The sequence below is a fragment of the Drosophila biarmipes genome, chromosome 3R, assembly GCF_025231255.1.
Source record: "Drosophila biarmipes strain raj3 chromosome 3R, RU_DBia_V1.1, whole genome shotgun sequence".
In the NCBI taxonomy this organism is placed as follows: Eukaryota; Metazoa; Arthropoda; class Insecta; order Diptera; family Drosophilidae; genus Drosophila; species Drosophila biarmipes.
In genome coordinates this window covers 27,190,319-27,403,390 of record NC_066616.1, presented here as the reverse complement: position 1 = coordinate 27,403,390, position 213,072 = coordinate 27,190,319, and the positions used below count along the sequence as shown (strand labels likewise).

General features: G+C 41.5%; 34 protein-coding genes and 2 long non-coding RNA genes across 46 annotated transcripts; 16 read left to right on the top strand and 20 right to left on the bottom strand.

Moving 5' to 3' along the window:
• Nucleotides 1-959: 959 nt before the first annotated feature.
• Nucleotides 960-1,416, top strand: LOC108024466 (uncharacterized). Its single transcript, XM_017094384.3, has one exon. The coding sequence runs from the start codon at nucleotides 1,029-1,031 to the stop codon at nucleotides 1,335-1,337; it is 309 nt and encodes a 102-aa protein (XP_016949873.1). The 5' UTR covers nucleotides 960-1,028; the 3' UTR covers nucleotides 1,338-1,416.
• An 8,369-nt stretch (nucleotides 1,417-9,785) lies between these two features.
• LOC108024444 (eclosion hormone) lies at nucleotides 9,786-12,055 on the top strand. Of its 2 annotated transcripts, none has more exons than XM_044095408.2 (4): nucleotides 9,786-9,847; nucleotides 11,144-11,318; nucleotides 11,395-11,423; nucleotides 11,693-12,055. In XM_044095408.2, exons 2-4 carry the CDS (start codon nucleotides 11,210-11,212, stop codon nucleotides 11,846-11,848), a joined length of 294 nt encoding a protein of 97 aa, XP_043951343.1. In that variant the 5' UTR covers nucleotides 9,786-9,847; nucleotides 11,144-11,209; the 3' UTR covers nucleotides 11,849-12,055. The 2 variants fall into 2 exon arrangements, with proteins under 2 accessions (XP_043951343.1, XP_016949850.1); XM_017094361.2 differs by having other exon boundaries at nucleotides 9,788-9,847; nucleotides 11,140-11,318.
• Nucleotides 12,056-12,243: 188 nt separating this feature from the next.
• LOC108024833 (peroxidase) lies at nucleotides 12,244-35,687 on the bottom strand. The gene is made up of 10 exons (XM_017094967.3): nucleotides 35,213-35,687; nucleotides 23,359-23,517; nucleotides 17,798-17,880; nucleotides 17,366-17,456; nucleotides 14,488-14,876; nucleotides 14,215-14,388; nucleotides 13,214-14,144; nucleotides 12,877-13,155; nucleotides 12,718-12,814; nucleotides 12,244-12,650 (listed from the first exon to the last, which is right to left on the bottom strand). The coding sequence occupies exons 1-10, from the start codon at nucleotides 35,221-35,223 to the stop codon at nucleotides 12,603-12,605; spliced, it is 2,262 nt and encodes a 753-aa protein (XP_016950456.1). The 5' UTR covers nucleotides 35,224-35,687; the 3' UTR covers nucleotides 12,244-12,602.
• LOC108024834 (uncharacterized) lies at nucleotides 18,087-19,925 on the top strand. The gene is made up of 5 exons (XM_017094969.3): nucleotides 18,087-18,323; nucleotides 18,418-18,609; nucleotides 18,670-18,981; nucleotides 19,446-19,575; nucleotides 19,638-19,925. Exons 1-5 carry the CDS (start codon nucleotides 18,105-18,107, stop codon nucleotides 19,721-19,723), a joined length of 939 nt encoding a protein of 312 aa, XP_016950458.1. The 5' UTR covers nucleotides 18,087-18,104; the 3' UTR covers nucleotides 19,724-19,925.
• On the top strand, nucleotides 22,297-23,210 carry LOC108024835 (uncharacterized). Its single transcript, XR_001768183.3, has 2 exons — nucleotides 22,297-22,511; nucleotides 22,567-23,210. It is a non-coding gene; the product is annotated as an uncharacterized LOC108024835 (long non-coding RNA).
• On the top strand, nucleotides 25,014-25,454 carry LOC108024279 (turripeptide Gsg9.2). The gene is made up of 2 exons (XM_017094177.2): nucleotides 25,014-25,266; nucleotides 25,331-25,454. The coding sequence occupies exons 1-2, from the start codon at nucleotides 25,053-25,055 to the stop codon at nucleotides 25,411-25,413; spliced, it is 297 nt and encodes a 98-aa protein (XP_016949666.1). The 5' UTR covers nucleotides 25,014-25,052; the 3' UTR covers nucleotides 25,414-25,454.
• A 3,624-nt stretch (nucleotides 35,688-39,311) lies between the features above and the next one.
• LOC108024486 (translation initiation factor IF-2-like) lies at nucleotides 39,312-39,911 on the top strand. Its single transcript, XM_050888435.1, has one exon. It carries the CDS (start codon nucleotides 39,380-39,382, stop codon nucleotides 39,782-39,784), a length of 405 nt encoding a protein of 134 aa, XP_050744392.1. The 5' UTR covers nucleotides 39,312-39,379; the 3' UTR covers nucleotides 39,785-39,911.
• A 477-nt stretch (nucleotides 39,912-40,388) lies between these two features.
• Nucleotides 40,389-41,014, bottom strand: LOC108024329 (translation initiation factor IF-2). The gene has a single exon (XM_017094231.2). It carries the CDS (start codon nucleotides 40,955-40,957, stop codon nucleotides 40,592-40,594), a length of 366 nt encoding a protein of 121 aa, XP_016949720.1. The 5' UTR covers nucleotides 40,958-41,014; the 3' UTR covers nucleotides 40,389-40,591.
• A 642-nt stretch (nucleotides 41,015-41,656) lies between these two features.
• Nucleotides 41,657-42,424, bottom strand: LOC108024328 (uncharacterized). Its single transcript, XM_017094230.2, has one exon. It carries the CDS (start codon nucleotides 42,385-42,387, stop codon nucleotides 41,902-41,904), a length of 486 nt encoding a protein of 161 aa, XP_016949719.1. The 5' UTR covers nucleotides 42,388-42,424; the 3' UTR covers nucleotides 41,657-41,901.
• Nucleotides 42,425-43,237: 813 nt separating this feature from the next.
• On the bottom strand, nucleotides 43,238-43,801 carry LOC108024485 (uncharacterized). The gene has a single exon (XM_050888436.1). It carries the CDS (start codon nucleotides 43,760-43,762, stop codon nucleotides 43,364-43,366), a length of 399 nt encoding a protein of 132 aa, XP_050744393.1. The 5' UTR covers nucleotides 43,763-43,801; the 3' UTR covers nucleotides 43,238-43,363.
• Nucleotides 43,802-44,695: 894 nt separating this feature from the next.
• LOC108024327 (uncharacterized) lies at nucleotides 44,696-45,363 on the bottom strand. The gene has a single exon (XM_017094229.3). It carries the CDS (start codon nucleotides 45,332-45,334, stop codon nucleotides 44,834-44,836), a length of 501 nt encoding a protein of 166 aa, XP_016949718.1. The 5' UTR covers nucleotides 45,335-45,363; the 3' UTR covers nucleotides 44,696-44,833.
• Nucleotides 45,364-45,980: 617 nt separating this feature from the next.
• LOC108024419 (uncharacterized) lies at nucleotides 45,981-46,567 on the bottom strand. Of its 2 annotated transcripts, none has more exons than XM_017094336.3 (3): nucleotides 46,342-46,567; nucleotides 46,133-46,285; nucleotides 45,981-46,076 (listed from the first exon to the last, which is right to left on the bottom strand). In XM_017094336.3, the coding sequence occupies exons 1-3, from the start codon at nucleotides 46,490-46,492 to the stop codon at nucleotides 46,066-46,068; spliced, it is 315 nt and encodes a 104-aa protein (XP_016949825.1). In that variant the 5' UTR covers nucleotides 46,493-46,567; the 3' UTR covers nucleotides 45,981-46,065. The 2 variants fall into 2 exon arrangements, with proteins under 2 accessions (XP_016949825.1, XP_016949824.1); XM_017094335.3 differs by having other exon boundaries at nucleotides 46,336-46,565.
• A 345-nt stretch (nucleotides 46,568-46,912) lies between these two features.
• LOC108024418 (uncharacterized) lies at nucleotides 46,913-49,507 on the bottom strand. 4 transcript variants are annotated; one of them, XM_050888440.1, is made up of 3 exons: nucleotides 49,272-49,507; nucleotides 47,108-47,260; nucleotides 46,913-47,044 (listed from the first exon to the last, which is right to left on the bottom strand). In XM_050888440.1, exons 1-3 carry the CDS (start codon nucleotides 49,432-49,434, stop codon nucleotides 47,013-47,015), a joined length of 348 nt encoding a protein of 115 aa, XP_050744397.1. In that variant the 5' UTR covers nucleotides 49,435-49,507; the 3' UTR covers nucleotides 46,913-47,012. The 4 variants fall into 4 exon arrangements, with proteins under 4 accessions (XP_050744397.1, XP_050744396.1, XP_050744395.1 ...); XM_050888439.1 differs by lacking the exons at nucleotides 47,108-47,260; nucleotides 49,272-49,507 and adding exons at nucleotides 48,084-48,236; nucleotides 48,288-48,523; XM_050888438.1 differs by lacking the exon at nucleotides 49,272-49,507 and adding an exon at nucleotides 48,288-48,523.
• A 297-nt stretch (nucleotides 49,508-49,804) lies between these two features.
• Nucleotides 49,805-50,411, bottom strand: LOC108024476 (uncharacterized). 2 transcript variants are annotated; one of them, XR_001768152.2, is made up of 4 exons: nucleotides 50,345-50,411; nucleotides 50,169-50,279; nucleotides 49,966-50,118; nucleotides 49,805-49,902 (listed from the first exon to the last, which is right to left on the bottom strand). XR_001768152.2 is itself a non-coding variant. In XM_017094396.2 (3 exons), the coding sequence occupies exons 1-3, from the start codon at nucleotides 50,329-50,331 to the stop codon at nucleotides 49,892-49,894; spliced, it is 327 nt and encodes a 108-aa protein (XP_016949885.1). In that variant the 5' UTR covers nucleotides 50,332-50,395; the 3' UTR covers nucleotides 49,805-49,891. The 2 variants fall into 2 exon arrangements, 1 of the variants encoding a protein (XP_016949885.1); XM_017094396.2 differs by having other exon boundaries at nucleotides 50,169-50,395.
• An 800-nt stretch (nucleotides 50,412-51,211) lies between these two features.
• On the bottom strand, nucleotides 51,212-52,121 carry LOC108024326 (histidine-rich glycoprotein). Its single transcript, XM_017094228.3, has 2 exons — nucleotides 51,432-52,121; nucleotides 51,212-51,374 (listed from the first exon to the last, which is right to left on the bottom strand). The coding sequence occupies exons 1-2, from the start codon at nucleotides 52,048-52,050 to the stop codon at nucleotides 51,304-51,306; spliced, it is 690 nt and encodes a 229-aa protein (XP_016949717.1). The 5' UTR covers nucleotides 52,051-52,121; the 3' UTR covers nucleotides 51,212-51,303.
• Nucleotides 52,122-53,764: 1,643 nt separating this feature from the next.
• Nucleotides 53,765-55,243, bottom strand: LOC108024469 (U-Kazal-Dg21.2-like). Of its 2 annotated transcripts, XM_050888441.1 has the most exons (5): nucleotides 55,019-55,243; nucleotides 54,799-54,951; nucleotides 54,127-54,738; nucleotides 53,925-54,077; nucleotides 53,765-53,861 (listed from the first exon to the last, which is right to left on the bottom strand). In XM_050888441.1, exons 1-3 carry the CDS (start codon nucleotides 55,191-55,193, stop codon nucleotides 54,728-54,730), a joined length of 339 nt encoding a protein of 112 aa, XP_050744398.1. In that variant the 5' UTR covers nucleotides 55,194-55,243; the 3' UTR covers nucleotides 53,765-53,861; nucleotides 53,925-54,077; nucleotides 54,127-54,727. The 2 variants fall into 2 exon arrangements, with proteins under 2 accessions (XP_050744398.1, XP_016949877.1); XM_017094388.3 differs by lacking the exons at nucleotides 54,799-54,951; nucleotides 55,019-55,243 and having other exon boundaries at nucleotides 54,127-54,417.
• Nucleotides 55,244-56,091: 848 nt separating this feature from the next.
• On the bottom strand, nucleotides 56,092-56,650 carry LOC108024374 (U-Kazal-Dg21.2). The gene is made up of 3 exons (XM_017094278.3): nucleotides 56,447-56,650; nucleotides 56,240-56,392; nucleotides 56,092-56,176 (listed from the first exon to the last, which is right to left on the bottom strand). The coding sequence occupies exons 1-3, from the start codon at nucleotides 56,619-56,621 to the stop codon at nucleotides 56,166-56,168; spliced, it is 339 nt and encodes a 112-aa protein (XP_016949767.1). The 5' UTR covers nucleotides 56,622-56,650; the 3' UTR covers nucleotides 56,092-56,165.
• A 109-nt stretch (nucleotides 56,651-56,759) lies between these two features.
• Nucleotides 56,760-58,520, bottom strand: LOC108024373 (lysosomal aspartic protease). Its single transcript, XM_017094277.3, has one exon. It carries the CDS (start codon nucleotides 58,456-58,458, stop codon nucleotides 57,268-57,270), a length of 1,191 nt encoding a protein of 396 aa, XP_016949766.1. The 5' UTR covers nucleotides 58,459-58,520; the 3' UTR covers nucleotides 56,760-57,267.
• Nucleotides 58,521-58,666: 146 nt separating this feature from the next.
• Nucleotides 58,667-60,176, bottom strand: LOC108024438 (cathepsin D). Its single transcript, XM_017094356.3, has one exon. The coding sequence runs from the start codon at nucleotides 60,148-60,150 to the stop codon at nucleotides 59,017-59,019; it is 1,134 nt and encodes a 377-aa protein (XP_016949845.1). The 5' UTR covers nucleotides 60,151-60,176; the 3' UTR covers nucleotides 58,667-59,016.
• Nucleotides 60,177-60,212: 36 nt separating this feature from the next.
• LOC108024325 (lysosomal aspartic protease) lies at nucleotides 60,213-62,335 on the bottom strand. The gene has a single exon (XM_017094226.2). The coding sequence runs from the start codon at nucleotides 61,891-61,893 to the stop codon at nucleotides 60,442-60,444; it is 1,452 nt and encodes a 483-aa protein (XP_016949715.1). The 5' UTR covers nucleotides 61,894-62,335; the 3' UTR covers nucleotides 60,213-60,441.
• Nucleotides 62,336-62,486: 151 nt separating this feature from the next.
• Nucleotides 62,487-63,283, bottom strand: LOC108024324 (uncharacterized; the record flags this gene model as incomplete). The annotated part of the gene is made up of 3 exons (XM_017094225.3): nucleotides 62,487-62,652; nucleotides 62,715-62,870; nucleotides 63,106-63,283. Coding segments are annotated over 3 exons (399 nt in total), but the record flags the coding sequence as incomplete, so codon positions are not given.
• Nucleotides 63,227-63,975, top strand: LOC127011504 (uncharacterized). Its single transcript, XM_050888433.1, has one exon. The coding sequence runs from the start codon at nucleotides 63,324-63,326 to the stop codon at nucleotides 63,798-63,800; it is 477 nt and encodes a 158-aa protein (XP_050744390.1). The 5' UTR covers nucleotides 63,227-63,323; the 3' UTR covers nucleotides 63,801-63,975.
• Nucleotides 63,976-64,930: 955 nt separating this feature from the next.
• On the top strand, nucleotides 64,931-65,586 carry LOC108024420 (salivary glue protein Sgs-5). Its single transcript, XM_017094337.3, has 3 exons — nucleotides 64,931-65,188; nucleotides 65,254-65,439; nucleotides 65,502-65,586. The coding sequence occupies exons 1-3, from the start codon at nucleotides 64,966-64,968 to the stop codon at nucleotides 65,537-65,539; spliced, it is 447 nt and encodes a 148-aa protein (XP_016949826.1). The 5' UTR covers nucleotides 64,931-64,965; the 3' UTR covers nucleotides 65,540-65,586.
• On the bottom strand, nucleotides 65,398-67,055 carry LOC127011506 (uncharacterized). 2 transcript variants are annotated; one of them, XR_007764496.1, is made up of 6 exons: nucleotides 66,983-67,055; nucleotides 66,616-66,874; nucleotides 66,122-66,305; nucleotides 65,952-66,048; nucleotides 65,767-65,899; nucleotides 65,398-65,529 (listed from the first exon to the last, which is right to left on the bottom strand). It is a non-coding gene; the product is annotated as an uncharacterized LOC127011506 (long non-coding RNA). The 2 variants fall into 2 exon arrangements; XR_007764497.1 differs by lacking the exons at nucleotides 65,767-65,899; nucleotides 66,983-67,055 and having other exon boundaries at nucleotides 65,402-65,529; nucleotides 66,616-66,853.
• On the top strand, nucleotides 65,759-66,557 carry LOC127011505 (salivary glue protein Sgs-5-like). The gene is made up of 3 exons (XM_050888434.1): nucleotides 65,759-66,077; nucleotides 66,143-66,322; nucleotides 66,385-66,557. Exons 1-3 carry the CDS (start codon nucleotides 65,852-65,854, stop codon nucleotides 66,420-66,422), a joined length of 444 nt encoding a protein of 147 aa, XP_050744391.1. The 5' UTR covers nucleotides 65,759-65,851; the 3' UTR covers nucleotides 66,423-66,557.
• LOC108024482 (uncharacterized) lies at nucleotides 66,822-67,267 on the top strand. The gene is made up of 2 exons (XM_017094402.3): nucleotides 66,822-67,028; nucleotides 67,092-67,267. Exons 1-2 carry the CDS (start codon nucleotides 66,839-66,841, stop codon nucleotides 67,148-67,150), a joined length of 249 nt encoding a protein of 82 aa, XP_016949891.1. The 5' UTR covers nucleotides 66,822-66,838; the 3' UTR covers nucleotides 67,151-67,267.
• A 4-nt stretch (nucleotides 67,268-67,271) lies between these two features.
• Nucleotides 67,272-71,495, top strand: LOC108024693 (uncharacterized). Its single transcript, XM_017094772.3, has 4 exons — nucleotides 67,272-67,426; nucleotides 67,482-67,613; nucleotides 67,781-68,375; nucleotides 71,356-71,495. The coding sequence occupies exons 1-3, from the start codon at nucleotides 67,273-67,275 to the stop codon at nucleotides 67,846-67,848; spliced, it is 354 nt and encodes a 117-aa protein (XP_016950261.2). The 5' UTR covers nucleotide 67,272; the 3' UTR covers nucleotides 67,849-68,375; nucleotides 71,356-71,495.
• Nucleotides 71,458-74,738, top strand: LOC108024692 (leucine-rich repeat protein soc-2 homolog). The gene is made up of 2 exons (XM_017094771.3): nucleotides 71,458-71,959; nucleotides 72,427-74,738. The coding sequence occupies exons 1-2, from the start codon at nucleotides 71,458-71,460 to the stop codon at nucleotides 73,869-73,871; spliced, it is 1,947 nt and encodes a 648-aa protein (XP_016950260.1). The 3' UTR covers nucleotides 73,872-74,738.
• Nucleotides 74,739-76,487: 1,749 nt separating this feature from the next.
• Nucleotides 76,488-77,989, top strand: LOC108024360 (protein CREG1). Its single transcript, XM_017094264.3, has 4 exons — nucleotides 76,488-76,645; nucleotides 76,932-77,382; nucleotides 77,446-77,527; nucleotides 77,587-77,989. Exons 2-4 carry the CDS (start codon nucleotides 76,939-76,941, stop codon nucleotides 77,688-77,690), a joined length of 630 nt encoding a protein of 209 aa, XP_016949753.1. The 5' UTR covers nucleotides 76,488-76,645; nucleotides 76,932-76,938; the 3' UTR covers nucleotides 77,691-77,989.
• Nucleotides 77,990-78,171: 182 nt separating this feature from the next.
• LOC108024620 (protein phosphatase 1 regulatory subunit 7) lies at nucleotides 78,172-79,372 on the bottom strand. The gene has a single exon (XM_017094658.3). It carries the CDS (start codon nucleotides 79,266-79,268, stop codon nucleotides 78,288-78,290), a length of 981 nt encoding a protein of 326 aa, XP_016950147.1. The 5' UTR covers nucleotides 79,269-79,372; the 3' UTR covers nucleotides 78,172-78,287.
• Nucleotides 79,373-79,854: 482 nt separating this feature from the next.
• LOC108024619 (transcription factor IIIB 90 kDa subunit) lies at nucleotides 79,855-97,426 on the top strand. 2 transcript variants are annotated; one of them, XM_044091158.2, is made up of 8 exons: nucleotides 79,855-79,955; nucleotides 80,008-80,128; nucleotides 80,186-80,554; nucleotides 80,614-80,718; nucleotides 94,982-95,131; nucleotides 95,199-95,425; nucleotides 95,497-96,424; nucleotides 96,488-97,426. In XM_044091158.2, exons 2-8 carry the CDS (start codon nucleotides 80,056-80,058, stop codon nucleotides 96,628-96,630), a joined length of 1,995 nt encoding a protein of 664 aa, XP_043947093.1. In that variant the 5' UTR covers nucleotides 79,855-79,955; nucleotides 80,008-80,055; the 3' UTR covers nucleotides 96,631-97,426. The 2 variants fall into 2 exon arrangements, with proteins under 2 accessions (XP_043947093.1, XP_016950146.1); XM_017094657.3 differs by having other exon boundaries at nucleotides 79,855-80,128.
• LOC108024618 (BTB/POZ domain-containing protein 6-B) lies at nucleotides 80,957-91,985 on the bottom strand. 2 transcript variants are annotated; one of them, XM_017094655.3, is made up of 6 exons: nucleotides 91,772-91,985; nucleotides 86,564-86,904; nucleotides 83,784-84,314; nucleotides 83,563-83,716; nucleotides 82,827-83,501; nucleotides 80,957-82,770 (listed from the first exon to the last, which is right to left on the bottom strand). In XM_017094655.3, the coding sequence occupies exons 2-6, from the start codon at nucleotides 86,856-86,858 to the stop codon at nucleotides 82,236-82,238; spliced, it is 2,190 nt and encodes a 729-aa protein (XP_016950144.1). In that variant the 5' UTR covers nucleotides 86,859-86,904; nucleotides 91,772-91,985; the 3' UTR covers nucleotides 80,957-82,235. The 2 variants fall into 2 exon arrangements, with proteins under 2 accessions (XP_016950144.1, XP_016950145.1); XM_017094656.3 differs by lacking the exons at nucleotides 86,564-86,904; nucleotides 91,772-91,985 and adding an exon at nucleotides 85,206-86,433.
• A 9,793-nt stretch (nucleotides 97,427-107,219) lies between the features above and the next one.
• Nucleotides 107,220-156,683, top strand: LOC108024321 (uncharacterized). Its single transcript, XM_044090858.2, has 7 exons — nucleotides 107,220-107,543; nucleotides 127,105-127,820; nucleotides 141,347-141,561; nucleotides 143,315-143,450; nucleotides 148,737-148,870; nucleotides 155,143-155,431; nucleotides 155,534-156,683. Exons 2-7 carry the CDS (start codon nucleotides 127,637-127,639, stop codon nucleotides 155,845-155,847), a joined length of 1,272 nt encoding a protein of 423 aa, XP_043946793.1. The 5' UTR covers nucleotides 107,220-107,543; nucleotides 127,105-127,636; the 3' UTR covers nucleotides 155,848-156,683.
• Nucleotides 156,684-190,590: 33,907 nt separating this feature from the next.
• Nucleotides 190,591-191,349, top strand: LOC127011544 (uncharacterized). The gene is made up of 2 exons (XM_050888773.1): nucleotides 190,591-190,615; nucleotides 190,897-191,349. The coding sequence occupies exon 2, from the start codon at nucleotides 190,920-190,922 to the stop codon at nucleotides 191,277-191,279; it is 360 nt and encodes a 119-aa protein (XP_050744730.1). The 5' UTR covers nucleotides 190,591-190,615; nucleotides 190,897-190,919; the 3' UTR covers nucleotides 191,280-191,349.
• Nucleotides 191,350-192,712: 1,363 nt separating this feature from the next.
• LOC108024439 (uncharacterized) lies at nucleotides 192,713-193,410 on the bottom strand. Its single transcript, XM_017094357.2, has one exon. It carries the CDS (start codon nucleotides 193,402-193,404, stop codon nucleotides 192,766-192,768), a length of 639 nt encoding a protein of 212 aa, XP_016949846.1. The 5' UTR covers nucleotides 193,405-193,410; the 3' UTR covers nucleotides 192,713-192,765.
• Nucleotides 193,411-193,713: 303 nt separating this feature from the next.
• LOC108024451 (uncharacterized) lies at nucleotides 193,714-194,367 on the bottom strand. The gene has a single exon (XM_017094368.2). It carries the CDS (start codon nucleotides 194,326-194,328, stop codon nucleotides 193,714-193,716), a length of 615 nt encoding a protein of 204 aa, XP_016949857.1. The 5' UTR covers nucleotides 194,329-194,367.
• Between the last annotated feature and the right edge of the window lie 18,705 nt (nucleotides 194,368-213,072).

Genomic DNA, 213,072 nt, shown 5'->3' with positions numbered 1-213,072 from the left:
CAAAGGCTCTTGCAATTTCATCTCTAGCCCTATTCTTGCTCCCCATCTTGGCCCATTTTATTGAATTCGTTCGTGCAATAAAAATGTATTACCAGCATAGCCAATCCGGCTCATTCCACGTAGACTGGACCGTAAAAACTTGGGAGCAGAAGGGGAAAAGAAAGACGGGGAGTTGCTGGATGGAAACTGATGATTTTATCACAGCCAGCACTTTTTCAGCTTGAACTGTGGCAATGGCCTTTTATTCAATTTGCGCGCTTCATTCAAATTGTTCGCCGTGCGATGGGGAGAAAGCAATGCCAAAGTTTTGGCCGCCTTTTGAACTTTTTGGCATTCGCCACCAATGTATTATTGAGTCTGTAAATCGCCCAGCTTGTAGCCAGTTAAGCCAAACTATAGCCGCCTGCTTTAATTTCAATTCAAGAGGAGCCAAAAAAAACGGGGATAGTCGAAAAAAGTAAAGTCAGGGCGCCCCGGGGCGCATAAAATGCGGCGTTAATTTGACAGGGAACGTCTGGGTGCAGAGGCATGTGTGGAAAATGGAGGAAGTGTTTTGGGGGGGCTTCAAGGGGTTAAGAGCAGTCGCTTTTGGGGCCAAAAAAAACATCGCGATAGCAACTTAACGCTTCATGTGGCAAGCTTGTGAATTCGATTCCCTGAAGACGGCCAGCGGCAGATGGCTTTATTCAATGGAAAAAAATAACAAAAATTGTAAAGCAATCCTCAATAATTTTGAGAAAATAAGTTTCCCAAAATTAAGTTTATTTTGAACCCTTTCTTGTTATAAAATATTTTATTCAGAATGTATTATTTACTAAGATACCGCACCAGAAATCAAAAAAATTGACTTATATTTCTTAAAAAAGCTACACAACTTGCCTATTTGTACTTTATTAAACGTATATATATTTTTTAATAACAAATTCCGTTTACACGTATTTTTTTCTAAGTGTGCTGACAGCCTATAAAGTGATACATATTTCATTCTGTTAAGAGCTCAAAATTTACGTTTTTCCAATCACATTCACATGGCTTTGATATACTACGACCGTACGATTAACACGCCCCTGGAGCTCATCCTGGCGGGATTACGGGATGCAAACACGGGCACCTCCCTGCGTGGTCTGGCCACCTTTGTGACGCGGAAGACGGGATTTCCGGGCGAAGTCTGCCACAAGGTTATCACGGAGGCCCTCGAGGAGGGCATGGCCTGCAAGAGCATCCGGCAAGTGGATGGGCTCTTCTATGATATACCTCCGAAGCCGCCCCGTCTGCCGGCCCGGCGAAAATGCAAAATACCGCAAGCAAAGCCGTGGAACGACTGTTGCGATAATTAATTCATAATGCCGAGAGTATCCGCTCGAGTGGCCGAGGAGAGCAGAGCAAACACTTTATTAAAATTAAAATTTATCTAAATTGCGACAGCAAGCTATTCTATCCGCAAAGTACTCGAGCAACTCCGCCCGCCTCCTCCGTCTGACAATGACGGAAGGGTTGATGTTGGTGCCCCAACGCTCCCCGCAAAGTAAAGTGTCTGCGCCCGCTCCAGATACTTTTATTTTCCATTTTTTGCAGTCCTTATTTTTATTTTTTCCCTCCAAAGGTGCACTCCTTGCTGCTGCAGCGTCTTGTGTCTGTCAAACGTCAGTCTTGGCGTTGCGGAGCGTTGAAATTGAAAGCTCCACTCGCTTTGTCTTTTGGCCAGGTGGGGTAAAGGCAAAAAAATAAGGAAAAAAAGGATGGTAGGAGTGGAGAAGTGTAGGTCTGGGCCTGGGCCCGGCCCTTTGCATTCTCAATGTGTCACTTTGATTTATTATTTTCGACAGCCCTCCCCACGGAGCCCTGCTTACCAGGACTCATGAGTCTAAGCAGCAGTGGCAGTAGAGTACACGAGGAGCAAAAAATTCCAATGCTTTCACTTTTTTAAAGGTGCTGAAAAGTTAAATTTAGGTGTAATTCTTGGAAAAAGATTGTATGTATATTGGTGTAAAAAATCTAGCCTTAAAAAGTACTTCAATAAAATAATTTATGTAGTCTTTAATCTTTAATACTCAAACTGAATAGCTTTCATTTAATTTTTGAATTTAAATGTAGTGTCATCTAAGTTAATTAAAGCATTTTGAATGATACAAACCCTAGAATATAAACCCTAGAATATATAACAAACAAAAGACACATGATTTGTCCTTCACACTAAGATGTCTAATTCTAGCTTTGTCATCCGTTAGGTCTTGAAAAATGTCCAGGAAATATTTTAAATAGGTTGATGAAATAATTCTGAAATATTTTGGCTACATTGTTTTTATGAAAACATCTTTAAATAAATTTAGTTCAAATTGTTTAGTGAAATTGTTTGGCTATTTAAGCTAACTTCGCAATAATTTTACTGGGCTCATAATTCTGCATTTTTCCCCCCAGTGTATCCCTTTTCTTGGGAAGCACACAACTCGAGCGCAATTTTTCATTTCCCTTTGCATTTTTTACACGCCCCTGCCACTTTGCGTTTTTATCTCATTTATTTATTTTACAATTAGACAAAGTGAAGTGCACTTCCACACGGGCAGCAGCTGCACATGGGCTGGTGGTTATGGTTAGGGATTGGCATTGGGAATGGGTTTGGGATTGGGGGTGGCAATTGCAATTGCAATTGGAGCTGCAATGTTCTGCCATGTCCGCGTCCATGTCTGGTGTATACTTTGCGGCATGGCAGCACGCCAAGAAGTCCGCAGCCCTAACGCAAAAATAAAAGGAATCCCTTCCTAGCCGGCCTTGTGGCTGCCTTAAATCAAAAGCTTATGGGCAAACTGCTTAAAATTAACATTAAGGCTTAAGTATGGCATAGGCCCACAGCGCCCAGATACGAGATACTTTGCCCAGAAGATACTTTCTCGCCAAGGTTGAGCTGGCAAGCTGGCAGGCTGGCAGGCTGGCAATAATCATAAAAGTAGCCCGCACACAAGTCGCTCGCAAAAACTTTTCACATCGACGAAACAAATGGCAAATGGCCTGGTAGCAGAAACACTTAAGCGCCAGGTAAGTGAAAACTCAAATAAAAATGGCAGAGCGCCCCCGAAAAAAGGAGCAAACTTTTACAATGCGAGCGCAGCTCGAGGTTGGGCTATTTTTGGGCATCAGGAAACTTCAAGCTCCCCCAGATTCAATAAACCAGCGGCTGGCAGCTCTTAAAGGGAACTTTGTCAGAAGACTTTAACGAGGATTCACTGATGCTGCACAGCAGGGAGACTTGGTAAAATAGAATATTTAAATTGACTGATTTATGATTTAAGTAAATGAAACGCTAAAAAAATTGTTAAAATATTTTAAAGCACTACAGAGAATATCAGTTTAGTATCAATTCGTTTTTAGTTAAGGGAACATTTAAAAAATACTTAAAATGTAGCCAAGATTTATTTTAACATTAAAAACAAATGGTATATTTTTTGTCTTTCGCAGGAGTGTCCTCTGTGGTCCTTTGAAGGATAACTCGCAGCGTCTTGAGCTATGCAAGGCTTTATTTTTGCGACATCAGCTCTTTGCAGTCAGCATAAATTCTGATTGCGAATGGCCAGCGGCTGGACATTTATAGCCCGTCCCGTTTTGTCGGTTTGCCGGACTGCAGTTTGTCGAACTCCGATTATGAAACTGTGTACGTCTAATTGCAATTTCGGCTTCATCTGGCGTCTCTCCGACTTAAAGGCAGCCAGAAACAGTCCGGCGAGCATCGAAAAAACGACCGAAAACTAAGGCAAACTGGAAGTTTTCATTGCATTAGCCTGGTCGGGGCAAAGTTGAAATGTCAAAGCAAAGTCACACAGATACAATCACATAACCAGACGCACACACTCGCATACAGATTCATCGAGAAATATGCAAGCTGCGCACTTTGTCGTCTTCCCTGTTTGTGTTGACATTTTAGCCACTTTTTCGACTCAGAAGTGTTGGAAAGAACAAGGTTACTTTCTTTGAATTCTTAAAATTTTTAAAATATTTTTGTTTTATGTGATGGTACAATCAATAAGGTAGTAAATAACATTTAATTGAGGACCTAACCCTGATCCTAACATACTAAAATGAACTTTATAAATGAGGTATGTTAGTTTAAGATACAAAATCTTTAAGTACTGACTAAGTAATTAAATTGTAACTTTTATTATCAACTGATACCCAATTTTTGGGTACTTTCCGGTATTTTCGCCAGCTCTATGGGCCCGCATCTCACTGGCCAGCAGAGTCGAAAATTTTTTGAAATGCGACCCAATTTTGTCGTATCGCAACATGGCAGAGTTCGACACATTTCCGCACCTAGACAAGTTGGGTGAGAAGAAGCTCGGCTGGCTGACATTCTGTCGAGCTGTGCATTTTGGCCATGTGCATGTCAGGGGTAAGCCACCCCTGCACCCGGCCACGCCCACCTCGTTGTCAGCCCACTTTTCACGGCCCAGCTGAGCCATCCGTCAGTTCGATTTATGTCACACATCCCGGCAAACTCACGTGTGTATTTGCGTTTGCTAATTAACAAACGTTTGGTCCCATTTCCAGCCAGGGACATTTTTTGGCGGCCAAACTGACTAATTACACCGCAGCGTAATCAAGTGACATGGATAGTTCACTTCATCAGTAGCGGTGAAATGGTCTATTTAAACAGTTTACCCGCCATTCATGTGCACAACAACAATTGTGCCACAATGTAGTCGCAAAAACTTTAAATCGCTTGCATTTAATAATGCCACAACTCGTTGATTTAATGGCTGCAAAGGGTTATTCTTTGTTCGCCCGCAGGTTATTTGAGTTTTATTGAAATGCAAGCTGATTTAAATTTGAAAATTCATTAACCGCCTTTGAACGGCAGTCGATGGGCATTACAATACATGGAGTTGAATCATTTTTGCATTATTTCCATCAGTTTAGACGGGAAAATGCTTTTTATGGCAAGTGTCGGACTGAAACTCGAAACAAAAAGTCCTAATAATTAAAGCGTTTAAATTCACATCAATATAAATTATGCACATTTAGCGTAATGAATATTTGTTGTAATTTACCAGACTGACCAAACCCTTTCCTAGGAAAAAACCCCCAATGGAGTTCACTGTAAAACGATATTACACGTTATTATTGCATAATTTTTCAAATAAATGCTCATTTATGCTCATTTGTTTACTTTTATTTTACCCTTTCTGTGGCAATATGAACTAAGCAGCTATATTAAAAGAAATATTTAATATTACACAAATTTATATTATAATAATTATTAAGTATTGAAATGGAAACGAAGTTTGTATAATTTGTTTCATACTGGCAAAAATAAAAATATATATTTTTTACGTATTTTACAAAGGTAATTTAACAATCGGTTTTATTCTTTTATGTATTTTTTATGCAGGTGTGATGTTGTAGAGCCCTTCATTAGCACTAATTCCTGTAATTAATGCGAGTTTGCTATCATTAATCAGTTTGGCTCAGAATTTGTAATAACCAAAGTCTGTACTAATGCTAATGTGTAGATACTAATGCAAGGGCCCAATATATCAATTTGTATTTAGTTAAAATTAAATTGCAAATTAGCTGAGAGCCACATAAACTGTCCAACACCTTTTAGAGCAATTTTAATTAGAAATCCCATCTCGTACCTGATTAGTTTGTTTTTCCAGGCTTGCTGGCATCCAAGCATCTTGACAGAAACCTCAAAAAGCAATTATCAAATACCAGCAAAACCAGGCCTCTTTGGCACAGCATGGGCAAGCCAAACAATTCACAACAGAAACAAACGAAAGCGAAAACAACAGGAAATCAAAAAAACAAAAGCAGCTTCGAGTCAAATGCGGAATGAAAGGACATTAAACATGAACGAGCATTGTGGCACAAAGTAAATGGCAGGATTAAAACGGCTCATTCTGTCCCTGGCCGTGTGTGTGGGTGTGTGTGTCCGGGTGGGTGGGGGATTCCCATGACCACTCAACCACCCAGCCACCCATGCTCCCACCCACAAATGCAAGGGCAAGCCACCGAACCACCCACCCAGCGAGGTTCCAGCCTGAATGCCGCCACTTAAGCAGCGCTACGTGAGCCAAGAGACACACACGCAAATAACTGCGGGGGTAGCTTTTAATTATCTCGTTATTTTTTAATTTCCACCATTTCACTGATTTCATTTTGAGCACATCGAGCGCGACGGGCGGTCGCCTTGCCATCCAGAAAAAGCGGGAGTTGGGGACGCGGGAGTCACTCCGTAATCCCGACGCCATTCGAAACCTGCTGAATATGCAGAAAAGAAGGACCTTAAGACGCAACTAATTCGCAGCTCGCTTAATGCTGCCCAGGTTGTTGTCTTAGCAATACACTGAGAGAAGAAAAAAGGTGAAAAATCAGAGTCTGTTTTAAATTAAAAAATTAAATTAGGCAAAGAAGTTCTAAAAAGTTGTTATTATCTATTGAGTTTCAATAAAATTTTCGACTTCAAAGATATATAAATGTATAATAAAATTATATGTTTGAAAAATAATAATCTTAAATTGTTTTAAAAAATATCATGTATTTCTGATTCATATATTTTTCCGTGCCTCAAAGATATCAAAAGTTGTAATACTAATATATATTTAAAATTAAATAAAAATCATCCTAATAACGTTGAGAAAATTGTCATTACATATTTGTAATTATCATATTAATATATGTTTTAAATAAAGAGAATATAATCTTGAAAGTGTTAAAAAAAATCATTCACTATTTGAATTTTCTTAATTTAAGATTATTATTTAATGAGCTCTGAAAATAAAAAAGAATGCAAATAACATATTTACTTACCCCACCTTCCTTAAAAATCACTAAAACTGATAGTATCAACTAAGAAAACTATGAAAGCTACGTGAGTTTAATATTTCTCTCTGTACGGCAATAATTTGTTTACGCTCTAATGGCCCGGCCACTTGGACTGGCTCTTAAAGCCCCACAAAAACGACGGTGGAGTGTAAAGTGAGCTGAAAAACAATTAAGTCAGCCGGGTGCCGGCGACCCCAATCCCCCGACCTGTCGACCCACCAGCCCCCCACATTAACATCAAATTAGTTCGTGGATTAACACGTTTTTCACATGCCGGTGGCCAAAAGCAGGGGATTGGGGCGCCAGGAGAACTTCGGGAGCCCACCAAGCTCCATTACGCATACGACACGATGTCAGGCGGGGAGGCCTTAGTTCTTTAGTTTGCCCCCCGGGCGCGACGAGCCGTGAGGAAAGGCTTACTACACTAATTACACTCCTGGCTGGCCTTTATTTTCGGGGACATAGCTAAAAATACTCTACAGTTTATTATTAACAAGTGAAACTTTATTAGAAGCTGGTGTCCTTTTCATGCGGGCTACATAACCGAACAGATGGAAAGCGTAACGAGATATACAGCATCCTTAAAGATATTATATCTTTAAAATACACAATGAAAACAACAAAGAGTAAAATAAATTCTCTTTGAAAATCTTAAAGGTTAAAATGTTTGGAATGTATTAAACCTATTTATTTAATAGTTAGGAATAGCATAACTTCCAATGCTATCATTTTCACCTCCACTGTAGGTAGGTATATATTTAAATAAAGTTTTTCATTCAACCTGGCAAACTTTGCAGCTACAAAATAGGCTTCATTGCTCTTTTGTCATGCTCGGCAGAAGCTGGCCGAGATACGTATATACGGTGGTATATCTTGAAGCTAAAATCAGTGGCACAATGAGCATATTGTGTGGCTAAAAAATTTAATGCTTACGTGCCTGAAATATCTACCCGGGCACAAAGGATGCGATTGCAATGTATGAAAGGGATATGTGAGGCGCATCGACTCTTCGGGCAGAGTTCATAAATAAAGCGTCCGAAAATCTCGGCTTTTGGCTTGGTTTAAAATAAAAGTTTCTTGCCGTCGTGCCGAAAAATAAAAAAAATGTGAGAAGAAATTGCTTCGAAAATTCAGCACTATAAAGAAAATCGTTTACTGATTTACTCGCTATGGAGTTCTGATGGAAGATGGGGAAGCCAGGGAAGGGAGCACGCTGCAACTAATAAAAGTTTTCGCTGTTCGACGGCGCGTACGATAGTGTGCCACGCCCACCAACACACTTTCGCCTCCTGGTCATCGGTTGAAATGTTTGCTGTTGTGGCTTTTCAGCAATTTCAACGCACGTCCAGTGGGGGCACGATATAGTACAAAAAAGGAGAACTTAATCCGCCCAGCACTTTAATAATGAGATTTATATTGAACAGAAATTGATTGCCTCCAAGGGAGTCAATAAATGGACCAATAAACATCATTTTGGTCAGGTTCTCCTGCAGCAAACTATTTTGATATTGCCTCATAAAATTCTTGTCTTGGGCAGAGTGTTTCGAGAGCTCTTAAAATAGTCACGATGAATAGAACCTTAAACGTAATGCTTACAATCCTTGTGTGCTTTGAACAAATAAAGATTTATATTTTAAAGCAATGTGATTCACATATTACATCCATTGGTATCTCACATATAACACTAAACTGTTTCATAAATTATAAAAAAGTAGTGCAATGGTATCTTTGGTAAAGTATGACCTAGAGATACAAAAAATAAAGGAAAACCATTCAACTTCCCATTTTTCTTTCACAACATTGCATAAGATTTCAGTCGACACCTATTGTTGGTTTATAGAACTTACAATTAATACACGAGTTTCTACACAGTTTTTTTTACAGCGATACTTGAGCGACATCTAGCGGGAATAGTTATTCTCAACTGCTTTACTTTTGACTGCACTGCTTTAAGGGTATGCTAAAATTAATAAACTGAAATGGTTTAAAATATATACTTTTGTTAAATATGTGCTATTTTATTTACTTTTTAATTGATTTTTTTTAGTTAAAATAAAAATGTGTACAGTTAGTTGTATTTGTTATCCTTTTATATAAATGGTTTACTTGAATTTATTATTCGCTTTACCCACATTCGTACTTAAACATTATCTCATTTCATTTTATTTAGAATACTTGAATCGTTTATAATAGTTAATAAATTATTAATATTTATCATTATGACTATGTTATCCAGCTACAGCTAACCATGTTGATTTTTTAATCCTTTAAAGTATAGGCGTACTTTAAATAATCCCCTATGTAAGTTATTTTATAAGTAATACTCTATATTATTTATTAAAAATATTTGAGGTATTACCAAATTTAATTGTTATAGTTGACCATACAACTATGGCCGATTCCTTCCTATACCTGTAGTTTTAGACATCTGGCAACAGTGTACAACAAAATAAATAATATATTTGTTTAATACTCACGACACAATCCTGGCGCCTTCAAGGTCTTAGTCTTAATACTAAACAAATAAATGTGGGTTTCCCTTTCATTCAGTGATTGATTAATTGTTCAAGCAAGATGTGAAAACCTCTTTATGAATTCACAAACACTTGCCTCGGAAGAATAAATCTTGAACAACTAGACATCGTACTCTAGGAAAAACAATTCCTTTCGATAGTATAATTTCATTTCCTGCTCGGCCTGCAACTGGCTGACCAACCCGAAGGCAGAGCCCAAAGAACGCAATTAAACTGGCTAAGTAACATCCAGTACTCAGAACACCGCTGTGAAAAACACTCAAGAAAGCTGCGAACTAGCCAGCGGAAGTGACATTTTGCCATTTCGCACATATTCAATTAGGTGGATTTGCTGGCGAGATAAATTGATTAATTTGCTCGCGCAAATCAAACAATCGTACGAGATCCAAAGTATAAATACAACAAGAACTCTGCAATCCAGAACCAGTTTCCGGCAAACAAACGTGTTGTCAAGCCACTCAACGCCCACGCCAGTGCTGCCAAACAATCCACTACCGGTAAGATTCGAGTGCCGTTCCTACGTCACTGGGAACCGAAAATCGTAAGCCTGGCTCAAAAGCATCACGCCCACAAAACACACTTCTGTGACGTATGGGATTTATTCATTACTCATTCGCCGGCGCGTGTTGCCAATTAGTTGGGAAACATACAATTTGTGTCGCATAAAATTAGCATAACTAAAAATTTCCCACGATCTGGTGGATTTTGTTTGTTTTGCTTTATTTTAGTTTATTTTATATTTTCATATATTTTCGTTCGGTGAGATTCGCCATCGAAACCAGTTGGCGGCGTGTCCGGTTGGAGGCAGGACAAAAGAATTCTTATTTTATTTATACCTTACTGGGGCGTAACTTATTGTTGTGGCGGCATGTGGTCTTGGATCCGTTCTACGCTTTACATTTTAACCATATTTTTACTGCATTCACAGCGCCATTAATTAATGGGCTCGCCAGTCGCATACGATTTGCATTCATTACGATCCCAGTTCGGCTGGGCTGTGTCCGTTCGCTCGACACTTCCTGCTGCTGGAGCAGTTTTTCGAAGAGCTTTGTGCTTTAGCTACTTTCTTTCCCAGCTTCGGTGAATTTTGCACTGTGCTCTTGAAAATCGGGGAAATTTTTCAAGTCATGCGTTTAGGGAATTCGCCATAATGGATTATGGATTAACAGATAATTTCGTTAAACGTTACACGGTGAAAAAAATTCTACAAGCTCAGTTATTTTAATATTTTTTTATAAGAATATCATATCGTATTAAAAGGATTATAATTATATAATATAAGTATATTTTATTATTTTAAATTCCAGATTATGATGCACATTTTTTTTCTCTCTGCAGCTTCTGCCAAACATTCCATAAATTCCACTTGCTAAATACCTGCTGCTCATCTATTCACAGCCAATTTAAAAGTGTCATAAAATCTGTTCAGATAATTATGCAAAATCGAACAAACTCTTTTCTGTGGGGAGACATTTTGAAGTTTTGCGTATCGCACGCGCATTTGCATACGCTTAGCAACTATAATGGATATCTGATTGAGTTCGCATTGATTTCGATTGGCTCAAAGATCTGACGTATTTTAGCGCCACTGGGGCTGGCCGGTCGGTCGATTTGCCTCGCATCTGCGACCGGCTTCAATAGTTGCTTTTTTATTTTTTACTTTATTTTTTGCTACCGCCTCTGGCTTCTTTACTCTGTTAAGCTTTCGCATCTGCGTTTGGGCCGAGAGCATATGTATATAAAATAAGAAGACAAACGAGCGACAATAATTATTTCCACTTCGCTCTAGACAGACAACGGTCGCAAGCCAGTCAGCGCTCCAAACAAATCGATTTCGAGTCTCAGTACCAAAACCAATCATGAACTGCAAGCCCTTGATTTTGTGCACCTTCGTGGCGGTTGCAGTGTGCCTCGTGCATTTCGGAAATGCAATGCCAGCTATAAACCATTATACGCACAAGAGATTTGGTAAGTAATATAAATAGCACTTGCTTTAAAGCACTCCTTTACTAATTAGAATTTTTTTTAAATTTATTTCTTGCAGATTCCATGGGCGGCATTGATTTTATTCAGGTGGGTTTTGTATAAGGTTTCTCTCTTTAACATTATAACTATATGTTTAATATCCTTTATGATTTCAATGATATTCAACAGAGATATTTATTTAAAAAAATATATAAAAACCACTTTATCAAAAAAGTAATAATCAGTATGGCTTATATTATTACAAGCTTTCCAAAAGTACTTTTAAGGATATTCAAAATTCCAAGATTGAATATCTTATAGATTGTCGTTCCTTCTTCTACCTATTTACTTACGAGTTCACCTACCTTTCCCTACAGGTGTGCCTGAATAACTGCGTCCAGTGCAAGACCATGCTGGGGGACTACTTCCAGGGGCAGACTTGCGCCCTATCCTGCCTCAAGTTCAAGGGAAAAGCCATCCCCGACTGCGAGGACATAGCCTCTATAGCGCCGTTTCTAAATGCGCTCGAGTAAGGCGAAGAAGAGGCGAGGCGCCTCTTGTGCGGTGTGCGGTGTGTGCGGAGATGTGTGCTTTTATGGCCTGTGACTCAGGTGTGGATTTGGGTCAATGCGATGCTCAACACGATGCTCAAGTCTTGGCGATCTTGGCCGCTGATGTCGACCACAACGATGATGAAACTACTTTTGCTAAACAACTGACTTCCCAGCGCGAAACCAAAGAGTTCCTATTAACTTGTAATTGTGTAGTGAATAAATAAATAATTTAAAGAAACTCATCTGCGTTTTATTACTAATGGAAATGATTAGGTGGTTGTCTTAGAACTATTCTTACCATGCAAAGATACTTACTTGTTCTGATAAAAAAGGAATGAAAAAAAGTTAGTTTTTCAATTTTATTTAAAAAATACTTGCATATACAAAAACTTACATCGAGATATATTTTAAAAATTATTTATGTTTTCTTTATCGTTGTTTCTGATTGCTTCGATATGCTTTAACTTAAACGCTCTATTTCTGCTATTTAATAATAATATATACAGAGAATGTGTGGTTCATGCATGGAAATGCTGGAAAGAGCTCTGAAGAAGGATGGCAGTGTCAAAACTACTGACTGGCTTTAGAAATGCGGATGGTGAGCAGAGACTAGTTGGAAGACTAAGCAGTGAGAAGAGGAAAAAGTTAGAACTGTAGAAGACTGAAGATACAGATTTGGAGTCCGAAAATGAATCGAGATTGTTAAACAAAACGTGGAAAACACAAATGGCATTTACTTCCTAAAGTTCAGCAGCGTGTCCGGTATTTCGTTGATGTAGTTCTGAAAAATTATATAAATTAAGAACATTATAAAGTATTTCTTTAATGATAAAATATGGTTTACATACATAGAGAGAGGGATCTACGCCATGACCGCCAAAGTCCGCCCATTTAGTCAGATCAATTGATGGTATGATGCCACTCTTGCAGGGCACTCGTGGGTTGCTAGAAATTATTATTTAAATGTATAAATTAATAAATCACATCAAAACATTTATAATACTTACATTTCATGATCCGGCAAGACCATGGGATAAATCTGCACGGTATCAATCAAGTCGGTGTTGTCACAGATCAAGCGGGACAGCTTCGCCTTGCGAATCTCCTGCAGTTGCTCGGGAGTGAAAGATGAGGGCTGGTTGGGCAGTTCATACCAAAAACGATCTCCCCGGCGCAAGTAACTCATTTGGGTGGCGATAACGCAGGCGAAAGTGGGTCCCAACATGGAACCGGGCAGGGATTTTTCAGAGACGCCGCCAGACCAGAGATCAATATCAGCAGGGTGCCTATATTATATTATATTATTATTAAACAAATTTATGAGGATAGAAATAAAGAACCTACTCAAAGATGCTGCCATATCGCAGAACCGTCTCGTTGGGCATGGAACCGTACATCTCATCCCAGGTGTTCGAGGTGGGCAGACCGCAGAACTTGCGGAACTCCATGTAACCGGGAATGCCGAACTCCCGACCGCGCTGCATGTTAAAGGACACCAGATCCATGCCGAACCGGGCGCCCTCCTTCTTGAACAGATGATTGGTGACCTCCTGGGTGATCGAATCGTCCATAGCCTGGGCCACCTGGTTCATCAGGCCCATGAAGTACTCATCCAAGACGCCAGCTCGGTACAGATCGTAGGGTCTCCTGATCAAATCCGACAGGCGTTTTGAGGCTATAAACTTGTGGGCCTTGGACCAGCGCTCCACGGCAGTTGGCAGCAGGGAGTGGCCAAAACGGAAGGCAGCTCCGGCAAAGGAGTCGATGATGCCGGGATTCACTGTGGGATCGTAGCCATCCCAGTAGCCGTCCTTCTGGAGCACCAAACCGAACTTCTCCATCACCTCCTTGCCCAGCAAAATGGGCAGGAATTCGTTGAAGGTGACGTGCTGAACAATGGCGATATTGATGCGTCTGGCCTCCTGGAACAGGGTCTCATCATCCCAGTGCTTGTTGATCTGCGCCAAGCCGGTGGCCAATCTATTGTGTTCACGGGCCATCAAGGTGTGCATACAGGTGAGCACCAGCTGCTCGTTGACTCGAATTTCACCGCCCTCGAAGCAGTACATGCTCTTGTTGGGTCTGGTGCAACCCTCATCGGGAATGTCCAACTTCAGGGGCAGCAGATCCTTCAGGCCGTACTCCTGGAACACCGGGTTCATGCGCATCAGACCTCCATAGCCAGTTCTCAGCTTGCGGGCAAAGGACTCCTTCACTCCATAAACGGTGTTGGCATCGATGACACCTGTCAAGGTGTTGAACTGCTGACGGGATCCTGAGAAATAATATTTTATATTGGATTATATATATTTTTCTAACTCATGGAAAGCCAATAGTAAACCCACCTAATTTGCAACCTGGTCGCGGTGAAGGGAAGCCGCGCACAAAATCAATGCACTTGACATTAAAAAGACGATAGAAGTAATCATCGTCGGGAATGCGGATCTCATTGCAGTAAGGGTGCTTCAGATGCAGAGGTCGCTTGCAGCACTCCTCGGGGTCATTGCGGTTAATGGGATCTGCAATCGCATAAGATTAAAGTTTAAATGAAAACACTTTTATAAAAGTACATAGTAAACTTCACAGAAACACCCTTTCCTTATATATTTTCAACTCACCCAGTGGCGTTCCCGTGAGCGTAAAATCGTGATCCATGAACTGACCCCAGGCGATGACCATCACGGTGCCGGCATGATCGTGGAAACCGTCGTCGGGATGCATGGTGCGTGAAACCACTCGGGAGTAGGGCAAGTCCCTACCAGTCACCGAGATCCTGGGAGCGTTGATTCCATCGGAGTAAAGGGGTCCAATCAGGCGCTGGAATGGAGCATTGGCTGCCCCCCAAGTGGGATGCTCGATGTTGTTGCAGAGACCATCGAATCGCCGGTATTTTCCGGGGCGACACTCAACTCCGGCGAAAAAGGGCGGACACACTTCACGGATGAGGGTCTTTGAGGTGTCGATTGTTGGCAATCCCTTCTCGATTTCTTCATAGGATAAGCCATACCTAAAGAAGTGATATTAAATGGAATTTAGTCGCCAGTCAAGAGTAATTATCGCTTCATCTTAACGCAACTGCGGATATAGCCTAACTTGGCTCTTTCCTGCAGCCAACTTTTTGATTGCCCACACTTACAAAAAATTAACACTTCAATTCTGTTTATGATCACAAAAATAATCATAAAATGAAGTGTGAAAAACAAACTCATTCGTATACTCATGTACTCATAAACCCCTGTAAGGTTTTTAACATTCAAAAATCAATATACAGCTTCCTTTTCAAAATGCTTAGTTCTTTTTGCCTGTGTACTCTTCAGATTTTTATTGGAAAATTGCAAAATTAACGTATTAGCCCAGTTAGCGAGCAGAGCGCAATTAACGCGCTTTTGGCCCGGCCGACAGATATTGATGTTGATGCCTGACGCTGACAGTGGCAAATTTTTATACTTTCAATTGGTAACCGATTATTATTTGAGTTTTTTCTCGATTTCTGTGTGGGATTTCAGAGCTGGCAAACTGGTCTTTAGATGGCCGAGGAAGTTGTGTGTGCCGGCACATAAATAAAGCGCCAAAGGGACCGACACTAGCTCTTCCTCGAGTGCATGAGAAAGCGAGAAAAGCCAAAGGGAAACTGCGTCCGGCTGGCTGGCCATTGTGTGCGGATGGGAAGTGGAAAACTGTGAAACTTCGCAGTCAATTGGGTCGGCAATTTACTCGCCCAGGTTGCAGGGTCGCAGTACGTGAAAGTACTGCGGAGCTGTGCAGAAGATAGATCTGGAAATGCGATATCTTTCAATCGCACATCATTGATTTACATGAGCCATTCGCAGGTTAAAGCCGCCTCATTGTATGCATAGAATGCCAGAAAGCCAGGCAGCCAGGCAGCCGCTGGATTGGCCGTTTACAACATGTTATTAGCCATAATCAAGAGATTATACAACGGCAATTCAGATGTTGCAGGTGCAACAGTTGAAGATGCGGCCTCCTCTGGCCCGAAATATCGGCTTAGACGCCGGGCTGAGTGAAAGTCGCACATGGGGAGGCTGATCACGATGGTGATGATGATGAGCACAGGCCCACCAAGTCTCCCAAACTGTAGCCAACTGACTCTCCAACCCGCTTACCCAGATTCCACTCCCAAAACACACAAAAATTACACCCAAATTGGTCATAAAAATGGTAAACGCAAATGCAAAGCCATGTATAAATAGGTGGAGATATTGTTTACTGTGTAATATATAATTACAACTTTAGATAAATCTACCCCGGAAATGTAAATATAAATTTTGTCGTGAAATATTTGCCTTGTAGTTACATGTATACAAAATATTATAATATTATGTCAGGACCAATCAAATTAAATGTTTGTGTATTTGTTAAATGCGTGTTGCAGAGTCAAAATACACTTATAAAATGGACTTTGATTAATTAAAAAAATAAGAAGTCCCCTTTCTAAATTAAAAAATGAATTCACTTATTTCAGAACCTAATTGCTCTATTTAAATATATATTTTTTAGAAGCTCTTGCTTAGGATTTTTTCATTTAAAATGCCTACTTTTATGGTCACTTCAGTGAGATATATTTCTCCCCGTGCAGCTGTTGAGTGCGCTGCAGGGGCCAATCGTTGGCCAACTGATCACATGGCAGAAAAAGGAAAACCAAACTGGAAATGCCGTGCGGCATCTTCCGCAGCTTCTTTTCGAGGGGCAAGACAGTCACGCGCACTCTCACTGGCTTACTGGCTCAGTGATCGCTGCTCACCATTTGCTGGCTGTTTGCGAAGCGGTCCATTGCATAATCCCCGTTTGTTTACATCTGCGCCGCGCTGCGAGCTCCGCAAATAGCTGCAAATAGTTTTTGTTTGGCAAAAATGCGGTTGCGCCAGTTGGGAAGAAGGCTTCGACGAGCTCTCGAATGCACTTCTCCGGCTGTCAGCCACTGGCCATCAGTCAAAAGCCGCAGACAATTAGCATTTGCATGTGCCGAACTTTCAAAAAGAACTGGCGCACACAGCAAGAAATAGATCATACGGTTTTAAGTCATCTTATTATAAGATAATACTTAAAATTTGCACCTACTAAAAATAGCTTTTAAACCTGACAAGTAGGATATAGACCCTACCCCCTTGAAATAAATATATTCATAATTTTCCTAACATCTTACGATGTCAGATTGATATTCCTTTTAAAATATATCTCTCCCAAAAATGTATCTTTTTTGTTTCTGTGCCGATGAATTCGAGTTTGAGTTCCGATTTGCGGCGAGCGTAGAACCTTGGGGGCTAGAAAAGACTCATGCATATTTGATGACTGCAGGCGGTCTTTTCGGTGGTTCAGTGGCTCGGTGGTGCAGTTATCGGTGGTGCTATGGTGCTGTGGTGCACGACTTAACTGCCTTGTCATGCGTGATTTGGCAATCGTTATTAGCGCCGAGGGAGATGTGGATCGTGGGCGTGCCAGGGCAACTTTCAAATGCGTTTAGCGCTGATTACTTACGTTCGGGCCAATTGAATGGAAATGTCGAGCAGCAGCTCGCCCACGGTGGCCAATTCCTCCGGCTTCCAGTCGGATTTTGGTTGGGCCACATCTGCAAGAGACGCAGGGGTGAATTATAATTAAATATTCACGCTTGCAATCGAAATTCCACAAGACCAATCTACGGTAATCGAACTGAAGGTACCATTTAAGCCCAAATACCAGAAATCTAAAGAAAAGTTATTGTTAATAAAGAAATCTATAAGTAGTTCGTTTACTAAGTACTATAAATTACCATCGTTCTAAATACTTAAATTATAACATCTTACCTAAAAACAGTTTACAAATAAATCATAAACATATTTCACTCCTTAAGTGAAATTAAGCTTAAGCTATAGTTTGCTTCGTATCTGTATCTTTTATCTCACTGTAGCAAATAGAGGATTTACTTACGTATACGCTTGCGTGCATCCAAGTAGGCCGCATTGATGGCATCGTAGGTGATGCAAGTGCCCGGTCCATTGTTGTAGGGGTTCCTGCAAGGAAATCGAAGTGAAAGTGATTTAAATTGACAATAAGAGGCAATTTGTCGCTTATCACATGCTAACCACACAACCCACCCACGCTTTAGGGGAGGCCTGCGCACTGACAGATAATAAAATCGTTTCCGGGCCAGCGCGTTAAAAAGCCACGTTAAGAGAACAAAGCCGAGGTCCGGATTCAGTATAGAACTTAACTTGGCCGCAGTAACATCGTCAGGATGAAGCAAGGAAGTCTAGAGCAGAGTCGCAGTAGACTTCAGAAGATATTAGAAAACCATAAACCTAATTATATGGATAGCAGTCTTGAGGACCTTTTGCCCACTTCCTGCAAGGGATCTCTTCTCAACAAAAAACTGACAAAGTGGATTAAAATAGTGTTGCTAACTATTATTATTTTATTCGGTGTGAAATACTATTATGAGGAAATGCAGGGAAAGGTACTTAGCTTCTGTGAAGAAAAGTATTTCCAGCTTCAGAAATTTAGTTTTTGAATTAATTCAATAAAATCCAAAATCTTAATTTATCTTTTAGAATTGTGTCCTTTCTCTGCCACGCCCCCTGCGCTACGCCCTTCGACCTCCCGAAAGTTGTGATTTTTGTGCCAATATTAAGAATGTGCCGCGTCTTGAAAATGTGAGCCCCAAAGAGTTTGAGAAAAAGTTCGCTTACAGTGCAGCCCCAGTAATTGTCAGTGATGCCACCAAAAATTGGACAGCAGTTTCAGTAAATATTTTAAGAACACAAAGCATAATGATTGCCATTTATAACACATGCATATTTCAGCTATTCAACTATTGGTATTTTCGCGATGTTTATGCCAGGGCCAAGCAAAAGCAACACATAAGGGAGTGCCAGTTTCTGCCTTATAAAACAGGCTTCTTTGACATCTATGAGGCTTTGGATATGCCCGCGGATCGGGTGGAGTTGAAACCTGGTGAGCAGCCCTGGTACTTTGGTTGGAGCAATTGCCATGCGGAAACTGCTGAGGAATTTCGGAAGCACTATGGAAGACCCTATTTTCTGCCAGAAGGTTCTGAAAACAATGCTGTGGATTGGTTTTTCATTGGCACCTCTGGTCTAGGGGCACAAATGCATGTGAGTTTAAAGAAATTAATAACTATTTTTAATCTGGAACACATTACTAGAGCTCTGTAGGCCTTCACAGCTAACTTAGTTTGAGTAAAAATCTATTAATCATTCCATTTTATTGAAAAACTAAATGATAGTTATGGGTCCAGTTTCCAAAAGGTATTTTACAAAAGACAATGGATCATGGTCACTGAAGTCTGAAATCCATTCTTTAAGTGCCGCACCATTCTAAAACCATTACAAATATTTATTTCCAATCTGTTTTCTAAGGTGTATAATTTAAAATACTAGCATTTAAAGCAGTAATTCCAATCGAAAGTATTTATTTTGATTTGACACCAGTTCAGTTGCTATAAATTTGTTTCCAGCTGGAATTGTGAAATTTTAAAACACATTCTCTTAAAACAAAAACTTGTATTTTAATCGTATTTGCATAGTTTTTCTGATAGATGTGAAATCTCTTTTGACAGATTGACAATGTGAGACTGCCGTCGTGGCAGGCCCAGCTGGCGGGCAGCAAGCGGTGGCTACTGGTTCCACCGCCCGAGTGCTACCTGCAGTGCCGGCGATTCGATGTGGTGGTGCAGCAGGGCGATATAAGTGAGAAGCGGCTCGAGGTAATCCTTAAAGTGCATATTACTAATGCAACTATCCCCGCACAGTTGTGTTGGACACGAACAAATGGTACCACCAGACCTTTGTGCAGCCGGGAGCCATCAGTTTGACTATTGGAGCTGAGTACGACTAAGTTACGACTGAAGTCAACTGGCTGCCGGGGGTTTTCCCTCGTGACAGGAAACGGCTGCCCCAAACGTCTCCATTCGGTTTGGCCAACGGGACGAATATGGCCAACTGTTACTGTTACAGTAACAAACTTAACTTTAACATTGCCATATTACTCTGCTTTTGCCAGCCGGTTTGTTAATTAAATGCCAAAAACACGCAAATTTCTTATGTCGGGCAGCTGGAGCCTCGCAGCCCCGGGAAAATCTAACCAAAAATGGGGGCCACAGCCACTTCCTCGAATGGTGCGACATGTAAAACGCGTGTCAGGCGACAACGATGCGTGTTAACAATGCGTAAGTATTAAGTAATTACAACAACAGCCGGAGCAACTGCGTCGGCAGGAGCAGCGGATTCAGAAAATATGCCCACCAGATGCACGGCAAACTGGCGGAGACATTGCAAGCACACGCAATGCAAAACCATTTCGGCTAAAAGCAACATTTTTCACGAACTTGCCGTCATTTTACCCTGTCACTGGGTAATTTTCCTCGGCTTCACATTTTCCGCTTGAAATCTATTAAGGCTTTTAAGTGGGTCAACTTTGAGAGACATTAATTTACTATAAGCTCGGTCTTAAATATCACGTATTGATAAAAGGTTGTTCTTACACAAGTAAGAACTTATGTTTGGAATCGTGCTTTGAAATTAAAAACATATCTGCTAAATTCATATACACTTGTGCATGAAATCGGTTTTTTGGGTGACCAAATGAGTTTAAAATTTTTTTAAGGTGACCAAATCATTAAAATAATAGATAATTTATCGTAGAAAATGGCATTGAACTTTGTAGAGATACTGTTATATATAGAGAGATATATGTTAGCATATAGTCTATCATTTAATTTTTATGCAGAGCATCTAGCTCTCGCCGTTGGCAACTACGCATTTTTCTACATATTTCTTCGGCAAATTTGTCAAATTGAAATCGAAAATGGCAATGTCTGGCACTTAACTGGTCTGCCTGTTAATTTCAACCAGAAAGCAAGTCGAGAGCACTCTCGCACAAAATTTACGGGACTCGGGTAAGTTCAATGTGCGCATAGCCAGAGTTTTGGGCCAACTAGAAAGTGGCTTGCATGCGGCACGCACTGCCGGCCGGCCACTTTGGGCCCAATCGAGGCGACTCCTCCACTCCTTTCGATCCAACTCGTCCCGCCCCAGACACGGACTTGTACTTGTTATCCTGATTGCAAAGTAAAAACTAATGTTATGAATCCCGGGCCCGGGCCGGCGATCGCAGGTGCGTGGCTGCGAAACGCCAACACTTCCTGATCGGTATTGAGTTGCAGCGCTCCAGCACACGCGGCGTATGCGTAATATTGTGAATAATTGCAAAAGCGTGTCGTAAACTCGCCGTGCAAAATATTCAAATATCATTTATCTATGCGGCCTTTTACAATCTTTTTATTTTTTCGTGGTATTTTTTTTCGTTTTCATTTGAGAGAGGCTCTGGGGAGCTACTTCGCTTACGCAGAAAGTGATGATGGCGGGGCGGATACAAAAAACAGATGCAGATACAGATACAATTGCAGACTTTCAGCAGACGGAGCAGAGGCCGCAACGAAAGTGGCCCCTGCCGAAACCTGTATTTAACTTTTAAGTAGGTTGTTGCGGCCAATTTTTCTGCATTTTTTTCCCCGGCCGACTGTGGTTCAACTGGCCAGGTTCAATAGCCAGGCCAAAGTCAGCGATAACGACTCTTGGCCCGATTGGCAAGGCTCACGTTTTCGCTGCCCGGCGACCCCAAAAATTAGCTCCACTTCGCGGTGACCCCCAGAAAAGCGAAGACAATCGAGCAATTGAACAATTTGCAATCTCTATCTGGATCGTGTGACATTTAAAATATGTGCATCTAACTGCTGGCATAAGTGCTGCACGGGGAAAAATTAAGTCTTATTCTCGGCTTGAGAATAGTTTCTGGATACTAGAGCTTAATAAAGATATTTTAGTTTCAATTTTACTGTATGCTTTATTTTCCCTGTGCAGTCTGAAGTTCAGTTCAGGAGGCATTGTGTGTTGGCAGCGTTTCAAAGTCACTTTTCGAATTCATCTCGAGACAAAAGTTTGCCATCAATGGCTGCTGTGCAGCCCCACGGCAGCTCAGGTGTTTTTACTTTACTTAAACATTTTTTCTCTTCATTTTTCCTTTTGGCATCTGCAAGTGTTGCAATGCCATTTGTTTTGGGCTGCCATTGCTGTTGCCTTGCTATTTTTGTTTGCGGCTTTTTGTCGTGCGGTTTTGATTTTTTTCGTTTACTAATAAATCGCGCCGGTCTGTCAGGTGACTTCATGATGCGTCCGTCTGCATCACATGAGTCTGAGCCCAAAAAGCCTGTCGTCACCGATTCGAGGCCAAAAACCATTTGCTGATTGCCGTTAACGAGTCGCCGTGACAGCGAGTGAAACGTAAGAAGCCGTCATCACACCTGAGAACCCATTTTCCAAAGGCATATGGTTTTTATCAAGGGTCTGTTTTCCAGTACCGACTAGGGGGTATATAACGCAGTGGATTTACGGAAGGCTAATCATTGAAGTGCCGGTAAACACCATGAGATCTTTGGTAATTATACTACTGGTAGTAGTTTCCACAGCGGATCTCAAGAGGCTTGTGGATAAGACGCAGTGTCCCAAAGCCTGTGGCTTGGACTATAAGCCGGTGTGTGCCTCCAGAATCGGGGGAAATTCTCCCAGGACTTGCACTTTTCCCAACCCTTGCACTCTTAAATTGTATCTTTGCAACAGCAGATTAGGTGAGCTAAGGAAAAAGCTAAAATAATAGTAGATAGTTTCAAAGTATTTTTTTAGATTGGCAAATGGAGAGCAATCAGCCCTGTCAATGGCCCGTTGGAAGCTGCGAGGAAATCGCAGATTTCTTACGCAACAGAAAGGATCTATTTGTGAAAAAACCAAAGAAAGTTATTACTGAGAACAAAAAAAGAATAAAAACTGAATAAATGATTAAACATTAGGAAACCCTGATTAGGCCGCAATGAAGACGTCGGCTGTCAAATGTAACCACTAACCTAGCCACTCGTGTTCAGCAAAACAGATGCAATCGCCTCGCACAGTGGGCCCCCGCCAAGAAATATATATATTTATCTGGGTAGTATGGGAATATCTTCCCCTAGGCACTGCAACTTGGAGACGTCAACGTCAAAAGGCGGTTGCCGTATGATTGCCGCTGCTGTTTGTGCTGCTAGTGATTGGCTCAAAGCTCGTGTGCTGTGTTGTCGTAGGTGTAGAGCCGTGTTGCCACCGCTCAAACAAGCTGGAACAGCGCAAACCAAGATTTATGGGTGTCAGTCGGGCAGTTAGGCACTGCGAAAAAATCCAGGGAAAAAGGGGAAAGCAATATATACCAAAGGTAACTCAGAGATACTTCTGTACTCGACTACTTTAGTGCATTTTCAAATAAACTTTAGCGAAGAAGGGTTACTTATTTAAGATCATATCCTATATTTCTTGTTTGATTTTTCTCTCTGCACAACGTTTCGGTGTCAACGTTCAAATATTTAAGCCTCAAACATAACCCAGAATGCCACCGAGCCACTTTTTCTGCAACGCCACACTGGCCACACAGTTTCTATTTGTACTCACAAGGTGCCGCGGAATAGATTCACGTTGTAGTCGTAGACGGAGGAGCGACCCGGTCCGGCCAGCAGAAGTGCACAGTCGGAGCCGTGGGCCGTCTGGAGCTGCTCGCCGAACTGATGATATTGCGCATGCGCCACCGCCGCCAGAGACAGTAGAAGTATTCTGCAAAGAAACATGGGCAAAAGTAGGCAAATTAACACGTTATGCAGGTAAACATGCAGGCAAACCAACACGCCCATTTGACAAACAGAAAAACGCCTGCGGTCAAAGGCATTAATCAGTCAAACAGTCGGCTTGTTGGCAAAGTTGGGCCTCCACAGTCTAAAAACTGATTTATTACCAAGAAAAGATTTATAGAGAATTCAAACTTAAACTTGTTTGCAAGATTTTAAGAGATTTTACAATTTCACAATAATATTTACCATGCATAAGAATATTTGGACCTATAAGCTGGTAACTATTTCCTAGCATACTTTTAGCTAATTAAAATAACTTAAATTTCCTGGACAACCATATTTCCAGAACCATTGCAACTGAATGATCAACAGACAGCGTATGCAAATTCCACTTCAGCTGTGGGTTGCAGCTGTCTTTCGATCGACGGCCCATGGTGTCCATATGGCGAGTTGCATATTGTTTTTTGGACCCGCCATTGTTCGGGGCGTTTCTTTATCTGTCTTATAAAGGGGCGGCTGGGGAATTCGACATCTGACATCTGGCAGCCTTGCTTTTATTTCGCGGCTTTAATGCGCTCAGATTTATGACTTGCAGCGCGTGTTAATCGCTTGTTAGCTTTTGTCGCCTCGCTCAAAGCGAAAGCTAGATACAAAAACCCCCCACATTTTCGGTCAATTGTTAACGGCTTTTGATAAGTATTGATATTGATGGCTATTGTTATTGCCGCCCCTGGCTAGCAGTGAAAGTAAGGCATAGTACAGGCCATGCCCCTTTTTCTTATATAACCGAAAACAGGGTTTGCCGCGGATACCCTTCAACATATTGGGTTTTAATTAACTGGAATTGGTTAATTATAATTCTGGAAACAATTAATTACTTCATTTGCTGAGATCACCTTGGGTAGGTGATCTGTATAACAGGATTGACCACCGTGCTATGAATTAATTGTACGATTTTTATGGAGATTAGAGAATATTCTATAGAATGCAAGATTTAGTGGATTAAGATTTATATATTTTTGAATTATTTAGATTAATAGCTTTACGGATACACTGGTTGATTGTTGATGATTGTTGATAATAAGCACCTTAAGTTGCAATAGCTGACGATACACTTAGCAATGAATAGTGAAAGTATTATATTTTTTGTACTTTCCATCTATCGAGGGTCTCATTTTGACAAAGGGCACAACTCCCTGGCTATCGGAGTTGCTTATATAATCGCCAAGGGAAACAATAACGCACTTAAGTCCTTTCACTTTTCGTTTGACAGTTTGCTCTTTCTTTTTCACTGACCAAGTAAAGTGAGATACCTTTTAAGTGATCCCATTACAAGGGCTTACTGAACTCCGCTCGCCGGATAAAAAGACTTAAATGCACCTGTTTGCATTTAGTGATTAGTGAATAAAACATCTGTTTATGAAATATACTATACAGATTTAATGATTCGTTCTCGCCTATAAAAAGCATATTTTGGGAATTAATGCGCACTCGAAAGCGCAGAACTTTTCGTTGTACAACATGAAGTGTGTGGTAATACTTTTGATTGTATCCCTGGGATTACTGGCCCTGGCTCATGCGGATTCGGGCAAGACAAGGTGCCCACGAGCTTGTACCAGGGATTATAGGCCTGTTTGTGCCGAATTGCGCAGGGGTATAATACGACCCATTATAAGCCGTTGCACTTTCTCCAACAGGTGCGGACTTGACAACCAAAGATGCAGGACCAATCAAAGTAAGCAACATTTTAATAAATAAGTTGATAAATCATATAGTAACTATAAATATTTCCATAACAGATTGGGTGATCGTCGATGAGAGGCGCAAGTGCTGGCGCGAATCCCCCGATTGCGATGAGCTGCGAAAGCAAGCTGAACTTTAAAAACATTTTTGCCTTAATAAACCATAACTTTCCCGCTCATATCACAACTGACTTTGATTAATCACAGGCCGGGCAAATAAACAGAAGACTTTGCACACTCTTGACCAATGTGCGGTCATAATTTCGGGCTTACAGCTCACACGATTTGCAAGTCTTTACGCTCCTCGCTTTAACTGAGTTAAATGATTATTAAATCTGGTTACCAGCGAGTTGCTTTCATTTCAGTTTTTCGCACAACAGTGAATTTGGTTCAAGGCTGCCCTTAAAAAGTGTTTCGAATCCGTGTGGGGAACGTGTTTATGATCGCCTTTCGGAGTGCGCCTAGTTCATTAGCCATCATGACAGGGCAATTAGAATGCAAACAAAACGCACTCGCCCACACAGACTGTGTGGTTGAGTACTTTATTTGGCCGACATGCCACGCCCGAGTGAAAAACGCGTGCCACTTGAGGGGCAGTGTTGGCTTTTTGCAGATTTAATTGCCGAACCCCAGATGCAGATCAGAGTTGCAGGCCACTGCGTAAAGTCAATTAATTGTTGCTCGCCTTTGGGGCGACAGCTTTTGTGAAAGGCCAGCACGCAACGTCCTTCTGGCCAACCTGCCAGCCCGGCCAAGAGCCATACTACCAAACTGCATACTCGTATGCACATTTCTGCAATTTATGCACACTCGCATGCATATGCAATCTTTACACCTGCCCGCAAGAGTCAATTAATTTCGGTTCGTCGATGGCTGGCCAAACGACTTTTACATAAATCGCAGCACTGGCTTATCTAAGGCACTTGGTCACCGCAGTCGGTTTCCTTCGGATGGCACACTTGTGTATGGTGGGAAATTCGACCTTTTTCAGCGGGATTGGAACTCCCAAATTGTACCTCTCATTAAAAATAAATCACTTTAAAATTATAAAAACAGTGTAGGTATCAAATAAGGTTGTATAGAAAAACATTTAAGTTAAGTGCCATACAACCCTCAACTTTTTTGAACTTTACTAGACATATCTTTTAGTAGGTTTGTTTAAAATAAAATGGTTTTTGCTAAGTTTGTCTTATGTGTAGCGGCAGACAAAGAACGGGCGCAGTTGCCCAATTATAGTCGCCATATAGGTCGATCCCTGCCATATCTTTGCATATTTTAAAGCGCATCCATAAGTTGACATTTGCTAATAATATATTTTTTCCTCAGACAGCGCTACGTTAATTGCCCCATGCATTGTTAGGCTTTGTGGGGAGCTGCCGATGGCATCGCGGGGTTTGCTCTGATGCTACTTATGTCATCTTGGCAACTGAAAACCTGGGAGCAGGGCCCCCGAAAAGGGGCGTACCACAGGTCCATAGGACTTTTTGTTCGGATCTTTCTTTGTTTGCAGCTTGCCACATCACTCGTATTGTTGTATGTAAATTGCCCCGTCTTAGTTGGTTTTCGAAGTCATGTAAATGTGTGGAAATTACTTTTGTAATGCACAGAGAAATTTATAATTTATATTCGCAGCATTTTCATTGATGGTGACAAAGTATGGTTCATTGAAAATATGACAGAAATCTGAAAATGCTTAAGATGTTTTAAGATTATGTTAAAGCTGTTTACTGGTTTTCATTTCTGACGACAGTCGCTTTCGTTGATGGTGATTAAGTGTGCTGAGGTGAAAATATGAGAGATAGCTTTTTATTGCATGTGAAATCTTATGGTTTTCATGGAGGTGTTGGCTGCGTTTTTTGTATCAGCCTATCGAGGTTTATGGGAAGGCCTTTACTAAAATTCACACCGATTTAACTCGTAGAGCTCGCATGACATTGTGATAACTTAGTGGAATTTATGATTATTTATATTATACATTTATTTTTCAACTCTTCAGTCTTACAACTTAAGTTTTATTAGTTTAGATTTGTCTAAAGAAAGATCATGTGTAGACTGCTGACCTCAACTTTTGCTTTTGTTACCTCTAAGAGCAGCCTGCATGCAACTCTAAACCTCTCATTAGCGATCATTTATCATTTGACTTTAACTAACCAATACTGCAACCGCATTTGAATAAAGCCAAGTTAAAGCCACTCGATCGCCACGAGCTAGAGTGCCGGCAATCAGCGATGTGCAAATATCGCAGTATGCCGTTGCACTTCTATGTATCTACCTATCCATCTATCCGCTCGCCTAACCCATGCTGAGTGGATCTCGTTTCTGGGCCCGATTGCTAATGCCAGACCATTCTGTTTTTTAATTGTTGCACTTAGCTTTACTCAACGCTTTGCTCCGGCCAATTGCTTAATTGATTCTGGCTAGACAGGTAGCGGTAATGTCCAATGTCTTCACATCCGCCTGGCATTTCGCAGGCAACTCGGGAAAAAACAGAAAAACTGTGCGAAACATATCGAATCGATGGGGCACACATGGCGCATACTTGATTAACGGCGGGGCAATTGCAACATGACGCACATTCATGTGGCATTAGTGTCGCCTGCGAGATTTTATTGTGCCATAAATTGGCAATGCAGATTCGATGGCACACAGTACAAGGAACGATAAGCGGGCCATAGCTGCCTTAATTCGCTCTCTGACCCACAAAACGTTCGCGATCCTATCGCTGCGAGAAAATCTATTAGCGCTTGAACAACTACACGGAAAAAAATAATTGTAATAAAAAATATTGTAATAAAGAATTCCGGGCTTGTATATGACAAACGTTATTTTTTACACATTATTTAGTGTCCACATTCTGATAAGCATTGGAAATACGAAAATATCTAACACAAAATTGGATTTAATATATGACACTTTTATAAAATGCACGTTCTAATCGGGATCCAATTTCCCAAGTTATGAATGTTAAATTAAATAATTAAATTAATGATAATAATTAATAATATAATATATAATTAAAAATATGAAAAAATCGAACATGAAAATGGGTCAAAATTTTTTACCCTCGTATAAAATAAATATTTTAATGTAGAACATTAGAGAATTCGCCCACGAACTCATAGAGGTATCCCATGTCTTAATCGGGATTAAATTACCGAAGTTATGAAAGTTGGAAGTGCAGTTTTTGGGCTCCCATGTGAACACCCTTGGAAATACGAAAACTTCCAACATGAAAATGGGTCAAAATTTTGACCCTCGTATAAAATAAATATTTTAATGTAGAACATTAGAGAATTCGACCACGAACTCATGGAGGTATCCCACGTCTAAATCGGAACGTTAACACCAAAGTTATGAAAGTTAGAAGTGCAGTTTTTGGGCTCCCATGTGAACACCCTTGGAAATACGAAAACTTCCAACATGAAAATGGGTCAAAATTTTGACCCTCGTATAAAATAAATATTTTAATGTAGAACATTAGAGAATTCGACCACGAACTCATGGAGGTATCCCACGTCTAAATCGGAACGTTAACACCAAAGTTATGAAAGTTAGAAGTGCAGTTTTTGGGCTCCCATGTGAACACCCTTGGAAATACGAAAACTTCCAACATGAAAATGGGTCAAAATTTTGACCCTCGTATAAAATAAATATTTTAATGTAGAATATTAGAGAATTCGTCCACGAACTCATAGAGGTATCCCACGTCTAAATCGGGATGAAATTACCGAAGTTATGAAAGTTAGAAGTGCGGTTTTTGGGCTCCCATGTGAACACCCTTGGAAATACGAAAACTTCCAACATGAAAATGGGTCAAAATTTTGACCCTCGTATAAAATAAATATTTTAATGTAGAATATTAGAGAATTCGCCCACGAACTTATAGAGGTATCCCATATCTAAATCGGAATTCAATTAACCAAGTTATGGAAATTAGAAGTGCAGTTTTTGGGATCCTTGTGAACAACCCTGGAAATACGAAAACTTCCAAAATGTTGACCCTAGTTAAAATGAACTATTTTAATGCAGAATATTAGGGAATTCCACCACAAACTCATAGAGGTATCCCATGTCTTAATCGGGATTAAATTACCGAAGTTATGAAAGTTAGAAGTGCAGTTTTTGGGCTCCCATGTGAACACCCTTGGAAATACAAAAACTTCCAACATGAAAATGGGTCAAAATTTTGACCCTCGTAAAAATGAAATATTTTAATGCAGAATATTAGGGAATTCCACCACAAACTCATAGAGGTATCCCATGTCTTAATCGGGATTAAATTACCGAAGTTATGTAAGTTAGAAGTGCGGTTTTTGGGCTCCCATGTGAACACCCCTGGAAATACGAAAACTTCCAGCATGAAAATGGGTCAAAATTTTGACCCTCGTATAAAATAAATATTTTAATGTAGAATATTAGAGAATTCGCCCACAAACTCGTAGAGGTATCCCACGTCTAAATCGGGATCCAATTAGCCAACTAATGGAATTGGGAAATACAGATCTTTTGCATCCAATAAAGGCAGCCCAAATCCTTTTCTTCTGTGCACAATTTTCGGCATGTGAAGGGTTTTGATATATCACCCGACCGGCACGCAACCGCGATAGCATCGGACACGGCTAACGTGCGGTTTATGGACTGCATGGTCTCGAATAGAATGTAACCAAACTGCAGCTGGCCGGCGATTCGAGTCAAGAAAACCCACTAGATGTGGCTTTGATCTCCGCAGCAACTGACTGATAACCGAAGTCGGCAATCTGACGCTTTTAACAGCTTATTAATTGGGCGGCCGCCCCTTGCAGATTTATACGTGGCCAACTTGGCGGCTAATTGCGTACAAATTGCAGTGGCTAAGCCAAAATCATTGGGACTAAGCCCCAGCGACAAATTCAATGCCAGGCTTATTGACCGAATACGCTCAATGCAAAACTGGCTGCAGCCTGCCATTGATTGTGCATAAATCAAATGAAAACCACTCCTGCAACTGACGTTAATTTTACAGGCGGAGAAAAAGGTTACTATATCAGATATCTACCAGTTATGATAATAACCTTTGGAAAATATTTATAATAGGTTAAACTATTTGATAAATAAATGGCACGGAATATCTTTTTTTAAAAGTATATTCTTATTATGTGACACTTACTATACAATGTCTATTATTTAATTTATTTTAGAGCAAGATTTTCTTTCTGTGATTTACTATTTGTGCGTTGGCTCTCGGCGAACAAGCCGACCGCCTTGACTTTCTTAGCCGAGTCTGAAGTGCACTTCTCCGCGGCGGCTGAGCATCCTCAGAAAATGACAGGGAGTTGCGAGTGGGCCACGTGAGCAGCAGACACCTTTCACCAGTCTGGCTGCTTGGAAGTCGCGTCCACCACCAGGTTCCCCAAAATAGCTGCAACAATTACCAAATTTTGTGCTCGTACTTTGGAGGCATTCAATAGCTCGGCAATGCTTGGCAATTGGCACATCGTCTTGATCATCGTCATCATCATCAATTTGAGTGCGAATGTTGCAAGCTCAAAATAATAAAAAATAATACAAAAAATAAAAACACATGAGCACTCCACTTGGCCTGCCTACAAATAAGCCAAGTGATTATTCGGGTTCGGTTTGTTTGAGCCCGGCTGTGTTTTTTTTTTTGTTTTTTTTTAGTGTTGCATTGCCCAGCATACCGAATGCCGACATGCAGCATACTTGTGCTTTATTTAAATAGTTTTTCCGAAAAATATAGGCACACAAAATATGTAACCGGCGGTTGCATCTGTTACTGTTCAATTTGCACCGCTGGCTCACAGTTTTGCCATCAGTTCAGTTGCCACATAATTTCTGACGAGTGCACATACAAATCAAAGCCAGCACGCGATTTGGGTTACCAGGGCTCTCACGATCCCATTCGCGAGATCTGCTGCGAATTGCGTCGACAGCCCCTGCATTTCAATTAGCTATCTCTGAGGTTGTTTTCGGTTCTGTGATAAGCGGAAAGCAACGCCTTGGTCGCAGCTTTTTACTTTCGGTTCTCACGCTTGTGGGCGGCTTTTAATTAACCCGCACACTGGGGAAAATATATTGATATTTTCTTTTAATTTCATATGAATTTATTTTTTGGCATTTAAAATTTTATTCATTTAAATTATAATTCAAGATCATTTAGTACGATTTATTTCTAGGAGTAAAAAATACAATAATATACGTTTAAATTATGAAGCTCTAAAAGTTTTTATAAAACAATATTGAAAAACCAATATAGTAGTAATCTTATCGAGACTTTAGGCATTTTAAAATTAAAATTATAATACAACTTTATTCTTTTGATATTAAGCATCTTAAAAATACAATATCTGGGCATATTTTCCAACAAAAAACCAATTTATCTTTATCGTGGTTCTCCTTTCAACACCCAATATATTTTGTCATACCTATTTGCAACACTTTCTCGACCTGTGAGTCAGCATATAAACAAATAAATAAAATATTTTCACCCGAACAATAGACCCAACTCGAGCACCTTTCAGTGGCCCAAACAGATCGCAGATCGGGCACGTAGTTGTATCATCAAATCAGTGTAAATGGGAGCCCAGACGAGCCCACCCCTGGCGTCCATTCATAAAGAGCCGCACGTTCGAGCACCCGTCCACTTCATCAACCCATCGCCATCCTCTTTGCAGCCATGATCCCTGGCCGCTCAACTTTCTTTTGTTATAACATCCATCAGCGATGTTCGCAAATTCAAAGCAACAAATCAGCACTGGCAGGGCGCAAAAAATATCTAATTTACCAAAATATACCGAAAATAGAAAACCCATTCAAGTGGCTGGTGGTTGTGGGCAGGCATGACGTGAATTCGGCTTTTGAAAGTGAAATGATTTTTGAGTAATTTACGTTAATGTAGCGCTTTAATGGCTCATCATCAGCAGCATCCGAGTAGAAGGAGATCTTGGAGGCAAAAGTGAATGCTGACCAGCATTCACTTTAAGAAATCGAGCAGTTGCAAAATATTATGTACCCGAGAGATACATTCATACGTGTATCCATCAATGTAAGGCCGCCAAATGATTTGATTCAATGTTTCCACCGCTCTTCTCTGGGGCAAGGGATTGCATGAGCTGTGCGAGTAATTGTGGCAAACACATCAGACAGACTTTTTGCCCAAAAATGGGGAAAACAACGGCAATATGCTACCACAAGTCATGGCTTTGGCTGCCTCTTGTCTTGTGGACCTTGTAAGGCGGTTTATGTAACGAATCCAGCGCCAAAGACTAGCGCCTGCGGCCGCCATTTGGCCACAAACAAAGGCCCCAAAAACATTGATCGATATAGGCACGGTCAAATTTCTATAACTCAAAGGCCTCATCATGCATTTTTGGAGTTCCGAGCTCGTTAAATAATATTTAATGACTAAAACATGCCTCTTTGTTCAGTCAATATATCTCGAAAACAAATTTATTTAAAAGACCGTACCTAAAAATAAAAATCAATTAACGAAATCTAACCATTTTAAATTTTTATTTTAAATATCTTAATTAAATTTCGCATTATCTTATGTTTAAAAAAAATATGGGAATACTAAGCTTTTTATTACTAAATAGATTTAAAAATGTAAAAAAAAACGTGACACATCTTTACAAACGATTAACCACAAATAAAATAAATACCTTGAAGTGTGCTGTGTGACTGTTTACTTTAGGGAAGTCGGACTGTGACAGCCTTTGGCTTTGCCCCTCATTAATACGCAGCACAATGCTACTCTTTATCGCCCGGTCCCGATCTCGACTTCGATTTGGGTTCGATTTCGATTGGGATCTTTGAATGCACTTCGCATGCCGCTTTCCAAATTGGCACTAACGCCCTGCTTCGACTGTCCGATTGTCTGATTTATATGCGAGCATGCAAATGGAGTGGCTGCATTTTGCTCGGCCAAAAGTGCTGGCAGCCTTGACACAAATTTTAGCCAGGAGAGCGGCAATCAGCGCTGCCCGCCCCCTGCCCCCCCTTTTTGTGCATTTCTTTCACCTGCCCCGCCAATTATGTCTTCATTTTATAACATCTCGCGCCGAGTTCGAGACCGGATTGGTGGCAAGTCACGAGGCAGATGTGGCCTGCGAGCCAGGAAATCAACAGGTTGCTCCGTTTCTGGTCTTCTACATTTAAGGAGAAAGTAAATCGCTGCCTGCCTGATCGATTTCAGCTGGCAACTGGTTGAACGTGAAGTTCAACATCCATCCGCAGGCATTGTGCAACTCGCTTTGAACTTCGCATCAAATGTTAATGACCCCGTTTGGCTAACAGCTGAAAACCAAAAAACCGAAAAAGAAGTAAATCTGTTCGGTTCTTGGTCATAACCATGTTTTATGGGTGCTGGGGACTCGGAAAAACAAATCAGCGAACGAGGCGACCCAGCGAACAGCGGACAATTAGCAGGCACTCGCTAAGTTCCACCCAGCCGGGTTTTTATGCTTTTTATGCAGTGTGTGCCACGTTGGCTAATCGAGGTGTGAGCAGCTGCCGGCCAACTACCGTTAGCCGATAGAACTCGCCGGGAACCAGGGAAGTTATGGCCATGTCCCCAGGTACAATACACCTCCCATGACAAATCACCTGGACACGCCCCACACCGCCTCGACTAAGCCCGATTAAAACGAGGGCCAGCTTCGGCTTAGCCTTGGCTCGAAGCGGATAAAGTCTGGCTGGGTTGCCTTGCACTAAGTACAGAAATGGCTAATACAAAAATATAATCATAATTCAATTATAAGGTTTTTAATTAATAATTATATCCTTCGTATACATGGCAAACAACTGATAAGACGGACTTAAAGTTATTATTAAATGGCATTGTTTATGTGTGTTAAACGCAGCATAGATTTAATCCGATTTATCTCATTTAATTGTAAATAGATATTGCCTTGCTGTAAGATACATCCAAAAGCAATTAAAGATTTTGCTAAGGACAGCATTTTATATTTCCTGAACGGACAATAAAAAATCTACTAATGTAATACTAATTATTTTTGGATTATGATTGGAAATAACCATTTAAGAAATCTACTATTAAAATAGATAAATACACTAAATATGTATATACAATGTAACTTTACAGAGAGAGGCTCATATTTACTTTGCTGATTCTCTATGAGTTAGTCAAAAATAAAATAGTTTGCCTTAAAGTTAAAAGAAAACGTTATGACGTTACTTCATTAAAATGTTAATGATGAAATAATGATCAGACCATCTTAAACTCTTTATAACGATCTGAAAACAATAAGCCGCCTGGCGCTATCTTTTGCCTTACAACTAATTGCTATTTAAATCCCGCTGAGCTCTATTTTAAGCCCGCATCGGAGGTGTGATTTTCAGCCTTTCGTCGGAAGCTGAGCTGGCCAAGAGCGTGACCTATACGCTCATTAATTCCGTTGCTCCAGGCGCTGATTTGTTCATCATTATGGCTCGTGGATGGCCAGATAGAAAGTGCCAGGAAGCCATTAGCATGGGAAGTTGTTAGACAAGCAAAAGCCAAGCAACTAAGCGTGGTTGGCCTGAATATAAATGAAATAATCAAAACACATATATGGCGCAATGCCGTTTAATCACTCGTCGAAAATCACCAGAATGCCGCACACACCGAACGAAAACTTTCTGTGCCAACGACTCAGAAATTTCCAGCTAACACATACGCAGCGAATCATAAAAAAAGAAGAAAAGAACAGAACAGAACGGGAGAATGCCGGAGAAATGTTTTCAGAAAGTTGTGACAAGACAGCGGCGGACACGTAAAAATTACATAAAAATGAGCAGGAATACGGCTAGAACCAGTCGCCAAGTTGGTCTAGACATTTCCGAGACGCCTAAACGAACACTTGCCACACACAGGAAATTAACTAGAAAAATGTGTACCAAAACTGAGAGTGCGGCTCATTAAAAAATAGCCAGCGTACATACCTTAAGATCATTTTGTTGACGTTGCACGTTGCCACTTGGCCGTCGGCCGTTGTTGTTAATGACTTCTCTAAATGCGTTTGGGTCTGTATGCCTTTAGGCCTTTGCTTTTATTTGGTTAGCGAATACTCAAAGCCCAAGAGCTGTGAATTAATCCAATTATGGCAGACGATGGCCCACGCCAAGTTGGCCTCAATTAAAAACGTGCTGGCGCGAAGAGTTCACCGCAGAGTTCGTTGCCTAAGTCTTTCGTTTGGGCGGCCAGAACTTGGCAATTATCGAGCACTTGTCGCGGCTGCGGGCACCTTTTACTATCGGGCTTCACCCTTTTGTCACTAATTTCCACTTATTCTCCGCAATGCACTTGGTTTCCTGCACACTCACTCACTCACACGCAAGGGCCCGAAGTCGATTTCTTTTCTTATTTTCTTCCGGCTGCACAACCGCCACGGAGTGTGTCCAGCAATTAACTGAGCACCGCCGGCCGATGCTGCCACAGAAAAGCCAAAAAGAAGCTAACAAACGGAGCCGGCCCGCCGTCGACGTCGGCGTCTGCGTCTGCGTCTGCGGAGTGGCGATAGCAGTCAGCCGACTTCGGTTATCAGCTGCCAAGTGCCGGCGGCAGCAGCGGCCAAAAACAGAAAACACACAGACGCCCCGAGAAAGACTCGTTTTTGAGCGAAAGTTTGAGTGGAATCGGTCTCGGCTGCGTGTGGTTTGTTGTGAGGTGAGTATGGGGTCGCTGTGGTGAGTTTCGTAGCGCGCAGTTCGTGTCTTAAGTCTTTTGATTTCGGAGTCTATCTTAGCCATGTAAAAATTGTATTATTTTAACAAGTGTAGTATAAATATGATATAAATTAATTTTTTCTATTTAGATAAAAGCACGTAAAAAGATCCTTTTCGAAAGGTTGATTTGCTTAATCATATATTTTCTTTAGAATTCTTCTCATACTCTTGAATTTGTTTTGGCAATGCAATTATTTTTTTTCCTGCTTGAAATTTTAATCGTGCTTGCAATTTGTCCATTGTCTGACAAATTAACACACGAAATCGATTGTAATAAAATTCAGTATTCTCAAATTGAATATTAACTTACCCATGTTATTTTTTAAGCTTTCAAAAAGTATATTCATTCGATTTCTATTCTACGGGATGACATTTCAAAATGCCATTGGTAAGCAAATAAATTACTTAAGTACTTTTAAATGCAATAAAATAAGCAAATCACAATATATGGCCGTTGGCAATATTTAGAAAAAAGTTCTAAAAGTTCAAGGTTTGTATTGTATTACAATATAAATACAATTTATTTATGAGGCTCGACGACTTTAAGAAAAATGTTGTCGAACTCTTGATTTGTTGGTTGTTTTGTTAACGGGTATTGATTATTTAAAAATAATTAATATGTTTTTAGAATCAAAAATGCGTTCATTGCCCTATACAGACATTAACAGCTAAATAAACCACTTCTATCTTGATTTTAAACCAACAAACTCAGTGCAAACCTATAATACCACACAGCAAAAACACATTTCACTTCCAACAACCAACCACTTAGTAATTATTTAGTGACGGCTCAGGCCCACAAAACAACTCCTACACCGCTATCAACGATCTTCAATGCCCATGTAAAATAAAATCTCAATCTGCAGTCGTTTCTTTTTTCTACACGTACTTATTCAATTTGCCAGGCCAAGCTGCACCTTCGGCGGACCAATCACTTAGAGCCTCGTCGGATCTGCGGTATATCAGTACGAGCCAATTAATTTAATTTGACAAGCCGCACACACAAATCAGACAGGCCTTCAGCATAAGTCACAACTCGGAGGGAGTACCTCCATACAATAAACTAATGCAAAGGAGTCCAGTAATAATAAATGTAAAAAACGTACACCAGAAAACGTCAAAACGCAGAGCAATTGATATTAATTTCGCCAAAGCAGCGCAGATTGAAGTTTTCCTGTGGTACATTTTTTTGGCTGTGGTCGATATCGATTTTTTGGCCTTTGGCTTTGGGCTTTGTTGCATTTGACAATTGCTTTGCATGAACGCACGAATATTGTGCAACATTTTTGGACTCAAGCAGCAGGAAAAAGAGCGAAATAAAAACAAGATCAGTATTAACAATGTACCACGCATTTTTTGAAAAGTTGTTCGTGCCGCGTTTTTGTTCTTTTATTTAAGTCAATTTTTGTTCGGGGTTGACGTTGTCGTATGAGCATTAAATGCCGAAATTTTGTATTATCGACCCGGTTTGACTGCCTCCACGCCGGCTGACTCCTTTTTCACTGTTTAATCTGGCTGGGGTTTTTTTTTTCATACTATTTGCTTTTTAAACATGCTATTAATTTTTAATGGCGTGTGACATTTTTGTTTACGCACAGCCTCAATGTAGAGCAAAACATTAGCATGTCTGCGGTATTAGTTTACCATTTTTCTTGCTGCCATTCAGCCATTTGACGGTGTCTTAATTGATATTTATCGCTGGACGATTGCCATGTTCATCATAATAGAGTCGTGTAGCCGACAAAAAGCTCATTACTCCAGCTGACTGGTGGTAGCCGAATGGTAAGCGCGCCTACAATTTGGCCATTTGATTAGCCTCACCTCGTCATGGTCGCCGAGGCCCCAAATGGCCGATCCAATCCGGCACATAAAATCCAATTTAATTAAGTTAGACTCTCGGATTGAGACGCAGTCGGAGGATCGAGTTGGGGGCCCACAAAGCAGCAGCTGCCGTGGCAGACAACCTTGCCAGCATTCTTAACATGTTCAAGATTTTTACCAACGCACTGCATTTAGATTTGTTGTTGTCGCGTTCACTTTTCAAATGCTTACGAAATGTCAATATTCGGCACAAAGTTATTTGTTATTTGATCGGATCGATTGAGCAATTGTTGATATACAATTTTTCTCTGTCTGCCTGACTTTTTTTATCCGATTTGTTCTTGTTGTCTAACGGTCTCTCATTGATTCGTTAGCTAATTGTGTACGAAAAATGTAATTAAAATTAAAACGAGTAACTGGAAACCCGCAACGCTTGCATGTCAGCTTGACAAACGAAAAATAAGTAAATAAAGAGTGTTAACACCCAAATCGCACAGCTGGCGACAACGGTGCGAATGAGTCATGATTGCATGGGAGTAGAGTTTCAATTAGTTGCAAATGAATGAAGAACTCATGGAAATCTAACACAAATATTATTCCTTCAAATAATGTTATTGAAAGTAAACTCGTTTGAATAGGCGTGATACATCCAAATTGGTTCACACACTTCGCTGTACTTTCTAAATTGTATAAATTGCCAAAAGTTTTTTACGTAATTTCATTAAATGTTGCCACCATGACACTTCATTTTTACCATTTTTTCATTATTATTATCCACCTATCAAAGCCCAATTGGGTTTGCCATTTCTCAGACAATCATGAGCCTAATTTGCTTTCATTGTTATGGTTAACAAACAGACCCTGAGCTATATATGGCAAGGTTACCCATTATTTTCGAGATCTATCACTTGAAAAAGCCTATATTTGCAAAAATATTTTCGAAAATTTACGACTTCCTGGCCACAACGGTGATGGGGTATTTCTTTTTTGGTCTCGCAAATGGACGGCTTAATCAAGTCTTCTATATGCCAATTAAGCCGATGGTAGCCAGTAATGTTAGCTTAACCATAATTGTACGAAAAGGGGGCTTCTGTGTTAGCCAGCCATTCATGTATTATGCATAAATTGCCTTAGGAGTTGTCCGAAAAAGTATAAAATGGCAAAATATGCCTGTCCGTGTAAGATAGTTTTTTCTTTGATGTTGTAAATTTAGTCAACTTTCAAAGCGCTCGGTAATACGTGTGCTTATGACTTAAATTTAGAGTTCATTTTCAATATTTTTTATCCAGGTTGTTGAACTACTTTACAGTGATTCATTAATTGTTAATTACTGAAATTATAAAAACTGGATCATTGCGGGAAACTTAAGATTAAATCTAACTAAGGTTAATGAATGACATCATTGTCATCATATTTTTTAATAAAATGAAATCCTCTGCTTTTTTTTGTCTTTTAAAGAACTGAGAGCTTCTGCTATAAAAATATTCCGTTTTTCGAGGGAAAGCATCAGTTGCATTTCGCTTAGCAATCAAGCACCTAATCAAAAATTCAAACTACAATAAAATGGCTTTCCGCTATATTTTCGTGATCAGTGCCCTAGTTGTCCTGACCCAAGGATCTTATCTGTCCTCAGTGCATCAGGATTCTGGGGTGGGAGTGCACCACTCTGGAGTGGTTTCATCTGGAGCTCCAGTTGTTGGTCTTCCACGGGGCAATTCCGCTGCTCCTCAGCCTCAACGCCCCGTCTCTGCCCATGGATCTCTCGCAGGTCCAGTTGGAGGTGCCCGTCGAGTGAGCGGAGCAGGAGTAGCCGGATCTCGTCCTCACGGTGGTGCTCCTCGTCGTCCTTCTGCTGGCGCTCATGGTCGTCCAATTGGAGGTGGTGCCCATGCAGGTCGTCCCATCGGAGGTGGAGCTGCCCATGGAAACGCTCACCAGAATCGCAATCGCCTCCAGAAACCGTACTAGAAAGCTCCATCCCATACCAGCAAACTACCAAATGAACATCGATTTTACGACCCTTTGCTATCCTCCAATTATATTCACATATCCATCTACTGCAAATAATAACAATTGTTATAAAAAACATGAGAAATATTTATTCAGCAATGGGGGTAGGACATCAGATATTCGGATTTATCAGATATTGGGATATCAAACACCGCAGTTTAACACCAATCGCACCTTCGATGAACTGGATAATGGTCTAATTAAAGCGTTAGCGACAAGTTAAGCACCCAACAGAGTGCACTTCATGATTTAAACATATCTTGAATAGTTGGCCCAAAGTGTATTGCCAGCTAAGACAGCAAACGCTCAATGTGAATATACGCAGTCTTGAGCCAGTTTGAAATTTCTTATAACTATATTAATTTATAAATTGAAAATATTGGCATTGATATGATTTTCGAAATAACTCATTTAAAAGACGATTTTGTTATTGACTATAAATTGTTTGTAATGTCTATACAAGTACTTCTTAATCTTGAAAACTAAATATAACATATTTTAAACACAAAGAAAAGAAAAACAACATTTTTAATTCTACAATATGAGTCCCTAACTTAACGATTTATTTATTTTGAGCAATAAGTAAAATTTATTAAGAACATAATGAGTGATCTATACAACATTTCTGCATTTGATAAACCAAATCTCCCTTTATGCGAAAACTTAAAAAATTTACAAATTGTTTTAGTTTTTATATATTTGAGAACAAAATGTTTGTTATATTGAACAATATGCTTTTTATCAGAGACAGATTTTTCGTTCGGTTTAGTAGGGTTTCTGGATGCGATTGCGATTCTGAGCATGAGCTGATCCTCCGCCAATGGAACGTCCACCGCTGGACACAACTGAAGTACGCGGTTTGGATCCAGCCAGGCGACGAGGGGCGACAGCAGGACGAGGTGCGCCCACGGGACGAGGTGCTCCTACAGGACGAGGAGCCGGACGAGATGCTGGTGATTGGGGCTGGGATCCTGGAGCTGGCCTTGTTTCGGGAAAACTAACTGCACCTTGTGAAGAAACACTTCCGGCCGAGTGAGCTTCAATGGAGGATTCCGAATCCAATGGTAATATATGGGATCCTTGGACTAGGACGACCACGACACTGAGCACAACAACGGATCGGATTGCCATATTGATGATTTCTATTTATAAGCGTTCAGGACAGAAAATATTTTTCAGATGATTCTATAAGAACTGATGATACCATTGGAATATACATTCTTTTTATAAGCGCTGGAATCATCATAATGGAAAAAGAATTTAATAACTATAGAATAAATCAGATTTAATTACTTATGGAGTAATCATTGTATTTAATTATAATAAATCAAATTTATCTGGAGTTTCCACTTTAGGTAAAGTATCGTAAACTAACGTCATTAACTCGCTTTTTTGATTTGTGGACAGCCGTAAATGGGAAATCTCGGTTTTAAAGTTGAAAACTTGATTTTGACATTACGATAGGTAATATATGAATTGAGTAAATAAAATTTAGTTAGTCGCTCACGTAGAAGATTTTAATTTTTTAGGAAATTTAAAAAGTACCCGAAAAGTTTCAGGGACTTAGTTTTGATCATCATTACTTTCAGAAATTCGAGTCAAGATCATTTATTATTGTTATATTAAGGTTTGAATAAGTATAATTTTATTAAACACTTACAAATTTGTAACCCAATTTTTTAATACCGTATATATACAAAAATATGTATAATAACATACAAAATTTCCAAAACAATGGTTATATATTTTGATTATACCAACCCATTAGAGTTACAGCCAAGTTTATTGAGACAAATTAAATTTTTCCCATTTTTCTTATAACAAAAAATACAATTTTGATAAAACTCCCTGTTTTTGTACATAACTTAAATAGGAAATCATAAAAAAGGGAGAATTGATTTGGTATGTTTTATTGCAGGCAGTAGTCAAATGGTTTAACAATGTTGTGGTGTACAATTTTTTATTTCCATTGCTATTGCTTAAGTGTGGGTTATAGACAGATTTTAAAAAAGTATCAAATTATTTCAGCTCAGTTGTAATTTCATCGTTAAAATCGGTTAAGGCCATTTTACATCTTAGTGGGGTCTCTGGCCATGATGGCGGACCTGGTGAACGTTGCCGTGAGCAGAACCAACGACAATTGGGGCAGGAACGCCATGCGGATGAGCAACCACCACTCGAGGAGCAGGCACCACGACACGAGGACCAGGGACCACCACTCGGGGAGCGGGAACGATCACAGTAGCAGGACGAACGTAGGATACAGGAGCCGAATGAAGAGGAGCAGCCGCATAGGGACGGGGCGCCGCCAATCCAGATCCGAGTATTCTGGGGTGTCCTCCAAGTGGTGCAGTTACTACTGGCCCTGGGCCATGGCTGTATATCGGACGCAGGGGCTGGTGCACAGATGGGTGTCCTTGGGAAACTACGACCGCGGGTCCTCCAGACAAAGGAACTCCTGAGTGGATAGCAATCTCGGACTCCTGTTTGATGGGCAGAATATTCGATCCTTGAGCCAGGACGATAACGGCACTGAAAACAACAATGAAGCGTGATGCCATTTTGATTTGGTTATTTGCGATGAATGCTTCAGGTTCAACTGATACCTTCAACCTGGAAAATCAAGGCTTTTATAGTCAAACTCGATTTAATATCTCAATCTAAACACAAAATATACTTTATACTTTAAAAACAAAGTAATTGAAATGGTAGTGACGACACGTGAGATACAAAACATGATTCAGCTTTCAAAGAACTTTAGCCTCTGAACTTGTTCAGATGTCAACTAGAGTTCACTGCTCTTAATTTTTAATGCGAAGATAATTGACTTGAAATATGTTTTTTTCCTTTACTGCGAAATCATTTAGCTAATATCTGCTTACGGTTCCCTGCTTTCTTATATCTTAAATTATTTGTAAAGTAATTTCAGCCTATTTGGCTATGATAAGTCATTATAAAGAAATAATATTTATAAATACTCTAAAAAAGTTTTTAATTGAAATTATTTTGTAAAAACTAGGTCATGTTAAAACATTTTGGAGAAAGACGTTTCCAAGCCATTTGTTTATTTATCTGCTCTGCCACAAAAATGTATTTAAGCCAAATAAAACCAAAATATGTTTGAAAAATCCGGGCCTATTTTCTCAGAACACATAAAAATCTCTATTGGATATGTAACAAATTGAGTTTTTTAGTCGGCTCTCAAGCTAATCATTCCTCATTAATAAGGAATAAAGATTTTGAGGGCCCTTCACAAACCTTCACCTTCATGACAATTTCATTCCATTAAAAAACCAATACATTCCTTTAAGTGTAGATAAATGATTATGGTTTCAGTAAACCTTTAATAAAAAAAATAAAAATCTCTATTGGATATCTCACCCCATAAATTAAATTAATAAAATTATTTTGTATAATAATTATTATTATTTGCACAAGATAGTTATGAGAAAATTGAATATAGAAATTTATACAGTTTACAAAATTATTTCCGAGATAATATCATTAGTTCAGTAGGTTGAAGAGCCAAGCGGTTTTCTAATATGGTTTCTGGATGCGATTGCGATTCTGGTGTGCGTTTCCGTAGCCAGCTCCACCTCCGATGGAACGACTTGCGTGGGAACCACCTCCAATTGGACGACCATGAGCGCCAGCAGAAGGACGACGAGGAGCACCACCATGAGAACGAGATCCGGCTACTCCTGCTCCGCTCACTCGACCTCCAACTGGACCTGAGAGGGATCCATGGGCAGAGACGGGGCGTTGAGGCTGAGGAGCAGCGGAATGGCCACGTGAGAGACCAAGAGCTGGAGCTCCAGATGAAACCACTCCGGAGTGATGTACTCCCACAAGAGACTCCTGCTCGACTGGTGAAATAATGGATCCTTGAGCCAGGACAATTATGGCAATAAAGGCAAAAATGAATCGGAATGCCATTTTGATAAGGCTGTTTGTGATTATTGCTCGTAAGACAACTGATGATTTCAATTGCGGAGGAAAACCTTTTATACTTCAGAAAGCCACATCAATCAAATCAGTAAGAGCATGCAATTAATTATTTAAAAGTAATTATTCGACTCGTAAGCATTGAAAATTATGTGCATACTCACCTCAACCTACAAACTTAAATAAACATTTTGTAAAGTGGACACAAGAAAAATGTTGGCTCCAATTGTTTGTTTCAGTAACTTTATTTAACCTAATTGGAAATATCTTTATTTCTTTTTACTAAGATTATTTTTAATATTTTTTATTTTATCTTTTAATATATAGCCGGAAAAGGGGCCTTTGTAGTGAAATTCTGGAAATATATTAAAATGCACCTTGGCTATTTCAATAATAAGAAATCAATTAAGAAAATTAAATCAGAAAAAACAACTAAATAACAATGTTTGGTGATCATAAAGTTTTATTTAACTTCGAATTTTTTATAATATTACAATTAAAGCATTTCATATGGCATGAGCTTTTGTAAGATCTTAAAGTCAGTTCATGTTTTATATTCAATAAATTAAGACCAGCTCCTGCTAATAAATCTCCGGCACTTAGCCGTTAAATCTTTTATTTACCAAAATACTGACTTAGTCTCTAGGCCAGCGGTATCGAAGGACAGTTCCCTTCCACCCTAATAAATACATAAATTTACTTAGTATACTATATTAAAATGTATTTATACATGTTAGTGATACATTTTGTGTTATACAATTTTAAATTTTTATATGCCCTATAAAAAATTATCAGATCCGATTTCGTGGTTAAGTGGGCTGTAGAACCCTGCACAAGTGTGTTCTAGCTAAGAGCTCTTTTTCCACCTAAAACCTCAGATGTTCCGTCTAGAATAGTTTGTATAGGTTATACATACCATACAAAATAAGTACAAATGGTATAAGTTGTCAAGTTATTATTTATTACTGATTTAAAGTACATTTCAAATTGCTTTAATAGGGTGGGTAAATGGTGAGTAAAACGGGATTCATAAAAATTTTGGCTAGCGTCGTGATGGGTTTTCTATCCGTGATGGCGGCCATGCACATTTCCATGACCGGCTCCCACAACAACCGGCTGGCGAATGGGAGCCACTGGGGCCACTACGACAGCAGGAACGACCACGGCGCCAGGGCGGACGTAGGACACAGCTGGACGTGGAGCAGCTCCATAGCCACGAGGTCCAGCCGAGCCAGTTCCGATTCCGCGATGAGCTCCTCCGACGGGAACTGGAACTGGGAGTGGGCCATGACCGTAGGGTGAACCAATGGGCTGGGACACCGAGGGATGTCCTTGCGAAACAATGGAAACAGGAGCTCCGGCCGAAACCACTCCAGAGTGAACTGCCACCTCCGCTTCCTCTTCGATTGGCAAGATATTCGATCCTTGGGCCAGGACGAGCATGGCGCTGAAGACAACAAAGAAACGGGCTGCCATTTTGCTTTGGTTATTTGGGTTGATTGTTGGTGATACAACTGATGCTTTCTGCTGGGCACTTGGGACTTTTATACTGGAGAAACGCATTCTACAGTTACAAGCAATTTAATTTATCATTTTAAAGTAATTACTGGGATAGAGTGATGTCATTTATTTTACACCAAATTACAATTGACCCAGTTTTTTTCATTTAAAAGTGCAATGCCCTTTTGATTAAATAGCTTCATGGAATTTTAGTAATGCCTTCATTTAAAAAGAAATGAAAAATAAAAAATCTAATGAATTATATTATAAAACAGGCCTAAAGCTACAATTTTTTCAAATTCGTGTTATGTTACCCAATACATTTTTTAATGAAAAGTTAAAGTTATTACAATGACTAAAATAGACTTTTTCTAAAGAAAAACTCCGTCATCTTACATAATAATAAATATTTTTTTTAAGTCTTATGCATCTACAAGTTTTACCTAAACCTTGTAGGTAATATTTATCCAAAATTCTTTGTCAAATTACCGGACTTAAACTGAATGTCCGCCGAACAGAGATGAATAGTTGGGTTATACTTTACATTTATATTTATCTTAACACGTAACTCACTTTAAGAATAATGAAATGAAAACTAATAATGTTTCAAAAGCTTACCTTGTCTTAAATATAGTGAAGAGGCATGGTGGTTATTTTAAATGAACTTACTTCCTAATTCAAACACAACAACTGAAAGACCCTTACAAGATACGTTTTTATCTTGGCATAATAAGCATGTATATATTTCAAAAAGCTTTACTTGCTTACAAATATCTTTTGATATTTATTTCACTTCATATGTAAGCTGCAAGTAATTAAACGATTAGTCTGTAATTTTACCCAATAGATAATCGCACTTACTCTCGCCAGAGCGACAGTTATAGGCCTCTCTAACACAGCTATTGCCAAACACACGACTCTGCCCCCTATAAATGGCTGTCGAGAAGGAGTTGAAAATGCTGCAGTTCCGGGGGCAATGTTTCTGGCATTCCTCCTTGGGACTTAAACTGAAACCTTTAAAAAAGTATATGTATCTTTTGACACCAATGCAAATCCATTCTCACCTTGACCTTCTGCATCGGCAAAGAAACATGCATTGCGAAAAACCTGACAGCCTATTGGGCCGAGAGCCCATACAACATCTTCCGTTTCCGGACAGTCGGCATTGCCGGAACTAAAAACAATGCTAAAAATCAGGCATAGCGTTGTGTATGCTTTCATTGCGTGGAGTTACTTTTTCTATTCGTTTAGTTTGGAAAGGTGTTTGAGGGGCAACTAATTTCATTGCCACTTATTATGAGATTATATTGGGTCTACAATTTCCGGTATTCTATGGTCAGCGTGCCAAATTACCTTACTATATCGATTATATGCCTAGTTTTGATAAAATTATCTAGGGTCTAAAGTTACGTAAACTGAACTACTGACAATATGCCGAATACCTATATTAGGTAATTAGTTCTGTGGAAAATACGATTTGACAAAGAAAAGCGCTACTTATGAAAATAATCACTCAAAAATTAATATATTATTATTTTCCGTCAATTTATTTTAACTTTTTTATTAAGATTTCAATATTAAAATAATAAATTTAAGTTAAATTACTTGATAATGATTAGAATTTAATTAGAAGACATTAAATTTGCATTCACTCTCACTCTGTATAAAAATGAAGTTTATTTTAAACATGATTTACATTTAGGGAAATATCTACATAACTGTACAGATTTCTTTATATTTTTTATATTTTTTTTAATTTTGTATTAATATAAGCTGTAAGCAAACAAACAATTAGTCTATAATTTTGCACACATTAAATTATTTAATTGAACTTACTTGCGCCAGTGACGCAGTTATGAGACCGTCTGAAACAGTCATTGGGAAACTCTTGAGTCTTTCCCCTATATGTGGCTTTCGTCGGCGAAAGCAAAAGTATGCAAGTCTCTGGGCAGTATATCTGGCATTTCTCCTTGGTAGTTATATTGAAACCTTTAAAGAGTATATAAGAGACTTGCGATACCAATGCGAATGAATTCTCACCTTGACCTTTTGCTTCGTCAAAGTAACACTTATTGCGAAAATTTTCACAGTAGTTTCTACGGATATCGAGAGCCCATACAACATCTTCCGTTTCCGGACAGGCGGCTTTACCGGAACTAAGGACGATGCTAAAAAACAGGCACACCGTAATGTATGCTTTCATTGCGTGGAACTACTTTTTATATTTTGGTTAGTTTGGAACGTTGTTTGAGGGGCAACTAATAGTATTGCTACTTATTATGAGATTATATTGGGTCTACAATTTCCGATATTCTATGGTCAGCGTTCCAAATTACCTTACTATATCGATTATATGCCTAGTTTTGATAAAATTATCTAGGGTCTAAAGTTACGTAAACTGAACTACTGGCAATATGCCAAATACCTATATTAGGTAATTAGTTCTGTGGAAAATACGATTTGACATAGAAAAGCGCTACTTATGGAAATAATCACTCAAAAATTAATATATTATTATTTTCCGTCAATTTATTTTAACTTTTTTATTAAGATTTCAATATTAAAATTTAAGTTAAATTACTTGATAATGATTAGAATTTAATTAGAAGACATTAAATTTGCATTCACTCTCACTCTGTATAAAAATGAAGTTTATTTTAAACATGATTTACATTTAGGGAAATATCTACATAACTGTACAGATTTCTTTATATTTTTTATATTTTTTTTAATTTTGTATTAATATAAGCTGTAAGCAAACAAACAATTAGTCTATAATTTTGCACACATTAAATTATTTAATTGAACTTACTTGCGCCAGTGACGCAGTTATGAGACCGTCTGAAACAGTCATTGGAAAACTCTTGAGTCATTCCCCTATATGTGGCATTCGTCGGCGAAAGCAAAAGTCTGCAAGTCACTGGGCAGTATATCTGGCATTTCTCCTTGGTAGTTATATTGAAACCTTTAAAGAATATATAAGAGACTTGCGATACCAATGCGAATGAATTCTCACCTTGACCTTTTGCTTCGTCAAAGTAACACTTATTGCGAAAATTTTCACAGTAGTTTCTACGGATATCGAGAGCCCATACAACATCTTCCGTTTCCGGACAGGCGGCTTTACCGGAACTAAGGACGATGCTAAAAAACAGGCACACCGTAATGTATGCTTTCATTGCGTGGAACTACTTTTTATATTTTGGTTAGTTTGGAACGTTGTTTGAGGGGCAACTAATTGTATTGCTACTTATTATGAGATTATATTGGGTCTACAATTTCCGATATTCTATGGTCAGCGTGCCAAATTACCTTACTATATCGATTATATGCCTAGTTTTGATAAAATTATCTAAGGTCTAAAGTTACGTAAACGGAACTACTGACAATATGCCAAATACCTATATTAGGTAATTAGTTCTGTGGAAAATACGATTTGACAAAGAAAAGCGCTACTTAGGAAAATAATCACTCAAAAATTAATATATTATTATTTTCCGCCAATTTATTTTAACTTTTTTATTAAGATTTCAATATTAAAATAATAAATTTAAGTTAAATTACTTGATAATGATGAGAATTTAATTAGAAGACATTAAATTTGCATTCACTCTCACTCTGTATTAAAATGAAGTTTATTTTAAACATTATTTACATTTATGGAAATATCTACATAACTGTACAGATTTCTTTATATTTTTTTATATTTTTTTTAATTTAGTTTTAATATAAGCTGTAAGCAAACAAACAATTAGTCTATAATTTTGCACACATTAAATTATTTAATTGAACTTACTTGCGCCAGTGTCGCAGTTATGAGACCGTCTGAAACAGTCATTGGGAAACTCTTGAGTCATTCCCCTATATGTGGCATTCGTCGGCGAAAGCAAAAGTTTGCAAGTCTTTGGGCAGTATATCTGGCATTTCTCCTTGGTAGTTATATTGAAACCTTTAAAGAATATATAAGAGACTTGCGATACCAATGCGAATGAATTCTCACCTTGACCTTTTGCTTCGTCAAAGTAACACTTATTGCGAAAATTTTCACAGTAGTTTCTACGGATATCGAGAGCCCATACAACATCTTCCGTTTCCGGACAGGCGGCTTTACCGGAACTAAGGACGATGCTAAAAAACAGGCACACCGTAATGTATGCTTTCATTGCGTGGAACTACTTTTTATATTTTGGTTAGTTTGGAACGTTGTTTGAGGGGCAACTAATTGTATTGCTACTTATTATGAGATTATATTGGGTCTACAATTTCCGATATTCTATGGTCAGCGTTCCAAATTACCTTACTATATCGATTATATGCCTAGTTTTGATAAAATTATCTAGGGTCTAAAGTTACGTAAACTGAACTATTGACAATATGCCAAATACCTATATTAGGTAATTAGTTCTGTGAAAATTACGATTTGACAAAGAAAAGCGCTACTTATGTAAATAATCACTCAAAAAATAATAAATTATCGAATACAATTTTATGGGTCCCACCGATTAGAGCGTAGCAATCAACTTTTTAATAATATACACTTTTACTGAAGTTTATTTTAAACATTTTTGACTTGTATACAAATTTCTATCTTAGTGTACATATATAGGGCTCCACGTGATCTTAAACATAAGCTGTAAGCAATCAAGCCATTAGTCTATAATTTTGTCAGTATTATTTTATTTAACTCCACTTACTTTCGCCAGTGCGGCAGTTATGAGCCAGTCTAAAACAGTCATTGGTAAACACTCGAGTCACTCCTCTATATGTGGCTTTCGTCGACGAAGTCAAACGTATGCAATTCGTACGGCACTTTATCTGGCATTTCTCCTTGGTAGTTATATTAAAACCTTAAAAAAAATCTAAGTAACTTCCAATATCAATGCGAACTATCTCCCACCTGTATATGTTTCTTCTTCAAAGTAACACTTATTGCGAAAATTTTCACAGTAGTTTCTACGGATATCGAGAGCCCATACAACATCTTCCGTTTCCGGACAAGCGGCGTTGCCTGAAGTAAGGACAATGCTAAAAATCAGGCACACCGAAATGTATGCTTTCATTGCGTGGAATTACTTTTCCTATTTCGGTGTTCAAGGAACGGAGATTATGGTGCAATCAATTGTATTACTATTTATGATGAAATTATATTGGGTCTACAATTTCTGATAATGTATCGGCAGCGTGCCAAATCACCTTATTAGATCAATTATATGCCTATTTATGATGAGATTTAATAGGGTATAAAGTACAGTTCTAAGTACACAAACGATTAAAGCTTCGAAATAAGGATTTTCAGCCAATTTATTTTAGCTTACTTTTTCAGATCTAAACATTAAGTAAATAAATACAAGTTTCCCTCTTCTAAGCTTCCTAAAAATAATCTATTTGTTTAGAATTTATTATAGGTAGGTATTGCATTGTAAGTCTCTCAAATCCAAAATGCAAAATAAGTTTTTTATATTAACTTACTTAATAATTCGCAGAATGTAATTTAAGGACTCCCCAACGAAATACGATTAAAGCTCTGTTTAAAAATTAAGTTTATTTCACACATTTTTTATTTCTATAATGTACAAATTATGTAGAAATTAAGGATGTCGCGTGATTTTAAATATAAGCTGTAAGCAAGCAAAATTTAGTTTATTTTTGCGCACCTTAATTTATTTTTGGCTACTTACTTTCACCAGTGTGACAGTTATGAGAACGTCTAAGACAGTCATTCCCAAACACCCTAGAAAACTTTGTCCGATTTCTTTGCAGCCTACTTTTTATCACCTAATAATGAGTCTTACGGCTGCGTTCGTTTAGAAATAATACAAATATTTACGTAAGTCTTACAAAAGTAATTATAGCTATTCTTAACTAACTGTAGCGACGTTATGACTGACAACTGTCCAGCCTCTTAACAATTATAAAACCATAAAAAAGACATGTATTAAATACTTTTAAGAGATATTTATTTATTGGGGGTAAGTAGTTAAACAAAAAATAATTGGGTAAATCGGCAGGGATTCAGTAATTTTCAATACAGATTAATGGGCTCTGTGGGATCTGTGAGCGCTGGGCAGATGATGGCATTCGTGACCACTGATGTGTCTCAAAACTGCAAAAGACAATGTTATTACTTATGTTACTGACATTGGATAATGTCATGACTAACGTGGCTTCAGTTCATTGCGACGCAGGCAGTTCAAAATGGCCAATTCGCAGGAGTTCTCAACCTTATAGCAGAGGTGACCATCGGTGGCATAAGTTGGACTATGGTAGCGGGGGCAGTGGATGGTCGCATGGCAATTGCGATGATGATGCACATAGTGAACTCCGTGATGAGGGACCTCCAGATGATGGTGGTGATGAACTGCGTGATGTGGGGCCTCTAAATGATAGTGGCGATGGCCTCCGTGATGTGTGGCCTCCAGGTGATGATGGTGATGCGGAGAGCCGTGGATGAGATGGTGCGATTCGGACAAGCGATGATGATGATGGGACTCTGAAAGGTGATGATGCGACTCCAGGTGATGATGGGGTCCATGCTCGTGATGATGAGATTGAGACTGAAAGTCGTGTCCTCCATGATGATGGTGACCTATCTCGGCTGACTCATGATGCAGGGAATGGGGCACTACAGCATCCTCAGCGGGCAAATATCCTTCCTGGGGAACTTCCGCTTCAGCACCAACAATGTCCGCTTGGTGGGCTTCATTCAGAGATCCGTGGAGAAAGGATCCCTGAGCAAGGACTAACCAGGCACTGGCCACAAAAACAAATCGTAGGGCCATATTTGCTTCGCCTAACTATAAGAATTTGCCTTGTTACTCGTCAGCCAACTGATGCCAATCCAGAGAAACCTTTACGGTTTTATAGCCACGGCACACTAGAAGCCGAGTCCAACATCTTAAGCTTAATAAGAACCCCATTTTAATTAGAAATTAATTAAAAGATAAGCACTGCAATGGCATCGTCCGTAAGCAGCTAATTAAAAAATATAAATATACTAACGCAAGCCATAAATCACAAGCTATATGGTATATGTAGGCTAGGAACGTTCAACTTGGGAGTTCCATTAATCCAGTTATTCGCAGTACCTACTCAAAGTTTACCGAACCCATAGGGATGTTTGCTAAGGCATTCTTAGAAACTGGTTTTCTGTTTAGTAAAAACCCAAGAACTGTACTGTAAAATAAAGAATGACGTCTGATTTATGATAGCATGGTTCTGAAAATTTGCAATTAACTCCGCAATTAGAATATTTTAAATTTAAAGTGGTTTTCTTGCAACCAATTTGGACTTAAAATTCTCAAATGGTTTTAGTACAGACTGAACGGCATGCCCCGTTCTTTGATAATACACCCTAAAAGTGCATTATTACCTTGGGTTATATCAAACTTTTTTATTTATATAGAACAACAATATATCAATTTTTATCAAAAATACGAAACAACAAAATATGTTATTATTCGGTCTGGAGTTGTTTTTGTTGACAAATAAAATAAGCAAGTAGAGTTTGTTTTGCCAAAACATTTATACAAGTGCCTAAACTAAATATTGTATATTAAGTGTACTGTAGTTAATCCTTGTCCTAAATTGTTTGTCAAATTACCTGATTAAGCCGGAAAGTCCGATAAACAAACCAACAACTTACCATACATGCCAAATAGTCTTTTTCCGGTACGATAATTAAGCTAATAATTTACTTAGTTTTTATATTAACTTTCTTGACAATTCGCAACTGTAAGTAAAAGACTAATTACCTTTGTATAAAGCCCCAGTATATGTTAAGCACAAGATATACAAATATCTATATTAACACATAAGCTGTAAGTAATAATATATTTAGTTTAAAACTTTGCCCACATTAATTAATTTCATTTCACTTACTTTCACCAGAGTGACAGTTATGAAGGAGCAGTCATTGCCGAACACCCTAGTGTGTCCCCAATATTTGGCAGGCGTCGGCCCATTCATTTGGATGCAACCCGGTGGGCAATATTTCTGGCAATTCTGCTTGGTAGTAATCTTGAGGCCTTTAAAAAAATATACATAAGTAACTTCAAATATCAATGCGATATTTTTTTTTCGTCTAGTAACACTTATTGCGAAAATTTTCACAGTAGTTTCTACGGATATCGAGACCCCATACAACATCTTATTGTTGAGACCCCATACAACATTATATTGGGTCTACAATTTCCGATATTCTGTGGTCAGCGTGCCAGTTCTCTGGAAATTACAAAAACTACTCCATTGTCGTAAATAATTCTATATTATTTATCTTGCCTTTTAAGATTTAAACATTAGGAACATAAATACAAGATTCCCTCTTTTAGGCTTCTTAAAAATAATCGATTTGTTAAAAATTTATTGTAGGTATTACATGTTTGTATTGCATTGCAGGTCTTTCAAATCAAAAGTTCATAATAAGTTTTTTATATTAACTTACTGAAGAATTATTAGTAGAGTGTACCCAAACTACGCAATGATATACACTTTAAGCTCTGTTAAAAAAGGAAGTTTATTTCAAACTTTTTTTTTCTATACAAAATCTATATTAATGTACAGATTTAGGAAATCGCGTGATTTTTAATGTAAGCTGTAAGCAATCCAACCATTAGTCTATAATTTTGCACACTTTAATTTCTTTTATTCTACTTACTTTCACCAGTGCGACAGTTATGATAACGTCTAAGACAGTCATTGATGAACACCTTAGTATCTCCCCTATATTTGCCTGTCGTCGGACTTCTAATAAGGGGGCAAAGACCGAGGCAATATTTCTGGCATTCCTCCTTGGTAGTTATATTGAAAACTTTAAAAAAAATAAGTATATTCCAATATCAATGCGAATTATCTCCCACCTGAATATTTTGCTTCCTCAAAATAACACTTATTGCGAAAATTTTGACAGCCTATTAAACGGTGCCCGAGAGCCCATACAACATCTTCCGTTTCCGGACAGGCGGCATTGCCGGAACTAAGGACAAAGCCAAAAATCAGGCACACCGTAACGTATGCTTTCATTGCGCGGAATTATTTATTATATTTCGGTGAGTTTGGGACGCAGTTTGAGATGCAACGTATTGTAGTCCTTTTTATTTTATATGATGAATCGGTAGCTTGCGAAATTAGCTTACTAATTAAATTTTATTTCTGTTATTGATGAGATTATATAGGGTCTACAGTTACGGATTAAATAAGTACCTAATTAAGTAAGTAATTAATTAGTTCTGTGGAAAATACGATTTCACAAGCAAAAGCTCTATTTTAGTAAATGAGCACTTAGAAATACTAAATGATCAAATTGCGATTAGAAACACACTGTGCAATTCTATGATAAATTATCAACCAAAATCCCCCACTAGTTAGACGAAATAATTTTATTCTTACATTGTTTTATTTTTTCTTCATTTTATTTTTCTTATTTATCATGATGCATTATTCGCTTTTTCGATGCGTATTTTACAGAAACGCTGTTAAAGGGAATTTAAAAAGAATTAGGCAAAAGATTACTCATTCTAAAAAGCACTTACTTTCGCCAGTTCGGCAAGTGTGAGCCCTCTTTTCGCACTCGTTTCCAAAATTGCGAAGTTGACCCTTGTACGTTCCACTGGCCGGCTGGTAGATCGCAGGGCAAATATCCGCACATTGCTTTTGGCACTCCTCCTTGGTGGCGATGGTCAACGCTACGACAATGATTTAATTATTAACTTCACATTTACATTATTATTCAATTATTTTCCAATATATCACCTGGCTTGCGCTGGCAGTTCTCCAGGTCAAAGTAGCATTTGTTGCGAAAAACACTGCAGCCGGCACCAAGGGCCCAAACAACATCCTCCGTTTCGGGGCAATCTCCAGAGCAGTTGGCACCAACTTGGCTGAAGGCCAGGCCCAGTAAAAGACACGTAAAGATAGCCGGTTTCATAACGAATAACTTTCTGCTAGCCTTTGATTTTGCGAATGAACTGAACAGGTGCGTTCTCGTTTTTATAGGTTTCCGAGGGGCGATGAAGATTCCTATAAATCTAAAACGTCACATGCTCGCCAGATGTGGGGGATTTTTTCCGAGTATTATCGTTTTATCTAATTTGCACATCGTATGCCTGGCAGTCTGATCGCCAATGAATTACTCTATTGTTCACTTTAATTAACTGAACTATCTGCGTTGATAAAAGGTGTCTGTAACTACTAATAAACCACACATTTTCTGATAAATGGCAAGTGTTTCACAAGATTATTTCTTAAAATATAAATTAAATCACTCTTACTGTTAGCGAAATCAAGTATACCTCTCGAAGGTCTCAGTATCAGAAGTAACGTAACATAAATTATTCAGTGGGCTCGGCAGACCTTTACCTGACTTGACTGGCTGTTTGTGGACTTGGCAAGCTTGATTATAATTTCTTCTTTAAAAGCTATGAATCTAGATGCGTTACTGCCTATAGATGTATCTTGCAGACAATATTGTTTTACTTTGTTATTTCCCTTAAAGGCAAAACCCCCAGCTACAATTATACACGTTTCATATATGCAAATATTTTTCAAACAACCAGGTTTGCGAATGAACTGAGCAAACTCTTCATTTGACCCGGTTTTATATCTGTTGGAAAGGGGCCTGTCTTCGGAATTGTTTATTTATCTTGATTTATGCAAAAAAAAAATTGTGGGGGTTTTAGCGATAATGTTTTGAATAATTAAAAAGTTTTGAAAAACTACCAAAAAACTGGCCAAGATCTTTCAACACAAAAGTGGTTCTATACATAACATCTGTAGTAACTTTTAAAACCCTAAAAACCTAAAATTTAAATAAAACACAAAAACTATTTTCGTTACCTACACATTTGTAAATTCATTTATTTGCATACACGCTTTGAGGCTTTACATTTTTAATTTTTGACTAGACAAAGGCTGTAAAAACAAAGGTAGTTAGAACAACATATTTTTCTTATAAAGTCCCTTTCTTGCACTTACTTTCTCCAGTCCGGCAGGTGTGAACAATCTTTTCGCACAGATTCCCAAAGTTTCGCACCTGGCCCTTATATATACCTCCCACAGGGTCGTAGTTCTGAGGGCAAGCGTTTGCGCAGTATTGCTGGCACTCCTCCTTGGTGGTGATGGTCAACGCTGTAAGACTTGCTTCTAAAATCTAGTAAAATGTACTTATAAAATGGGTGCAACCTGTATCTCGCCGGCAGTTCTCCTTGTCGAAGTAGCACTTGTTGCGGAACACATTGCAACCATCTCCAAGAGCCCAGACGACTTCCTCCGTATCGGGACAGTTTTCGGGGCAACTAGCACTAACTTGGCCCAAAGCCAGAGCTATCAGCAGGCACAGAGATAAGAACGACTTCATATTGAGTGGTTTTCTATAACTGACTAGCCATAAAGCGTGATGCTCTTTTATATTAGCAGCTAGGGGGCGTTCCTAGGGTCCGAGAGGTCTTAATGAATGCCTATATTAATTCAGAAACGTCACAAACCGGCTACATGAAGGTGATTTTGTTTGCATTATTGTTTTAGCTACTTCACACATATTAGTCGATTGCGGAAAGATAGCCCGGGAAATACCCATGTATAAATTAATACCGTGAGGATAAAATCTTATTCAAAATGTACTCTTAAAACTTATAAAGTTTAAGCTTTCAGAAACCAAATGAAAAAGATTTACTTAATTTTTATATAAAACATTGCGTTTACCTAGTAATATTTCTAGTAAAGAGGGTTGTATAGTTGTTGCCTAACTTAAGATTGATAAAAAACACAGATAACCCTTTGTCAGGGAATTGCTTAGGTAATTAATTATAATATTCATTCGATGGGCTCGCCGCACCGAACGTGAGTCGGTCAGCTGTTATTTTCCACAAAACGAGTTTGAATCGCTATTCTCTCTGTAGCCAACTCTCGTGATTTCTCTCCGGCCACGTTTTATGTCCAAGTTTTGTCATTAAATAGAACAGATGTTTGTGGCTATTGGCAACAAAACTAAGCGAAACGTGTTGTCAGGCGGCTGGAGCAAAACCGATCCGCCGTTGGCCAGCATCAAAGGCGGTGTAGTAGCGCCCTATGAACACGTCTCCCAGAATCCAAAACTCTGCCTCCATCAGGGTAAAAGCGGACAGACATATCACCGAGCCATCATCATTGGCGGCGCTCATAACATAATCCCTGGGCTGCAGGGGAAATCGCTGACCTCCAATGATGAATACTATCTCAGGAAGCTTATCGATCTCCGCGCAGTTGAGCAGATACTCGTTATTCGAAGTGGGCAAACCGCCTAGAAGGCTATTTATTATCAGATACTCCCTGGGAGGAGCTGCCAAGAGAGATGTGCCCGTATCGGCAATGGCCTGTCGATTCTGGCTGATCATCCTGCCGCCCAGTTCGATGCCATCCATTGGAAACTGCCAGTATCCCGCATGGGTGAGCGGTACATAGGTCAGCGATCCCGAGAACTTGGCCTTATCCACTCCACCGAACAGTAGCTCACCACCCATCCGTTCACTGCCATTGCGTTTGAGGTAGAACGAGAATATGCACTCATCCACCAAATGCTGATCACACATGCTCTCGAACAGTGGCTTTATTCTCAGCTCAGCTATGGCTCGAAAGCCCAGTCCCACGATCCCCGCGAAATTGGTGTCCACAAAGGTTGAGCCCGGCTCGTGCATGGCCATGCCAAAGGTTTGATTACGCACCACCAGCTGGCCAATGGCCACCGTATCCTGGGCCAGTCGACCCGACAAACTGCCAGTTCCGTAGGCTATGGCAAACCTCCGGCCATCCGGAACATAGCTGCTCGAGGCACTGGAGTTGTAGCGATGATGGTGCTGACAAGCCAGGTTCTTGGATGAACAGTCTGCACTGGGCACCCAGAGATTGGAGGATCCCGTGTCGAACAGCATATTGAAGGGCTGACCCGGCGATCCGATGCTGATGGGTCCAGCGTACTCCAGATTCAATCGGTTATCCAAAGTTTCCGTGGCTCCTAGACTATCCCTAGAGGTAATCTCCGGTTCACCAACCACATTGTATTTGGCCAATAGATTTGTTCTTCCGGCGCGATGTTGACGACGACTGGCCATGAAGGAGGCCTGATATTGCATGGGAATGCGGATCAGTTGAGCCTGTGATCCAGGCCCAAGCAGGCACAAGATCCACAGGGACAACAGCAGCCAAAGGAGGCAGTGCATCGTCGCTGAGCAACCGAAATCGAACCGATCCGAACCGTGTGTAAATTCCCTTCCAACTAATTGACAGAGATTCTGGCAGCTATTGTTTTATAGCACCTGCAAACGGAGCACTTTAATGGCCAAATTCGTTTGGCATTCAAATGGAACTGGCTAATGCGGTGGTTGAACGCACTTCAATGTTTGCGTAAAGAGAGATAAATAGGGCGAGTACATTTAATTGAATAAACAAAGCAATTGCCAATTACCAAATTAAATTGTGCGAGCAGTGGTCTATACAGATACAAAGATACTGTTTATACTGTTTTAAATCAGACCATAATAAGGTGGAAAATAACAAACCACAATTATAAAGCCTAATATAAAATAAAATAATAAGATAATTGGTTGTTGGTTTTAACTTTGTTGTTCATTTTATTTAACGAATTGGCTTTAACCTAACATCTTAATTTATTAACAGAATATTTTATATACCTTTCTTTTTAATTCACAAAAAATGTATTTGTAATCGCATACAGACAACAATAATTATGTTCATTTGAATTAGACCACTGTTTATTTTTATTTACCCCCTTTCACCGCCTTGGCCAGTCCAATTCTCTTGGCTGTGGCATCATAAACCGTATAATATCGGCCCAGAAAGACATCCCCCAGCACCCAAAATCCCCTGTTAATGGGAGCAATGGCCAGTACACACAGCTTTTTACGACCCAGTGTCAACTCCATCAGATAATCGTCGGGCGTCAGGGGAAATACCTTGCCTCCGATGAGTATGTTGATGTTGGGCAGAGATTTGGTCTCACACGTCAGTACCTTATAGCCATTTTCCACTTTAGCTGATAAGACTTTTAGCAGATTATCGTACGATTCTTGGGGCATTAAAACCAGCGACGTGCCCGTATCCAAAATGGCATTGCTTTTTCCTCCTATTTCCTTAGTTCCCACGGCTGTTTTGGTTATTTCTAGATTCCAGCTGTTCCCCAAGCTTAATGGCACGTAATGAAGTTTTCCTTCAAATTTTGTTCTATCAAAGCCGCCAAAGAGTATCTCTCCGCCAGGAGTATCTCGAGGATGTCGTCGAAGGTAAACGGAGAATACGCATTTCTCAATCACCTTTTTGGTGCACAGGAGTTCCAGAAATGGTGTCGTATTAGACCAGGCTAAAACGCCCAGACCCAAGCCCACCAGGCCATCAAATCTCACGGAGGTAAAGGCAAAGTGTTGCACGAACAGGCTTTCTCCGAAGATCAGGCCGGGTAGATCAGCTCCGGCGAAGTGCAGGGTGTCCTTGGATAGGTAACCAACCACTCTGCCGGAGCCATAGCGCAGGGTGAAGTTGCGTCCATCGGGAGTGTAACTAGTGGATCGCGAAGAATTGTATCTTTTGTGGCTCTGACAGGCTAGATTGCTCTTTGGACAGTTGATAGAGGGCAGCCAGGTGTTCGAAGATCCAGTGTCGAAGATCACACAGAAGTGTTGCCTGGGCGTGCCCATGGAAATGTTTCCATAATATGCCAGATTTGTGTGGGTCTGCAGCTTCAGGTTAAGGGTCTCACTTCCTTTGGTTAGGTTTCTGGCGAAGAAAAGATCACTTCCATATACTTTTTCCGCAGCATAGAGCGGCACTTTCAGTACATTCTTATTGGCAAAGGATAAACAGGAAACAGCGATTAAAATAAACCAAGCTCGAAGCATCTTCGAAGAGTTCACTTAGAGAACTGAAAATATAACCTTTCCTATTTTTGCATTTTCCCCGGAATATTGCTTATGTAAATGCACAGCTGTTTTTGGCTGATTAGGAAGGTAATTGGGTAGGTCAGAACTTAGGAACATATGAAGTAATTAATTAATATATTAAATATTAATTGTATCAGTAAGTACTTATTTTAAATATGAAAAATCTAGTCTGAAATATTTATATTATTGATGATTCCCTCTGCGAGATCAGCTTTATTGTCTTTACATTTTTAAAGATTACACTTTAGCCTATGTCTTGTAAGTGGTGGCAGCGAATCCAAGGCGATTGTTGGTGAAATCAAAGATGGTGCAGTAGTGCCTTATGAAGGCATCGCCCAGGATTAGAGGTTCGTCCGGAACTTCAATAAACACCGACACGCAAATGGTTTTACCCTTGCTGGTTTGCACCCTCACCATAATCTTTTTACCCATAAGGACGAGCTTCTTGCCCCCGATGACCAGGGTGACGTCGGGTACATCCGACGAGCACTTCATCCAACACTCCCCACTGGAGGTCTCCTTGCAGCCGAGGATCTTGTTGATCTTCTTGTAGATGGCCGTTGGCGCCGTCATGAGGGATGTTCCGGAATCCACAATCGCCTGCACCGCACCACTCACTTTGGTGCCGCCCACGTAGAGAGCCTGCAGCTCAAACTGCCAGTAACCCTTCTTGGTCACCGGAGTGTAGGTATAGCTATGCGAGCCACTATAGGCGCTGGTACTGGAGTTGCCGAAGAAAATGGCACCTCCTCGGGACGAGCTGCCTCCGCCCTTCATGCAAATGGCAAACCTGCAACTGGAGATCACATCCTGTGCGCACATGTTCTGCACCAAGGGCGTGACACCATCCACGGAGATGGACGTATAGCCCATGCCCAGTATGCCATCGAAGGAGGCCGTGGTAAAGACACTTCCCGGTTCCTTGGTGGTCATCGCAAAGGTCTGATTGGTCACCGTCAGTCCAGCTATGCTCACCGTGTCATTGGCCAGAACTCCCGCCACGGAACCGGAACCATATAGAATGCCAAATTTCTCGCCGTCTTTTATATAGGTACTGGATTTCTTGGGACGATAACGCTTGTGTTTTTGGCACGCCTTGCTCCTGCAGTGCGGTCCTGTGACCCAGAGATTGGAGCTACCAGTATCCGGAAGTATGGTGAACTTCTGCTTCGGGGTGCCAATGCTCAGCTTGCAGGTGTACTCCATGTTCGCTCTGTTCCTCAGTCTTGCGGATCCAGAAGTCTTGGCAAAGCTGAAGCCATATCGACTGGCCAAAAACACCTTCTCCGATCGCAAATCGTCGGTGGTCCGTACGAAATTCTGTTGGAAATCCAGTGGCAGAGTAGCAAAACTCGCACCACTGCTGGAACTTGACTTGGCCTTGGATTTACGATTGGCCGCGTTACGTTTCCTTCTGCCTTCCTTTTTCTTGGCCAAATTACGACGTCTCCGGTTTTTCTTGCCCGCATTTAGTCCACGTTTCTTAAGGTTCTTTGATCTAGGAGATCTGGCAGATCTGGATGATCTGGCAGATAGTCTATTTCCACTCCGTTGGCGCACATTACTTCGGTGAATTCTGTTTCCGTTTCTGGCTGCCAGGGATCTGGATCCCGAACGACTACTCACTTTCCTCTGCCTAGCTTCGGTCAGAATAACAAATAGACAAATTAACGCACATAGCACTAAAATTCTGCAACGCATTCTCGGAATTTGCGAGCAAACTTAGTAGCTACTAATCCTCGCTATTGGGGTGACATGGGTTTTATAGAGCCCACCATACTACGAAATTTGTTAGCCAAGGTCACTTGAGAAAACAGATGTGGGAATGTTTGCATTTCCTTAGAAAGCGTAAGAAAATTAAATGGAAACAATTATAACGCAGATCACATTACCTAAAATTAGATCACACGTTTTTGATGTCTTAAAATATTTAATAATGAAATCGTTTCTAGAACTAAGTCACTTAAATAACTAATGACCTTACTCAAGAAAAAACAGTTGCATAGAATTAAGCATGTACTTATACTTAACATTGGTTTAAACTTTTTCGATTCTTAAAATTGACATAAACATTTTTTGATTCTTAAAATTGTCTTTAATTTTTTTCTAAAAAAATAAAGTTGTTAGAAAAGTCTTTTTCACAGTAATTTTAGCTGAAATAAAATCAAATAAATGCAGATCATTTACTTAAGAAACTTTAAATATGGAAAACCTAGTTTTCAAGGTTTCTGAGCCTTAAATAAATAAACAAAAAAATCAGCCAGAAAACCTTTTAAGTGTAGAACAACAATAACTCCAAACCATATTTTATTTTGCGAACGAGTCAGTCGGTAAACTAACGTCATAACTGAGTCTTTAAAATGTACTCCATTATTTGCGAAAAAATATTTATAGATTAGCGAAGTTGCCTGCAGATGGGGGAGGGCCTTTCACAGTTTTCCAAGGGTCGCTCGCGCCAATCTAAAAAAAGATTGCAATTTTGAAGACTTACTTCAATATATATAAAAATATGTATTACTCACTTATGTTACGGCGGCAGGAGCTGACCCCCATTTTACATCCATTTCCGAACTCACATCGCACCAATTGTCCCCTAATTGTAGCTTCTCCGCAAACAGGTTGATGAACCTCAGGACAGAATTGAGGACAACCTGGCCGGGTTTGTGCCTCAATCAGAACTGAGATGAGAAACAGACAGAAGATCACAATGAACGACTTCATTTTCGGAGAAAAGTGAGATTTACTCTGAGTGATTAGTGACAGCCTGGTGGGCTTTTATAGGCAGAGAGATGAGCAGGTTCTGGGCAAATACAGCTGTTAAAAAGCACTTTAATTGAATGCAGTTCAACAGCTTTTCAGGGGAATCATCGATCAATTGCCTATGCAGCTCCAACAAAAAAATTCCACACCCACCGATCGCATTGCAAAACTGGTTGACCGCTATAGCCTTCACTCGATCTCGGATCACTCTAAATGGCTGTGAAGTCCAAATGGAAAACGTGCTGGCCGGGTTAACAATTATATGTTTGAATTTCAATTTACAGCGATCATTTCCCTTCACAAATCGATTCGTTCCGACCACCACTTGAACTCCCTAAAGAGATCAGAGCAGCTCCAATCGAAAGTCGGTCATGCCTGCTGTGTGGGTGTGGATGCTCTTGGCGGTCTTGAATCTGACACTCGGTCAGGCCATTAGTGATTACCTAGATAATGAGGTGTCCAGAAAAACCCCAGAAAATCATATACGAACACAGCCGAAATCTCGAAGAACATCGTGTAAAAAGTGCTATCCATATCTCTATCCAAAGAAGAACTACTACGTTGTGCAGAAGAGAACGGGTGAGAAAAGGCGTCACAATGTCGTATTTATGCTGACAGATCGAAGAACGGGACGTCCTGTAAAAGTGGCCTTCAAGCATGGTCTCAGAAATAAAAGAGGGGTTCGTGTTTTGAAGGGCTTTAATAGCACCAACGACCCCTGCCGACTTAACCAAGGTAGATGTGTTTATCGACTGTTCAATCGAAAGAACTTTCGCACTTATAGAGTGGACTTTAGAACGGGGCTAAAGAACAGAAGGCGAGTTTCTGTGTTGAAGCTTATACCATGAAACCATAAAGTGTTTATTATAAGCCGTAGGCAGTTATAAGCACTGAAATAAACATACCAAAATATTTAAAAAATTAATTAATGAACTTTAAAACTGAATGTTTTCGCAAATAATTTTTAGTTTACGGTTGGTATTTCTAATATATTTATAATTAAATAAAAAATATATAAAAGAATATTATAAATATTTTTCAAATTCAATTTAATCTTGAAGAGTCTGTAAAGCAGAGCTAGAACTTTTTAATACCTCGTCGTTTCATTGAAACTAAAAAAAACATTTTTTAAAAAATACTTTATTTTAATGGCAAGAAAAGTTAATTTTTCATAAATTTTTATTTTTATTTCAAACTCCTAATATGAGGTCCCAGTGCCAAAGTAAGGCGAAAATAATGCCAGGCGCTCCGTGCTCCCAACACTCAGCTCCCATTCACTTGGCTGCGACCTGTCGACTGTCATGTCTTTTTGGCCGGACCAGGCTAAAACCGAAAAAAAGCTGGCCAACGGGTGGGCGTTGAAGTTGGCCAACGAGATACGCACGCGGTGTCGCCAAGCTGACAGAGCCAGAGATTTATTACTTTAGGGGTTCAAACATTTGCTTGCTGCCTTTTTCTCTTCGGCCGAATTAATACACCTTCACGAGGCAAAGTCAATCAAAAAGCGAAAAATTGCGCGTGCGTAGATTTTACTTTCGAATTGAAAGCAAAAACCGGAAACTCGCAGAGGCAATGACTTTCAAAAACTCAAGACGATTATTGCAATCGATGAAGATGAGAGACTCTGATGGATTTTTTCTGGGGCAAAGAAGTAAACAGTTCATGTCTGAGGTGGGATTTATTTTAAATCCGATTTGATCCCGCTGTTATTAATAATATAAACTTAAGCTAGTATATTTTATTTTTCTATGAAATATCGAAAGGGAACCGTAAAACTCCATTATCGCAAGTTAAGTAATACTACTTATTTATATACACCAAATTCATAAACAACTTTTTTGTTCAACGTAACAGAAGGCATAATAATATTTTTCCCAGCTGTTTATACAGGGACTTAATTGTTGAAGATCGAGTTCAAAACACTTGGTTGTGATGAGTTGATCTTTATAAAAATATAAAAGTAAGTAGGTACAAAGCAAAGGGTTTCAGTCACCTGCTTTCATCTTTATCAAAATGAACTTCAAGCTCTCTTTATTTTTCCTCTTATTGGGAGTATTTTTGCACCTCAATGAAGCCCAAACAACAAGCTGCTCCAATAATTGTATTTTTCGTGCAAGATGCAATCCTTACTTCAAGGATCTGGTTTGGTCAGTAGTGGATCGCGTTTGTCGCGTTTTTCAGAACGGCTGCATCTTCGGAAATGAAAATTGCATGAGGGCCAATCGCTGCTTGCCACGTAAGTATAATTATAGTTTATTTTGTAATACAATTTTTAAAAGTATAAAATCCATATCTTTTTAGCCATGGTGGCCTCTTCAAGGGAGGAGTGTTCGAAGGAGATATACTGCCCGAGGATGTGTTACCGGGGAGCTCCTCCAGTGTGCGCCTGGTTTCCCTACACGTTGAGCAATGGAACTACAGGTGGTCGGGATATGACCTTCGGAAGTCGCTGCTCACTGGATAGCTTTGCCTGTCGTAACGCTCAAGGTGGGTCTATCCTAGTTTTCCAGTTTCACTCATTGAATTTTAATAAAATATTATATTTTCAGCTTATGTAAACGAGCCACGCATTGGACGCTGCACATAAAATAAACATACGAAACAAATATTTATCAATAAATATTTAAAAATAAATGGCTGAACATTCTTTTTAAAGTTAATAATATTATTATTTATCCAAGTGGCTTTTAATCAAGCTCTACAAACTCAACAACTTTTGAATCTAGAAAATATTCGTCATGATTTCTGCAATGTTATTTGTTAACAAATACTTTACAATAACTTGAATTAAACATAAAGAGCCTTTCATATTACCTGTTTATCCGAAAACTTATTGCGCAGCTGAAAGTTGTCTGAGGCTATATAATCGCAATATGTCTGATGATCACTTATTATAATAATGAATGTTTTCAAGCTTTCAGTTCTCGGGACTCTGTTTTGTGGATTTCTGAATATGAACTTAGCTTATATCAGAAATTGCACGGGAGCTTGTAACTTACAGTTTCGATGTAATCCCTATGGCAGGAATATTATATGGACTATTTCGGAAGGGACTTGCCGTGTTTTCCAGAACTCGTGTCTTTTAGGATCCCTGAACTGCCAAAGGGAAAATCAATGTTTACAACGTATGTCAATGAAGTAGAAGAAATCTTCTAGAATTCTAGAGTACATAAAATATATTTTCTGCCAGCTTTGCTTTTAACTTCTCAAGATCAATGCATGACCTATTGCCCAGGTCACTGTCCTTCAGGTGGGCCACAAGTCTGTGCCTCTTTTTCATATGTGGACAGCAACGGAGTTAATGGAGATCGACAAATGACCTTCCTAAGCCGCTGTCATCTGAACCAGTATGCCTGCAAAAATGCCAATGGTAGGTATACAAATTTATTACAAAATATTTATTAATTATACATTTATTTTCAAAAATTGTAGCATATATTGGAGAACCCTCAAACGGTCCCTGTCCTTAGAAAACAACTAATAATAAACATTATGAAATACACACAAAAATAAAAAATGTTATCATTATTGAAAGTTCTTTAAAAATTCGTATGGTGACGATTTCATTATGGGTAATTCTTTACTTGCTCTAATAAGCATTTTAAAAAGCCTAAAAGTACACTTTTTTATATTTTCGATTAAATTTATTTATTTATAATTTACCTATTATTTTCGATGGATCGTCATGTTTGTGAGCACACACATTTAATGGAAACGGCGTAGTTACACGTGCAAAAGAATATAGATCGGCTTATGGGAGCGAATCCTTTGTTTCGGCCTGACAATATGTTTTCGAATCGAGTTCATTGGCTGGCCTAAATCCGATCACATATAAAACTAAATCAAAGCAGCAGCTGGGGACAGTTTTTATAGCACGCGTCTTATAATGAAGTGGATCCTGCTGGTTGTAATAGTGGCGTTTCTGGGAATTTCAAAAGCACAGATATGTAACCTTAATTGCACAGGAAGTGGAACTGAATTCCTTTGCGGAAAAACTGTGAGAAATGGCAGGGAAATCAGATGCACCTACAGGAATCCCTGCGAAATGGATCGGAATGCCTGTCAGAGACGGGAAGGTGAGATGAGTACTAAAACCTACAATATAAATGATTATTAAATTATACAAATTATTTCACCAGTATGGAGAAAAGACACAACAGGTCGATGCACACGCGACTCGGATGAATGCAGGAGGTAGGGGGAAAATGACCCGGCGCAGGAGAAGCAGCTGGATATTTTTAAGAATTGTATAAATATTGACACAATTGACAACACGAAATATACAAAATATATATTTTTTGACAGTCCCTAAAAACTTTTATGGAATTCAATTTTAATACGAAATTGGCAAACAGCGCGAACAGTTGTATAGTAAAGATGCAAATTGTCTGCTTGTTGGGCAACAAAGTATTCCTCTTTTGTGTGCTGATAGGATTTTTTACCACAGTTGATGGCCAGTTTTTTGCCTTGACGGGTAAGTTAAAATTCGAATAGGCTCAGGAACTTTTGTAAAATATTTCCAACATTAGGTGCCAAGAAGTGCCACGATGTGTGTCCCATGGGCTATAGGGTGGTGTGTGCTCTGGACGTCCTAGATGGTTGTCTTCGCAGCTTTGCCAGCAGTTGTGTGATGCGAATGTACAACTGCAAGTACCAGAAGGGTAAGTCCTGGATCTAAATACAAGTCTGCCTTGATATAAAATATTATGATAGGGCAAAATTAGAAACACACGTTTAAGGCAGTCAAAAAGTGACGACTTATGAAAAGAAAAAGTGATTGATGTTTTAGAAAAATCCTATATTAATTCTTTTACAATCCCCCTTTTAGATTATCGCATTGTGGCGGAGAGGGCCTGTGAATTCATCACCAACGACGAACTGCAGCTGCTAGTCTAGCGTCCTTTTTGGAAAGCGTTAGGCTTGGGGCACCCACCGCCAGAGGGCGCCAGCGTGCCACGGCGCACGCGTCGTATACGCGATGTGTGGCGCAAGGAACCGCGTGTGGATGCGAACGGGCAGGATATATACCAGCAGCCACAAATGCTGTATTTATGTGTAACTCTCAACTCTCCAGGCACGCGTCACGTCACCTCCGCGAACGAAAATCGCCAATTTTCCTCCGTTAATTTCCCAGCAAAGCCATCCTTTTTGTACGACATCGTTAATGTTTTAAGTCACACAAATAAATCAACACAAATTTTAGTATAAGTGTACAAAAGAAGCAAAGAGAAAGTGAAAAGCTTGTTGTGGCAGTGATATTAGGCCAAGAAAAAAAGTAGAGAAAAGTCAACGTTGGTTGGCGCAAGTGAAAAATTGTTTGGGCAGGCAGGAGCAGCACAAAGGATATAATCCACATATACTCCAGTGATTTTTCCACAGCGCTGAAGGCTGAAAAGTTTTCTCGCTTGGCGATTCAATAACAGGTTGGTTGTTCAAGATGCCCAAAATTGTTGATTATTCGCTGGGTAGAGCGGGGGAAATCATTGTCTGCATTGCAATGTCAGCTAATTGCGTATCATAAATTATGTATAACAGCACCGTGTGTGTGGCGACCGTGAGTGGGTGTGCGTGGGCCACATTTTGTTGCATACATTTTGGCGTTCTTGCTGTTTACATGGCAGGCCTTGAAAATAGAGTCAAAGCTAAGGGCATAAATCATCAAGTCCTTAGATTGCATTGGAGATTCCCTTAAAAAAAAAAAGCAATAAACATTGTGACATTATGTACATTGAGGAAAAATCTCAAAAGCCAAGTGATTATAAACAATGCTCTCAATATAATTAAAGTCTTAGTTAATTTTTGCGCTGTGTTAAAGCTGAATTTAAAAAGTACTACCTAAATTATGTATATATATATAATGTAAAGAATTCTTTCCACTTTGCAAACATATTTAAAAAGGTTTTTTTATCAGTAGACTGTTTTACTCGATTTCTTAGCAGTGCAGAGCTAACAGTGGCAGTTAGCGGAGACACCCCCCTGTTAGCTGGTGCACCCTCCATTTTAACAGCACTGCTAAGATGCTTGCTGGAAAAGCAGCGATAGCAGCTCATCATCGATGACAATGTTGAACAATCGATGTTTCTGCACCTCCATTCCGCGGTCACTAACGCAAATTGAATAATAAAATAACAATATTATTGTTGTTAGAACGCTGCGCGCGGTGGTCTGCCGACCGGAAGAAGCCAAGAGTACAAAGAACAAGTTTTGATGGCACTCTAAGTGAAAGTAGTAAGTAGAATTGCTCCCAAGTGGTCCCCCCATTGGGCTGCTCCCGCGCCTGTGTGTGTCTCTTGTGCACCTATAGCATGTGTATCTGTGCCGATTTATGTTTGCTTCCCCGCCCACAAACAAGGCGAAAAAAGAACAATAACAACAATAGAGCCTCGGTGCAGCGGCAATCAAAGAAATGGAAATTTACCATGAATCAGACTGTCAGCTCTATATCTCCCGGGTCTATATCTATCATTACGGGGTCTTTATCGTAAGCCGCGTACAATTCCCCAGCATTAGCAGATCAGTCGAATCAAATCCCCGGCACACTGAGAACTAAGTCTCTGCCCTAGGTATTTACCCAGAAATATATCATGTTTCTGTCAGAAACAGAGCCAGGCACTGATATCATATGCAAAAATAATACCAAGATGAATAACGTTAATGTTTTTAATACCCAAGGTACATAATATCAAGCATTCAAAACCTTCTCTATTTGGAAACAGGTGTATCTTCCACTAGAACGATTATTCAACCGTACCCAGAAATATATCATGTTTATGTCAGGAATAGAGCCAGGCACTGATATCATATTTCAAATTAATAACAAGATGAATAACGTTAGTGTTTTGAGTACCCAAGATACATAATATCAAGCATTCAAGACCTTCTCTATAGGGAAACAGGTGTATCTTTCACTTGAACGATCCCACAAATATATTATGTTTATGTCTTAAAATAGAGCTAGGCACTGATTTCATTAATCAAATGCAAAATTAATAACAAGATGAATAACGTTACGGTTTTTAATACCTAAGATTCATAATATCCAGCATTCAAGATCTTCTCTATAGGGAAACAGGCTCTTTTTCGGGTATCTTCGACTTAAACGACATCAAAAATATCATGTTTATATCTAGGAATAGACCAAAGCACTAATTTCATTTGCAAAATACATAACAAGATGAAGAACGTTAGTGTATTTAATACCCAAGATACATAACGTCTATGAGAAAACAGTATTTTTTCGGTGTATCTTCCACTTGAACGACCATTCAAAATCGCCCTCAATGTGCATTGTTCGCATATGCTAAATCTCTGAAATCCGAGAAGCGTGTCTCCCAATTTTCGCTTTGAAGAACAATCCAGTTCGGGTTACGCTGCGTCCGGTGTTCCAGGGCCTACGATATGGTACATGGTACTTGGCATCGCCACGGTGCACTTTCAACCTTTGACTTGGCATTGGCTCTGGCTCTGGCTTTTCCAGGAATCGCCTGACACCCGCGCTGGCTGACCTTGACATTTGCCGCTGAAATACCAGGAGCATTCCGTGTGTGACGTGGTGGGTGTGCAGTGGGTGGTGGGCGGTCGGAGTGGGTGTGTGAGAAGGGGGCGGCAAGGTTGCTGCGTGGGCGGCGGAACGAGGGATGCGATGCCTGCACGTGGCCCGCGGCATTGACAACTTTTAAAGTATCTCAGCAGCTCAAGAGTACGTGGCCCCCTGGAACTAAGTGAAATTTAATTTAATTAATGGCCCCCAGGCAGGAGATTTTTATCTTATCTTATCTAAACATGCGTGGCTTTTTTCTAATATTTAAATAGACTCTTTCTGGAGTAGCAACTATCTCATGATAGCTTGCCATCAACCTGAGAAAAGCATAAATTATTTATTTAGATCATAGTATTTCGAACTACTTTTTTACAAATGTTTTTATTGTTTTTATTTTTTATACCACATAGTTATGATCTCATTGAAATACTGGGTATTTCATAGTCAGAAACATCAGCGATAACGCTCTTGTTTGCCTTTTTTTGACGTCACTGTTGGAATGCTTAATTATTGATTTGCGTGTAGGGTTTCTGAAAACTTTATGGTCAACTGGTTAATAAGGAGCGACGGCGACTGACAAACAAAAGCAAAAGTAATAAAGCCCGGCTGGAGGTGGATTGGGATCGGGCACGGGCCTGGGTGGGGCAGGAGGATGGGTGGGTGGCAGCACCATGACGATGACGCACGATGCGATTGCCGACCGGCTGACGCACAATTGATAAAGTGCAGCCATAAACGAGTGCGGGTGTATTTTATCCCGGCCTTTTCTTCTTCGGCGTTTGCACACAGGAAAAAATAAAACATACAAAGATTGCTTTTCGGCCACGCTATTGATCATCATGTTTTTTATTCTTTCATTCAAGGCTTAAGCAACGAGTTCCTCCGGCTGCGGCTGCTGCTGCTGTTGCTTGGGCACACTTCTGGGCAACGCATTGTCGCCGCCGACCGCAAAGCTGGGCAAAATTATGAACTTGTGTTCCTCGGGCGCAACGGCATCGACCACATCGTTATCGTCCACTGGGCAGGCGGAGAGGAGCGGCGGAGTTCCGGGCGGAGGAGCTGAAGGCGGCGGCGGAGGAGGAGGCGGAGGCAGCGGGAACGGCATCGGCGGCGGCGGCGGCAAGGCCACTGAGGTATCCACCGAGGCCCCAACACTCTGCTTTGCCGGCGGATCGGGCACAGCAGGTGCCATTTCCGGTACGGAGGAGCTGTCCAACGCCAACAGTCCGGCCAACGGGGCAGGCGGAGCAGGTGCATCCACCGGCGGTGGCCATCAGCCGACCGGCAGCAACGGCCATAGCCAGCTACACAACGAAAACAACGCAATCATGCCGCCCGAAACGCGTCCCAAAATGGTGACCGTGAAGCATCCGGAGTCGAATAAGCCCAAGCCCACCACCAAGAAGAGCAAGCCCATCCAGGCGGACCAGGATGTCATCAAGGCGCTGCAGCGATGTCGCGATGAAGGCAAGTGTTTTTCGATTCATTTTAACAAGTGAATTAATAACCATGACACATCAAAGTTAAAACGCTTATCAGCAACCGGCACTTGAAAAGGAAAACCCATATTATTTTCTTAAAAACAGAGGTCAAAACATTTTAAATCAATTAATACGTTGATATATGTACATATTGTTTTTTTTTTTAATTAATTAAATGTTACTATTGTACAAAGAGTTTAAGTTTAGTTAGTTAAAATGTATATATTTTTCCCAAACCATAGGTTTTAGTAAAAAATTTAAAAACTTAGAGTTTCAACCACAAAAAATTTGTCTTTATTTATTTTAATTTACATCCTATAATATTTATTTCAAAAATTAATTCCATTTTATACATACATACATTCTTATTTATTTATTTTCTAAAAGGTATTTAATTTACTTTTAATTCGCTGTAATACAACACCTATAATGTTTCCATATGCTTCCCCGCAGGCATCAAGCGCTTGGACCTGAGTAAATCCTCAATCACTGTGATTCCCAGCACGGTGAAGGACTGCGTGCACCTGACGGAACTCTACCTGTACAGCAACAAGATCGGTCAGCTTCCGCCTGAGATCGGCTGTCTGGTGAGCCTGCGGAACCTGGCGCTGAACGAGAACTCTCTGACCTCACTGCCGGAGTCCCTGCAGAACTGCAGCCAGTTGAAGGTGCTGGATCTGCGGCACAACAAGCTGGCGGAGATCCCGCCCGTGATCTACCGGCTGCGCAGCCTAACAACACTCTACCTGCGCTTCAATCGTATCACCACCGTGGCGGATGATCTGCGCCAGCTGGTCAACCTGACAATGTTAAGTCTGCGGGAGAACAAGATCCGGGAGTTGGGCAGCGCCATTGGAGCGCTGGTGAACCTCACCACGCTGGACGTGTCGCACAATCACCTGGAGCACCTGCCCGAGGACATTGGCAACTGCGTGAACCTCAGCGCCCTGGACCTGCAGCACAACGAACTGCTGGACATACCCGATAGCATTGGTAACCTCAAGTCGCTGGTGCGTTTGGGCATGAGGTACAATCGATTGAGTAGCGTACCAGCCACTTTGAAGAACTGCAAGAGCATGGATGAGTTCAACGTGGAGGGCAATGGCATCACACAGCTACCAGATGGCATGCTGGCCAGCTTGAGCGGACTGACTACCATCACTCTGTCGAGGAATCAGTTTACCAGCTATCCCACAGGTGGACCAGCGCAGTTCACCAATGTCTACAGCATCAACCTGGAGCACAACCGGATTGATAAGATTCCATATGGTATTTTCTCGAGGGCCAAGGGTCTCACAAAGCTGAACATGAAGGAGAATATGCTGACGGCTCTGCCACTGGATATTGGCACTTGGGTGAACATGGTGGAGCTGAATCTGGCTACGAATGCGCTGCAGAAGCTGCCCGACGATATCATGAACCTGCAGAACCTCGAGATACTTATCCTGTCCAACAATATGCTCAAGAAGATACCGAATACGATTGGCAATCTGCGGAGGTTGAGGATACTCGACCTGGAGGAGAATCGCATCGAGGTGCTGCCCCACGAGATTGGACTGCTGCACGAGCTGCAGCGATTGATCCTGCAGACCAACCAGATCACCATGCTGCCGCGCAGTATCGGCCACCTAGGCAACCTGACTCACCTGTCTGTAAGCGAGAATAACCTGCAGTTCCTGCCCGAGGAGATTGGTTCGCTGGAGAGCCTGGAGAATCTGTACATCAACCAGAATCCCGGTTTGGAGAAGCTGCCGTTTGAGCTGGCCTTGTGCCAAAACCTCAAGTATCTGAACATTGACAAGTGCCCGCTGAGCACGATTCCCCCGGAGATCCAGGCGGGTGGACCGTCGCTGGTGTTGCAGTGGCTTAAAATGCACTCCCCATACCGCCAGATGTGAGATGTGGACGGCGTTTGGCGCACCGTCTACGTGGGCAGCGACTGCTACTACCAGTATGAGCTGCAGACGGTGAACCAGGCGCCCGGTGGAGGTGGAAATGGTGGTGGTGCAGGTGGAGGAGCGGCAGCTGCAGGCGGATCCACATCCAGAAGCAGCGACCGTCGCTAACGGTGCGATCTCAGCTAACGGGCGAGATCCTGTCCCCATCCCTAATCCCAATTTTTGGGGGATAAAACCACGATAGATAGGTGATTTCCGGTCGATTTAAGACAGGTTTTGTAAACGTCGAATGTGCTGGATTAAGGTTCTAATTATTATACTTAAAAAAAACTAAGTTATTGACAAAGGCCACATAAATGTAAACTCATCCTTGAATAATTTCTGAAACCAATGCGGATATTTATACATTCTATTGTGGTTCGATCCCCTAACCCGACTGGAGTGCGTTGGCTGACAAAACGATAGCTTTAACACGTTATACCAATGTCCCGCGTATTTTAAACTGCCCCGATTTGCTTTTCATTCTGTGTTCAAGTCCAGTTCAGAGTCCGCACTTTAGGTTCTAATTTAACTCATGCTTCCAAGCTAGTCAAAAATGTAACACGCGAAACGAAACGAAAGTGAATTGAAAGCTTTAAACCTTCTGTTCGATATTTGGTCATTGAGAAAGCAAAATCTAACGTTCAAAACTACACATAAAATACGCAAGCGCCAAGGAATTGTTTGAAAAAAATTAAAACTAAATAAAAATGGTTAAGAAATTATTAATCTGTATACACATAAATCGTAGTTGTATTTTGTATAAGCAAGCGCAAAAAATTTAAGCAACAAGTATTAAACTGTGTGTAATTTGTTGAAATGAGAAAATTGCAAATGTTTTTTTCTGTGGCTCCGCCAGGCAAGCCTGCATATTTCGCAGACTTACAGAGCTAATCGTACTTTTGCGGACTATGAAGATCGGCCTGTCTGGGAGTAGCTAAGCAGCATTTTGTATGTTAGTCTAAGCATAAAATAACCACTACAGCCATTTGCACGTTTGGCACGATGGCATTAAATTAGCGAAAGATAATGTTGTATACTTCATCATTTTAATGTTGGTGTGTCTGTAATTGATTGTATGAATATTATAGATGATTTAAATGCATTTAGTTATCATAACCATAATCAACGATATTTGTATGGCAAGTAAAAAGAGTTAAACGTAAAAAAATATTGTAAAATGCCACATAACTGATAAGCGTAAAAGATATCTAGAGATAACAAGGACTCAGAGTTGCTGTTCTTCTAGCGAAGTTGGATAATACAATATAGAAGATTGGAGAAAAGTGTTTTGACAAAACAAATAATTGAAAATAAAAGATACAAACTAGAAACCCTAATTTCCAAAAACAACTATTTGTTTCCTACTTTCTGCTGTCAAAACGCTTTTGTCCAAGAACTTTGACCTCCAGTCTGCCATTATGGTACTACTCCATTGAATCAGCTCAAGAAAAGTTACAAAAATCGATTTATTTATTTTTATATCGTAAGCTAAATGTCTTGAAACACAAACAAAGAAGCATGATACAGTTTTGAGCTACTCTCCGCTGCAATGCAACGCAAATGGGCTTTAAATTTTAAACAAATCTTTAACAAAATCAATAAATCAACGAAACTAACTTTAAATGTTTTACATGCATACGTACATATTTACACTATACACTTTTACACTTCTATTTTTTGAGAAAACACTCGAGATCTATGCGTACATATTTATTTGAGGACTCCATGAGATGTGTACATATATTTTTCAAACAAACTGTATGCGGCAGGGTAAACTAATCTGGCAAACGTAATTTAATTACAACCAAAAAAATGTCTAATAATATGAGAACAAAAGTATATTTCCAACGGTACAAAAATAAAAACGTAAACGTAACAGAAATACAAATGAATGTTAAAACTAATAACCGCACACTAGAATAACTAAAACACAAAAACACGGTGGATATGCAGAACCAGAAGTTGGCGAAATTTCGAGCCAATCGCAAATAGAAACAATAAATGTTAAATGAGGTCAAGTTAAATGAAAGTGAAATGTACAAGTTATATGGTAAACAAGAACAAGTCAAAGTATAATGATACTCCTAAAGAAGTAAAAAACATATTTAAGCATACCTACATATTTGCGAATAAAATGAAAGAAATGTTAAAATGGTTTAAACACGGTCTATTCTGGATCCAGCTCTGGTTTTATAGCGGTCGGATTTATTTTGGTCTGGCAATGCTGCGTAGACTGTTATTGGATGATCACTCTGTTGGTACCCCTGGGTTCCAAATTTTTTAAAAGTAGGGAACTAATTTTAGTATTTTTTCAAAAATATTCGACATTTTCATTTCAAAAAATTATTGAAGAACATTCTTTTTATTACTCACATCTTTAATTATAGCCTCTCCTTGTTTAAAACAAGTTGTTTTGATAAAATATTTTCCACCAATTATAAAGCAAGGTGGTTCCAAAATTAGTCCGATTTTTAAGTGCGGCTTATAACCAGTTTTAAGACTTAAGTCTCTCGCCCACTTAAAAAATGTTTAAGAGCTGGGGAACCGCTAAAAGCGGCTCTCCATGTGTCATATACACCCTCGCCACATCCGAGGTACCCGCTCAAACCGTAGCCTCTGGTTCTTTGTGCTCGAAACAGCTGATATGGAGAGTGCAATAGTTGCCTAGTCAGTTTACTAACAAATCGCAAAGCAGAAGTACCGATACCGCGGAGCAGTACTCCAGATCCTAGGTAGGCCAGCCAAGTGTACTTATAGGGGAAGTGGTTGCGGAATACGGCGTACAATGAAAGAAGTAGAAAGGCGGAAAGGGTCAATGCTATCCATTAGTCCGCTTTGTTTTCCATTTACATGCATACGTGATTCACGGAAAGTGCTGAAAGTGAGGACCGTCTGAGATTATATTGACAAAGATTACGTTGAACGATAAGGCCTGTGCGAATTTCGTGCCCATAAATACAATGATCCCGATCTTTCAGTGATCAGTGATCTTTCACTACCGAATCCGTATACTTGCAGTCCAGCCATGCAATCCTGCCCTTCAATGCTGGTGGCCTTGATATTGGCCCTTGTGATCCCAAATCCCAGTTTTGGATACTCCCCCCGCCAAGATGCCCGAGTCATCGAAGAATACAAGCGGCAACAGGGCCTAAATCATGCCAAGATCGCCCGGGATTTGGTCCATCGCGCCAATTGGGCTGCCTTGGGAAGTCTCTCGACCAATAAACTGGTGGAAGGATATCCCATGGTCAACATTATCTCCATAGATGATAGCGATGCCAATGGCAACTCCACCGGAAAGATTCACTTCCTGCTGACCGATCTGGACTTCACTGGACCCGACTGGCAAAAGGACAACAAGGTGACGTTGCTGTTCACTGATGAGCAGACCCTTAGGTGCAAGGATGGCGGCAAGGATCCCATGGAGCCCACATGTGCCCGCTCCATGATCAGCGGCCAGGTCAAGAAAGTAAGTAAAACTTTAATCACTATCTTATCTCCTCTAATAAATAAATTCTACATCAATCTTCAGTTGGACTCCAGCGATGAAGGCTATGCGCCCGCGAGGGATGCTTTCGTGAAACGCCATCCAGCTGCCGATAATTGGATTAAAGGTTAGTCTGAAATTGAGACCATTTCCTCCTTATATATATTATCTTGCACTTTTCCACAGCCCACAATTTCTACCTTTGCGAACTGGACATTACCAACATCTTTGTGCTGGACTTTTACGGAGGTCCCCATAATGTCAAGGCTGCAGACTATTACGCTGTTTGAAATTGAAGTTCTCCTCCTGAAGTAAACACTTGATGCATCACACTCTTTGTTTGCAAAAAGTAAAAAAAAAAAAATAAAAAACAAATTAAAATGATAAGCTTATTTGCTCAACGAACGGCAAAAAAAGAAATCGAGCTGGCAAAAGACAATTATAAAGGTTACTTATCAAAAAAGCTCTGTGATTTCACTCAATACAAATGCAAATGTATATGGTTAAATTCTCTTTGACATGGTAAAATGCTAATTTTATAAATAAATGACGAATTGTTGTGTATAAAAAAGCATAAGGAATACCTTCATTACAATCAATTTATTTATTTTAACTGGAATAAAAAATTAAAAAGCAAAAATTGTAAACGAGATAAGAATTACTGAAAATACTATGAGGATGTCTCACCTGTTTCATTATTCAATATTTGCTAAATCACAAAAGGCTTTCCTTATACTTGGATGACATCTATAACACATTTTTAACAGCCCCTTTGATGTGGTTAATTTTCATGTATATTTTAAACGCATTGTTCCAAAGTTATTCAATATAAATGTATTGGCGCAACGCCGTGGATTAGTCTTTCAAGGGGGTTGCGGTGGATCCATCTAGGACCCGGGCACCTTGCACAGGGTGGCGTCGATCTTCTGCAGCTGCGGCAGGATGTCGCGCAGCTTGGAGCGGTAGCGCACGTCCTTGGCCAGCGGGTTGTACTCCAGGTAGATGGTCTGCAGCGCCTTGTTCACCTTCAGCAGCTCGATGTTCTTCCAGTCGTCCACCCCGTTGTTGTTCAGCCAGAGCTCCTCGAGCAGTTCCAGCTTCTCCAGATTGGCAATTCCCTTCAGCCGGTTCTTGGCCAGGTCGAGGGTCTCCAAATTCTTGTTCTCGTCGAGGTTCTCAATGGTTTCCACCCCGTTTTCCGATATGTAGAGTTCGCGGAGGTTTTTCAACTTCTCCAGATTCTCGATTTTAATGATACGATTGGCCTGCAGACTGAGGATTTCCAAATGGACCAGCGTGTCCAGGTTCTCGATCTTGGCTATCTTGTTTTTGCCCAGGAAGAGCTGTCGCAGGTTCACCAGCATTTCGATGTTCTCGATCTTCTTCAGCTTGTTGTCGCCCAGCTCCAGCATGGTGAGATTGGTGAGCATGCCCAGGTTCTCGATCTGGGTGATACGATTCGACACAAAGTACACCTTCTCCAGCTTGACCAAATTGTCCAGGTTCTCTATCTTTGTGAGACGATTGAAGCTGATGTCCAGCACTTCCAAGTTGGTCAAATCATCCAGATTCTCGATCTTGGTGATCTGATTGTCGTACAGCTCCAGCTCAATTAGGGTCTTCAGGGTGGACAGGTTCTCGATCTTCTTGATCAGGTTCCAGCGCAGGAAGAGGCGCTCGATCCGCGTGAGGGGCTCGAAGTTCTCCAGCTTCTCGATGCGGCGATGATTCAGATCCAGCTCGTAGCACTCCGGGTCGATGGTGATTATCTCCTCGATGGAGGCCACATCCTCGGCGGGAATCACCTGGATGCCGGCTACCGTTTTGGCCGCTTCCGGTTCGTTCATCGCTCTGTCGGCATCGCCCATGTCGGAAGTAAGTCAGCCGGTATTTCTAATTCAGAGAGATTTTGCAAAATTCTAGGCCGACTTGACTTGTTTATTCCGCCTGCGCAGGGTGTTGAATGTGTGGTGGTGGGGGTGGTTTCGTGCTGCGGTATTCTGTGACGTCATAAGTTTTCAGTTTTTAGAAAATATGGATGAACTTTGGTAATTCTTTAGAGAAAGACCTAAAATATAGGTTAATATTGTTAAAGCTTAGTTTGCAAGGTTTTATTCTACTGTATGCTGACTTACCACACAAATAGACCGAGAAAACATAAGAAACAGTTTGTATTGCGCCACCTTACAAACTTACCGCCTCCAGAAGATAGAGATGTGCATTTAAAAACTGTGTACACCATCAACATTTTGTTTTATAAAAATGTAATAAAAGTGTTAACTTACAACCACAAATCAAATTATTTGTTTAAATCTTATTTTAATTTAATTTATTTAAGCAATAATTACCATGACTTAACCTTCACAAGCCATTTATTTCAAGAGCATGGGTGATTCGTGCTTGAGAGTTGCGCATCTCTAGCTGGTGCTGCCAAAAAATAGTGTTGAAAAACGCTAGCGGAACAGCTGTTCCTCAAGCGTGTTGATTTCAATTGGCAACAAATTGCAAATTGTTTAAACAAAACGGCAAAAATGCTCTGAATTGACAGCCAACAGGTGGTTTAAATTGTTAAGTCAATAGTGCATAAGATAACTCTTCGTCTGATAGTGTTAGCTTAAGGAAAAGCCCAGTTAAAGCGAGGAAAAACCAACAACCATGTCGACGGGCCTAAAATGTCGCAATTGCGGATCCAACGAGATCGAGGAGGATAATGCTCGCGGAGATCGAGGTAGGTTGTGTATTGATAGACACGCCCATGATATTTACCATGTCCCAACTGTTACAGTTTGCATGAACTGCGGCTCTGTGCTGGAGGATTCCCTCATCGTTTCGGAAGTCCAGTTCGAGGAAGTTGGTCATGGAGCAGCCGCAATCGGCCAGTTTGTGTCCGCCGAGTCATCGGGCGGGGCCACCAACTACGGTTACGGCAAGTTCCAGGTGGGCTCGGGCACGGAGTCCCGCGAGGTGACCATCAAGAAGGCCAAAAAGGACATCACCCTTCTCTGCCAGCAGCTGCAACTATCCCAGCACTACGCGGATACTGCTCTGAATTTCTTTAAGATGGCTCTGAGTCGGCATCTAACTCGCGGCAGGAAGAGCACGCACATCTACGCCGCCTGCGTATACATGACCTGCAGAACGGAAGGCACCTCCCGTAAGCTACACGTTGGTTATCCCTAAGAACTAGCTTAAACCTCGCTCATTATCCTCCAGATCTTCTCATCGACATCAGCGACGTTCAGCAGATCTGCTCCTATGAGCTGGGACGCACCTACTTGAAGCTATCACATGCCCTTTGCATCAACATACCGTCTGTGGGTAAGTGCGCGTCATGAATATTAAGTTACACCCATAAAAGCGTTCAACTCGGGGAACTAACCCAAAAATTCTATCAAGAAAAATCGAAATTGACTTTAATAATTGTCTAGAAAAACTTAATTTTTTAGAAAAAACTAAAGAAATGCTCTCCTAAAGTAAGGTTTTTAGTTCTTTGCCATACTTACCACTTTAAAAACATAAAAGTTCCTGCTCCCAAGAATTCCAAACACCCGAAACGTAAATTCGCAAAAATCTAATAATGTATTTTGTTTGATTAAAGTACATAATGGTAATAGATTCATAATCGGTATAGGATAACATTTTCATTTATATAGTTATATGTATATAAAAAAACGGTAATTGTCTTATCAAAAGCAAAAAATCAGTACAATTTCCAAAGAAATTCATAAGTCAAACGTAAAACTGATTGTTGCGCAGAGCAGCCTATGATAATAATGCACAGGAGCAGGGAACGGGGCTTAGTATCAGTAGAAAGGCATGTGTGTATCTATGAGAGCTATAATGGAGCAACTACGAAATAGCGATAATGCATACTACAAGATTAATATTCGAATATATATATATGAAGAGATTTTGTGCACAAACTCGTACAAGATCCTTTGATTTCTTTGTTCCTTCCTATTTCGTAAACTGGTTAACTTGGCTTCAAATTCGTCGTATGCACTTCCCAACATGGCTTATTATCCCTCCGAGTGTATAGGTCTATAGTTTATCTATATGCGTGTATATATCATTATCAGATCAGATGTGTATATATATGTTGGGTATATGCTGGCAAAAATATGTTTGGTATATATCGTATTAGTTTGCTTCCACTCTTCCATTAACTCTCTTTAGAATATTGGTTAACGCTAGCTTGACTGATTGCCCGATTTTCACTTATTGCATCTACGTATGCGTCCCTATACAGCGCCCCTTTTACCCCATCCCGCCCTCTCAGATCGTGGAACGTATTAAGTTTTCGAGTCAACTACTAATCTGCTTCTATATAGTTCTGGGTGTATATGTTCAACTTGTTTCGATTTCGAAAATATTTTTATATGCATTACCAACAACTATGTACAGTGCGTTTTAGAACTGCAAAACAGTCAAAATTAACTTGCTTAACATACTTGGGATAACGAAGGAAATCTTTTCAACTACCGAAAACTCCTTATATCGAATGACTTGCATCGCGTGACTTTCTTGTTGAGATGATCTTGATCTGACAACCGTCTCAGAGCTTTAAAACGCACTGCCGAGGTGTATATATATGTGACTATTACGAAAACTAGAGCACTCTACTATCTTGGTATATATAACTATAGATATATATGCGCCTAAAACTCCAATTTGCTTTGTTGTGTTGCACTGAAAACCCATGAGTTTCGATTTTGTATCTGTAGCTGTTGCGGTTGCTGTGTTTTGTATTGTTGTGTTGGTCTCTTCTGTTGCTGCTGCTGCTGTTGGCGGTAGTAGCACGCTCCCTGCCACTCGGCGCAGTAGAGCTGTGCGCATCAGGTGCTTCCATCGTCGGCCAGATCCTCCCCAGAGCCGTTGGCGTTATTCCCAGATCCATTGCTGCCATTTGAAGTAGCTGTTCCGCCTGCTGCTGCGCTTGAGGTGCCTCCTCCACCACCAATGGGTGTGGCACACACCGAGTTTGTGGGCGAACTCATTGCAGTTACGGTGGTGGGTCCGTAGAAGATCAGCTCTGGGATCTGCCCACCCTGCACTCCGGTGCCGTTGGTGCTCTCCGACGAGCACTGGAACTGGAATGTCACGTTGCCCATCAGCACTTCCGACATGCCCTCCTGGCCGAAGAAGCTAAGCTCATTGCCGTCGAGGATCACGGAGGCGGTGTAATAGCACTCGGGCTCGATCTGAATAGGGTTTTCAAAGAACACGTGGAACGTGTTGCTCGATCCGTCCGAAAAGAACTTAGTGTCGTTCTCGGCGAGTGTGCGACCCAAACGCTTCAGTTCGATCTTTACATTGTAGTTGGCAGCGCCAGTTGACGAGCCATAAAGTCCAAAGCCCACGATGAAGATTCTGTAACGAAGATCATATGATTACCTTAATCTTTCAGCTAAATTTCTAAACCTTACCTTCGATCCACTGAGAATTGAATTGAATCACAGCGTCCGCGGTAGCGCCACTGGTTCGAGCGGTAGGCGCACGACTGGAAGCGATGGCACACCTGTGTCTTTAATCCCGCCCTGGAGCGTGTGGGAAAGCCCAGCGAGGGCTTCATTTTGGCGGTAAAATGCAGAAACATGTCGATTGTCTCCTGCGACGAGAGAATGCCTGTCTGGGCCACACCGTTGGCGAACTCCTCCAGCGTCATTGTGGGAATGCGGATAAGGTGCAGAGCCTGCCCCAACAGCCTACGCTTGTTCTGTGGAGTATCATCGATGCTCATCTTCTCGCAGGCGTTCAAGGCCCAGTTAAGCGCCGCCTCGAACAGGTGGATCTCCTTGCAGTTCAGCGTCTCCCGCGAGAGGATCGACTCGAAGGTCTTGAGGTCAATGTCCACAAAGTCCTCGGACTTAACCGCCATCTCGGCCTGTGCGTCGATCACTTCCCAGCAACGTTGCATCAGCTCGGGCTCCTCGAACAGACGCGATTGACTGAGAAGTAGGCAGGCGTTTTTTGCCGTCAACTTCACCTCCAGATAGTTGACGCAGGCCCTGGCCAAGTGCGGAACGATGTACTTCTTGGCGGCATACAGGGTGGCCAGGATGTGTTCAGGTTCCAGTTTGATTTCATCACAATAGAGGTACCTAATTATAACAAGACTCTAATAAGATTGTTTGGATTATTATCCATATTTTAGAATCGCACCTTAGCAACGTTAGGAAGGCAGTGGGTTCCACATCAGGCACTTTGATTTCCTGCTTGTTCTCCGCCAGTCCGCCGTAGAACATGGCATAGAATACGGAACTGCCCGTGGCGAGAATGTATTTGTGGGCGGGAATGGTCTGAATGGGATCGATGTCTGTCAGAAAGATTGGTTCACAGATTAGATAATGGATTGAATATGGAAATGTAAAGAGAACCCTCACCGAACTCTCCGCCCACAATGAACTTGACATCGGACATCAGTTCGTTGTTGAACATGGCTGCATTCCTCTCGAGAACCGTCGCCTTGCTGGCCTGCCAGTTGGGATCCGCCGTATCGATGGCGTTGGATGCCGCCACGGCTGCGAAGTGCCAATTGGTTCCGGCAGAGCACACGTACGATCCACTGCCGCTGGTTGGCGTGGCCGAGATGGCCGCCACAGCCGCCGCAGCGGAACTGGAGGGCAGACAGAAGGCAGTGGGACTGCCGGAGATGCCTCCGCCACTTCCTGCGCCGCCTCCACTACTGCTGCTGCTGCTGTTCAGGGCGCCCGGCGAGGCCAGCGGTGAGGATGGTGCGCTGATGGGCTGCGTTATCTGGATATTGTGATCCGCTCCGGCGCTGGCACCTCCTCCTCCACCGCCGCCTCCAGCTGGCGAAGCTCCTCCGCCGCCTCGCTGTTGTTGCTGCTGCTGTTGCTGGTGATTGTGGGGCGGCGAGTGGAGCAGCCCGTTGCCATTGTTGAGGGTTTCCACTGCGGATGAGATTAGGTAGATGGGTTAAAATCTGGGTTACCCGGGTGCTATCTGAGTTGATGATCCCACCCAGCTCGCTTAAAACCAGCAGCACGCGTGGCCACATTTGTGCAACTTCCGCTGCGTGTGCATCGTAAATAACAAATGCCAGGGTCTCCCCTTTTTTCCACAATTATTACACCCCAAATACAGTGGGGCTTGCGTAAAGCGAGAAAGCTCGCACCTGGGGAAGCTCTGTTTTTTATATGATGAGATACACTACAGAAATCAGCTAGTCATTTTTCATAATAATATTTCTAATGGATTATTTAATATTTTTATACATAGAAGTTGAGCTTTAAGGTATACATTAAAAGCTTTTCAACTAGCTTAAATTGTTAACCAATTTTTAAAGGTAAAATCCATATTAAAGGTCATGTTTGAGCAATGGAAGGCTGAGTTAGAGATCATTTACATATTATTTTTGTATTTCAGTGTTAGGAGCAATGTGCATTTACTATGATGACTTAAAGCTTAGTTTTAAAATAAAACAGTTAAAGATATTGTTAACTATTCATATTCTTCCTTTGTTCAACATGCTGAACAGGCCTTTGTAGCTTGGAAGTACTGCTTAGCCAGGTTCTGCTGTACTCTAAAAGTGGAGCGTCTCAAAATAGCAACGCAGTCGACTGCTGTTGTTGTTGTTCGTGTTGCCAGACAGCGCCCCTGCTCGTGCCGCCCCTGCACCGCCCCCCGCCCACCGGTGACACTGTTTGAGCTGTGTGAAAAATCAATAACTCACAGACACAGGGCACCTGTCTGCCCCTGCCCCCTGCTCCGCGTCCACCTCCGGCCCTCGCTTTTCCTTGTTTTTCCCGCGAATCGCGGTGCCCCTGCATTTTCCGCCTTACCATTTATCCATCCGCCATTCGGCTGGGAGTGGGACATGCTCTCCTGGTTGCGCTTTCCGGCGGATTTCAGGGACAATCGGTTGAGCGGATTGTGGCCTCCGTGGTTGTTGGCCGAGGAATTGTTACTGCTGCTGCTGGCCATCGCGGGGGAAAAGGGCGACTTGGAGCGCTCCAAAGTGGGAAAACCCAGAAGAATAGTTCGGCTTCACTCGAGTGCTCGCTGTTCAAACATTTGCCTGCACTTAAGTCAATCGTATGACATTTTTACTGCGATATTTTCATTTTTTATTTTCCCCCAAGAATAGAATATATATTTCTCCAGGGCTGGAAAGCGCCGTTTGCCAGGGTTGTATTTGCAACAGCTGTGGGGGCTGACGACTAGCGTTGCCAGACCGCCAACGAACGACAGCCGTCTCTGGCGAACAAGTGTTGGACAGTGCCGTTCTTGGGCGCCTGTTTTGAATTTAAATTAGCTGACATACGTCAACTGTGGATTTCGCAACCCATTTTGATTATATCACGGCCACTCGATACTAATATGTATTTCCGTCATGGCGCGCCGTAAAAAGGCGTACGTGTGGGAGCTAATAGGGCTGATTCAAGAGGTTTATGTTACACCGACAAAAACATGATCTTGGATCTAATGATCTTTTTTTCGGCGGAAAATTACAAAAGTGTCTGTCTTTTTTTTTAACAAATTACCAGGCTAATTTAAGTTTTTTGGCTATAATTAATTTTTTCACTCTGTAAACTCCCCTAATATCATATCTCTTATATCTCTTATGAGTCGCCGTCTCTTTTCAATCAGCCTTGCTGTTGGCTTTACCTGGTATTTGCATGTCCGAATCGTATTTGGTCTATTATTTATTGCCTCGCTCGGCGAATATTTATGATGAAGAAACATATCGCTGAACTTGAAATCGATTTTGATGTGTTCGCCTGGCCAGCGAGCTCACTTGTCAAGGTTTGTTTATCTCTTAGCACATTCGTGTACAGTAAAACCTGTTTCTGCAGCAGCACCTCGAACAGAAGCACCAGCCGGCAACAGATCGAAGATGTGTGCCGAAAAAAACTGAAAAACATGTTGTTGACCTTTGCCTAAGCTAATCTTTGAGTCATACCCAGTTAAATCTCTTTCTGGCGTATTGGAACTAAGTTGGCCTCTTGATAAGACAAATATTGGCGGTCTTGAATGCAATATTTGGGTCATTCGCTTGAATAAACCCAAAATTGGACTTCAATTTCTTGATACCTTCTATAAAAATGTTTATTGTGGGAGCTTATCCCCGGTAAACAATATATCATCAGCTAATTCTGTTGATATATATCATAATTTCATTATTCCGAATATTACTCACTGTATTCTGGCGGTGGCAGCTCCTCGTTCTCCGGCACTCGAGCTGCGTACTCCGGCTCATAGTTGTGCGCGTAGGCGCTGCCCCAGTGGCCGGCGAAGTCGTCCTCCTCGAGGGTCAGCAGGTGGTCCAGCACCTGCACCCCCCTTTCGAGGGGGCCGTGGAACTTGTTGATCAGCTCGGAGATCCGCAGGTTGAGGCCGTAGTTTCCCGAAGAGGCGCTGCTCGATTCGATGGCCCAGTAGAAGAGGTGGCGTCCCAGGTGGCTGCTCAGGTGATTCGCAAAGGCCTCGATCATCTTACGGTCGGTTGCGGGGTCATCTTCACATTACTCCTGCTCCTGGCTGCAACAAATAAGGGGGACAACTCACATAAGGGTTAGAAATCGATTAAGTAATTTTATATTTGCTTAAAAAATCTATCAGAAAATATTTCCGTAACTCTTGTCATATTATTTAATTAACACTTAATTGAGAACTTTAGAGAGTTGGCATGAGACGTTGTTTCCAAGTAAAGAATTTGAGCTCGCTAAACATTGTTATTTAAGATATTAAAATCTATCATGTTTCCAATTTAATACAGTAATTTTACCAGAAAATCAGTTTGACATGGTAATCATTTTTGAACTTCGTGAAATACTTGTTTAACTAGGTTGGATGCCATGTGCTACTCAAATTTTTCCACACTAGTTTACCGAAGTCTAAAACACTCCTAATGTGGAACACCAACCGCAAAGTGTAATAGCTTTCCTATTAGTTTGACCGCAATTGTTATTTCAATATGTAACATAATGTGATTTTTATGGATATAAATGATACAATTTGGAATCAATTTTGGCTTCAAGCTCGCTCTCAAATGAAAAATTGCCAATTGCGGGCTGCACTTTCACTTCTCCATTTCCATTACGGTTTTCAACGTAAACTCCAGCTCGCACGCATTTGTCGCATTTTATTAGCTTCAGGAAGTGAATTAAGTCGAGCCCCTCTCTTTTCGCTTTTATTTTTTGACCCCCCATCAGTGGGCTTTATAGTTTTTGGGTCAACTGGAGAACTCTTGCACCTGACTCTCTGCCAGCGGAAATTATGCAAGCGGCTATTTTTAATTGGCAGCATGGCGAAGTCCGTAACCAAAACAAAACGGCGACAGACATGAACATAATTTTTGTTTCTCTCACTTTATTTTTGTCTCGTCACGGCCCGTCTTTGCCACAATCAACAAGTTTGTGGCGAGGGCGAAATATACACATACTATCTATGGATAAAGGTATCTCTTCACCTGACAAAATGAGGTATTGCAACCTCCCAAAACCGCCTTCCCCGCTCTGCCACGCCCCCAAAACACAAAGCAATTTGTTTCTCGACGCCTAATGAAGTTCTTCACGCTTGGTTTCGTCTTTGGGTTCGAACTTTGAACTGAGTTAGATCTTTGACTAGAAATAGTGTTGGTTAGCTGTGAAAAATTCACCTCTGACGACATTCTGGGTGATAAACTAATGAGTAAGCAAATTCATAAATTTAAAATATTAATTAGGTAGCACTCTAATTGAGTTAAACATTTCTGTTGATATGGTTCTGATTAACTGAAGTAAACAAATGATGTTTATAACTTTGAGTTCAGTACTTTCAGTGTTGCACAACAGCTAACGAAGCAATAGAGAAACACCAGAGCAGTATATTGTTTTTAAATTTCATTAATTTGAGCTAACAATCTGCTGTATCATTCGTCTTTCATTTGTCAGAATGAACACCATAAAAAATACAATTAGACGCAAGCCTTAAATTTGTTAACATTTTGATGGTAAAATCAGAGGTGTTGGCATTTCACTTGATAAATAATTTCAAGCAATTCGCTGTGATTGATCACTACAGGTAAAATACATTACATTTGTATATAAATAAATATAAATGCAGTTAAGTAACGCTTTGTAACTCTTTAAAATAAGCTTAAATGGAAGGGTACCTAAGATCTATTAATTGTTCTTGAAAGATTAAAGATTTTCTAAATCGATTTCATCTTCTCCACTGAAATAAATTGCATAAAGTTCTAGGCAGCTGCTTGCGCCTCTCCCCCTGAATCCCCACGGTTCTTCTTAACCCCTCAACCTCCTTAGTTGCTATGCAAAACACACATACAATTTATGCTAAATTAATTTCATGGCTTAACAATCGAGTCACGTTTATTATTCATCAGCTGTGGGCTTTTGTTATTTTGTAGCCACATTTCAATTTCGGCATGTTTTGTTTAATTTCTTTCTCGCGTGTGTGAGCGCTGATTTTCGTATTTCGTCTTTTTTATCGTACGAAATGCGTATTTTCCACTCTGGCATTGCACTGGAGGTATAAAGGTGCATTTCGAATTTGCCGCTTGCATTAACATTGGCCGCCCTTTCCTTAATTGTATTCGTTGCTTTCCTCAGCCCGGGCTTTATTTCATTTTTCATTGCCTCTTTAATTGCAAATGGTGCGACCCACTTTTTGGCCAAATCTCGGGTCAGAGTCGGACACACACTGGCCGAAAAAAGGTGGTAGGGTGGCACAGGGGAGACCCCACAGAAACGCCCGCGTAACACTTTCGATTTTTATTTCCTCATTACATGCTCGCCAAAAAAATAAAAGAAACATAAAAACCCACCACATCCACAAGATCACAGCAGAGCAGAAAATAAAAACTGAAAAAGCGAATAGTTTGTATCTTTTTTCTTGCAGTCACTGAGTGTGTGTGGAGTCTTTTGTTTTCTCATTATTTCTCGGCCCTTTTTTAACGAGCTCGGGCTCCTTTTGTTGCATTTTCCCCCTGGCCCCGGCATTTTGCAATGGCCACGCATTTCGTTGATTAACCAAAAGTGTCATAAGGCCCCTCGCATTCTCTGGATAAAATCTAAACGCCGAAAGCAATCGACCTCTGAAGCCCCTCACATCGCACTTCCCAGACATCCATTCGCTCACGTGGCCCACTAAATAACAAAATAACCCGTCGAACTCTTGGCCAAGCACTCGAACCGTCGATTGGGCGATCAGTCGGTCAAGTGGTCAGCAAAAGAGCTCGTTGATTTGCCGATTTTGCACTTTAATTGTTCGCGCTTGTCTGATTTTTGTTTTTTATTTTTACTCGGCCAATTTGCTAACTTTGTGTATTTTTTTCGGGTTTTTATGGCAACTCGCAGGCCAACTCTGTAATCTGATAAGGGCCTCAAGGAACGAATTTAAAAGGTTTCGAGTGTAATATTAATCGAAATGGGGTCAAGTCAGCGTGTTCAACAGGTTCAAGGGGTTAAGAATTAGTGCGGATTTAAAGTATTATTATTAGGTTTAATTAAAAAAATATGCTATTTAATGAATTTTCATTTGCAAATAATTAATTTATTACTGCAAATTCAAAAATATATATACATAGAAAAAATGTTTGACTATATAAATCCAGGAATAATTCGTTCTCGAATCCTACGAATTTTCTACATAAAACCATGTATAATGCGTTCTTGAATCTTTTATATTTGGTACCTTAAGCTATAATAGCAGCCATGCTACTAAGATTTTCCTAAACAATTGTTTACCAAGCTTAAATATTTTTCCATAAAAATGCCCGCTGTTTGCAAAATAACCCCCAGTGGAAAAATAGTTCTGTTGAGTAATAGTTAGGTCGTTACAAGGGTTCTACGTCGGGTTGTGTATATATTTGCATTCGCTGCGCTGGGTTCCTCATTAAGCAAGATTTCTGGACCAGAGTATCTTATTCTCGCCAAGCTGCACCGCCGAAGTTCCACCTTGTGAGTGTCTCGACTTTTGTTTGAGGTGATTCCATATGAGTTTGGACCTCGTTTCGAGTGCCCTTAGGTTGTTTCGCAATTATTCAGACCGTCGGCTGTCGGTCTTTCGGTTTTTCAGTTTCTCAGTCTATCGGCTTTGTAGCTTTTCAGCCAGCGTCTTGGGCTTAGACGCTTTAATTTGCAGATAATTTTATAGACATTAACATGCAGTTTTTCTCACTCACTTTTCATATTTCTTGGCAATATTTGGTAAGTCATGTTGCATTTTGTCTAATGACTCGACGAATTAACCTTTTTTTTTACAAACGGAAACTTTTGTTCGTTTGCATTGGATTCTTTGCGGCCCCGAAAAATCCCCATTTGAATGGTCTTTCGACGCGGAATGAGTTGCTGAATTCTCAATCTGTTTCTGCGGTTATGGTGACATGTTCTTTGTCAAATATTTGTAGCCGAAACCCGTTTTCGTTTCCTTTTCTGCATGTATATTAGTTAAAAGTTATAAATTGTCATCGAGTTACTTAATATTTAGGTATTCATGCCTCCAGCTTGCGCGATTCTTGAGTGGAATTCTAAATGCGAATCCGATGTATAGATGTGTTTTGTTTGCTTAGCCAGCAGCTTGTTCCCTCCTTTTTTCTATTTTGGGTGGGGTTTTTAGTTTACCTTGTTTTGAAATACAAACACGAAATAGTGTGGGACTTTGGCTGCCGGGAAGCTTGAGTATTTTCGAAAAAACTCGGGGAGGAGGGCTGTCATGAAAAGCAGCGCCTCCAAACACAAATCATAGTTATGAGCAGTAAATTACAGCCGAATGCTCGGCAATTAACCGAGAGTGAAGCCCACGGATAAATACACGGTGGGACCACCTATTCCCCGGTGATAAGATAGTTTACCCTCGATTGAGATCTCAGATTGATTATATTCCGATTCGTAGGCGTCGATCATTAGGCAGTAATTAATAATTCAATGGGTTTCGATGAGTTGGAGGCATTTAATGAACCGGTAGAGGCACTCTTCAGTTTGCTAAATTATTTTTAGCATTGCCAAGCACTTTCCGGGTCTCACTTAATGGTTTAGATATTGGAACAATTCATTAACCGCTGGCTAAAATCATTGATATCTGACGTAAGCGGATAATATTTCGGGGGCAAATCCAATTCACGATCATTAGAAACAATTAACTGAGTGGAATTTTTGGGGATTTTTTGCTTAGCTTCTCTCTTATATTTGCACTTCACTCAAAGCAATTTTCTTGAGGTGTTTTTTGTTATTTTTTCACGCTCAACCGGCGTCGCAAAGCTGTCAGTCAGCTGAGCGAGGGAAAAAAGTGAAAAAACCAAACTGCACATAAATTAAAACGTCAACAGAAGAACAAACAAACGAGCTACGCGCACTTTGTCAACGATTATTATAACTTTAACAAGCAATCGGACAAATATACACACTTTTGTAATTTGTTGGGATGGACGGCAGACGGCAGACCGCAGGCAACTGATGAAATGATGGGCCTCACATATGAGTAGGGGCTTTTTTATATTCCTCGCAGCTTCTTCTCTTATTTTCTGCTTTTCGGTTTGCGCAGGCGCGACGGCGGACCACGTTTTTGGATTTCTCGATTTATTTTCGACCTGCGACTGCGACTGCGCGAGTCAACGAACGACTTCGTAGTGAGTTACTAATTTTTCAACTGAGATCCAAAACCGGCAACTCGAGGCTCGAGACACCCGATCGACCACGATCGACTATAAGGTTTTAGCTTCGGTTTTTTTCTGCTTTTCGCTCGCCTTGAGACGGTCATTTATCGCATGCGATAAACGCGACGATTTGATATTTATTTTTTATTGAGTGCTAACCAATTTTGATGGTTTGCTTTGCTTTGGCACGACTCTCGAACGCGACATTTCCTCAGCTTGCATTTCCTCATTAATCTCGCGTTCTGGGTCAATTACAAAACAATTAAAGCAGCAAAACGCAGTTAATTGTTGCTGTGGCAGGAAAACTCGAACCGAAACCGCTGGCATTTTTCGCAAAATGCGGAGTAATCAGTGGCGCAGGAGGAGCAGGGTGCCCCCAAAATGATAATTGCTGTCATGACAAACGCAAAAATAAAGTTTAAATAATAATAATTTCACTAGCTGCAGTTGCGAAACGCCCGGGAGGATGGGAGGGGGCGGGCGACATTAAGAAACCATTAGCAACAGCCGTGCTGGCAACTGTCAAGAAGTGGCAGCACACTCAAAAAATCCAGTCTATAGAGGCCTTTGAATCTAAAGACATAAGGGAAAAACTTGGAATCAGTTCAATGTAATTCTTTTGATTAATTAAGTTGCAAATCAGTTAAACAATCAGTGTCAGATCCGTATAAGTGTTATAAAAGGGACAAAAAAGCTTGAATACCCCAGTTAGTGTTGGTAAATCCTATTTGATTGCTTGTTGTCTAACCATAAACCTAACTCCTAGAAACTGTACTTGTATCTAATTATTAATAGTAAAGTTTGTTTAAATGTGTTTATAAATGATAAATGTTGTATTTTATTTGACTAGCACACATTTTCTTGAGGTGCAGCAGTAACAGTTATAGCGGCATCAGCAGCAGTTCGAGTAACAGCTGTGGCAGATGAGTGGGCGCTGTGCTGAAGGGTCAATGCAGTCACAGTTTCCGATCGCAGTTCGCAGCTCGTAGTCACCGCATCAGCGGCATCATTTTTCAAGTGGAGCACTCAACGGCAGTAGCAACAAAAACGCAGGGGCGGTGGCTCAGGGGGACTCATTCAGGGGGCGCCACAGTTTGAGGGCTGCTGCCGTGCTGCTGGGCCTCCACAAATGTGCCCATTCATTAGGGTTTAATAAATAATTTTTTCCTCCTTTGCCGGAGTTCTTTTTTGTTTTGTTTGAGGAGTACAGTTGGCGAGACTTTGACAAGCATCCTCCCCCGATTCCGCCCCCTTTTCCCTCGGTCAGCAGGGGTTGACGTTTAACAGCATCTGCCTTTGTGTGTCAAGTGGCGCTGCACAAACAACCAGCTGGGGGGCTGGAGTGGCGGAGGATTAGCAGTAAGTTCCGGGATAATGTGCTAACCCCTGGGACAGGGGTGGCTAAATGTTAAAAATAGCTGGTAAATTGGTACTTAAGGGAAACTATATACTGCAAAATAAACCAATTTTATGGTATATCCCTTAAAATTATAAGTACTTATAAAAATAGGAAGTACTTTCCTTGGTTATAGGCCAAGATGTACTTACACATATGTTCCATTTTTATTTTATGATAATCTTTGATAGTTTACAAAGTCAATTTCATAAAAACCTCAAATAAGCAGAGTACCCCGCTATGTTTCCACCTTTTTATTGAGCATAAATGATGTAAGTCTTTCGGCAGGCATTATTATTATATGAATAATTAAAACCGATATGGCCCACCATTTGCACGGTCATTAACTTGAACAATTATCCAAACAATTGTGTAAAATGTAATTGTATAATTCAAGTGACCATCCACTCGAAGACCTAAGAAAATAGGCTTTAAAATCTTGAGTTCCTCCTCCTCGTCCACTTTTCCCAGAGCAATTTGCGGGCAAATTGTAAACCGTGAGTTAAGTACAAAGTATAAAAAACGATTGGCAAATAACTTTGGCAAGGTCGTGTGTCTGCTGGCTTTGATTTTCCAATGCGTTTCGCACTGTTTTGTATTATTTTTTGTTCGTATTTTTTTAGACGTATTTGTTGTGCGTTAATTGCTGTTTGCATTTGCGTTTGGCTTTTGTTTTTGCGCTCCGGCCGAAATGACTGGGCCAAGTGTTAATTGCACATGTTGGCTTGTGGGTTTCCTTGGCAGGCCCTGTCTTTCATCTAGTTCAAATATGGCTAATTATCGGTTTAATAGGCCAATGAATGGCCCAAAACCTTTGGCGGGACTACGTGACGGATGCGTGATGTTCGTGCGGAGAGCACCAAAAAAAAAAGCAAACAAACTTATCGCATGATAGAAAATCTCGGCGGGGCTGGCGACTCTTCGGCTTTCGCAGTCTTCTGGCTGCTCACTCTCCCAGAAACCGACTCTCTGCACCTCTCATTGCCATGTAAAAGTTGAATGAATTGAATAATATCGGACCTGAAGTTCGGGTTCAAGATTGTTTATTTCGGCAGCTGTCCATGGAGACCTGGGCCGGTTATTGAATGTTTTCGGTTTCATTGGCTAGACCGACCCGGCTTCAAGGTCGTCGGACAAGTTCTTCGGCTGATGCTCTTGCAGTTAGTGAGTGGTATTGGAACCTCTTGACTACGGTACTCTAACAGAGGGTAAACCTAGTTTTATAGTTTTGGGTTCCCAAGAGCCAAAGAAATTATTGCTTTTGTTCAATTTGTACTTTAAACTAAGTTAAGAACCAAATATATTGTCATGTATTTAATGATTAAGCTTCGAAATATCATAATAAACACCAGTTAGAACCTTGATATCATTTATTATTGGGGTTTTAAAATAAACTTTATTGTTTGTGCTAATTTTTACCCACATTATCCGCCTTATTTGATTAATACCACCTTACTAACTAGTTATTTTGAAGAAAAGTCAAGGGTATTTCAAGCTAAGGCGTCTCTTAGGTTTCTTTCCATATCTCCTTACTTATGAGACTCCTTTATCACCTTTCCTTATAGATCCCTGCCTGTACATCATGCGGTTTGCCAATCGCCTGCAGTTGGGCGCCAAAACGCACGAGGTTTCGATGACGGCCCTGCGGATTGTGCAGCGCATGAAGAAGGATTGCATGCACTCGGGACGACGACCCACTGGCCTTTGTGGAGCAGGTGAGTGAACCGCGAAATGGAATTTAATAGCACCAGCTACTAAGAGAATCCCCCTTTCGACCTCAAGCGCTGCTGATTGCGGCCCGCATGCACGACTTCAGTCGCACCATGCTGGACGTGATAGGTGTGGTCAAGATCCACGAGTCAACGCTCCGCAAGCGCCTCTCGGAGTTCGCCGAAACGCCCTCGGGCGGACTGACTTTGGAGGAGTTCATGACCGTCGACCTGGAGCGCGAACAGGATCCGCCTTCCTTCAAGGCAGCCAGGAAAAAGGATCGCGAGAGGATCAAAGATGTGAGTGTGTATATCATTGTAGATCCTAGAACTATATGGATATATCTACTTTTTATGTTATCTACTTCCAGATGGGCGAGCATGAGCTCACGGAACTGCAAAAAGAGATCGATGCTCATCTGGAAAAGGACCTGGGCAAGTACTCCAACTCCGTCTACCGCCACTTGACCAAGGGGAAGGGAATCACTCCATTAAGCTCGCCCAGCACACCCAATAGCACTTCGGAGAAGGATCTCGAACTGGAGGAGTCCCGCCAGTTTATCGAACAATCCAATGCAGAGGTCATCAACGAATTGATAGCCAAGAACGAGGATGTGCGAAAGACTGAACCTGGTGGTTTGGTGGCTGGCATTGAAGGCCTGCGACCGGATATTGAGGCCATTTGTAGGGTGACCCAGAGCGATCTGGAGGATGTGGAGAAGGCCAAGCAGCCGCAGGAACAAGAACTCATCACCGACGATCTGAACGACGATGAACTGGATCAGTATGTGCTGACAGAGGAGGAGGCGGTGGCCAAGCTGGAGATGTGGAAGAACCTCAATGCGGAGTATCTGCGAGAGCAGAAGGAGCGCGACGAGCGCCTGGCGAAGGAGCGTGAGGAGGGTAAGCCGGAGCGCAAGAAGCGCAAGCCGCGCAAGAAGGTCATCGGACCTTCCTCCACTGCCGGTGAAGCCATCGAGAAGATGCTGCAAGAGAAGAAGATCTCAAGCAAGATCGACTATGAGGTGCTCAAGACCTTGACCAGCGGCAGTGCTGGGTTGATGGATGATTCTCCTGCTACGAGTGCAGATACCAAACCCAGCACCTTGGAGGATATTAAGCAGCAGCCGGCTATTGTGGAGGAGGGACCCATTGCCCCGAAGAGCAGGGCCAGCAGGCCAGCTTACGATCTGCCCGGACCCAGTCGAAAACGACCCAAGGTGGAGATGGGTCTGCCAGTCAGCCAGGCGGCGGATGAGGAGCAGCCGGATACCAAGCCAGCGGTGGTAGTGGAAGCAGGTGGGTCCCAACGACTAACTGAAAAGTCTTGCCTGCGACTTAATCCGTATATCTCTTTCTCAGATGACCTGGACGAAGATGCTGAGGCGGAAGAGGTTGATGCCGAGCCCGAGGCGGAACCGGAGGCCACGCTGCAGGACATGCTCAACACGGGCGGCGATGACGATGAGTTCGGCTACGGTTTTGACGAGGAGGAGGAGTACTAGACATAAGCCGGCATTTAGCGTTTAAAGCATTTTAGTATCTACACACAGACTTTATAGTAACCAACCTACTCGTAATACAATTAAACTAAGCATTAAGGGCCGTGCACTTGTTGCCGCCATCCTGTTGGCCGTGGAGCCATTAAATCATGGGCTCCTTCGCCTCGCAGCCATTTACATGTTTAAGCCATGTCGACGCGGGGAGGCTCGGAGCCCGGAGCCGAGCCGGAACTCCCGTGCACTCCGGACTGGTACTTGTAGCCTAGCTTCTAATTGTTGGCGCTGCCGTGGCGCGCCTCCAAGTGCTGCAAATAAATATTTCACTCTTAATCATGTTTTGCACTCTGTTTTGCCTGCCTTTCTCCGGCGCTGCAGGCGGCCAGTTCAGTTCAGCTCGGTTCAGTTCGGTTCAGTTCGGTTCAGTCTAGTTGTTGGCCAGGCCGGGAACTTGGCCCGGCTCCACGATGAGTGGCAAGTGCCCGGCAATGAGCTGTTGAGTCTGCCGAGCACTTGTCTCTGCGATTTTATAGTTATTATGTTGTAATTAGTGTTAATTTACTTGCCTCCGGTTCAGCAAGTCAGCGTCCGCTTCAACGCTGCCATAAAGTACAGCACACTTTGGGGCGGATTCTTGGGGCTCCTTTGCGATTTTCCGATTGTTAGTGATGTCTATTCCGAACAAATTAGCAATTTGTGTTGATTTACTATAGCATTAAGAGCATGACTTGACGGCTACGTTGTAGTTAATTTAAACCTTTAAAGTCTTCTTATATTGTCAAAAAAATATTTTGTCTTCGATTTTGTATTGAAAGTCTCAATTTTACTTTAATAAATATATACTCTTAAATATTCTTAAACTGACAAATCTATTTTTTATTTTAATAAATAAATATTATAATATAAATTAAGTCTCGTGTTCCTTAAATTTAATATTATTTTTTTAATTCCATTTTACCTAATATACATTTTTTTCTAATAGTCCATTAAGGTTAAAAGCAAAAAACAGGCAATTATCGAATGTTTTTCATTATACACAGCCAACTTTCGCTTTAAACTTTCCTCTCACTCCAGCTAAAATGTTTGCAACTTTTCTGTTCGTAGAACATGTAATTCATTTCACTTTCCAACAAATTTATGCCGGAAGTAAAGTTGAGAACCGGCCAGCTTTCCCCCATTTTCAACTTGAAATTCGCCAAATGGTCGCCGAAGCAGGCTGAACTTAACTGCACTTAATGCCCGTTCGCTAATTTGCATAAGCCCACAGTGGGGTGGCCCAGAGGATAATTATTAATAAAATGCACACGAACCGCTCGAGAGTCCTGGATGGGGGGCGTGGTCCTGGCCCTCGCCACTTCCCGGCACAGGCTTAGCCGGCCCAGTTGCAACGATAATGTGAACTGTATGCACATGTAAATCCCCGAGCAAATGTGACAGTAAAGTGGCAATTAGTAGACATCTTGACTTGACCAGCCACTTGGAAGTTTCCTGGTCAGTGTGACTAATTTATGCGCAGCCAGCTGGGAACAGTTTAAAACTGGTGGAGCTCGTCCTGGCACGCCTCCTGATTTGGATAATCGCCCGATTAAGCACATTAATCCCTGATGGCTTAATTTTAACGCCTTTGTGCACGCCTTCTCGCAGGACTTTTTCTGTCTTGTGCATCCGAGGTGCCATTAAATCATGATCTGCTGCCAATTAAAATTACTTTTCTTTTTACGAAAAAAAATTAAAAATTATAAATTAAATTAAATAGGATTAATCTCTCTTGTTTACCGCATCTCCAGGGTATTTAATTCGCCTGCACACTTCGTTTAGCCTTAAATGTGCTTTGCCATAATTTGCTTCTCGCTCTTGCGACGACTGTCACTTACGGCATATTAATTAAAAAAACGTTCTTTGCCGCTAAAATTCAATATAAAATATATGGCATATATTGAACAAACGCTGGCCGTATATATTTTAATGCAGTTTAATTAAAAATGTGCCAAGCTGAGGTCACTTCACCGTTCTGGTGGATTTTGCTGGCTGCTCTTTTTTATATTTTATATATTTTATCTGTTGATTTACTTTTTCCCCGGTGCGCTTTCGCTGGCGCCTCTTCTCTCAATAAAATTTTTATCATTTACACTTTATTTGCGGATTTGGCTGCTTTATTATTAAATACAGCGGCCACAGGCTGCCATGGTCGGTGGACTTTCTGGCGACGCTGGAGACCATTTTGAAAAGTATTTAATAAGTGGAAACAAATAAAGCGGCAGCGGCAAATACCGAAAATGCGAAAATAATGCGTTTAATTAAAATAAGTTGTGTGGGTGCCTGTTGAATCCGCTTGGCCGGGCGCACGGGCAGGGGCCAACAATATATAAATGAGTAAATGAAAGCGCAGAGTGTTTAATACGCTTAAAGTGCAGCGCATTAAGTATACGCCGTGGATGACCCTCGCCCTCGAGAGCCCTAATTTCTGCCACGCCCGGCATTTAAATGAACATTAAGCGCTGGAAATCTGATTAATTAGTTCCAACTGCCCAGCCAAATTAGTTGCATTAAGTGCTGCAGTTTTATGGCCCATCAAACGAGACCAACAACTTAAAGCTACCCTTAAATTTGGCATTTGATTTGTGATTTAATATTATGTGGGCCAACTAATTTATGCGCTAATTATGTTGTGTTTTGGCCGTCGAGTGTTATTTCGGCCCAATGAATAATTAAAACGCACTCTCCCCGCGTGCCCATTAATTAAGCCGCTAAATGCTTTGTTTAGTAGTTTGTTTTGGTCAATTAAAGTGGGTTAGGCCTACGGCAGGCTCGATGACAAAGCGAGAGTTTTAATAGCTTTTATATTTAGTTCCGTTGTCCTTTTTCCTGTTTCGACTTCTTATTCCAAATGAATAATGTAGTTTGGCTTTTTTATTTGTGGAACATTGTTTTCAATGATTTTTCGCGAATTATTAAACTATTTAAATTGAAAATCCAACGGCAATTTATAAATGGGGAAATAATAATTTTTAATTTCCTGGCTTATAAATTATGGTAATTTATATGTACGTATCTTTAATATTCAAGATAATGTTCCACTTTTTAATATTAAATTTGTATCTTTAAAGCGAAAATACTTCATGTAGAGCTTGCAATACAAAGCCATTAGTTGACTCAGGCTCACACGTTTACAGCCCATCGAAATTCGAGTCGATGGCGCAGTGCATCCATTAATGGCGCTGGTAATGGCGACCTCCTGCCCAATCGGCGGATCGCTGGCGAGTGTTTGCCCACTGTTTTGGCCGCAAGACGCCAGGGGGTCAAGGGGCGGCAAGGGTACGGGGGTCCTGGCCAGCTTTTCGTGGGCCGCTGATTATGTCCTGGCATTAGCAGCAGCAGGTGAGTGCCAGCAGTCATCTGCGGAGGCACGCTCCAATGGGCGCACAGCCTTGCGCGCTGCAGTGGCAGTTAACAGACAATTTCCAATTGTCCTGCCCCACGCACACACGCTCATAAACCACGCACATTTGTGCCTGCATGCAAATATGCAATAATAAAGTAAATAAACGCTTGCCAGCCATAAAGCTGCAAGATGCAGAAACAGCACGAAGTTACAGGACAAAGTCTTAGAAGAGAAATGTTTTGTTGGTGCAATTATTACAATTTTTATTTAGAGAGCCATCAAGTTAAATACATTTATTAAGGAGTAATTATCCTATCAGTTTGTTTTAATTTTGAGTACAGCCAAGGGCAGCTTTAGCGTAAGCTTACTGTACACATGCATCTATGGCCGGCAGCGTATTGAACATAAAGTGCCTGGCAAACTAGGCAAGGCTGTGATTGCAAAACACAAGTGCAATTACCTGGCCTGCAGGCTCAGCACAAACACACACATGCAAGGGGATAACCAGCACAACAGCTGAGGTGAACAAAGTAATGAAAGCTCTAACAAATATTTCTTTTAATTTTCCTATTCTAACAAGAGTATATTGAACCAAATTAACCTAATTTTTTAATTATGCTTTATTAATATTGAAATGCATATGTAGTAAATTAATTTTTAAAACTGCTTCAGCTTCCTAACGCCTTTATATAAAGAAAGATTTATAGATTTATGTCTCAATAAATTCTATACCAATCATTCTTATTTATGAGAGGCATACTCTTTATTTTGACCGGCACTGTGCACATGCATGCATGAATGTACGCTAGCTGGGCGCCGCAAAGTAGGCAACGATAATGTCATAAATTCAATGAATAAACATAAACGGAAAAAGCAGATACACACAAACATGGGCACAGGCCGTGCCACACACACACTCACAGGCACACAGGCACACAAACAGCACACACATAAACAGCAGCTGCGTGAGTTGGTTGTTTGCCGCGAAATAGGCAGCAACAACAATAACAATGGCAGCAGCAACGCAACATGAACATCAACGGTGGCAAAATATGTATTAGCCCCCGAAGTTTACTAACAAAATTAATTATGCGAATTAAGCGCAGTAAAAGCACTTTAAGCAATCCCCCCTCCCGCCCCAGCATCACTCCGAAACTCTGGACCACCGACGACCGCACCGCCGACACCACAGCAGCACCTCGCCCAGGAAGCCCCCGTTCCCCTAGATCCTTTGGGCCATAATATGTGCCGTGCCAGGGAACTACACTGACCAAGTTTTGGTAGTTAAAAAACTATTAGTGATATCATATGATACATAAACGATATAAGAAACCTTTGGAAAAGGACCTACATTGAGGTGATTATAAGGTTATCGCATGCTTCTTAAGAATAATTGGGGATTTTTTAAAGTTAACTTAAGATATATACAATTTAGTAGCATCATTAATCCGAATACTAAGCTAAATGTCATCAGCTTGGTGGCTCAATTAATAAAGTTCCCAACTTTAATATAAAATCCTATTTTTGTAAGTTGGGAATTAACAAAAATATTATTTAAAGGTACTAACACCATTTATGATCCTAGTTAGGGAATTTTATATTTCTAATGAAAATAGTTAAGCTGTGAGCATATTTATTTCTATGATTTAAAACAACAGAATGTTATAAAGTATCTTTTGATTTTCCCAGTGCACGGATAAGAGCCCAGGGGATGGGGATGCTGAGAGGCCAGGACCTGGGCCCCGGGTATTGTTCAATTTATGCGTGTTTGTGTGCGTGTTCCACTCAGGAGTTATTCTTGCCACCATTACGCTCACGCTCCCTCCGCCGGCTCGGCTTTTCGCCAGTTAGCAGTTTGTGGGCGCCCAAGTAGGCCAAGCACCCGGGCCTGGCCAAGTGCAGGCCCCAACAGTCAACAGCCAAACAGCCAAACAGCCAACAACCAGCAGCAACAACCGACGGCAGCAGCCTGGAAGTTGTTTATTTAAGTGTGAAATTTAAGTGCAACACTGCGTAATGTGTAAGGACCCAGCATATTTAGCATTATGGCTGGGCCAGATAAGCGACATCGGCTTTAATAACCTCCCCAGCTGGGGAGGTAGCCCCAGATGCCGTGATCATAAATTGACCTGCTAATAGATAATAAAACAAAACACCACCGAGCAAACATCAGCCCGAAGCCAGCAGCAGGCAAAAAAGAGCGGAGAAAAAGTGTTATTGCAGCGAAAAATTGTGGAGTGCACTGCAAGCGGATTTTTGGCGCCGCCGCTGACCGAATGAAATAAATATAACAATTTGTCGCCGATTTTTGGGGTCAGGCAGACGCCAGGCCAAATTAGCTAAAAGTTTGGACAGCCACTTAGTTAATTGTCACTGCGATTCGAATTAAATGCATAAATATGCCTGCATTCCTCTCATAAATTGTGTCTACTACAAAAAAACCGACAGTTTACACCATCCTTAAGCGATGTAATGTTCAATTAGTTTTATTTACGAGGGCGCTATTGAAGCACAAAAAACAGTAGATTTTTGTATACATTTACATGCCTTTTAATTTATTCCCCTGTTATTACTTCTAATAAATTCATATTTAATCGCGTGAACATGCCTTTTTAATTACTTAATTAGTTTAGGTATTGTTTTCTGTGTTTGCTCTGTAAAGTTTTGTGAATGTACTTAGTTGCCTTTATTTAGCTGGGACAGTTTATTATCTAAATATTGAATAAAATAATTAAAAAACAGATGAAAAGCTTAGAGGTATTTATCTAACGGACATTTATTTTTTAAATCAAACACACAGAAATAGAAACGCATATACCATTCGCTATGAAAATTGCTTATACCGTGTAAAACAGAGTTTCTGGTTATGATTGGGACTGGGAAACTTTGAATAGCAAATATTGAACAACTCATATTACATTTAAATCTGTTTGTGACATAAAGAAAACCTAATTTAAAGTTAGTAAGGAGTATATTATGATTTAAAACTCCAAGCATACATTTTTGGTAGATTTCGGTCGATTTACATTAAATTTCTGCCTTTAAATATTTTACTGTCAGTAAATTAATCCCATAATAAAACCGAATAGAGTTTTGCACTGGCCAATAATTGTATTTTTCGATCAGGAATTCAATTTTTGGCTTACTCTCTCATTGATTTAGTTACGCACTAAAAAGCGTCAAATGGGAAATGGACAACAATGGATTCGTTAATGGTAAATGAAATTATATGAACTTTAAGCTTTATGGAGAAAAACCACGCGATTTCTCTTTCGTCGAATTTTGTGGTGTCGATGAACACTATAAATCAACTGTCAATCAAGAAATGCTAAATAAATGGAAACACAACCAAACTCGAATAAAGTTCTCCGCCAAGTTTCGCTCGCGCCAAGGAAGAGCTGAGGAAAAAGTTCGGACTGAAGTTGAGCCAACTGGCAGGCCATGACAGACAGATCCTGGCCACATCCTTGCCCAGCCAAAGCCCCAAAAAAGGATGCCATCAGAATGGACGCTAATTAGCGTGCAAAGTTAAATAAAAATCAGCGAAAATTGTGCTTTCAATGCAGCATGGCATATGGTAAGATAATTAATTAATACTCACTCGCCTGATTGGTGAAAAACGATAGTCGGGGCCGAGGCAATTAGCCAAGTTCTGGGCCCAGGCCAAAGGCAAACAATGATGAACCCTTGCCGCTGCTTTTTTCTCTTTCCTTGCCGGTGCTGCCGTCTCTTTCTGGCATTATAGCCCCCTCTCTCTCTCTTTTTTTGAACCAGCTCTGCAAAGTGTTTGTGGGTGGTGGTGGATCCACATTTTTATTCACTTCACTGGGCAAATGAAAGCTGAAAATAATCACTTAGGACTAACTAGATTTTACAAATGGTTAAGGGGTTAACGTGAACTATTCACTTTAACTACTAATAACTACTATAGTTAAATATAAATTTAAGTGCCTGTTTGATTCTAATATTAATAAGCCTAACTACTGATTATTTAAGAGATATATACAAGAAAGATTTAACTACTGGTTAACTGGAAAGCTTTTAATATATAACAGAATATTTGATGATTTGATTTATAACAATTAAAATCATTACCATATTTCTTTTAATCATAAAAGGTAAGTTTCTGATTACCTTCGGTTAAGGTACAGGTTATTTTTTGCAGTGCCTGTTTCCGTTTTATATGTGAAACACTTCTGCATTTGGTTTTTTATTGCTCTGGTGCCTTTCGCCTTTGCACTATGCTCCCACGTTCTGGCTGTTATGTTGTTTTTTCCTACCGAGCTTGTTTCTTGGAAAATAATGACTGCACATTAAGTGTCTACACACACATGCTGCGAGGACAAGGCAAGTAAAATGTCAACAAATGACAACAGAAATATGATGCAAATGGCTCATGTAAGTGGTTCTTGCCGCCAACATTTATAAAACAGGACAACTTACAATGCAACAACAACGGCAAACGGCTAGAAACCGGGAGTGGCGATGGCAAAAGTGGGAGTTCGAGAGTGGTGGGCGTGGCGGCGTCTGTCCGCTGTAAACATTCGCCATTCTACTTGGCAATTTTTCATTTCCCATTTCACTCCGCCATTCAAGTATAATTCGCAGGACCTGGAAGGGCGAGGGAAGGGCAACATTTGCTTAATGCTGAAATTAGCTTTTATTCGAGCATCGCGCATACGCCGCGTGGGCCGGAGTCATTGCCATTGAAATGCCTTTCAAGACCCTCGACTGCAATTAAAAGCGCATTTAATAGAAATTGTTTGAGTGCAATCGCATGCCAAGGACATCTAAAGTACAGAAGGCCCTTGAGCAAGGTGGCCCCAGCCTTGTCCTTAACATTTTCGATGGCCTGGGTTATTTGGTTAGCTGAATGAATTGCTGGCCTGCACAGAGAAAAATGTATTTGTGAAATTGGTAAGGTTTAAGAATATATTTCAAGGAACAACAAATTCTTAAGAGCTTTCTTATTCGTTCAAAAATATATAATAATATTCTCATTATAGAATTAGCCTGAATATTAATATAATGATAACTTTCTTTAATATTTCTATATTTTTTACCGTGCCCCTTCAATTAGTTCTCGCAGCATTTCGGGAATGCGATTGCTTTCTCGGACTATGTGGCTAATCAGCGTTATGTGCGTTAAGTCAACAGCCGCATCAACATTATCATCATTATTTGTACAAAATGAAACCGGCCAAAGCCGAGGCCAAAGCCGCATACTCACACAATTTGGCAATTTGTGGCGGAGGGCGGTCAACAAAAAGCAGTTCGGCCAAAGGACCATCCAGGATGCCCGGCCAGGACTACACTGACATTCGGTCAGTCTGTCAGTCAGCCAGTTGCTCGGATTTGGATGGTCCTGATGGTTCGGGTTCTGCTTCTGTTTCTGGTTCTGGCCACTCGACCACATTGATATTCCACGCTCGATGCGCGCCGCTGTTGCTATTGGTCATTGAGGCTCACTCATCCTTCGTCTCCACTCCTGGCCACTAACGATAGATGTCCTTAAGCCAACATACACACACTCGCCCATATTGCTATAAAAAAATATTTATCTATATGGCGATATATGGCCCAGCCATCCAACCATCCTGCCGTCCGACTATCCTGGCAACTTTGTCCAAAAAATGTTGCCAGGACGAGGCGAGCAAGCGAGCGAGCGGTGCTTTGTTAACTTTTTCAGTTTAATGAAATCAATTCACAAGTCACGTTGTTGCTGGACAATAAATACATCAGAGTCCATTTAATAAAATCATGATGTGCACTTTGGGATGATACCCGCACGCCACACATACATCATCTATGGGTGGCCATGTCGTATCGATTCCTATATTGCAAATAACTTTCGGCTCTCATTGGAATGCCGCATATGGCCCCTATATGGTATATATATCCGTGCCCCCCGATTGCTGGATAAGTGCGCGGCAGTGGTAAAACTTAAATCAAAATCCACATTGAGCCACTGCAGCAGCGCTGGCAATTTGTTGCGGCTTCTGGCTTACTTTTCGGTTCATTATATTGATCTGTGACTCGGCTGTTTGCTCTACGTCTTTCGCACACTCATTTTTATTTGAGTGCCCCGAGAATGGCGAGCTGATTATGGTGGCAAAGGTGGGTGGGCCTGGGCGGCAGGTTTAAATGGAACCGTTTTACGAGTGCAGCAATTAGGGGAGTGGGAATACAAACTTTGCGATGAACTTCTCATTTATGTTTGTATTTTGTATTGATATTATGGAAAATGCGGCTGGGTTCTGGGATTAATATTGTTGTTTTCTATTTCTATTGTTATTTCTACTGTCTGTAAACGGTATTAAGTCTTAATCGATTAAATTTTGTCAAGTTCCCATATGTTAAGGCATGTAACCTAACAATCTTTTAAATAACTTTAAAAATGTGTATCTTATTAATAAAAATAATAAGTTAACATATTTCTAAAGAAAATGTTTTATAAATAGTAATGCAGGATAATATCTTATATCATTAAATAATGAAATTTATTTTAAATAATTTAAGACTTATAATCCCTTTAAAATCTGTAAGGTCTTTATTATATATAGACTAATAAGAACCAGTTTCCATGCTGTTACCACATGATACTCATTAATAACAACATCAAATTAATATTTTTCCAAAGAAAAATTCGCTGGATAATATTTTTACCAGTAAAAAGTTCAATTTATTTTTAATAAAATGGACTTACTATATTTTTAGGAATACATTCCTCTTATAAACTCTGAGGTCTAAGTAGACCTTACTATCTATAGACCATTTAGAACCAGTTTTCATGATGTTACCATTATTCTTTATGGTCTGCTCCTGCGCACTGGAACCCAAACAGCTGTTAAATTCAAACGCATCTTCCCAGTATTATATGTGCAAAAACATGGACTGTTCTACGGCCAGCTGACTTGGACCTACTCTTTCGGGGACTCGTTCTCTTAGCCCTGACCATAGATAACCGAGAAAGGCTTGCCACCGAGCACGGCGAATTCCAGGGCCTTTCTCCCTTAGCCGAGCCGAAGTCGTGGCCCAGTGTTATACACCCCGTCCGTGAATCGAGAGTCGTGGGACCCGAGATATAACGAATGGAGGCGAAGAGCTCCGTTCGGGAGACGAAACCTGCCGATTGCGAGCTCTGGGTGCGTGTACACAGCCTCCGTGCATATCTGATGGCCAGCGAGCAAATCCGTCAGATGCGTGGCGAACGTTGAATTTAACGGTCGGTTTGGCAGTGAAAGTGGAAAGTGGAAGCCATCGCCTTGCGCCACGAGCCTGGCCAGCGAATTGTTTGGTGCGGAAAATAGAAAACAAAAAAGTACACGAAACACAGAGCGAGTGCGAAAGTGAATTATATGACCACCTAGTAAATCAAAAGTGATTGAAACAGTCAGCATAACAAAGAGTGTTCAAACAGTCTTAGGAGTCAGTGCGCAAACAACGAATGTTAACATTGCTATAAGTTAAACTTTAAATACAAAATCAAGAGCCAGCATTTCACTTGGCGTTGGAGTTGGAGTCTGCAAATTTGCTGGTAAATTATTCAAGCAAGTTTATTTTCCTTTTTTTGGGGGTGGTGAGGGGATGGGGAGAATAAGAAGCCTAAGATCCTGAATCCTGTGCCGTCATAAAGTTATACAAATTATTGCCTTTCTGTCTGCCATTTTGGTTGGCTTTAAACTTTCGGTTCACGCAGCGCTCGCATTAAATTTCCTATTTTGTTGTTTTCCTGCCTTTTATTTCCTTTCCGCTATTCGCGTGGCACATGCGGCGTATACGCAATGTATCTGCTCCTCCACTTGCGGGTGGGTGAGTGTGTGCGTGTGTATCTGTGTGTATAACCTACATTTTTGTGGTCCTGGTTGTTTTTCCTGTGACAGACTGACATTCAGACAGCTCCAAAAACAGGATCTTGAGCCGGGACTCTGTAGCTGTGACTTCTAGCTAGCCGAGAGTTAATTTTCATGGATTTACGACCTTTGTTTGCCTGCCTTAAATGCTGACTGATCCACAAGATGGCGCTGCCTTATATATATATTAATTTTTCTATTATGACCAGACCACATAGTTTGGCCCCAAGTTGGACCCCGTATTTTTGGTATAGCCCAGCGTTTGTCTTCATCAACGTGGTCTAACTTTTAGCAAGTGATTGTTGATTTTGTTTGATTTGCTGTTTTTGTTTTGGTTGTAGCTGTTGGCTTTATTTGATTTTAGTACTTTGGCAGAGTCAACATTCGTTAGCAAAAATTTCGCTCACGTTCCATTCGACCGAGTTCTCGATTTCATGAGTTTTGGATGCTGCTGGTTTGTGTTTGCTCCGCTGTTCCGCCGCTTAGCCATCGCTCCCCTCCAAATGTATATCTATATATATTCCCGTTCCCATTCCGATTCCTGTTTTTGTCTCCAACTGTCTGGATTTCGCCCTATTTGTTTTCACCGCCTCATGCACTGTGCATACTGTGCGGAGTTTGCAAATAAATAGATATATAAACACAAATCGAGCGGTTATATATGCGCAGTGGTGCGCTGCAGTTGCTGTGGTGAGTGGAGCTAAGCTGGGCTGTCCTTAAGATTATTTATGCGGTGATTAGCCGAGCTGAATTATTGCTGAAATTATCAAGTGTGCTATAAAATTTCACTGCCATTTATTTGCGCCACTTTCGGCGGGGCTCACGTACTACGAGCTACCACTACCAAGCGAACGCACCCGCATATCCCCGACCCATACCCATCTATATTATGGAGTGAATCTACACTTCACTTCGCTTCAAGCGGTTCGTCTCATGTGTATCGTTGGCTCGTTTTCAGCATCGGTTTGGGTCTTTGGACTCCTGTTCCTGGCTCGGATTCGGGTGCTCGGGTGCGTGCGAGTGGGTGTAACAAATTGCCGGAGTTTGATTTTTAAGTGTGAAATATCGCACAGCCAAATTGGATTAATTACACTGGGGTCCGCTTAGATTGCGCCGGCTTTAAAAGCCAAAAACGTTGGATGAGGGAGTATTTAAGGTTTTAAGAGCCAGCTAGAAGAACGAGTAATGCCAAGTATCAATATCTGAGAGTTTCTAAAATAATAAAATATATTTTCTATATTATAATAAATTCTTATAAGAATTCTAACAAGAACTATTTACTTCAAGCTCTTCCCCGTAATCACCTTAATGTTAGATTTAAAAATACCCATTTATTTATAACCACTTTCCAGAATAAATAGTTTATCTCCTGCTCGACATCCAGCTGTTGGCCCGAGCTGATTATTCACTTATCTGTGTTGTATTTATGAAGCTGCTCCAGCTTCCTCTGGGCGATAAAGATGGAAGTCCAACTAGTAAACATAAATAGCTTGTAGAGCCAAGTGAGGCTTATCCAGCTGGGCCGTAGGAAATGAGATTTTCCAGAAGCCCCGAGCTCCGCCCACCTTCCACGGCGCCCACTTAGCCGGCAACTAATTGCCCAGGCCCCAACCTGAATCCAAATGAGATACTGAAGCTGGATCTGCGGCCAGTCCAGAGTCTGAGCTGTCCGGAGATTAATTACATTTAAATAAACACGAATGGCTGCAAACATGGTCAAGACCGCAACAGTTACATGAACAATTCAAGCGAACGGCCAACAATAGACAACTGACAACTCACTCAACTCAACTTCAGTCTATTTGCCTCGATTTGATTGAATTCAATTTTATTCGGCTACTTTAAGCTGATTACAGCCAGAGTTTGGGACCGAGTTATACATTTTGCACAAACTAAACCATTAGCTTTTGTTGCAAAACCAGCAAATTCCACTTAGCAGGCAAATGTTGTGCATTTGATGAGGGTTTCAAACAGACGAAGGGAAAGTGAACAATGCTGATCACAATGTTAGTCGTAATGGAAGGGACAAGCTTTAAATCCGTTTGAATTAATTGGCAATCTTTCAAAGTACCTAGCTCGTTAAACATTAAGAAAAAATTAATTAAAAAGGTAAATAAAACCCAAAATATATTTTTAAAATCACTGGCTAATCCTGGGTTTATCTTGATTGATTCATAATTATGCCTACTTAAATACATTTTTAATTGGGTTATTTTATAAAGAAATTCCCTTTGCATAGTTTTAATTACAACACTTGAAAGTCTTTGTTTCCCTAACTCCCGTGTACATTTTATTATTTTCCAAAGACAACTATTATTATTTTGAACGCCGCTGTATATGTTATTTTTCGGTAAATGAAAGTCGAAGCCGAGTTTAATGCCGGGCTTAGTGATAGCAAGGGCGAGCCTCTTGCATATGGCAAATGCCCAATGATTTATGACTGGAACGGGCCGACGCAGTCAGCAGACTTTTGTCCCGCTCACAATTGGTGGTGAAAAGCGTGAAAAACTGTCGGCCACATGGAAAATCTCGGTGTGAGTGGGTGGGGAAGCGGGGTAATGTGGGAATGCGGCAGAGTAAATTCAATTTTACGTTTCACAACTCAGCATGATTTCTATCAAGGCGGGGGAATTCCCCTTTCCACATTGTGTACCGCAAACTGATTGCTTTCGGTGGTCCCTCGACTGTCTGTGTTCTGGAGATCCTAAGTGTGGGTGTGCGAGTGTGTGTGTGTGTACTAGCCCCAAAAAGCAGGCTACATAAAAAAATCACTAAAAACTTGTAAAAGCATCAAAGCGCACTTTCTGTGCTCTCTGCTCGAAAAGTTGGGCTTGTTCGGCCCTTTGTTGTTGTATCCTTAGTGTATCCTTGCTGCTCCTGCTGCTGTTGTTGTTGGTGTTGCTTTTGCTGCTGCTGCCGGTGGAAAGTTCACAACTTTCAAGTGAGTTTTGAGGGCGGTTTTCGGGTCTAGCTATTGGCGAAATTGCTTTCTGATAGCTTGGCTGGTGTATTTATGCAGTTTTAATGAGAGCTGCTTGTGAAGAGTTTGTTGTTAATACAGGAAATTAATAAGTTAAGTAGCCATTAGGTGGCTGAGTGCAAAGTTCAATCGCCCAACTTTGGGGCTTAAAAGGTTTGATATTTATATATAACTTAAGTACGTAGTCGCTCCTTAATTCTTCTGTGGAGCATCTATTTCTTATTTTATTTTAAATATTTAAAAGATATTACATGGTATTAATTCATTGCAAAAAATTAAATTTGTGCTTTTTTCCAGTGCAGTCTGAGAAGAAACACAAGCCTCTCTAGTCTGTGTTTTCGCAGAATCTTTCGGGTTTCTTTTTTATTTTTGTCATCGCTGCGTAAGCCGCGTTTTATTTTCACTTGAGGCAAGTGCAGTCATCTGTGAAAATATTGGCAAAACTCAAACAGCGCCAGCATTTGACATAAATCCTTATTATCCCTTTGTGCACAAATTGACATTGCACTTGTAAGGCGATTGCCGAGACTCTGCTCGACATTCCCCCCGTCCGGTTGGCCCCTTTGCCGCCGCCCCTGGATGCCGCCCAACTTTTATCTGTGGCTTTGTTTTCACTGCCAATGCAGTGGGAGTGGCATTAGCAGCATCTGGCAAATGCACGAAGCCCTGGCAGTCCTGAAAGCTATCTTCGTCCTGGGCACGTCCTCGCACTTAATTGAGGCTGACACACCGCTGCAGAGATAAAAATTTGGAATCCATTTGGGGGAAATATGATATTTAGGATTTTCTTATTTTTTTCAAAAGTTGTTTATTTTACTTGAAATCCGAAATCTCTTTCTATCCAAATTTCATGTTCCAATACCATTAATTCAAATTCTCTGAAATTTATTAGCTCGTTTTTACGCCCAATTTGAACATCATCATTTTTCGGCTCAGTGCACCCTCTCGCGCATAAAGTGCACGAAATTAAAATTCATAATGTTGACTTTAATGGGGCTAATGCTGAAATATCAAAGCTGCCGGCTTAGGTGGCAGCCAGCACATCTCATAGATTAGCCGGGCTGCCATGTAAGCGGAGCCAAGAAAATCCTGGCCAAAAGGCGTCTTCTTCCTGTCAGCCAGCCTGGCATTTTATTATGCGACACGCAGCCCAACCACCTTGGCTCGAAGAAGCAATGGAGCAGAGGCACCCGGGCCCAACTTTGACGTTATTAAATTATGCGGAGATTTGCGCACTTTTTTCCTCTCGTTTTTGGATTTTTGAAAGCCTCTTGACGTTCTTAATGATGAGCCAGCTCCCCGTACCGCCGACTAGGCCGAAATTAAATTATTTTATTGCCGGAAATTCATTAAATCATGCCTTTATGCAATTTCCAGACTACATTGCTGGCATACCAAAGTGGGGAATCTGTCAATTTATCGGCCTTTTCGGGGCCTGATAGACAGGCTGTCGGCATTTTTGGCAGAACCACGCCCTGCTTCCCAGTTTCCCACTCGGAAACGCCCATTGATTAGTACGTGCTGTTGTTAACATTTCCATTATGCTTGTTATAACGTTTATTTTATTGTTTACCCGGCCGCGGAAAATCGATTGAGTTGTGATCTATTTTCAGACACATGCTCAAAGCCCCCAAATCCCTAGCAACGCGACGAGACAATGCAAATCTGACACCGCCAGCAGAGTGGAATTTTATTTATGTTTTCACTGGACGGCGTTCGGCAAAAACGGTGCGGAATCTGAGCCAGGAGCTTAGAGCCGGAAAAACCGAAAAAACCAAAACAATCATCAAAATAGAATCATAAAAACAGTTAGCAACGATCATAAATTTTGCACAAAGGCATAAAAACTGTGCCACGTGGGGTGCGACATAAAACCACCGATTCCCCCTGCATATATATATTATATATATATGTATTCGGCTCACAGATATATGGCCTCGACATTTGCTGGCCGAATAATCCCTGCAAATCAGCAGTTTTGCCCAGTTTTTGGGACACATACATTTCGTCTAATAAATCTCGGAACAATAAAAGGGAAATTTACATTTTTATAGAAGCGACGGTGGCGGCAGCGGCCAGAAGAAATCGTTACTCAATACAATTTAATATTCGATCCAATAGGGCTTACCTTGCGTATGTGTAATGCCCATGAAATTGCACTGCTCCAATATATAGAATTCGTGTGTTATTTTATCAGTCTGCCTGGGGAAGTAACTCATTAAAATGCTAATCGACTTTAGTCGGTCATTTTATGAGTAGTCGCACTTAAAGTTCGGCTTTGGGGGGGAGAAAAGATTTATTTTTGCGGCGGACAGAAAACAGAGAAAGTCTAATAAATCATGAAAGAGCCGACAGAAATAAATTCGTATCTGAATAAAAGGCAGTCGCCCTGCCACCCGCTAATTCGCGTAATTTGCCAAGAAACCACTCCCCTCGCATTAGCCGAATAAAATATGAAAAAATTGCGTTAATTTTTTAGCATGTTGCATGGCCAACGCAATTTGTCTAACGGCTCCTATTTTTAAATGCACTGGGAAAATCTTTTGGAGAAAAACCACTGTAATTAAAAATCTCAAACCTTAAATATTCTTAAGAGTAGCTAAGCTTTAGAAGATGTTTATATTTGTAGTATAAAATAGTTATGTGAGTTTTTGGATCTCTAGCATAGACTTAATGTATTTTATTTCTTCCTGTGCACCCGAACGACTCCCCGATGATTTGGTGGGCAACAATTTTAAGCACTTGACATGAAAATTGCGTAACAAACCTCAAGCCAGGCCCATCTGTAAAATTAAACGCACGCGAAGCTCGTGCTCCACTGCGGAGAGCCCACTCCGGATTTCCAATTTCAGATCCCGGGACCCCGAGTCCCACCCCAGAATCCCCCTCGCAGTCCGATGCTGCACTGATGTTTATCATAACCGCCTACAACAACCACAATGACAAGGACCACAGCAACAATATGGTTGGCCACCGCCGCACCCAGCCAAATAATTTGCTGGCAGGCGTAGCTAATGACCAACTCGTGTAAGTGCGATGGATGGATGGTTGGAGGGTCGGTTGGTTGGTTGGTTGGTTGGTTGGCTGGTCGCTCGGCAGCCTGGATGGAGGATGAAAAATCAGGACACAGTAACCACCGAGAAAAAAAACAAGCAACAGCAGCACACACAGCGGCGAAACAACAGCAACAATCACAAGTTTTGTTACAAGCAAAATGATGGCATGAATTCATCATGGGAGCGCTGGGAGGAAGGAACCACCGACTCGGACTCTGCCACTGTCGCTGTCCCCAATCCTTGTTTTCCAGCTCCCTGACCAGCACCCCGCCAACGGTCTTTGTTTGGAGGAAATTTAAAATAAAGTGCACTGAGAAAAATGATAAGAGGAAATAAAATAAACTTGATTTCCTTCCATACGCTTCTTTGTTTTTGAATGGAAAATAATATAACATATTTGATATGCAATATCAACAAGTATGGAAACACTTTATTCATTTATTTCAGATCCCACAAGTAAATGAATTTGTCCTTATTCGAAAAAATAATCTAAATTATATATGGTTGCAGTATTTTCTACCATTTCCCATACAAAATGTAGAGCTTCAAACATAGATCATAAAAATATTTATAGTTCAAGTCTTTAAAAATATCATAGCATACTTTTGTGGGACCCAAAGTACGCTGCGGAGCTTTTTCTAAAAACGTACACTAATTCCTAAAAATAAAAAGATCTTTAAAAGCAAAGCTTCTTAGACCTCATAAACAATGAATCCGGATTTAAGAACTGTTCTGCCTGGCTGACTTCGTTCTGTTGATTTTGTATCTATTTTTTTCCGTGCAAGGACACAAAGTCCTGCTCGCTCCAGGGGGACAAGCAAGGCAAGAAGGACGAGGAGTGCGGGGACATCGTTCGCTAATTTTATGCTCTTTTGTGATTTTTGTGCCGGACACACCCTGTGGGCATGTTTAGTGTCCTTTCACTTTCCAAGTAAATGCAAACTTTGCGCGCTTTTGTCATTAGCGTTGATAGCTGTAACGTGAACAGGAAGTCGGGGAGATACACTCGCAGAATGGGGCGAGATAGCTCCTTTGGCCGCCTGCCTTTTTGGCCGCTTTTCACGTGTTGTTGGCCCTATTTGCAGGCGGGCTCTGCTGTTGTTGTCGTCATCTGGTTTCTGCGGTCCCCGACAGTTTGGTTACTTTTAATGAGCGGGGCGTGGCACTCGGCAGATGAAAAGTGGCAAAGTGGGCAAGTGGGTGGTGCTCTCATTAAGTTGCGGTCGTACAGTTTTATTTCACTCCTCGCTAATGAAAGTGAATTATTAAATGAAAGCCAAGCAGTTGAATGGCGGTAGTTGATTCTTCGTCGAGTGTTGAACTTGTGACCCATCTGCAAGTCGTTGTCAGTACTTGAAAAAGTCCCTTCTGCGCCCCCCCCCCCACGTGAGTTTCATTGACCCAACTCCACATGGAGCTCGTGACTTCAAAGACATTCCTGCAGTAGGCAAGTGGGTTACCCACTTGGAAAAACTGAAATGGAAACAAATAAGGCTTTGCCTGGCGATGGTTGCTTATTAAAGTGCCTTCGTCTAGACACATGCACATGCTTCTGCATATCAAATATGTGTGCTAATGTCAGGATTTTTAAGAAGTTCACCAAAAGTACCCGAGCTTACTTTTGGTCGAGTGTGTGGATACCCTTGCAGAGGATTTTAATGTAATGTTGCTAAGATCATTTATATTAAGCATCTTAGAAGTGGCACAAAAAATGATAGGTGTATCAAAGCTTAGATTTTTTAAATCAGACAATTGTTCCTTTCATCTTCAAAGGGTTGTTCTGGGGAAAGACTTAATTAAGAAGTATTAGTTTTTTTTGAGATATTTAATCAACATTTTTTCTTTGTAAGTTAAGCATTTTTATTTATTTTCCCAGTCTTCTACAAAAGCTTCCTACCCTTTTCTACGAAAATAGCAACACAAAAAAGCTAATTACACAGGCAGAAAAGTCTTGGTATAGGTGTGGGCTTCTATCCATGTAGAATTCATTAAATTTGCACTCCTTTTTAATTTATGCCCCAGATAAAAGCAACAGCTGTCCCCCAGAGACGCAGACAGAGGCAAATTAAATATGTTATAAATAAATCAGCCGGCAGTGTATGAATAATGAATGGACCATGTCGACTGCCTGTTCTCCATCTTTGCCGGGCCACTACACTTAGTTTTGGTTTAGTTGTCTGCCGGTTTTCCCTCCTTTTTTTTCGTTGAAAAATACTGTGCAAATATTTGAGTAACCGCAAGACAAAACAGATTACTTTTAGCTGTGTTCGTGGCAACAATTTATGCAAATGTTTGAGCTATTGTTGAGGTGGATTGCGCATACGCCCCACAGTCACCGGGCATACTTCGATGCTCTGCGGTGGAATTTTCTTTAATTAGTGCAACGAACTGTGCACCACGGTGGGGCGCGAGTGCAAATGCAAATGCGTGGTGAAGGTGTAATGCTGTTTTGAACATAATTGCAACGGCAGGCGGGTCTCATTTGAAAGTTTTGGCAGCCCTAACCGCAGCAAAGCAAAAACACCCTCACCAGAGCAGCGGCTGCCACATCAGCGGCAGTGACTAAACACAAAAGGCACCTGGAAAAATCGTATTAAGTAAAGGAAACATTTCTTATATTTTCAGAGACCGCCTCTCTTACAAAAGTATTTTACTATGTAAAGAGAAAATGGTTTAAATACAAAGTTATTGTCTTTAAGCTAACTTGATTAATTCACATATTTTAATTTATACATTTAAAATATAAATTTATAAAGTGTTATTTAGGTGTATACTAAATATTTCCACTGTGTATTTTTTTTTATTCTTAAAAAATACTATTTAATATTAAAAATACTTTTATATTAAATGTTTTCTAAATATTATAATAATGTATTCGAAGTATAAATCATATTACTTCTCAATTGTAGTCTTTTAAAAGACCATTTTTCCTACACCTCCCAGACCTCGATAACTTCTCTCAGTGTCAATAAATGTGTCTGCCTGTGGCTGTATAGTGTACACGCCGTGTTTGACGGACACACACACAAGCCGAGGAGCATGTGTCTGCAACAACTTGGCGGCTTGCTTTCGCAAATGTGCAAATATTTCACTTGCAGCGCCTGAAGTTATGCAACACTAATTTGCGAGGCGTTGTTTTTGTAGCTGCCACTAATTAGCGTCTAATGCAGAAGCGGCAGCATTAATAATGTGGCTTCCCCCGCCGCTGCCCCTCCCACCAGCCGCACTTTAAAAGCCCTAAGGATGCCATTGCCATTTCCATTTCGTGATTCCTGATCAAGACGCTAACGCAGGGGGAGGCAATAAAAATGGCATGAAAACACTGGCAAGACATCAAAATAAAATCTCACCAAATGGCCGTGCATAAAACTTGACAATTTGTTGGTCAAAACTTCTCACTCCCCGGTCAAGTATTTTGCAAAACAATACGCCATTTAACTGCTTCAATTCGAGTTCGGTTGTAAAACTTTCCCTTTGGCCAGGGGTTTTCTTTTTTTTCCGTTCGCCGCCCCATCCTAGGTATCTATATAAATCAGCGACAGTGTGTGTGCGTAACCTTTGAACCGGCGAAACAAAATGGTTGGTTGAAGAAAAAAAGTGCTTGCCAAGTTTATTAAAAGTTGCGGCAAGTTGCAGACTCTGTGGGGCACTCACACCCCCCGAAGGACATGGAGGGGGTGACGGCCAGGGGAGGGGGCGCAGGGGCGTGGCAGGAAGTGAGCGCTGACAGCTAGCAACTGACAAATGCCAACGCTAACTCACTCAACTTCACGCAAAATGAAATAAAAAATTCTCAAAACGGCCAAGAAGAAAGATTTCAAGTTTCTTCCTTCGCACTTTCTTGTGCTTTCTTTTGTTTTTCCAGTTATTGCTGTTGTTGTTTGTGTTTTCATTTCTTTATTCCTTCTTTTTGGCAACATGTTTGAGCGGTTTTTTATTATTATTATCTTTGACCTGACCTGGGACCTTCCCTCCTTTCAAACAATTTTCCTTTTTGCCCATCTTCCAACCAACCCATCCTTTCGCTTGTTTCTCAATTTTTATTTATGCACAAAGTTTTTTGCGCTTTCTTATGCACTTTGCGTGTAACCTTTTCGTATATTTCACAGTGTGTCACTGTGTTTTTAGGTCAATGGGTTGTGCATATATTTTACAATGATATACTAATGGGTGTTTGACCATTATCTTGCCACGAATGCATTGTGGGTGGGAAAATAAGGGTAAATGTAAATTTTTCAGACGAAAATGGTTTTTTTGTTTAATTTGTGAGAGGAAAAAGACTTAAAGATAGAGTGTAATAATTTACCCAAATATTTGATTACTACATTTTGTATTTAATTTCTAAGAAATTAAGATACTTTCTCTATTTTACAATTTTTTGTTGATACATGCTTTTATCTTTGGGAACTTTCCAAAGTCGCCTCTTTGATCGGTTTTGGATGCGAGCCACAGGAGAGCCACCGACACAGATTCCAATAAACATCAAACATGCCCCACGATTGCATGGCAAACAGACCAAAAGTCCGACAATCTGAACTTTGGACATCAACTGCCGGACTCGCAGTTCAACAAGCTTTGCTCAAGCATCGATAACGTGCCTGCCCCCCGTCCAGCTCACTTTCTCCGTGCATTTCTCCCCGCCTTTCTCTCCCCCTTTCTCCAGAGATGTTGATGACGACGACGACGATTCGTTGCGACGGGTGGGTTTGCTCCTCGAGTGTGAGTTTAGATGCTGCTGCTTTCCGAAGTCCCTGGCAAAACGGCTCTGATTGAACACAACAATTTTGAAATTGCTAAGCACACACGCACACCCGCCGGCCGAGTGGGCGGAAAATGGAAAAGTACTGGGGGCGGGGCTCGGCTCTACACGTTCGCATTACGTGCTGGTGACATTAGTGGCAAAAACGAGCAAGTGAAAAATTTAAGCAGCCCTGTGTTCTGGCTTCAATCAATTGGCAGAAATTCGCATCTGCCAGCAGGCACTGAGAGAATTTTCTATAAAGAAATATTAAAAATGTTTCCTTGTAGGTACTTAAAAAGCCTATTTTAAGCCTTACAAAATATTTAAAGTAGCAATTTTTTTTGTTTTAACTTTTTGTCGCTGTGAAACACTTGTAGATGTTTGCCAGTGTTGGAAAATATAATTTTTTGGGATCAGAAACTTTAAATGGATTTATAAATAGGGTTTTCCACCTAACAAAATCATTGGTATTCAAAGAAACCCATTTAAAAGAGCGTTTTATTGTCTTTATACAATGTTTTCTTTAATAATAAAGTTATCTTACAAGTGAAATTGAAAGCTTTTTGTCGCTGTGCAACACTCGTATATGTTTGCTAGTGTTGTTCGGGATTTGAAGGAAGTCTCGCATTTCCGGCACATAGCCGTTAAATGATTTTTAGCAAAAATCGTGCGGACATGACACACTCAAGTGGCTACCGATTCCGATCCCATCCCCGCCCAGTGCCCCATCGAGATTGCTCGCCCCCAGTTGGGAAGCACCGCCTATCGATGGATGTACTGAGCCGTGTCGAGTGGCGGGAGGGCACTCGAGTAATTTCCATTAAGTAAGTGTTTTGGCACTTAAAGCTCCACTGCACTGGCATTGGCTGCTGTGATTGCATTAGGCGACAAGTGGCTGTCCGAGTGTCGAGATCAGGGTGTAGGGCCCGGAGTTCAGAGTTCAGAGTGACGAGAGGCCAGACTTCTTAAAGCCGCTTAAGCGAGTCTTTTTCGCCATTTCCTGGCCAGGCCTTAAAGCCTCCTATTACGATTGTTTCCGTTATTGCACTGACAAAAAAATTGACAAAATCTGACAAGAAATGGAACCATTTGGCACATATTTTTATACTTTAAGTTCCACATTTTATAAACAATTATTTCAGAATTGTTCGTCCCCATTTTAGTTGCCTCCCTCCTTCCCCCTTGTTTTTCAGGGTGGCTCTTCCATTTGAAAGTTAATATTATTTGACTTTTTTCTGCTTGTGTGGCTTTTGTTGTTTGCCATCGGTGTTCTACCTGAGCCCAAAGTTATACAAACAACAGCTGGCCTAGGCAACTGGCCACCGCCTCCCGTCGCCCGCTTGTCATCATCATCATCATCTGGGTCGTTATATCAATGTACGGCTGTGGACCGCCGGTGGGATGGTTAACAAAATCTTCGTTTTGAAAATGCCATTTCCGACAATTTCCCGGAAACGTAGCATCCGCCCAGGACAGCGGGGGTGGGGGTAAGAAATGGGAGAAAGTGGCGACTGACAACGACGCTAATGGCGCCATTGTTGTTGTGTATACAGTCTTCGGTCGGCGACACTGCGCAGATGAGAAGGGGCCCGGAAAGTCATAAGACTGGCGGCTTGACGCTCATTAGGCTTCTCTATGACAGGGACCCGAAATCGAAGCTTAAGTCTCCTTGCCCCTGGTTAAGAGGTGGAAAAACTAATAAAGATGCGGTGGACTTTTTCGACTTTCCTATTGTTATTTAGGCAATTTGGCTATGATTTCAAGCAAAGAATTAAATGTATGAGGTATATTTAAAAATAATATTAAAATATTCTTTACATGGGTATATTTAAAATATGGTGTAAAAATGAATACATCCATCTGACTTAAATGACTTTCTACCCATACTATCACGGGGGTACCAAAGGTTACAATTACTCAGAGGCCAGATCACCTCCATGTGCCCAATTCCCACAGACAGTGATTAAGTTTGTTCCGAATCGAGGGGTTCCTGGAAAATCAGTTGAATGGGCTGCTCAAGTGGGTACTGGGTTTTCTCCGAATTTGCGAAGCGTTTAAATTGATTTGACTTCCTCCTTGGGATATGTAAATATTCGTCCCGTAATTATTTACATATTCAGTGGGGTTGTGCATCCTGATTAGATTGATTGGGACTCATTTGCATGATATTTCTGGCTGCCATCAGCAGGTGGTGAAGGAGTTCGCCAGCCCACCTTGCCTTTTGATTGCTCTGCCGTTGTTCATGAAGTGCCTGGGCTTTCAGTTGGCTTTTCAGCTGGCTTTTCCGTACTTTCTGCTTGCTCTCCGCTTGTTTCAAACAGGATCCGACCCCGGGCTTATTGGGTCAAGCGGCCCCGGCCCCCACAGAAATGTGTAGCTAGCGACAACAATTGTTCTACAACCGCCCACAAGTCAGGTCATCAACTGCTTCTTTGGCCTTCAGTGAGTAACAATAGATGTACTGAGCAAAAATGACACCATAATTGGTCAGCATGTTGAAAATAAATCTGCAGTATATTTTTTCAAGAACATTGTGGCATCCCAAAAATAATAATTTGAATCTTAATTGTAACAGCGAAGATTGTAGGTGCCTAAAAGTATGCAGTAAATAACGTATGGTCTTCTTTTTCACTGAATGCATTGTATACCTGATCTGTGGCATACTTTTAGTCAGCAAAAATTAAATTAAGACCTTATTTATCCGGTTATAATTCTTGTAAAATATTTTAATTATTTCATTTTTTCTCGGTGTACTTGACTGAGCTGGCAACGTTGGGTTTTTCCACTGGAAAATCAAGTTCATTTCTGTGCAGTCTGCCGTGAGACTGAGTCGAGTTCTTGTGGCCCAGAGTCTCGGACTCGCACTGTGTCAACAGCGGCCACAATAGGTACTCATTTGTAGTGAAATTTTGGTCAACAAGGCGTGACCTTGCCCCGCTTTACACCCCCTCCTCCTACGCATCCCCATCCCCCGGCCGCTTGCGCTTGCCGCAGTGTGCGCGTGTGTGTGTTAGGGAAAATTGCTTTTATATTACATGGAGCTCGGTTGGGTTTTTGCTCGGCTTTCGTTTCCCTTTCGGCCCATGTGTCATTATGTGGCATACACATTGTTGCAGCGCCTGCTGTGTCTTACACTTCCGCAGTGGCAGCTGCAGACACGCCCACACCCTCATCGACCCCCCGTCCATACGAAGGAAAACTGTTTCACTCCCCCCGCATTTTCTCTAACCTTTCGGGGTCAGTTTTCCCCATCTTGGCACGCAGTTTCCCGGCCGAGTTCTTGTCTTGTCATTGTTTGTTTAATTTTGTATGCCGGATATCCCAGCGTGTTTTGCCATTGTCCTGCTGTCACCGAAATGCCAGCAACAATAACAGTAACATAAAGTGTGGGCGTGGCTCGAGGTTCCCCTGCCCTGCCCCTCCCCCTTAAGCCACCCACCACCCACCGCCCACCTTATACCGTCTCCATCGCACTTCCATCAATGTTTATGCCGCTGACAACAAAAGAAATTAAATTGCCAACACTGAAATTCAATTGTATCTTCCTCCCTGGGCCTCACTCAAAATTCCTCAAAGCCCAGCGTTGCCGGGGAAGGCGGAAAAGTGCGGGGTATGGCGACATCTTGAATGGTTATTGCCGCTGACTTATTGGAACATTGATTTTCCCTTTTGTCGGGGGCCTCAATTGTAGGAAGTAAACATTTTCGGCGCTTTCAATTTATTAAAAGGCGCGTGAGGCAGCCATAAAAAGGTCAATGATTACTATGCCGCCCATGCAAAATGGCAGACAGTGACCAAAAATAGTCAGCGGCCGGGAAAACAAGTCGGAGTTACACGAAGAAGAATTATGATCAAGGATCAGAGGTCGAGAAAATAGTTAGAATATCCATTTATAAACTAATGTATATATTAGATTTATATGAAATGGCAATATTAGGTAGACTATGTAGATACTAACACTTTAATTTCTTTGAAACATTTCTAATATTTTCTCTCCGTGATCCAATTTGTATTGGTTTTGAAGCAAGGGGGACCTTGGTTGATGGAATTTTTGTGGTGCTTCGAGGAGATGAAAGGGAAGCTCTGCTAAATAGACTGGCCCTTCTCGATAGTTCAGTTCGCGGCGGCCTTAATATGGAAATTTAATTCGCAGTCAGGCATTGTGCACCGCTCTTCCTGGCCATAAATCAACATTTAACACAACCTGCACATCCGCCGCTGTTTGCTAGGCATTTTCCATTTTTTAACCAGTTTTTCCAGGCCGCTTGGCACTTTCGCTTTAAGCCCTACTTTGTAGCTCTTTAGCTGCAATTAAAGCCGTGAAAAGTGTGCATAATTAAAAAATGTTGCCCTCCTTATGGCGCATTAACATATTTGCGAATGGCCATTATTGCCATAACTCCCGCTTTTCGGCCCGTGATCCCTGATGGTTAATTTATTTATTGAAACAAACAACAAAGGCAGCGGATTAATCGGCCCGGATGGCAGGGGAAGATACAAGATACATGTAAGGGCGGCGCACACATTTTGGGCCCCAATGCGGAGTGATGGGCGAAACATGTCACATTTGCATTCCGGCTGCGAGTGTCCCATTGTCCAACTGCCGTCTAATTCGGATTGCAATTCAGATTCGGTTTCGCACACACAAGCGATGCAGCTGCAGTTGCATTCGATTACGGCCAGCGTATAATTGTGCAACGCTAATCAAAGCGAAATCGCTCTTGGGCCGCCGGGCGAATCGATTAATGTGCCAAGGATGTGCGTTTCCAGATACAAATGCATCTGCGGGACACATGTAGCCGCATTACATGTTATGGCCATTACTATTACAGCAAGCCAATAATCGGCGACTGCACTCGGATCGAATGGCCGATCCATAGCCTCCGCAAAAAGCCTCGTATGTTTCGTGCAAATTAAACAGCCACATAAGCGCCTTTAATTGACACCAAGGTAACGCATAAATTTCAATTGGGAAGCCTTCGTGTGTGTCAAAGATACTGAAGAACTGCCACAGAGGCTGAATACATTCCGCAGCAACCGGAAATTGTCAGAGTTTTAGGGGGCGAGGTGGCGGGAAAAAGGTGGGGAGACACAGGAAAAAAAATAGTAAATTAAAAAAAATACATTTTTAAAGTATTACAATTAATTTCATATTAAGAAACTGGATAGTTACAATTCTAGAATTAAAATTAATATTTTTTTGCTTTAATAATAATTATTTTTAGCAAAAATCAATAAAATAATAAATGGTTTTAAAGGAATTATTTAATTTAAAATGATTACATTGTTATTGATTTAAATCTTTTTGCATTCTCATAAAGCTTTAAAAGTGTTTTACTCAATTACAGTATATATTTTACAGCCTAAGCCATTTTTCTCAGTGCAGCCCTTCCCCATCCGGCAGTTGGTATGTGTGAGAGAATTATTATCTTGTACTTGCCCATGTCAAAGAAAATTTGCATTTTTCGGTCTGACAAAGGGCGGCGCAATGGAGGACGAGGCGGTGGCAACCGTGTAGACAGGACTCTCTGTGGTGCGATGTCAACGTGTGCCAGCAGCTCCAATACCTATTCCAAATTGTCTGCCACAATGGACTGACAAGGTGCTAGATTGCATGTGTGGGTCTGTTTTAAATAGAGCAACAATGTGCAATGACAATGAGATGAGAGCTGCCAGCAAATGTGACACAGATACGAGCCGAAACTTTCAAATGTACAGACAAAGCCATTGAGGGCTTATGAGTGGAGTGCTTGTGGCCCTCACCAAGGACCCGGTGGAATGCGATCTCTCTGCCTTTTTAATTAAAACACTTTCCTTTGAACTCGAAATGCGGCCGTGCTGGCTAACAAATATTTTCGAAACCGAAAATGTATTTACAAACATTGCAGTGAAATCTTTTATTACGTTTTTTATGCTTTTTTTTACATTGAGTATGTGGGCATTCTTGGATATTAAATAATGTTTAATTGGAAGATAAGGTTAAGAGGTATTATATGCTGTTTAGAAAATATTTACTGCAAATTTTCTCACTTCAAAATAGTGACAAACTTTACTATTTTTATAGTTTCCAACACATTTTCCTGTCAATTATTTATATTGGTGCTTAATCGCTTGTCCTGTCCCCGTGGAAAATTTAGCCGTGTTGAAGTACTCTTACCTGGCCTTGAGTCCCCCGTAAAACTGGAGTACTCGAGGCGTTTATGGTCCTCAGCTGGGGCCACATAACAATATACCACACACCCATGTGTTCCAGGGGACCCAATCCCTTTACCGCCCCCAATTTCCTGCCCATCTGCCAATCCGCCCATTTAATTGTGCGGTTTCTCAGCCATTTTTATGTGTTTTAATTTTCATTGGAGCACTAAAAACTTGTCAGCGTCGTCAATGTCAGCGTGTTCCCATTCCAATTCTGGGGGGAGAAAGTGGGGCCGAGGGGAGCAGGGCAAACAACACGATCTTGAGGAGGCCAATAAACACTTTTATAAAATTCTCAAATCGCACGTGTTGCGTTTGTCAAGGGGTTGCCGTGGATGTAGCAGTGGAGGTGGAAGTTGTCCCGACATCGAGACATACAATACAATAAAACTGCTAAGTGCATGGGCATGTTGTTGTGGCATATAGCTCCATATAGCTCTATATGGCTCTATTCCAGGCCCTACTCCACGACTCCCCCACTCCACCGTGTATATATGCATTAATCGAGGTGTGCTGCATGGCGGCCATAAAGACCAAGTGGCGAGTGGGTGCACTCGGAAAATAATGGTTTTTACCTGGCTGTAAATACGATCCTAAGTTTGGGGAACCCTTCAAGCTGTCCTGTTGTAAAATTAAATTTATTGGCAGGGCCAGATTTTCGTGTATTGCTGCCCAAAAGATACTATTATAAAATGTTTCTATTTTTTTTTTTGTTTAAACAACTAGGATTTGATTTTTATTTTTTCAAGTGCACAATTGCAGTGGCAATGGAAATGGAGGCAGCATCGATAAGCTGCCAGAAAGAAGGCAGCGCGTGTGCCACATAAAAATGGCATTTTGACATGGCCACCGGGCGGCTGGGTTGAGGAGGGTTTGGCTAAGGGGGGTCGGCTAATGAGCATTATGAATGCTTGCCATGATGTCATTGCACTTGAGTGGATCTAGTTGTGTTTTCCTTTATGCAGGGGCAACCTTCGCACCCCCACCCAAAGTAAACTCCACCCGAAAGTCTTACAAAGCAGCGAGCAATGAAAGCCGGGGAATTTGTTGCATGGGGGTGGCAAAAAGTAATTGCAACTTAAATAAACAAAACGCCGGGGCAGCGACCGCAGGGCGGAAAACAAACAGTTGCAGTAACGGGTTAAGTGGCCGCATCCTCCAGTCTCCCTGAAAGGGTAAAGCTCACACGGACTGCACTGTATTGTGCACATGGGACTGAAGAGGCTGCCACTCGAGCACAGCCTCATTAGCAGGAACAAAAAATGCGACTCACAAAGAACTCACTTTGTACTCGTTAAATTAAGCTCCGCTCTTTGATTTGTTTGCATTTCGGCTTCTGTTGCACATGATTTGTTATTGTTTATCATTTTTAAATTGGCTTTGGCAGTGCACAGGGAAAAATAAGATAGATGTATTTTATACTGATATTCATTGATTCGATAAAGCGGTTGTTATTACACATTATCAGTTATTTGGGTTTAATTTGATGTATTTGAAAAACTATTCAAAAATTTTTGACTTTTATAATTTGGCCTTTAATGTTTCGAAGACTTATATATGATTTTAAAAATATTATATTAGCTCATTGCCAACATATGTTAAAAGTATATTGATATATTTTTCATATAAATTTAAAGTATTTTAGCTTAAAATTTTTATTCAACCACAAAAGTTTAAGAAAACCTTATTTTTATGAAATAATTAAACTCCAATTAAATTAAACTTCATTACAAATTATTTGTTCGATAATAGCCTAACATTGTATTTTAATAAATAATTAGTTCGAATTAAATTTCTCAAATGATTTTATAACGATTTAGCTGTGACTTGATTTTAAGAATAATTTGACAGATTCTGTTTCAATTTTTTATATCTATTAATTTTATTTGTTTTATAAACATATATCATGCTTCGTAGGCTGCCGCCGGCAACATGTTGCTGCGGTTCCAGCAACATGCTGCCGCCGCCGTCCTTCCAGCGTGCTAATTTTGGAATGTTAAGGCAGCGCTACGTCACACCACCGTGGGTCTTCAGCGGCATGTCTTTCGGGGTGTGTTCTTGGGGACCGTCCTGATAACTCCTCAGTCGGCTGTCAACTTGTCGTGGGCGCGGATTGTCGCTCCCGGGAAAACTGAGATACAGATTCGTGTTCGGTTCGGTCTTTGAGTTTGTTTACATGCCAAATACTTGCGGTCGGGGAAGCGGCGACCAACTGCTGCTCTATTTAATTACACAATAACTAAAGTTTGTTTGTTGTTCATTCCGCTTTGCAGAGGCGCTTCCGGGGAATAAAACAGCTGGACACAAGGGCCATTTATGAGTGCGCGAAGTGAAGTACTCGGCGGCTGGCAAATGGATGTTGTCTAAAATCAAAGAAAACAGAAATCAAGAGCAGAGGAAAAGCATCGGGGACGCGCAACAATTAACGGGCGGAAATCGGAATGTATAAACAATCTGCAAAATGTGCAAATTCGTCGAGTGCCAATCGAAAGCCAGCCTGAGTGAAAGTGAAAAACTGCGGCGCGGGCAAATTATCAATTATCCGGCTGCTTATTAGCGCGATTTTCCCAAGGCAGCGCAGACAATTTGTTTATGAGCCAATTTGCCAAACGCAAATAAAACCGAATCGCTGCCAGTCGTGCATTAATAATCACCATACTCCGTCCCATCCCCATTTCACCCCCTTCGCAAATCCCACGGAACAGACAGTGCGGCGTGTGGCGTTGAAGTGTTTATTAAATTGTCTCTGCCGCAAATGCAAGACATTTGGCCGACAAGCGGAGTAATCGTACTTGCCACCTCGAAATGCTGGAGCTGCAGCTTGGCGGAGATTTGTCAGCCGGCGACTTGAGCGAAATCCCCGAAATGGGACACCAAAGGGCCGCGGACGCGGGACCTCGGCGCATCCACAGCCGGAGAACTCCAGTCTGTCGGACGCTTCCCACCAGATTCCTCCTGCTGCTCCTCGCCGTTCTGCTGCTGAGCATGGGTGAGTCCACAACTTGTTTAGTCTAATTATAAGGCCAACGAAAATGTTTACCCATTGCAAAACATCAAAGTTGAAAGCTAAAATGCCATCAAATAAGCTTAAAATTAGAAGCAGCAAAAATAGTGCACAATATGATAAAAATCTTAATACCGATGATGAGAAAGTTTGTTAAACAAAGCTTATATATTTGCTTTTAAATAAATTTAGTTAATGCTTTAATCACATCAGTATGGTAGTATATTCTTAAACACAATAGAGTACCTGAATTTTAATATAAAACGATTTTTAAATGCTGTGAACAAGAATATTATTATAATATTCCTATACTCCATTACATATTCAGTTAATTTATTTAAAGAAACATTTTCCAAGTGCCATCAATAAATCTCACGGCATCTCCACAGCTTCTTAACTATTTTCCGAACCGAACGAGGCCATCGAAACGCACTTTAGGAGTTTCATTTGTTCACTTTAATGAAGTATTTGTCGGGCTTCCCCAGTCAGCACCCCCTACCCGGGCTGTCATCCCTTTTCAAGTGGTATCTGGCCATCTGCGAGGACATATATATGCGGCACTGTCACCACACTCGAACCCCTAACTCAATTGACTGCTCCACTTATTTTTTGCCAAGTCCGCGCTGCGGCTGCTCAATTAAGTGCCTCGGATGCGACTCTTACTCCAAAGTATTTTTCCCATTCCCAAAAACTTTCCAAATTAAAGGGGTGAAAGGCATACTTACACACAGACAAAAAATGCTGTTCTAAAAGAGCCATTTGAATTTCGTTAGCCTCGAAAATCACATTTGGTCAAATATTTTCGTAGGACAGACATTTCGAAGTCAAGTGCTTGTTTTGCCAGTGCAGATACAAACAATCGATGCTCGAAGTGACATTCGAAACAACACTTTGGCATAATAAAATACAAATAAAAGGGACATCGATACACAGCCGCCAATTGATTGACGAAGTGGCAAAGATCCGGCGGCTGGGAGGTGGCGAGTGCTGTGCCGGGCAATAAAAAGGATTGACAGGCGGTCCTAAGCGGTGGCGAGGTGTCGCCCAGGCGGGCAAAAGGGGTTCCATTTCGAGCGTTGGGCCAGGGATCCACTCGGCTGGCTGTCAATGGCAATCAGCGGAGGAATCAGATCCCCTTCCCCATCCCCATCCAGATGCCGCACACACACTCCACTTTCGAGCAGCGCTAATGCTGATGCTGAATGCTTGTAAAAAGTTTTTAATGACCCCCGGCTGCCGTGTCGCCATGGCCACAAAACTGAACACTATGGCGCCCGGAATCGAACCGAATCGAATCGAATCGAGTAGAATCGAATAGGGCACCGAAAAGGGGTGAACGGGGGACAATCCTCACTTGCCAAAGCAAATCTGTGTCAGGCTGTTGCTCCATTACTCCGCTGCTAATGAACAGCTTAAGCAGCATTTCAATGGGGACATTCCCCCGCTGGCAGGCAGTGCTGGCGTTCTAGATACTTTTTAAAACCAGAAAAAATATTTAAAAATTAAATAAAAATTGAACAAAAAATTAAAAACTATTCTTTAATATTTTTATACACTTTTTATCAAGAGAATAGATACAATTTATTTTTTGAAGATCATAAATAAAGATATAAATGTATTAAAAATTGGTGAAATAAATATTAAATATTTAAAAGCATTGACTAGTTGGTTTTCAAGATCCTTGAAACTTACTTGTACTATTTATTTGTTTAATGTTGACAGAGTTTTTCCCTTTATCTATTATTGTCCAAATATAAATACATTTTTTTGAGTGGTTGAACTAAAACATAGCACATCTCCGATTCGAGTGCATTTTTCGGCACTCGTGGAGGGCGTGGGAATTTTATGGGTTGAGTTTTGGAAGGGATTGGAGCACCGTGATCCGTGACTCTTTGGAGAGCGTTGTTGTAGGTCTTTTCCAGCCCCACATCCAGGGCCCTCCAGTTCACGGCATTGTGGGGACTGGAGATTGGCGGGGAAGTGCATCTGCATCTGCATCAGCGGAATGGCAGAATCTGAGGCATCAGCTCTCTATTAAATGGAGGCCGCGGCGCTAATGGATGGGGTTAATGGGCTGGGGTTGGCGGCAAAGTGGTGTATTAGTAAAAGTGAATTAGAACCAAAAACGGGCTGCTATTGTTCTGATATACGACAGACTGCATAGTCTAGTTTCCCCCAAGAAGTGCGGCTGTAAATCAGTGCATTGAAAGCTGTGCGGATTAGTAATAAATTTGATTTGATTTTGCCGGGGAACAGGGGATCGGGGTTTTCATGGTCCGCCGACTCTGTAAACTCGTTTCCATCAATTTATGCTCTACCGAAAGTGCATAATAATCGGGGACATACGAAATGCCATAAATCCCATGAGCACACTGATGGTAAACCAACGCTGGACACTCGTAATCAATTTCGCCATTTGCTCACTAATAACAAAATGCAATTCAACTATAATTTCGGTATTACCTCGAATGCATCAAATAAAAAGGACAACATTTTACTGGTCATAAAAATGTGAAACATAGTAGACTAGGAAATACTGAATAAGTTATTACAGGCAGTAATAAAATAGAAAAAATATATAGCCTGAAGTTAAAGAAAAGGAAGAAATATTTTATGATAAGATTTGTACTTTTAAAATTATTTTTAAATTGTGCTTGGATTAGCTTAATATAAATTCTATCATGCGGAGAGTATTTACTGATTTTTGAATGGTCAGGCGCGCCTCTCCGCAACTGCATTCGATTTATCACTGAAATATTAATTGCAAAATAATATTGACAGGCAGCAAACATATTACAAATAAAATATGTAAATTTCCTGCGGTTCTGCGCCAGTGGCATACGAGTGGGCGTGGTTTGGGCCAACATTTTCGGCCACTGAGCAAATTATGCTAGTCACGCAAAAATTGCCAAAAGGTAAATCGAAATCGGGGGTTTTTGGCAAAGCGGGCTTAGGGACCCGCGTCTATGTTTGTTTATTATTAATGCAATTTGTAATTATTTGTTTCGCCGCCGCGACTGCCAGCATGCAAGCGCAGTTTGCATGTATATATTCCCATTCCCATTCCCAAACCATATACCGATTTCGTCTGTTTGCCGGCTTGTTTATTTGTTTGCTTGCCACAGCCATAAAACGCAATTATCGCGCACAAAGAACAAAGCAGAGTGCAGGAAAAGTGCACCTCTTACTCTTTAAATATATATACTAGATGTACCCACGATCCTAGCCCCGACCCTAAAAGACCAGAGCCCCAAAATGCCGGAGAGGGAGTTTCGGAAAAGCTGCAAAAGTTGTCGCCAGCATCGGAGTATTTCGCATTTTCGCATTTGCGTTGCCATAATTAACTTATTTTGTACATTAGCAACAGATTTTGTTTATTAACGCATGTGCGCTTGCTTTCGGTAATGCGATACCATTCGCATTCGCATTCACTCACCCCCCCGGGCTTTAATGTGTTAAGGACTGGGGCCGCGGGACCACAGGGCGTATACTTATCTTTCGGCATTGCGAAGTGAGTTTATTTGTTTTCTGCTTGTGGTTGGTGGGTCTGGCAAGTTGGAGGGTCGGTAGCCTGGCATTTTCTGCGGCTGCTGTCGCATAATTTATTTATCATTAGCAAAATTTGGCAAGCATTGGAATGCTTTCCCCACTTTGCCCCCCAAGACGTGGCTCTCTGTGCCTGTGTATTTGGCTAAATAGTTGAAATAATTAGGCTCATTAGAAGTTTCGTTGGTCTCGCTGGCTGCGGAGTGTTGCCTTGATTGACAAGTGCAAATTGGTATTAATGCAGAAGTTCGGCAAACTTCGAAAGGGGAGAACTTTGTGTAGGGCCTAGGGCGATTATAACGAATTAAATTGGAGTATTCTTGGAATTATTGAGAGACACCGACTGCCAAATATATTTATACGGCTTTAAAAGCAACAGTATTTTTACTTTTTAAGTGGATTTAACAGAGATCTGTTTGCCATATTTATTGAAAAACAAAATAAACCTTAGCAAAAATACAAAATGTGAAATGAATTCGATACTCTCGCTTTTTTTCAGATTTTTGCCAAGTCAGGCAATCCTTTTTCGGAAAATGAAATTTGCCGATATTTAAACTCCATCTGGCAATAGTTCACGTTTAATTAAGCAACGTTGCCAAAAAATATATGGAACAAATCAGAGCGACAAAATCACAACTGGCGCACCCAAAAATACCACACTTTTGTTTCACTTCGGTCCGGTTTATTCTATTTTCATCTGGTTTTTCTGGGTATTTCTGGCCAGTGCCACTCCCCCCGCCCCGAAAAACAAAAACTTGTTGTTCATGGGGTCCAAGTGGAAACTGTGTGTGCGAAATGCAACAGCCGCAACAAAAACGACATAAACTTTTAACAATTGCAAAACCAAATAAACAAAACGTAGGGCGAAACAAAGGGAAAACACTAAAAACTGCTGCAGGCTATAAATCTGCAATGGGTGGTGGGCATGAAGGCGTGGGCGGGCCAGTGGGTGGTTGGGTGGTCGAGTGGGTGGTGCTGGGTGTTGGGTGGTTTCTGGCCAAAAACGCCGCGGGTCCTTTGCACAGAGCCATTCACACATACATAGCAAACACTCACACATTACGGAGAATGCGCCTGCTGCGTAAATAACTAATAAGGCTCGGGGATAAATTTCAAGTGCAATTTTGTGAGCATCGTAACCAAATACAACTGGAAACAAAACAAAAACCCACGGCCGCCGGCTGGCGGCAAAACTCGCACACAAAAGTTAAGCGTGCTGGTTTGCAGGCACTGAGAGAAAGCCAAACCAAGTCTTAAAAGAAAACTTTGAAATTCAAGAAAAACCTAACTTGTATTTAACCATAAATGGTTACCTACTTTACTTACCAAAGCTGAATTTCACACATTTTTTCAGCGCTTTTTTATTGAGTTACCCCCTTTTCCGCACAGTGCAATACATCTGCGTTTTGTGTGCAGCACGTTTCTATGACTTAATTAAAATTATGAATGTTTTTGCCACGGAATCTCTGGCATGACCAAAAACCAGCCAGCAATGGTAGATGGAAATGGGAAAGTTTGCTACTCCAGCGGGGAAAAGGGGGTGGGGGAAAAACCGGGAAAACGGGAAAAACAGACAGGATGTCCATGGCAAATGCGCTTTTAGCCAGCGAGCCAAAACAAATAGGCAAACAAACAACTAGTAGCATCAATTTATGCATAAATCAGAAGGCACAAAAACCATGCCAAATTGTAAACATAAAGCGAAATGGATACAGTCCCTCCTCGGCATTTCCCGCATAACCCATTGACACCGCATTTGTGTGACTGCCTCGCGAGATCTAGTTACCAAAAATGAAATTTCCGATTGCCATTGTCGCTTATCGCGCCCTGTCCCGCTTTTCCCACCCGCCCCCTTTGGGCGAATGGAAATTGCATTTAAAACAGCGTTCCGATTAATTTTGTAATCAAACAGAATGTTGAGCCCCAAACTTTCGGTTCCGAGGGGGCGAAATTCATTATAACTTTTATTCGAGTGGAAAGTGCCGAGTTGGCGTCAAATCGAAATTGCGATTGACAAATATTTTACATTGACTGCTAATTAGTGGGTTTGCGAGTTGTATGTATGTCGCAATCGACAGATCCTGAAACAGGATCAAAAGCTCTTGGGCGATGGATATGAAAGGTGATTGCTTTGTTTTCACCGCAGTTGAATTTTCCATTTTCGCCCCAAAAAGAACTGCCAACAAACGACTTGTTGAAAGACCCGACAAACTGTTGGCTCGCAAAATTGATACCAGCAGCGAAATAGGAAAAACAGCTAGAAAAACAGAAATATGCAAGAAAAGGCTTGGAAAAAACAAGCGAAGTTGCGTGAATTCGCGTTACCATAAAGCGAAAGAAAAACATTTTTTTTTCTAAAAATTGATAAGGTGTGCTAACGAAATGGGAGTACCCTAAAATGGTAAATGATGAAAGGGCAAATATTTATTGACATAATATTTATACAGGTTGCGTTTTCAAATTAATCATTTTGTAGAGCTAAGAAAAAAAAAATCTGAGTATAGAAAAATTAAATAGAGCATTAAAAAAGGTTCAAGTAATCCAAATTTGAAAAAAAGGAATATAATATTTATTAAATGTTTAAGCTTATAAAAATATTTCAAATAAATATCTGAGCAACAAAAAATAATAAAACGGAGGCATAAGTAAAATAAAAACAGATATTCAAATATTATGGGCTTAAAAATTTATAGTTTCTGTTGATAGGTATGCGATAAAGTTTCAGGACCAGCTCGCATACCCTGGAACCTAACTTTGGGTACCAATATAGAGTAAGGCGATTCATAGCCGAGTCGATGAATGGCATCCGAGTTTTGTCCCTGCAGCGGACATGGGGCCAGTGGGCAATTGGAATGGAAACGGAATGGCCTGGGCGGCCCGCATGGACATGGAAGGGGTTGTGGAAGTGGTGGTGGAATCGGTGGCCGGGCATCCCCGGTGGTGTGGGAATGGAAATGGGCAGCGGATAGCACAAACGGTCAAAAGTTCCATTAGTGTCAGGCCATGAATGCTATTTACAAGCAGTTCGCGATGCGGCATGCGAGATAAGCGCTCTGACGCTCCGACTGGGCCAAATGGAAAAACTGAACTGAATGAACAAGAAAAGCGCCGGAAAAAAATATACTCGCCGAGGGAAGGAAGCCCCCTCGGTCGGCGTGCACACACAAAACGCAGAGGAAAATAAAAAAGAAAAAATTGCGAAAAACTTGCTGAACTAAAAATCCATTCGGCATCGATGCTGGTGCCGAGATAACAAAATGTTTGCTGCCCAGCCTCAATTGAGTCGTATTCGCAGTCTTCGGCGCTCCCGCGTTGCGTATACGCCAAGTGAGCAGGGCCAAAGAAGCTGAAAACAAACTAAATAAATACGACCCGGCAGATGTGGATAAGTGCACTGGGAAAATACATGTTTTTTTAAATTTAAAATGAAAGAAAATGTGTATTAAACAACAAGAAAACCACAATCAAAAGCATAATTAACCAGCAATTCTATAAAATATCTAACATTGTATAAATTACTTTCTTCAAATGTTTACAACCTTAAATAAAAATTATTAAGTATTTATTGGCTTAATAATTTAATGAAATTTTTTATTCAACAAACAACATTAAAGTAGACTACTACAAAATCAAAATTTATGTATAACTCTACTGGTTTACAAAATGTTCTACAAAAATTCATGAAACAATATGGACTTTTTATAAGCTTTATTTATTATTTTATTTATTTTAAATCCTAAGAACCGTATAAAGTGCAGTGCTATTTTATTTGCTTAAGGAGTAGAGCAAATGAAAATTTGCGAATAGCAGATGGGCGAGGGGAAGTTGAACATCCAACTAAGCAACCGGGCAACATTTGTGCACTGCAATGTCACCAGCTTGAAAATGAAAAAAAAAAAAAAAAAACGCAAACGCCCTCACATATTTATGTTTTTAGCAGTGACTGTTTGCCATGTCCCCCCGCGCGGCAAGTCTGCACAATATTTGCACAGTTATCCTTTTTGTTTTATTTGCTTAGCGCTTCTGTGCAAAGCGGGGGATAACGAAAGACCATCTCGAGATCAAGGAGTGCCAGTGCCAGTGCAAGGATACCCCATGGCAGGGGCAGGGGCAGAGGCTGAGGCGCCGGGGTTAAAGGACGGCATTTCGGCACATCATCATCGCCATCATCATCATCCACTCGAGCTGGCAACACTCGGATTAATGTTTGTTATTATTTTTTCATTTATCGCATATATTCCTATTGTTTACCCTGTCCAATGTCTGTTTGCAGAAAGCAGACAAGGAGTGTTTTTCCTTCGCTTTCGTTTTTTGTCTTGCCTCCCTTGGGGGTAGTGCGAGTTTGTCTGGATTTTGTTTTTTATAAACCACTGCCGAGTGGCAGCGAAAGCCCTAAAAAATGTACATTATTGAGCGGCAAAAAGGATGAGAGCGCACTGGAATCAATAAAATGGTTGCACAGTTAATTAAAGCAGATAAAAAAGGTGGGATTTAATATTTTATGGCACATTCGGAATCAAGTGCATCAATTATTTTAGGTTTCGAAAATCGTTTTTGTCTGCAAGTAATTTAACTGTTTGTTTTTTTTTTTATTTTATAAACTGCCAGCTGGTCATCAACATTTGGAAAAAAGAAATTTAACAAGTGGACGAAAGGGCAAGCGGCCTTAGCAATCAATTAAAATCGTGCTGCGTTAATTAAGCCCTTTAAACGCACACATTACCGAGCCGATTAAAAACTATGTAATTTAAATAGTTGGCATTTTTTTGTATAATCATTTGATTGGATATTTGATTAACCGGCACATAATTAAATTGTCATTCGTAATTGAATTTAATCATCAAGCAATTAGTAAATGAAAATTGTGAAATCCAAATCAAATCCACTCCCCGAAACCCAAACCCCCACGAAACGGCTTATTTACCAGTCATATCACACAACAAATTATGGTTTGCGTTTTCCTAATCAGCATTTTTCATTTCCTCCGGCGAGGTGTGCCACGCCCCTGGACAAAGGGAATTCTAACTAAATTATGCTGGGCCCTTTGTTTGGCCTGATGCCCTCTGGACACGTCACGAACGGGTTGGTCGGCTATGTTTCCGATTTAAATGTGGGTTTGGTTTGGGCTCGGGACCCTCTGCCTCGGGACTTTTCCTTCTGGGGCTGTGACAAAAGCACAGCGGAAGAACAAATGTTTCTTCGAGTCCAACTTCGTTGCCAGAATTGCCATAAGAGGCGGGTATCGTGAACCATAACTAGCATTTTCGGTTTCATTAGAAGCGCTTTTCCCCAGCAGTTTTTCCTCGCCTTTCCCACCCATTTACTACCCCTTTTTTCTTGCCGATTGCACTTTTTGCCAGACATTTCTACAGTATTAGTTTTTTTCCAAGGCATTAGTTTAGTGCTGGGCGTGTGCGGGTTTTTGATTTATGGCTTCGTATTGTGCGAGTTGCGTTTTTTATGTTAATTAAATTGCTTGGCCTCGGATTGGATGGGGTCGTGCTGCCATTGCTGTTCCGGCTGCTGAAGTGCATGTTCGTCGATGCCTGACTAAGTGCACTTGGCCAACTACCCAGCCAGGCAGCCATCCAACCAGCCATTTCAATCCCCACCGAAGGCAAACCAACACACGAACCGCTCTTTGACCCGCCTGAGCAAATGAACTGCAGCACGCTTATTGTCACTAAATGCTGTTGACCCAGCAGGAAGGCTTGGCCGCTCCTGTTTTGGTTTTCAGGTCCTCTGGTCCCCGGGATTCTCGATTCGGGTGAAGTCGGGTCGAGGAGCTGTGGCAGTTATTAGAAATTCCATTATGCATGTGTTTGGGCCGCCCATGTGGGCTGTGTCAACACGGTCGGGAATCTGGAGTCCGGACAGGTGGCTCGTCATCTGCGATACACTGGCGAAGGCTCAAACGGAGTTCCAAACGATCCTAATAAATATAAGTTATTAAAAACAAATTCCACAATATAATCTATTTTCAATTAATTTTTTATATATTAATTTTAAAGAAAAGTTTTCTTTTGATCTCTAACCTACGTAAAAAAGTCAGGGAAACACAAAACATTCTTCGAAATCACTTTAAAATGCAACTTTAGGTGTCTAACAGTATGCAACAATTTACGTAAGCCTCAAAAGCACAATGAGTTCATTAATTTAATATTCATTGCATACTTTGTGGCTCCCAAAATTATATTTTAATGGAATTGTAATGGAAAAGAAAGTCCTAGTGGCTTGTGTGGGGAAAAAACAAACAAAATTTTATTACTTGGGCTAGCCACTTTTTTTTTCTAACATCTGGGTGCACGAGTAATGTGTCACCTAAAAATCAAGTATTTCTTTCTGTGCACCCAGCCCTTCTCGAATCACCCGCTCTTTCGCAGAGCCTGCTATTTCTGGTGAATGATAAATCTTTCAATGAGCTGCCAGTCAGGCAATGAGCACGCTGATGGCAAACCGAAACAGCAACAGTAACAGAATCAGGAGCTGTGGAGTGGTTTCGGAGACTCCTGGTAAACATGCCAAGGAGCAAAGCGGGTCTGAACCATCTCCGTTTTCAATGGAAAGCTGCAACAAAAGCCTATTAAATACCGAGACAATGCCACCCACACGTGCGCATGAATGCACATAGATATTACATGCCAGCTGGGCCTATATTTGTTTGTTTTTGGGCCTCCCCTAATATGGAAGCGACTCTGCAAATTATTATGCTGTGATATTCATATGGTTCCACTCTCCACTCCAGTTCGGCAGCTTGTTTGCCTAGGTGGCCTGTACCGTCCAGGCCACGTTTTCAGGATTTCAGGCATCCGTAAGCGAACGCCGTATTTAGCCAGCAATTTCAAACTCGTAACAAATTGAACACAGTTTAGGCCAGGCCCTCAAAGGCAATCGATCAGTTCAAAACTAAAACTAATATACAGATTCTTCGAGCAAAATTTGGTTACTTTTTTCAGGTATTTTGTGGCAACACAGAAAGAAAATTCTTTTTATGAGCGGGGATTAAAGGAGTGCATATACACAAGACAAAAAATAATTTGTTCAACAGAAACAGTAATGTTCTTAGAAAATATTGTAATTACACAAAATTAAACCTTGAACCTGTGAACTGTTGCCAAATTTAATCTCAAAATATTTTATGTTAGGTGCTAATTTTTATCACTGTCGTATAAAATTCGGAAACTTTGCCCTGCTAACCTGTGGTTAGTGTAGAAATTCAGTAACCCCCCGGAGGGGCCGGCAAAAAATGGCATCTAACTTTTCAATTTGGTATCACTTGCGGCTTCGTCGAATGACGCACTCCGGCCAGATTGGAAAACAATGAAACAGGGCGGAAAAGTGCTGTGAAAAGAGCGTGAAAGAGGGCAGTTTTCCCTGAGTCCTGGGAGCAGGACAACAAAGATGGAGACAAACAAGGGTTGGGGGCCAGGTGCATTGATATTTAGCAGGCAGGCAAATCCCCCGATCCAGGACGAAATACCTCTCGCTCTCTCTATTTTTTCTGGGTCCCCACTTTGACTGCCATGTAAACAAATCGCAAAAGGATAAGGACAAGGCACTTGTAAGCTGGCACTTAGCAGAATCGAACAAATATGTGACTTTTGCACAAACTTTTTACCTTTCCAACTATATCTGGAGTGTGCGTGTGGATTTATAGACATTGTTTGGCTGCTCTCTGTTGCTTTTCCCCGGAACCCAGAGCTCTGAGCCCCGGAACTGTGTGCTATGATTTCTTGCTGCACCTTCCACCTAAACACTAACAAGCAAAGTTTTCCCAGCAATAAGCAAGTATTTGCGGTTGCATTTCGCCGCTTCTGCCCTGTATTCTGCTGCTTCTGGGAAAACTCTCAGCGGGCGGTGTACGGCAACTACACTTTCCAATTTTCAATTGGCAAACAAGCGGAATTTTCGATTTCAGTGTGCAAATATTTATGCGGCTAGCAGGGACTTTAAGGCACTGCTTAAGTTCGGGCAGGTGTTTTTCCCACCAGCTATTCGTAGAGATTAAGGGTGTACAGAGTTTGGGAGGGCTTACTCCAAAGAGTATGCTGAAATGGTAAATTCCCAAAAGAAAATGCAATATATTTTATATTGTTCAGATAAGAAAATCAACTACATTTTCTAAATATTCTTCCGAAATCAGTAATATTGCAGGTTATTTATGAAATAATTTTAAATTATCAAACATATTTTTACATTTTGTATAATATAAGTAAAAGTACTATTGGGTAGCTCGAAGTCCTTACAATGGTCTATAGTCTTACACCTTATTTTTGTAATTCCTTGCTGCTCGGGCAACGTTACCGGTGACCCTGGCCAGGACGCAGAGGCAGTTGGCCAATTATCCTGACAGGCCCCGCTGGTCATTAAGGTCAATGTGCAAGAATTCATTTTACAGCCTGCAAATGGAGTAAATGTTAAAGGGCAGGCAGCTCGACGCTCGACAGTGGCATTGGCATAATGAAAATCATGCTGATTTTCCACGGCATTTTCCATGCAGTCGCCAAAGATACCGGTCCGATATGCAAACAACTCCCGAAGGTAATGAATTACGCACAGCTGGCTGGCATGTATAAAAAGAATGAAAACAATTTTATTTTATTCGCCTCGCGAGAGATTTACAAGGAACCGAATCCTTGCCTCGCATTCCACGGGCTTTTCCTCGGCTTTCTCCGGTACTTTCTCCCACCACCTCCTCTTCTCTCACAAAGGGTCTGTTGGGAAAGCCGCAAATTATGTGCCATTATTCTTAAGGGCACAGCCGCGTGAAATGTGACCCAAATAAGATATAAAAAATTTTTGAGTGCCTTGTTAGGCTATGTTGGAAATGCTCGAAAAACGCTTGTAAAACACCAGCTCCAGAGCGGGACAGAACTATGGCGATGGAACGGGAGGGAGAGAGAGAGACTCATTGCCTTGGCGCCTTGAGTTATGCTACGCATTTGTTGACAAACGACTCTGAAATGGGCGGTCATAAAGTTGCCGGAAATTGGCGTAGATTGTTTGGTAATTAATAAAACTTGGCGAGCAAACAAGAAAATTGCCTAAGTAAGTGAAGGTCGCGAAAAACCCTCCATCCAGCTCCATAAATCTAGGAAAACGTTTGTCTTGAATATTAAAGCCAGCCCAAACAGATTTATAATACCATTTTTGTTACTCTCGTCCACTGGCATTTAGTTTTGAGTGGCTTACCATTAAAACTCAGTTACGAACGCCCTTAGTTTTTGGGCTTACAAATGGCCAGCTGTTTTTATTATAATATTTTCAATTTAGTAATATTCGTTTGCATAACTGCCACCACAGAAAACCACCATAATCTATCAAGCTTTCGATGGCTGAAAAAACATTTATAAATCATTTACGCGCCCAATATGACAATCAGTTGTCGAGAAACATGAACAAAAACAAGGTGAAGCTGCGGCTTTTGGTTGTCACACATATTAAATGCTCTTAAATAAAATGAAAATCTAATACTGTTGTTTTGATGAAGGTTAGTCTAACCAGCAAAGAGTTTATTAATTAAAATAAAATAAAGTCAACTTAATTATTACAATTTTCGCAGACAAATTCGTTAAGAAGAATACTTTTAAATGGACCAAAAAATGCAATTGAAAAGCTTTTGGCCACAGAGACTCCATATGGTTGAAGAGTATTGAAAAAAATTGAGCAGCTAAATTGAGTTTTCGGCATATTTGCATGGCATTTTAAGCATTTTGGCCGCAGGCGAGCGCCGCACACGAAACCGATGCCAAAAACAAACACCTGCAACTGAAATGCAAGCAATTGCGGTGCAGTTAAGCTACGGATTATGTGTTATCAGTGTCGCCGACGAGTCCGCTTTCGGACAATATTTCAATAATTTATTAAAATAAATACACTAAATTGGAATCCCCGGCTTTGCGTTCGCGCGTAATTCCATCAGCGATTTTTTCACCTATGCGTTTTTCCGCCCCTCTATTTTGCAGAGCTCGTGGAGTGCGCGCTGCGCAATGTCAATTTAATAATCGAACCACCGGCGGTGCGGCGGGGCCAGCATGTGGTGCTGCGCTGCATGTACGACCTGGACGGGGCTCCACTGTACTCGGCCAAGTTCTATCGCGGCCAGCTCGAGTTCTACCGCTACACGCCCGGGGAGTTCCCCAACACCAAGGTGTTTCCATTCCCCGGCATTCATGTGGATGTAAGTATATGTATTAATTAAAAATATTCATTGCGAGGGAGTTTTGTAATTGGAAACGCACCCTGAGATACCCTGGAATATATATTTTTATGATTTACAATTTTTTGGTGCAGATTAAACAATTTTCATGGATGTTAGAACCCTTGATGTGGTCATGAATATCTAAGGAGGCTAAATATTATCAAATACAGAATTCATAGGGAAATATGCATAATTTTTAAAAATATGGTTGCTTAAAAAACATTCCAAATATTATTTGCATAAGGAAAACGTTTAGGGATTGGATTTAAAGCTTTAATAGTTGTTATAATTTATTAAGGACTCCATAGAGTGGTAAGGGAAGTGCAATTTTCCGGTAGAACCAATCGTTAAAGCATTTCCACCCCGCAGGCTCCACTTTTTGCTGGTCACTTCGGCTCAGCCAGTCGATGAGGATGGCAGCCAGAAAGGAGCCATCCGAAGCTCCACTTTGATGTCCTTAATTGCGCGCACACTGCATTTATTTATATTGTATATTTTAAACTTTCCGCTCATGCATATTCAGTTTGGCAGTTTTATTGTTATTGGCGGTTATTCAAAAAATGCCAGGGGACACCTGGCTAGGACGCCGGGACGACAGGACTCCAGGACGCCAGGATGCCGGGATGCCGGAATGCCGGCTTTTGTGGGCGCTATCAACGCGCGGCTATCTGCGGCAAAAATTTCATTTAAATTTTTGCATGCTGCGTCTGAGTTTTGTCGCCCACCTGCAAAAACTGCAATCTGCCGAGCGAAAGGGGGCGTTTTCGGGGGAGGGGCTGCCGGGCTGAGGTCGGAGAATTGAGTCTCAGATGGGGTAATTCTACTTTGGCTAGATTATTGAAAAAGTTTATCCAGCCGACGGTGGTGGTGGGTGGCAGTGGGAGAAGGCAGGTCCTTGCAATTTCGTTGCTTCGATAAAGTTGCTCCGAATCTGGCTAAATATTTCATCAGGCTATTGAGTTTGTGCCAGCGAGTTTATCTTTAGTTTTTGTACTCTCCTTTTTATTTTATTTGGCTGCCTTCGTTTTTTTGTGTCGTCAAAAACTTTTACTTTACCCAGCCGGAGGCAATTTTTCCCCTACTTTTGCTCTGCTGGCTGTTGGCTGGGCTTGTATTTGTTTGTTTTTTAAGCTGTTTTAATAAATTTAAGTGCATTTCTTTGTTGGACTCGATGTCAGATTGCGGACAGCTGAGCGATTGCAGGTGGGTGTCGATTTATCGTTTTTCCCGAGTGCAGCATAACATTACAAAGTGGGGGAATACAAAGGACTTTGTAACTATACTTAGGTACCTACTAAAATGTTGCTGTTAATTCCAAAGTAGAGCATTTTATAATGCTAAAGAGAAGTTGTATCTTTGGTAACTGGGCTTAAATGGGACTCAAACTTGAAGAAGGCAATGCATTGTGCAGCTGACAGTCCAAGTAATCTATAAAATATTGATCAGGCTTACATTTTTCGACTTTAAACTATTTTTTACTATAATTTACCTAATCAACTTGTTGGCTTTATTTTCAATTTGTATCTTATATTTTGTCTTGTTTTCTTTGGTAAAGTTCTAACTTTATCACTCCAACATCTGATCATAATAACAATTTAATTGTAAATAAAAACGCATTTGTTTTATTTCGTTTTTTTTAGAGAGGGCTCAAGTACTCTCCTTAAGGGTCAGGTACTTGGACCAGTAACTTATCCCCTGTTTTAAATACCGTTTCTGCTCTTCTGCTCAACAGGTAAGCAGCTCGAATGCCACCCAGGTGCTGTTGCGCAACGTGGGATTCGGTCTCTCGGGCAACTTTTCATGCGAAGTGACCGCCGACGCCCCGCTCTTCTCGACCGCCACCGCAGTGGACACCATGCAAGTTGTTGGTAAGTCCGGCTCTAAGCTGATTCAACCAAATTGGCCTAAAGTGCGCTTAAAAGCTTTCAAAGCAGCGACGAGCGGGCGGGTGAGTGAGTGTATCAGCTATATCGGGGGCAGCCTTTGACATTGCCCGCCTTTGATCGTCGGGCAGCGTTCCGTGGCCGAATCCAGAATTCAGAACTCAGCATCCAGAATACTGAATCTAGAGTCCTGTGGCTGGCTTTTCGGCTGGGAGGTAAAGTTTTTCGCTTCCTTGGCAATTTGTTTTTGGCCGGGCCAAGGTCGCAGCAGCTGCTTCTGCTGGTTGCCAAAGTTTTGCGCTGAAAATTGCGTCATTAACAGGCCATTTCGTCTTTGCCAGATAAGCGGGTTTGCCGGCAATGAGGCGGTGGCTAGGTGGCTCGGCGGTTGTGGGCGGTGCTGCGCCTCCTCCTCCACCTGTCTGGGGTCATTTAGTAGTCTTACCTGTGCTCCACGCATTTCACGGCTTTATGCGCTTTAAACGAGCGTGGAGCGGCGCGCTCTGAATTACGAATTTAATCAGCGCGCCAGGGTCATGAAATCCAATGAGCACCAGTCCGTTTCGGCTTAACAATTATTTGCCCTCCGAATGGCCATTAGCAGCTGCAAAAGTGGTACACTAGGAACTTTATTCTGACATTAAACGGGCATCCGAAAATTATGAAACTACTAAAAAGGTCAGGCAGGCATACTTATCTTTCCCTAAACGCGAATTCTGCAGAACCGTGATTTACTCCCACAATGTTTGAATTACCTTGGTAGAATTTTGGTTAAATACAGCCCCATTTTATCCCAAGTGCAGCTCTTAAAGGCACAACAATGGGGCATCCACTTGTTCGTTTTTATTTTGTTTGCTGCTGTGTGGGCTTCTGCAGCCATATGGGGCGTATGCGTAATGCGACCTAAATCGATGGCGCAGCTTCAGCGCTCGTCGGAGTTAATCTTTCTATCCGCTTGGCCTCAAGCATTCGAGCAATGCGCTCCGACAGCTAAATTGTGCTTTAGTCGCTGATTTTTATGCCACTTGCTGGGCGGGATTTATTCGCAGTCGTATTCCCATTCCCCTCGATGTCCTGAACCCCTCCGAGGGTCCTTGGTCCTGCGGAGGGGAAAGCCCGCTGTGTGTGCGTGCGTTTGATTGAGAGCTCGTCTGGGTTAATGGCTCACTGGCTGCTTGTTGCCCGGCATTAAACATTCAGATGTCTGCCGTTCTGGCCTGGCCTTTATTAGATTTCCATTGCCTTTGGTTTTGCCTTTGCCAGCGCCAACGCCATCGCCTTGCGCCCCCCGCCAGCTGGCTGCTTTATATTTAACGCCGCATTTAGCCCATTTAATTGGCCGCTTTTGCGTAACTAGCATCTGGGGATTAAAGCCTTTGATCGTGTATTTGTGTATTTGCTTTAAATTCATGAGGCCGCGCTCAAGGACGCCTCGCAACTGATTAAAGTTTCATTACAAGCTGCGGCATTTAATTGGTTGCTCTCTGGTCCTGGCTCCTCAGCCCTAGATCCCTGGTCCTTGGGACCTACGTACATACATCAATGCTGGATAAGCCAGTCGGGAGCTGACACACTGACAGCCCCAGCCGAACCAGCCTCAAATCTCGGGCTTTGGCGGTTATGCCCCGACTGGGTATCTATATCTTGCGGCCTGTAAGTTCGTTTGGCTGTGTGTTCTCGGCCGTAGGCTTCTGCGGCTTAGGCCTAATGTCGTCGACACTAAAACCCCAATAACTTGCCGGCTAAACAATAAATTACTGTAGCCAACAGCAGGCAGAAACAGCCACGGACACCATATTGCTGGTACACCAAGGGAAAATCATTGACCAAAAATTACAATAAGATGCCATGGCCTAGAAACTTAATGTTTCTTGAAAAAATTAAAAAAGTGTTTAGGAATAAAACACAAAATGGCCTTAATTTAAATGCTGTCATCTTATTGTGTATTTTGCTTTAATAACAAACCTTTAAGAATTGATCATTTGATGCCCTAATTACAGCACATTTTAGTGACACACATTTTTTCTCCCTGCTGTTTCTCGTATTTGCTGGATAAATCAGATTTCCTCGGCTTTAACGACTGACAGCCATCTCATCTGCGTAAACTTGCGCTTTAATTTCATCGATTCAGCGCATAGTTTTCCCGTTTTTCCCGATGGCCGCCTGATGTTTTATGCATCAAGTCAGTGGGTTGCTTTTTGCCAGGTTTAGTTGTGTGCACTCATTCGCTTATGCAGCCGCCTCGTCCTCGGTGTAAATAACTCTGAGGTTTAATCGTGTGTTAATGAGCTCAAGTGGCAATCAGATTGCGGCCCAAGGATCCAGCGAGGAGCCCACTGAAAGGCGGTTGGGGCAAGGCCTGCGTCTCGTCGGCGTGGCACATAAAATAAACACTTTGTCCTTGCGGGGCGGGCAATTCAAGGCATTCAGCCGCCTTCAAGGACATCAGGGGGCTGTGAATGGGCGGTGGTGGGTGCTTGGAGTGGGAGTGCGGTTGGGTGGCCCGGCCCAAAAGTTATGCTAATTCGGGCTTTCATTAAGTCACAGGCCCCGCAGCCCATCTTCTTCGGCTGGCACGAGTCAAAAGTTTATAGTTGGCAAACATTTGGGCAGCCTTAAGTTTAATAACTTAATGACACGAGTCGGGGCTAAAACCAAGTGCAAAGTAGGCTGGTCAGCTGCTAAATTAAGCTCGAAAAGGAGGGAATTACACTGGTGGAGATTAATACGTAATATTTAATTAGGAAAAATATATTCAATTACTCCAAATAAGTATTTAAAATACTTAAAATGGATTTTAACTAAATTGAGGGACGTTAAATGTTTTGGAACCAATCTTTTTAAATTATTGTGATAGATTTTCCCATGCTTCTAAGAACTGAATATTCCTGTTGTGGTCATAAACCTTGCCTTTTCTTCAAAGTGTATGTTATTTTTGGCACAGTGTGCCCTCGCAGACTGACCCTCATTAGGGGGAATTTGGCGGCGGAGTCTCAAAGGCAAAGCCGAGGCAAAGGCCCGGCCAAGAGCCATTCGATGCTGGCCCGCAAAAAGGTCAAAATCTGCAAGGCAAAAAGCGCAGGCGGCCAAGAGAATGGGCATGGGGATTAGGAAGCGAGCCACACAGAGACCCAGAAAGCTGAAAGTTGCCTCGAGGCGGGAAAAAGAGCAAAGTTGCCGCCGCCTTTGTCATGGAAATTACTTTCTTCATTAGTTACTTTGTTGCTTTCTCCCAGGGTCTTGTGGTAGTTGTTGTTCCCATCCAGGCTCCATCCCGGTTGACTTAATTAAAAAGTTAGGCGTGGCGAGTGCCAGGATCTTCGTCTTGCGGTTGTGATTGAAGGGTTCTCGGGGCTTCCGCCTCCACTTATGCGCCTATTAATGTGTTTTGTGTCAGTCGGGTCAACAAATTGAATTGTCCCGAGCTAAGGGTTTTGCCATTTTACAGAGGAAGAACTGGCCAAATTTGTATCTCCAGTTTTTCATATTCCTGAAAAATCTCATCAATTAGAATTTCTGCAAATTCCTAATTGACCTGAGGAAAGTACGTTTGGAAGGATGACATTCTATTGGAGCCCCTGCAGTTTCTAATCGTACGGTTTTTTTAAGGTTTAAAGATACATTACTTATAGATATTTTAACTAAGAGTTTGTTTTATTTCTAATGGCTCTTAAAACAAGATCATGCAAAACTGCAGGATTTTATAACTTAGGTATTTGGATCCCGATTTATATGTGGGATAACTTTATTAGTTTGTGGTGAAACTCTCGAAAGTTTTATTTAAAAATATATATTTTTTATGAGGGCCAAAATTTTTACCCATTTTCAAGTCCAAAATTTTCGGCGTTCCAATGGCTTTCAGATGACTCGGGTCATTTGATTCCGATTTAGGCGTGGGATACCTCTATGAGTTTGTGGTGGAATTTTCGAATGATCTGCATTAAAATATTTCCTTTTACCGAAGGTCTAAATTTGGGACGATTTTCATGTTCGATTTTTGGATAATTCCAGTGGGGTTCAGTACCTAACCCAAAACTGCACTTCTAATTTTCATAACTTGGGTAATTTTATCCCGATTTAGACGTGGGATACCTCTATGAGTTTGTGCTGGAATTTTCTAATGATCTACATTAAAATATTTCCTTTTAGCGGTGGTCGAAATTTTGGCCCATTTTCATGTTCGATTTTTAGATAATTCCAGTGGGGTTCAGTACCTAACCCAAAACTGCACTTCTAATTTTCATAACTTGGGTAATTTTATCCCGATTTAGACGTGGGATACCTCTATGAGTTTGTGGTGGAATTTTCTAACGATCTACATGAAAATATTTTCTTTTAGCGAAGGTCTAAATTTTGGCCCATTTTCATGTTCGATTTTCAGATAATTCCAGTGAGGTTCAGTACCTAACCCAAAACTGCACTTCTAATTTTCATAACTTGGGTAATTTTATCCCGATTTAGACATGGGATACCTCTATGAGTTTGTGGTGGAATTTTCTAATAATCTACATTTAAATATTTCCATTTAGCGAAGGTCGAAATTTTGGCGCATTTTCATGTTCGATTTTCAGATAATTCCAGTGAGGTTCAGTACCTAACCCAAAACTGCACTTCTAATTTTCATAACTTGGGTAATTTTATCCCGATTTAGACATGGGATACCTCTATGAGTTTGTGGTGGAATTTTCTAATAATCTACATTTAAATATTTCCATTTAGCGAAGGTCGAAATTTTGGCGCATTTTCATGTTCGATTTTCAGATAATTCCAGTGAGGTTCAGTATATAACCCAAAACTGCACTTCTAATTTTCATAACTTGGGTAATTTTATCCCGATTTAGACGTGGCATACCTCTATGAGTTTGTGGTGGAATTTTCTAACGATCTACATTCAAATATTTCCTTTTAGCGGTGGTCGAAATTTTGGCCCATTTTCTTGTTCGATTTTTATTTAATTCCAGTGGGGTTCAGTACCTTACCCAAAACTGCACTTTTAATTTTCATAACTTGGGTAATTTTATCCCGATTTAGACGTGGGATACATCTATGAGTTTGTGTTTGAATTCTCTAGCATTATACATTAAAATATTTATTTTTAGTTAGGGTCAAAATTTTAATTCATGACATAACGTGAGATGTCCGATTTTTTCGTACCACTTGTCCTCGCTGCCGTAATCTTAATCTCTAGTTTTGTTTATATTTTGCAGTTTTAAATTTAAAAATCTTTTAAAAAATGACTAACTTTTCGATTGTTTTCATTCTGTTTTTCAGAGCTGCCCGAGAAGCGTCCACAGCTTTTCACGGAACACACGCGCTACGAGCCCGGCGATGTCCTGCGGGCCAATTGCAGCACTCCCCCGTCGCGTCCGCGGGCGGAACTCACATTTACCATCAACAACATGGTGGTGAGTACTTTCGACTCGACTCCGCAATCACTCCCATGAAATATTACCGACCTGGCCGGAACGGTCTGCTTCAATTTATTTCATGTTCCTGGGGAGAGTGGAATACAAATCTGACAGCGGGTCAGCGGCTATTTTGTGCTCAAAGCAGATCCTTTGAAGTGCTTGTCTATTCTGCTGAGAAATGAACATGAAAATGGGCTAGGACAAGACTTTAATCAAAAGGGTTCTGCTCCGTTTTCTTTTTCCTTGTTTTTCCTTTTTTTGGTTTTTTGTTTTGCCAGCCTTTGCCTTAGGGGGCTCGTCCATCCGTCAACGTGGCGTATGCGCAATTTCACAGCCTGCCAGCGAGCGTGAGGATTGTCATGTGTATTAACAATGCATATGAGGGGCAAAAAAGGGCTGAAGGCGGCGGGGTGTGAGGAAAGGCCGCCGCATCTGTGGCCTGAAAGCCCGTTTTGTCATTTAGTTACTGTGAAATACAGATTTCCATGCGGTCGCAGGCACAAGAACCCCATATCTTGTGTCGAAAGACAGTGCTGTCGGAGTTTTGTTGCTAAAGAATTATACTTTTTTAATTAATAAGTTATTTTAAGAAGATTTTTACTAATACACATGTTTATTTATTACGTGAAAAACAAACAATCAAAGAGTATTTATTCTCAAAAATTGAGAAATATATGTTTTTGAATGACTTTTCTTTAAAGGAAAATCTTGTTATTTGGGGTGTTTAGTAAAAAATTAATTTGTATTTAATGCAATTTTACAAATATGATAAAATATAAATGAAAAAGACTTAAGGATGGAAACTACCAAAATTTTCCTAGGTGGACTAAAAAAATTTTGAGAGATTCTATTCTTTAAGCTAGGTCCATAAAAGCTAAGCTGCCATCGCTGAGGATCAGTAGCATCTGTGTCCTGACTCCTTCCGAAACTCTCAGGGCTGTCATTCCTTGTGGATTTCCACTTTTGGCTGCTGTCGTGCTGCCATTGTTGTCCTGCGAGCTGTTCCATTGCAATTTTATGAATATGCATGCCACATGTTCGCTCCCCTCTATTTTCCTTCTTATAATTTCGACCCAGGCCCCGATGTCAAGAGCAGTTCAGGTTCAGAATCGGTCAAGGCGAGTCCCCAGTCTCTCGCTCTATTTGCGCTTGAAAAGGGTTGTGTCTGGGCCAGAGGCACTCGAAACCAAGGAGTCTGAGGATCCCGGCTCCACGTGCTTAACAGGTTGCCCACGTTTTTTTCAGCTCCGCCATTCAACGGCAAATGCAAATGCATAATCCTCCCTCTTTCCGATTTTCGAGCTGCTTGCTATGCTGAAGATGAGTCCTGCTGAGCGCTTGGCAAAATTGTTTATGGTTGGATTTTAGTTTAGGATGAATGCATAATTTCCCATCGCAACAGCTTTCAATTGGTTTGCGGTTGCGAAAATATTATGCGGGTGGCAAGAGCAACCAAGCCAGTGCGTGTGTGGACTGCATGGGATTTAGGTTCATTTTGATATCACTGAATAAAGGTCATGCACTAGAATAAAGGAAAACTCAGCCACAAAATACCTGCAGGAAATATTTAAAAATATATTTCCATAAGCCTAAGGATGCTCTCTCTACTATATCTTTATAAATTCAATATGCTGTTTCCGGTTGCTGATTTCATTGGCACAAATCCCCTTTAAGGCAGCGCTCTCTATTAGTCCTCAAAAGGCAGTACTGTTGTCAATGCCGTTGAAAAATGGTTGCCACATTCCAGAAGCGCACTCGGCAATCTCGCATTAAACATGATAAATGAATTCAAATCATTTGCACCGCAATAACTGGCAGCCGGAACGAGGGGGAATTTTGGGGGAGAATATTCAAAGGGGTTGTGTTGCCTGGAAATGAAATGATAGCTTATCGGCAATGCCTCTCCAAATGCCAATGATGCTCTGCGGTGGGGATGCGGCGGGTTAAGGGGGCTCTGCAGGGGGTCTAGGATGGCTCTAAAGGGGGTCTGCACGGGGGCACAAGGACCTGCAAGGACATCGAGAACTTTTGGCAATGGCAGCCAATGGCTGAGAGACAACAAACAGTAAGCAAACGTGGCAGACATTGACTAAAATTGAGTAGAAAACGATACCGCAGGAGGAAGATATATTACAATTGCCGATCACAGGAAACAAATGAATATTTCATGCTGTGCAAATCAACATGGCGGGGGAGGGCAAGGCGTTGTGTGGGCGGAAACACACACCCGACACACCCGACACTCCCAGCACCCACGCACACACACACTCTCCGCACTCAGGCACTTCCGACATTTCCTGCAAAGTTTACGTTAAAAGGTGCACCGGCAAGGAGCCACAACTTTCTGTTGACAAAAGTTTTTGCGGTGAAATGCCACAGGAGTAATTTGCAAGAGGTCCGGACCCAAAACTCCCTCACTCCCAAGGCCGGGAAAACGATTCCTTTACGTGAACAGCAGGGGTAAAAAGAAAGGCCTCAAAGTCCACAAAAATTCAAGGATCTTTTAAGCTTCACCTTAAAAGATTATGCAAAAAGTAATATTATTTTAGGTTTTCTAAGTTTTTATGAACACATTTTTTGTTTTGAAATGTGAAATGTTAAAAAATTGAATAGTTGTATATAATGTATAGAAATCGTTATCCTTAAAAACCTTTTTTAGTTATGCACCAAATTTTTATGGTTCCATATAATTTGTTTATGCATAGAAATTTTAAAATATTGATCTTGATCTAAGACACACAGCATTTCTTTTGCCAAAATGTTCGTTCCTATTTTTCTGGCCGCATGTGTAGCTCAGCATCCGCCCCGCTGACATATGTGCCTTCGGTTTGAGACTGCTGCTGTGGCTCCATTTCGGGGCCCTGGCGTTTCCGCCCTGGGGCCCGGGCATTAATCATTCGGCATGTAAATTGCCAATTAATAACTGCTGCATGTCATTTGGCGTCGGCTTAAAAATGCCACGCAGAATTTGCCATCATCAGGGTTGAACGAACCAAGGCATCTTGCTGGGGCCGCTTGCCAAAGTTCTAGGCGCATTCGCATTAATGAAGACAAATAGCACTTGAGCCCTGCCAAATTTAGCGGAAAATTGAAAAAAGCTTCGTAGCCAGCAGTTGGCAGCTCCTTATGCCATAGTTTTTGCCCTGCCCTATATGCCATACCTCCGAGCAGTCTTGGCAGCCAGTAAACCAGCCACCAGCTACCAGTAACCATTCGCAGAGATATTGCAGTGCTATCCACAATTTATTTGTTATTGATACGCTGGCAATGCATTGCACACACAAAAACCCATCCGTATATGTGTACAGGGCTGGGGGACAAATTGTGCACTATATTGGATGAAATATAAAATATATTTATTGTATTTTTGCCTCGTCTGGGAGGGCGGAGCCACCAGGGTATCGCATATATATATAAACTTCGCATATTATTCAGTCTTGGTACCAGATAAATAAGTAAAACTAATAGAGGGCAGATCCTAAGCTCTTTTCCGAGCTTTGCATTTTCAAGCGCCAAATCTGTTTCACGTGGAATATTTATTACAAATATAGAACATAAATATAAAAAAAATATATATGAATTGAGGCAGTAGTATAAAAGGTAAAATATTTTTTAGTCAAATAGGACATATTTTTAGGAGAATAAATGCAATCATTATAATTTAAATTATTGACTTAATCAGCTTTAAAACTAGCCCAATTTTAAAGGCTCTAAAAATAACAACCGATCACTCTCAAAATTCCAAAAAATAAACAGAACACTTTCAAAATTCATCGTCAGCCGAGAAGAAAATATAAATTTTTAAATGAAATCCTGGCTATCCAAAGCTTTCCCCATTTTAGACTAAAGTGCATCAGTTTCTCTCGGGTGCTAATCAGAATTCTGTGACCTTCTTGTAGAGGTATACATGGGTTTCCATAAACGAATACCTTGCTGCGAAAACTTTTCTAAACAAAAAATGTCCCAAATGTGCTTAAATTTCGGCAATAAATAAAATAAAGCAAAAAGCGGATTACTTGAATGGGTTTCATAACGAAAACCCAGGCGATCCGTAGCGTCTCATAAAGTAGCTTTATTTCCGGCTTATCTCGGACCCACTCTCCATTAGTTTCTGACATTTTCCAAAAAGTGCTGCTAAGCTGCAACACGAAGTGCACCATGGCCGAAATTCACACATAAGTTTTGGGCCTGAATTCTTCAGAGACAACTATTAAAAATATATGAGATGCAGAGGGGGAGTCGGTCTACAAAAAAAAAACTAAGGAATACTGGCAAGGCAGGAAAAATACGGAAATGGAGAGGGAACTTCTGCTGCTTAAACATCTGCTTTTTGGCATGCACATGCGTATGGGGAAAAATTATTTATCAAAGCGCAAATCCTTTTGCACACACAGTGCCGAGAAAGGAAAGAGACTTGGCGATGGCAATGGCGATGGCGATGGCGAGTGGCAGATTCTCCTATGGCAACAATTTTACAGTGAATTGCACTAAATAACTGCCATTAAGCATAAAAGCTGTTCTCGCATGAAGGAGCTGCTGGCAGCATTTAAGCCAAATGCAAGTTTAAGCATCTTAGAGCTGGCGCAAATAAAGTGGACTTACGCAGCGAGGACATGGGCCGGGATATAGAAACAGATCCGGATGCGGATGGGGATGGGATGGGGATGCGGATGCAGACCAATACGGATGCTGGCCAAATGAATGGCAGAAATGGCGCATAAGAAATACAGTTGCAAAAGGAGAAGCGCCGAACCAAAGGCTCAGAAAAGCTGGCAAAGCCTGCACACAAACCGGCTGAAAGTTTCGTCAAATGCGTTGCAGTTTTTCGGGCCCCTTCGTTTTTTAGCCCGGCCAGTGGAGCCCCTGATGGCCATGTCCCATGTCCCATGTCCAAAATCCCAAGTTCCATGTCGAGTGTCCCATGTCCTGGCGGCAGTCCTTGGAGCCGCTAATGTGTGCAATTGTGTGCGCTTCTAGCGCCGTTTGTCACTGATCTGTTTTTGGGGGTATATGCTTTCCAGGCACTTTGGGTAATATTTAAAAAGAGATTTATTATCAGTATAATGTTGATGTTGGTAATGGTCTAGGGTAGTGAAGTCTAGGTAAAAGGTACAGATCGGCATCAACTCGAAAAAGAAATATATTTTATAAGAAAGAATTTAAAATATATTTTACTACCTACAGACTAACATTGGTATAGCTAACAAACTGTTTATTAACTAAAATAACCATGTATGTCTTATGTTATGCAAGATATTGGAATATTTCCTAAATGCCTTGCAGAGTAGTAATTTAATTGCAGGACTCTCAATTTTTCAAGAACTTTCCTTCAGCTATTATTTGAATTTCTTTCTTTGAAGGGCATGTTTCCGTCCAGCCAAGTTTCCAGCTCGTTTTACCATCCCTTTGTGTGTTTGTGTTGTGCTCAGACGCCGCTGCTTTTTGCTGCATTGCATTAACACAGATAAAGTTCCTTGATACATAATTTCCATGCATACAGAAGTGTCTCCCAGCACATGTGGCAAATCCCCTGGCCACCCAGATACGAGCCCGCCCCTGTCCCGCCGCCACTGGGCTCTTTGGCAAACTGTGCCAACTTGCAAATGGCGACAAGATGCTGGCTGGCAAAAGTTTTTTCCTTCTGCCCGGTCCGTCCAAACGGCCAAAAGGAGAAGTACAAACAAAAGTATTACGAGCGTGAGGGCTAAACGTTGCCAAATGCTGGAGCCTCTGCCGCGCGCCGCAGCCCCCCCGAGCGCCTTAAAATATGCAAATGCATTTGCGAGCGTAAAATAAACAGGCGCAGTCTAAAATTATAATCCCCTTGTACGCTTCCCCAGCCACTGAGAAAAACTTTGTCTTTAAATCAGGATAAGATTCACAAAGCGAAAGTTATTTTCAGAACATTTAAAAATAATAAGTAATTGCCTTTGTAAAGCAAGTAGTAAACATTTTGTTAAAGTTAGTCTGGTGTAAGGGAAAATATTTCTAAAAATATTAAAATTTACAACTGCATCTCCTTTTTCAGTGTAAGACCTTAAACACCAAATCCCAAGTCGCTTTGAATAAATTAAACTAATATGATAAATATTCTTTTGTTTTGTTTTGGCAAATGTTGAGAGCCAAAACTTTGGAATATTTAAGTCTCAGCAAGACAAACTCACCTTATATAAGATAATTCTGCTGTAAAATATCTATTAAGTACATATACAAATATCTTTACAAATTTTCTAAGACTTGTTTTCAATAAATACTATATTTTCTTATAGATAACCAACGTGGACACCCAGTACATACGCACCGTCGATAATCTGATTGCCTCGCGCATCTCGCTGAAGCTGCAACTGCAGGGCGTTCACTTCTCCAGCGTGAACCCGGCCATCTACAGCAGCGTCTACGGTCTGAACTCGGTTTACGGCCACGGCGGACCGGTCTATGCCCCAAATCCGAATCCGGGGGGATTGCTGCTGCGCTGCTCGGCGCAAATCGGGGATCTGTACCAGGAGTACAAGGAAATCGAGCTGGGCACTCCGCAGAAGGATCCGATACCGGCACGTGGTAAGTTGGCCAAACCGATGGCCGCGACTCAATTACGCCAGCCAGATCCAACTGACTTCCGTTTCCGGCTTTTCGCCGGCACTTCCGCTCTTCCGCTTGCAGTTACGCTCTCATCCGACTCGAGCCTGAAGAACTTTTTCAGCTCGTATTTCTCGACCTCGGCATCGGCGGCATCGCGACTCCTGCCCGGCGTCCATGTGGCGCCGCTCATAATGGCCATCCTGGCTGGCTTATTCCGGCTAATTGCGGCTGCATTTGAGACCTGCCAGGGGTCAGGGGCCGCTGACCCCCTGATGGCACATTCCCGGGAGCAGCTCCGCCGGCGGGCTCCGGCTCCTCTGTCCAGCTGCAGCGCCTCCAAGGCGTCCCGACAGCACTTGGCCTGGCCAACATTGAGGACAGGCGATCTGGCCTAGGCGTGTGTGTGCGTGTGTGTTACCAGTTAGTTAAAGCCCTAAGTAATTTAAAGTGTGTGACGATGCATTGGGGGTGCTTCGCTGGAACTGAGAAATTAATAAGTATTTAAGTGATCCATATTGTACGTAACGCGAACGCAGGGCTGATTAAACGTTTATCACGCCGCATTTGAACATACCTAAAGGTCATTCTAGTCGTAATAAACCCTTTTAGCCGCCAGCTGAAGCTCTTAGTCAGATGCCAACCAATTAGCCATCAGTTCGAGATTTATTATTTAAACAGGTCCAGTGAACACCCCAACTTTGTTGGTTTTTTAGTTTGAAGTATCCTCATTTCACGACTGCTTTCCATGTTGACCCTTGTTTTACACCCGAAAAACCACACTCGGAGATGTGGTGTCTACTAGCGAGCTAAAGAGTAAAAAACAAATTAGGTTTAAGCAAACATTTATAAACTAGCCTAGTCGTAAACAAAGAAAACCAAAGGTTGGACAGCAGAACGGAAGAGTTTAAAACCTATAAAGCAGGACATACACCATTCAAATATAAATGTTTACACGAACGAGATACAGTAAAAGGAAAATATGCTAAGTACATGAACTTACTGATTCTACTTTTAATGTGCAAAATAACACAAAAATAAACAGAGCAGAATAACAAAAGAATAAGGCCAGAAATCAAAGCAGTGGGTGCGCAGCAGGAGGAGAGGAAAATGTGTGTAAAATATATTTAAAGAACATATTAAATTAATTTAATTTAAAGTAAATAAATCAAAGCCTTGTATGGGCATATTGTAAATGGTGGTGAAATTAAATAAAATGTGTGTTAATTTTAAATGTCGACTTTCATTGCATACAAAAAATGTAATCTATTTTAAGGTGAGTTTACCAAGGTCGAAAATGTGGGAATTCAAATTTTAAGCTCTAACCCATTTGCCTTTATTTTGGCTGGGTTTTCTGACCGGTGACCCAAGGGATTTTCCGATTCAACAAATTCTCACTGTTGATTTTTGGCGTTAAGAATTCTTACTCAACATTTTTGCAACAAAGGAGAGCTTTTTTGCGAAGCCCACCCTTTCTGGTTATTGTCTGCATTTAGTTTGCCAGGCAAAGTGTGAAAAAACTTGCCGTTACGCAGCGGAAGATCTGAAAGAAATATAGAAGACGGAATCTAGTACAATGCAATGCACACTCCCGTTCCGCTTTTCCTGCATTTTCCCTTCGCTTTTTTGCCATTTCCGTTCTGCATGCGCATTTTGTATTATATTTTGTGCTTCCTAGTTTTTCCCCGACGCTTTTCCGAAATTATTGAAGCGCGCTTTGTTATTTCTTTTCAATTGCGGCCGAGAGAAGTCGTTTCTTTTCCTCTTCGCCAAGAGGGTTCGTTCTCCTCCGCCTGTTATCACAAATAATTGTGCTACATATACACAAGGATCCCCTTTTCGTTTCACTATTTTTGTTATCCTCTCCGCAAAAAAAACATAAAACATACGTATAGTTGTTTATAAAGTTGCCGCATGGCGAAGGAAACATTTGAATTGTGCGTGATTTCGTATAGAAAATATTTTAGCAAATAAAGGCGAGCAAATATAAAAATACATTCAAATTTCCATTCGTTTGCCCAGCGTCTGGAAAGTTCTGTGTTGTGTATTTAAATTAAATTGCAAACAAACAAGCACCGAAATAATGGCAACCACTCTGAAAATGATGGCAACAGAATGTATCTGAAGTTATGCGGCTCTGTGTCGGTTGCAAATTCGCAAAATCCTTGACTTCAACGAGCATCATCGACAAAGCAAAAGCAGCCGAAAATATGCTATCTCTGTTCACTAATCCAATTTAACTTCCACAAACAATCAGTTGTTGCGAATGCTCGCAGTGGAATTACACTTATTTAAAGCTAAAATTTCTCAGGCAATTAAAAAGGCTAGGAGGCAGTAGAGTGGAAATATCACTGACAGAAAAGGCGTAGTAATATAAAGAAATTTGTAATTGAAATAAAAACGGTACAGAAAATTGTGACTTACCTACATATAATTTATCATATATTTTACATTCAACGTTATACATTTTTTCTATATTTGAAAGACTATCCTTAAAGCTTCGTGGAGTGTTAACCCAATATTCACCTACATTTAGTAATTTAACTGCCTGTAAGCTTCTTAAATATCTTTAATTTCCTAACTCGAATCAAGTTATACTTGCGTTTGAATATACATCCATCAATTAGCTGGCCAGCCCAGGCACCGCAACAGGATCCTTCAATTATTCGATCAACATTTCCCACGCATGTACCGGCCCTCGAACATCCGCTCTGATTGCCAATGGGCCTTTTGCAAGGGCCAATTAGATACTTTATTTCTTTGGCAGGCACACGGCCTACTATTTCCGATACCAAAACAGTGCGAAACACTAGCTGAATTGCAGCGAAATGATGCAGTGCCTGCTAATTGAAGTCAACTAATTTGCATTGCAGATGGCGATGGCTATGGCAACATGGAAAGGGCCTGGACATGTCCTGTTCCCCATGTTCTCGGCTCGAATTATACTGCTCCTGGTGCTGGTCCTGGGGAACTGGGACCGCGGCTTATTTACGTGCCATTAGACGACAGCGAGTACGTGCCCTGCCAGGGCTTTGTGTCCTGCAAAAATACGCAACGCACGGTGACGAGTGAACCAAATTGAGTTTGACAGACCGCAGAGCACAATTAAAATCAATTAGCTACGCGCATCGAATTACAAATTGATTTATTTATGATGTTTCCAACCCCGCCGCAACGCCGCGGGTTGGTGGTTATCCCGATTTCTGATTCTGGACTCTTCCGATTCCCCCAACTGCTCTATATGTGCGCCTCTGTTTGCCTTTCTCACGATATCCTCCTGCGATATCCTCCTGACCTGCGTGTCGCAGGATGTCAAGTGTGCATTTCAAATGGCCAACTAACGCTGTTGTCGCGTCATCGCTTCACCGTCCCTGGAATCCCCATCCCAATCCCGATTCCCCGTTGCCAGTCCCCATTCGAGACTCCTCCAGCCGCCAGACATGGCACTGGCCAGCAGCGTAAATTGATTCCATTGATTCGCGCTCAAATTTATAGTTACCCATGGCTCGGGGGACTGTCACTTGACTTTCGCTTCAATATCACAGAGCAGAGTTTAGAGATGCCAGGTTGCACGGTGGGAAAATATGTTTTCGGAATTTCATATTATAAATATTCACAATACAGTTGAAGAAAATAATAAATAATATATTTAACTTTCAATGATAGAAGATTTTGAAAAATGTATAATATACCTCACTCATAATATGTAATATTCAGTATGTATATTTATTATTTGATAATATAATATCTTAAGCTGGTAATATAAAGTAATATAGTGTCTAGTTATCAAGGGTTCCCGTGGGGCCTTCTCGAAAACCCCCTTAACCGTGATGCACACACGGCGGATGAGCGATATTTATCGCCGCCCAATGGTAATATTCGTGCCGACGAAAAGCGTTCCATGTGCATGGAGCGTGATTAACGAAAATGTGCATTAAGTGTGCATGAACGCTCTGATTAATAGAGCAAGGACTCGGCTCGGACCGCATTAAAGCTGCCGCCGAGCAAATTTGCAATCACTTAAAGCAAAACGCAAATGAGGCAGCATGAGTGCACAACAAATACGAGTAACGACAATGCAGTCCGAGGTCATTTTATCCTGGGCCTCCCTTCACCCCCTGCGTGAAGATTTGACACGCCTCGAACCCATTTTAATTGACAGAGAAACTACTTGGCCTGCCGGCCTGGCCTGCTTTTTATCATCACAAATATTCCCGCTGCAGCGCAGGGCGCTGGGCAAATAAATAAATGCCAGGCTGAGCTCCCACATATGCGACACTTTTGCCGGACAATAACTACAGTAACTGCAAATGGGCGAAATGCGGGACCCCGAATGCCAGATGGACATTTTCATCCGGAATTGTGTGCACCGAGGGCCGTCCTTGGACACTGGACAACTCACAGTGGACAGGGGACATGAAGACTTATTAAGAAAAGTGTTGCAGCCTCATGAATAAACAGTGCAATGAGATGTGAAGCCTTCGAACGGACTGAAAGCCAGTTGTCAGTTGGCAATTCCTTGAGTGCCGGTCACAATATATATTATATATAAAGGGGGGGAAGGAAATGCAGCAGCTGGCAAAATGGAGGAGACGTCAATCTCTGAAGGATGCCAGCAGGAGAGCATTTATATATCTCAGAATTTGCAAAATTAAAATCTTAAATCTTAAAAATTATCATTTTATTTGACTTTGGCGTACATATTGCGGTCAAATATCTTAGTATTTCTTAAACATTTTTCATGAAGTGTGAGAAAAAGGCCCCTTGGCATTACTTCACCTGCCAAGGTAAGCCTTTCTCGAAATCCCCCTAACCAAATTTCGCACTCGGGCCTCGGGAAAAAGGGTTCATTAAATTAACATTTAACATTTTAGATTCTCGGGGCGAGCTGGAAACTTTGGCCGGACCTGCCTCGTTTATGCAAAGTGCCGCCTTATTGAATTTGCACTGGCCAACTTTTGTCATCGCCGGACAAGTGCTTCAAATGAGTGTGGAAAAGTTTGACCAGCGACCAGGACTGCAGGACTGCAAGACTCCAGAACTTGGGGATGTCAGAACTCCCAAGCCGGGACTGGTCAATGATCTCTAAGCACCGGGGAGCATCACACACGACGCCGAATTGGATTTGGAGTAGGAGCTGCCATTATATATGTACATATATCTGGGCGGGAGACACTTGGACACGCGCACGCCTTCGTGTAATAAACTTCAAAAAATAATTTCGGCAGCGTCTACGACAACTGAAACTTGACACTTTGCAAAGAAAGTTTCTGTGGCCTGAGTGTTGTGAGGAAAATTCTGGAAAGTGGGTGAAAGTGGCAGTGGAAAGTGGGTAGCCCGGGTGTGTGTGGCTTGGCCAGTGACAGCTTAATTTAATTTGCGCACAAATTTCCAAACTTGTGAGTTATCGAAATTTCCACATAGTTGTAATGAATTATGCAGCAGCCTCTAGCCGAGGATAACTGTTGCAAACTTTCCATATAATTTAATTTGCCGGCATAGAAATCCGGAATTCGACTGCTTAAAAATCCAATTACTGGTGACAGTGGTCTCGCATGCCAATGCCAATCATCATAAAGCGCTGTTTGGGGCCATTCTCGGGCCCCCAAGTCCCCATGCCCATCAAATCAGATCGAATTAAGCCGTGGAGAGACGGATACGAGCTCGAGGGAGTTCGCTTTCGAGCTCGCACGATTCGCCCAGACAACAAGAAAACTTTTAATCCATATTAAATGAACTTTTCTGCACAATTTTCATCAAATTTATTTTGTATTTATTTACACTTTTGTTTGGTTTGGCTTCTCACTCGTCGCCTGCGACGCACACTGCAAGAACAACGAGGACGAAACTTTTGTCATAAAATTTGTTTTTATGTGCCCTGCATGGGGTTGGGGGAGTGCTCTTCTTTATATGCCAACTAAACCAGAAGCGGCAAATGCCTCACGTTCTTCATTATTTCCATCGAATAGCTACGAAATTGTTTCGGTTTTTTATTAGTTTTCACTCCAGTTTCGGGCCAGTATTAAGGGATTGTTTTTCCATTTTCCATTCACCATTCACCAGTCCTCCATTGGACGCAGGGCTCAAAATTTAATAACTTGCTTCGCTTTGACTATCCACTTGCTTTGCCCAACTATTTGTGCACTAATTTAATTTTAATGATTTCTGTGCTCGGGCCACAAAACAAACAAATTACGGCAAACAACTTTGGGAACAAACTTTCGGCTTAATTCGGTGAATGCAAAAGCGAACAACAAATTCGCGTCCTCGTAAAAATGCAACAAACTAAAGTCGTTGAACTTGTGCGAAATGCCCAACAAGTTGCTGCTGCAGCTGCAATTTCTGTTGCTGTTGCCGTTGCCGTTGCAGTTGCCAAAGTCTAAGTTAAAGTTAATTGTATGAAACTTAAGTGGACACTTAACGCAATTTCCGGCTGAAAGTACGGCAGAAAGAAACAAACAACTTTTTGCCCGAAGATTTTGTAGCAAACTTTTGCAAGGCAGCAGCATTTACCCATATTGCACATACGCCCTGTTACCTATAGAGTTATATATATATATTTACAATCGAATATTTGCAGCTTCGTAAGCCTGCTGGCCAGTTTAGGTCCAATAAATTTGCATCTCTTGCAGAAACATTTTGCACTTGAAGCGTTAAATAAAATAAATAGCTTCGGCTGGTCCGAATGCTTAAATGCTTTGGGCCCTGAATGCGAGAGTATCTGTAATATGCAACACCGACAACGCCAAAACACCCAGATATATGTGGACAAACACATGTTACTAGCAGCTGCAGAGGCCAGTTGTTTATGGCTGCGGCTTTGGGGGGAGGAGATAGGCAGGTGGGGTGGGGCCCAGGAAAGTGACCGGGTCACAGGTCCATTGACAAGGTTTTGTTGGCCTGCCTTGGCTTTTGTTTTATGGCCTATGCGCCTGCCGGGCAATAAATTTATAGAATATTTAATATGCATATTTGCAAATAAATGATTTATGCCTGCTAGGTTTGTGAGTTGGCTTAAGTGCGTCTACATATGTTCGCCAGCCCACAGTTGCTGCTGCCTGCTTGTGCTTCTGTTTCAATTTAGTTGCAAATTTTGTGACTGCACTGGAGAAAACAAATTGGAATGCGAATCTCTTGGCAATATTAAAAAAAAATATGTTTAATCTTTTGATTACTTTTTTATAAAGGTAATAAACTAATAAAGATAATAATGTGTATGAAAATCCTATTATTTCCGTTGTTTATTGTAGTATAATATATAACGAATACATACAAATATTAAATATTTGGTAATATTTTATATATATTTTAATTTTTGTTATTTAATAAAAATGGACCGTATCCAAAAAGGAAGTCATAAATTTTTTAAAGTTTTATTGACTAGTTACCATTGTTTTTCCTATAAGACATGTCTAGGCCTTAAAGTTTTTTTCATATTTTTATTTATATTCAAATGATACTTTTTCAAAAGTATATGACATGATTATCTAATATTTTCTTTGAATTCTCACCCAATTTTTTACCTTAAACCATTTGTTTAGTTCGAAGTGTTTCCCCATTGGCCTTTGCATGGGGGAATTTATGAACTCGAAGAGCGAAGCATCAGCCACATGTTGCTAGGACATCCGCGAGTCCTGAATCCAATCCCGACTCCACGCCCTTTCCCATCGCCGGAGCACAAGTAGATGCACAAGCAAGTTGTACAAAGTTTACACAAAGTAATTTGTATGCACTGCAATTGAAATTCTTTTGTACTACAAAATGAATTCTTTTTGTTTGCGTTTTGGCCCTGGTGAACTGGCAACTGGAAGCTGGAAACCGAGAACCGAGAACTGAAAGCTGAAAACTGAGAGGGCGACCGAGGAAATCGCGCTGCACAAAAACCTCGGCAAACTAGTTGAAAAATTTGCTTTTGAGCAGAACTTCAAACTAATGAAGTGGAAGTCGACTAGCCAACTGCGTCTGTGTCTTGCATCCGTCCGACTGGCAGATACTGAGCTACTGCGCTACTGAAACTAAAACGAATACAAATTAAATAAAATAGAATTTCTGTTTTTGCCCCTTTGCTAATTTGCATGCAAATTTTTTTGGTCCGGCCCCCCAGTTTGTATCTCTCCACACGGGAATGCATCTCAGTTTGATTTGCTTTCGACGCCGCCACCTCTCCGCCCTTCAGAAACAGGAATTTGATTTCACAAAGGGGAAAATCAATTGTTCTGGGACCCAAACTGCACGTACTCGTTTTTCTTCAATTGACTCACTTAGTTTCCTTAATCTGGTTCAATAAGTCTCTCTGGCCGGTCGGACTTCAATTTGTATAATTAAAATGCAAATTGCTGCATGGCCATCGAGCTGGGCTCGGCGTTTGTTCGGTTGTTTCAGGGGGGATTGGCTTTTGCGACACAAATTAAATTTATGAAAATCATCGTCGAGAGGTTTCTGCAGTCCTGTGGCCACAGCTCATTAAAGTCCTGAGTGTCCTGGCGGTCTGACACTGTTTTCGTCGCCTTTGACATTTGCCCCGCCGTACAGTAAAGCGCTTAGAGGAGAAAACTAATTTTCAAAAATATTTAAGATATTAAAAAAATACATTTTAAATAAGAAACGTAACTAAATATTATTTTTTTAATTTTTTTATATTTATTTTTAAAATATCTTCATGTTTACCACAGCATTGCCATTCTCCAGTAAAAGTATCTTAAACAAACATATTAAAATTGCCTCAAATCAAATTGTTTCATACTCAGATTCCCTTTTAAAATATAAATAATGAATATCCAAAACTCCAAAGTTGTGGCACTCATGAAAAATTCATTTGCCGCGCCAGGGATTCCTACTTTCACCCACTGTGCACCTTTCAACGCAACTTCGTTAGTCGCGTGTTTTTATTTAATTTAACATAATATGCTCCGCTTCATGTTTGGTTAGCTGCTCCCGGGGGAGGTTTATGCTCCGGCCACGCCCACTTTCCCTTTTTGGCGACGGGCTTCAGTACAGTAGAGTACACTTTGCTAATTTTTGGCGTGGCTCAGCCGAAAGCTTTTAACATAATTAGTTTCAACTTTTCTGACCACGTTTCGTTTTTGTCCGTTGGCCTGGTTAGTGTTGCGTTGCACACTCAATTGTTGTGATATGTTTGCCCGGCGAGGAGCCCTGCTGCGGTGATTAAACAGCGGCCATTTCCATAAACCAGCAACAGTTTCAATTAAAGAGAGAGCCGCACTTGGCCACCGGAAGCGGAAGTCGAGGCTCCGCTCCCAGAATACCCAAGCAGCCGGCGGGGGATAATCATCGAATAACGCATTAGTTATCGGGGCCAAACAAAGTTCTGCTTTTTGTCGGCTTTATATGGATGGCGAACCAAATTACCGATCCGATTTGGCAGGCGTGCTGTTTTTAATGCCGGCCAGTGCCGTAAATTCGGAATATAAATTAAATGGCAAACAAATATCAAAGGGTTTATATCAGTGTTTGCAAGGGTCAATGATGCAGTGAGAAAAATTTGTACGTTTTTGCTTGATAAAAAATTTTCCCTATTTCATATTATAAATATTTCTAGTCAAAATCTATTATTAGAATATGAAATATATATAATTCAATATATTTAAGATGTTTTAAACCTGTTTTTAATATCTAAGAAACTATATCTATTAGATACTGTCGTATTTTTCAGATCCATTACATTGTTTTCCATTTTCCCAGTGTGCTATCAGTCAACTTACGGCGTATTTGTGTGCCTGGCCCGGGGTCTTTATCGGTTTTCAATCCCTTCGCCGGGGTTCCGGGCACATAAAGATTTTATTAGTTGGCACGTGTTAACACGACCGGCAGCCCATAGATTTCGGGGCTAAATCCGGGCCTTGATTGGGTTGATTCGGGCCCTTTCCTGCAACAGTTCCCATCGTATATTAATAAAGTTAGACACATTGGTGGTGGTGCGTTGCCAAGACGTGTGCTCGACTTTGCCGGAGACGCCACTGGAAGAGTGACAAGACGGCTGCGAGACTTGTCAGCCCTGCCGAGGAATGCAATCTTGGCAGATATTAATACTCGGCAATAAACACTTTGACTTGGTTTTGCGCACTCGCCTCACCTTTCGGCCTGCCACGCCCTGTTTTCCCAGCCGAAACTTTGCTGTGGGCGAATATGCTAATAAAGTCGAGCTGGTGCGGTTTCATTTCGGTTTCCATGGCAGCTTCAAATGAGCAAACAGATGCAAATCTGCAGCCAGCCACTTGCAACTTGCAGCATGCAGCATGCAACCCAGCGGCATTTGCATAGGCAAATGAAAAGTGCAGTGTGGCAAATTTAAAACTCGCATGCGGCCTTAAATATTTTCCTTAGCCATTTTCCACTCCCAGGCTATTTTTTTCGGGGGCGGCAACAAATGCCACAAGCACTTAGCCTTAGCCCCGCCTGGAAAAGCGGGGTCTGCGGAGGGCAGAGCGTGAGGAGCCTGTGGAAAATGTGGAAAAAGAGAGGTCGGACTACTGCCGGACCGACAGGCAGCTTCACTCAAGTTGACAAGCGCCCGGCATCCGAGCTCTTCCTGCGTCCCCCGGCCGTCCTCCGCCCTGCTTTTAGCATCTTTTCCTCCGCTCTTCCGCAGCCACCTCACCTGCGCAGCCACCTTGCATCCACCTTCTCCACATCCACTTCCACCTGCAGCAGCCTGGCATCGTTTGCCCTGATAGTTGCTCGTTGACTAAGTGACCTTTGTGAGCGCTAGAATGCACCAACCTGGTCCAACTTTGCCTCGCTCGCCTGCTCGCCTGCCACTGGCAGGTGGAAAGCGAAAGGCGGGTGGTGATGGGGGTGGTGGTCCAGACACGGCACTCTCAGGCTTTCACTGGGGGAAAACTACTGTGACGACACGAAACTGAACGTATGCATCGTGCTATGCAATAAATGAAAAAGGCTTCCATCAATCCCTTCAGACATGTTCCCCAGAAACCTGCTCGCCTGTCGGTTGGCAGAAATAACTTCAAATGAACAAAGGTCGTGTTTGATGTAGAAATGATATACTTCACATATTTTTAGAAAAAATGTTTTCGCATTGGGAATGCAAGAAAGAAGAATAATTGGTTGAAGAATGAAATAACCATAATAAAAGACGCAATTTAAAAAATATTTCTTTAATATATAAGTATCTTATATTCCTTTAGGAAGTTTTAATAGATTAATTTATTTACCAAATAAATTTAATTCCATTTAATATAAAGTATCTCCTAGAAAGATTATGGTCTTAGTTTTTAGGTGCTGCTATATTTTTTCCAGTGTACGCCAGGGCTGGTCTAGCAAAACATAGTGGCACACTGCCTGAGATTCTCTTCGCCGGAGATCTCGTGTCGCCTGTCACCTTTAAATAATGTCCCACGACGCCTTTCAACACAAATCGCATGTGAAAAGTGCTTCACACATGAAGTGTTTATGCAATTTTTACTACGTTTTTTGGATTATGATCGCATATGCCACTGCCCCGTGGCAACCACTCGTCCGACATGGATGCACCGCCATCGCAAAAAGCCGGCTCACATGCTCGGCCCTTTTGGCCCACTGTTTTGTTGTGTATGAGTTGTTGTGCGGCGAGTTATGGACTTTATTGCGCTGACAGTGGATTTTGTGGCTGCGCTGAAGTCCTTTGGCCTTGGAAGCCACTGCAGCAGGCAGGCGTGAAATTCGGAATTACACTTCTGGCCGAGATAATTCTGGTGAGGCTCAAACGGAGGGTCTGGCTTAGGGAAAATATAGATTTTTGTAGGACCCTTTAAACGAGTGAAACTTAAACAATACTTTGCAAATTAAGGGATAAATAAAAATCTAATATTTTTAAGCTCCTTGCCAGTTTAACCCAAGCCAAATCCAAAACCCTTTCACTACTTCTGATCAGAGTCGTAGCAATCCTCGAGGAATTCGATTAACATGTAATAATTTATCTTGGCCCGCTGCCTTTGTGCTGGCATTTCGATTTGCATGTCCCTTTGAGATTTTAGTTGCTATTTTTCTCATTTTCATTTTCATTTTCGTTTTCATTTTCCCAGCTGCCAGGCATCCCGTCATCAGCTGCAGCTCAAGTTCCATTCATAAATATTTGTGCCATGGCAAGTGGAGTGAATGGATAGAGATGGGTATAGATGCGGGCGATAGAGATGGGTATAGCGTTGGCTATAGAGATGGGGATAGAGGATAGAGGCATCAGCAGCAGCAGCAGCAGCAGCCGCAAGCATCTGTGGGAGTGACATGTGTCTGGGGAACAACAAGCTGACATTTTGTAATAAATATTTGATGACTTTGATATGCAAAATCGCAAGCCGCTCAAAAATTGGTTTAGCTTTAACTGATCTGGGATTTCTTTTCGCCCAGCATCCCCAGCCCCCCAAAACTTTCCCCAGCTTTCTTTTGGCTTGCCATTTTGTTTTGCAGTTCGCACTTCATGGCAATTCATTTGCTGTGCACATACAATGTCCTGGCTAATCCCAGGCCAGCATTTCCCGTCTGCGATTTTCAGCCCCAATATATGTGTTGTACACATATATTTCTGGCTGTTTTTGGCAACGGTTTTGGCCACTGTGTGTGCTCAGTTTTATGGCTGCCGCAGCGGGAAACTAGAGGCTTAATTCCACTGCATGCATTGTTGCGCTTTAGCACCTCGCCAAATGTTTCTGTTAATTTGTTTCCAGTCGCCACACATGGCGTATACGTAACGCCCAAGCCAGACAGCCTTTGGAGGGGCTTTTTGAGCGCGGCAAGTGAGCAAAGCCATTCCTTTCCTCCTTCGCAGCAAAGTTAGTGTCGCGAAATGTCCTTTGAGTGCTTTAGACACACTTAATGACTCACTGGCTTTCCTTTGCCCTTTTGGCCACCTTTTTCTTTGTGCCTCGAATTTTGCCTTGGTTCTTTGAAAGCCCAGAAAAGTCTGTATACATTTTGGCTTACCAACTGTACGTTAAGATAGAAATACAGAAAAAAATAATGTTAAAAATATTAATTCCAAATTCGAAATATTCGCACTATTTCACACTCCAATTTCCGCTAAAGCAGGAAATAGCTGCCATCGGTATTTGTTAATAAGCCCAAACTCTGAAACTTTGATCCACAATATGCTTCAAATAGCCTTTGAGGCTAATGTTTGATGTTGGCATCTTTCTAGGCGATTGACACACAATTTTAGGCCAAGGAAGCGGATATCTGGCCTTTGTCTGCGGCGGTTCATTGGCATCTGGGTGCGGAGATGTTGGATATTGGTGCATCGGATGCAGATAAGGCACGACACGGGTTAAACATGGGCATTAGATTATGTCGAATCAGCTGCAGTGCAAAATACAGCACAACACAACACACATAATTCAAATGGATTGCGCTGAGGCTGAGCAAAAGCTCTCATTGCTGGATAAATGAGATTTGTTCGATTCGTGCTTTGCATTTCAATGCGGCAAGATCTCAGGACCTATTTGCCAGCCACGCCCCCAAGGACCTGGCTCATTTGCCGCCCCCCATAATGTGCATTGATTTGCATGAAAAGCGGAACTCGTTATACGCACATTTTGCGCCATTTTCCGCGTTGGCCACGTCCTCAAGAACCTCTTCTCCGTTTGCTTTATTGCAAGCACTTTCATTATTGAAATACTCTTAAATTATTGAATATTTGCATAATGCGATAAGGAAGCTGGGTGCGGGAATACAAAATAAGCGAAATACAACTTCTTTCATTAGTTGTGTGAAAAAGTGCTTGATAGTCTGTGATTTGTAGGAGGAAAGTGTAAGGAGATGGAGATGTTTTTGAATGCATTTTGAGAACTTATTTACTCACAGTTAGTAGAGGTTTTTACCTAGACTAAGAAAGTAGATTAAGCAATTAAGCTGAATGTTGTGTGAGATATAGTAACCTATTTAACTGCCAGCTTTAAGCAATAAGCATCAGTCGGACGCCGAGCAGCTGGCACTTAATGAATGCCTGGCACACACGGCGTATGCGCAATAATTGCGACAACAGTTTATTAAACGCTCGTATTTACACGCTCCCCGGCCTGCGAATGATGAGCGATTTATCTGCAAGTCACGTTTCGGGTACTTAATAAATGGCCCAGGCAAATGTGTGAAACAGCATAAATACTGCTCTTTACATAAATTACCCCCGGGGTTCTATTGTTTGCCGGCTCGTTTTAAGCCCTTAACTGCTAACTGGTCCAAAGCCTGCTCGGCGGCAGCAGGTGGAACATTGATCGGCTTGCATTGTTATTATATCATGCCTAATATTCTTACGAAAACAAAGCTAAAAACTACGGCCAAAGCAAACAAATCGATGGGAATCTATGTGTTTACTTTGGCCCTGTGTTTACTTGGGCCGGGCTTATTCATCACTCTGGGCCCGAAACTAAATTGATTTACTTTTAATATTTCAATTTGGCCGGCCTTGGCCTCGACATTCGATGTCTCAATGTCTCGGTGTCCCGGTGTCCCGGGGAAGATGTATGTATAACCATTTAATTTTATTTGACTTTTGTTGGCCGCCAACCACGGCTTAAGTGGCCACTTATTTTTGGCCTAAATGAGCACTTGGCCTGCAGTAATTGTTGGCCACGTCTGCGATTGCCGCGGCCGGCCCTTCTCTCTCTCTCTCTTCCATCTAAGCGCAATTTATGCGCCATTATAATTTCCCGGCGATTCCACCTAAGCAAAAATAACATGAAATATGGCCGAGTTGCGCTGAAAAATGAAGAAAAGCGGGGAGAAAAGAAGAAAAGCGAGGTGGAAATAAGGAAGCCGGAACTATGTAATATTGCGCATACGCCCGGCTGGCTGTTGCCTGCTGGCCGCTGGCTGCGATTTGTTTGCCCCGGCGGCGTGTCGTTAATTTAAAATTATGTTTACGAGGCCCGACCCCGTTGTTGATAATAAAATAAATGAGTTTAATGCGGCCCACCCGCCGTATAAATCACATTTTTATTGAAATTGCTGTGTTGTAAGGGGCTGATATGTGTGTGCGCGCGCCTGTCAGGACCTCCGGGCAAATGAAGTTTTTTTAATTGAATGCAGTGGCAGTTGGCATGCCGTTGCAGCTGCTGTCAATTTGACTGTGAATGGCCGTGTATCTGTCCCCCATCGGTGGGCAGTCCTTTATTTTTTGGACCACCCCAGCAAGCCATCACCCGTATCGGAATGCATATTTAAGTGGCTTTTAAAAGCCCTCAGAAAGCGTCTCAGCTTGCAGTGACCCCGTAATTGATTGTCACACGCCGCAGCAATTAAAATGTCACTGGCTGCAGTTCGGCAGTGCCTCGCATTCGATCCTCTTTTTGTTTTGCGGCTGAATGGGTGTCGCTTTGCAGCGAGTTTCGGGTTAAATCGAAAATTAACTGTGCATATTTCATGCCAAAACAATTTGCGTTTATTTGGCGAACAAAAATGGGGGGGAAAAAAGAAAGGCAGAGGGGCTTGCACACACAAATTCCAGCTTTCAACGGCGAATGTCGCTTAGCGTTTGTGACCGCAGCTGACTGCATCGGTCGGGTCAGGGGTCACCCAGAGTGGCAAGGGGGCACTGAGGTTGCCCTGATGGTCACTTGAAACAAGTGGCCAACAACAAGGGCGCCCGGCAATGGCAATGGCAAAGTAAATGCTATTACCATTTAAATTTCTCTAGCTAACCAGGCGCAAAAAAGGACACTCGACGGTTCGCTAGAAGCCACCTTTTAGACGCAATCATTTACAATCGGTCACGGTAGCGCGTTATCCTGGGCGTTTCACGGTTCCTTTGGGGTGGCTGGCCAACATTAAGGGTTATTTTATTCGTGAAAATATTTTTAGTAGGCTAAATGTGGTTTTTCTTGCTTATCAGGGCGGAAAAGGTAGCATAAAGTTTGGGGATTGGTAGAGGAACTTAATTTTTTAAACAGAAAAATATTACACATTATAGAAAAAGGGTTTGAGTACATTAGGTCTAGGAGTTCCTTCAATAAATTTTATTAATAGAAACATTTTAAATACTTTTAAAAAGGGTGTACATATATATATAAATATATATAAATCCGAACAAGTAAATGGAAAAACAAATATAAATTTTAATTAAAAGTCATAACAATTATATGCTAAGTGGATAAATTGAACAAAGTTTAATTGAATTAAAAATCCCACCAATTATGAGTGATGTGGCTGTGTTAACCCCGTCCGACGGCTTGGAGTTCCCCGCATTATGCCAGTCAAACGAACATTGTCAGTGGCGGCCGAGCGGCGCTCCAACTCGCTTATTTTTGTTTCTGTTGGAATTGTTCAAAAGTTAGTTTTAAGTAGCATCGGACAAAGCGCGGTCAGGGGATTGAAGGGTTTCCAGGGGGGTTTTGCCAGGGGAAAGGGTTTTGGCCGGGGATTTGGAGCTTTGGCTTTTGGGAGCGGGAGCAGTGTTATTTTTGCAACTGCTGCGCTGCGCTGCCCTGCTCATTTACTTTGTGCCTTTTGTGTGTGGCCCGGCATGTAAATTGAATTCAAAGTGGGTATTATTGCATTTGTGTCCTTTTTCAGTCGCTTTGTATTTGAGTTTTGCTTTGTTTGCCGCCTGCCAAATGGCTAATGGCGGCTTAACCCCTTAAATACCGCTGCGGAAGCGATGGTCGTCACGCGGCGTAAACCTAAAATTTGCAAGGTGTATGCTTCAAAAACTGGTCCAGAGCTTAAAAATGTGTTAATTATTTTATGTAGATTAATTGTAATTTACTATAACACCAAATAGGTCGATAAAGCTAAGGTTCTTGGCTGGGGTAATATATTTTTATACTTAAACAATGTTTTAATCAATTTGTTTTTAATTGTTTTTTCTAATTTGTATTCCCCAGTTTTGGTTAATTTTTCAAACCGCAGTTTGTTTGATGGGTTAAACCACTCGTTCACGCTCGGCGACCCTCGCAGCTGGAGAAACATGCAGTTGAAAGCCGGACAAGTTGCTGGAGCTCCCCCGGATAGTTGGCAGTATCCAGTTTCCAGCTTCTAGCTTCCAGATCCCAGCTCCCAGCTCGTCCGACTGCCTGCCGCAAAGTGTTGGATCATTCATCAAAGCCAGGACCTCGCACTGGCGAATGCCATCAAACATAATAATCAAACATCAGCTACATAACAAACGACCAGGGCGACCCGAAATGCGGCGGCTGCTTCTTTGGCTGCTGGCTCTTGCCTTTTTCCAGCTGCCTTTTGGCCAAGTCCGCACACTTTCATCTGCTGAATTTTGCACTGGAAAAAATTTGAGAGTAATTTGTGATTTATTTCTAAAATAAAATATGCCTTAAGTATGGTTCATTCAAATTTTCAGCGCAGGGAATTAGATATTAGATATTTGCAGTCTTGCATTTTGGTTCAGAAAATACCTCTATATAGACTTGAGTTTTTAAATATTTAAATTTAAATCACTAAATAGGATTTTATAAAATTTAAATAAATAAAAGTGTACCTCTTCAAGCGCTGCCATATTTCTCGGCAGGACCGTTGACCTGCCCACGCCCGCCAACCAGCACCGCCAAGAAAATGTTTTCACTCAAAAGCAAATGCAATAAAAAAGGCAATTTATCAGCATAAAATATTATATGGCATGCCATTGAGTTGGTTCATTTTTTCTATTTTTTCCCAGACCCGTAACCCGACTCCGGCAGTTCCACTCCTAAATGTGAGCCATTTACGCCTTTCGCCCCCGAAAGCGAGACCGCCTGATTTTAAATTTAAGCCACCGAATGGGATTGCATGTATGCGGTTATTCTTTCTTTGGCTTCGAGACGGGAATCATGCGGATGCTGCCGAGTGGCTGGCAATTGTGGCTGTCACTCAAATTAGCGCCATTTACAAAGGCATTTGCATGCTTTTAGGCATGCCACGCACCACCGAAACCACCCAGATTCTCAGATACCCCACCGCCCAGCCGCCCACAAGGACACCCGGCCCACCGCAATGACGCATTCGTTGGCCTGTGTTGTGATTTACAAGTATTTGCCAATGCCTGAAGGCACTTGAGCGTCTGCCGCTTGCCGGCATCCGAAGACACTGAGAGAAAATATTACTGGGAAAATATTACTGAAATTTAAAGGACAAGAGGTAGTTATAAAAAACACAAAACCATTTTTGTTGGTTGTTACATTTATTTTTATAAAAGATTCTTGGTGATAGATTCTCCATGATTTTGAAAGTAATCGTTTATATTATTTGGTTTCTTTGTAATTAAGTATTTTCTTGATTATTTTTCTTGGTGAATTCTTATTGCTGATGTGCCTGTGCCACTCTGCCACTTGTGTGGCATGCAACCTCTCGTTGACATCATTTGCCAGTCAGTGGCTCACGCATAAAAAGCTGCTCACTCGTTAGGCCCACTTGTTCGGATTGTTCGCAGCCGTGCTCTGCTCTGCTCCTCTGTTATGTTCCGCACTGTACTGTTTTGTGCTGCTGCCTTTGCGAAAGTCAAGGGTTATCATTATGCGTCCTAAGTGCGCCTGCAACTTAAATTCTGACCCACAACAACGGGGCACCAGCTGTAGTTTCTCTAGTTTCTGTCATTTTCCAAGCAGTTGCAGCCAAATTGTGCCAACGCCCAGGGGAAAATGCCAGGGGGGCACCAAGCACCAGGCACCAGGCAGCACAGGCACATCCAGAGCCACATCTATGGCCAAGTCAAGATGCCAAGGCCGAAACATAGCGAGCCCACACACAAAGCCCGGTGACAACACAATGTTGTTGGGTGCAGGCATTGAGATAAGATCATACCACAAAACAGGACACTTTTGGCTTGGCCCATGGCCAAAAAGCCAAAAAGCAGGCAGCCGCCGTTGACAAGTTGGCCAAAGGACTTCCAGCCAGCAGGGAGTGGAGGCGAAAAAAAAATTATATCAAACCAAAAACGAGGGCGAGCCATCTGCTTAAAGTCCATTCCGAACTGCCGGCTTACATAATCAATTAGCTATTCAATTTGGGCCAAAGTTTCGCCCTCGAAACGCCGCTGATAATTCGAAGCCGGGGCTCTCTTGTCACTGCAACTTTTGCGTGTGTCCGAAATCGTGTAGAAAAAGTTTTCAGCATACACACCATGTACTCGTATATACCACACACACAAAATCCACCCATGATTGCAGCCTTCAAGTGGCTAAGGCTAGGGCAAATTTCCTAGGAAGGGAAGCCCGAAAATTTGGAAATATTTTTTGGTCCTTTCCGTTTTTTTTCTTTCCTGTGGTGGGTTCGTTTCTTTTGAAAAAGTAGCTAATTTAATAAGAAATTCTTGGAAAACTACACGAAAAAGGCTTAAGTTCTACATGAGTAAAGTTATAGAAAAGTTTAAGTTGCCAAATCTAATTTGCTCAGAAATGCTGCCAAACAACAACACGAGCAGCAAACATCGAGTAGGGTCGAGTGTGTGAGCCTGGCCAGAAGGAGCAGCATTTTCCAGGATTTACTTTGCCTTTTGCCGCCAGCGGACTTTGCGGCTCTCAGCCAGTCAAAGCTGAATATGGTCGGTGGAAGTACTCAGAAAAAAATCCCTAAGGTTATCTTTTATTGCTTTACCTAGTAAACTTTCATTTAAAATACCTACAAATAAGTAAATAATAATAAAAATATTTTTTAAACATAACATAAGAACAATAATTTAATTTTTAATAATATTTGTAAAATATTTTTCTGAGTGCCTTTAAGAAAAGGTGTGGGTGATCAGTAAGTGGCTGCAAATTCTGTGTATGTTGAATTCTATTAAAACAAATAATGGAAGAAAGTTAGCCAACGGTTAGGGGTTTGTTTGTGCCAGTCCCAGACCTAACATAATCAAGTTTTTAACGAATCGAAACTCGGCGCAAGTAATCATAAGTTTAGGCAAACTTAATTCAAAGGGTGAAAGGCCCCTTAAAGCTGTTCCCAGTCCCTGATCCCCGCAAAAAGGGGGTGAAAGCACCCCCAAAACCCCTCTGTCTCGATAATGCGAGAAAATCCTTTGCCAGACACTCGCCAGTTTCCTCACTTCCGATGCGCTGTCATGTCACACCGAGTCGTGATTTATTTGCGCGGGAATGTCAATAAATTTAATACGCGAATATAATATATTTTACAGGCAATCAATCACACGGACTTAAGCGCCACTCCCGCGCTCAGACGCAAACCCACACTCGCAGCGAAGTACACACAGCTAAGCTTATATAATCGCGGCACTTTAAGAAATGGCATCCTATAAATATCGGGAATTTCCTGCGGCGGTTTGGGATGTCACTTGGCGAATTCCAGCAATCAAATTGATTTTTTCCATGTAATTAATTGCTGGTTTTGTAGTTAATGGATCTAATAATGCTTAGGAAATAAATAACATTATTTTATTTGATAAAAGATTTTTAAAATAGACATATTATACAGAGTAATCCTCGTAAACTGCATAACCGTTTACTAAATTGTATAAACTGACTCTTTTTAAATGCTGAAACCAAAAGGAATTTACGTTATTGATGAGCTTGGGCCACTGAAAAGGTCAGGTAACTTGATTACTGCAAGGCCGTGAACTATTCCACTATCCGCCGAATCGCATTGGCATTTCGATTCGAGTCCCTGAAAATGCGGTTCCAAAATGCCAGCACTCCCTTTGAAAACCAGACACAAGTGCCCGGCGATGAAAGATGAAAAGTGCATTCAGGCCGTATATTTGCGGGTGTGTGTGCTTGCATACGAGTGCCAAATTCAATTTGGCCAACTCCCTGGAAAGCCGCAGGCCAACTCTCAAGCTCAAGGCCCACTCAATGAGTTTCAACTAATTGCCAGGTGAGCAGCGGCGAAATAAATCAGAGCGAAAATATTTCCCTTTCGAGGTAGCCCCTGCTGCTGCTGCTGCTGCTGTGGGATCTCTCTCGTCTCGAGGCAGTGCAACACATTTTCGCGCAGTCCCATCCTAACCCGTGCCACACCAACCCATTCCACCCAGAATTTTCCGGGGAAAACAATGCAATTTTTACTGTTTTAGCGAGAATTCCACTTTTGTCCGGGCATGTGACGGAGGAGGGCAGGGGGATGGGGAGTCCGGAGCCGGCAATCCGCCGGACAGCCGGTTGGACATAATGAAGTCCAGTCCCCGGATCTCTGTTCTCGCTGCCACTCTCTGTTCTAGTCAGCTCGGTTCGTTTGGGTTCGGCAACATGGCCACGTTAAATGGAAACGGAAGGAAGCGGCCGGCGGTTATCGAATTAAGGAGTACCCTTTTAGGCAAAGCCAACTGGGCGGGATGATGGTATCGTCCAATCCCATTAAATTTTAAACAAGCCCGAAACAGGTTGTTAAGCTTCCGGCTTTAAATCTGTTAAAATTAAATTTTTAGTACACCTTTGAAATGCTTCATTAAACCGTTTTAACAATATCATTTATATTATATTTTATCTTTTTATTATATGTTACCTATTTTTAAATATTTATATGTACTAAAGCCTTTTTTAAACAAAGGAATCTGAAAATATTAAAAAGGTCTTCAATACCTTTCTAAAAAATATGTTTAATCGATTTAATCATAGCCTAATCTCTTTAAATGGCTAATGACTTACTTCTTTTTATCACCATAAATGCAATTTTGTTTGACTATTACATTTTAAAATATTTATTTTCCCTTTTCATGCCTCACCTTATAGCCATATTCGCCCCCTTTAATCTCAGTACCATCCATTAAATGCATTTATACCCGCATATAATCATTATACAGCCAGCGAGGGTATAAAAATGTGAAAAGGGAGATGCACAAAATCAAGTCAAAAGCGCGGGCGTGCGAAAAAAATTCGTGAAATTGAGTTTGAAAATAAATTAAATTATCGCGCCGTTGCATGTAAGTAGTTTGGGATGGCGGGGCACCACCAGCACCACCGGGTTTGCCGTTGTCCAAATGAATCAATTTCAACTTAAGCGCCAATTTAAAAGGCCAGCAAGCCAACTTTCGACACGCAAATCTAGCCGTCTGTTCCGACTTTCCCCTGTCTGTCCCAATGCCTCCTGCTGCTCCTCGTCCACCTCCTGCCATCCAGCCCTCCTCCCATCCTGCCTTCCTGCCAGTTTATCCATCTATCGAGCTGTCTGGCAGTTTTGCATATTGCTTTGCCCCTCTGGGAGAAAAAAAATACTGGCAAAAAAGACAATAGTAGGTGCAAAAGAAACTATCTGGCGAAATACTTGCAAATTCTATTCGACTTTTAAATTAGTTTGTCGGGGACATCTGACAAAAACTTCGCCCCAGGGCCCGAATGCAATTAATGATCGAGCCACCGCAGCGCAATTGGCCAATTGGAATGCAAGTTCACGGGCCAAATGCAAATTGCTCATTACCTCGCCAAATTCCTCATCGACAGGGCTCAATGGCTTACACATGCCGCCGGGCGGTAATTAAAGGTCGGCAGCGAAATCAATGAAATATGATAACGTTTTATTAGGCAAGCACTTGTGCCCATTTGCAGCGGTCAATTTAATCGCCTGACAAACACACTGTGGCACAGCAGTCACTGGTGAGTCACTGGGGAGTCGCGGCCCTTTCGCCGTGCCTTATTTATTGTTCAGCAGGCAATGACAGCCACGTGACTCGCAGAATGAAATGCTGGAAAAATGATAACGTAAATATGGGCATGACACCCGGGAAAATGGTAAGGTGAGTCCTTCGGGGCACAGTGGGTGGCGATGGGGTGCTACTTGGCCTTAATGGACAGTGGGAAAAATCGGACATTTTTATAAAGCCCTTTCCATAAAAAAAGTTGATATTTTCTATGTTAGAAAGTGATAAACAACTTTAAAGTTTATTTTTTTTTAAATTATTTTTTATAGGGATAATAGTCTTAGGGTTTAATTAAAACCTTTAGAGAAAACTGCTAATTATTTGTTTAAATATACCCTTAAAATTTAGTTAAAGAAAAATTAATTAAGAATATTTGTAGTTTAATTAGATCATAAGTATTTTCTATTATATAGTATTAGTAGGCATAGTTATTTTAAAATATGTTATTTAGCTACAGAACTTTTATGTCAGATATTTGTGGACCTGGTCACAAATCCTCCCTGGTCTTATCTTAATTTACCATCCCCAGGGACCCAGAGCAGGCCTAGCATCCTGTCCTTGTCCACTTTGCGAAACATTGTGCGAATGTCTTTGCACAAGTCGTGCGAAATAAATTTGCCTGCTTAAAGTGCAACTCATGCTCCCGGTGTTCTTTATGCTCCGCCTGTCGGATGGCTAACCTTGAACGCTTCGTTAACTGCATTTAAGGCTGCCTTTCTCCGCTTTCGCCCGCTTTCACTCCCCGTCGAAATTCCTCTACATACAAGCTCGATTTTTGTACTTGGAGCGAATTTCACAGCGCAAAATGAGCGCTGCAAATGGCAATAAAACTTTCGCAGCGCCAAAGCCAAATATGAAATGGCTCATACGTGTAGCGTAAATAGTTAAAATTCATTAAAACTTTTGCAATTACTGCGCGTCGTAAAGTCGTTAATTATTTTCCATTGCCAGCGATTTGAGCCATTTGAACCAAAAAACCCTCGAGATCAGAGCGAAAAATCAAGCCCGGCAATTAGGAGGTCGCCGTGTCGCCATTAATATGCGTAATTAGTGACTGCCGATTGGCCTTGTCGAGAGAGACATTCGATTATCATAATTACGGGCCCCGAGCCCCATTCAGACCCGCACCCATTAACGATCTGACCCTCGAATGCCCAGCTCCCACATAAATAGGCAATGCAATTTATGCCCATCTTCAGCATCCAGGCCGAACTCGTGCCCAATTTGTTGTCATTAAATTAATGAAGTTTGCTGCCCTTCTTGTCGGACACTAATCTTAAAATTTGTCAATGTCATCGACGTGTCATTGTGTGGCCGATGAACTGCTACGTGAGTGCAAACCTATGATTTTCCTTCTTGGGATTTATATTTTATACAGAGAGAAATATAGCATAAATTTACAGGGATTTAAATGGGCTCACATTACTGTATAGAAGCAAAATAAACTATTTTTTAAAATAATGAAATAATATTAGAATATTGGTGAAAAATAGTATACATCTTAAAAACACATTAATTTTTAATATATATCAAATGTTATTCAGTCAGCTGGTCCAAAAATGAGGAAGGTTATACGACCTTTTGACCATTTACCTTATATAACAGAGATTTCTCTGCAAGATTCGCTGCATATTTTTTTGCAGTGCACTCGCCAATCACACTGCTTGTCCCGTCCAGCAGCATCTGGCCGGAGAATCGTAAATTAGTTTGGCCAATTATGTTTACCTACATCTAATTAGCCTAATTGAAGCCGGACAAAAGGTCTGGCTGCAGGGCCTCCTCGGTGGTTCTCGGTGTGTCGATTGTCGAGTTGTCGATTTCTCGAGCCCAAGGAGCAGCAGTGCGTGTGCTGATTGGCCCGGCATCCCGGCCAATTCAATCCATTGGAATCCAGCTAGCGTCCGCAGCATCCTGTGTTCCATCATTGCGTATGCCACTCAGACACGGCCAAAACGAAGCGAGCCGGCCAATAGATCGATCATCGCGCTGCGAGTGAGGAGCTGACACCACAGCTCTCTAAATGCCTGGGCCACCGCACTTGGGGCTCACCTCAGCCAAGACCAGCGGCTTCAGGTGTTTCAGGTGTTGCAGGCATCCATCCCGAGGCACTTTAAGACTTGCGGCTGCGGTTGGGCGGCGGGAAATGTGGGCGAAAATGCGGGAAAATGGCGGGGGCGGCCCCGGGAAAAGCTACTGCCAGGAGCACAAAAACGGCGCAAAATGCAGCCGGAGTGCCGAAACCGGGCGGGCCAACTGAAGCGTTATTCTGCCACCGCGACACTTGGCACTGACGCGCCGCATTAAGCACAGGCGAACGGGTTTGGAAGAGCGTTTGGCTTCGCGCCGGGCTTCCCCTGCGTCATCCGGCCACGCAGACCCTCGCGGGGACAGCTGCGGTCAGAATAGTGGCACTGCTCCTCAATGGGCTATTAGGCTAAGTCTGCTAAGTCACTCCTATTGTGTTGGTAGAATACGGACAAAAATGGCAGCTAGCTAGGGAGATTTTATTTATAAAATATAGTATATCAAAAATGTCTTGAAAAGGAATATGTTATGATATAAAATAAATAAGAAATACAGTTTTTAAGTTCAAGCATTGTTTGAAAGAATAAATAAATGTTTATTTATTTAACTAACATGTTTTACTCATTTTAATAATATAAGAATATTTGTGCTGCTATAAAAATATTGATTTTATTTGTTACACATGGATGAAATAGAATCACAATAAATTTAAGAGCATGATTTTGTTGTAGCACAAACACAGCAAATATCGCTTTACCCATCATTAAAGTTTTAAGTCGTTTTATGCTAACACCGCTGAATTTTCCAAGATACAACCCGAGAGCTATTCGCCTGACCGCAGCTGTACACAGTCGAGTGGCGCGCATTAGTTGCTGCTGCTAATTTCTGTAGCCGCTGTCGACGGGCGGCAACTTGGAGCGCATCATCAACGCAAAACTAATGCGAAAACTTTTGCAGAATTTTTACTTTTAATTGTTTGAGTGTTTGTTGGCGGCACACACACACACACAGCCAGGCCAGGGGATTAAAAGGGGGCGTGGCAGTGGGTTGCCGGGTGTGGGGTGGGTTGGGGTGGCAGCTGGCCGCAAACACCGCAATTTAGTTAAAGCATAACGGCAGGAGGACCACAGCAGCAGCAGCAGGAGGGAAAACCAGGGAAACCAGGGCAACACCAACTCCAGTTGCATCTGCAACAATCTCGACTCGACTCGACTCGCCTTGAAATCCCAAATCCTCTTTTCTGTTGGCGAATTAAATGCCCCCCATGCGCCTCTCCATTTGCGCAAAATATTTGCACTCCTTTGAAGCTGCCTTTTGCCATTGTTCCGTTTCATTTCGTGGAATGTTTCACTCTTTATCGTTGATTTAACAATTAATTCGACGGAGCTGCATTCCGTTTTTAACCGAATGTTGGCTAGCATTTAAATTATTTGTTTGCCCGCTGCGCAGCGTTTCGTTGCGAGCTTTTCCCACGGCAACTTGTTGAACCTTTCGGTGATGCGTTTATTTCGTTACTGCGTTTTCCGGTGAAAAACAACCGACGGGCGAAAATTCTGTAATTAGTTTTCCACGAAATCTTTTTTCGTGTTCATTACGGCAAAAGGGTAGAAATAAAATGGCTAAAAGGGATGCGCCATTGGCCCTGACATTTATTTAATTGAACGGCACCGGATCAAAGCGGTAGTGTTTTTAACACTTTAGCCTTTGGCCTGACGACAAGTCCTGTAATTGGTCGCAAAGTGCACGGCTTGTTTGCGAAGTCCGGGATTTCCCACTCGTTTTACCGGGGCCCTGCATATATAAATCATACGCCATGTACGCCGCTGCTTTAATACATCAAGCGCGTAGCTTGTCGGCAGTCGGTAAAGCTTTTGGCCAAAGGCAGCTCAGGTTGGCGCATTGTCAGAGCTGCATGCCTTAAAAATGGGCACTGGGAAAAATACATTTAAATACTAGTACTAAATAAACCAATAGCATAAGTTTTCCTTACCAATTTTAAATAGTTTGCATATTAAGGCTTACAAATTATATTTAAAATTCTTAATTTAAGGGATCTGAACCATGTAGCATTTTTTTTCAAATATTAAAGCAATAATAATTCATATTTTAGGAAGTTTTTCTTCAGTGCACAAAATTCTGGGCTCTTCAGCTTGCATTTCTGCGCCAGGACTGACCTGCTCTAACCTGGAAAAAAGCTGCAGGCGGGGATTGGGAGGTCCTGGCAGTGCGGGAGCAGCACAATTGTTTATTTGCAGGGAAATTCATTTGCCAAATGGCATGCGTGCCTGAGCCCGAGCCAGAGCCAGAGCCAGAGCCACCGGAAAACCCAGGGAAAATCGGGCTGTGCACAAGGCTGTTTATGCTCGTCTCTGGTTTTGGGCACTCCCGAAATTGTACTGCACTCGGTCTCCTCATGTTTATCTACATTTCCCAGAGCTTTGCCGCTCCTGCTGATGCAACTATAAAATCGTTTTTAATTCATTTTGGAGCCGAATGCAAAACTTTGCCATCAGGCTTTGATGGCGGTCTTAGTGCGCTGAGATGGGGGCCCCACGGAATGGTTGGGGATTTACGAGCGAGCAGCGTTTTGCGTTAATGCGACGTGATAATTTCCGGACACAGTTTAATGGAAAAGTTTGTGGCCAAAAGTCCGCAGCTCACTCACTTAAAATGCCAAAGCAACTAACAACGAAAAAAAACTTTGGAAAAAATAATTAAATAACTCGAAACAATGGATTGAAGCACTCTGATCACAGGTATAGTGTATAGAAAATCCTTGAATATATCTAGAGTTTATTTCAAAATAATAATGATAAATATAGAACTACAGCTTATATTACTAAAACTACATCGTGTTTATTTATGTCACTTAAAGTTACTTTAATGGAAATCTTAATTCATGATCCTGGCAGCTCTAGGATCAATGTAAAAATCTTACTTTAATATAAAACGAATAGCTCCTTTTCCAGTGTGATAAATAATCGAAAATATATTTAAACTATTTATTTTTCCTCCATGCACGAAGGGCATTTTAGAGCTCCTAGGTGGGTAGTTCGGGGAACATCAGTCGAGTTTTATGCTTTCCCTGGCACTTGCAGGCGGCGCGGGTCAAATGCAGTTGCTTAGCGCGCAATAAAATATTAATTGCACTTGGCACAATGTCAACTTTGTTTGCTCGCTGTGTCAGCAGGGGAAGGGAAGGTCGGGAAAAGCAGGGAAAGCTGGGAAAACCGGTCGCCTGGGTCAAATTATGAAATGACAACAACTGCAACTGCGACGGCAGCTGCGGCGGCAGCATCAACTGTCATTGCTGACATTACAAACAATGTAAAATGCACTAAATTGTGGCCGCAGAGTGAAAAAAGGTCAGGGGGCAGGGTGGGCCAGAGCTTTTCCCTGCAATCAAATCAAATACGAATTGGGTTTTGGCCCAGCTGCAAATCAAAACGAAAACATGACAAAGATTGCTTGTCACAAAAAGCGAAGCGAGTCAGTGGGGCTCTCAGCCTGATTGCGAATCGATGCCAGAAACCAAATATCAGTTACCAGAAATCGCTGCGGTTCGTAACTCTGGCCATATATAAAGTAATTAACCCAGAGCTGCGCCTCATTACGGCGAGGCGGCCAAGACAAAGCAATAAATCAGGCGCTCTTTGATGGACTACCAGTCCAAAGTACCAAAGTACCAAAGTACGAGTAATTGCAATGACTGTGTGGCCATTAAAATCAGCACATTGAAGATTTCAATTATGGGGCGGCTATCGCTCGCTATCTGGCTGCACGTCATATAGCCATCTTCATCGCCATCGCCATCATCCTCCCCAACGTCATTATCATCGTCGATGGCCATCATATAATTTAATTTGATTTTTATTTAATTGAAATTTATAACAACAATGGGCGGGCGGCAAACAACGTTACGGGCTGCTGTGAGAGCTGCGTGTGAAAGGCGAGATTCATTCGATTCGACTCGATTCTCGAGAGCCTGCGAATGTGAAATCAAATGAAGAATAATGAGATTTACTCTTATTGTTATTGTTCCTTGCTGCATTGCTCTCGATTCTTATGACTGATTTCATTTTGTCAATTTCCCATCACTCGAATCGGAATCGCTCCTTCGGCTCTGATTGACAGTCGAATGGATTCCCAGGACGCAAACAAAGCTCACAATTTTCCCCCATGAGTTCTTGGTGGCTTTAATGGGCAGTATGGGCTAATTAAAGTAATTTGATTAGCACAAAATAACCAAGGTTTATACACAGGGAAAAAGTCCTATTTAAATATTTTTAAAACAAGAAGATCAACTCTTTTTCCCAGCTCTTTGCACAGGATATCATATCTATAAATGAAAATCCTACTTTAAATAGGTTTCTACCTCTTGAAGTCAAATAGAACTGTTTTCAGGATTTTCCTTGTATTTTTCCCAGTGCTCGAAAAGGAAAATTCATCCATGGCTCGCAGAAAATCCAAGGCACGGTAAGTGGAAAATCCCCCTTTGTCATTATGGGCTGCGGTTGTGCTTGTGGTCAGCTTTTGCTCCTCCACAACCCCACACATTTAAAGATTACAGCATTTTGAGTTTTCAAAGTGGATTAACAATGCTCTCGGGGCTTCCCCTCCCCTCAGGCCCACAGCTCGCCAGTTAATTAAACAAAAACTATGAGTGGGCTCTGGCTGCAGACCACTAATGGCAGGCATTTGGGATTTGAGTTATTGTGGGGCAGACCGTTGGCATTTGCGGCTCTCTGTCGAAAATGAAAATTTTGCGTTGCGTATACGCCAGGTTGCCATAGGCCCGGAGCTATGCAGCAAAAATGTTGCAATCGCTTGCATGGCTTAAGATTGTGCAAATATTTTGAGGATAAATACCAAGGGAAATGGTAGACTCCACGAAGCTGTCTCTAAATTGCTATTTTAGACCAAGCATTTTTAGCCGTACTTTAAGGTATTTTATTAATATTAAGTATCTTGAATACAGTTTGTAATAATGATTTTCTGTCTTAAATATTTGTTATGGAAAATCAGGAAAACTAGGCATTCTTGATTAAAAAAAAATTATTTTATAGTTAATATCTTAAAGAGATATTATCATAGGCTTGGTGAATTTCCCCTTTTTTCTTTAACCAAACTGAGTAAATCTAATTTTTGGTCTAGCCGAAAAGTGGGACAAAAAAGCAGCCAAAGTCAAATAAGTCAGATGGTGGGGCCATTTGGCTAATTGCACGAACGTGCGGCCGTTGCTCTTGACTCCGTGAACAGTATCCAGGGAGTGCGGAACCCAAACTTCGTCTGAGATGGGGAAAACGAACGGAGGAGCACGAGAGTCCTCCAGATGCTCCGGCAGACACTTGGCAGCCTATCCCGGCGAGATCCCGCGACGCAGTCACGTTGAGTTAACAAAACTGATATAAATTATGAGCCCGGCGTATATTTTACACAACTGTCAGCACAGTAGCGCCACTAAAACATATTCAGCTTCTAATTTTTTGCGCTCCTCGGACGCCGAACTTCTGGAGGCGCCCGTTCGCCAACTTTATTCCCTGCTTCGACAACTTTGCGACATGTTGCAGCCCCCGCGAAGGCACTCGGATCCTCGGGAGACGTCGCGCCACGATATGCTTCCCTGGGCAATAAATTCGCCACTCGCCCTGGCTGCTCGGCGCACCTTCATCTCCTCCGATCCCATCGCAGCCCTCGCCCACAGGACAGCATATCTTCGCACATCTCCTGGCACGGCAGCCACATCCTCATCCACATTCGCAAGTGCTTCGCTTTCGCATTCCGCTACTCCACTGACTCGGCTCCATTGTGCACTGGAATAAACGTATTCTTTTTAAGGATTCGTTGAAAAATGTATATAATTTTATGGACTATAAACTGAACGATTTTTTCAGCGTTTCAATACATAAATAAATATTGTACTTATAAAAAATATTGATAGTTGAAAGTTATAAATAATATATGATATTAATTATCATCACAGCTTGTACTTGTACTTTTTACTTTAAAATATTAAAATGTAATTTAATAAACATTTAAAAAGGCGTTCTTTTCAGTGACCTGCCTTTTTCTCTTAGACTCCCACTTCAGCTAGTTCGTTTTACTGCTTTTCCGGCTGCTCCTTCAGCTCGCAGAAAAGTTTGTTGCCAAAAATTTGCCGCGATTGGGTGTGAAGTTGGCGACCCACGCCCAAGTGACTTGCCCACCCCCACCCGCGGCCGTTTCACCCGTTTTCCCGCTTTTCCAGCCCAACTCCACACCCTTTGCTGTCGGTCTTACAAACTCGCATATTTTGCCAGAGCGGAATACCTTAAGGCCTTTGGCGAGAATTTTATTTCAGTCGCCGTCGCTGGTGTTGTGGCAGTAAACATGCAAGCACACACGACCCCACGCCGCAGTATAAAAGATACGGCTTACAAACGGAGTGTTTTATGCACTGAGAAAAACAATACGGAAAATAAAAAATTTAACAATTTTTAGATCAGATCTTCCAGTGGAACCTTAAATATTGTAATTTCAGTTAAGATAGCATATTTGTAATATTCAAGTTATGTAAATTTCATTTTTACATATTTTTTTCTGTGCATATAGGTAGTTTGCTAGACCTCGGCGCCTGGCCGTTTTGGGCGTGGCACTGGCGGTGCACACTCGAAACACCTTCCACTGCAGGAGGCAGTCAACTTGGCGGAAAATCGTTTGAAGCGCTTTGCACTTCGTCGACATCTTCTGCCTCCCGAGTTTCCCTAGCTTCCCGAGCCTTCCCAGCTTCCTCAGCAGCTCGGAGTCCGGAGTGCCATGTGTGTTGTGTTCTGGTCTGTGTCTGTTGTGGGCTGCATTGTTCCGCAGCCAAGCCAACAACTTCAGCCTGAAGTTGACTATTTATGGCTTTTTATTTGCGGTCTGCCGCCTGCGGCTCGCGATGATCATCACACTCCGTTGAATTTTTGGCCAACTTAAAGGCGTGATCCATTGGCCATAAGCCACAGCGGGCCCATAACTCATTTGGCCGCTGCACGCGTCAACAGACCGAGTGTGACAAGCGGGGCAGAAGACGCCGCCTCGCCATGGCGTCTAGTGGCCGGCGTTGCACCTTCCGGTACCGGTCTCCCACTTCCTCCGACTGCTCTGGCTGCGCTACCTCCTTCTCCGTCACCACCCACCAGACTCGCCCAGCGGAAAACACATCCGCCACGCACGCAAAACCACCCGCCCACCAAGCAAACACCCACCGACAGCCGCAAACAAAGACAAACGCCACATGCCCAACCCCGAAACTTTGCTGCCCAGAATTCTAGTCTACACTGAGAAAATGCTGGTGATGATATTGTAAATTGTTAATAAAAAAAAACTTCTGTATAATATGTTTATATAAATTTAAATATTTAGTTGACTTCTTGGGTTACAAATTCTCTTTCAAAAATTCTCATGCATTTTTAGATACTGTTTTCCTAGGTTGCTCTTATTTTTCCCAGTGTGGCACGGGTTGGCCCGTGTGCGGACCCGGCAATCAATCCAAATGATATACACATTTCAGACTTGGCTCAGTTCTCGGCTCAGCTCTTCTCAGCTCCGCTTGGCTTGGCATGTTTGCTCTGGGCGGCGAGGGGCGAGAGATTTGATGTATTTGACAGATAGACTCCGTCCGTCGGTGATTTTTTACGGCCGGAGAGGCGGGCGGGCGGGCGAGGTCTGCGAACAATATGTCTCAGTCCTGGGCAGGAATGGCGTGAGCAATGGCTGTGCGGTCAACGGGCCTGGGGATTATTGATATTTAAATGGCAGCTAAGCAAATTGCCAGCCGGAATGTTTGCCCCAAAAAATGTGCTGCCAATATGTGTAAATTATGCTTATAAATTATGCTAATACGGCACAGTGCAAAATTTAGGCTGGAAAATTAAGTTTAGCGTAGATAATACGTTATAGTTAAATGTGAATATTTTTTATATTTCTTTAACTTAAAAACACTAGTTTTTAGAACTATATTTGGATATAACAATAGCTTACATTTTCCTTTTAATGTAGATTGAACCAACATTTTTGGACACTAAGTCGAGAGTTGACTTTTGGCTAAATTAAAAATGCATTATACCCGTGACGCCCGGCCCTCGACTGAGAATTTGGCTTAATTCAATTAAATAATGTGGAGCAGCTGTCGCGCGATCCTCTTGACGCAGCCCCATCATCCGACCGGGCACACTCGCATCTAATTAAAATAATGATGCCCCGTCCACCGGCTTGTTTTCCTGCGGAAATATTTGCGGGGCGTGGCGTGGCGATTGCCTTGGACCCGGAGTCATCGGAGCCGGGGCTTCCGGCCAAGAAAGAGCGGCGGCGGCATCAGGGCGTAACGAAATGCGCATAAAACAGGGCGAATTTACAGCCAGAGTCCTTCTTAATGTGCCATGGCGAACCGCAGGACACTGCCTGCCAGAAATCAGACACCAGTCGCACTGGGGCTGCCTTTTTTGGGCGGCTTTTGGCCTCATTCCGAGCGCTTATTCATTGTGCCTTTTAAGAGCTTCCGTTTCGTCACGCATAACGCTTTCGAACGACAATGACACGAACATCAAAATCATCAGCATTATCTGCACAGCCACACGGAACACGGACTACGGAAAACGGAGCACCGGCGGCAGAAAGGAGCAGGGGAAAGGGGCACAGGGTACGGGACAAGGGACGGGCTTTCGATCTGAGTGAGTGTCCGTGGAGAGAGGAGCTCTTAAACGCCCGCAATCCAACTACAAAATGGAACCAGTCCTGGGATCCCACAGAGATGACTGCCTTTCCTGGGACAAGTTTATGTTAGTTTGATTGATTTCAGATTTTATTTCGAAACATTTTTGGAACTTCTCCTATTATAACTTTTTAAAAACTATGATTTTACAAACATACTTTTATATAAATAAAATTTATAATATTATTTAAATATTAAATAGAAATAATAATACTGCTAAATAAAGATCCAAATAAATAATTCTTTGGTAATTTTTCCATTTTTATGCTTTTCCAGCGGCTTTTCCCACTTGGGAAGCATAAATCTGTCATCACTGGCCTGAGGTTTTCCCGCTCCCCGTTGCCACCGCCTCTGGTTGGGCCAATGAGTGAGGTGTTCCTGTCCGGCGCTCCTTGTCTGGCCATGTTTGACAACAGCTAGGCAAAATGGCGACGTCGTCGTTGTCGTTGAGGTTCCTGCATGACATGGCGTATGCGTAACGTGCGAGCGTTTACGAGCGTGTTTTTATCGCACTTGACATCATCCGAGGCGCTTGTAAACATTGATGCATATTTTAGTTTAATGCTAAGCACAACTATAAGCACATAAAATTTCATTGCACTCGACCACTCGGACCGGGCGAATAAATAAACACACAGACGAGCGCAAAGGGAGATCCTTTGGCATAAGCAAACAATTTATATAATTACCCGCACAGTGGCTGCGCTTAACTGATTGCTTTATTATTTTTTCGAGTGTCGTGTTTGCCGTTTTAATTCCGACAACAATACGGCCGTAGCATAAATATTTACGAGCAGCCTGAGCCAGAATCCAACATCCTGCGAATCTCGGCCATAGTAATAACAATAATGGCTACGAGAAAAAAATAATAAAATACTCGGCTTAAACACATGCAAATATTATGGCAGATAAATTTGTTCACATCATCAACACATTTACTGGGCTGCCGGTAACTTAATTACACATGTAAACAATTGCATCAATAAGGCAATAAAAAGGGCTGCATCTGCTGCTGATTGGATGGGTCCCAAATAGTTGGCCAACAGATATGCCAGGCGATTAAGGCCCGAATCTTTAATGGCAAGCCAAAGCCATGTTCAGTGAGCACAAATCAAAGCCAGGCAATTAACGGGGAATATAGTTTGGAATTTAGGATGATTCCGATTTATATGTGGATTGCTTCTCGAGAGCTATCAGGAGCGAGAGTGAATGGAAATGGCAACATTTTAATGCCACTCGACTTGCAGCGAAATGAGCAGTGACTGCCAGCGGATTTTTGTAATTGCCACTTGTCGTGTAAATAAAACGAGTGCCACTGTCATGTGCAGCGTGCCTTTTTTAAATACATATATTACAGCTTTGGCTCTTTTTTTCCCCATTTTCAAGTGCCGCATGTTCGACTTTTTTCGCCAGGTGCATTGACGCATAAATTCCAGGCATACAGAAGAGTGCCCCAATAAATGCGATTGGAAGTGGCAATGTTGCAGCGTGAATGATTCGATCCCCGGCTATAAATAAACTCTTTATGCGTGCATAAATAAATGAAACCGAACTGGATCCCTAATCACTGCACTGATTTATTTGAATCGACTGCGGAATTTATGACAAGATTTGCCTTGCCAAACCACTTCCAAATCCATGTCTAATTTTAAATGGAAATATTCTGCCCCGCAAACAAATCAACTCAAGTGTATCGAATGAGTTTCGGCTGATTTTCCCCATCATTCCCCCACAGATATATATACGTATCCCTTGGATTTCAGTCTGCCAAAGGCTGTGACATTTCATTCGCCGGCAATTAGAAGCCAATTTCACGCGTTGCTCTCGCAGCGAAACCATAAATTTCGCCAGACACTTGTCCGGCTGAAAGCGACTTAAATGGTTTAAGGTATTACCATCTAGTCTACATTTTATTGGTGGTGGGAAAAGAATTTAAATTTGATAAAATTTGTTCCGTGGGTAAAACAAATTGAATGGAATAGTTGTTAAAATTTTAAAAAAGAATACAAATTCACAGAAGGTGCATTTTCTGATGTGGCCTTATTTTTGAAAAAATTAAGTGTGACCTTATTTTCCCTGAAACTTTTTTTTATCAAGTTGACAGATTTTTGCTTTAAAGCAAGCGTGGTCAAAAAAATCCATTTAACTTAAACTAAGTATCTACTTCAGTATTCGTATTTTAAAACTTAAAAATGGCTTACCCATCTCGAAGTCTTGGAGATATATTGGAAGGTGTGAAGCAAGATCCTAAGCATTTGCGCAATCTATCCAATATCTACAAGTTGGAGCTGGATTTGCGGAGGAGAGAATATGGTCAAAGGGAGGATGTCGCCCACTCTCGCGTCCTGTTGAGGGAAGGTCCTGATATATTGGCGTCTTTCAAAAAGGACGCGGCATCTCTTGGTTATTTCAATGTAATTGTGCCAAGCACGTTTTACGATGTACCTGCACCTCTTCAAAATCAAGCTGACACAGATATATGCGATCTAAGTACCTACCTGGTAGTTCCGGACAATCCCGATTTAAAATCAGCATCTACAGACAAAATGTAAATTTGATATCCCAATAAAATATTCTTTGTTGGCTTTACGGCTTACAGGCTCTGCCAGTTAAGAAATCAAAGCAGTTGCATTGGCGGCAATTAAGGCAGTCGTCGATTAGGCCATCAATCAAATTAACTTTGAGGACCTGGCAAGATGCAAATGCAGGCTTAGTACATTTCTATATTGCATATTTGCAAAAGACGACGTCTCTAAGCTGGCAAATGCGCAAAAGCAAATCCCCAATTGGGCCAAAAGTCAACTGATATAAGACGGAAATCGCATTCGATGGCAAGAGACAGTTGATGGCCATCGGATCATTTTTCACTTCATTCATAAGCCGGGAAACGTAATTTATGATGGGAAATTCCTAAGACGGAGCAGCAGGCGATAAATTTACAGTTTGCAAAACGTTATTAATTGCTAATTACCTCCGAACGTGATTAATATCCCCCGCCATTCGCCGCGTCCGTCTCCATATCAGCATGCCCATTGATGTGGCATTTGCACACAGGAAGAAACAAGATATAAGTAGGTATTAAGGTTAATTGCATTTAAACATGGTATATCAGCATGCTTACTCAATTAAATATACTTTATTTATCTTGGCTATCAAGCACATTTAATATCACAGATATTTGCTTTCATATCGATTTCGGCTTGAGGATTTATGTGTTTAGGAACCCCTTTTCATGGGTTTTTACCTCAAAATTATGGCACATTCTCCGTGTGTAGATGAAAGTTTCCACTCGATCCCAGCGCCAGCCACGTGTGACTTTCTTTCGGGCGGGCCGAGCGTGAAACTGCCGTGTAATGTAATTATTGCAAAACTATTCATCATGTTTTGGGCACCGCCCGCAGTGAGCAGCAGCCACTTAGCCGCCGCGCCTGGGGTCTGTCAAACGCGGCGTATGAGCAATGTGGCCCCAAACACACAAACACACGAACACAGAAACTCACAGGCGTGCGAGGTTAACTAATTAGCATGTCAAAGCCATCCATATTGCCATACCAAAGCCGTTTCAAAGTGTTGCCTCCATTGAAAAGAAAAGCCAACCCAAAGGCGCAAATCCCATTTAATTATGCTTTTATATTCATAATCCCCTGCCATGTTTTCAGCATAATGTCATCCTTAAAGGGACACCCACAACACACACAACACACGCCGCACACACGCTCCTCTATCTGTTTTGATTAATCCTTTGTCAATGGCTCGGACTTAAGGCGAGCAACTAATTTGCTCTCAATGGGCCCCAAGAAAGCGGTTGCTGTCGTAAAACAAAACGACCCGGCACACACAATATAAAATTAAATTAAATTTGTCAAAGGCTCGATGGCGAAGGACCATTTAATGTTCTGCCATATGTGAGGGTTGTTCACAATGCATATATTTGGCAAACGTAATCCCAATTGGCTGGCAAAGTGGCTAGTAAATCGAGCTTAAATGGAATTGATAAGGGCTCTTATTTGGTTTATTCTTATTTTTGAAACTGGAAAACTAGCCAGGCGGCTTGGCTTCATGACGGTGTCTCAATTGCAGTCCGTATACGTGATCCTTGTGCTCGTAGTTCCCTTTTTTGCCCTTCCTTCGATGGCATTGTCCATCTTGTCCAAGGAATTCATATGGCCGACACCTGCGTCCAGTCCGAAGCAACCGGCCCGGTATGATGTAGTGCTTGCGGATACGATTGTGTGCCGAAATGGGGGGTCCTGAGTAGGGAACCCTCTTCTCCTTAGCCGTCATGACCGGTGCCTTATAGGAGCCTCGTGCCTCGCCAAAATTGGAGAATATGATCTGGTCGCCGAGCAAAATGCTGTGGTGCACATCCGACCTTGCGGTGTCCCTGCGCGGTGGAAATGGTGGCTTCGAGCAGCCAAAAGGTGTCCTGATCTCGTTTTCCCGGCACTTCATTTCATCCACCAGGCCAGCTCTGGCCTTGGCCCTCTCGAAGCCCTGATCCTTCCAGGATCGCAAGATGATTCGGTTCAGGAAGAATTCGCGGTCCACGCAGCCATTTTCGGACAGGATCTCGGTGGACTTGCACTGCGGTGATGCAGCTCTTGCACCATTTTTAAGATTTATCAAAAGTAAACTGAATATAAGTAGCAGTCCACACCAACTTCCTTGAAATGACATCTTGGTGTGCAAGACTTGGAGAAACTAAGAGGTTTTCTAAAGGAAATTAGGTGGAACCAATACATAACTAACCATAAGTCATTCATTTGTCTTGCCCTACCACTAATAATCCATTTTGTGTGACGTAATTTAGCAGTCATAATATTACGCTATTGTGGGGTTAAACTATAAATATATGGATGATTTTTTATGTATTGAATATCTTTAAATTTAAATTTAAAAATGTGTCTTCAAGAAAAATTTGTTCTACCTTTCATTTTTATATCAAAACACTTTTATTGTCGTTCTCATAAGATGTTTTTTATTTTTTTATGAATGAGCTGTTGTGGCGGTTTCTTCAGTCTTCTCCTTATTTTTATGATGCCGGGTTGCACGCCTCTTTTTGATGCAGCGACTCCTTCTTCCAAGGACCTCATTCGCTCGGCACTTGTGTCGCCTCGTTCGAGTTCTTCCCGGCAAGAAAACGTAGGAGCGTGGACGATTGTGTCCAGTTATCGGCAGTCCGGGTTCCCGTTTTCTGCGCCTTCGAACGGGTTTCTTCTCTTCTAGTTGATCTGGGTGGTGTTCCTTGAAACCCGCGCCATCGTGCACCACCTGGTTGTGTTCCAGTCTGCTGTGGTGCACCTCCACGCGCTCCGATTCCCGGCGAGGAGGAAATGGTGGCTTGGAGCAGCCAAAGGGCGTCCTGATCTCGTTCTCCTTGCACTTCATTTCATCCAGCAGACCAGCCCGCGCCTTGGCCTTCTGGAAGCCCTGATCCTTCCAGGATCTCAAGATGATTCGGTTCAGGAAGTATTCCCGATCCACGCAGCCATTCTCCGATAGAATTTCGGTCGATTTGCACTGGTGTGAGGCGCCCTGTACCGTCTGCCCCATTAAACTCAGCATTAAGCTCGGCAGGATTAAGCACCTTATCCTCCACATCCTGCGACTATCTGGCTTCTGTACCTAAGCCATACTAGAGTAAGTCTAGACTAATGAATCGGGCATTTAGAATGCATTTTACTATGGTATGGATAATCCATTTGTCGCGCCCAACCGTGATGTTTAGTATTGAACTTCATTCATAGAGCTCGTAATTTTCTGTTGCACTATCATAAACCAAGTTTTAATTCAACCGACTCCCAGTACTTGGTAAAATAATAAACGGAATCAATTGTGGACAACTGAAACTTTCGAGGTGTCGCTCAGTCGGCGGCTCCTCTTCGGGGCTTGTTGTTTCGCTGTGCAATCTCAATTTCCCCCACAATAAAATTAATGTTTTACGTAGCCAATTCCGAATCGTTTATTTCACATAAAAATGCGATAAATAAGCAGCGTATCCTGTGCGACGCCGTCGAAGACGCCAAGGATAAGCCGTTGTTGTTCTTGTGCGTGGGGGTTGAGCTGTGGCTATTGTTGTTGTCGCTCTCCTTCGACTGTTGTTGTCCTTGTTGTCGGTATTTTGCCCGTTGCGCACCTCCAGCATCGTGTATTTATAGCTCACACAATGCAAAGGATGTTGTGCAAGGACATACGCGCCGGATTAAGGGGGGCGTGGCAGGGAGGGGGCGTGGAAACTATGGGAAAGGGGGCTTACGAATAAAGCGGCGCCACGCCCCCGCCTTCTCACCACTTCGCAGCCCTTCTCCTTTGACTGCTGGTTAAAAATAAAGAGGGAACCGCATCGAGACCAGGAGACAAAAGCTTACTTCGTGGACCTCTTATCCAACGAAATGTAAGGGGTATGTTAGGGGATGATCGAAGTGGGGAAAACTACTATAAGGTGTGTAGATATGTTCTATTGGAATTGAACATGTTGCACTGTCAAATTAAAAATTATAATTTAATCGAAATACCTATATAAGGATTCTATTAGGTTATATAAAACTATTATTTTTTATATTTCATCCTCGTTGGAAAACAAAAATATTTTTTTTTTTAATTTGGGCTATTTTATAACCAAATTATTCTTTATAAAAAGAACAAATTTAACTTCTCTATATACCCAAAAAGGGTATAAAAAGAACATCACATTCGAAAGTTATGGGACGAAAAGGAGTTATAAGGAATGTGCGGCAACAATGGCGGGCCACGTGACCCCGCCGAAATCCTGGCAACCCTGGCCACCCTGGCAACTCTGGCTCCCGCTTGCGGGTCCTGTTAAAAATTTCATGTTAATGGCCACACGAAGATTCGCTCTTAACCCTTTAGCCCCGTGGGTGTGGGTGGGTTGCCGGGGGTGGTGGCGAGAGTGTGTGGCGGTTTGGCTGTATCTGTGGCAGCGTGTAAGTGTGCGTAACAGGTCATTGTCCCAGCGTTTTTCGGTCGCACCTTTATGGCGAGGACAAGGCAGCTTATTTCCTTTGGCTGTCCCTTTTGCAAATTTCATTTCAGCCGGCGCACACGCAACCAGCGTCTTGGTCTCTTCGTCCTCTGGCCAACAGAAGGGAAATTGCTTTAATTAAGGATATCTTGTGAAATGTTTGCTCATATTTATAACCCCGTCGCGTCGGTTCGCTGGAAAGGTGAAAACCGTACGGTGAAAACTAGAAAAAGGTGCGCAATCAAAGGCGGAAAATCGTTAGAGAATAAAATCGAAATAACAAAGCGGCCACAGGAGAGAGATAGCGAATGAAAAGGGGGAAAGCGAAGCCGGGGACATAATGCGCTTTTCCCGCTGTGGAAGCGGTTTGTTTTCCTTTTTTTTTTGCGCTTTTTCTTCCTCCCCTGTTGAAGGACCTGCGGACATTTTCGGTTGCCTTCTGTTTTTCCAGAGGTCCTTTGACTATTTGCCATCTTGCCGGCTTCATTTGTTTGTGCTGGCTTGTCAGCGTTCTGCGCTGAGCGCTTTGGGTATTTCGCCGGGATAATAAGATAAAAGCTTTAGTGCCATTCGGGCCAAGTTAGTTAATTGCGTGAATGGCATTTGCGCCCTCATTTTATTCCATTTTATACTGCTCTCCCACCGATTGAATCGTGCAACCAAATTGGGTGATTAGCAACTGCAGTTCACCGGCGATAATCCCCCAGATTTCCCCCCTTTCCATTACTACAGTCTCCAGTTTAGAGTTTCCTCGAGGCAGTCGGTCGGTCGAGCTCTGCCGGTGCTCATCTTTTATTCAACACGCAACAATGACAAGTAAAATTTCACCAATGGAGCACATGAAATTCATGCAAAACACTTTGATATTCATATAGTTGTAAGTACAGGGAGAAAAAAGTTGGCTGAGAAAGGCACCAATTTAAAAAGCATTGGCCATTAAATACATTTTTTTACCAAATTCTAATACTCCGCAAGACAGATTTTTTTTATTTTAAAGTAGTTGATTATTTATGTGTATAATATTTATATAAACAAGGAAAATACCACAAACAATCTACATTTGAAAAGACATTTCTTAGTAATATATTTTTATTAACGAAAATAAAACAAAAGAATTGAAGTGCATATATAATCTTCACCAACTCCATATAAGGACAATTACAGGGCTATTTTTTCCGGTGTAGCTTTACCCATATACCATGTCTATATGTGTGTGGCCTGCCTCGAGTGCTGAGGAAAAAACAACAAATAAACATGCAGGCAGCAGCAACAAACAATGGCAACAACAACCGGCAATTGTTTTTGCCAAACACACACTCACACACATCACACACACGCACATATTCGACACTTGCAGTGCCGCCTAAATGTTCATGAATGCTCCATAAAATATTAAATGTTTATGAATTTCAAAGGGCCCCTTACTTCATTTGCATAATCCCTATGTCGGTTGCTGCGTTCGTGTGCGGGCAAGTGTCACATATCGTTAGTCTGACTTGTGGCAATAGCTGGAAATGTGTCACATCAGAATGGCGAGTATGGCATATAGCAAGGGTTCGGGGGAGTGTCAAGTGCTTAGACATCCCGGCTCAAGTGGCCCACTTCCAGGCGCCCTCATCTGCCATCTAATTCCTGTTTTTCTTCACTCCCGCTGTTATCGCTTTTATTGCAATCCGTTTTTAGTTACACACGGAAAAAAGGGTTTAAAATATAGAATTAGCTGGCCTAGGTACCTAAAATTTATTTTATAAAATAAAATAAGAATTCTCTTACAATCCTAAACCCCTGCGCAATAAATAATTGAAATATTGTAAACAAAAATAAATAATAAGAAAACTTAGTGGTTTTAATAATGTATCTTTTGGCTTATATAATCTTGCAGAACACGTCAATTTTCCCACTGTGCAGCCTTTGGCTTCTGCAGCTCCTCGAAGGACTCTCAATAGGGGCGGCACGTCCTGGGACTCCTTTTTTATGGCTGCTGGTGCATAGTTTATTGCATCCGCTTCCTGTTGCCATCTCGCATCTCTGCATACTTTCTGGCTAATTCGTGTTAACATTTTCTCCCCTTTTTTCGCCATTGTTATGGCCCTTGCGCTCGCTGGCTGCATTTCTTTTTTCTTCTGCCGATTGCAGCTCATTTGCATGGAAAAGCAGTAAAATCGGGCGAAAAAAGCTACAGCCTTCTTATCGAGCGTCGACTGTTTCCTTGACTTAATTGCCATTTGGCTGCGCTGCATACCGGATTTTATTTATGAGCCAAGCTTAGGCCTGGCCAAGTCAGTGGAAATAATTACCGATACAATTATCACACACTGGGTCACTTTGCACAGGGAAAAAAATATTGAAGGGGAAAATAGTAAGTAGAAAGTAATTGTACTTTATGGAAAGCTTTGTCCCCGAAGAGTAGTAACCTTAGAGGACAATACCACAAGGGGCTTAGGAAATGTTGCCACACAAATCCTATATAACTTGTGTTTTCTCCCTGTGCATTTTCTCTGCCCGGTGGAGCGCTAAAAATTTATGACACAATGCCGCTTGCCAAACAAGAAATTAAAAGTTTGCGACCCGCACTCGCCAAACTTTTGCGCACACGCATGTGGCGCAGTGGAAAATTTATTAAACTAACTGCAAATTAGTGCACAATTGCACACACTCGCACATGTGAGCTACAAAGTTTTCACAGGGGGCAGGAGTGCCAAACAAAAAAAATAAAAAAGAATGGGGGAAAGTCACCGACCAAGGGAAAAGAAAAGGCTGCAGCATAAATCAAGGCGCCTGCAACGGGGACTGGCCTTAAATTATGTTGCCAATTGGCTAAATATTTCCGCCAGATTGCTGCTCTAATTTCCACAGTATTAAATAGAAATGGCGCCGCGGCCAAAAATAGAAGTATAAAAGTAACGCACAGCCAGACACACGACAATGCCTCTAAGTGATTTTCCTTTGTCACTGGAAAATTGTAAAACAATTGTTATAAATTCTATGCGCTTTTTGCCTTGCCTTGTTTGGCGCTTGATAAATGCAGACAATTAGCCAAATGGTTGACTGGCGCCAGCCTCAGCCGGGGATAGACAGTTCGGCTACTGACTGCCACCGCACTGAGAAAAAATGATGTAAGTGATGTACCGAGAGTCACAAACCATAGAATACATCTCATATTGTTTGCCTCAAAGACAATTTAAGAAAGAAAATTGGCTTATGTATAATAAAGATAGTCTCAAAGCTAAAATTAAGTAAAAAGCTGCTGTTTTTAAAATAGTAATAGGTATCTTTCAAATACTATCTGTAACCTAAAATGTTGTTATGCAAGTTTTATTAGTTGGGGTTTTTTTAAAGATATTAATTATTAAAAAATAAATCTATATCTTTAAGCATGTTATGCCTCTTTAGATACTAGATCATTTAAGTTTTATTATTTAGTCTTAAAAATAGTATAATAAAAACCCTTTTTTAATTCTCTTTTAGAAAGCCTTTTTGAAAAGGATCAAGCTCTACATTTTGAAAATAAGCCAAATGTTCTAATTGTTTTGTACTACCAATTATATTTCGAGTTCTATGTTCTAAAAAGGAAAAGCCCTTCGAACCTAATTTATATTTTTCAGAAGAATAGCCACTCTTTGTTTGTTTAGGCCTAGTTTGCTCGGAGCTCACTTCCAACTCGTGTCTGTTATAATTATAACTTCAGTCGCTTTTACCCGGATACCTAGAGAAGGTGCTGTTCCTGAGTATTTACGAATTCCTAGCAGTTGCCACCAACACACTAATTGCCAACACAGATCCGATCCGACCCACTCGATGCCCATCGAGATGCCGTCGCCCCAGCCAGACGATTTTCGACAAATAAATCCCCACATGGGGCACATGGGGCCCGAGCTGTGGCTGCCCAGGATTGCCGTGCGGAGGAGGCTGCTCCTCCCGGGGAGAGAATGCCACTTGGTGCATTGTTATTTCCGTTCGCACACAACGGCAGCAAGCGGAAATAGCTTAAAGGATATTGCAACTGTATTTGGGTGGTGCGGCAGGGATAAGCATCCAGTATGCAAAACTATCAATTTTTACTCCATGCGAGTGCAGCAAGGAGTGCGCGTATGCAAAACCACTTTTGCACAGGCAGCACAAGTTTGTCGGGGAGCCGAGAACCCAGAATACAGAACTGGGAACTGGGAACTGAGTACCAAGAACCGAGAACCCAGAGCCGAGACAAGGCAACTATAATTAGAATCGAAAATGTTGCCAAACGGATAAAGTCGACTGTAGCATAAAGTTTTGCCGGCACTGCGTTGCGAATGCATTTTCGCACAGATCACAGCAGACTCTCTAATTATTGACTTTGCTAATTGGCAATTTATAGGAAATTGTCTTCGGCCAACAAAAGTTTTGCAGGCAAGGCAATTTCCTATCGCTTCCCAACGAGAGATGCAATTTCCAGTAAGTTACTTTGCTTGTTTAAGCCAGAAAACAACCAAAAATAAGACAAAAAAATGGGACCAAAAAGTTTCCAGCAAAGCCTGCTAATATGCGTAAACAACATTCGAGTTTGTCCTTTGACAGGACACACGCTGAAGGAGCCACAATGTCGTGGCCCAAACGAAGACAAATAGTCGAAACTTTCTTAGCTACCTAATTGAGAAGAAAATTGAAAATTTCTTTAATGAAATGCAAAAATGATATAATAAATTATCCAGACTTGTTGGCATCCGTCTGGGCATGTGCGTTGTGTGTGGATTGCCAAAGGGAAAATGCTGCTAAAGTCGCTGCTAGCTGTTGCAAAGGGAAGACTGTAATTTAATGCTCTTTTGCACCTTCAAATCCTTTCAATTTCATAAGACACGTAATCACATTCGAAGTGCTCGCCGCCCCTCGTCCTGCTCGTAATCACCTAGCACTTGATGAAATGTTGCAATTTATATAGACAAACCCCGCCCTGCACACGATGTATGGCTTACTATGTAGGGATTATTCTTGGAGTCGCAGGTTGCAGGTTGCAGGTTCCTGGTAGCAGAATGCAGGTTGCAGGTTGCAAGTTTCAGCTTTTTCCCTGCTCCAGGTTTTTCTGCAATTTTGACACACTTGATGGACTCCGTACACTTGAGGGGAAACCCAACCCAACCCAACCGACTTTCCTCAGCAGTCATGCCCTATTTGCAAGAGGAGAACTGACTTCACATAAGTAATGCATTTCTTAAATTATTCGATTCAAATGCCGAATGCAATTTGACTGAGCAGTTTGCCCGGCTTTGTTTGCCGCTCATTGCAATCACATATCATTTTTCCCCTTTTCAACTGAGAAAGAAACTCCACAAAATAATAGTGAAATTAAAAATGACTAAATTGAAATAGGTATGTTATCGTCGACTTTCCTAGCTCTTCTAAGGTAAATAAAAGCGCTTTCTTGATTTTGGATTTTTTTATTTTTTCCTATAAAGTACTGAGTTTCTGATATAAATTTTCAATTGCACAGCTCTATAAGCTAAGCGCAGCTGCTGCAATTACAAAAAAGCCATAATCCTGGGGCAGCGCTTGGCCACAGCCAATTAGCAGTTGAGCAGTTTACAAATTTTCACCAGCCGCGATTTTTAACACTGAAAAAAATGAGGCAGTACTTTTGGTTATATTTAAAAATATTTTAAGACGAAAAAATAGTTATCTGATACATTTTTAATGAATATTAAAAGCGTACAATAATTTTAAAAGCAAATAAAATAAGTATTAAGCCTTTTAAAATCGGCTGGCTTTTTAGGCAACGATTTTTTGAGTGTTTTTTTTTTTTGGGAAGTGGTGGCTGCCCTCGGGTAAAATCAAAAGCTAAGCCTCGCACAGACCTTGGCTGCTCCCCAAACTAATTTAGGCTCAGTCGAGCGTGTGGCAAACTTTCCAGATTCCATACTCCCAGATTTTTTGGCATACATATGTTCTGCATTATTTGCCGTAAAATTTAATGCCACCAGTAGGACCCGAACCCACCACCCGAACCACCAGGAAGTCGTGCAGTGTACTGTGTGGTAGTAGCTCATTGTTGGTGGTGCTGGTTTTTCGGGGTACTTTTTGGGGCTCCTCACGTGCACCGCGTGCGGTTGGCTGGCTAAACGGACCCCGGTGGTGGGGCCCTTAAGTTGTTTTGCCAAAAACTTTTTGTCATGGCTGGGACTAATTATAAAATAGCTCAAAGGCAACTCAAGGGAGGCTCGCGGAGGACAGAGAGCCAGAGCCATTCTGCGATAGGCAGATGGCGACATTCTACAGCCAACTTTTAAGTTGTTGCGGGGGGCGTGGTGGCGGTGGTGGAGTGCGGGCTAGTTGGCAACATGTTGCCACAAACTAAACATTTGCCTGCCAATTTGTTCTTATTTATTTTTATGTCCGCTTTCGTTTTCCTTTTCCCAACCCAATCCAGCCCACGTGGCTTGTAATGTTTGGCCATTAAAAATAATAGTGCGGTTGTTTGTTGTTGTCCCTCTTGTTGTGGGGCGCCTCGCATAGACAGGGTTACGTAAAATTTTACCTTGATATTTTCCCCATGCATTTGTATACTGCTGAGGGTATTATGATTTCAGTGGGAAGTTTGCAACACAGTGGAGTAGACCTTTCCGAACCTAAAAAGTACTACATATAGTATATACTTTTGGTGCATATATTAGCACTTCTAGTTATCTTAATATGGGTTATCGAGTTCCGATTTGGACGGGGGATACCTCAATAAGATAATGGCTTAAAACTCTTATATTCTGTATTAAAATATTTCCTTTTAGCGATGTTCGAAATTTTGGCCCATTTTCATGTTTGATTTTTAGATAATTCCAGTGAGGTTCAGTATATAACCCAAAACTGCACTTCTAATTTTCATAACTTGGGTAATTTTATCCCGTTTTCGACGTGGGATACCTCTTTGAGTTTGTGGAAGAATTTTAAATTGATCTACATTCAAATATTTCCTTTTAGCGATGGTCGAAATTTTGGCCCATTTTCATGTTTGATTTTTAGATAATTCCAGTGAGGTTCAGTATATAACCCAAAACTGCACTTCTAATTTTCATAACTTGGGTAATTTTATCCCGTTTTCGACGTGGGATACCTCTTTGAGTTTGTGGAAGAATTTTAAATTGATCTACATTCAAATATTTCCTTTTAGCGATGGTCGAAATTTTGGCCCATTTTCATGTTTGATTTTTAGATAATTCCAGTGAGGTTCAGTATATAACCCAAAACTGCACTTCTAATTCTCATAACTTGGGTAATTTTATCCCGTTTTCGACGTGGGATACCTCTTTGAGTTTGTGGAAGAATTTTAAATTGATCTACATTCAAATATTTCCTTTTAGCGATGGTCGAAATTTTGGCCCATTTTCATGTTTGATTTTTAGATAATTCCAGTGAGGTTCAGTATATAACCCAAAACTGCACTTCTAATTTTCATAACTTGGGTAATTTTATCCCGTTTTCGACGTGGGATACCTCTTTGAGTTTGTGGAAGAATTTTAAATTGATCTACATTCAAATATTTCCTTTTAGCGATGGTCGAAATTTTGGCCCATTTTCATGTTTGATTTTTAGATAATTCCAGTGAGGTTCAGTATATAACCCAAAACTGCACTTCTAATTTTCATAACTTGGGTAATTTTATCCCGTTTTCGACGTGGGATACCTCTTTGAGTTTGTGGAAGAATTTTAAATTGATCTACATTCAAATATTTCCTTTTAGCGATGGTCGAAATTTTGGCCCATTTTCATGTTCGATTTTTAGATAATTCCAGTGAGGTTCAGTATATAACCCAAAACTGCACTTCTAATTTTCATAACTTAGGTAATTTTATCCCGTTTTCGACGTGGGATACCTCTATAAGTTTGTGGTCAAATTCTCTAATATTTTTCATCAAAACATTTGTATTTTAGGAGGGTGACAATTTTCACCCATTTTCAAGCCCAGTTTTATCGTGTTTAAAGTGCACTTATAACCTTCATAGCTTGGGTAATTTTTACCGATTTAGATGTGGGATACCTTTATTTGTTTGTGGTTGAAATCTCAAACATTCTCTATGAAAATAATCGTTTCCGATTTTTCGTATTACGAATGGCATTGAAAGTGGTAATTGGCTTACTATGAGTTTGTGGTGAATTCTCTAAAATTCTACAAACAAAATGTAGGGTATATCATCTTCAGTTTGTCGAAGCTAGCTTCCTGTCTTTTTTTTCTTTGAGTCCTACAACTTGCCGGGTATATCCCACGAATTTTTCGGGTCTCAACAGTGCGAAAAAAAGTGTGAACTGAAAAATATTATTTTTTTCTTGAATACAACTTAGTTTCACAAAACATACAAACATACAAAGGTGAAACTTTTCTAAATAAAATGCAATTTAAACATTTAAAATATGACAAGTAAATATTTTTTTACGGTAACCAATTCATATATTACCTTAAAATACTTTTTTCCAGTGAAACTATAAAAAGAGGTCCTTGTTATTAGCTAAACGGAGAATACAACCTAGCCCGCGGCACCCTGTTTTCGTTGTCTGTCTGAAAATTCCACACACACACACAGGAAACCGAGTTACACAAAAACCCTTTGGCAAAATAAATAAAGGCGATGGGAAAAAAGCAAAAATCCGGCACAATTTAATGTTTGCTAAATTTGTGTCATTTAGCAAAACGATTTCGATTTTTTTCTGTTCATTTGGGCGGCCCAATTCGTAGCAATTAATTTGCTGGCAGCGGGTGGTTTGAGGGGGGCGCGGTCACAAGTGCTTTGGCTATAACTCAGTAGCTTTATCAAAAAACCACTTACACACACAATAAAGTTAATGAAGCCATAATTATTTGGGTTAACAGCTTGCGGCTGAGAAGCCCAAGAGCCGGGCCCTCGGACCAAGTGATTGTGGCCAATTCGGCTCGGTAGCCAACAAATCAAAGTGAGCGTTTGATAAGTAACCGAGCTGAACGAATACATTTGGGCAGCAGGCACATTTGCAAGCCTATTTAATAAATAGACCAGCATTCCGTTGGCCAAAACAAATGCGTTGCCGGCCGACAGACGGCTTGGATCAACATCATCAATTCAATGGGCGTCTGCAAACAGGGTTGACTGTTCCATCCAATTGAGCTATCAAATTACCCAATATTTGCATCCCAAGTCATTGCACTTGGGTTGCCACTGTGTGACCCAAATTTCGGGGAAGGCAAGGGGGTCCCAGATCTTGAACTCCCTTTCCATAAAAACAATGTCCATATTTTTTTAACTAAGCCCACAAGTAAGAAATCCCATTAAGAAAACAAAGCTCCTACGATTAAGTGACAGAAACAAGCCTACAAGTTGGCGTCAGGCGATGTTAATCACTACACTGAAACAAAGACACAACAAATAATGATTATTTTTATTTTTAAGTAATATATCCTTAGTGTTTTTTTATAATTCAACATATTATTTATCTATTTGTCGAGGAAATCAAAAAAATAATATTGCTAAATGTAATTTTAACCTTTTTATAACTGATGCAAATGGATAGTAACACTTTTTGGTTGCGTGTAGGTAATATAACTCCCTATCATAGCGGGATTTGGTCCAAATTAGCAACACAAAGGCGTCGAAATTAGATTCAAATCGCCTCATAACCGGGCTCGCAACCGAATCCTTTACCAATCACGTCACCCCAAATACGCACACGTCTAGACGTCCTTTGAGCCAAAGTCTTTGCGTCGTCTGCGGTTATTTCCAATATCGAGTGCCAGTGACATGAAATGGGTCTGAAAATATTTCGACGACACTGCCATTACCCCGTCGAATCAAAGGCTTTGGCCTGCTGCGAGGCGAGGGTCGATGAACCGAACCCGTGGAGCTGCTGTGCTCCATTTAAATCACACATCACATCAATTGTTCTCCCAACTGATTCGATATAATTTTAACAAATGCAATGCGTTGCTAAAAATCATATTGCAATTGCATAAACACGCTCGAGTGCTCCCCAATGACTTTTAGCATAATTACTCGAATTATGATCACGCAATTTGTATGAACCATGAAAAATTGATGCGGCAACTAAAATCAAATGCTATTGCCGGAGCCGCGCCCGAAAACTGTCAGAATCGCTTGTCATTAAACGCTATTAGCGGAACGTATTAAATTACACAAACGGCCGTTGGATTTATAATGTTTGTCCACCCCGAAATGCACAGCAGTCCCGAAATATAAATAATAAACCGCCGAATAGCCCACAGCCCGGGGTTTCCGGAGTCGAGTTCGCCGGGCTAAGGGTATTTTCGGAGGCAGGTAGCACGCGCGATTTATTTATTTGCCTTCCCATTCGGAAATCTGTTTGCATTTCCCATGGCAGCCCAGATATTTGCTCGACTCGGGTCGAGCCAGCCCTTGTCAATAGGGGCCGAGATCAAAGTGGACCCAAGACGGGCTTTCAGGTGGATGGGAATGCAAATTTCTGGCCTAGAAAGGTCTTTTAAAATACTTAAAAACCATGTGTTTTATAGTTGTCGCTTCAAGGGAAACATAATATCAATCTGAATATCCTGCTGTGCAATAGAGTGGGATTGCCGGCCTTAATTTACAACCAATTAAGCCCATTATTGTGGGGTTTCCCTTTTTTTTGTCGACTCGTATGTGTGCTTATATTACATTGCCGTTTTATTCCCTTAATGAGATTGCGATATTTAATAACCCGCAGGCTCAAAGGCACGAAGCCTGTCAGCAGCACGCGAATCGGGCCTTAATTAAATCAGCGGGACAATCGTCTCGATTACTGGCGCAGATGAATAACATCTAGTTTGAGGGATTTCCGAAGCTGCTGCAGATTATGGCCACGTTTGCGCCGCTGTTAATTATTAATTTCACCACCGACTTTTCAGCAGGTACGGAGGGCATGAGTGTGAACCCATAACGAAATCTGCCGGCTGGCACATAACTTGGATGGCATAATAAAACGCTTCCAGGATGGGCACATGACGTCCAGGTTTTTATAAGCTGTCAATTTGTTTACGCGTTCTCGGAGGTGGCTGGAGGGGTCTTTGACTTTGACTTTGTCGCCGCTAAAATATTAACGGGTCCTGCGATGCGCCACGGCCTGATTTTCTAAGGCACTGCGGAAAAATTAGGGATGGTTTTACAAAAAAAAAATGTCCTGGTTTTCTAAAAATAATTATGGTTATAATATAAAATATCTTATAAACACTTATGATTATTTCGTAATTTTTTAGAGATCTCTAAGTATATTTTAAAGTAATATATTTTACACGGTATTGGATTTATATATCCATAACTTAACTCAGAGTTCTGAACTACGTTTTCTGGAATTTTAATTATATTATTAGCTATTAAACCTTTCGGTTTCGGTCTCAGTGCACCTGCACGTCTATTTTGCTCATGCCGCATATCCATAATATTTTTGCCAGCCGGAAATGCCCCTGGGAACCGGAGGCTCACACTTGGTCCCACCTCATCATCAGCACAATAACTCGGGCAGACCTCAGAGGAAAACAAGACGCCGCACGGAGCACCAGGCCCCGGGTCCTCGGAGGTTTTTGGGGTCTTTCTGGTGAATATGAGTGCGAGTGTGGGTGTGAGTGCCTGGGTTGGCGACAAACGCATAAAACAGCATAATTTGTCAGCATGAACACGGCAGGCGCACGCCGCTGGCATAACAATGAGCCAGGAGGCCTCTGCCAGTTGTTAGCCAGTTTATGCTCCTGCTTATTGCTGATACTTGCTACTTTCGCAGGAAATCGCTTAAGTCAGAAGGTATTCCTGGGTGCCCAAATGATCGCAGTCTATCGGGAGAGCTATTTAGTTGCATTCCACAACCTATTTCAAACTGAAAGTGTCTTTTGTTTTAACTTTTTCAGTACTCCTTAAACAGAAAGTCAAATTTATGTATAAAAAACACACTTGTTCTAAAAGATTTAACATTTTCACACATACCGACTGGTTTTCCACATGTTCACTTACCTTTGCATTATTTTTAGCCAGTTATTTCACGCATTTGCGGTGCCTCATTGCGTTTTTTGTGCGAGCTGGCTAATTTGTTTTCGTTTAATTAAGGTTCGCCTTTGTGTGCTTCCACGGACAGGCCAGACCGGAATCAAATTAATTATGTGTAAAATAAACTTTTTGTATTTAGTTCTAATGCAGATATTTAATTTGCGCTGGCTTTCAGTTCATTTACTCATGCGCCGGGTTTCGACTGGGCACTTTTCGCTTTGGCCAGCGAAATTCCTTCAACAATATGCACTTGTGATGGGACGAGTGGCCCGGCATGTTGATAATTGTGTGCTCGCATTACAATGCCGCGTTTGGCCTTGTTTCATATTTTTATTATGATTTGTGCGCGGGTTGAGTTTCCTGTTTGCGGTGCGCTTCAGTTCGCCGAGAACGGCATCCGGATCGGGTCGGTCGAGTCGGGCAATTAAAAACTTTCACGCCCGGGCCGCAGCAATTGTAGCCGTGCGCACAGAAGTAGACTATGCCAGTTATTGCCATTGAAATCGATTGATAGCACGCTCCATTGCCTCGCCGATTATTCCTGGGGCCCATGCATGATGCATTGCCAGCGCATGTATATTATAATCGAAGCAGTGGAGTGGGGAAGGGGTTGCCACACCGGGAAAAAAATATTATAGGTATTTTAATTAACAGAAAACGTATATCATAAACAGTTATAGTTAAAATATCAGACTATTCTATATAAGATATGTTTGATAATCGTTTTTCCATTCTAAAATCATTTTCGCCACTGAGAGATCAAATGTCACAGGGCTGCCACACTGGGAAAAATAGAACATGCTTTTAATTCAACTGAAAGCAGCTATTAAGAAGTGGCAAAGGGAATATATCAAATATGTCAATTTTTATCAGACAAATTAAACATTCGTTTTTCCACTTTTGGATGCCCTATTTATCAAGGAAAATAAGAAAATAATAACTATTTATATAGTTATAAAATATATTTGCTAATTCCAATACCTATTGTACTTAATTTAATAGGCAGAGAATTATTTTCACCAGTTTAATAAAAATATTTTTAAACTGTTTTTTCAAGTGCCCACCTGGTTTCCCCAGAGGTGCAGAAGGCCCAGTAACTTTCATCCCATTATCCCCCCAATCGCCCCTTGACTACGTCACTGCCATTAAAACTGAATATTTTCATTTGCGTTATTCGCTCTCAATTTGCAGGGCCTTGCATATGCGAAAATATTAAAAAATTCCCAGTAAATCGCGCTCGCAGGCAGCCACGACAATGAAGCCGTGCGAGGAGCATTCAATCATTTGCTTTGCGGAGTCCTCGGCCTGGCCACAAGCTGCAGAAGCCTGGCAGGCAGCTAATTTAAATGGAAATTGACATTAAAACATATGCCGAAGTGGGTGCGCCACCCCCTTACATCAAAGAAGCTAGCGAAGGACGGTTATTATGGATGCTCCTTGCTGCCGCGCGTAATTAGCTTGTTTTTTATGTAATCAAAAGCGACGACAGTCTCTCCTCCTGTGGACTCGGTTGCTACTCGAGAATTTTGATTTAATTGTTGCCATGCCAGCGTATTCTTTTAATTTGTGTCAATTTATTTAATCAGACATTTGTTGCCGCCCCTTCTCCACTTTTTTTTCGCCCCAACCAAGGCATTTGTAATTAAAAGGCCCTCTCGGTGGGAGGAAGGGCCAGCTAATTTGAAAATTAACTGCCGAAGATGGAAGCTCCGAGGGTCTGCGGCTCACGTTCAGGTGGCCCCATAAAAGCCACTGTGCAAAGTGGAAAATGGAAACGGAAAAGCCCGTGCCAGCAATAAAAAATAATACATTTATCAATCAAAACTCCAATGAGGAACTTGCCCCAAAAAGTTGCAGCATAAAAATATTCATTCAGGGAAAAGAAGCGGGAAACCATTCGTTTAATGGCTTCCATTTCGCAAACGCAACTCAACAAGCCGCAAGCGGCAGTGGCGTAGTAAAATATAAAAATTGTGATTAAACAACATTTAAAAATATTTATTTTGTAACTTTAAATTCGTACAATACGGAACAGTACAATAAAAAGGGGATACAAATAACAAAGACTTTTTAATGTCAACAGTAAATGGAATGAGCAAGTAAATGCTCACTTAAAAATAATATTTCTTTGTCAAAGGAATACATTTTTGAGTAATTTTTTACCCAAACAGTTATTGTTTTCAGCTTCAAATATAATATAAAATAAGTACGAAGTAAGAAATGGTAAATATTTATAGCTTTATTTGTTGTTTTCAGCTCTCCCCGGCATTTGCTGAATTCTTGACTACGCCACTGAACGGAGAGATTGGATGCGATGGCATGGGTGGGAACGGGATGTTACAGGAGCACTGAGGACACGACAAGGACGTGCACGAAATGCGAAAGTTCACGCACGTCAGTCGAATCGCAGGCACCAACTAAAATGTGGGTCAAGGAAGTGGGAACGCGTGCTAATGCTAATTTCTGAGTGCCCTTTGTTGCGGCAGCATCCAAAAGCATCCCAAGACCCAGTTCATTAAGAAGGCAGCCCCATAAAATAAGCATAAGCAAAACTTTTTCAATATATATTTAAGCGATATTCATGTTTTCACTTGATGCTTTTCATTATGCTTCAATTTTCTTGTATGCCATTTGGTTTTCTTATTTCAGCGCTCTTGCGTGAGCTGTTTATCAACTGATTTTTCCGTTTCGCTGCGGTCGCAAAAACTTTGCTTACGACTCGCCTCAGTTCACTGGGATACAACATCAAATGTTTTTTAATCTTTTAAGTGCCGCCCCATGAATATGTGAAATGTTTTCCCATAAAACACAAACATCTAAGCCAAATAAATGATGTTTATATTTGTATATACCATTATTTGCTCGTTTATTTCTACGTTATGTATCTGTGAAAATATTTGCCTGGCAATGAGGCAGATTTTTTTCCAGTTTAGGTCTTTGTAGAACTTTGTAATTAAATGCAAATTAAGTGAACCGTCATTTGCGCCTTGATTTTTTACCCCTTTTCTGCGCGCCGCCATCGAAAGGCATGCAGACAATTTTAAACTTGTTGGCAAACTCTTATTGCCAAAGTCCTCGATAAAGTCGCCGACTCTATTAGCGTCAATGTTGCGTTAATGGCGGGCAAAAACAAAGTTTAAAAAAAGGGTAAAAGCGGAAGTGTTACCCGTGATTGGGCCAACTTTTCTAATTAGCGTCAGTCAAAGGATTCTTCGAGGAATCCTCGGCGCAAATTTCGTATGCATATCAAATGCAGCTTAATGAGCCAGCGGCAGAGCCATCGCCACTCAATGATGAAACGCACTTTCCGTGGCAAACACAGGAACAGTCTAATACCAAGCCAAACAGCGGCACATCATCATAAAATATGCAATCCTTTCGACGCAATCAAAAAACTCCTTTCCAAGGCATTAGAAATGCCAACCAAAACAAAACTAACAGGAAACTTTTCCGAGCAAAAACCACAAAAACACACGCGCCAATCGACAATGTCGATTATATTTCAAGTGGAGAATGGGGGATTCAGGATACCAGGATGTGGACGAGGAGCCGGAGACGAGGACTCCTTGGCAGCTGTTGAAAGTTAAACCGAAAAAGCATCAAAAGCGGCTGCTGCTCGTAATTACAGATTGCAAAACGAAACGAATCGAAAAGTAAACGATGTCGATGAAGTTGAGCCGGAAAGATACGGAGAGGCAGCCAGAGATACGGAAAAGCGAGATGCAAACCCGGCAAAACTTCAACTTCAAAACTGATGACTGAGCCAGTCGCAGTTGTAAAACTTGGCCAGGTGGGAGTTACGTCTATCCGGGGGCTGAAGCTGTGGCACTCCACCCCCTGCCAAAAGCCCCAAAAAGGGGTAAACTTTCGCACAGAGCAGCGTCTTAAGCGATTTTCTGCTACGCCAAGCTGCACAACAATATTCACAGCAGTGCACTGCCAGAAGTATTGGAATCGGGGATAATCGGGAGATCTTAAATAAACAGACTTAAATATTATTTACTAAAGCCAGATGAGCTTGAAATTTAAATTAGGTATTGTGAATTTGAAGGATTAATCGGGATAATTTATTTTAGATCCTAAATATTCTATTATTTATTTTATCGGTATAACTATTTTGATAAAAAACCAGCACTTCTGCAACATTAGTATATCGAAAATTAAAACAAATTCTTGAAAAATAATAATATTGTCTAAGATTCTCATCCAATAGTACCCATTTTATCCCGCCGTGCATAGTATTTGCAAGGGGAAGGATAAAAAGTAGCCCGACGTAGGCGCAAAACTCGGCGAATGTGTGAGCAAATTCACGGCAAACGAAAATTAAGAAACTTGCAGCCGCCTTCTCAGACAGTGGGCTCTGAAATGGGGGCGTTGGAAGTGGTGGCAGGTGCAAGAGGCAGGAGCGGGGCGGGGGGCGTGGCAGCGGGGGAATCCTGGCGCTAATTGCATCGCTCTCGAAGGATCAGCAGGAGGAGGCGCGGAGAGATGCCTTACTTATTTATGGCGCACAGGTAAACTGTGCATGTGCCATCATCTTGATAAATGTTCGCTGCCAGTGCATGACTATGGGAAATGGATTCCGAGCTGAGACGCTTCTTGATTTAGCATGCGGCTGAGTTATGCCAGCCAGCCGCCCACCACCCGACCACCCATCGGCCACACCCCCCGGCGCAGGCCAGCAGCAACAACAACATCAATGGAAACTTCAATTAGGGCCGGGCAGCGCGCCACTCTTGGCCCGAAGTTGCAGTTGGTCAGCAGCTAAGTGGCGGCCAGGACGAGCGTCCTTGTTCTTGGCCCCCGAGCAAGAAGCTCTTACAAAGACAAATGCCGGCTAAGCTGTCCTCACTCAACAGCTGCTCACTGGAAAATATCAGGGAAATCTTGAGGATATCTCATCAGTGGAATTTTATTATAATAAACAGATGAATACTTACGATTTTTATACCTATTATCTTTTTTCTATAGATATTCTTTGAATAAATATATATTGACAAAATTTGTATGCAATATCAGGTATTTTTAAATTCTTTTAGAAGCTTTAATTTCATTAAAGGTTACATTTAACATTTCTTTAAAATATATTAACAAAATTTAAAAATCTCTTTCAAAATAGTTCCACATCTAAATTATATATTTATAAAGAAATTTAATAAACTATATAATAGAATTTCTCTTTTACTTAAAGTTCACCGCTTTAATTCTGTAAGAACTATTCCCTCTGCCACTATTTTTCCCAGTACCTTCCTTTTCTGCCATCCTGCTGAGGGGCGTCTTGAAGAATAAACGAGTCAGCATTTGTAGCGTTGATTGAATTGTCAGAGGTGAGCTCAGGAGTTGGTTTTTCGCCCCTGTCCGCATTTCCCAGCCCACACCCAT

Bases quoted from the DNA above. Each gene is read 5' to 3' on its own strand.
- LOC108024466 (XM_017094384.3), top strand. From the start codon at position 1,029: ATGGCTTTGATATACTACGACCGTACGATTAACACGCCCCTGGAGCTC.
- LOC108024444 (XM_044095408.2), top strand. From the start codon at position 11,210: ATGAACTGCAAGCCCTTGATTTTGTGCACCTTCGTGGCGGTTGCAGTG. The intron at 11,319-11,394 runs GTAAGTAATATA...TATTTCTTGCAG, and splicing joins TTATACGCACAAGAGATTTG to ATTCCATGGGCGGCATTGAT. The intron at 11,424-11,692 runs GTGGGTTTTGTA...CTTTCCCTACAG, and splicing joins GCGGCATTGATTTTATTCAG to GTGTGCCTGAATAACTGCGT.
- LOC108024834 (XM_017094969.3), top strand. From the start codon at position 18,105: ATGAAGCAAGGAAGTCTAGAGCAGAGTCGCAGTAGACTTCAGAAGATA. The intron at 18,982-19,445 runs GTGAGTTTAAAG...CTCTTTTGACAG, and splicing joins GTCTAGGGGCACAAATGCAT to ATTGACAATGTGAGACTGCC. The intron at 19,576-19,637 runs GTGAGAAGCGGC...ATCCCCGCACAG, and splicing joins GGTGCAGCAGGGCGATATAA to TTGTGTTGGACACGAACAAA.
- LOC108024279 (XM_017094177.2), top strand. From the start codon at position 25,053: ATGAAGTGTGTGGTAATACTTTTGATTGTATCCCTGGGATTACTGGCC. The intron at 25,267-25,330 runs GTAAGCAACATT...TTTCCATAACAG, and splicing joins AAGATGCAGGACCAATCAAA to ATTGGGTGATCGTCGATGAG.
- LOC108024833 (XM_017094967.3), bottom strand. The intron at 17,457-17,797 runs GTAAGTAAATCC...CGTCTCTTGCAG, and splicing joins GGATGCACGCAAGCGTATAC to ATGTGGCCCAACCAAAATCC. The intron at 12,651-12,717 runs GTATGTAAACCA...ATAATTTTTCAG, and splicing joins GCGTAGATCCCTCTCTCTAT to AACTACATCAACGAAATACC.
- LOC108024486 (XM_050888435.1), top strand. From the start codon at position 39,380: ATGGCTTTCCGCTATATTTTCGTGATCAGTGCCCTAGTTGTCCTGACC.
- LOC108024329 (XM_017094231.2), bottom strand. From the start codon at position 40,957: ATGGCAATCCGATCCGTTGTTGTGCTCAGTGTCGTGGTCGTCCTAGTC.
- LOC108024328 (XM_017094230.2), bottom strand. From the start codon at position 42,387: ATGGCATCACGCTTCATTGTTGTTTTCAGTGCCGTTATCGTCCTGGCT.
- LOC108024485 (XM_050888436.1), bottom strand. From the start codon at position 43,762: ATGGCATTCCGATTCATTTTTGCCTTTATTGCCATAATTGTCCTGGCT.
- LOC108024327 (XM_017094229.3), bottom strand. From the start codon at position 45,334: ATGCGTTTCTCCAGTATAAAAGTCCCAAGTGCCCAGCAGAAAGCATCA.
- LOC108024419 (XM_017094335.3), bottom strand. From the start codon at position 46,492: ATGAAAGCATACACAACGCTATGCCTGATTTTTAGCATTGTTTTTAGT. The intron at 46,286-46,335 runs GTGAGAATGGAT...ACTTTTTTAAAG, and splicing joins TGCCGATGCAGAAGGTCAAG to GTTTCAGTTTAAGTCCCAAG.
- LOC108024418 (XM_050888440.1), bottom strand. From the start codon at position 49,434: ATGAAAGCATACATTACGGTGTGCCTGTTTTTTAGCATCGTCCTTAGT. The intron at 47,261-49,271 runs GTGAGAATTCAT...TACTCTTTAAAG, and splicing joins TGACGAAGCAAAAGGTCAAG to GTTTCAATATAACTACCAAG. The intron at 47,045-47,107 runs GTAAGTTCAATT...GTTTGCTTACAG, and splicing joins TAACTGCGTCACTGGCGCAA to CTTATATTAATACAAAATTA.
- LOC108024476 (XM_017094396.2), bottom strand. From the start codon at position 50,331: ATGAAAGCATACATTTCGGTGTGCCTGATTTTTAGCATTGTCCTTACT. The intron at 50,119-50,168 runs GTGGGAGATAGT...ATTTTTTTTAAG, and splicing joins TGAAGAAGAAACATATACAG to GTTTTAATATAACTACCAAG.
- LOC108024326 (XM_017094228.3), bottom strand. From the start codon at position 52,050: ATGGCCCTACGATTTGTTTTTGTGGCCAGTGCCTGGTTAGTCCTTGCT. The intron at 51,375-51,431 runs GTTAGTCATGAC...TGTCTTTTGCAG, and splicing joins TCGCAATGAACTGAAGCCAC to TTTTGAGACACATCAGTGGT.
- LOC108024469 (XM_017094388.3), bottom strand. From the start codon at position 54,289: ATGAAAGCATACGTTACGGTGTGCCTGATTTTTGGCTTTGTCCTTAGT. The intron at 54,078-54,126 runs GTGGGAGATAAT...TTTTTTTTAAAG, and splicing joins TGAGGAAGCAAAATATTCAG to TTTTCAATATAACTACCAAG. The intron at 53,862-53,924 runs GTAAGTAGAATA...GATTGCTTACAG, and splicing joins TAACTGTCGCACTGGTGAAA to CTTACATTAAAAATCACGCG.
- LOC108024374 (XM_017094278.3), bottom strand. From the start codon at position 56,621: ATGAAGTCGTTCTTATCTCTGTGCCTGCTGATAGCTCTGGCTTTGGGC. The intron at 56,393-56,446 runs GTTGCACCCATT...CAAGTCTTACAG, and splicing joins GAACTGCCGGCGAGATACAG to CGTTGACCATCACCACCAAG.
- LOC108024373 (XM_017094277.3), bottom strand. From the start codon at position 58,458: ATGCACTGCCTCCTTTGGCTGCTGTTGTCCCTGTGGATCTTGTGCCTG.
- LOC108024438 (XM_017094356.3), bottom strand. From the start codon at position 60,150: ATGCTTCGAGCTTGGTTTATTTTAATCGCTGTTTCCTGTTTATCCTTT.
- LOC108024325 (XM_017094226.2), bottom strand. From the start codon at position 61,893: ATGCGTTGCAGAATTTTAGTGCTATGTGCGTTAATTTGTCTATTTGTT.
- LOC127011504 (XM_050888433.1), top strand. From the start codon at position 63,324: ATGCCTGCTGTGTGGGTGTGGATGCTCTTGGCGGTCTTGAATCTGACA.
- LOC108024420 (XM_017094337.3), top strand. From the start codon at position 64,966: ATGAACTTCAAGCTCTCTTTATTTTTCCTCTTATTGGGAGTATTTTTG. The intron at 65,189-65,253 runs GTAAGTATAATT...ATATCTTTTTAG, and splicing joins GGCCAATCGCTGCTTGCCAC to CCATGGTGGCCTCTTCAAGG. The intron at 65,440-65,501 runs GTGGGTCTATCC...TTATATTTTCAG, and splicing joins TGCCTGTCGTAACGCTCAAG to CTTATGTAAACGAGCCACGC.
- LOC127011505 (XM_050888434.1), top strand. From the start codon at position 65,852: ATGAATGTTTTCAAGCTTTCAGTTCTCGGGACTCTGTTTTGTGGATTT. The intron at 66,078-66,142 runs GTATGTCAATGA...ATTTTCTGCCAG, and splicing joins GGAAAATCAATGTTTACAAC to CTTTGCTTTTAACTTCTCAA. The intron at 66,323-66,384 runs GTAGGTATACAA...CAAAAATTGTAG, and splicing joins TGCCTGCAAAAATGCCAATG to CATATATTGGAGAACCCTCA.
- LOC108024482 (XM_017094402.3), top strand. From the start codon at position 66,839: ATGAAGTGGATCCTGCTGGTTGTAATAGTGGCGTTTCTGGGAATTTCA. The intron at 67,029-67,091 runs GTGAGATGAGTA...TTATTTCACCAG, and splicing joins TGCCTGTCAGAGACGGGAAG to TATGGAGAAAAGACACAACA.
- LOC108024693 (XM_017094772.3), top strand. From the start codon at position 67,273: ATGGAATTCAATTTTAATACGAAATTGGCAAACAGCGCGAACAGTTGT. The intron at 67,427-67,481 runs GTAAGTTAAAAT...TTCCAACATTAG, and splicing joins CCAGTTTTTTGCCTTGACGG to GTGCCAAGAAGTGCCACGAT. The intron at 67,614-67,780 runs GTAAGTCCTGGA...TCCCCCTTTTAG, and splicing joins CAACTGCAAGTACCAGAAGG to ATTATCGCATTGTGGCGGAG.
- LOC108024692 (XM_017094771.3), top strand. From the start codon at position 71,458: ATGAACTTGTGTTCCTCGGGCGCAACGGCATCGACCACATCGTTATCG. The intron at 71,960-72,426 runs GCAAGTGTTTTT...GCTTCCCCGCAG, and splicing joins GCAGCGATGTCGCGATGAAG to GCATCAAGCGCTTGGACCTG.
- LOC108024360 (XM_017094264.3), top strand. From the start codon at position 76,939: ATGCAATCCTGCCCTTCAATGCTGGTGGCCTTGATATTGGCCCTTGTG. The intron at 77,383-77,445 runs GTAAGTAAAACT...ATCAATCTTCAG, and splicing joins TCAGCGGCCAGGTCAAGAAA to TTGGACTCCAGCGATGAAGG. The intron at 77,528-77,586 runs GTTAGTCTGAAA...ACTTTTCCACAG, and splicing joins TGCCGATAATTGGATTAAAG to CCCACAATTTCTACCTTTGC.
- LOC108024620 (XM_017094658.3), bottom strand. From the start codon at position 79,268: ATGGGCGATGCCGACAGAGCGATGAACGAACCGGAAGCGGCCAAAACG.
- LOC108024619 (XM_044091158.2), top strand. From the start codon at position 80,056: ATGTCGACGGGCCTAAAATGTCGCAATTGCGGATCCAACGAGATCGAG. The intron at 80,129-80,185 runs GTAGGTTGTGTA...CAACTGTTACAG, and splicing joins TAATGCTCGCGGAGATCGAG to TTTGCATGAACTGCGGCTCT. The intron at 95,132-95,198 runs GTGAGTGAACCG...TTCGACCTCAAG, and splicing joins CACTGGCCTTTGTGGAGCAG to CGCTGCTGATTGCGGCCCGC.
- LOC108024618 (XM_017094655.3), bottom strand. From the start codon at position 86,858: ATGATCGAGGCCTTTGCGAATCACCTGAGCAGCCACCTGGGACGCCAC. The intron at 83,502-83,562 runs GTGCGATTCTAA...TGTTATAATTAG, and splicing joins GCCTTCCTAACGTTGCTAAG to GTACCTCTATTGTGATGAAA. The intron at 82,771-82,826 runs GTAAGGTTTAGA...TCTTCGTTACAG, and splicing joins CAATTCTCAGTGGATCGAAG to AATCTTCATCGTGGGCTTTG.
- LOC108024321 (XM_044090858.2), top strand. From the start codon at position 127,637: ATGCTGGAGCTGCAGCTTGGCGGAGATTTGTCAGCCGGCGACTTGAGC. The intron at 127,821-141,346 runs GTGAGTCCACAA...TCTATTTTGCAG, and splicing joins CGTTCTGCTGCTGAGCATGG to AGCTCGTGGAGTGCGCGCTG. The intron at 155,432-155,533 runs GTAAGTTGGCCA...TTCCGCTTGCAG, and splicing joins GGATCCGATACCGGCACGTG to TTACGCTCTCATCCGACTCG.
- LOC127011544 (XM_050888773.1), top strand. From the start codon at position 190,920: ATGGCTTACCCATCTCGAAGTCTTGGAGATATATTGGAAGGTGTGAAG.
- LOC108024439 (XM_017094357.2), bottom strand. From the start codon at position 193,404: ATGTCATTTCAAGGAAGTTGGTGTGGACTGCTACTTATATTCAGTTTA.
- LOC108024451 (XM_017094368.2), bottom strand. From the start codon at position 194,328: ATGTGGAGGATAAGGTGCTTAATCCTGCCGAGCTTAATGCTGAGTTTA.